The sequence below is a fragment of the Oncorhynchus mykiss genome, chromosome 9 (assembly GCF_057628025.1).
Source record: "Oncorhynchus mykiss isolate SJ-2025 chromosome 9, ASM5762802v1, whole genome shotgun sequence".
In the NCBI taxonomy this organism is placed as follows: Eukaryota; Metazoa; Chordata; class Actinopteri; order Salmoniformes; family Salmonidae; genus Oncorhynchus; species Oncorhynchus mykiss.
The window spans coordinates 19,113,296-19,328,256 of record NC_143030.1 but is presented as its reverse complement, the minus strand read 5'-3'; the positions used below and the strand labels follow the sequence as shown (position 1 = coordinate 19,328,256).

At 42.8% G+C, this 214,961-nt stretch overlaps 3 protein-coding genes across 3 annotated transcripts; all 3 read right to left on the bottom strand.

Annotated features, from left to right (window-relative positions):
* Positions 1 to 36,884: 36,884 nt before the first annotated feature.
* Positions 36,885 to 75,840, bottom strand: LOC149980810 (cytosolic phospholipase A2 gamma-like). Its single transcript, XM_090185685.1, has 13 exons — positions 75,772 to 75,840; positions 50,521 to 50,628; positions 50,093 to 50,235; positions 49,636 to 49,831; positions 49,068 to 49,173; positions 48,708 to 48,848; positions 48,528 to 48,605; positions 44,880 to 45,062; positions 44,630 to 44,797; positions 42,669 to 42,755; positions 40,988 to 41,139; positions 40,067 to 40,241; positions 36,885 to 37,455 (listed from the first exon to the last, which is right to left on the bottom strand). The coding sequence occupies exons 1-13, from the start codon at positions 75,838 to 75,840 to the stop codon at positions 37,271 to 37,273; spliced, it is 1,791 nt and encodes a 596-aa protein (XP_090041811.1). The 3' UTR covers positions 36,885 to 37,270.
* Positions 75,841 to 81,288: 5,448 nt separating this feature from the next.
* On the bottom strand, positions 81,289 to 132,861 carry LOC149980809 (cytosolic phospholipase A2 gamma-like). The gene is made up of 11 exons (XM_090185684.1): positions 132,793 to 132,861; positions 99,280 to 99,387; positions 98,830 to 98,955; positions 98,403 to 98,531; positions 97,836 to 97,941; positions 97,104 to 97,424; positions 93,672 to 93,854; positions 93,422 to 93,589; positions 85,059 to 85,213; positions 84,117 to 84,303; positions 81,289 to 81,853 (listed from the first exon to the last, which is right to left on the bottom strand). The coding sequence occupies exons 1-11, from the start codon at positions 132,859 to 132,861 to the stop codon at positions 81,669 to 81,671; spliced, it is 1,737 nt and encodes a 578-aa protein (XP_090041810.1). The 3' UTR covers positions 81,289 to 81,668.
* A 5,431-nt stretch (positions 132,862 to 138,292) lies between these two features.
* Positions 138,293 to 146,496, bottom strand: LOC110532939 (cytosolic phospholipase A2 gamma). The gene is made up of 7 exons (XM_090185683.1): positions 146,110 to 146,496; positions 145,860 to 146,027; positions 144,282 to 144,443; positions 144,025 to 144,108; positions 142,601 to 142,752; positions 141,020 to 141,194; positions 138,293 to 138,859 (listed from the first exon to the last, which is right to left on the bottom strand). Exons 1-7 carry the CDS (start codon positions 146,354 to 146,356, stop codon positions 138,675 to 138,677), a joined length of 1,173 nt encoding a protein of 390 aa, XP_090041809.1. The 5' UTR covers positions 146,357 to 146,496; the 3' UTR covers positions 138,293 to 138,674.
* Positions 146,497 to 214,961: the final 68,465 nt, after the last annotated feature.

The following is a 214,961-nucleotide window of genomic DNA, read 5'->3' as shown; positions in this document are numbered from 1 at the left end:
GAAAGTATATTATATTACTTAATTCTGGATGCATATTCATATATATGTATTACAGTACAGTTTGGTATGTTGCAGACAAATGTCATCGTTATATTGTGTTAACATCAACATAATGAAGTAAGTTTCCTTTAATTATGATTTAATTTGGTGAGTTTAGTATTGACAGCAACAGAAAGGGGTTGTGTTCAATGTATATTTGAGCGATATCAGCAATGCAGTAGCAAAGTATTTGACGAGAACCAAACATAATATTGTGTGGTTTATTTCAGACAAATGTCCTACTATATTGTGATGATGAGTTTCTTACCTCAGGAGTATCTGTTTGTTTCAACATTGTTCTCTCTGAGTCCACTAAAACAGATCCTTTGAACACAAACCAATCCCTTGGTTTTTCTGCATGTCATAGGGTCAGAAAACTCTCAATAAGATGTTATTTGGGTTAAAGAAATAGTATAATACTAATAACAGTACTGTGATAGTCAATTACTCTCTAAATGATCACATTTGGGTCTAAGGAGAAATAGGGCTCAGTTGAAACCCAACGATATTCTATAATAGTTTTTGTGTCCTAAACACATCTATCAATCTGACTGCAAAACTAGATGCCAAAGAATATACAGATTTAAATAAAGGTCACCTGCATCATTCTATTACACAACAATCAACAACATTTATTTATTCAGCACTTTTTACAAAGACAGATTGTCACAAAGGCCATTACAACATGAACAATGTAACATATCTCAACAATAAAATACACAAACGCTACATGCAGTGTTTAGACAGAGAAGTCTTACCAGAGATGTATAGTGTAGTTTAACAGACTAGTCCAGTCTTAATCTTCACCTCCAGTTGATCTCCACATTCTAGTCCCGTCCTCTGTCATCTTATATAGGCCCAGTTACACACACACACACACACACACACACACACGCACACACACACACACACTCGCACACACACACACACACACACACACACACACACACACACACACACACACACACACACACACACACCCTTAAGATTGACAGTTACATAGAATAATGCAGGAAACACTTAACATGCCCCTTTTCTATGGTAGTGAGTATTTCTTTGTTATCAAATCAAATTGTATTAGTCACATGTGCACAATACAACAGGCCTTACAGGGAAATGCTTACTTACAAGCCCCAAACCAACATGGCAGTTTAAAAAGAAATACAGTGCCTTGCGAAAGTATTCGGCCCCCTTGAACTTTGCGACCTTTTGCCACATTTCAGGCTTCAAACATAAAGATATAAAACTGTATTTTTTTGTGAAGAATCAACAACAAGTGGGACACAATCATGAAGTGGAACGACATTTATTGGATATTTCAAAATTTTTTAACAAATCAAAAACTGAAAATTTGGGCGTGCAAAATTATTCAGCCCCTTTACTTTCAGTGCAGCAAACTCTCTCCAGAAGTTCAGTGAGGATCTCTGAATGATCCAATGTTGACCTAAATGACTAATGATGATACATACAATCCACCTGTGTGTAATCAAGTCTCCGTATAAATGCACCTGCACTGTGATAGTCTCAGAGGTCCGTTAAAAGCGCAGAGAGCATCATGAAGAACAAGGAACACACCAGGCAGGTCCGAGATACTGTTGTGAAGATGTTTAAAGCCGGATTTGGATACAAAAAGATTTCCCAAGCTTTAAACATCCCAAGGAGCACTGTGCAAGCGATAATATTGAAATGGAAGGAGTATCAGACCACTGCAAATCTACTAAGACCTGGCCGTCCCTCTAAACTTTCAGCTCATACAAGGAGAAGACTGATCAGAGATGCAGCCAAGAGGCCTATGATCACTCTGGATGAACTGCAGAGATCTACAGCTGAGGTGGGAGACTCTGTCCATAGGACAACAATCAGTCGTATATTGCACAAATCTGGCCTTTAAGGAAGAGTGGCAAGAAGAAAGCCATTTCTTAAAGATATCCATAAAAAGTGTTGTTTAAAGTTTGCCACAAGCCACCTGGGAGACACACCAAACATGTGGAAGAAGGTGCTCTGGTCAGATGAAACCAAAATTGAACTTTTTGGCAACAATGCAAAACGTTATGTTTGGCGTAAAAGCAACACAGCTGAACACACCATCCCCACTGTCAAACATGGTGGTGGCAGCATCATGGTTTGGGCCTGCTTTTCTTCAGCAGGGACAGGGAAGATGGTTAAAATTGATGGGAAGATGGATGGAGCCAAATACAGGACCATTCTGGAAGAAAACCTGATGGAGTCTGCAAAAGACCTGAGACTGAGACGGAGATTTGTCTTCCAACAAGACAATGATCCAAAACATAAAGCAAAATCTACAATGGAATGGTTCAAAAATAAACATATCCAGGTGTTAGAATGGCCAAGTCAAAGTCCAGACCTGAATCCAATCGAGAATCTGTGGAAAGAACTGAAAACTGCTGTTCACAAATGCTCTCCATCCAACCTCACTGAGCTCGAGCTGTTTTGCAAGGAGGAATGGGAAAGAATTTCAGTCTCTCGATGTGCAAAACTGATAGAGACATACCCCAAGCGACTTACAGCTGTAATCGCAGCAAAAGGTGGCGCTACAAAGTATTAACTTAAGGGGGCTGAATAATTTTGCACGCCCAATTTTTCAGTTTTTGATTTGTTAAAAAAGTTTGAAATATCCAATAAATGTCGTTCCACTTCATGATTGTGTCCCACTTGTTGTTGATTCTTCACAAAAAAATACAGTTTTATATCTTTATGTTTGAAGCCTGAAATGTGGCAAAAGGTCGCAAAGTTCAAGGGGGCCGAATACTTTCGCAAGGCAATGTATATGGATAAGAATGAGAAATAACAGTAACAAGTCATTAAAGAGCAGCAGTAAAATAACAGAAGCAAGACTATATACAGTGGGGTACTGGTACAGAGTCAATGTGCGGGGGCACCGGTTTGTTGAGGTAGTATGTAGATGATAGATGATAAAAACAGAGAGTAGCAGCTGTGTAAATAAGGGGGGGGGGTGGCAATGCAAATAGTCTTGGTAGTCATTTGATGAGATGCTCAGGAGTCTTATGGCTTGGGGGTAGAAGCTGTTTAGAAGACTCTTGGACCTAGACTTGGTGTTCTGGTACCACTTGCCATGTGGGAGCAGAGAGAACAGTCTATGACTAGGGTGGCTGGAGTCTTTGACAATGTTTGGGGCCTTCCTCTGACACTGCCTGGTATAGAGGTCCTGGATGGCAGGAAGCTTGGCCCCAGTGATGTACTGGGCTGTACGCACTACCCTCTATAGCGCCTTGCGGTCGGAGGCCGGGGAGTTGCCATACCATGCAGTGATGGAACCAGTGATAGAACCATGCTCTCGGTCGTGAAGCTGTAGATCCTTTTGAGGATCTGAGAACTCATGCCAAATCTTTTCAGTCTCCTGAGGGGGAATAGGTTTTGTCGTGCCCTCTTCAGGACTGTCTTGGTGTGCTTTGACCATGTTAGTTTGTTGGTGATGTGGACACCAAGGAACTTGAAGCTCTCAACCTGCTCCACTGCAGCCCCGTCAATGAGAATGGGGGCGTGCTCAGTCCTCTTTTTCCTGTAGTCCACAATCATCTCCTTTGTCTTGATCACGTTGAGGGAGAGGTTATTGTCCTGGCACCACACAACCAGGTCTCTGACCTCCTCCCTATAGGCTGTCTCTTTGTTGTTGGTGATCAGGCCTACCACTGTTGTGTCATCCACAAACTTATCAATAGTGTTGGAGTTGTGCCTGGCAGTCATGAGTGAACAGGGAGTACAGGAGGGGATTGAGCACGCACCTCTGAGGGGCTCCTGTGTTGAGGATCAGCGTATCGGATGTATTGTTACCTGCCCTCACCACCTGGGAGCGGCCTGTCAAAAAGTACAGGATCCAGTTGCAGGTGTTTAGTCCCAGGGTCCTTTGCTTATTTATGATCTATGAGGGAACTATGTTGTTGAAAGCTGAGCTTTAGTCAATGAATAGCATACTCACATAGGTGTTCCTTTTGTCCAGGTAGGAAAGGGCAGTGTGGAGTGCAATAGAGATTGCATCATCTGTGGATCTGTTGGGGCGGTCTGTAAATTGGAGTGGGTCTAGGGTTTCTGAGATAATGGTGTTCATGTGAGCCATGACCAGCCTTTCAAAGCACTTCATGGTTTGTAGTCATTTAGGCAAGTTACCTTAGTGTTCTTAGGCACAGGGACTATGGTGGTCTGCTTAAAACATGTTGGTATTACAGACTCGGACAGGGAAAGGTTGAAAATGTAGCTTATCATCTGCTTCATCTGACCACTGTTTTATTGATCAAGTCACTGGTGCTTCCTGCTTTAATTTTTACTTGTAAGCAGGAATCAGGAGGATAGAATTATGGTCAGATTTGCCAAATGGAGGGTGTATTTGTCTCTGTGTGTGGAGTAAAGGTGGTCCAGAGTTTTTTTCCCCTCCGGTTGCACATTTAACATGCTGACAGAAATTTGGTCAAACGGATTTAAGTTTCCCTGCATTAAAGTCCCCGGTTACTAGGAGCGCCACCTCTGGGTGAGCGATTTATTGTTTCCTTATGGTGAACACAGCTCATTCAATACGGTCTTAGTGCCAACCTCAGTCTGTGATGGTATGTAGACAGCTACGAAAAATACAAATAAAAACTCTCTAGATAGACATTGTGGTCAACAGCTTGTCATGAGATACTCTACCTCAGGCGAGCAATAGCTCCAAAATTCCTTAGATATCCTGCACCAGCTGTTGTTTACAAAAAATACATAGTCCTATCCTAGTTCATAGTTCTATCCTGCCGGTACAGCGTATAACCAGCCAGCTGTATGTTGATAATGTTGTAATGTCATCATTCAGCCACGACTCCGTGAAGCATAAGATATTACAGTTTTGAATGTCCCGTTGGTAGTTTAATCTTCTGTGTAAGTCATCGATTTTATTTTCCAAAGATTACACGTTTGCTGGCAGAATGGAAGGAATTGTGTTTTTTGTCGATCACCTACGAATTCTCAGAAGGCAGCCCCTCCTCTGGCCCATTTTTCTCTGCCTTCTCTTCATGCAGATGGAGGGATCTGGACCTGTTCCCGGGAAAGCAGTATGTCATTCATGTTGGGCTAGTTGGAATCGTTAAAGGAAAAAAAGGATTCTGCCAGTCCGTGGTGAGTAATCGCAGTTCTGATGTCCAGAAGTTATTTACGGACAAAAGAGACGATAGCGGCAACATTATGTACAAAATAAGTTTAAAAATGTGTTACAAACAACGCAAAGAAACAAACAAAAAACCCAATTGTTTGGGAATACGTAAAACGTCAGCCTTCTTCTCAGACGCCATCTTATCAGTGACACTTCCTTGGGAAACTGGAGTGGTGCTATTTTTTAGGGCTTAGATGCTTCAACAGAAAAATACAAATATAAGGTATGAAAGCAAAGTATAACTCAAAAGTGATAGACATTTTTTGTATTCTCCAGTGAATGAAATGAACATCGTCTCAAGTGGTTTTCTTGTTTAGGCACCATCTTTTATTTTTTTAAACAGTTTATTGGTAGTCCTATAAGAATGTGAGTTAAAGGCACTAAACGTATCATGAACACATTAACTTCAGAAAGTATTCAGACCAGTTGACTTTTTCCATATATTGATACGTTATTAAAAAAGAAAATCCCCTCATCAATCAACACACAATAAACAAAATGACAAAGCAAAAAGCATTTTTTATAAATGTTTGCTAATTTATAAAAAATGTAAAACTGAAATATCACATTTACATAAGTATTCAGATCCTGTACTCAGTACTTTGTTGAAGGACCGTTGGCAGTGATTACAGCCCCGTATCTTCTTGGGTATGACGTTACAAGCTTGGCACACCTGTATTTGGGAAGGTTCTCCCATTCTTCTCTGAAGATCCTCTCAAGCTCTTTCGCTGCACAGCTTTTTTCAAGTCTCTCCAGAGAAGTTCAATCAGGTTTATGTCCAGCCTTTGGCTGGGCCGCTCATAGACTTGTCCCAAAGCCACTCCTGCGTTGTCTTGTCTGTGTGCTTAGGGTCGTTGTACGGTTGGAAGGAGAACCTTCACCCTGGTCTGAGGTCCTGAGAGCTCTGGAGCAGGTTTTCATCAAGGATCTCTCTGTACTTTTCTCTGTTCATCTTTGCCTCGATCCTGAGTATTCTCCCAGTCCCTGCTGCTGAAAAACATCCCACAGCATGATTCTTCCACCACCGTGCATCACCGTAGGGATGGTGCCAGGTTTCCTCCAGACGTGATGCTTGGCATTCAGGCCAACGACTTCAATCTTGGTTTCATCCAATCAAAGAATCTTGTTTCTCATGGTCCGAGAGTCTTTAGCTGACTTTTTGGCAAACTCTAAGCGGTTTGTCATGTGCCTTTTACTGAGGAGTGGCTTCCGTCTGACCACTCTACCATAAAGCCCTGATTGTCCTTCTGGAAGGTTCTCCCATCTCCACAGAGTAACTCTACCGCTCTGTCAGAGTGACCATCAGGTTCTTGGTCACCTCCCTGACCAAGGCCCTTCTCCCCCGATTGCTCAGTTTGGCCTGGCGGAAAGCTCTTGGAAGAGTCTTCTAAACGTCTTCCATTTAAGAATGATGGAGGCCACTGTGTTCTTGGGGACCTTCAATGCTGATTTGATTTGATTTGAGACGTTTTGGTGCCCTTCCCCCGATCTGTGTCTCAACACAATCCTGTTTCGGAGCTCTATGGACAATTCCTTCGACCTCATGGCTTTGTTTTTGCTCTGACATGCACTGTCAACTGTGGGACCTTATGTAGACAGGTTTGTGCCTTTCCAAATCATGTCCAATCAATTGAAATGACCACAGGTGGACTCCATCTCATGGATGATCAATGGAAACAGGATGCACCTGAGCTCAATTATTAGTCTCATAGCAAAGGGTCTGAATACTTATGTAAATATGGTATTTCTGTTATTTCTAAAAAACTGTTTTTGCTTTGTCATTATTGGGTATTGGGTGTAGATTGCTGAGGATTTGTATTTATTTAATACATTTTAAAATAAGGCTGTAACGTGACAAAATGTGGCAAAGGTCAAGGTGTCTGAATGTTTCTGAAGGCACTGTATCATCATGTATCAAGCTTGTGTGATTTTTGCGGTAAAATCCAGACTTTTATGGCCATTTGGGAATTAGTATTTAACTCGCTTTGTTTTTACGGACTCTTTTCATCAGTGTTGTTTTACTTAAGGTTGTTAATTAGGTTAATTGATTGAGGATTTTTAGCATCTAGTTAGCCTTTTACCTCATTGGGCTGAATCAGGGCCACACAGAGTGTTTCTTGGTAACTACTTTGAAACAAAAGTATACACCTCACGCACATGGTTGTGGGCTTTAAAAAAAAGAAGACACCTGAATCATGTCAGATATAGAGTTGAGATGTGTTCAATATTACGTTTGCATCCCAACACTACACTGTATACATCACAGAAGACTGAAATATAACATAACCATTTGAAATAGAAATACCAGATCTTCAACAGGTTTTTGGAGAAAAAAAAAAGCCCCCGTCCCCAGTGAAAGTTGCAGCCTTGACTCTGAATATTTCCACTAAACCGTCAATCCTTATTGCTTGGGCTTAGATAACATCACCTAGCTGTGTTTAGCCTATTCGATAAGGTTGATCTGCCTTTTTCAGGCCCCTTGAACTGATACAAGTAATGATCAACTGTTCTTGGGATACACTAATACTTAGTTGAATTTGTCTAAGGGCGGAGTGGGATTGTAGTTTCAACACTGAACAGAATTGCTTAAGACTAAAAGCTAAGGTTTTACACATTACATTTTGGAGTCGCCAACAGCCGACAGGAGACATTCTAAAACTGGGTAGTTCAGATCAATAAAATGACTTTCTAAAACTGTCAAAAACCCTTGCATCTTGTCTTGGCTGTTGTATCTGTACTTGGCTTGAAGGGACAAGCTTTTTTGGCTCCAGGTAAAACTTGTTTTCCTTTAAGTTTAGATATGAATACACATTAACAGACACATAACACCTCTAACTGTTGTATCTCTTCCTCCTCCCTCTTCCAGAGAACCCTTCTAACTTATCAGCACACACCTCTGTTTCATTTCTTCCTCCTCCCTCTTCCAGAGAACCCTTCTAACTTATCAGCACACACCTCTGTTTAATTTCTTCCTCCTCCCTCTTCCAGAGAACCCTTCTACCTTATCAGCACACACCTCTGTTTCATTTATTCCTCCTCCCTCTTGCAGAGAACTCTTCTAAAAGGCAAGGGGCATAACTAGTCAGTTGTACAACTGAATGCGTTCAACCAAAATGTGTCTTCTGCATTTAACCCAGACCCTCTGAATCAGAGTGGTGTGGGCTGCTACCTAAATCAATGTCCACAGTGCAGATGTTGTTGGGGGTTATCTGCCTTGCTCAACAGCAGAACAGCAGATTTTTCCACCTTGCCGGCACGGGGATTGAAACCAGCGACCTTTCGGTTACTGTCCCAACGCTCTACCTTATCGTCCCACAACATCTCTGTTGTATTTGCTCCTCCCTCCTTTATCCTCAGCTATCAACACTTTACTTCACCAGATGGTATCACCATGAAATAATATACTTTTTCTGTGTCACTACTTCAATGATGAAGAGAGAAAAGACGTGACTGAGAGGAATCGATTGTGTACTAGTGTGTCGTCCTGCCTTATCTTTTCGCCACACAACACAATGATGACTAGGGTAAAGGTGTTATTTTATGGTTAAGACCAGGGTTGGGGTAAATTCCATTTCAATTTAGGATATTTTTTCCAAATACTTTTTACGTAAAACGTCACATATAAGTAAGTCTAATGTATTATCAGTTATTATTATTTGTTCAAGTATCCAAGCAAATGATGAATCATCAGATGATCTGTTTAGATAAAGGTATGTATTTATGGAAGCAGAGAAATACACAGAGTAAGAAATACTTTCATAGTGCAACAGTCTATCATGGCTGACTAGACATTCTTTATCCCAACAACATTTAGGCCAAGTGATTAAAAACAACACTAGCTTTCAGTGCAGTAACCTACATACGAGCATGGCAGAGAAACAACAGACATTCAGTATTCAGTGAAAGGTGTTTGATCCGTACATTTCCATTCAGTAAAAGGTGGTTGAACCATACATTTCCATTCAGTAAAAGGTGGTTGAACCATACATTTCCATTCAGTGAAAGGTGTTTGAACCATACATTTCCATTCAGTAAAAGGTGGTTGAACCATACATTTCCATTCAGTGAGAGGTGTTTGAACCATAGATTTCCATTCAGAAAAAGGTGGTTGAACCATACATTACCATGCAGTAAAAGGTGTTTGAACCATAGATTTCCATTCAGTAAAAGGTGGTTGAACCATACATTTCCATTCAGTGAAAGGTGTTTGAACCATACATTTCCATTAAGTAAAATGTGTTTGTACCATACATTACCATGCAGTAAAAGGTGTTTGATCCATACATTTCCATTCAGTAAAAGGTGGTTGAACCATACATTTCCATTCAGTGAAAGGTGTTTGATCCATACATTTCCATTCAGTAAAAGTGTTTGATCCATACATTTCCATTCAGTAAAAGTGTTTGATCCATACATTTCCATTCAGTAAAAGTGTTTGATCCATACATTTCCATTCAGTAAAAGGTGGTTGAACCATACATTTCCATTCAGTGAAAGGTGTTTGATCCATACATTTCCATTCAGTAAAAGTGTTTGATCCATACATTTCCATTCAGTAAAAGTGTTTGATCCATACATTTCCATTCAGTAAAAGGTGTTTGTACCATGTCGTAGAATTACAACATTATGTTAATCACATTACTTTAATATTAGAATGTGTTCCTATATGAGTTTTTTCCAAATACTTTTTACGTAAAATGTCACATATAAGTAAGTCTAATGTATTATCAGTTATTATTATTTGCTCAAGTATCCAAGCAAATGATGAATCATCAGATGATCTGTTTAGATAAAGGTATGTATTTATGGAAGCAGAGAAATACACAGAGTAAGAAATACTTTCATAGTGCAACAGTCTATCATGGCTGACTAGACATTCTTTATCCCAACAACATTTAGGCCAAGTGATTAAAAACAACACTAGCTTTCAGTGCAGTAACCTACATACGAGCATGGCAGAGAAACAACAGACATTCAGTATTCAGTGAAAGGTGTTTGATCCGTACATTTCCATTCAGTAAAAGGTGGTTGAACCATACATTTCCATTCAGTAAAAGGTGGTTGAACCATACATTTCCATTCAGTGAAAGGTGTTTGATCCATACATTTCCATTCAGTAAAAGGTGGTTGAACCATACATTTCCATTCAGTGAGAGGTGTTTGAACCATAGATTTCCATTCAGTAAAAGGTGGTTGAACCATACATTACCATGCAGTAAAAGGTGTTTGAACCATAGATTTCCATTCAGTAAAAGGTGGTTGAACCATACATTTCCATTCAGTGAAAGGTGTTTGAACCATACATTTCCATTAAGTAAAAGGTGTTTGTACCATACATTACCATGCAGTAAAAGGTGTTTGATCCATACATTTCCATTCAGTAAAAGGTGGTTGAACCATACATTTCCATTCAGTGAAAGGTGTTTGATCCATACATTTCCATTCAGTAAAAGTGTTTGATCCATACATTTCCATTCAGTAAAAGTGTTTGATCCATACATTTCCATTCAGTAAAAGTGTTTGATCCATACATTTCCATTCAGTAAAAGGTGGTTGAACCATACATTTCCATTCAGTGAAAGGTGTTTGATCCATACATTTCCATTCAGTAAAAGTGTTTGATCCATACATTTCCATTCAGTAAAAGTGTTTGATCCATACATTTCCATTCAGTAAAAGGTGTTTGTACCATGTCGTAGAATTACAACATTATGTTAATCACATTACTTTAATATTAGAATGTGTTCCTATATGAGTTTTTTCCAAATACTTTTTACGTAAAACGTCACATATAAGTAAGTCTAATGTATTATCAGTTATTATTATTTGCTCAAGTATCCAAGCAAATGATGAATCATCAGATGATCTGTTTAGATAAAGGTATGTATTTATGGAAGCAGAGAAATACACAGAGTAAGAAATACTTTCATAGTGCAACAGTCTATCATGGCTGACTAGACATTCTTTATCCCAACAACATTTAGGGCAAGTGATTAAAAACAACACTAGCTTTCAGTGCAGTAACCTACATACGAGCATGGCAGAGAAACAACAGACATTCAGTATTCAGTGAAAGGTGTTTGATCCGTACATTTCCATTCAGTAAAAGGTGGTTGAACCATACATTTCCATTCAGTAAAAGGTGGTTGAACCATACATTTCCATTCAGTGAAAGGTGTTTGATCCATACATTTCCATTCAGTAAAAGGTGGTTGAACCATACATTTCCATTCAGTGAGAGGTGTTTGAACCATAGATTTCCATTCAGTAAAAGGTGGTTGAACCATACATTACCATGCAGTAAAAGGTGTTTGAACCATAGATTTCCATTCAGTAAAAGGTGGTTGAACCATACATTTCCATTCAGTGAAAGGTGTTTGAACCATACATTTCCATTAAGTAAAAGGTGTTTGTACCATACATTACCATGCAGTAAAAGGTGTTTGATCCATACATTTCCATTCAGTAAAAGGTGGTTGAACCATACATTTCCATTCAGTGAAAGGTGTTTGATCCATACATTTCCATTCAGTAAAAGTGTTTGATCCATACATTTCCATTCAGTAAAAGTGTTTGATCCATACATTTCCATTCAGTAAAAGTGTTTGATCCATACATTTCCATTCAGTAAAAGGTGGTTGAACCATACATTTCCATTCAGTGAAAGGTGTTTGATCCATACATTTCCATTCAGTAAAAGTGTTTGATCCATACATTTCCATTCAGTAAAAGTGTTTGATCCATACATTTCCATTCAGTAAAAGGTGTTTGTACCATGTCGTAGAATTACAACATTATGTTAATCACATTACTTTAATATTAGAATGTGTTCCTATATGAGTACTTTCACATATCTTGTTCTTCTGACAGTAGATTTACGATGGCTTGGTGATAACCTAAGGACTGCATTTGATTTTATGGGGTGGCAGGGTAGCCTAGTGGTTAGAGCATTGGACTAGTAACTGAAAGGTTGCGAGTTCGAATCCCCGAGCTCACAAGGTACATACAAATCTGTCGTTCTTAACCCACTGTTCCTAGACAGATTGAAAATAATTTGTTCTTAACTGACTTGCCTAGTCAAATAAAATAACAAAAAAATGAGAGCCTACATGCCTGCCTGTTGTTGCCAGGGAGAACAGATCTCCAGTTTATTTATCCCATATGGCAGATTAATCCTGGCCTCCATCATTCTGAGAGAAGGGCTTGTTGCATTAGTATTTCTGTATAAACCTATACATCTTGATGTCTCTTGCATAAGAGCACAATGTATCTTTGTATAATTTCTAATCAAATCAAATCAAATTGGTCACATACACATGGTTAGCAAATGTGAATGCGAGTGTAGCGAAATGCTTGTGCTTCTAGTTCCGACAGTTCCGCAATATCTAACATGTAATCTAACAATTCCCCAAAAACGACCTAATTCACACAAATCTTAGTAAAGAAATGGAATAAGAATATATAGATAGAAATATATGGATGACAGAGCGGCATAGGCAAGATACAATAGATGGTATAAAATACAGTATATACGTATGAGATGAGTAATTCAAGATATGTAAACATTATGTAAGTGACGAGAGATCCATTAATTAAAGTGGCCAATGATTTTAAGTCTGTATGTAGGCAACAGTGCTAGTGATGGCTAAACATACCAGATAGTAACAGGTGACTGAATCAACTGAACAAAGCACCATTATAGAGCTGTGATAACTAGAATACAGCCTGTCTGGAACCACAGATACTGTAGATGACACTGGCACAGGACTGACTGACTCTGTGTGTGTGTGTGTGTGTGTGTGTGTGTGTGTGTGTGTGTGTGTGTGTGTGTGTGTGTGTGTGTGTGTGTGTGTGTGTGTGTGTGTGTGTGTGTGTGTGTGTGTGTGTGTGTGTGTGTGTGTGTGTGTGTGTGTGTGTGTCCTGCTCCCATTTTGACCACACCGTTCTGGTTCCTCAATCAGTCATAACAATAGTAGTAACTCTCATCCCACTCAGTAATAATAATAGTAGTACCTCTGATCCCACTCAGTCATAATAATAGTAGTAACTCTGATCCCACTCAGTCATAATAATAGTAGTAACTCTGATCCCACTCAGTCATAATAATAGTAGTAACTCTGATCCCACTCAGCCATAATAATAGTAGTAACTCTGATCCCACTCAGTCATAATAATAGTAGTAACTCAGTCATAATAATAGTAGTAACTATTTATTTATTTATTTATTTATTTTACCTTTATTTAACCAGGTAGGCAAGTTGAGAACAAGTTCTCATTTACAATTGCGACCTGGCCAAGATAAAGCAAAGCAGTTCGACAGATACAACAACACAGAGTTACACATGGAGTAAAACAAACATACAGTCAATAATAAAGTATAAACAAGTCTATATACAATGTGAGCAAATGAGGTGAGAAGGGAGGTAAAGGCAAAAAAAGGCCTTGGTGGCAAGGTAAATACAATATAGCAAGTAAAACACTGGAATGGTAGTTTTGCAATGGAAGAATGTGCAAAGTAGAAATAAAAATAATGGGGTGCAAAGGAGCAAAATAAATAAATAAATTAAATACAGTTGGGAAAGAGGTAGTTGATAGGGCTAAATTATATGTGGGCTATGTACAGGTGCAGTAATCTGTGAGCTGCTCTGACAGTTGGTGCTTAAAGCTAGTGAGGGAGATAAGTGTTTCCAGTTTCAGAGATTTTTGTAGTTCGTTCCAGTCATTGGCAGCAGAGAACTGGAAAGAGAGGCGGCCAAAGAAAGAATTGGTTTTGGGGGTGACTAGAGAGATATACCTGCTGGAGCGTGTGCTACAGGTGGGAGATGCTATGGTGACCAGCGAGCTGAGATAAGGGGGGACTTTACCTAGCAGGGTCTTGTAGATGACATGGAGCCAGTGGGTTTGGCGACGAGTATGAAGCGAGGGCCAGCCAACGAGAGCGTACAGGTCGCAATGGTGGGTAGTGTATGGGGCTTTGGTGACAAAACGGATTGCACTGTGATAGACTGCATCCAGTTTGTTGAGTAGGGTATTGGAGGCTATTTTGTAAATTACATCGCCAAAGTCGAGGATTGGTAGGATGGTCAGTTTTACAAGGGTATGTTTGGCAGCATGAGTGAAGGATGCTTTGTTGCGAAATAGGAAGCTAATTCTAGATTTAACTTTGGATTGGAGATGTTTGATATGGGTCTGGAAGGAGAGTTTACAGTCTAACCAGACACCTAAGTATTTGTAGTTGTCCACGTATTCTAAGTCAGAGCCGTCCAGAGTAGTGATGTTGGACAGGCGGGTAGGTGCAGGTAGTGATCGGTTGAAGAGCATGCATTTAGTTTTACTTGTATTTAAGAGCAGTTGGAGGCCACGGAAGGAGAATTGTATGGCATTGAAGCTTGCCTGGAGGGTTGTTAACACAGTGTCCAAAGAAGGGCCGGAAGTATACAGAATGGTGTCGTCTGCGTAGAGGTGGATCAGAGACTCACCAGCAGCAAGAGCGACCTCATTGATGTATACAGAGAAGAGAGTCGGTCCAAGAATTGAACCCTGTGGCACCCCCATAGAGACTGCCAGAGGTCCGGACAACAGACCCTCAGATTTGACACACTGAACTCTATCAGAGAAGTAGTTGGTGAACCAGGCGAGGCAATCATTTGAGAAACCAAGGCTGTTGAGTCTGCCGATGAGGATGTGGTGATTGACAGAGTCGAAAGCCTTGGCCAGATCAATGAATACGGCTGCACAGTAATGTTTCTTATCGATGGCGGTTAAGATATCGTTTAGGACCTTGAGCGTGGCTGAGGTGCACCCATGACCAGCTCTGAAACCAGATTGCATAGCAGAGAAGGTATGGTGAGATTCAAAATGGTCGGTAATCTGTTTGTTGACTTGGCTTTCGAAGACCTTAGAAAGGCATGGTAGGATAGATATAGGTCTGTAGCAGTTTGGGTCAAGAGTGTCCCCCCCTTTGAAGAGGGGGATGACCGCAGCTGCTTTCCAATCTTTGGGAATCTCAGACGACACGAAAGAGAGGTTGAACAGGCTAGTAATAGGGGTGGCAACAATTTCGGCAGATAATTTTAGAAAGAAAGGGTCCAGATTGTCTAGCCCGGCTGATTTGTAGGGGTCCAGATTTTGCAGCTCTTTCAGAACATCAGCTGAATGGATTTGGGAGAAGGAGAAATGGGGAAGGCTTGGGCGAGTTGCTGTTGGGGGTGCAGTGCTGTTGACAGGGGTAGGAGTAGCCAGGTGGAAAGCATGGCCAGCAGTAGAAAAATGCTTATTGAAATTTTCAATTATGGTGGATTTATCAGTGGTGACAGTGTTTCCTATCTTCAGTGCAGTGGGCAGCTGGGAGGAGGTGTTCTTATTCTCCATGGACTTTACAGTGTCCCAGAACTTTTTTGAGTTAGTGTTGCAAGAAGCAAATTTCTGCTTGAAAAAGCTAGCCTTGGCTTTTCTAACTGCCTGTGTATAATGGTTTCTAGCTTCCCTGAACAGCTGCATATCACGGGGGCTGTTCGATGCTAATGCAGAACGCCATAAGACGTTTTTGTGTTGATTAAGGGCAGTCAGGTCTGGGGAGAACCAAGGGCTATATCTGTTCCTGGTTCTAAATTTCTTGAATGGGGCATGTTTATTTAAGATGGTTAGGAAGGCATTTAAAAAAAATATCCAGGCATCCTCTACTGACGGGATGAGGTCAATATCCTTCCAGGATACCCCGGCCAGGTCGATTAGAAAGGCCTGCTCGCTGAAGTGTTTCAGGGAGCGTTTTACAGTGATGAGAGGAGGTCGTTTGACCGCTGACCCATTACGGATGCAGGCAATGAGGCAGTGATCGCTGAGATCTTGGTTGAAGACAGCAGAGGTGTATTTAGAGGGGAAGTTGGTTAGGATGATATCTATGAGGGTGCCCGTGTTTAAGGCTTTGGGGAGGTACCTGGTAGGTTCATTGATAATTTGTGTGAGATTGAGGGCATCAAGTTTAGATTGTAGGATGGCTGGGGTGTTAAGCATGTTCCAGTTTAGGTCGCCTAGCAGCACGAGCTCTGAAGATAGATGGGGGGCAATCAGTTCACATATGGTGTCCAGAGCACAGCTGGGGGCAGAGGGTGGTCTATAGCAGGCGGCAACGGTGAGAGACTTGTTTTTAGAAAGGTGGATTTTTAAAAGTAGAAGTTCAAATTGTTTGGGTACAGACCTGGATAGTAGGACAGAACTCTGCAGGCTATCTTTGCAGTAAATTGCAACACCGCCCCCTTTGGCAGTTCTATCTTGTCTGAAAATGTTGTAGTTTGGAATTAAAATGTCTGAATTTTTGGTGGTCTTCCTAAGCCAGGATTCAGACACAGCTAGAACATCCGGGTTGGCAGAGTGTGCTAAAGCAGTGAATAGAACAAACTTAGGGAGGAGGCTTCTAATGTTAACATGCATGAAACCAAGGCTATTACGGTTACAGAAGTCGTCAAAAGAGAGCGCCTGGGGAATAGGAGTGGAGCTAGGCACTGCAGGGCCTGGATTCACCTCTACATCGCCAGAGGAACATAGGAGGAGTAGAATAAGGGTGCGACTAAAAGCAATAAGAATTGGTCGTCTAGAACGTCTGGAACAGAGAGTAAAAGGAGGTTTCTGGGGGCGATAAAATAGCATCAAGGTATAATGTACAGACAAAGGTAAGGTAGGATGTGAATACAGTGGAGGTAAACCTAGGTATTGAGTGATGAAGAGAGAGATATTGTCTCTAGAAACATAATTGAAACCAGGAGATGTCATTGCATGTGTGGGTGGTGGAACTAATAGGTTGGATAAGGTATAGTGAGCAGGACTAGAGGCTCTACAGTGAAATAAGCCAATAAACACTAACCAGAACAGCAATGGACAAGACATATTGACATTAAGGAGAGGCATGCTTAGTCGAGTGATCAAAAGGGTCCAGTGAGTGGAGAGGTTGGTTTAGGGTCACGGCGATTTAGACAGCTAGCCAAGCCAACCGGTAGCAAGCTAGCATAGGATGGAGTCTGTTGTTAGCCACCTCTTGCGTTCGGTCAGTAGATTAGTGGGGTTCCGTGTGGTAGAGGGGATTAATCCAAATCACACAACAACAAAAATAAGAACAATAGATATAGTTATAGAGGCCCGAGAAGAAAACATAATAATTCAAATAAATAAATTGTCCGATTGTCTATTCAGATAGCAGCCGGAAAGACAGCTAACGGTTAGCGGGCCGCAGATGGGCGTTCCGGTAACGTCGCGACAGAGGAGCCAGCCGGATCTCCTTCAGGTAGATAACGTCGGCAGTCCGGTTGTGAAGGCCCGGTGGGGCTCCGCGTAGGCAGTGAAACGGGTCCGGATAGGTGACTGCAGCCCAGGAGTGAATGATGGAACTCAGGCGTGATTGACGGAGCTGGCTAGCACCGGAACAATCGATGTTTGCTCCGGAATCGACGAAAGCCGACTGTCACACGGATAGCAGCTAGCTAGCTGTGAGATCCGGGTATGAATGTCCAGAGAGCAGTTGAAATCCAGGGACATGGAGAGAAAAATTGGTCCGGTATGTTCCGTTCCGAGCCGCGCTGCGCCGTACAAAACTGGCGATAGATTTTCGATAGATTTTCGAACTAAAGGACAGCCGATGACCACAAACCGTGGTTAGCTTCTGATTAGCTTCAGGGCTAGCTCCTGGCTAGCTTCTGGCTAGTTTCTGGCCAGCCTCCTGGAGTTTCTGGCTAGCTTCCTGAAGGATTGCAGATCTGAGGTAAATAATACTTTTTTATGAATATAAATTGGTGAGGCTGGTTGCAGGAGAGTGTTTAGAAGATGAGTTGATGGAAAATAAAAATAAAATGTATGTGAAAAAAGTTGTAAATATATATATATACAGGACACGACAAGACGAGGACAAAAGACGTCTGAACTGCTATGCGATCTTGGATGAGGGATGATGAGGGATGAACTCTGATCCCACTCAGTCATAATAATAGTAGTAACTGATCCCACTCAGTCATATTAATAGTAGTAACTCTGATCCCACTCAGTAATAATAATAGTAGTAACTCTGATTCCAATCAGTCATAATAATAGTAGTAACTCTGATCCCACTCAGTCATAATAATAGTAGTAACTCTGATCCCACTCAGTCATAATAATAGTAGTAACTCTGATCCCACTCAGTCATAATAATAGTAGTAACACTGATCTCACTCAGTCATAATAATAGTAGTAACTCTGATCCCACTCAGTCATAACAATAGTAGTAACTCAGTCATAATAATAGTAGTAACTCTGATCCCACTCAGTCATAATAATAGTAGTAACTCTGATCCCACTCAGTAATAATAATAGTAGTAACTCTGATCCCACTCAGTCATAATAATAGTAGTAACTCTGATCCCACTCAGTCATAATAATAGTAGTAACTCTGATCCCACTCAGTCATAATAATAGTAGTAACTCAGTCATAATAATAGTAGTAACTCTGATCCCACTCAGTAATAATAATAGTAGTAACTCTGATTCCACTCAGTCATAATAATAGTAGTAACTCTGATCCCACTCAGTCATAATAATAGTAGTAACTCTGATCCCACTCAGTCATAATAATAGTAGTAACTCTGATCCCACTCAGTCATAATAATAGTAGTAACACTGATCCCACTCAGTCATAATAATAGTAGTAACTCTGATCCCACTCAGTCATAATAATAGTAGTAACTCAGTCATAATAATAGTAGTAACTCTGATCCCACTCAGTCATAATAATAGTAGTAACTCTGATCCCACTCAGTAATAATAATAGTAGTAACTCTGATCCCACTCAGTCATAATAATAGTAGTAACTCTGATCCCACTCAGTCATAATAATAGTAGTAACTCTGATCCCACTCAGTCATAATAATAGTAGTAACTCTGATCCCACTCAGTCATAATAATAGTAGTAACACTGATCCCACTCAGTCATAATAATAGTAGTAACTCTGATCCCACTCAGTCATAATAATAGTAGTAACTCAGTCATAATAATAGTAGTAACTCTGATCCCACTCAGTCATAATAATAGTAGTACCTCTGATCCCACTCGGTCATAATAATAGTACTAACTCTGATCCCACTCAGTAATAATAATAGTAGTAACTCTGATCCCACTCAGTCATAATAATAGTAGTATCTCTGATCCCACTCAGTCATAATAATAGTAGTAACTCTGATCCCACTCAGTAATAATAATAGTAGTAACTCAGTCATAATAATAGTAGTAACTCTGATCCCACTCAGTCATAATAATAGTAGTAACACTTATCCCACTCAGTCATAATAATAGTAGTAACTCTGATCCCACTCAGTAATAATAATAGTAGTAACTCTGATCCCACTCAGTCATAACAAAAGTAGTAAGTCTGATCCCACTCAGTCATAATAATAGTAGTAACTCTGATCCCACTTTTTTTCTCAAAGCTGACGGGATGACACGTGTCCTACTAATATCATTACACTCGTAACAACTTAAGTACTACGAAACTTAAACCTCACAGCAAAGTAAAAAAAAATACATTTATTTTTTGGTTGACCAAATTCTGCATTCTCATTGACATCCACACAAAAACTAATCTTTTGATTTGATGAAACAGTGAAAAACGCCACCTGCTGGAGGGAGACAGATTTTCTGCAGTGTTGGGCCTCTCTCTTCCTCTTCTTCTCTGCTATGAACCAGAAACAAGGAGCCAGTGAGACGTCTCACTTCCTCTTCCATCTCTGATTTAACTCCAGGATTGTAACGTGAACGTGTTATGGTTCTGTGATCTATATATGGATCGCAGTGTAATTCAAAACCATCCTCGACCCCGCTATCAGGTCAGCTGTGGCTAAACTTTAAACCGATATAGTAGTTTAGAAACAAAACCAACGTGTGTGCAACTATGAGGGGTTGGCTTAGATTGTTGATAACATGTAAACTATGTTTATTGAAAACATAAATACATTTGCACAATCAGCACTTCTCTCAAATAAATTGTTACAGTTGTTGGTTAGCTAGCTAGCGAATTTGAGCCATATTGGTATAGCCACCGGTAGCTGTTTGGGTTTGGGGATACCGCTAATACAGGAGAAGTAAAGGCAAGGTGCACTATTTTGGTTGGGGAAAGAATAATTCCTGGGCTGTAGACGGTGGTACTGTAAAGGCCACCGCGTTCAATGAATTAGCAAGTCGGTAATGTCAGCGTTTCCTAGTTCCGGTTAGTATGTGAACATTTGAAGGAAGCATAAAGTAGCTGAAACCAGTCACTTACGATTCCCCACATGGCAGTTTCTTGTCATTGTTGGTAGCTAGCTATCTGGCCAAGCATCGGTATCGTGACGTTTTCAGCTAACCCATATATGGAGTGGCCAAGTGTGTGAACAATCATTTTAAAGGGTTCATGGTTATCCTTTGCTGTCCACAAGCATTGCTTCTCATAAAAATAAATAGGTCTAGATGTTATTTTATAAGAACCATAGATTTGTCCTCGTGTCCTATGAGAATAAAAAGCACTGGATTGTAATGACGGGCGTGAACCCTCAACCTTCTGGCCCGTAGCCCCGCGGAAATAGACTGTGCCACAAAGGCATGCTCAAGTGGAAGAGTCAATATCCTTACTTATACACCAGGCTCGCTACGGTATTGACTATGAGTAAGAATAGGATAAGATTCTGTAACAGTAGCTTAGTCACTGCAGCCTAAAGTAAATATAAATACATTAGCCAACTCCTTTCTATACAGAAATAAATACAATCCTAAAAAAACATCACCAGAGAGTAAGACTCAGACACAGTGTTACGGCTTCTAGGGATAGTGGGTGGAGGAGTCAGGCGCAGAGAGCAGGTTAGTTACGAACGTGGATCTTTATTCCAAAGACAGTGAAAAAATAGAGACCACAAAATAATCCAACACCATAAACAGAGAACAAGCCCGCACAATAGCCCGCGGGCCTAGTGCCCTTAAACAGCCTACAAACAAAACTAAACTCAAAACAGGTGTAACCAATTAGACCAAACTAACAGAAACAAAATAAAGGGAATCGATGGCAGCTAGTAGGCCGGCGATGACGACCGCCGAGTGCCCTGCCCGAACAGGAAGAGGCACCATCTTCGACGGGATTCGTGACACACAGAGGATCATTAGCTTCTTTTAAAGCTGTGGATTGTTTCAAATCACAAGCATGTAGGTCTATATGCTTATTTGGGAAGCCAGCAATTTGGGCGGAGCACTTGGCAATAAGCCCAGCTGATTACTGAGAAATGGCTGTCAGTGAAAAGAAATGCATCTTAAATACGTGTAAAGATAATGTTTTTTGAGTATTTTGAAATGTTGAGAGAAGAAGGGGAAGAAGAGAAGAAGGGGAGGGGTGTGTGGCAAAGATAGGCCATTGGCGGTCTCTCTCCAGAATGCACTCAGCTCTCTAGAATGCGCTGAGCTGTCTCCCGCTAATTCTTGTGCATTCATTGTTTTATTGTGATAATTGTTTAACTTTTGATAGTTTTTTTTTAATACATTTCCCATTGGAAATGTCCCCAGTAGTACATTTACATGTATAGAAGTAGACTGAACACGTATAGAAGTAGACTGAACACATATAGAAGTAGACTGAACACATAGAAGTAGGCTGAGCACGTATAGAAGTAGACTGAGCACGTATAGAAGTAGACTGAACATGTATAGAAGTAGACTGAGCACATATAGAAGTAGACTGAACACGTATAGAAGTAGACTGAACACATAGAAAGAAGTAGGCTGAGCACATATAGAAGTAGACTGAGCACGTATAGAAGTAGACTGAGCACGTATAGAAGTAGACTGAGCACCTATAGAAGTAGACTGAACATGTATAGAAGTAGACTGAGCACTTATAGAAGTAGGCTGAACACATATAGAAGTAGACTGAACACAAATAGAAGTAGACTGAACGCGTATAGAAGTAGACTGAGCACGTATAGAAGTAGGCTGAGCACGTATAGAAGTAGACTGAACACATATAGAAGTAGACTGAGCACGTATAGAAGTAGACTGAACACATATAGAAGTAGACTGAACACATATAGAAGTAGACTGAACACATATAGAAGTAGACTGAACACATATAGAAGTAGACTGAACATGTATAGAAGTAGACTGAACACATATAGAAGTAGGCTGAGCACATATAGAAGTAGACTGAACACGTATAGAAGTAGACTGAACACATATAGAAGTAGACTGAACACATATAGAAGTAGACTGAACACATATAGAAGTAGACTGAGCACGTATAGAAGTAGACTGAACACATATAGAAGTAAACTGAGCACATATAGAAGTAGACTGAACACATATAGAAGTAGACTGAACACATATAGAAGTAGACTGAACATGTATAGAAGTAGACTGAACACATATAGAAGTAGGCTGAGCACATATAGAAGTAGACTGAACACATATAGAAGTAGACTGAACACATATAGAAGTAGACTGAACATGTATAGAAGTAGACTGAGCACGTATAGAAGTAGACTGAACACGTATAGAAGTAGACTGAACACTTATAGAAGTAGACTGAACACATATAGAAGTAGACTGAACACATATAGAAGTAGACTGAGCATGTATTGAAGTAGGCTGAACACGTATAGAAGTAGGCTGAGCACGTATAGAAGTAGGCTGAGCACGTATAGGTGTAGGCTGAGCACGTATAGAAATTGCCTGAGCATGTATACAAGTAGACTGAACACATATAGAAGTAGGCTGAGCACGTATAGAAGTAGACTGAGCACGTATAGAAGTAGACTAAACATGTATAGAAGTAGACTGAACACGTATAGAAGTAGGCTGAGCACGTATACAAGTAGACTGAACACATATAGAAGTAGGCTGAGCACGTATACAAGTAGACTGAACACATATAGAAGTAGGCTGAGCACGTATAGAAGTAGGCTGAGCACGTATAGAAGTAGGCTGAGCACGTATAGAAGTAGACTGAGCACGTATAGAAGTAGACTGAACACGTATAGAAGTAGACTGAACACGTATAGATGTAGGCTGAACACATATAGAAGTAGACTGAACACATATAGAAGTAGACTGAGCATGTATTGAAGTAGGCTGAACACGTATAGAAGTAGGCTGAGCACGTATAGAAGTAGGCTGAGCACGTATAGGTGTAGGCTGAGCACGTATAGAAATTGCCTGAGCATGTATACAAGTAGACTGAACACATATAGAAGCAGGCTGAGCACGTATAGAAGTAGACTGAGCACGTATAGAAGTAGACTAAACATGTATAGAAGTAGACTGAACACGTATAGAAGTAGGCTGAGCACGTATACAAGTAGACTGAACACATATAGAAGTAGGCTGAGCACGTATAGAAGTAGACTGAGCACATATAGAAGTAGACTGAGCACGTATAGAAGTAGACTGAACACGTATAGAAGTAGACTGAACACGTATAGATGTAGGCTGAACACATATAGAAGTAGACTGAGCACATATAGAAGTAGACTGAGCACGTATAGAAGTAGACTGAACACGTATAGATGTAGGCTCAAATCAAATCAAATCAAATTTTATTTGTCACATACACATGGTTAGCAGATGTTAATGCGAGTGTAGCGAAATGCTTGTGCTTCTAGTTCCGACAATGCAGTAATAACAAGTAATCTAACTAACAATTCCAAAACTACTGTCTTGTACACAGTGTAAGGGGACAAAGAATATGTACATAAGGATATATGAATGAGTGATGGTACAGAGCAGCATAGGCAAGATACAGTAGATGGTATCAAGTACAGTATGTACAAATGAGATGAGTATGTAAACAAAGTGGCATAGTTTAAAGTGGCTAGTGATACATGTATTACATAAGGATACAGTCGATGATATAGAGTACAGTATATACGTATGCATATGAGATGAATAATGTAGGGTAAGTAACATTATATAAGGTAGCATTGTTTAAAGTGGCTAGTGATATATTTACATCATTTCCCATCAATTCCCATTATTAAAGTGGCTGGAGTTGAGTCAGTGTCAGTGTGTTGGCAGCAGCCACTCAGTGTTAGTGGTGGCTGTTTAACAGTCTGATGGCCTTGAGATAGAAGCTGTTTTTCAGTCTCTCGGTCCCAGCTTTGATGCACCTGTACTGACCTCGCCTTCTGGATGATAGCGGGGTGAACAGGCAGTGGCTCGGGTGGTTGATGTCCTTGATGATCTTTATGGCCTTCCTGTGACATCGGGTGGTGTAGGTGTCCTGGAGGGCAGGTAGTTTGCCCCCGGTGATGCGTTGTGCAGACCTCACTACCCTCTGGAGAGCCTTACGGTTGAGGGCGGTGCAGTTGCCATACCAGGCGGTGATACAGCCCGCCAGGATGCTCTCGATTGTGCATCTGTAGAAGTTTGTGAGTGCTTTTGGTGACAAGCCAAATTTCTTCAGCCTCCTGAGGTTGAAGAGGCGCTGCTGCGCCTTCTTCACGATGCTGTCTGTGTGAGTGGACCAATTCAGTTTGTCTGTGATGTGTATGCCGAGGAACTTAAAACTTGCTACCCTCTCCACTACTGTTCCATCGATGTGGATAGGGGGGTGTTCCCTCTGCTGTTTCCTGAAGTCCACAATCATCTCCTTAGTTTTGTTGACGTTGAGTGTGAGGTTATTTTCCTGACACCACACTCCGAGGGCCCTCACCTCCTCCCTGTAGGCCGTCTCGTCGTTGTTGGTAATCAAGCCTACCACTGTTGTGTCGTCCGCAAACTTGATGATTGAGTTGGAGGCGTGCGTGGCCACGCAGTCGTGGGTGAACAGGGAGTACAGGAGAGGGCTCAGAACGCACCCTTGTGGGGCCCCAGTGTTGAGGATCAGCGCGGAGGAGATGTTGTTGCCTACCTTCACCACCTGGGGGCGCCCCGTCAGGAAGTCCAGTACCCAGTTGCACAGGGCGGGGTCGAGACCCAGGGTCTCGAGCTTGATGACGAGCTTGGAGGGTACTATGGTGTTGAATGCCGAGCTGTAGTCGATGAACAGCATTCTCACATAGGTATTCCTCTTGTCCAGATGGGTTAGGGCAGTGTGCAGTGTGGTTGAGATTGCATCGTCTGTGGACCTATTTGGGCGGTAAGCAAATTGGAGTGGGTCTAGGGTGTCAGGTAGGGTGGAGGTGATATGGTCCTTGACTAGTCTCTCAAAGCACTTCATGATGACGGAAGTGAGTGCTACGGGGCGGTAGTCGTTTAGCTCAGTTACCTTAGCTTTCTTGGGAACAGGAACAATGGTGGCCCTCTTGAAGCATGTGGGAACAGCAGACTGGTATAGGGATTGATTGAATATGTCCGTAAACACACCGGCCAGCTGGTCTGCGCATGCTCTGAGGGCGCGGCTGGGGATGCCGTCTGGGCCTGCAGCCTTGCGAGGGTTAACACGTTTAAATGTCTTACTCACCTCGGCTGCAGTGAAGGAGAGACCGCATGTTTTCGTTGCAGGCCGTGTCAGTGGCACTGTATTGTCCTCAAAGCGGGCAAAAAAGTTATTTAGTCTGCCTGGGAGCAAGACATCCTGGTCCGTGACTGGGCTGGATTTCTTCCTGTAGTCCGTGATTGACTGTAAACCCTGCCACATGCCTCTTGTGTCTGAGCCGTTGAATTGAGATTCTACTTTGTCTCTGTACTGGCGCTTAGCTTGTTTGATAACCTTGCGGAGGGAATAGCTGCACTGTTTGTACTCGGTCATGTTACCAGACACCTTGCCCTGATTAAAAGCAGTGGTTCGCGCTTTCAGTTTCACACGAATGCTGCCATCAATCCACGGTTTCTGGTTAGGGAATGTTTTAATCGTTGCTATGGGAACGACATCTTCAACGCACGTTCTAATGAACTCGCACACCGAATCAGCGTATTCGTCAATGTTGTTATCTGACGCAATACGAAACATCTCCCAGTCTACGTGATGGAAGCAGTCTTGGAGTGTGGAGTCAGCTTGGTCGGACCAGCGTTGGACAGACCTCAGCGTGGGAGCCTCTTGTTTTAGTTTCTGTCTGTAGGCAGGGATCAACAAAATGGAGTCGTGGTCAGCTTTTCCGAAAGGGGGGCGGGGCAGGGCCTTATATGCGTCGCGGAAGTTAGAGTAACAATGATCCAAGGTCTTTCCACCCCTGATGGCGCAATCGATATGCTGAAAGAATGTAGGGAGTCTTGTTTTCAGATAAGCCTTGTTAAAATCCCCAGCTACAATGAATGCAGCCTCCGGATAAATCGTTTCCAGTTTGCAGAGAGTTAAATAAAGTTCGTTCAGAGCCATCGATGTGTCTGCTTGGGGGGGGATATATACGGCTGTGATTATAATCGAAGAGAATTCTCTTGGTAGATAATGCGGTCTACATTTGATTGTGAGGAATTCTAAATCAGGTGAACAGAAGGATTTGAGTTCCTGTATGTTTCTTTCATCACACCATGTCACGTTGGCCATGAGGCATACGCCCCCGCCCCTCTTCTTACCAGAAAGATGTTTGTTTCTGTCAGCGCGATGCATGGAGAAACCCGTTGGCTGCACCGCTTCGGATAGAGTCTCTCCAGTGAGCCATGTTTCAGTGAAGCAAAGGACGTTACAGTCTCTGATGTCCCTCTGGAATGCTACCCTTGCTCGGATTTCATCAACCTTGTTGTCAAGAGACTGGACATTGGCAAGAAGAATGCTAGGGAGTGGTGCACGGTGTGCCCGTCTCCGGAGTCTGACCAGAAGACCGCCTCATTTCCCTCTCTTTCGGGAGTCGTTTTTTTGGGTCGCTGCATGGAATCCACTCCGTTGTCCTGTTTGTAAGGCAGAACTCAGGATCCGCGTCGCGAAAAACATATTCTTGGTCGTACTGATGGTGAGTTGACGCTGATCTTATATTCAGTAGTTCTTCTCGACTGTATGTAATGAAACCTAAGATGACCTGGGGTACTAATGTAAGAAATAACACGTAAAAAAAACTGAGCACGTATAGAAGTAGACTGAGCACGTATAGAAGTAGACTGAGCACCTATAGAAGTAGACTGAGCACTTATAGAAGTAGGCTGAACACATATAGAAGTAGACTGAACACAAATAGAAGTAGACTGAACGCGTATAGAAGTAGACTGAGCACGTATAGAAGTAGGCTGAGCACGTATAGAAGTAGACTGAACACATATAGAAGTAGACTGAGCACGTATAGAGGTAGACTGAACACATATAGAAGTAGACTGAACACATATAGAAGTAGACTGAACACATATAGAAGTAGACTGAACACATATAGAAGTAGACTGAACATGTATAGAAGTAGACTGAACACATATAGAAGTAGACTGAACACATATAGAAGTAGACTGAGCATGTATTGAAGTAGGCTGAACACGTATAGAAGTAGGCTGAGCACGTATAGAAGTAGGCTGAGCACGTATAGGTGTAGGCTGAGCACGTATAGAAATTGCCTGAGCATGTATACAAGTAGACTGAACACATATAGAAGCAGGCTGAGCACGTATAGAAGTAGACTGAGCACGTATAGAAGTAGACTAAACATGTATAGAAGTAGACTGAACACGTATAGAAGTAGGCTGAGCACGTATACAAGTAGACTGAACACATATAGAAGTAGGCTGAGCACGTATAGAAGTAGGCTGAGCACGTATAGAAGTAGGCTGAGCACGTATAGAAGTAGACTGAGCACGTATAGAAGTAGACTGAACACGTATAGAAGTAGACTGAACACGTATAGATGTAGGCTGAACACATATAGAAGTAGACTGAGCACATATAGAAGTAGACTGAGCACGTATAGAAGTAGACTGAACACGTATAGATGTAGGCTCAAATCAAATCAAATCAAATGTTATTTGTCACATACACATGGTTAGCAGATGTTAATGCGAGTGTAGCGAAATGCTTGTGCTTCTAGTTCCGACAATGCAGTAATAACAAGTAATCTAACTAACAATTCCAAAACTACTGTCTTGTACACAGTGTAAGGGGACAAAGAATATGTACATAAGGATATATGAATGAGTGATGGTACAGAGCAGCATAGGCAAGATACAGTAGATGGTATCAAGTACAGTATGTACAAATGAGATGAGTATGTAAACAAAGTGGCATAGTTTAAAGTGGCTAGTGATACATGTATTACATAAGGATACAGTCGATGATATAGAGTACAGTATATACGTATGCATATGAGATGAATAATGTAGGGTAAGTAACATTATATAAGGTAGCATTGTTTAAAGTGGCTAGTGATATATTTACATCATTTCCCATCAATTCCCATTATTAAAGTGGCTGGAGTTGAGTCAGTGTCAGTGTGTTGGCAGCAGCCACTCAGTGTTAGTGGTGGCTGTTTAACAGTCTGATGGCCTTGAGATAGAAGCTGTTTTTCAGTCTCTCGGTCCCAGCTTTGATGCACCTGTACTGACCTCGCCTTCTGGATGATAGCGGGGTGAACAGGCAGTGGCTCGGGTGGTTGATGTCCTTGATGATCTTTATGGCCTTCCTGTGACATCGGGTGGTGTAGGTGTCCTGGAGGGCAGGTAGTTTGCCCCCGGTGATGCGTTGTGCAGACCTCACTACCCTCTGGAGAGCCTTACGGTTGAGGGCGGTGCAGTTGCCATACCAGGCGGTGATACAGCCCGCCAGGATGCTCTCGATTGTGCATCTGTAGAAGTTTGTGAGTGCTTTTGGTGACAAGCCAAATTTCTTCAGCCTCCTGAGGTTGAAGAGGCGCTGCTGCGCCTTCTTCACGATGCTGTCTGTGTGAGTGGACCAATTCAGTTTGTCTGTGATGTGTATGCCGAGGAACTTAAAACTTGCTACCCTCTCCACTACTGTTCCATCGATGTGGATAGGGGGGTGTTCCCTCTGCTGTTTCCTGAAGTCCACAATCATCTCCTTAGTTTTGTTGACGTTGAGTGTGAGGTTATTTTCCTGACACCACACTCCGAGGGCCCTCACCTCCTCCCTGTAGGCCGTCTCGTCGTTGTTGGTAATCAAGCCTACCACTGTTGTGTCGTCCGCAAACTTGATGATTGAGTTGTAGGCGTGCGTGGCCACGCAGTCGTGGGTGAACAGGGAGTACAGGAGAGGGCTCAGAACGCACCCTTGTGGGGCCCCAGTGTTGAGGATCAGCGCGGAGGAGATGTTGTTGCCTACCTTCACCACCTGGGGGCGCCCCGTCAGGAAGTCCAGTACCCAGTTGCACAGGGCGGGGTCGAGACCCAGGGTCTCGAGCTTGATGACGAGCTTGGAGGGTACTATGGTGTTGAATGCCGAGCTGTAGTCGATGAACAGCATTCTCACATAGGTATTCCTCTTGTCCAGATGGGTTAGGGCAGTGTGCAGTGTGGTTGAGATTGCATCGTCTGTGGACCTATTTGGGCGGTAAGCAAATTGGAGTGGGTCTAGGGTGTCAGGTAGGGTGGAGGTGATATGGTCCTTGACTAGTCTCTCAAAGCACTTCATGATGACGGAAGTGAGTGCTACGGGGCGGTAGTCGTTTAGCTCAGTTACCTTAGCTTTCTTGGGAACAGGAACAATGGAGGCCCTCTTGAAGCATGTGGGAACAGCAGACTGGTATAGGGATTGATTGAATATGTCCGTAAACACACCGGCCAGCTGGTCTGCGCATGCTCTGAGGGCGCGGCTGGGGATGCCGTCTGGGCCTGCAGCCTTGCGAGGGTTAACACGTTTAAATGTCTTACTCACCTCGGCTGCAGTGAAGGAGAGACCGCATGTTTTCGTTGCAGGCCGTGTCAGTGGCACTGTATTGTCCTCAAAGCGGGCAAAAAAGTTATTTAGTCTGCCTGGGAGCAAGACATCCTGGTCCGTGACTGGGCTGGATTTCTTCCTGTAGTCCGTGATTGACTGTAAACCCTGCCACATGCCTCTTGTGTCTGAGCCGTTGAATTGAGATTCTACTTTGTCTCTGTACTGGCGCTTAGCTTGTTTGATAGCCTTGCGGAGGGAATAGCTGCACTGTTTGTACTCGGTCATGTTACCAGACACCTTGCCCTGATTAAAAGCAGTGGTTCGCGCTTTCAGTTTCACACGAATGCTGCCATCAATCCACGGTTTCTGGTTAGGGAATGTTTTAATCGTTGCTATGGGAACGACATCTTCAACGCACGTTCTAATGAACTCGCACACCGAATCAGCGTATTCGTCAATGTTGTTATCTGACGCAATACGAAACATCTCCCAGTCTACGTGATGGAAGCAGTCTTGGAGTGTGGAGTCAGCTTGGTCGGACCAGCGTTGGACAGACCTCAGCGTGGGAGCCTCTTGTTTTAGTTTCTGTCTGTAGGCAGGGATCAACAAAATGGAGTCGTGGTCAGCTTTTCCGAAAGGGGGGCGGGGCAGGGCCTTATATGCGTCGCGGAAGTTAGAGTAACAATGATCCAAGGTCTTTCCACCCCTGGTTGCGCAATCGATATGCTGATAAAATTTAGGGAGTCTTGTTTTCAGATTAGCCTTGTTAAAATCCCCAGCTACAATGAATGCAGCCTCCGGATAAATTGTTTCCAGTTTGCAGAGAGTTAAATAAAGTTCGTTCAGAGCCATCGATGTGTCTGCTTGGGGGGGGATATATACGGCTGTGATTATAATCGAAGAGAATTCTCTTGGTAGATAATGCGGTCTACATTTGATTGTGAGGAATTCTAAATCAGGTGAACAGAAGGATTTGAGTTCCTGTATGTTTCTTTCATCACACCATGTCACGTTGGCCATGAGGCATACGCCCCCGCCCCTCTTCTTACCAGAAAGATGTTTGTTTCTGTCAGCGCGATGCATGGAGAAACCCGTTGGCTGCACCGCTTCGGATAGAGTCTCTCCAGTGAGCCATGTTTCAGTGAAGCAAAGGACGTTACAGTCTCTGATGTCCCTCTGGAATGCTACCCTTGCTCGGATTTCATCAACCTTGTTGTCAAGAGACTGGACATTGGCAAGAAGAATGCTAGGGAGTGGTGCACGGTGTGCCCGTCTCCGGAGTCTGACCAGAAGACCGCCTCGTTTCCCTCTCTTTCGGGAGTCGTTTTTTTGGGTCGCTGCATGGAATCCACTCCGTTGTCCTGTTTGTAAGGCAGAACACAGGATCCGCGTCGCGAAAAACATATTCTTGGTCGTACTGATGGTGAGTTGACGCTGATCTTATATTCAGTAGTTCTTCTCGACTGTATGTAATGAAACCTAAGATGACCTGGGGTACTAATGTAAGAAATAACACGTAAAAAAAACTGAGCACGTATAGAAGTAGACTGAGCATGTATAGAAGTAGACTGAACACGTATAGAAGTAGGCTGAACACATATAGAAGTAGACTGAGCACATATAGAAGTAGACTGAGCATGTATAGCATGTATAGAAGTAGACTGAACACATATAGAAGTAGACTGAACACATATAGAAGTAGACTGAGCACGTATAGAAGTAGACTGAGCACGTATAGAAGTAGACTGAGCACGTGTAGAAGTAGGCTGAACACATATAGAAGTAGGCTGAACACATATAGAAGTAGGCTGAACACATATAGAAGTAGGCTGAACACGTATAGAAGTAGACTGAACAGGTATAGAAGTAGACTGAGCACATATAGAAGTAGACTGAACACGTATAGAAGTAGACTGAACAGGTATAGAAGTAGACTGAGCACATATAGAAGTAGACTGAACACGTATAGAAGTAGGCTGAACACGTATAGAAGTAGACTGAGCACGTGTAGAAGAAGAGTTAGCACGTTTATAAGTAGACTAACTGGCCTGCTGCTTGCAAATGTAGGAAAGTGTCCATTTGGGGATGGATGTCTGATTTCTGATTGTCTTAATTCACCTCCACAAATCAGCTGAGCTTCTCAGTAATTGTTTTCTCACCTCACACAGTAAGTCAACTAAGTCCGTTTTTTTTATTCATTGTAAGTAATTATAGTTCCTCACAGTATTTGACAAATCTTTCCAATACTGCCCCTTGATAATTACCAGGCCAAAATATCATGCTCTGAGGATCCCATATATCCAGTGGACATTATGTGACAGTTTAGACTTTAGTCCGTCCCCTACCCCGACCCGGGCGCGAACCAGGGACGCTCTGCACACATCAACAGTCACCCTCGAAGCATCGTTACCCATCGGTCCACAAAAGCCGCTGCCCTTGCAGAGCAAGGGGAACCACTACTTCAAGGTCTCAGAGCGAGTGACGTCAACGATTGAAACGCTATTAGAGTGCACCACCGCTAACTAGCTAGCCATTTCACATCGGTTACAATTACATAAAACACCTGAACACATTTCCCTTTGCAAAATCAGCTGCCTCTGTCTCGAGCTCACTGGCACGGGAAACTCTGAGGCAAGTTCTGTACTGACAGCTTCAGGCTGGACCTTCATAAATGCAGTCATTCTGCCAGACCCAGTTGATTGAGTTGATAGTCTACACTGTTGCACTTCACTAGTGTTAGCTCAAGTCAAGACTGATAGAAATAGCTCAAGTCAAGACCGATAGAAAGAGCTCAAGTCAAGACAGATAGAAAGGGAGGCAGACAGGCAGAGCAGAGAGATGAATGTAATTGATAGAACCTGCATTTTCATCAGGATATTTTCTGTTTTATTTGTTGGTTTACTGCAGGCTATTTTTAATTAGTTGACAATTATAGGCCTTTTGCTACATTGGCCTTGGCTATCTCTTAGTTCCATGCCCTCATTTCTTTAGCTGTCAATGGCTCACAGTGAATCAACGTGTCCATATGGCAGAGGCTGGTGCTCTCCCATCAGTGGAGTTTTAACTCTAGGATTTGTATCATTTGAATTCTTAATTCTTTAATTATTAACCACGTGACAATCATTTTGAGAAACGAAAACGTTATTATTGTAATTAAACTGTTCCATGAAATTTCACTAATGAAAATAACTGTCAAACAGATTGGTAGAAATGGTAGGATAAATTGTAAGCTTCCCCAAACTTGAAACTCACGCGCTGCCTAGCAATAGACAGTTGTGAACAGAGTGCACATTTCTTTGTACTGCATAATTTCAACGGATATGTGTGTGAGAGAGAGATAACGAGGGGGGTGTTGTCACACTGATTGTGCCTATTAAAACTGAGCACATATGGACAGCTATGCGATCCATGGAGAAAAGCGTTCACCAAAATCCAGCACCAGTGTGTTTCCTGTTAGACTGGGGCTGGTGGGCTGGTGGAACTACACATATGTGTTTGACATGGAAAGGAGCAGGCCTGCGAGACGAAGGTGAAAGAATGCCACGTTCCCTATTTTATATAGTTCCCATTTCCTTTTCGACAAGTTTAGAATTGTAAACAAATTTTAAAAAGTGGAAAACTATTGCAAGCACCACTCCAGATCACATGATATCCACTGCAAAGGGGAGTGAAGAGAGGCGAGCGGGATAGAGAGGGAGAGAGAGAGACCCAACTTAACTCAAACTAAATTCTAAACAGCAAGAGCATGTCCGACTCCAAACCCCCACAACTGAATAGATAGGATCATGAGCAAAACATGTCAATGTATATCATTAATGCAACAGAAAATAGTTTATCATCGTTTTTTATTGTAACACAAATTATTTCAGATTTAACATCTGACCAGTAGGTGGTGCTGTTGGCCCTATGAGACTCCCAATCACTGCCGGTTGTGATACAGCCTGAATGCATAACAAAAATATGTAATGTACATACACATACGTCTGTCAAGTAAACCACAAACAGCTAATAAATATTCAACGTAGTAGACAACCAATTATAGTGACACATCGCACGCTCACAAATCCACACAAATCACTGTATTTGCTATAATCCTCTCCTGAATGTGATCCATGATGTCATCCCTACATTGCGCCACAGGGTGGCAGTATTGCTATGCGTAAAATCACTGCGCAACCAGTCAGTCATACAAACAGAGGTATTCAGAGGGGTGGGGGAAACACCATCCACAATGCAGGTCAGTGGGTAGGACAGGGTTTCCCAAAAGGACAGTGAGGAGATGCCCCATGTAGGATACATTTTTATGCCTCTGTCTGCAATCTGTTCATTTTCTTATGGACTACATTTGGCTAAACTGCATAGGCCTTTTGGAGCATGAAAAACAATGTTTTAATTCCCGTGAAACTAGGCCAAATCAATATCTCATCTAGCCGGTTTAAAGGGGCAATGTAAGTAACTGAAATGTTGCTGAATTTTCTATAATGGAGATTACTTTTATTGTAGTCCTCTACATATATTATTTATGGACAATCAGTCACCCCTGTAAAACCTACGGTCATGCAACATAATACAAAGACAAATGAAATTCAACAAGAACCAAAGCAATTCTTAGACCTGTTTAATTTATAGGAAATGCAACAATTTAGCATCACAACAAGCCCCCACACACAGGCTTATGAGGATTTATGAAGCAAATGATCTACCCAATAATTACAATATCAATAGAATTTAATACAAACATTCACAATCATAGAAACCTGAGTAGAGAGTGGGTCTTTACCTCTCCTGTAAAGTGAGAACCACACACCCCCACACTCTCTGTTGTAGGGTAGGTAGAGAAGTAACCTTTTGGGGCATGTAGAGACAGGAAAGAGTGAGAGCAGTGGGTGGGAGGTCTTAAAGCTGCTAATTGACTGTGTTTGTGTCTCCAGTTTCTCTATTGCCCAATGTCCCTGATTATCAACAATCCACATACAGGATAGATAATGTAAATAGAAGCTGTAGTAGGGGATGCCTGTTCTACTCATTGTAATTCTGTGAATAGAACACTGTAGTTGTCTCATTACAAATGTTGAGTTTAAGATCCATAGAGTGCAGTTGGGCTCTTTCACAGTTTCAGGTTTGATGTGTATAGCAATCAGGGTAATATGATGAGCAATCAGGGTAATCAGGGTAATATGATGAGCAATCAGGGTAATCAGGGTAATATGATGAGCAATCAGGGTAATCAGGGTAATATGATGAGCAATCAGGGTAATCAGGGTAATATGATATTGGTCTCTCGCTCGCACGCACACACTCACATACACACCCAGGCACATGAATGCACATGCACACATGCACACATACAGACATACATACACACTAGAATAATAATCCTCAAGGGCCCCAATCTTTTGATTTCTCTTTTTATCTTTAAGCCATTTAGACTATAATGGATGGAGGGCAACTCATCCCATCTCATTATATTGAGGAGTCTTTTCATTGTACTTCAATATCAAACACATTTCTAAATACACCCCACTGAATAGACTGCCTTATATGGTATTATTACAGTAATATGACCCTATACTTTCTGTATAATGTTCACAATAATTGAGCAATTATTGTCATTATCTTCTATTGAGAGGATGAGAGCACACATACTTCATTATGATCTGCTTTCCTGACAATTTATTGTACAATAATGACTGACCCTAGTGCCCTGTCTCTCCTCCAGGATATACCACTAACCACTGTGTCCCCTCTAGTGACTGACCCTAGTGCCCTGTCTCTCCTCCAGGATGTTCCACTAACCACCGTGTCCCCTCTAGTGACTGGCCCTAGTGCCCTGTCTCTCCTCCAGAGGGTTCCACTAACCACTGTGTCCCCTCTAGTGACTGGCCCTAGTGCCCTGTCTCTCCTCCAGGGGGTTCCACTAACCACTGTGTCCCCTCTAGTGACTGGCCCTAGTGCCCTGTCTCTCCTCCAGGGGGTTCCACTAACCACCGTGTCCCCTCTAGGGACTAACCCTAGTGCCCTGTCTCTCCTCCATGATATACCACTAACCACCATGTCCCCTCTAGTGACTGACCCTAGTGCCCTGTCTCTCCTCCAGGGGGTTCCACTAACCACCGTGTCCCCTCTAGTGGGGTATCAGCAGTAGTCGGTTTCCTGCAAAAACCAATTGGAGTCCCCAACCTAACGGACCCGTACAGCCAAACAGAAACGAGGGGAAGTGAGTGTGATCATTAGTACCTGCAGGAGGTCCGTAATGAGGTGTGTGTGTGTCCACAGTATGCTGCTGTACTGGTGGAGGAAATGAGACGTGAGATGCAGGCTATACTCCAATGTGCAGTGTATGTAGTAGGCCTATCCACCTATATGTAGCCCTACCAGTATAGGCCTATACATATGCAGGCCCATACACCTACATATAGGCCTATAGACCTACATGCATATTCACATTTAGTTATGCGTTCATAGTCTAAAAGGTCAACAAGTCATTAGTCTATCACCCTCAAACTCAACTCTGGACCTCGAAGCCAGTGCATTTGTTTTCATTGTTCACCTCTAATCAGGAACTGATTTAGACCTGGGACACCAGGTGGGTGCAATTAATTATCAGTTAGAACAGAAAACCAGCAGGGTCCGGACCTCGTAGGGTAAGAGTTGAAAACCCCTAGTCTGAGAACAAGAATAGTCTTTGTGTCCGAAGCATATAGACCTGGGCTCTCCGACTCTGTTCCTTAAGTGCTACCCTCCTGTAGGTTTTCACTCCAATCCCAGGAACAAGGTCTGGAGCAAAAACCTACAGGAGGGAGGCTCTCCAGGAACAGTATCAAAAGGATAAACAATTTCATATTCCTTATATTAAGCAACCCAGACGGCACCATTTTATTTTTCACAGATAGCCAGGGGCACACGCCAACACTCAGACATCAAACAATGGATGTGTTTAGTGAGTCCTAATCAAAAAGATGTCTCAAAAAGCTTAGTTAATTTTGTATATTATTTTTATTATTTTCACTGCATTAGGGATAACATACACAGACACTGCAACTTTCTCCAGTGTGTAGGTACAAATCCTTTTGATTCAAGACAGCATTTGTAGGGAACACAGGTGAGCAACCGATGCACAGCAGGTGCTTCTAATCAGTCTGCCAGATCAGAGGCAGTAGGGAGGAACAATAATGTCCTCTTGATAAGTGCATGAATTAGACTTTTTCTGTTCTGCTAAGCATTCAAAATGTAACAAGCCAATTTCGGCAGTCAGAGAAAATGTATGGAGTAAAAAGTATATTATCTTCTTTAGTAATGTTGTTAAGTAAAAGTTGTCAAGTATTAATAGTAAAGTACAGATACTTTCCACCACTGATAAAAACTATTGAGCCACTGACATGCGCTTCTTTCTGCGTTGGATGGCCATAATGATCTGTCCCAGGATCCTGTCTCTGTTGTTCCTCATGTTGGCCTGGGCCTTCTCCAGGAGGTGGTCGAGCTTAAGCGCACTGTAGGGCATTTGGAACGTTTGGTACATCTCCCTCTCCTTCTCAATCTCGTCCATGTCTAGGAAGAGAACAGAACAATGTACATGTCTTACATCAGCTGGCTTGTGCTCAGATGGGAGGGGTGGACATATTTGAGGTGTGTCTTTAAGAAAATGTTCAGCAATGTAATAAAGTCATGACCTTTCAAAAAAGTTATATTTTGTTAGCTACGCTATAAAAACCGAATAGCATATAATTATAGCACTATGTAACAGGTATGTCAGCTACCCACTGTAATGTTAGTTGGCTACTAATACATCAAACATCCAGTATATTTACTAACTGCCCAATGTTTATTGACTTGATTATTCACGTCATTCAAAAGCTTAGCTAAGTGGTATAGTTTTGCAGGTGTGTTCGTAAATTCACTCTGGCTATCTACTCCGATTTCTGAGCACTCTCATCTGACAATGCCGGAGCACAGAATAAATACATTTACAAACGCCCAACACCCATTGTATGTAGCCGGTGTCAGTAAACGTTGGCAAAGAAGCTTAATTAAAGTGTTCTGAGAGCGAAACGCTCTGAATTTACGAACGGACGAGCTGACAACTCCCTGACACTACCGATTGAATTTACAAACAAACCCAAAGTCTAGCTAGTAATTTGTTATGCTAACAAGCTAGCAAGCGGTTGCATAGCAACAGCATCAACTTCTGGTCGACATGCGAAGCGATAGTACACTCAACTGAAAGGATCCCGTTAGTTTTATACTGTAAACTAATAGTATATACACGTTAAGTATGTAGTATACAGTATGTTAGTATGGGTATTCGAACACAGCTTCTGTGTTTTTATACTTTTCAGGTCACTTCGTAAGTGGCTGAATCTCACCGGAAAAATCATCTGAGGGAGGGAAACAGCGCCCCTCTGTGTCAGTATGTGTAGCTCATGCATCTGATGCTGCCTGGACCCAAAGAGTATAACATGTTGCAGCAGTAGCATTTGATTGAGTGATGCCAGCAAGCATTTTGGACTTCCCTTTATCATTGTTTTAAATAATTATCCTATCAGCATTGAGCTGATCTCAACTGTGGGTTATCCTAGTGCAGCAAAACACACCCCAAGGGAGGCCAGTTTGGAATTACACCAATCAAATCCTTTCCTAAGCAAAACTTCATTTTCAGAAAAACTGCTTGTGTTGATGTCCTGCAGTAGCTTGCTTGCTAAATCGTCCCTTTCCTAAACCATGGATGGAGATGGGGTTTTGACTTAATTCTCTCTACAGGCCAAGGATTATGATGCCGATTCTGATGTCACCATAAATGAATATGTTGTGCCACTGGCTTGACATGATTGAGGTTCAATAGACTTGTTTCTGTGTTTACAAACATTCCCACACGAGGGCGAGGTGTGCAACCTGGTGTCAGAACAAGGGGGAGTTCTTATAGAACAACAGCAAGAAAAGCCTCTACATGTTGCTTATGAATGCATTTCACACTACTTTTGGATTATAATTGGATTTTAAAGTTTGTATGAATGTCCTGCTATTTCAATGATTGTTAGCATTCTAGATAACTGCTGTATCGAAAATAGTTATTTTTCAAAGATCACAACCAAATATAATCCTAGCGACTGTTCAAGCAAGAATCAAAACATCATTGTAAGCGTATGAGAACCTCAAAAAGTTGTTTTGTTTAGAAGTAATAAAAACAAATCTATGCTGTTTAATGGGTGAAGATGGCGATGGGCTACGCAATGCCGCCAAGAGTCACGCGCATCTGTAGGGTCTATATGTAGTCTAGTAGTCTCATGTCAACTAGCTAGCTAATTTAGCTGGGTCATGGTTGCCCATGCAAGGAAGTTAGGCAAGCAAGAATTTTAGCTCGGTAGCCTATGACAACAAAAACTAAAAGCCATAGACCGTTTTGTCTACATGAAAGAGAGGAGGATGGCATTGGTGTTCAACTAGTCTACATATAGGGTGAGTCAACATTTTCCATTTTACTTGTTCACACAGACACACACAGAAATTATTACCATGGACAGCCATGTGATATTTAGCAACATTGGACTAAATTGTTTTTGGTATCTTTAAGTTTGTTTAGATTTACCATTGTGTTTTGTGTGATCCCCAGGAAGAGTAGCTGTATCAAATGGTGTTCTGATTGTCACACCCTGACCATAGTTTGCTTTGTATGTTACTATGTTTTGTTTGGTCAGGGTGTGATCTGAGTGGGCATTCTATGTTGGATGTCTAGTTTGTCTGTTTCTGTGTTTGGCCTGATATGGTTCTCAATCAGAGGCAGGTGTTAGTCGTTGTCTCTGATTGGGAACCATATTTAGGTAGCCTGTTTTGTCATTGTGGGTCGTGGGTGATTGTCTGTGTTATGTTGCACATTAGCACATCGTTTATATAGCAGTCACGTTCTTCTTATCGTTTTTGTTTCTTATCGAAGTGTTCTTCATTAAATAAAGAAGAATGTGTTCTAACCACTCTGATCTTTGGTCCACTCCATAAGACGATCGTGACACTGATTAAAAAAAATACTAAATACTAATGCCATCAAAACGCAGATATACAGGAAAAAGACATGACACAGAGAAAAACTAAGTCAGAATAGGGCGTAGTCAGAGAGACAAGGATAATAGACAGAGAGACACTGACTACTATGATGACTACCACAGACCTTTGCAGTTCTGCAGGTTGAACAGGGGCATGTGCATGACGGTGGGCTCTTCAGGGTGTCGCCCCTCAAACACGTAGCAGTCCTGCAGATGGTCTTTCTCCTCCCTCACAATCTCCTTCACTGGGGGAAAGGGAAGCTTCAGCTCATCCGCGTACTGTTTGGCACTAAACACCGTCTGTCAGGAGCAGGACCAGTAGTATGGTTATGTCAATGTCCTTCTCCAAACCAGCCCTTATTCCCTAATTCCAAGGCACTACTTCCTTCTCACTAGGCCCTACTCCCTAGGCCAGGAGTGTCACTCAGTCCAGGGAGGGCCGAGTGGCTGCAGGTTTTTGGTTTTTCAATGAAGACCTAGACAACCAGGTGAGGGGACTTCCTTACTAATTAGTGACCATTCATCAATCTAGTACAAGGGTGGAGCGAAAACCCACAGACACTCCCTCCACGGAATGAGTTTGACACGTGCCCTAGTCACTACTCCCTAGAGAGTGAGCAAAAGAGAGAGAGAGTCACTACTACCTAGAGCACACGAGAGAGGGATGAGAGAGAGAGTCACTACTACCTAGAGAGCACACAAGAGAGGGAGAGAGAGAGAGGGTCACTACTACCTAGAGAGTGAGCGAAAGAGAGAGAGAGTCACTACTACCTAGAGAGCACACGAGAGAGGGATGAGAGAGAGAGTCACTACTACCTAGAGAGCACACAAGAGAGGGAGAGAGAGAGAGAGGGTCACTACTACCTAGAGAGCACACTAGAGGGGGGAGAGAGAGAGGGTCACTACTACCTAGAGAGCACACAAGAGAGAGAGAGTCACATCTACCTAAAGAGCACACTAGAGGGGGGAGAGAGAGAGGGTCACTACTACCTAGGCACTTCATATTCTTCTGAAAGGCTTGAATAGGAATAAATGTGTGTGTTTGCCTCAAATGGGTCTTCGCTAAAGTCCAAGGAGATGATGAGGTCGACCTTCCTCGAAGTGCGCAGGACGGGGGGGTAGGGAGAGTTGATCTTTAACGCAGCGTCTACCAGGTGAATCTTCTCTTTGGATGCCATGCTCTCCGGAACTCTAGTATCTGGGGAGATGGAGAGCGAAAGGAGGGGTAGAGAGTGAGGGGGCGTAGATCGAGACAGGGGGGTAGAGGTAAAGCGAGACAGGGGGGGTAGAGAGCGAGCGAGACAGGGGGGGTAGAGAGCGAGCGAGACAGGGGGGTAGAGGTAGAGCGAGACAGGGGGGTAGAGGTAGAGCGAGACAGGGGGGTAGAGGTAGAGCGAGACAGGGGGGTAGAGGTAGAGCGAGACAGGGGGGTAGAGGTAGAGCGAGACAGGGGGGTAGAGGTAGAGCGAGACAGGGTGGTAGAGGTAGAGCGAGACAGGGGGGTATAGAGAGAGAGCGAGACAGGGGGGGTAGAGAGAGAGCGAGACAGGGGGGTAGAGAGAGAGCGAGACAGGGGGGGTAGAGAGAGAGCGAGACAGGGGGGTAGAGAGCGAGCGAGACAGGGGGGTAGAGAGAGAGCGAGACAGGGGGGTAGAGAGAGAGCGAGACAGGGGGGTAGAGAGAGAGCGAGCGAGTGGGTAGAAAGAGAGCGAGCGAGTGGGTAGAGAGAGCGAGCGAGCGGGGGAAGGTAGAGAGCGCGAGCGAGCGGGGGAAGGTAGAGAGCGCGAGCGAGCGGGGGAAGGTAGAGAGGGCGAGCGAGCGGGGGAAGGTAGAGAGCGCGAGCGAGCGGGGGAAGGTAGAGGGCGAATGAGGGAGTGGAGGAAGGTAGAGAGCGAGCGGGAGAAGGTAGAGGGGGAGGGTAGAGAGAGAGCGAGTGGGGAGGGTAGAGAAAGAGAGCGAGCGGGGGGGTTTGAGGGAGCGGGGGAGGGTAGAGAAAGAGAGCGAGCGAGCAGGTGATAGAGAGAGCGAGCGGGGTGGTAGAGAGAGCGAGCGGAGGGGTAGAGAGCGGGGGAGGGGAGGGGGAGAGAGAGCAAGAGGGGGAGGGGGAGAGAGAGCAAGAGGGGGAGAGGGTAGAAAGAGCGAGCGGGAGAGGGTAGAAAGAGCGAGCGTGTGAGGGTAGAGAAAGAGAGCGAGCGAGCAGGTGATAGAGAGCGAGTGGATAGAGCGAGCGGGGGGATAGAAAGAGCGAGCGGGGGGATAGAGAGAGCGAGCGGGGGGATAGAGAGAGAGCGGGGGTATAGAGAGCGAGCGGGGGGATAGAGAGAGCGAGCGGGGGGATAGAGAGAGCGAGCGGGGGGATAGAGAGAGAGAGCGGGGGGATAGAAAGAGCGAGCGGGGGGATAGAGAGAGAGCGGGGGGATAGAGAGTGAGCGGGGGGATTGAAAGAGCGGGCGGGGGGATAGAGAGAGCGAGCGGGGGGATAGAGAGAGCGAGCGGGGGGATAGAGAGAGCGAGCGGGGGGATAGAAAGAGCGAGCGGGGGGATAGAGAGAGCGAGCGGGGGGATAGAAAGAGCGAGCGGGGGGATAGAGAGAGAGCGGGGGAGGGGTAGAAAGAGAGCACGAGAAGAGAGAACCAAGAAAGTTGACATTTTGGAGGGAAACATAAGATCCTGATGACTGATACTAGTTATGCTATCATGTTAGGAAGAGCTCTGATGTTATTGTACCTTTGATCTTGAAGAGGAAGTTGGATGTGGTTCCCCATGGTGCTTTCGGCGGAAGTAAAATGATCAGTATAATCCAAAAGATTAAATCTGGGGGAGACACCAATTTCAATTATTCTTAACTGGTAAAAAATCATCTCAGTTCTCCCTTTCTGGAGAGGACAAGAGAATAAACATTTCTCATGTCATTATGATGAGAGAGTTTGGGAACGTGACAGTACAACACGGTCTCATAGCAAAACGTGCATGCTGTAACGATAGTACAAGTTAGAGCTCAACTATGTAGTACAGTTAGCAGTATTAGGTGTTAATTGTGAGTGGTTAAGATAAGGGTTAGGTTAGGGTTAGGTTAAGCATTAACTTCGACAGGTTAGGTTTAGGCATTAAAAGTAAACTCTCCCTAAAAAACAACTTCTCATTTAGAAAACAGCGTGGCATTGATATGAGCCAGAAACATTTATTTGACTGTATTAAACAAAAACATAGTTTTGTACCTGAGAATGTCACTACGTAAATGAAGGTCGATTTATTTCAATCCTGCCCACAGCTGGCAGCAATCAAGTAATCATCAATTCGGAGTGCAGATGCAGTGACCAAATAGTAATGGCAGTGGTAAATGTGGTTTGATTTTGGATATTCCTATAGGGCTAGTTAGAGACCATCGGTCAATTACACAATGTACAATCTCCAAATTTCAATGACTTTAAAACCTCAAACCAACTATAAATTGTAGAAATTCAATTTAAACATATAAAGCATTTGTTGAGAACTGAAAGGTGTGTAATTGCGTCTTTTAAATTGATTGACTGTCCCTAAGTAGCCCCAGCTGTCCAAAGTCAAATCTATTTTGCCACGGTCACACACCACAATAATTGGAGAAGTAATTTAATAACTCTTCCCATCTGCGATCAGACACCCACATCAATTCACATCCCGAAACCAACTCACTTTTGAATCCAGTCGTGGCAACTAGCATCTCTTAATGAACCAACTCTAAAACTAGGCCAAATCAGGAAGTTCAGCCACCCTTTAACTTGGAGTGGTTAGGATTAGTGATGGGGAAACTAAGCTTCCTTAAGCATTGAGGCTTTCCAGCAAAATGTGTTGAGAATAGGTTTATTACTCTGAGCTTCCTTATCCATTCACAATGCACATTAGTGAACACATCTGCTGGTCAGCAAAAAATAGCAAGGTGTGATTATCAGAGGGGTTTTTCTCCACAGATTTTAGCAAAGCTCTGTGGCACAGCAGTAAATCATTGGCTTCAAATAGGTTCACTGTAATGGATGGAACGGATTGAGAAATCGTACCAAACACGTGTTTGATATGTGTTTGATATCGTTCATGATGCCATTCCCAAGCATTACAATAAGCAGTCCTCTGATTTCTCCCTCCACCAGCCTCCCCTATTGGAGCTGTACTAGATACAGATGTCCACTGTTTATAACTACCTAGTACCATATACCCTCTTACACTAAGACCATATTACCACATAACCATACTGCATTTTACATCCAGGTCCCCAAACCTTCTGTAAAAAACTCAGCTCCAAGGCATCAGGTCAGTGAACTAACATGGTCTTGAGTCATGAAGGCAAAGTCAGGTAATAGAAGTGGTACTGTGGAAGTTAGTGTTACCTGTGCAGATGTAGGGTCTAATGCCTCTAAGTATAAAAGTACTACATAGTGCTACCTACCTATAAAGGGTTCTTCAGTTGTTTCTGTGGGAGAACCCTTTGATAACCCGTTTGGGTTTCATGTGGAACCCTTTTTGGTTCCACGTAGAGCCTTTTCCAGAGAAGGTTATACATGGAACTTAATGGGGTTCAACAGTACATGAAACCCATAAAGGTTCTTCAAAGTGCTCTCCCACACGGACAGCAAAATAACCTTTTTATATCTCAGAGTGCAGGCTGTAGTTCAACGGGCTAACCTGGTGTTGGAGTAATATAATGCCTTTGTTACCGATGCAGTTGCAGCGCTGGTCCTTCCAGTCTTTTGCCCAGCTGTCTGAGGAGAGGATGAGCTCCAGACTGACTGTCTCTATGAACTTCTTTCTCTCCACCAGGCTGGTTCTCTTCCAACTCTCAGGGTCCATGTTCCACAGCATCTCACCCTTACTGCTCACAAGACCTAGAGTCATTATACACATTATCACTGGGGTCATGATTATGGTGTCTTTGTGCAATAGTGTGTGTATACGTGTGTGTCTCACCTTCCAGTAGTTGTCCCAGTGTGGTGATGACTTCCCTTGTCTTCAGTGGATCTGGGTCCTCAGCGTACTTGATCAGCTCAGACACACACCTCACCACTCGGGAGGACACACACTCACACACCTTTACCTTCCCGCTTCTCTCAACCATATTCATGTTCTCTTTCAACATCATGCTCTCGTGTCCTGCAGAACAGAACAGGTTGGTCACGTGTAGCAGAGGTGATTTGGAAACACAACCTCCTCTCATGATAAGTAGCCCTGGTAGAGACATGTAAAACTCACTATTCTATTCCAGCCATTACAATGAGCTTGACGTCCTACAGCTACTCCCACCAGCCTCCTCTGGTCCATTTATCTCCCCACACAGACAGTCCCCAACACAGTAAGCCGTTTTTTTAACCATCCGACTGCCTGTGTGTGGGGAGATAAATGGACCGGAGGAGGCTGGTGGGAGGAGCTATAACAGGACGGGCTCATTGTATTGGCTGGAATGGAGTAGGGGGAACGGAATCAAATGTATTGTCTACTACTGTCCTGTAGTTTATTGTCTAGTAGTGTCCTGTAGTTTATTGTCCAACATTGGCCTGTAGTGTATTGTCTACTATTGTCCAGTAGTTTAGTGTCTACTATTATCCTGTATTTTAATTGTCTAGTATTGTCCTGTAGTTTATTGTCCTGTAGTTTATTGTCTGGTATTGTCCTGTAGTTTGTCTACTATTGTCCTGTAGTTTATTGTCTAGTATTGTCCTGTAGTTTATTGTCTAGTATTGTCCTGTAGTTTATTGTCCACTATTGTCCAGTAGTTTGTCTACTATTGTCCTGTAGTTTATTGTCAAGTATTGTCCTGTAGTTTATTGTCTAGTATTGTCCTGTAGTTTATTGTCTAGTATTGTCCTCTAGTTTATTGTCTAGTATTGTCCTGTAGTTTATTGTCTAGTATTGTCCTGTAGTTTGTCTACTATTGTCCTGTAGTTTATTGTCTAGTATTGTCCTGTAGTTTGTCTACTATTGTCCTGTAGTTTATTGTCTAGTATTGTCCTGTAGTTTATTGTCTAGTATTGTCCTGCAGTTTATTGTCTACTATCGTTCTGTATTTTAATTGTCTCGCATTGTCCTGTAGTTTATTGTCTAGTATTGTCCTGTAGTTTGTCTACTATTGTCCTGTAGTTTATTGTCTAGTAATGTCCTGTAGTTTATTGTCTAGTATTGTCCTGTAGTTAATTGTATAGTATTGTCCTGTAGTTTGTCTACTATTGTCCTGTAGTTTATTGTCTAGTAATGTCCTGTAGTTTATTGTCTACTATTGTTCTGTATTTTAATTGTCTCGCATTGTCCTGTAGTTTATTGTCTAGTAATGTCCTGTAGTATGTCTACTATTGTCCTGTAGTTTATTGTCTAGTAATGTCCTGTAGTTTATTGTCTACTATTGTTCTGTATTTTAATTGTCTCGCATTGTCCTGTAGTTTATTGTCTACTATTGTCCTGTAGTATGTCTACTATTGTCCTGTAGTTTATTGTCTAGTAATGTCCTGTAGTTTATTGTCTAGTATTGTCCTGTAGTTAATTGTATAGTATTGTCCTGTAGTTTGTCTACTATTGTCCTGTAGTTTATTGTCTAGTATTGTCCTGCAGTTTATTGTCTACTATTGTTCTGTATTTTAATTGTCTCGCATTGTCCTGTAGTTTATTGTCTAGTATTGTCCGGTAGTTTGTCTACTATTGTCCTGTAGTTTATTGTCTAGTAATGTCCTGTAGTTTACTGTCTAGTATTGTCCTGTGGTTTATTGTCTAGTATTGTCCTGTAGTTTGTCTACTATTGTGCTGTAGTTTATTGTCTAGTAATGTCCTGTAGTTTACTGTCTAGTATTGTCCTGTAGTTTATTGTCTAGTATTGTCCTGTAGTTTGTCTACTATTGTCCTGTAGTTTGTCTACTATTGTTCTGTAGGTTACTGTCTAGTATTGTCCTGTAGTTTATTGTCTACTATTGTCCTGTAGTTTATTGTCTAGTAATTTCCTGTAGTTTACTGTCTAGTATTGTCCTGTAGTTTATTGTCTACTATTGTCCTGTAGTTTGTCTACTATTGTTCTGTAGGTTACTGTCTAGTATTGTCCTGTAGTTTATTGCCTACTATTGTCCTGTAGTTTATTGTCTAGTAATGTCCTGTAGTTTACTGTCTAGTATTGTCCTGTAGTTTATTGTCTAGTAATGTCCTGTAGTTTACTGTCTAGTATTGTCCTGTAGTTTATTGTCTAGTATTGTTTTGGAGTATTGTCTACTATTGTCCTGTAGTTTGTCTACTATTGTTCTGTAGGTTACTGTCTAGTATTGTCCTGTAGTTTATTGTCTAGTATTGTCCTGTAGTTTATTGTCTAGTATTGTCCTGTAGTTTACTGTCTAGTATTGTCCTGTAGTTTATTGTCTAGTATTGTCCTGTAGTTTATTGTCTACTAATGTCCTGTAGTTTATTGTCTACTATTGTCCTGTAGTTTATTGTCTAGTAATGTCCTGTAGTTTACTGTCTAGTATTGTCCTGTAGTTTATTGTCTAGTAATGTCCTGTAGTTTACTGTCTAGTATTGTCCTGTAGTTTATTGTCTAGTAATGTCCTGTAGTTTATTGTCTAGTAATGTCCTGTAGTTTACTGTCTAGTATTGTCCTGTAGTTTATTGTCTAGTAATGTCCTGTAGTTTACTGTCTAGTATTGTCCTGTAGTTTATTGTCTAGTAATGTCCTGTAGTTTACTGTCTAGTATTGTCCTGTAGTTTATTGTCTAGTAATGTCCTGTAGTTTATTGTCTAGTATTGTCCTGTAGTTTATTGTCTAGTATTGTCCTGTAGTTTATTGTCTAGTAATGTCCTGTAGTTTATTGTCTAGTATTGTCCTGTAGTTTATTGTCTAGTATTGTCCTGTAGTTTACTGTCTAGTATTTTCCTGTAGTTTACTGTCTAGTATTGTCCTGTAGTTTATTGTCTAGTAATGTCCTGTAGTTTATTGTCTAGTATTGTCCTGTAGTTTATTGTCTAGTAATGTCCTGTAGTTTATTGTCTAGTAATGTCCTGTAGTTTATTGTCTAGTAATGTCCTGTAGTTTATTGTCTAGTATTGTCCTGTAGTTTATTGTCTAGTATTGTCCTGTAGTTTATTGTCTAGTATTGTCCTGTAGTTTATTGTCTAGTATTGTCCTGTAGTTTATTGTCTAATATTGTCCTGTAGTTTACTGTCTAGTATTGTCCTGTAGTTTACTGTCTAGTATTGTCCTGTAGTTTATTGTCTAATATTGTTTTGGAGTATTGTTTACATTTTTTGTATTTATTTTTGATTGAAGGGGATTCTCTTCATTGTTGTTTCTTTGTGTTGTATTCTTTCTTATCGACTTATCTTTTTTATTTTGTCTCTCTATCGTTGTCTTTGATGGGTGTTTTATTATCTGGATGGGTAGGGTAAGGGGAGGGGTGAAAGACTACCTTAGAATTAGTTATTCTGATTTTAAGACATTTTTGTCACCTAAAGATATGGTAAAAATGAAAATATAAACATTATTTATCACAACTGAACTCAAAGGGAATGTTGTTTCAATGATCTGAAATACAACTTACAATTCTACACACTAGCCTTGCAGAGTAACTAGCGCGATGCACTGTGGCTTACCTTCAAATAAGCCCCAGATATTTTTTGCTACCTCAGCATTGTTCACCTGCCCTTCTGCGAAGGCACTCTCACAGATACCTGCCCAGCAACAACAAACAAACAACATTACATTGATGTGTGTGTGCACGTTTGCTTGTGCATGTGTGTGTGTGTACATGTGTGTGTCTTTGCGTTCCCCACCTTGCAGCAGAACCATGTCCATTTCCTTCCTCTTCTCTATCAGAGTCTTGCCTTTAAACCGGCTCCTGAGACAGGAAGTGGGGGCGAAAGCGCCCAATCCGGAGAAGCCGCTCTCGTGGGGGGTCATCTCAAACCACACCCCTACAGTTAAAACAGTGGGGGAGAATTGTCTGAAATGACACCCTATTCCCTATATAGTGCACTACTTCTAAACAGAGGCTGACTGGGACTCAGACTAATGCCTGGCTTGGTTTTGGGGTGTCAGAAAGTATCAGAATCAACCGGTAGGAACCTCTATGGGAATAAAGTTGATTTTAACTCAGAAGTTCTGAGTTTGCGTGAATGCTGCATAAGTGTCACCTTTAGTGTAATGCTGTCTGTAGCAGTCCAGTTCTATGGCGTTGTAGATGGGGTAGGGGTTGGTGCTGTCCCTGTGAGCATCTTCAGAGAGACGGCGAGTGTCCATCTGATACAAGAGAGAGAGAAAAAGGGGGAAGAGACAGGGATGTCACATTCGTCGAAAGGAGTGGACCAAGGCAGAGCGTGTGTATAGTTCCACATACTTTATTTCAAAGTGAAACTTAACAAAAACATCAAAGAATGAACAAACATCCAGTACAGAGCGCACTTTGGCACTAACTGAAAACATTATCCCACAACGCAGGTGGGAACAATGGACAACTTAAGTATGATCCCCAATTAGAGACAACGATAATCAGCTGCCTCTAACTGGGAACCACACACCTACACCAATATAGAAATAACAATACTAGAAAAAAAAAACCTGGTCACGCTCTGACCTTTCGCACCATAGAGGACCCTGAGTGCTCTCTATGGTCAGGGCGTGACAAGGGGAGAGATAATCAGCTCAACAGAGGCAGAGATAGAGAGACACACGCAAACACACACACATAAACCATACACTGACCTCCTTCATGAAAGTGGAGGCAGTGAAGGCTCCCAAAAAGTCAGTGAGGCTGAAGTCCTGGTCGCTGTCTTCCCGCATTATCAGCCAGTCCACAACCTTCTTCGAGTCCATCGTAGGACCCTTCATCTTCTTTATCACCTCAACACAACGATTATTCAGCGACCAATCTGGATCACTGTACAGGGATGACATGCTCCTGTGTGTGTGTGTGTGTGTGTGTGTGTGTGTGTGTGTGTGTGTGTGTGTGTGTGTGTGTGTGTGTGTGTGTGAGAGAGAGAGAAAGGGGTGGACGAGCGAGAGAGAGTTACCAGAGAGTTACCAGAACTTTACCACTTTACCAGAACTTTACCACTAAGAATAATAGTAAATAAGTGTGTGTGTGTGCATGTGTGTGCATGTGTGTGTGTGTGTGTGTGTGTGTGTGTGTGTGTGTGTGTGTGTGTGTGTGTGTGTGTACCAGGTGGTGCCTGACACCCCACACATGTAGAGGAGGCTGCCCAGCAGGTTGTCCTGTTCCAGCTGATGCAGAGATCCCAGCATGCCCACTGCTGCCCTCTCTCCTCCACCTGACCCCAGCAACGCTATGTTAGGAACATCCTCCTGAGAGATGGGGAGAGAGAGACAGAGAGAGACACAGGCGGAGAGACACAGTGAGAGAGAGAGAGACACAGAGACACAGAGAGAGAGACAGAGAGATCAAATCTAGAGAATTTCACATCAGTGTCCCATCATACATTATATAAGAGAGATGGGGGGGCTGGGCTAACAGGTAGCTGGAGACATGAGAGGGGGATCCCTATGTAGATGGATGTGGAGTGAGAGAGAGAATGAGAGCTTGCACGAGAGAGAGAATGATCAAAAGAAAGAGGAAATTAGAGTACCCACTAGTTCACAGTCGATACCCTGACCTTTCAGCCACTTCTTAATCAGAGTCTTCCTCTCCTTCACATACTTTATCTCTTCATCATTGATGGAGTGAGACAGACGCACAGTCTGACAGAATGAACGAAAGAGACAGAAAAATGTATGTGTACAGGATATTATTTCATAATGATATAGTTTGGTGAACTGAAGTGTTGATAGGTAAGAAAAAAATATTTTATTCAATGTCTTTAATTGAGCAACAACACTTCTAAAGTAACATGGCATTTCATAAAAAGTTATTGTAAGATAAATAAAACATAATTCTGACATATTATTCTCTCACTTAGTCAGGAAAGTATATTATATTACTTAATTCTAGATGCATATTCATATATATGTATACAGTACAGTTTGGTATGTTGCAGACAAATGTCATCGTTATATTGTGTTAACATCAACATAATGAAGTAAGTTTCCTTTCATTATGATTTAATTTGGTGAGTTTAGTATTGACAGCAACAGAAAAGGGTTGTGTATATTGTGTATATTTAAGAGATATCAGCAATGCAGTAGCATAGTATTTGACGAGAACCAAACATAATATTGTGTGGTTTATTTCAGACAAATGTCCTACTATATTGTGATGATGAGTTTCTTACCTCAGGAGTATCTGTTTGTTTCAACATTGTTCTCTCTGAGTCCACTAAAACAGATCCTTTAAACACAAACCAATCCCTTGGTTTTTCTGCATGTCATAGGGTCAGAAAACTCTCAATAAGATGTTATTTGGGTTAAAAAATATTATAATACTAATAACAGTACTGTGATAGTCAATTACTCTCTAAATGATCACATTTGGGTCTAAGGAGAAATAGGGCTCAGTTGAAACCCAACGATATTCTATAATAGTTTTTGTGTCCTAAACACATCTATCAATGTGACTGCAAAACTAGATGCCAAAGACTCTAGACTGATTTAAATAAAGGTCACCTGCATCATTCTATTACACAACAATCAACAACATTTATTTATTCAGCACTTTTTACAAAGACAGATTGTCACAAAGGCCATTACAACATGAACAATGTAATATATCTCAACAATAAAATACACAAACGCTACATGCAGTGTTTAGACAGAGAAGTCTTACCAGAGATGTATAGTGTAGTTTAACAGACTAGTCCAGTCTTAATCTTCACCTCCAGTTGATCTCCACATTCTAGTCCCGTCCTCTGTCATCTTATATAGGCCCAGTTACACACACACACACACACACACACGCACACACACACACACACACACACACACACACACACACACACACACACACACACACACACACACACACACACCCTTAAGATTGACAGTTACATAGAATAATGCAGGGAACACTTAACATGCCCCTTTTCTATGGTAGTGAGTATTTCTTTGTTATCAAATCAAATTGTATTAGTCACATGTGCACAATACAACAGGCCTTACAGGGAAATGCTTACTTACAAGCCCCAAACCAACATGGCAGTTTAAAAAGAAATATATGGATAAGATTAAGAAATAACAGTAACAAGTCATTAAAGAGCAGCAGTAAAATAACAAAAGCAAGACTATATACAGTGGGGTACCGGTACAGAGTCAATGTGCGGGGGCACCGGTTTGTTGAGGTAGTATGTAGATGATAGATGATAAAAACAGAGAGTAGCAGCTGTGTAAATAAGGGGGGGGGGTGGCAATGCAAATAGTCTTGGTAGCCATTTGATGAGATGTTCAGGAGTCTTATGGCTTGGGGGTAGAAGCTGTTTAGAAGACTCTTGGACCTAGACTTGGTGTTCTGGTACCACTTGCCATGCGGTAGCAGAGAGAACAGTCTATGACTAGGGTGGCTGGAGTCTTTGACAATGTTTAGGGCCTTCCTCTGACACTGCCTGGTATAGAGGTCCTGGATGGCTGGAAGCTTGGGCCCAGTGATGTACTGGGCTGTACGCACTACCCTCTATAGTGCCTTGCGGTTGGAGGCCGGGGAGTTGCCATACCATGCAGTGATGGAACCCGTCAGGATGCTCTCGATCGTGCAGCTGTAGATCCTTTTGAGGATCTGAGAACTCATGCCAAATCTTTTCAGTCTCCTGAGGGGGAATAGGTTTTGTCGTGCCCTCTTCATGACTGTCTTGGTGTGCTTTGACCATGTTAGTTTGTTGGTGATGTGGAAACCAAGGAACTTGAAGCTCTCAACCTGCTCCACTGCAGCCCCGTCGATGAGAATGGGGGCGTGCTCAGTCCTCTTTTTCTGTAGTCCACAATCATCTCCTTTGTCTTGATCACGTTGAGGGAGAGGTTATTGTCCTGGCACCTCACGGCCAGGTCTCTGACCTCCTCCCTATATGCTCCCTCTTTGTTGTTGGTGATCAGGCCTACCACTGTTGTGTCATACACAAACTTAACAATAGTGTTGGAGTTGTGCCTGGCAGTCATGAGTGAACAGGGAGTACAGGAGGGGATTGAGCACGCACCTCTGAGGGGCTCCTGTGTGGAGGATCAGCGTGGCGGATGTGTTGTTACCTGCCCTCACCACATGGGAGCGGCCTGTCAAAAAGTACAGGATCCAGTTGCAGGTGTTTAGTCCCAGGGTCCTTTGCTTATTTATGATCTATGAGGGAACTATGTTGTTGAAAGCTGAGCTTTAGTCAATGAATAGCATACTCACATAGGTGTTCCTTTTGTCCAGGTAGGAAAGGGCAGTGTGGAGTTCAATAGAGATTGCATCATCTGTGGATCTGTTGGGGCGGTCTGTAAATTGAAGTGGGTCTAGGGTTTCTGGGATAATGGTGTTGATGTGAGCCATGACCAGCCTTTCAAAGCACTTCATGGTTTGTAGTCATTTAGGCAAGTTACCTTAGTGTTATTGGGCACAGGGACTATGGTGGTCTGCTTTAAACATTTTGGAATTACAGACTCGGACAGGGAAAGGTTGAAAATGTAGCTTATCATCTGCTTCATCTGACCACTGTTTTATTGATCAAGTCACTGGTGCTTCCTGCTTTAATTTTTACTTGTAAGCAGGAATCAGGAGGATAGAATTATGGTCAGATTTGCCAAATGGAGGGTGTATTTGTCTCTGTGTGTGGAGTAAAGGTGGTCCAGAGTTTTTTTCCCCTCCGGTTGCACATTTAACATGCTGACAGAAATTTGGTCAAACGGATTTAAGTTTCCCTGCATTAAAGTCCCCGGTTACTAGGAGCGCCACCTCTGGGTGAGCGATTTATTGTTTCCTTATGGTGAACACAGCTCATTCAATACGGTCTTAGTGCCAGCCTCAGTCTGTGATGGTATGTAGACAGCTACGAAAAATACAAATAAAAACTCTCTAGATAGACATTGTGGTCAACAGCTTGTCATGAGATACTCTACCTCAGGCGAGCAATTGCTCCAAAATTCCTTAGATATCCTGCACCAGCTGTTGTTTACAAAAAATACATAGTCCTATCCTAGTTCATAGTTCTATCCTGCCGGTACAGCGTATAACCAGCCAGCTGTATGTTGATAATGTTGTAATGTCATCGTTCAGCCACGACTCCGTGAAGCATAAGATATTACAGTTTTGAATGTCCCGTTGGTAGTTTAATCTTCTGTGTAAGTCATCGATTTTATTTTCCAAAGATTACACGTTTGCTGGCAGAATGGAAGGAATTGTGTTTTTTGTCGATCACCTACGAATTCTCAGAAGGCAGCCCCTCCTCTGGCCCATTTTTCTCTGCCTTCTCTTCATGCAGATGGGGGGGGATCTGGACCTGTTCCCAGGAAAGCAGTATATCATTCATGTTGGGCTAGTTGGAATCGTTAAAGGAAAAAAAGGATTCTGCCAGTCCGTGGTGAGTAATCGCAGTTCTGATGTCCAGAAGTTATTTACGGACAAAAGAGATGATAGCGGCAACATTATGTAAAAAATAAGTTTAAAAATGTGTTACAAACAACGCAAAGAAACAAACAAAAAACCCAATTGTTTGGGAATACGTAAAACGTCAGCCTTCTTCTCAGACGCCATCTTATCAGTGACACTTCCTTGGGAAACTGGAGTGGTGCTATTTTTTAGGGCTTAGATGCTTCAACAGAAAAATACAAATATAAGGTATGAAAGCAAAGTATAACTCAAAAGTGATAGACATTTTTTGGATTCTCCAGTGAATGAAATGAACATCGTCTCAAGTGGTTTTCTTGTTTAGGCACCATCTTTTATTTTTTTAAACAGTTTATTGGTAGTCCTATAAGAATGTGAGTTAAAGGCACTAAACGTATCATGAACACATTAACTTCAGAAAGTATTCAGACCTAGTTGACTTTTTCCATATATTGATACGTTATTAAAAAAGAAAATCCCCTCATCAATCAACACACAATAAACAAAATGACAAAGCAAAAAGCATTTTTTATAAATGTTTGCTAATTTATAAAAAATGTAATACTGAAATATCACATTTACATAAGTATTCAGATCCTGTACTCAGTACTTTGTTGAAGGACCGTTGGCAGTGATTACAGCCCCGTATCTTCTTGGGTATGACGTTACAAGCTTGGCACACCTGTATTTGGGAAGGTTCTCCCATTCTTCTCTGAAGATCCTCTCAAGCTCTTTCGCTGCACAGCTTTTTTCAAGTCTCTCCAGAGAAGTTCAATCAGGTTTATGTCCAGCCTTTGGCTGGGCCGCTCATAGACTTGTCCCAAAGCCACTCCTGCGTTGTCTTGTCTGTGTGCTTAGGGTCGTTGTACGGTTGGAAGGAGAACCTTCACCCTGGTCTGAGGTCCTGAGAGCTCTGGAGCAGGTTTTCATCAAGGATCTCTCTGTACTTTTCTCTGTTCATCTTTGCCTCGATCCTGAGTGTTCTCCCAGTCCCTGCTGCTGAAAAACATCCCACAGCATGATTCTTCCACCACCGTGCATCACCGTAGGGATGGTGCCAGGTTTCCTCCAGACGTGATGCTTGGCATTCAGGCCAACGACTTCAATCTTGGTTTCATCCAATCAAAGAATCTTGTTTCTCATGGTCCGAGAGTCTTTAGCTGACTTTTTGGCAAACTCTAAGCGGTTTGTCATGTGCCTTTTACTGAGGAGTGGCTTCCGTCTGACCACTCTACCATAAAGCCCTGATTGTCCTTCTGGAAGGTTCTCCCATCTCCACAGAGTAACTCTACCGCTCTGTCAGAGTGACCATCAGGTTCTTGGTCACCTCCCTGACCAAGGCCCTTCTCCCCCGATTGCTCAGTTTGGCCTGGCGGTAAGCTCTTGGAAGAGTCTTCTAAACGTCTTCCATTTAAGAATGATGGAGGCCACTGTGTTCTTGGGGACCTTCAATGCTGATTTGATTTGATTTGAGACGTTTTGGTGCCCTTCCCCCGATCTGTGTCTCAACACAATCCTGTTTCGGAGCTCTATGGACAATTCCTTCGACCTCATGGCTTTGTTTTTGCTCTGACATGCACTGTCAACTGTGGGACCTTATGTAGACAGGTTTGTGCCTTTCCAAATCATGTCCAATCAATTGAAATGACCACAGGTGGACTCCATCTCATGGATGATCAATGGAAACAGGATGCACCTGAGCTCAATTATTAGTCTCATAGCAAAGGGTCTGAATACTTATGTAAATATGGTATTTCTGTTATTTCTAAAAAACTGTTTTTGCTTTGTCATTATTGGGTATTGGGTGTAGATTGCTGAGGATTTGTATTTATTTAATACATTTTAAAATAAGGCTGTAACGTGACAAAATGTGGCAAAGGTCAAGGTGTCTGAATGTTTCTGAAGGCACTGTATCATCATGTATCAAGCTTGTGTGATTTTTGCGGTAAAATCCAGACTTTTATGGCCATTTGGGAATTAGTATTTAACTCGCTTTGTTTTTACGGACTCTTTTCATCAGTGTTGTTTTACTTAAGGTTGTTAATTAGGTTAATTGATTGAGGATTTTTAGCATCTAGTTAGCCTTTTACCTCATTGGGCTGAATCAGGGCCACACAGAGTGTTTCTTGGTAACTACTTTGAAACAAAAGTATACACCTCACGCACATGGTTGTGGGCTTTAAAAAAAAGAAGACACCTGAATCATGTCAGATATAGAGTTGAGATGTGTTCAATATTACGTTTGCATCCCAACACTACACTGTATACATCACAGAAGACTGAAATATAACATAACCATTTGAAATAGAAATACCAGATCTTCAACAGGTTTTTGGAGAAAAAAAAAAGCCCCCGTCCCCAGTGAAAGTTGCAGCCTTGACTCTGAATATTTCCACTAAACCGTCAATCCTTATTGCTTGGGCTTAGATAACATCACCTAGCTGTGTTTAGCCTATTCGATAAGGTTGATCTGCCTTTTTCAGGCCCCTTGAACTGATACAAGTAATGATCAACTGTTCTTGGGATACACTAATACTTAGTTGAATTTGTCTAAGGGCGGAGTGGGATTGTAGTTTCAACACTGAACAGAATTGCTTAAGACTAAAAGCTAAGGTTTTACACATTACATTTTGGAGTCGCCAACAGCCGACAGGAGACATTCTAAAACTGGGTAGTTCAGATCAATAAAATGACTTTCTAAAACTGTCAAAAACCCTTGCATCTTGTCTTGGCTGTTGTATCTGTACTTGGCTTGAAGGGACAAGCTTTTTTGGCTCCAGGTAAAACTTGTTTTCCTTTAAGTTTAGATATGAATACACATTAACAGACACATAACACCTCTAACTGTTGTATCTCTTCCTCCTCCCTCTTCCAGAGAACCCTTCTACCTTATCAGCACACACCTCTGTTTCATTTCTTCCTCCTCCCTCTTCCAGAGAACCCTTCTACCTTATCAGCACACACCTCTGTTTAATTTCTTCCTCCTCCCTCTTCCAGAGAACCCTTCTACCTTATCAGCACACACCTCTGTTTAATTTCTTCCTCCTCCCTCTTCCAGAGAACCCTTCTACCTTATCAGCACACACCTCTGTTTAATTTCTTCCTCCTCCCTCTTCCAGAGAACCCTTCTACCTTATCAGCACACACCTCTGTTTAATTTCTTCCTCCTCCCTCTTCCAGAGAACCCTTCTACCTTATCAGCACACACCTCTGTTTCATTTCTTCCTCCTCCCTCTTGCAGAGAACTCTTCTAAAAGGCAAGGGGCATAACTAGTCAGTTGTACAACTGAATGCGTTCAACCAAAATGTGTCTTCTGCATTTAACCCAGACCCTCTGAATCAGAGTGGTGTGGGCTGCTACCTAAATCAATGTCCACAGTGCAGATGTTGTTGGGGGTTATCTGCCTTGCTCAACAGCAGAACAGCAGATTTTTCCACCTTGCCGGCACGGGGATTGAAACCAGCGACCTTTCGGTTACTGTCCCAACGCTCTACCTTATCGTCCCACAACATCTCTGTTGTATTTGCTCCTCCCTCCTTTATCCTCAGCTATCAACACTTTACTTCACCAGATGGTATCACCATGAAATAATATACTTTTTCTGTGTCACTACTTCAATGATGAAGAGAGAAAAGACGTGACTGAGAGGAATCGATTGTGTACTAGTGTGTCGTCCTGCCTTATCTTTTCGCCACACAACACAATGATGACTAGGGTAAAGGTGTTATTTTATGGTTAAGACCAGGGTTGGGGTAAATTCCATTTCAATTTAGGATATTTTTTCCAAATACTTTTTACGTAAAACGTCACATATAAGTAAGTCTAATGTATTATCAGTTATTATTATTTGCTCAAGTATCCAAGCAAATGATGAATCATCAGATGATCTGTTTAGATAAAGGTATGTATTTATGGAAGCAGAGAAATACACAGAGTAAGAAATACTTTCATAGTGCAACAGTCTATCATGGCTGACTAGACATTCTTTATCCCAACAACATTTAGGACAAGTGATTAAAAACAACACTAGCTTTCAGTGCAGTAACCTACATACGAGCATGGCAGAGAAACAACAGACATTCAGTATTCAGTGAAAGGTGTTTGATCCGTACATTTCCATTCAGTAAAAGGTGGTTGAACCATACATTTCCATTCAGTGAAAGGTGTTTGATCCGTACATTTCCATTCAGTAAAAGGTGGTTGAACCATACATTTCCATTCAGTAAAAGGTGGTTGAACCATACATTTCCATTCAGTGAAAGGTGTTTGATCCATACATTTCCATTCAGTAAAAGATGGTTGAACCATACATTTCCATTCAGTGAGAGGTGTTTGAACCATAGATTTCCATTCAGTAAAAGGTGGTTGAACCATACATTACCATGCAGTAAAAGGTGTTTGAACCATAGATTTCCATTCAGTAAAAGGTGGTTGAACCATACATTTCCATTCAGTGAAAGGTGTTTGAACCATACATTTCCATTAAGTAAAAGGTGTTTGTACCATACATTACCATGCAGTAAAAGGTGTTTGATCCATACATTTCCATTCAGTAAAAGGTGGTTGAACCATACATTTCCATTCAGTGAAAGGTGTTTGATCCATACATTTCCATTCAGTAAAAGTGTTTGATCCATACATTTCCATTCAGTAAAAGTGTTTGATCCATACATTTCCATTCAGTAAAAGTGTTTGATCCATACATTTCCATTCAGTAAAAGGTGGTTGAACCATACATTTCCATTCAGTGAAAGGTGTTTGATCCATACATTTCCATTCAGTAAAAGTGTTTGATCCATACATTTCCATTCAGTAAAAGTGTTTGATCCATACATTTCCATTCAGTAAAAGATGTTTGTACCATGTCGTAGAATTACAACATTATGTTAATCACATTACTTTAATATTAAAATGTGTTCCTATATGAGTACTTTCACATATCTTGTTCTTCTGACAGTAGATTTACGATGGCTTGGTGATAACCTAAGGACTGCATTTGATTTTATGGGGTGGCAGGGTAGCCTAGTGGTTAGAGCATTGGACTAGTAACTGAAAGGTTGCGAGTTCGAATCCCCGAGCTCACAAGGTACATACAAATCTGTCGTTCTTAACCCACTGTTCCTAGACAGATTGAAAATAATTTGTTCTTAACTGACTTGCCTAGTCAAATAAAATAACAAAAAAATGAGATGCCTGCCTGTTGTTGCCAGGGAGAACAGATCTCCAGATCTCCAGTTTATTTATCCCATATGGCAGATTAATCCTGGCCTCCATCATTCTGAGAGAAGGGCTTGTTGCATTAGTATTTCTGTATAAACCTATACATCTTGATGTCTCTTGCATAAGAGCACAATGTATCTTTGTATAATTTCTAATCAAATCAAATCAAATTGGTCACATACACATGGTTAGCAAATGTGAATGCGAGTGTAGCGAAATGCTTGTGCTTCTAGTTCCGACAGTTCCGCAATATCTAACATGTAATCTAACAATTCCCCAACAACTACCTAATTCACACAAATCTTAGTAAAGAAATGGAATAAGAATATATAGATAGAAATATATGGATGACAGAGCGGCATAGGCAAGATACAATAGATGGTATAAAATACAGTATATACGTATGAGATGAGTAATTCAAGATATGTAAACATTATGTAAGTGACGAGAGATCCATTAATTAAAGTGGCCAATGATTTTAAGTCTGTATGTAGGCAACAGTGCTAGTGATGGCTAAACATACCAGATAGTAACAGGTGACTGAATCAACTGAACAAAGCACCATTATAGAGCTGTGATAACTAGAATACAGCCTGTCTGGAACCACAGATACTGTAGATGACACTGGCACAGGACTGACTGACTCTGTGTGTGTGTGTGTGTGTGTGTGTGTGTGTGTGTGTGTGTGTGTGTGTGTGTGTGTGTGTGTGTGTGTGTGTGTGTGTGTGTGTGTGTGTGTGTGTGTGTGTGTGTGTGTGTGTGTGTGTGTGTGTGTGTGTGTCCTGCTCCCATTTTGACCACACCGTTCTGGTTCCTCAATCAGTCATAACAATAGTAGTAACTCTCATCCCACTCAGTAATAATAATAGTAGTACCTCTGATCCCACTCAGTCATAATAATAGTAGTAACTCTGATCCCACTCAGTCATAATAATAGTAGTAACTCTGATCCCACTCAGTCATAATAATAGTAGTAACTCTGATCCCACTCAGTCATAATAATAGTAGTAACTCTGATCCCACTCAGTCATAATAATAGTAGTAACTCAGTCATAATAATAGTAGTAACTCTGATCCCACTCAGTCATAATAATAGTAGTAACTCTGATCCCACTCAGTCATATTACTAGTAGTAACTCTGATCCCACTCAGTAATAATAATAGTAGTAACTCTGATTCCAATCAGTCATAATAATAGTAGTAACTCTGATCCCACTCAGTCATAATAATAGTAGTAACTCTGATCCCACTCAGTCATAATAATAGTAGTAACTCTGATCCCACTCAGTCATAATAATAGTAGTAACACTGATCTCACTCAGTCATAATAATAGTAGTAACTCTGATCCCACTCAGTCATAATAATAGTAGTAACTCAGTCATAATAATAGTAGTAACTCTGATCCCACTCAGTCATAATAATAGTAGTAACTCTGATCCCACTCAGTAATAATAATAGTAGTAACTCTGATCCCACTCAGTCATAATAATAGTAGTAACTCTGATCCCACTCAGTCATAATAATAGTAGTAACTCTGATCCCACTCAGTCATAATAATAGTAGTAACTCAGTCATAATAATAGTAGTAACTCTGATCCCACTCAGTAATAATAATAGTAGTAACTCTGATTCCACTCAGTCATAATAATAGTAGTAACTCTGATCCCACTCAGTCATAATAATAGTAGTAACTCTGATCCCACTCAGTCATAATAATAGTAGTAACTCTGATCCCACTCAGTCATAATAATAGTAGTAACACTGATCCCACTCAGTCATAATAATAGTAGTAACTCTGATCCCACTCAGTCATAATAATAGTAGTAACTCAGTCATAATAATAGTAGTAACTCTGATCCCACTCAGTCATAATAATAGTAGTAACTCTGATCCCACTCAGTAATAATAATAGTAGTAACTCTGATCCCACTCAGTCATAATAATAGTAGTAACTCTGATCCCACTCAGTCATAATAATAGTAGTAACTCTGATCCCACTCAGTCATAATAATAGTAGTAACTCTGATCCCACTCAGTCATAATAATAGTAGTAACACTGATCCCACTCAGTCATAATAATAGTAGTAACTCTGATCCCACTCAGTCATAATAATAGTAGTAACTCAGTCATAATAATAGTAGTAACTCTGATCCCACTCAGTCATAATAATAGTAGTACCTCTGATCCCACTCGGTCATAATAATAGTACTAACTCTGATCCCACTCAGTAATAATAATAGTAGTAACTCTGATCCCACTCAGTCATAATAATAGTAGTATCTCTGATCCCACTCAGTCATAATAATAGTAGTAACTCTGATCCCACTCAGTCATAATAATAGTAGTAACTCAGTCATAATAATAGTAGTAACTCTGATCCCACTCAGTCATAATAATAGTAGTAACACTGATCCCACTCAGTCATAATAATAGTAGTAACTCTGATCCCACTCAGTAATAATAATAGTAGTAACTCTGATCCCACTCAGTCATAACAAAAGTAGTAAGTCTGATCCCACTCAGTCATAATAATAGTAGTAACTCTGATCCCACTTTTTTTCTCAAAGCTGACGGGATGACACGTGTCCTACTAATATCATTACACTCGTAACAACTTAAGTACTACGAAACTTAAACCTCACAGCAAAGTAAAAAAAAATACATTTATTTTTTGGTTGACCAAATTCTGCATTCTCATTGACATCCACACAAAAACTAATCTTTTGATTTGATGAAACAGTGAAAAACGCCACCTGCTGGAGGGAGACAGATTTTCTGCAGTGTTGGGCCTCTCTCTTCCTCTTCTTCTCTGCTATGAACCAGAAACAAGGAGCCAGTGAGATGTCTCACTTCCTCTTCCATCTCTGATTTAACTCCAGGATTGTAACGTGAACGTGTTATGGTTCTGTGATCTATATATGGATCGCAGTGTAATTCAAAACCATCCTCGACCCCGCTATCAGGTCAGCTGTGGCTAAACTTTAAACCGATATAGTAGTTTAGAAACAAAACCAACGTGTGTGCAACTATGAGGGGTTGGCTTAGATTGTTGATAACATGTAAACTATGTTTATTGAAAACATAAATACATTTGCACAATCAGCACTTCTCTCAAATAAATTGTTACAGTTGTTGGTTAGCTAGCTAGCGAATTTGAGCCATATTGGTATAGCCATCGGTAGCTGTTTGGGTGTGGGGATACCGCTAATACAGGAGAAGTAAAGGCAAGGTGCACTATTTTGGTTGGGGAAAGAATAATTCCTGGGCTGTAGACGGTGGTACTGTAAAGGCCACCGCGTTCAATGAATTAGCAAGTCGGTAATGTCAGCGTTTCCTAGTTCCGGTTAGTATGTGAACATTTGAAGGAAGCATAAAGTAGCTGAAACCAGTCACTTACGATTCCCCACATGGCAGTTTCTTGTCATTGTTGGTAGCTAGCTATCTGGCCAAGCATCGGTATCGTGACGTTTTCAGCTAACCCATATATGGAGTGGCCAAGTGTGTGAACAATCATTTTAAAGGGTTCATGGTTATCCTTTGCTGTCCACAAGCATTGCTTCTCATAAAAATAAATAGGTCTAGATGTTATTTTATAAGAACCATAGATTTGTCCTCGTGTCCTATGAGAATAAAAAGCACTGGATTGTAATGACGGGCGTGAACCCTCAACCTTCTGGCCCGTAGCCCCGCGGAAATAGACTGTGCCACAAAGGCATGCTCAAGTGGAAGAGTCAATATCCTTACTTATACACCAGGCTCGCTACGGTATTGACTATGAGTAAGAATAGGATAAGATTCTGTAACAGTAGCTTAGTCACTGCAGCCTAAAGTAAATATAAATACATTAGCCAACTCCTTTCTATACAGAAATAAATACAATCATTAAAAAAAACATCACCAGAGAGTAAGACTCAGACACAGTGTTACGGCTTCTAGGGATAGTGGGTGGAGGAGTCAGGCGCAGAGAGCAGGTTAGTTACGAACGTGGATCTTTATTCCAAAGACAGTGAAAAAATAGAGACCACAAAATAATCCAACACCATAAACAGAGAACAAGCCCGCACAATAGCCCGCGGGCCTAGTGCCCTTAAACAGCCTACAAACAAAACTAAACTCAAAACAGGTGTAACCAATTAGACCAAACTAACAGAAACAAAATAAAGGGAATCGATGGCAGCTAGTAGGCCGGCGATGACGACCGCCGAGTGCCCTGCCCGAACAGGAAGAGGCACCATCTTCGACGGGATTCGTGACACACAGAGGATCATTAGCTTCTTTTAAAGCTGTGGATTGTTTCAAATCACAAGCATGTAGGTCTATATGCTTATTTGGGAAGCCAGCAATTTGGGCGGAGCACTTGGCAATAAGCCCAGCTGATTACTGAGAAATGGCTGTCAGTGAAAAGAAATGCATCTTAAATACGTGTAAAGATAATGTTTTTTGAGTATTTTGAAATGTTGAGAGAAGAAGGGGAAGAAGAGAAGAAGGGGAGGGGTGTGTGGCAAAGATAGGCCATTGGCGGTCTCTCTCCAGAATGCACTCAGCTCTCTAGAATGCGCTGAGCTGTCTCCCACTAATTCTTGTGCATTCATTGTTTTATTGTGATAATTGTTTAACTTTTGATAGTTTTTTTTTTAAATACATTTCCCATTGGAAATGTCCCCAGTAGTACATTTACATGTATAGAAGTAGACTGAACACGTATAGAAGTAGACTGAACACATATAGAAGTAGACTGAACACATAGAAGTAGGCTGAGCACGTATAGAAGTAGACTGAGCACGTATAGAAGTAGACTGAGCACCTATAGAAGTAGACTGAACATGTATAGAAGTAGACTGAGCACATATAGAAGTAGACTGAACACGTATAGAAGTAGACTGAACACATAGAAAGAAGTAGGCTGAGCACATATAGAAGTAGACTGAGCACGTATAGAAGTAGACTGAGCACGTATAGAAGTAGACTGAGCACCTATAGAAGTAGACTGAACATGTATAGAAGTAGACTGAGCACTTATAGAAGTAGGCTGAACACATATAGAAGTAGACTGAACACAAATAGAAGTAGACTGAACGCGTATAGAAGTAGACTGAGCACGTATAGAAGTAGGCTGAGCACGTATAGAAGTAGACTGAACACATATAGAAGTAGACTGAGCACGTATAGAAGTAGACTGAACACATATAGAAGTAGACTGAACACATATAGAAGTAGACTGAACACATATAGAAGTAGACTGAACACATATAGAAGTAGACTGAACATGTATAGAAGTAGACTGAACACATATAGAAGTAGGCTGAGCACATATAGAAGTAGACTGAACACGTATAGAAGTAGACTGAACACATATAGAAGTAGACTGAACACATATAGAAGTAGACTGAACACATATAGAAGTAGACTGAGCACGTATAGAAGTAGACTGAACACATATAGAAGTAAACTGAGCACATATAGAAGTAGACTGAACACATATAGAAGTAGACTGAACACATATAGAAGTAGACTGAACATGTATAGAAGTAGACTGAACACATATAGAAGTAGGCTGAGCACATATAGAAGTAGACTGAACACATATAGAAGTAGACTGAACACATATAGAAGTAGACTGAACATGTATAGAAGTAGACTGAGCACGTATAGAAGTAGACTGAACACGTATAGAAGTAGACTGAACACTTATAGAAGTAGACTGAACACATATAGAAGTAGACTGAACACATATAGAAGTAGACTGAGCATGTATTGAAGTAGGCTGAACACGTATAGAAGTAGGCTGAGCACGTATAGAAGTAGGCTGAGCACGTATAGGTGTAGGCTGAGCACGTATAGAAATTGCCTGAGCATGTATACAAGTAGACTGAACACATATAGAAGTAGGCTGAGCACGTATAGAAGTAGACTGAGCACGTATAGAAGTAGACTAAACATGTATAGAAGTAGACTGAACACGTATAGAAGTAGGCTGAGCACGTATACAAGTAGACTGAACACATATAGAAGTAGGCTGAGCACGTATAGAAGTAGGCTGAGCACGTATAGAAGTAGGCTGAGCACGTATAGAAGTAGACTGAGCACGTATAGAAGTAGACTGAACACGTATAGAAGTAGACTGAACACGTATAGATGTAGGCTGAACACATATAGAAGTAGACTGAGCACATATAGAAGTAGACTGAGCACGTATAGAAGTAGACTGAACACGTATAGATGTAGGCTCAAATCAAATCAAATTTTATTTGTCACATACACATGGTTAGCAGATGTTAATGCGAGTGTAGCGAAATGCTTGTGCTTCTAGTTCCGACAATGCAGTAATAACAAGTAATCTAACTAACAATTCCAAAACTACTGTCTTGTACACAGTGTAAGGGGACAAAGAATATGTACATAAGGATATATGAATGAGTGATGGTACAGAGCAGCATAGGCAAGATACAGTAGATGGTATCAAGTACAGTATGTACAAATGAGATGAGTATGTAAACAAAGTGGCATAGTTTAAAGTGGCTAGTGATACATGTATTACATAAGGATACAGTCGATGATATAGAGTACAGTATATACGTATGCATATGAGATGAATAATGTAGGGTAAGTAACATTATATAAGGTAGCATTGTTTAAAGTGGCTAGTGATATATTTACATCATTTCCCATCAATTCCCATTATTAAAGTGGCTGGAGTTGAGTCAGTGTCAGTGTGTTGGCAGCAGCCACTCAGTGTTAGTGGTGGCTGTTTAACAGTCTGATGGCCTTGAGATAGAAGCTGTTTTTCAGTCTCTCGGTCCCAGCTTTGATGCACCTGTACTGACCTCGCCTTCTGGATGATAGCGGGGTGAACAGGCAGTGGCTCGGGTGGTTGATGTCCTTGATGATCTTTATGGCCTTCCTGTGACATCGGGTGGTGTAGGTGTCCTGGAGGGCAGGTAGTTTGCCCCCGGTGATGCGTTGTGCAGACCTCACTACCCTCTGGAGAGCCTTACGGTTGAGGGCGGTGCAGTTGCCATACCAGGCGGTGATACAGCCCGCCAGGATGCTCTCGATTGTGCATCTGTAGAAGTATGTGTGTGCTTTTGGTGACAAGCCGAATTTCTTCAGCCTCCTGAGGTTGAAGAGGCGCTGCTGCGCCTTCTTCACGATGCTGTCTGTGTGAGTGGACCAATTCAGTTTGTCTGTGATGTGTATGCCGAGGAACTTAAAACTTGCTACCCTCTCCACTACTGTTCCATCGATGTGGATAGGGGGGTGTTCCCTCTGCTGTTTCCTGAAGTCCACAATCATCTCCTTAGTTTTGTTGACGTTGAGTGTGAGGTTATTTTCCTGACACCACACTCCGAGGGCCCTCACCTCCTCCCTGTAGGCCGTCTCGTCGTTGTTGGTAATCAAGCCTACCACTGTTGTGTCGTCCGCAAACTTGATGATTGAGTTGGAGGCGTGCGTGGCCACGCAGTCGTGGGTGAACAGGGAGTACAGGAGAGGGCTCAGAACGCACCCTTGTGGGGCCCCAGTGTTGAGGATCAGCGCGGAGGAGATGTTGTTGCCTACCTTCACCACCTGGGGGCGCCCCGTCAGGAAGTCCAGTACCCAGTTGCACAGGGCGGGGTCGAGACCCAGGGTCTCGAGCTTGATGACGAGCTTGGAGGGTACTATGGTGTTGAATGCCGAGCTGTAGTCGATGAACAGCATTCTCACATAGGTATTCCTCTTGTCCAGATGGGTTAGGGCAGTGTGCAGTGTGGTTGAGATTGCATCGTCTGTGGACCTATTTGGGCGGTAAGCAAATTGGAGTGGGTCTAGGGTGTCAGGTAGGGTGGAGGTGATATGGTCCTTGACTAGTCTCTCAAAGCACTTCATGATGACGGAAGTGAGTGCTACGGGGCGGTAGTCGTTTAGCTCAGTTACCTTAGCTTTCTTGGGAACAGGAACAATGGTGGCCCTCTTGAAGCATGTGGGAACAGCAGACTGGTATAGGGATTGATTGAATATGTCCGTAAACACACCGGCCAGCTGGTCTGCGCATGCTCTGAGGGCGCGGCTGGGGATGCCGTCTGGGCCTGCAGCCTTGCGAGGGTTAACACGTTTAAATGTCTTACTCACCTCGGCTGCAGTGAAGGAGAGACCGCATGTTTTCGTTGCAGGCCGTGTCAGTGGCACTGTATTGTCCTCAAAGCGGGCAAAAAAGTTATTTAGTCTGCCTGGGAGCAAGACATCCTGGTCCGTGACTGGGCTGGATTTCTTCCTGTAGTCCGTGATTGACTGTAAACCCTGCCACATGCCTCTTGTGTCTGAGCCGTTGAATTGAGATTCTACTTTGTCTCTGTACTGGCGCTTAGCTTGTTTGATAGCCTTGCGGAGGGAATAGCTGCACTGTTTGTACTCGGTCATGTTACCAGACACCTTGCCCTGATTAAAAGCAGTGGTTCGCGCTTTCAGTTTCACACGAATGCTGCCATCAATCCACGGTTTCTGGTTAGGGAATGTTTTAATCGTTGCTATGGGAACGACATCTTCAACGCACGTTCTAATGAACTCGCACACCGAATCAGCGTATTCGTCAATGTTGTTATCTGACGCAATACGAAACATCTCCCAGTCTACGTGATGGAAGCAGTCTTGGAGTGTGGAGTCAGCTTGGTCGGACCAGCGTTGGACAGACCTCAGCGTGGGAGCCTCTTGTTTTAGTTTCTGTCTGTAGGCAGGGATCAACAAAATGGAGTCGTGGTCAGCTTTTCCGAAAGGGGGGCGGGGCAGGGCCTTATATGCGTCGCGGAAGTTAGAGTAACAATGATCCAAGGTCTTTCCACCCCTGGTTGCGCAATCGATATGCTGATAAAATGTAGGGAGTCTTGTTTTCAGATTAGCCTTGTTAAAATCCCCAGCTACAATGAATGCAGCCTCCGGATAAATCGTTTCCAGTTTGCAGAGAGTTAAATAAAGTTCGTTCAGAGCCATCGATGTGTCTGCTTGGGGGGGGATATATACGGCTGTGATTATAATCAAAGAGAATTCTCTTGGTAGATAATGCGGTCTACATTTGATTGTGAGGAATTCTAAATCAGGTGAACAGAAGGATTTGAGTTCCTGTATGTTTCTTTCATCACACCATGTCACGTTGGCCATGAGGCATACGCCCCCGCCCCTCTTCTTACCAGAAAGATGTTTGTTTCTGTCAGCGCGATGCATGGAGAAACCCGTTGGCTGCACCGCTTCGGATAGAGTCTCTCCAGTGAGCCATGTTTCAGTGAAGCAAAGGACGTTACAGTCTCTGATGTCCCTCTGGAATGCTACCCTTGCTCGGATTTCATCAACCTTGTTGTCAAGAGACTGGACATTGGCAAGAAGAATGCTAGGGAGTGGTGCACGGTGTGCCCGTCTCCGGAGTCTGACCAGAAGACCGCCTCGTTTCCCTCTCTTTCGGGAGTCGTTTTTTTGGGTCGCTGCATGGAATCCACTCCGTTGTCCTGTTTGTAAGGCAGAACACAGGATCCGCGTCGCGAAAAACATATTCTTGGTCGTACTGATGGTGAGTTGACGCTGATCTTATATTCAGTAGTTCTTCTCGACTGTATGTAATGAAACCTAAGATGACCTGGGGTACTAATGTAAGAAATAACACGTAAAAAAAACTGAGCACGTATAGAAGTAGACTGAGCATGTATAGAAGTAGACTGAACACGTATAGAAGTAGGCTGAACACATATAGAAGTAGACTGAGCACATATAGAAGTAGACTGAGCATGTATAGAAGTAGACTGAGCACGTATAGAAGTAGACTGAACACATATAGAAGTAGACTGAACACATATAGAAGTAGACTGAACATGTATAGAAGTAGGCTGAACACATATAGAAGTAGACTGAACACAAATAGAAGTAGACTGAACGCGTATAGAAGTAGACTGAGCACGTATAGAAGTGGGCTGAGCACGTATAGAAGTAGACTGAACACATATAGAAGTAGACTGAGCACGTATAGGGGTAGACTGAACACATATAGAAGTAGACTGAACACATATAGAAGTAGACTGAGCACTTATAGAAGTAGGCTGAACACATATAGAAGTAGACTGAACACAAATAGAAGTAGACTGAACGCGTATAGAAGTAGACTGAGCACGTATAGAAGTAGGCTGAGCACGTATAGAAGTAGACTGAACACATATAGAAGTAGACTGAGCACGTATAGAGGTAGACTGAACACATATAGAAGTAGACTGAACACATATAGAAGTAGACTGAACACAAATAGAAGTAGACTGAACACATATAGAAGTAGACTGAACATGTATAGAAGTAGACTGAACACATATAGAAGTAGGCTGAGCACATATAGAAGTAGACTGAACACGTATAGAAGTAGACTGAACACATATAGAAGTAGACTGAACACGTATAGAAGTAGACTGAACACATATAGAAGTAGACTGAGCACGTATAGAAGTAGACTGAACACATATAGAAGTAGACTGAGCACATATAGAAGTAGACTGAACACATATAGAAGTAGACTGAACACATATAGAAGTAGACTGAACATGTATAGAAGTAGACTGAACACATATAGAAGTAGGCTGAGCACATATAGAAGTAGACTGAACACATATAGAAGTAGACTGAACACATATAGAAGTAGACTGAACATGTATAGAAGTAAACTGAGCACATATAGAAGTAGACTGAACACATATAGAAGTAGACTGAACACATATAGAAGTAGACTGAACATGTATAGAAGTAGACTGAACACATATAGAAGTAGGCTGAGCACATATAGAAGTAGACTGAACACGTATAGAAGTAGACTGAACACATATAGAAGTAGACTGAACACGTATAGAAGTAGACTGAACACATATAGAAGTAGACTGAACACATATAGAAGTAGACTGAACACATATAGAAGTAGACTGAACATGTATAGAAGTAGACTGAACACATATAGAAGTAGGCTGAGCACATATAGAAGTAGACTGAACACGTATAGAAGTAGACTGAACACATATAGAAGTAGACTGAACACGTATAGAAGTAGACTGAACACATATAGAAGTAAACTGAGCACATATAGAAGTAGACTGAACACATATAGAAGTAGACTGAACACATATAGAAGTAGACTGAACATGTATAGAAGTAGACTGAACACATATAGAAGTAGGCTGAGCACATATAGAAGTAGACTGAACACATATAGAAGTAGACTGAACACATATAGAAGTAGACTGAACATGTATAGAAGTAGACTGAGCACGTATAGAAGTAGACTGAACACGTATAGAAGTAGACTGAACACTTATAGAAGTAGACTGAACACATATAGAAGTAGACTGAACACATATAGAAGTAGACTGAGCATGTATTGAAGTAGGCTGAACACGTATAGAAGTAGGCTGAGCACGTATAGAAGTAGGCTGAGCACGTATAGGTGTAGGCTGAGCACGTATAGAAATTGCCTGAGCATGTATACAAGTAGACTGAACACATATAGAAGCAGGCTGAGCACGTATAGAAGTAGACTGAGCACGTATAGAAGTAGACTAAACATGTATAGAAGTAGACTGAACACGTATAGAAGTAGGCTGAGCACGTATACAAGTAGACTGAACACATATAGAAGTAGACTGAGCACGTATAGAAGTAGACTGAACACGTATAGATGTAGGCTCAAATCAAATCAAATCAAATTTTATTTGTCACATACACATGGTTAGCAGATGTTAATGTGAGTGTAGCGAAATGCTTGTGCTTCTAGTTCCGACAATGCAGTAATAACAAGTAATCTAACTAACAATTCCAAAACTACTGTCTTGTACACAGTGTAAGGGGACAAAGAATATGTACATAAGGATATATGAATGAGTGATGGTACAGAGCAGCATAGGCAAGATACAGTAGATGGTATCAAGTACAGTATGTACAAATGAGATGAGTATGTAAACAAAGTGGCATAGTTTAAAGTGGCTAGTGATACATGTATTACATAAGGATACAGTCGATGATATAGAGTACAGTATATACGTATGCATATGAGATGAATAATGTAGGGTAAGTAACATTATATAAGGTAGCATTGTTTAAAGTGGCTAGTGATATATTTACATCATTTCCCATCAATTCCCATTATTAAAGTGGCTGGAGTTGAGTCAGTGTCAGTGTGTTGGCAGCAGCCACTCAGTGTTAGTGGTGGCTGTTTAACAGTCTGATGGCCTTGAGATAGAAGCTGTTTTTCAGTCTCTCGGTCCCAGCTTTGATGCACCTGTACTGACCTCGCCTTCTGGATGATAGCGGGGTGAACAGGCAGTGGCTCGGGTGGTTGATGTCCTTGATGATCTTTATGGCCTTCCTGTGACATCGGGTGGTGTAGGTGTCCTGGAGGGCAGGTAGTTTGCCCCCGGTGATGCGTTGTGCAGACCTCACTACCCTCTGGAGAGCCTTACGGTTGAGGGCGGTGCAGTTGCCATACCAGGCGGTGATACAGCCCGCCAGGATGCTCTCGATTGTGCATCTGTAGAAGTTTGTGAGTGCTTTTGGTGACAAGCCGAATTTCTTCAGCCTCCTGAGGTTGAAGAGGCGCTGCTGCGCCTTCTTCACGATGCTGTCTGTGTGAGTGGACCAATTCAGTTTGTCTGTGATGTGTATGCCGAGGAACTTAAAACTTGCTACCCTCTCCACTACTGTTCCATCGATGTGGATAGGGGGGTGTTCCCTCTGCTGTTTCCTGAAGTCCACAATCATCTCCTTAGTTTTGTTGACGTTGAGTGTGAGGTTATTTTCCTGACACCACACTCCGAGGGCCCTCACCTCCTCCCTGTAGGCCGTCTCGTCGTTGTTGGTAATCAAGCCTACCACTGTTGTGTCGTCCGCAAACTTGATGATTGAGTTGGAGGCGTGCGTGGCCACGCAGTCGTGGGTGAACAGGGAGTACAGGAGAGGGCTCAGAACGCACCCTTGTGGGGCCCCAGTGTTGAGGATCAGCGCGGAGGAGATGTTGTTGCCTACCTTCACCACCTGGGGGCGCCCCGTCAGGAAGTCCAGTACCCAGTTGCACAGGGCGGGGTCGAGACCCAGGGTCTCGAGCTTGATGACGAGCTTGGAGGGTACTATGGTGTTGAATGCCGAGCTGTAGTCGATGAACAGCATTCTCACATAGGTATTCCTCTTGTCCAGATGGGTTAGGGCAGTGTGCAGTGTGGTTGAGATTGCATCGTCTGTGGACCTATTTGGGCGGTAAGCAAATTGGAGTGGGTCTAGGGTGTCAGGTAGGGTGGAGGTGATATGGTCCTTGACTAGTCTCTCAAAGCACTTCATGATGACGGAAGTGAGTGCTACGGGGCGGTAGTCGTTTAGCTCAGTTACCTTAGCTTTCTTGGGAACAGGAACAATGGTGGCCCTCTTGAAGCATGTGGGAACAGCAGACTGGTATAGGGATTGATTGAATATGTCCGTAAACACACCGGCCAGCTGGTCTGCGCATGCTCTGAGGGCGCGGCTGGGGATGCCGTCTGGGCCTGCAGCCTTGCGAGGGTTAACACGTTTAAATGTCTTACTCCCCTCGGCTGCAGTGAAGGAGAGACCGCATGTTTTCGTTGCAGGCCGTGTCAGTGGCACTGTATTGTCCTCAAAGCGGGCAAAAAAGTTATTTAGTCTGCCTGGGAGCAAGACATCCTGGTCCGTGACTGGGCTGGATTTCTTCCTGTAGTCCGTGATTGACTGTAAACCCTGCCACATGCCTCTTGTGTCTGAGCCGTTGAATTGAGATTCTACTTTGTCTCTGTACTGGCGCTTAGCTTGTTTGATAGCCTTGCGGAGGGAATAGCTGCACTGTTTGTACTCGGTCATGTTACCAGACACCTTGCCCTGATTAAAAGCAGTGGTTCGCGCTTTCAGTTTCACACGAATGCTGCCATCAATCCACGGTTTCTGGTTAGGGAATGTTTTAATCGTTGCTATGGGAACGACATCTTCAACGCACGTTCTAATGAACTCGCACACCGAATCAGCGTATTCGTCAATGTTGTTATCTGACGCAATACGAAACATCTCCCAGTCTACGTGATGGAAGCAGTCTTGGAGTGTGGAGTCAGCTTGGTCGGACCAGCGTTGGACAGACCTCAGCGTGGGAGCCTCTTGTTTTAGTTTCTGTCTGTAGGCAGGGATCAACAAAATGGAGTCGTGGTCAGCTTTTCCGAAAGGGGGGCGGGGCAGGGCCTTATATGCGTCGCGGAAGTTAGAGTAACAATGATCCAAGGTCTTTCCACCCCTGGTTGCGCAATCGATATGCTGATAAAATTTAGGGAGTCTTGTTTTCAGATTAGCCTTGTTAAAATCCCCAGCTACAATGAATGCAGCCTCCGGATAAATTGTTTCCAGTTTGCAGAGAGTTAAATAAAGTTCGTTCAGAGCCATCGATGTGTCTGCTTGGGGGGGGATATATACGGCTGTGATTATAATCGAAGAGAATTCTCTTGGTAGATAATGCGGTCTACATTTGATTGTGAGGAATTCTAAATCAGGTGAACAGAAGGATTTGAGTTCCTGTATGTTTCTTTCATCACACCATGTCACGTTGGCCATGAGGCATACGCCCCCGCCCCTCTTCTTACCAGAAAGATGTTTGTTTCTGTCAGCGCGATGCATGGAGAAACCCGTTGGCTGCACCGCTTCGGATAGAGTCTCTCCAGTGAGCCATGTTTCAGTGAAGCAAAGGACGTTACAGTCTCTGATGTCCCTCTGGAATGCTACCCTTGCTCGGATTTCATCAACCTTGTTGTCAAGAGACTGGACATTGGCAAGAAGAATGCTAGGGAGTGGTGCACGGTGTGCCCGTCTCCGGAGTCTGACCAGAAGACCGCCTCGTTTCCCTCTCTTTCGGGAGTCGTTTTTTTGGGTCGCTGCATGGAATCCACTCCGTTGTCCTGTTTGTAAGGCAGAACACAGGATCCGCGTCGCGAAAAACATATTCTTGGTCGTACTGATGGTGAGTTGACGCTGATCTTATATTCAGTAGTTCTTCTCGACTGTATGTAATGAAACCTAAGATGACCTGGGGTACTAATGTAAGAAATAACACGTAAAAAAAACTGAGCACGTATAGAAGTAGACTGAGCATGTATAGAAGTAGGCTGAACACATATAGAAGTAGACTGAGCACATATAGAAGTAGACTGAGCATGTATAGCATGTATAGAAGTAGACTGAACACATATAGAAGTAGACTGAACACATATAGAAGTAGACTGAGCACGTATAGAAGTAGACTGAGCACGTATAGAAGTAGACTGAGCACGTGTAGAAGTAGGCTGAACACATATAGAAGTAGGCTGAACACATATAGAAGTAGGCTGAACACATATAGAAGTAGGCTGAACACGTATAGAAGTAGACTGAACAGGTATAGAAGTAGACTGAGCACATATAGAAGTAGACTGAACACGTATAGAAGTAGACTGAACAGGTATAGAAGTAGACTCAGCACATATAGAAGTAGACTGAACACGTATAGAAGTAGGCTGAACACGTATAGAAGTAGACTGAGCACGTGTAGAAGAAGAGTTAGCACGTTTATAAGTAGACTAACTGGCCTGCTGCTTGCAAATGTAGGAAAGTGTCCATTTGGGGATGGATGTCTGATTTCTGATTGTCTTAATTCACCTCCACAAATCAGCTGAGCTTCTCAGTAATTGTTTTCTCACCTCACACAGTAAGTCAACTAAGTCCGTTTTTTTTATTCATTGTAAGTAATTATAGTTCCTCACAGTATTTGACAAATCTTTCCAACACTCCCCCTTGATAATTACCAGGCCAAAATATCATGCTCTGAGGATCCCATATATCCAGTGGACATTATGTGACAGTTTAGACTTTAGTCCGTCCCCTACCCCGACCCGGGCGCGAACCAGAGACGCTCTGCACACATCAACAGTCACCCTCGAAGCATCGTTACCCATCGGTCCACAAAAGCCGCTGCCCTTGCAGAGCAAGGGGAACCACTACTTCAAGGTCTCAGAGCGAGTGACGTCAACGATTGAAACGCTATTAGAGTGCACCACCGCTAACTAGCTAGCCATTTCACATCGGTTACAATTACATAAAACACCTGAACACATTTCCCTTTGCAAAATCAGCTGCCTCTGTCTCGAGCTCACTGGCACGGGAAACTCTGAGGCAAGTTCTGTACTGACAGCTTCAGGCTGGACCTTCATAAATGCAGTCATTCTGCCAGACCCAGTTGATTGAGTTGATAGTCTACACTGTTGCACTTCACTAGTGTTAGCTCAAGTCAAGACTGATAGAAATAGCTCAAGTCAAGACCGATAGAAAGAGCTCAAGTCAAGACTGATAGAAAGGGAGGCAGACAGGCAGAGCAGAGAGATGAATGTAATTGATAGAACCTGCATTTTCATCAGGATATTTTCTGTTTTATTTGTTGGTTTACTGCAGGCTATTTTTAATTAGTTGACAATTATAGGCCTTTTGCTACATTGGCCTTGGCTATCTCTTAGTTCCATGCCCTCATTTCTTTAGCTGTCAATGGCTCACAGTGAATCAACGTGTCCATATGGCAGAGGCTGGTGCTCTCCCATCAGTGGAGTTTTAACTCTAGGATTTGTATCATTTGAATTCTTAATTCTTTAATTATTAACCACTTGACAATCATTTTGAGAAACGAAAACGTTATTATTGAAATTAAACTGTTCCATGAAATTTCACTAATGAATATAACTGTCAAACAGATTGGTAGAAATGGTAGGATAAATTGTAAGCTTCCCCAAACTTGAAACTCATGCGCTGCCTAGGAATAGACAGTTGTGAACAGAGCTCACATTTCTTTGTACTGCATAATTACAATGGATATGTGTGTGAGAGAGAGATAGCAAGAGGGGTGTTGTCACTAAGATTGTGCCTATTAAAACTGAGCACAAATGGACATCTATGCAGTCCATCACAGAGAAACTCATTCACCTCAAATCAGCACCAGCATGTGGAAAGCACCACTCACTGTGTTGCCTGTTAGACTGGGGCTGCTGGGCTAGTGGGCCTACACATACATGTTTGACATGGAAAGGAGATGGCCTGCAAGATGAGGGTGAGAGAATGCTATGTTCCTTATTTTATATAGTTCACATTCCCTTTTCGACAAGTTTAGAATTGTAAACAACAACAACAAAAAATAGTGAATAACTATTGCGAGCACCGCTCCAGATCACTTGATATTCACTACAAGGGGGCGAGAAGAGAGGGGAGAAAGACAGAGAGGGAGAGAGAGACCCGACTTAACTCGAACTAAACTCTAAACAGCATGAGCATGTCCGACTCCAAACCCCCACAACTGAATAGATAGGATCATGAGCAAAACATGTCAATGTATATCAATAATGCAACAGAAAATAGTTTATCATCGTTTTTTATTGCAACACGAATTATTTCAGATTTACCATTTCACCTTCATCACCCGTACATCCCGCGGCTGTGTTGAATTATTCATATTTATTTTTTATTTAACTAGTCAAGTCAGTTAAGAACAAATTCTTATTGATGCCTACCCCGGCCAAACCCGGACAAAGCTGGGCCAAATGTGCGCCGCCCTATGGGACTCCCAATCACTTCCGGTTGTGATACAGCCTGAATGCATTACAAAAACATATAATGTACATATGTAACAGGGTTATATCGGTGATTCTCCTTGACACTTTATTGTTAAGCCAATGGGTTTTTTGGTTTTAGAATTCCAGCTAATACTAGCTAGCAACTTACTGTGTCTCGTGGGGGGGTTCGTATATTTTGTACACTGCGTCACGTGCAGAGTTGGATGGTGAGCTGGGCATTGCATGACGTGCAATTTTGTGCTCTTTCTATCAGAGTAAAGCTCCATGACTGGTGTTTGAATGTAAAATGAGGAGACAGAGGCATTGATGCGAGTAATCAGTCTTGTTCAGTACATGACAACACATCCCTAGAGGCGAATGCCACAGGCTGGCCCTCAACTATTTCAAACTCAAGGGTGTATTTCTGGCCACGTAAAACACACTCTGTCACAAACAGGCCTAAAGAGGTCATGAACTGGCCTGAATACAGTTTCAGCTTGGTGCTACTCTGTGTGAGTTTGTCTCTGGGCGCGAGCCTCCTTTTGTCTTTAAGGCTCATAACGTTGCATGTGGCCCCTGAATCTAGCTGGCATTGCTTTGGTTTATTATTAAGTAGCAGAGTGACAAACCACTTTTGTCCTTTTGCCCTCACTGCCCCTATGCGCTCGCTAGCATGTACATCCTCTGTGCTGCCGTTCCCTTCATCTGTGTTTGTTTCAATGGAGTGCACTTTACCCTCCTTTCTCTTGCTTGTCATGCAGACCCTTGCGAAGTGATTAGCTGTACCACATGATTTGCATATTTTTCCATAGGCTGGGCAGTGTTCTTTTCCTCGTCCATGAGAAATGCCACAATATCGGCATGTATTGGGGTTGTCTACTGCAGAGTTGGCTGTAGTATTAGCATTAGCTGTGGCAAAGGGGAATTTATTTACTGGCTGCCTGAATGTAGCATTTACATTGTCCGTATGTTGCCTTTCTAGCTCCATGGACCTCATCCGTATATCAGTAAGCTCTGTTGCACGGCATGTCTCCACTGCCAAGGCCAGCGTCAGGTCACGTTCTCTCAGCAAACGTCTGCGGGTGCCCTCATCAGTTATGCCAAGCACAATCATATCTCTGATCAGTTCATCTCTTAAAGCACCATAGTTACATGTAGCTGCCTTTTCCCTTAACCTAGTGACAAAGCTGTCAATGGACTCCCCGTCCTCCTGTTTGCAACGACCGAAAACATAACGCTCGTAGATGACGTTCTTTGCTGGCGTAAAGTAATGTTCAAGAGCATCAAGAATAGCTATAGCGTTACCAAATCAAATCAAATTTTATTTGTCACATACACATGGTTAGCAGATGTTAATGCGTGTGTAGCGAAATGCTTGTGCTTCTAGTTCCGACAATGCAGTAATAACCAACAGGTAATCTAACTAACAATTTCAAAACTACTGTCTTATACACAGTGTAAGGGGATAAAGAATATGTACATAAAGATATACAGTATGAATGAGTGATGGTACAGAGCAGCATAGGCAAGATACAGTAGATGGTATCGAGTACAGTATATACATATGAGATGAGTATGTAAACAAAGTGGCATAGTTAAAGTGGCTAGTGATACATGTATTACATAAGGATGCAGTAGATGATATAGAGTACAGTATATACGTATGCATATGAGATGAATAATGTAGGGTATGTAACATTATATTAGGTAGCATTGTTTAAAGTGGCTAGTGATAAATTTTACATCATTTCCCATCAATTCCCATTATTAAAGTGGCTGGAGTTGAGTCAGTGTCAGTGTGTTGGCAGCAGCCACTCAATGTTAGTGGTGGCTGTTTAACAGTCTGATGGCCTTGAGATAGAAGCTGTTTTTCAGTCTCTCGGTCCCAGCTTTGATGCACCTGTACTGACCTCGCCTTCTGGATGATAGCGGGGTGAACAGGCAGTGGCTCGGGTGGTTGTTGTCCTTGATGATCTTTATGGCCTTCCTGTAACATCGGGTGGTGTAGGTGTCCTGGAGGGCAGGTAGTTTGCCCCCGGTGATGCGTTGTGCAGACCTCACTACCCTCTGGAGAGCCTTACGGTTGTGGGAGGAGCAGTTGCCGTACCAGGCGGTGATGCAGCCCGCCAGGATGCTCTCGATTGTGCATCTGTAGAAGTTTGTGAGTGCTTTTGGTAACAAGCCGAATTTCTTCAGCCTCCTGAGGTTGAAGAGGCGCTGCTGCGCCTTCTTCACGATGCTGTCTGTGTGAGTGGACCAATTCAGTTTGTCTGTGATGTGAATGCCGAGGAACTTAAAACTTGCTACCCTCTCCACTACTGTTCCATCGATGTGGATAGGGGGGTGTTCCCTCTGCTGTTTCCTGAAGTCCATAATCATCTCCTTAGTTTTGTTGACGTTGAGTGTGAGGTTATTTTCCTGACACCACACTCCGAGGGCCCTCACCTCCTCCCTGTAGGCCGTCTCGTCGTTGTTGGTAATCAAGCCTACCACTGTTGTGTCGTCCGCAAACTTGATGATTGAGTTGGAGGCGTGCGTGGCCACGCAGTCGTGGGTGAACAGGGAGTACAGGAGAGGGCTCAGAACGCACTCTTGTGGGGCCCCAGTGTTGAGGATCAGCGGGGTGGAGATGTTGTTGCCTACCCTCACCACCTGGGGGCGGCCCGTCAGGAAGTCCAGTACCCAGTTGCACAGGGCGGGGTCGAGACCCAGGGTCTCGAGCTTGATGACGAGCTTGGAGGATGTTCCACTAACCACCGTGTCCCCTTTAGTGACTGACCCTAGTGCCCTGTCTCTCCTCCAGGATGTTCCACTAACCACCGTGTCCCCTCTAGTGTCTGACCCTAGTGCCCTGTCTCTCCTCCAGGGGGTTCCACTAACCACTGTGTCCCCTCTAGTGACTGACCCTAGTGCCCTGTCTCTCCTCCAGGATGTTCCACTAACCACCGTGTCCCCTCTAGTGACTGACCCTAGTGCCCTGTCTCTCCTCCAGGATGTTCCACTAACCACCGTGTCCCCTCTAGTGACTGACCCTAGTGCCCTGTCTCTCCTCCAGGATATACCACTAACCACTGTGTCCCCTCTATTGACTGACCCTAGTGCCCTGTCTCTCGTCCAGGATATACCACTAACCACTGTGTCCCCTCTAGTGACTGACCCTAGTGCCCTGTCTCTCCTCCAGGATGTACCACTAACCACCGTGTCCCCTCTAGTGGGGTAACAGCAGTAGTCGGTTTCCTGCAAAAACCAATTGGCGCCAACTACCTCACGGACCCATACAGCCAAATAGGAACGATGGGAAGTGAGTGTGATCATTAGTACCTGCAGGAGGTCCGTAATGAGGTCTGTGTCCACATTATGCTGCTGCACTGGTGGAGGAAATGAGACGTGAGATGCAGGCTATACTCCAATGTGCAGTGTGCAGTGTATGTAGTAGGCCTATCCACCTATATGTAGCCCTACCAGTATAGGCCTATACATATGCAGGCCCATACATATACATATAGGCCTATAGACCTACATGCATATTCACATGTAGTTATGCATACGTAGTCTAAAAGGTCAACAAGTCATTACTCTATCACCCTCAAACTCTACTCTGGACCTCGAAGCCAGTGTCACTGCTTTTGCTTTCGTTGTTCCCTCTAATCAGGAACTGATTGAGACCTGAGACACGAGGTGGGTGCAATTAATTGTCAGTTTGAAAAGAAAACCAGCAGGGTCCGGACCTCGTAGGGTAAGAGTTGAATACCCCTAGTCTATGAGAACAAGAATAGTCTATGTGCCCGAAGCATATAGACCAGGGCTCTCCGACTCTGTTCCTTAAGTGCTACCCTCCTGTAGGTTTTCACTCCAATCCCAGGAACAAGGTCTGGAGCAAAAACCTACAGGAGGGAGGCTCTCCAGGAACAGTATCAAAAGGAAGAGTATAAACAATGTCATATTCCTTATATTAAGCAACCCAGACGGCACCATTTTATTTTTCACAGATAGCCAGGGGCACACGCCAACACTCAGACATCAAACAATGGATGTGTTTAGTGAGTCCTAATCAAAAAGATGTCTCAAAAAGCTTAGTTAATTTTGTATATTATTTTTATTATTTTCACTGCATTAGGGATAACATACACAGACGCTGCAACTTTCTCCAGTGTGTAGGTACAAATCCTTTTGATTCAAGACAGTAGGGAACACAGGTGAGCAACCGATGCGCAGCAGGTGCTTCTAATCAGTCTGCCAGATCAGAGGCAGTAGGGAGGAACAAGAATGTCCTCTTGATAAGTGCATGAATTAGACTTTTTCTGTTCTGCTAAGCATTCAAAATGTAACAAGCCAATGTCGGCAGTCAGAGAAAATGTATGGAGTAAAAAGTATATTATTTTCTTTAGGAATGTCGTGAAGTAAAAGTTGTCAAGTATTAATAGTAAAGTACAGATACTTTCCACCACTGATAAAAACTATTGAGCCATTGACATGTGCTTCTTTCTGCGTTGGATGGCCATAATGATCTGTCCCAGGATCCTGTCTCTGTTGTTCCTCATGTTGTCCTGGGCCTTCTCCAGGAGGTCATCGATCTCCGACGCACTGTAGGGCATTTGGAACGTTTGGTACTTCTCCCTCTCCTTCTTAATCTCGTCCTCGTCTAGGAAGAGAACAGAACAATGTACATGTCTTACATCAGCTGGCTTGTGCTCAGATGGGAGGGGTGGACATATTTGAGGTGTGTCCTTAAGAAAATGTTCAGCAATGTAATAAAGTCATGACCTTTCAAATAAGTTACATTTTATTAGCTACGCTATAAAAACCGAATAGCATATAATTACAGCACTATGTAACAGGTATGTCAGCTACCCACTGTAATGTTAGTTGGCTACTAATACATCAAACATCCAGTATATTTACTAACTGCCCAATGTTTATTGACTTGATTATTCACGTCATTCAAAAGCTTAGCTAAGTGGTATAGTGTTGCAGGTGTGTTCGTAAATTTGCTCTGGCTATCTACTCCGATTTCTGAGCACTCTCATCTGACAATGCCGGAGCACAGAATAAATACATTTACAAACGCTCAACACCCATTGTATGTAGCCGGTGTCAGTAAACGTTGGCAAAGAAGCTTAATTAAAGTGTTCTGAGAGCGAAACGCTCTGAATTTACGAACGGACAAGCTGACAACTCCCTGACACTCCCGATTGAATTTACAAACAAACCCAAAGTCTAGCTAGTAATTTGTTATGCTAACAAGCTAGCAAACGGTTGCATAGCAACAGCATCAACTTCTGGTAGACATGCGAAGCGCTAGTATACTCAACTGAAAGGATCCCACTAGTTTTATTTAGCATACTGTAAACTAATAGTATATACACGTTAAGTATGTAGTATACAGTATGTTAGTATGTGTGTTCGAACACACCTTCTGTGTTTTTATACTTTTCAGGTCACTTCGTAAGTGGCTGAATCTCACCGGAAAAATCATCTGAGGGAGGGAAACAGCGCCCCTCTGTGTCAGTATGTGTAGCTCATGCATCTGATGCTGCCTGGACCCAAAGAGTATAACATGTTGCAGCAGTAGCGTTTGATTGAGTGATGCCAGCAAGCATTTTGGACTTCCTTTATCATTGTTTTAAATAATTAACCTATCAGCATTGAGCTGATCTCAACTGTGGGTTATCCTAGTGCAGGAAAACACACCCCAAGGGAGGCCCGTTTGGAATTACACCAATCAAATCCTTTCCTAAGCAAAACTTCATTTTCAGAAAAATGTCAGTTTCTGGTCTGCTTGTGTTGATGTCCTGCAGTAGCTTGCTTGCTAAATCGTCCCTTTCCTAAGCCATGGATGGAGATGGGGTTTTTACTTAATTCTCTCTACAGGCCAAGGATTATGATGCCGATTCTGATGTCACCATAAATGAATATGTTGTGCCACTGGCTTGACATGATTGAGGTTCAATAGACTTGTTTCTGTGTTTACAAACATTCCCACACGAGGGCGAGGTATGCAACCTGGTGTCAGAACAAGGGGGAGTTCTTATAGAACAACAGCAAGAAAAGCCTCTACATGTTGCTTATGAGTGCATTTCACACTACTTTTGGATTATAATTGGATTTTAAGGTTTGTATGAATGTCCTGCTATTTCAATGATCTTTAGCATTCTAGATAACTGCTGTATCGAAAATAGTTATGTTGCAAAGATCACAACCAAATATAATCCTAGCGACTGTTCAAGCAAGAATCAAAACATCATTGTAAGCGTATGAGAACCTCAAAAAGTTGTTTTGTTTAGAAGTAATAAAAACAAATCTATGCTGTTTAATGGGTGAAGATGGCGATGGGCTACGCACTGCCGCCAAGAGTCACGCGCATCTGTAGGGTCTATATGTAGTCTAGTAGTCTCATGTTAACTAGCTAGCTAATTTAGCTTGGTCATGGTTGCCCATGCAAGGAAGTTAGGCAAGCAAGAATTTTAGCTAGATAGCCTATGACAACAAAAACTAAAAGCCATAGACCGTTTTGTCTACATGAAAGAGACGAGGATGGCATTGGTGTTCAACTAGTCTACAAGTAGGGTGAGTCTTTTCCATTTTACTTGTTTACACATACACACACAGAAATTATTACCATGGACAGCCATGTGATATTTAGCAACATTGGACTAAATTGTTTTTGGTATCTTTAAGTTTGTTTAGATTTACCATTGTGTTTTGTGTGAACCCCAGGAAGAGTAGCTGTAGCAAATGTGGCTCCTGATAAACAATACTAATGCCATCATAAAACACAGACAGTTGGTGCAGATGTACAGGAAAAAGACATGACACAGAGAAAAACTAAGTCAGAATAGGGCGTAGTCAGAGAGACAAGGATAATAGACAGAGAGACACTGACTACTATGATGACTACCACACACCATGGCAGTTCCGCAGGTTGAACAGGGGCATGTGCATGACGGTGGGAGTGTTTTGCCCCTCAAAAACGTAGCAGTCCTGAGGATGGTCTTTCTCCTTCCTTATATCCTCATTCACTGGGGGAAAGGGAAGCTTCAGCTCATCCGCGTACTGTTTGGCACTAAACACCGTCTGTGAGGAGCAGGACCAGTAGTATGGTTATGTCAATGTCCTTCTCCATACTAGCCCTTATTCCCTAATTCCTAGGCACTACTTCCTTCTTACTAGGCCCTACTCCCTAGGCCAGGGGTGTCACTCAGTCCAGGGAGAGCCGGGTGGCTGCAGGTTTTTGGTTTTTCAATGAAGACCTAGACAACCAGGTGAGGGGACTTCCTTACTAATTAGTGACCATTCATCAATCTAGTACAAGGGTGGAGCGAAAACCCACAGACACTCCCTCCATGGAATGAGTTTGACACGTGCCCTAGTCACTACTCCCTAGAGAGTGAGCGAGAGAGAGCGAGAGGGTCACTACTACCTAGAGTGAGCAACAGAGGGGGGAGAGAGAGTCACTACTACCTAGAGAGCACACGAGAGGGAAGAGAGAGAGAGTCACTACTACCTAGAGAGCACACAAGAGAGGGAGAGAGAGAGAGAGTCACTACTACCTAGAGAGCACACAAGAGAGGGAGAGAGAGAGGGGGTCACTACTACCTAGAGAGCACACGAGAGGGATGAGAGAGAGAGTCACTACTACCTAGAGAGCACACAAGAGAGGGAAGAGAGAGAGAGAGAGAGAGAGGGTCACTACTACCTAGAGAGCACTCAAGAGAGGGATGAGAGAGAGACACTACTACCTAGAGAGCACACAAGAGAGGGAGAGAGAGAGAGGGGGTCACTACTACCTAGGCACTTCATATTTGTCTGAAAGGCTTGAATAGGAATAAATGTGTGTGCGTGTTTGCCTCAAATGGGTCTTCTTCGCTGAAGTCCAAGGAGATGATGAGGTCGACCTTCCTCGAAGTGCGCAGGACGGGGGGGTAGGGAGAGTTGTTCTTTACCCCAGCGTCTACCAGGTGAATCTTCTCATTGCGTTGCATGCTCTCCGGAACTCTAGTATCTGGGGAGATGGAGAGCGAAAGGAGGGGTAGAGAGTGAGGGGGCGTAGATCGAGACAGGGGGGTAGAGAGAGAGCAAGCGAGCGGGGGAAGGTAGAGAGAGAGCAAGCGAGCGTTGGAAGGTAGAGAGAGAACAAGCGAGCGGGGGAAGGTAGAGAGCGAGCAGGGTAAGGTAGAGAGCGAGCGGGGGAAGGTAGAGAGCGAGCGGGGGAAGGTAGAGAGCGAGCGGGGGAAGTTAGAGAGCGAGCGGGGGAAGGTAGAGAGCGAGCGGGGGAAGGTAGAGAGCGAGCGGGGGAAGGTAGAGAGCGAATGAGGGAGTGGGGGAAGGTAGAGAGAGAGCAAGCGAGCGGGGGAAGGTAGAGAGAGAGCAAGCGAGCGGGGGAAGGTAGAGAGCGAGCGGGGGAAGGTAGAGAGCGAATGAGGGAGTGGGGGAAGGTAGAGAGAGAGCAAGCGAGCGGGGGAAGGTAGAGAGAGAGCAAGCGAGCGGGGGAAGGTAGAGTGCGAGCAGGGGAAGGTAGAGAGCGAATGAGGGAGTGGGGGAAGGTAGAGAGAGAGCAAGCGAGCGGGGGAAGGTAGAGAGAGAGCAAGCGAGCGGGGGAAGGTAGAGAGCGAGCGGGGGAAGGTAGAGAGCGAATGAGGGAGTGGGGGAAGGTAGAGAGAGCAAGCGAGCGGGGGAAGGTAGAGAGAGAGCAAGCGAGCGGGGGAAGGTAGAGAGCGAGCGGGGGAAGGTAGAGAGCGAGCGGGGGAAGGTAGAGAGCGAGCGGGGGAAGGTAGAGAGCGAGTGGGGGAAGGTAGAGCGAGAGGGGGAGGGTACCGAGAGCAAGCGGGGGAGGGTAGAGAGAGCAAGCGGGGGAGGGTAGAGAGAGCGAGAGAGCGGGGGGGTAGAGAAAGAGAGCGAGCGGGGGGTTGAGGGAGCGGGGGAAGGTAGAGAAAGAGAGCGAGCGAGCAGGTGATAGAGAGCGAGTGGATAGAGAGCGAGCGGGGGGATAGAAAGAGCGAGCGGGGGGGTAGAAAGAGCGAGTGGGGGGATAGAGAGAGGGAACGGGGAGATAGAGAGAGCCAACGGGGAGATAGCGGGGGAGGGGTAGAAAGAGAGAACCAAGAAAGTTGACATTTGAGGGAAACATAAGATCCTGATGACTGATACTAGTTATGCTATCATGTTAGGAAGAGCTCTGATGTTACTGTACCTTTGATCTTGAAGAGGAAGTTGGATGTGGTTCCCCATTCCCGTTGTTCTTTCGGCAGAAGTAAAATGATCAGTATAATCCAAAAGATTAAATCTGGGGGAGACACACCAATTTAAATTATTCTTAACTGGTAAAAAATCATCTCAGTTCTCCCTTTCTGGAGAGGACAAGAGAATAAACATTTATCTCATGTCATTATGATGAGAGAGTTTGGGAACGTGACAGTACAACACCGTCTCATAGCAAAACGTGCATGCTGTAACGATAGTACAAGGCCAACATAACCTGTCCAAGTTACTGTAGCGTGGAATCTGCACGTTTTTACAAAGCATTACTAAAGGGTAAAAAAAAAAGTTAGAGCTCAACTATGTAGTACAGTTAGCAGTATTAGGTGTTAAGTGTGAGTGGTTAAGGTAAGGGTTAGGTTAGGGTTAGGTTAAGCATTAACTTCGACAGGTTAGGTTTAGGCATTAAAAGTAAACTCTCCCTAAAAAACAACTTCTCATTTAGAAAACAGCGTGGCATTGATATGAGCCAGAAACATTTATTTTACTGTATTAAACAAAAACATAGTTTTGTACCTGTCACTACGTAAATGAAGGTCGATTTATTTCAATCCTGCCCACAGCTGGCAGCAATCAAGTAATCATCAATTCGGAGTGCAGATGCAGTGACCAAATAGTAATGGCAGTGGTAAATGTGGTTTGATTTTGGATATTCCTATATGTCAGGTGCGTGAATGAGGACCCAAAAGCGAATTAACAAACAGAGTTTCTTTAATGATGAACACACGTGGGCTCAGATGGACAGGTAGATTCCGACAGGACAGGACAAGGTTGCAGCAAACACGATGATAGTCTGGTTCAGGCATGAGACACACAAACAAGAATCCGACAAAGACAGGAGCAGAAACAGAGAGAGATATAGGGACCTAATCAGAGGGAAAAAGGGAACAGGTGGGAAAAGGGGTGAATGAGGTAGTCAGAGAAGACAAGGAACAGCTGGGGGAAAGAGGGACAGAAACGGTAACCTAGTACGACCAGCAGAGGGAGACAGGGTGAAAGGAAAGGACAGAAAGACACAACATGACAATACGACAGTACCCCCCCACTCACCGAGCGCCTCCTGGCGCACTCGAGGAGGAAACCTGGCGGCAACGGAGGAAATCCTCGATCAGCGCACGGTCCAGCACGTCCCGAGAGGGAACCCAACTCCTCTCCTCAGGACCGTACCCCTCCCAATCTACGAGGTACTGGTGACCACGGCCCCGAGGACGCATGTCCAAAATCCTACGGACCCTGTAGATGGGTGCGCCCTCGACAAGGATGGGGGGGGGGGGGGAAGACGAGCGGGGGCGCGAAGAACGGGCTTGATACAGGAGACATGGAAGACCGGGTGGACGCGACGAAGGTATCGCGGAAGAAGAAGTCGAACTGCGACAGGATTAATGACCCGAGAAATACGGAACGGACCAATGAACCGCGGGGTCAACTTGCGAGAAGCCGTCTTAAGGGGAAGGTTCTGAGTGGAGAGCCAAACTCTCTGACCGCGACAATATCTAGGACTCTTAGTTCTACGCTTATTAGCAGCCCTCACAGTCTGCGTCCTATAACGGCAAAGTGCAGACCTGACCCTCTTCCAGGTGCGCTCGCAACGTTGGACAAAAGCCTGAGCGGAGGGGACGCTGGACTCGGCGAACTGAGATGAGAACAGCGGAGGCTGGTACCCGAGGCTACTCTGAAAAGGAGATAGCCCGGTCGCAGACGAAGGAAGCGAGTTGTGGGCGTATTCTGCCCAGGGGAGCTGTTCTGACCAAGACGCAGGGTTGCGAAAAAAAAGACTGCGTAAGATGCGACCAGTAGTCTGATTGGCCCGTTCTGCTTGACCGTTAGACTGGGGGTGAAAGCCGGAAGAGAGACTGACGGAAGCCCCAATCAAACGGCAAAACTCCCTCCAAAATTGAGACGTGAATTGCGGACCTCTGTCCGAAACGACGTCTGACGGAAGGCCATGAATTCTGAAAACATTCTCGATGATGATTTGTGCCGTCTCTTTAGCAGAAGGAAGCTTAGCAAGGGGAATGAAATGAGCCGCCTTAGAGAACCTATCGACAACCGTAAGAATAACAGTCTTCCCCGCTGACGAAGGCAGTCCGGTGACAAAATCTAAGGCGATGTGAGACCACGGTCGAGAGGGAATGGGAAGCGGCCTGAGACGGCCGGCAGGAGGGGAGTTACCGGACTTAGTCTGCGCGCAGACCGAACAAGCAGCCACGAAACGACGCGTGTCATGCTCCCGGGTGGGCCACCAAAAACGCTGGCGAATGGAAGCAAGCGTACCCCGAACGCCAGGGTGGCCGGCTAACTTGGCAGAGTGAGCCCACTGAAGAACGGCCAGACGAGTAGGAACGGGAACGAAAAGAAGGTTCCTAGGACAAGCGCGCGGCGACGGAGTGTGAGTGAGCGCTTGCTTTACCTGCCTCTCAATTCCCCAGACAGTCAACCCGACAACACGCCCCTCAGGGAGAATCCCCTCGGGGTCAGTGGAGGCTACTGAAGAACTGAAGAGACGAGATAAAGCATCAGGCTTGGTGTTCTTAGAGCCCGGACGATAAGAAATCACGAACTCGAAACGAGCGAAAAACAGCGCCCAACGCGCCTGACGCGCATTAAGTCGTTTGGCAGAACGGATGTACTCAAGGTTCCTATGGTCAGTCCAAACGACAAAAGGAACGGTCGCCCCCTCCAACCACTGTCGCCATTCGCCTAGGGCTAACCGGATGGCGAGCAGTTCGCGGTTTCCCACATCATAGTTACGTTCCGACGGCGACAGGCGATGAGAAAAATACGCGCATGGGTGGACCTTGTCGTCAGAGAGGGAGCGCTGAGAAAGAATGGCTCCCACGCCCACCTCTGACGCGTCAACCTCAACAACGAACTGTCTAGAGACGTCAGGTGTAACAAGGATAGGAGCGGATGTAAAACGATTCTTGAGGAGATCAAAAGCTCCCTGGGCGGAAACGGACCACTTAAAGCACGTCTTGACAGAAGTAAGGGCTGTGAGAGGAGCTGCCACCTGACCGAAATTACGGATGAAACGACGATAGAAGTTCGCGAAGCCGAGAAAGCGCTGCAGCTCGACGCGTGACTTAGGGGCGGGCCAATCAATGACAGCTTGGACCTTAGCGGGATCCATCTTAATGCCTTCAGCGGAAATAACAGAACCGAGAAATGTGACGGAGGAGGCATGAAAAGTGCACTTCTCAGCCTTCACAAAAAGACAATTCTCTAAAAGGCGCTGGAGGACACGTCGAACGTGCTGAACATGAATCTGGAGTGACGGTGAAAAAATCAGGATATCGTCAAGGTAAACGAAAACAAAGATGTTCAGCATGTCTCTCAGGACATCATTGACTAATGCCTGAAAGACAGCTGGAGCGTTAGCGAGGCCGAAAGGAAGAACCCGGTATTCAAAGTGCCCTAACGGAGTGTTAAACGCCGTCTTCCACTCGTCCCCCTCCCTGATGCGCACGAGATGGTAAGCGTTACGAAGGTCCAACTTAGTGAAAAACCTGGCTCCCTGCAGGATCTCGAAGGCTGAAGACATAAGAGGAAGCGGATAACGATTCTTCACTGTTATGTCATTCAGCCCTCGATAATCTATGCAGGGGCGCAGAGACCCGTCCTTCTTCTTGACAAAAAAAAACCCCGCTCCGGCGGGAGAGGAGGAGGGGACTATGGTACCGGCGTCAAGAGCTACAGACAAATAATCCTCGAGAGCCTTACGTTCGGGAGCCGACAGAGAGTATAGTCTACCCCGGGGGGGAGTGGTTCCCGGAAGGAGATCAATACTACAATCATACGACCGGTGTGGAGGAAGAGAGGTGGCCCTGGACCGACTGAACACCGTGCGCAGATCGTGATATTCCTCCGGCACCCCTGTCAAATCACCAGGCTCCTCCTGTGAAGAAGAGACAGAGGAAACAGGAGGGATAGCAGACATTAAACATTTCACATGACAAGAGACGTTCCAGGAGAGGATAGAATTACTAGACCAATTAATGGAAGGATTATGACAAACTAGCCAGGGATGGCCCAAAACAACAGGTGTAAAAGGTGAACGAAAAATTAAAAAAGAAATGGTTTCGCTATGATTACCAGAAACAGTGAGGGTTAAAGGTAGCGTCTCACGCTGAATCCTGGGGAGAGGACTACCATCCAGGGCGAACAAGGCCGTGGACTCCCTTAACTGTCTGAGAGGAATGTCATGTTCCCGAGCCCAGGTCTCGTCCATAAAACAGCCCTCCGCCCCAGAGTCTATTAAGGCACTGCAGGAAGCTGACGAACCGGTCCAGCGTAGATGGACCGACAAGGTAGTGCAGGATCTTGAAGGAGAGACAGGAGTAGTAGCGCTCACCAGTAGCCCTCCGCTTACTGATGAGCTCTGGCTTTTACTGGACATGAAGTGACAAAATGACCAGCAGAACCGCAATAGAGACAGAGGCGGTTGGTGATTCTCCGTTCCCTCTCCTTAGTCGAGATGCGGATACCTCCCAGCTGCATAGGCTCAGCTCCCGAGCCGGCAGAGGAAGATGGTAGTGATGCGGAGAGGGGGGCAACGGAGAACGCGAGCTCCTTTCCACGAGCTCGGTGACGAAGATCAACCCGTCGCTCAATGCGAATAGCGAGTTCAATCAAGGAATCCACGCTGGAAGGAACCTCCCGGGAGAGAATCTCATCCTTTACCTCTGCGCGGAGACCCTCCAGAAAACGAGCGAGCAAAGCCGGCTCGTTCCAGCCACTGGAGGCAGCAAGAGTGCGAAACTCAATAGAGTAGTCTGTTATGGATCGATTGCCTTGACATAGGGAAGACAGGGCCCTGGAAGCCTCCTCCCCAAAAACAGATCGATCAAAAACCCGTATCATCTCCTCCTTAAAGTCCTGATACTGGTTAGTACACTCAGCCCTTGCCTCCCAGATTGCCGTGCCCCACTCACGAGCCCGTCCAGTAAGGAGAGATATGACGTAGGCGACACGAGCAGTGCTCCTGGCGTAAGTGTTGGGCTGGAGAGAAAACACAATATCACACTGGGTGAGGAACGAGCGGCATTCAGTGGGCTCCCCAGAGTAACACGGCGGGTTATTGATTCTGGGCTCCGGAGATTCGAAAGCCCTGGAAGTGGCCGGTGGATCGAGGCGGAGATGGTGAACCTGTTCTGTGAGGTTGGAGACTTGGGTGGCCAGGGTCTCAACGGCATGTCGAGCAGCAGACAATTCCTGCTCGTGTCTGCCTAGCATCGCTCCCTGGATCTCGACGGCTGAGTGGAGAGGATCCGAAGTCGCTGGGTCCATTCTTGGTCGGATTCTTCTGTCAGGTGCGTGAATGAGGACCCAAAAGCGAATTAACAAACAGAGTTTCTTTAATGATGAACACACGTGGGCTCAGATGGACAGGTAGATTCCGACAGGACAGGACAAGGTTGCAGCAAACACGATGATAGTCTGGTTCAGGCATGAGACACACAAACAAGAATCCGACAAAGACAGGAGCAGAAACAGAGAGAGATATAGGGACCTAATCAGAGGGAAAAAGGGAACAGGTGGGAAAAGGGGTGAATGAGGTAGTCAGAGAAGACAAGGAACAGCTGGGGGAAAGAGGGACAGAAACGGTAACCTAGTACGACCAGCAGAGGGAGACAGGGTGAAAGGAAAGGACAGAAAGACACAACATGACAATACATGACATATAGGGCTAGTTAGAGACCATCGGTCAATTACACAATGTACAATCTCCAAATTTCAATGACTTTAAAACCTCAAACCAACTATAAATTGTAGAAATTCAATTTAAACACATAAAGCATTTGTTGAGAACTGAAAGGTGTGTAATTGCCTCTTTTAAATTGATTGACTGTCCCTAAGTAGCCCCAGCTGTCCAAAGTCAAATCTATTTTGCCACGGTCACACACCACAATAATTGGTGAAGTAATTTGGCTAACTCTTCCCACCTGCGATCAGACACCCACATCAATTCACACCCCGAAACCAACTCACTTTTGAATTCAGTCGTGGCAACTAGCATCTCTTAATGAACCAACTCTAAAACTAGGCCAAATCAGGAAGTTCAGCCACCCTTTAACTTGGAGTGGTTAGGATTAGTGATGGGGAAACTAAGCTTCCTTAAGCATTGAGGCTTTCCAGCCAAATGTGTCGAGAATAGGTTCATTACTCTGAGCTTCCTTATCCATTCACAATGCACATTAGTGAACACATCTGCTGGTCAGCAAAAAATAGCAAGGTGTGATTATCAGAGGGGTTTTTCTCCACAGATTTTAGCAAAGCTCTGTGGCACAGCAGTAAATCATTGGCTTCAAATAGGTTCACTGTAACGGATGGAACGGATTGAGAAATCGTACCAAACTCGTGTTTGATATGTGTTTGATACCGTTCATGATGCCATTCCCAAGCATTACAATAAGCAGTCCTCTGATTTCTCCCTCCACCAGCCTCCCCTATTGGAGCTGTACTAGATACAGATGTCCACTGTTTATAACTACCTAATGCCATATACTCTCTTACACTAAGACCATATTACCACATAACCATACTGCATTTTACATCCAGGTCCCCAAACCTTCTGTAAAAAACTCAGCTCCAAGGCATCAGGTCAGTGGTACTGTGGAAGTTAGTGTTGCCTGTGCAGATGTAGGGTCTAATGCCTCTAAGTATAAAAGTACTACATAGTGCTACCTACCTATAAAGGGTTCTTCAGTTGTCTCTGTGGGAGAACCCTTTGATAACCCGTTTGGGTTTCATGTGGAACCCTTTTTGGTTCCACGTAGAGCCTTTTCCAGATAAGGTTATACATGGAACTTAATAGGGTTCAACAGTACATGAAACCCATAAAGGTTCTTCAAAGTGCTCTCCCACACGGACAGCCAAATAACCTTTTTTTTCTCAGAGTGCAGGCTGTAGTTCAACAGGCTAACCTGGTGTTGGAGTAATATAATGCCTTTGTTACCGATGCAGTTGCAGCGCTGGTCCTCCCAGTCTTTTGCCCAGCTGTCTGAGGAGAGGATGAGCTCCAGACTGACTGTCTCTATGAACTTCTTTCTCTCCACCAGGCTGGTTCTCTTCCAACTCTCAGGGTCCATGTTCCACAGCATCTCACCCTTACTGCTCACATGACCTAGAGTCATTATACACATTATCACTGGGGTCATGATTATGGTGTCTTTGTGCAATAGTGTGTGTATACGTGTGTGTCTCACCTTCCAGTAGTTGTCCCAGTGTGGTGATGACTTCCCTTGTCTTCAGTGGATCTGGGTCCTCAGCGTACTTGATCAGCTCAGACACACACCTCACCACTCGGAAGGACACACACTCACACACCTTTACCTTCCCGCTTCTCTCAACCATATTCATGTTCTCTTTCAACATCATGCTCTCGTGTCCTGCAGAACAGAACAGGTTGGTCACGTGTAGCAGAGGTGATTTGGAAACACAACCTCCTCTCATGATAAGTAGCCCTGGTAGAGACATGTAAAACTCACGGCCTATTCTATTTCAGCCATTACAATGAGCTTGACGTCCTACAGCTACTCCCACCAGCCTCCTCTGGTCCATTTATCTCCCCACACAGACAGTCCCCAACACAGTAAGCCGTTTTTTTAACCATCCGACTGCCTGTGTGTGGGGAGATAAATGGACCGGAGGAGGCTGGTGGGAGGAGCTATAACAGGACGGGCTCATTGTATTGGCTGGAATGGAGTAGGGGGAACGGAATCAAATGTATTGTCTACTACTGTCCTGTAGTTTATTGTCTAGTAGTGTCCTGTAGTTTATTGTCCAACATTGGCCTGTAGTGTATTGTCTACTATTGTCCTGTAGTTTAGTGTCTACTATTATCCTGTATTTTAATTGTCTAGTATTGTCCTGTAGTTTATTGTCCTGTAGTTTATTGTCTGGTATTGTCCTGTAGTTTGTCTACTATTGTCCTGTAGTTTATTGTCTAGTATTGTCCTGTAGTTTATTGTCTAGTATTGTCCTGTAGTTTATTGTCTACTATTGTCCAGTAGTTTGTCTACTATTGTCCTGTAGTTTATTGTCAATTATTGTCCTGTAGTTTATTGTCTAGTATTGTCCTGTAGTTTATTGTCTAGTATTGTCCTCTAGTTTATTGTCTAGTATTGTCCTGTAGTTTATTGTCTAATATTGTCCTGTAGTTTGTCTACTATTGTCCTGTAGTTTATTGTCTAGTATTGTCCTGTAGTTTATTGTCTAGTATTGTCCTGTAGTTTATTGTCTAGTAATGTCCTGTAGTATGTCTACTATTGTCCTGTAGTTTATTGTCTAGTATTGTCCTGCAGTTTATTGTCTACTATTGTTCTGTATTTTAATTGTCTCGCATTGTCCTGTAGTTTATTGTCTAGTATTGTCCTGTAGTATGTCTACTATTGTCCTGTAGTTTATTGTCTAGTAATGTCCTGTAGTTTATTGTCTAGTATTGTCCTGTAGTTAATTGTATAGTATTGTCCTGTAGTTTGTCTACTATTGTCCTGTAGTTTATTGTCTAGTATTGTCCTGCAGTTTATTGTCTACTATTGTTCTGTATTTTAATTGTCTCGCATTGTCCTGTAGTTTATTGTCTAGTATTGTCCGGTAGTTTGTCTACTATTGTCCTGTAGTTTATTGTCTAGTAATGTCCTGTAGTTTACTGTCTAGTATTGTCCTGTGGTTTATTGTCTAGTATTGTCCTGTAGTTTGTCTACTATTGTCCTGTAGTTTATTGTCTAGTAATGTCCTGTAGTTTGTCTACTATTGTGCTGTAGTTTATTGTCTAGTAATGTCCTGTAGTTTACTGTCTAGTATTGTCCTGTAGTTTATTGTCTAGTATTGTCCTGTAGTTTGTCTACTATTGTCCTGTAGTTTGTCTACTATTGTTCTGTAGGTTACTGTCTAGTATTGTCCTGTAGTTTATTGTCTACTATTGTCCTGTAGTTTATTGTCTAGTAATGTCCTGTAGTTTACTGTCTAGTATTGTCCTGTAGTTTATTGTCTACTATTGTCCTGTAGTTTATTGTCTAGTAATGTCCTGTAGTTTACTGTCTAGTATTGTCCTGTAGTTTATTGTCTAGTATTGTTTTGGAGTATTGTCTACTATTGTCCTGTAGTTTGTCTACTATTGTCCTGTAGTTTGTCTAGTATTGTCCTGTAGTTTACTGTCTAGTATTATCCTGTAGTTTATTGTCTAGTATTGTCCTGTAGTTTATTGTCTACTAATGTCCTGTAGTTTATTGTCTACTATTGTCCTGTAGTTTATTGTCTAGTAATGTCCTGTAGTTTACTGTCTAGTATTGTCCTGTAGTTTATTGTCTAGTAATGTCCTGTAGTTTACTGTCTAGTATTGTCCTGTAGTTTATTGTCTAGTAATGTCCTGTAGTTTATTGTCTAGTAATGTCCTGTAGTTTACTGTCTAGTATTGTCCTGTAGTTTATTGTCTAGTAATGTCCTGTAGTTTACTGTCTAGTATTGTCCTGTAGTTTATTGTCTAGTAATGTCCTGTAGTTTATTGTCTAGTATTGTCCTGTAGTTTATTGTCTAGTAATGTCCTGTGGTTAATTGTCTAGTATTGTCCTGTAGTTTATTGTCTAGTATTGTCCTGTAGTTTATTGTCTAGTAATGTCCTGTAGTTTATTGTCTAGTATTGTCCTGTAGTTTATTGTCTAGTATTGTCCTGTAGTTTACTGTCTAGTATTGTCCTGTAGTTTACTGTCTAGTATTGTCCTGTAGTTTATTGTCTAGTAATGTCCTGTAGTTTATTGTCTAGTATTGTCCTGTAGTTTATTGTCTAGTAATGTCCTGTAGTTTATTGTCTGGTATTGTCCTGTAGTTTATTGTCTAGTAATGTCCTGTAGTTTATTGTCTAGTATTGTCCTGTAGTTTATTGTCTAGTATTGTCCTGTAGTTTATTGTCTAGTATTGTCCTGTAGTTTACTGTCTAGTATTGTCCTGTAGTTTACTGTCTAGTATTGTCCTGTAGTTTATTGTCTAGTAATGTCCTGTAGTTTATTGTCTAGTATTGTCCTGTAGTTTATTGTCTAGTAATGTCCTGTAGTTTATTGTCTGGTATTGTCCTGTAGTTTATTGTCTAGTAATGTCCTGTAGTTTATTGTCTAGTATTGTCCTGTAGTTTATTGTCTAGTATTGTCCTGTAGTTTATTGTCTAGTATTGTCCTGTAGTTTATTGTCTAGTATTGTCCTGTAGTTTACTGTCTAGTATTGTCCTGTAGTTTACTGTCTAGTATTGTCCTGTAGTTTATTGTCTAGTATTGTTTTGGAGTATTGTTTACATTTTTTGTATTTATTTTTTGATTGAAGGGGATTCTCTTCATTGTTGTTTCTTTGTGTTGTATTCTTTCTTATCGACTTATCTTTTTTATTTTGTCTCTCTATCGTTGTCTTTGATGGGTGTTTTATTATCTGGATGGGTGGGGTAAGGGGAGGGGTGAAAGACTACCTTAGTATTAGTTATTCTGATTTTAAGACATTTTTGTCACCTAAAGATATGGTAAAAATGAAAATATAAACATTATTTATCACAACTGAACTCAAAGGGAATGTTGTTTCAATGATCTGAAATACAACTTACAATTCTACACACTAGCCTTGCAGAGTAACTAGCGCGATGCACTGTGGCTTACCTTCAAATAAGCCCCAGATATTTTTTGCTACCTCAGCATTGTTCACCTGCCCTTCTGCGAAGGCACTCTCACAGATACCTGCCCAGCAACAACAAACAAACAACATTACATTGATGTGTGTGTGCACGTTTGCTTGTGCATGTGTGTGTGTGTACATGTGTGTGTCTTTGCGTTCCCCACCTTGCAGCAGAACCATGTCCATTTCCTTCCTCTTCTCTATCAGAGTCCCGCCTTTAAACCGGCTCCTGAGACAGGAAGTGGGGACGAAAGCGCCCAATCCGGAGAAGCCACTCTCGTGGGGGGTCATCTCAAACCACACCCCTACAGTTAAAACAGTGATGGAGAATTGTCTGAAATGACACCCTATTCCCTATATAGTGCACTACTTCTAAACAGAGGCTGACTGGGACTCAGACTAATGCCTGGCTTGGTTTTGGGGTGTCTACAGTAGAGTGTTTGTTCATGTTGTATTCATTGTTTGTATTGTTTTTATTGTTCTGGTTCTAAAACACTTTGAGACAATTGTCTTTGTAAAAAGTGCTATACAAATCCATTTCATTGATTGATACTGCATTCACAGTGCACTCAGAACTCATTATACAAAGATGACACCCAAGTTTTCCACTCTGAAAGTATCAGAATCAACCGGTAGGAACCTCTATGGGAATAAAGTTGATTTTAACTCAGAAGTTCTGAGTTTCTGAGTTTGCGTGAATGCTGCATAAGTGTCACCTTTAGTGCAATGCTGTCTGTAGCAGTCCAGTTCTATGGCGTTGTAGATGGGGTAGGGGTTGGTGCTGTCCCTGTGAGCATCTTCAGAGAGACGGCGAGTGTCCATCTGATACAAGAGAGAGAGAAAAAGGGGAAGAGACAGGGATGTCACATTCATCGAAAGGAGTGGACCAAGGCTCAGCGTGTGTATAGTTCCACATACTTTATTTCAAAGTGAAACTTAACAAAAACATCAAAGAATGAACAAACATCCAGTACAGAGCGCACTTTGGCACTAACTGAAAACAATATCCCACAACGCAGGTGGGAACAATGGACAACTTAAGTATGATCCCCAATTAGAGACCACGATAATCAGCTGCCTCTAACTGGGAACCACACACCTACACCAATATAGAAATAACAATACTAGAAAAAAAATACCTAGTCACGCTCTGACCTTTCGCACCATAGAGGACCCTGAGTGCTCTCTATGGTCAGGGCGTGACAAGGGGAGAGATAATCAGCTCAACAGAGGCAGAGATAGAGAGACACACGCAAACACACACACATAAACCATACACTGACCTCCTTCATGAAAGTGGTGGCAGTGAAGGCTCCCAAAAAGTCAGTGAGGCAGAAGTCCTGGTCGCTGTATTTCCGCATCATCAGCCAGGCCACAACCTTCTTCAAGTCCATCGTAGGACCCTTCATCTTCTTTATCACCTCAACACAACGATTATTCAGCGACCAATCTGGATCGCTGTACAGGGATGACATGCACCTGTGTGTGTGTGTGTGTGTGTGTGTGTGTGTGTATGTGTGTGTGTGTGAGAGAGAGAGAGAGAGAGAGAGAAAGGGGTGGAGAGAGAGATACCTAATTTGTTTCAGCACATTCAAAATGAACTTTCCCACTAAGAATAATAGTAAATAAGTGTGTGTGTGTGCATGTGTGTGTGTGTGTGTGTGTGTGTGTGTGTGTGTGTGTGTGTGTGTACCAGGTGGTGCCTGACACCCCACACATGTAGAGGAGGCTGCCCAGCAGCTTGTCCTGTTCCAGCTGATGCAGAGATCCCAGCATGCTCACTGCTGCCCTCTCTCCCCCACCTGACCCCAGGAACGCTATGTTAGGAACATCCTCCTGAGATATGGGGAGAGAGATGACAGAGATAGACACAGACAGAGAGAGACAGTAACAGAGAGAGAGAAAGACAGAGAGACAGAGAGAGAGAGACAGAGAGACAGAGAGATCAAATCTAGAGAATTTCACATTTGTGTCCCATCATACATTATATAAGAGAGAAGGGGGGGGGGCTGGGCTAACAGCTGGAGACATGAGGGGGGAGACATGAGCTGGAGACATGAGGGGGGGATCCCTATGTAGATGGATGTGGAGTGAGAGAGAGAATGAGAGCTTGCACGAGAGAGAGAATGATCAAAAGAAAGAGGAAATTAGAGTACCCACTAGTTCACAGTAGATATCCAGACTGTTCAGCCACTCCTTAATCAATGTCTTCCTCGCCGTCACGTATTTTATCTCTTCATCATTGATGGAGTCAGACAGACGCACAGTCTGACAGAATGAACGAAAGAGACAGAAAAATGTATGTGTACAGGGTATTATTTCATAATGATATAGTTTGGTGAACTGAAGTGTTGATAGGTAAGAAAAAAATATGTTATCCAATGTCTTTAATTGAGCCATAACACTTCTAAAGTAACATGGCATTTCATTAAAAGTTATTGTAAGATAAATAAAACATAATTCTGACATGTTATACTCTCACTTAGTCAGGAAAGTATATTATATTACTTAATTCTGGATGCATATTCATATATATGTATTACAGTACAGTTTGGTATGTTGCAGACAAATGTCATCGTTATATTGTGTTAACATCAACATAATGAAGTAAGTTTCCTTTAATTATGATTTAATTTGGTGAGTTTAGTATTGACAGCAACAGAAAGGGGTTGTGTTCAATGTATATTTGAGCGATATCAGCAATGCAGTAGCAAAGTATTTGACGAGAACCAAACATAATATTGTGTGGTTTATTTCAGACAAATGTCCTACTATATTGTGATGATGAGTTTCTTACCTCAGGAGTATCTGTTTGTTTCAACATTGTTCTCTCTGAGTCCACTAAAACAGATCCTTTGAACACAAACCAATCCCTTGGTTTTTCTGCATGTCATAGGGTCAGAAAACTCTCAATAAGATGTTATTTGGGTTAAAGAAATAGTATAATACTAATAACAGTACTGTGATAGTCAATTACTCTCTAAATGATCACATTTGGGTCTAAGGAGAAATAGGGCTCAGTTGAAACCCAACGATATTCTATAATAGTTTTTGTGTCCTAAACACATCTATCAATCTGACTGCAAAACTAGATGCCAAAGAATATACAGATTTAAATAAAGGTCACCTGCATCATTCTATTACACAACAATCAACAACATTTATTTATTCAGCACTTTTTACAAAGACAGATTGTCACAAAGGCCATTACAACATGAACAATGTAACATATCTCAACAATAAAATACACAAACGCTACATGCAGTGTTTAGACAGAGAAGTCTTACCAGAGATGTATAGTGTAGTTTAACAGACTAGTCCAGTCTTAATCTTCACCTCCAGTTGATCTCCACATTCTAGTCCCGTCCTCTGTCATCTTATATAGGCCCAGTTACACACACACACACACACACACACACACACACGCACACACACACACACACTCGCACACACACACACACACACACACACACACACACACACACACACACACACACACACACACACACCCTTAAGATTGACAGTTACATAGAATAATGCAGGAAACACTTAACATGCCCCTTTTCTATGGTAGTGAGTATTTCTTTGTTATCAAATCAAATTGTATTAGTCACATGTGCACAATACAACAGGCCTTACAGGGAAATGCTTACTTACAAGCCCCAAACCAACATGGCAGTTTAAAAAGAAATACAGTGCCTTGCGAAAGTATTCGGCCCCCTTGAACTTTGCGACCTTTTGCCACATTTCAGGCTTCAAACATAAAGATATAAAACTGTATTTTTTTGTGAAGAATCAACAACAAGTGGGACACAATCATGAAGTGGAACGACATTTATTGGATATTTCAAAAATTTTTAACAAATCAAAAACTGAAAATTTGGGCGTGCAAAATTATTCAGCCCCTTTACTTTCAGTGCAGCAAACTCTCTCCAGAAGTTCAGTGAGGATCTCTGAATGATCCAATGTTGACCTAAATGACTAATGATGATACATACAATCCACCTGTGTGTAATCAAGTCTCCGTATAAATGCACCTGCACTGTGATAGTCTCAGAGGTCCGTTAAAAGCGCAGAGAGCATCATGAAGAACAAGGAACACACCAGGCAGGTCCGAGATACTGTTGTGAAGATGTTTAAAGCCGGATTTGGATACAAAAAGATTTCCCAAGCTTTAAACATCCCAAGGAGCACTGTGCAAGCGATAATATTGAAATGGAAGGAGTATCAGACCACTGCAAATCTACTAAGACCTGGCCGTCCCTCTAAACTTTCAGCTCATACAAGGAGAAGACTGATCAGAGATGCAGCCAAGAGGCCTATGATCACTCTGGATGAACTGCAGAGATCTACAGCTGAGGTGGGAGACTCTGTCCATAGGACAACAATCAGTCGTATATTGCACAAATCTGGCCTTTAAGGAAGAGTGGCAAGAAGAAAGCCATTTCTTAAAGATATCCATAAAAAGTGTTGTTTAAAGTTTGCCACAAGCCACCTGGGAGACACACCAAACATGTGGAAGAAGGTGCTCTGGTCAGATGAAACCAAAATTGAACTTTTTGGCAACAATGCAAAACGTTATGTTTGGCGTAAAAGCAACACAGCTGAACACACCATCCCCACTGTCAAACATGGTGGTGGCAGCATCATGGTTTGGGCCTGCTTTTCTTCAGCAGGGACAGGGAAGATGGTTAAAATTGATGGGAAGATGGATGGAGCCAAATACAGGACCATTCTGGAAGAAAACCTGATGGAGTCTGCAAAAGACCTGAGACTGAGACGGAGATTTGTCTTCCAACAAGACAATGATCCAAAACATAAAGCAAAATCTACAATGGAATGGTTCAAAAATAAACATATCCAGGTGTTAGAATGGCCAAGTCAAAGTCCAGACCTGAATCCAATCGAGAATCTGTGGAAAGAACTGAAAACTGCTGTTCACAAATGCTCTCCATCCAACCTCACTGAGCTCGAGCTGTTTTGCAAGGAGGAATGGGAAAGAATTTCAGTCTCTCGATGTGCAAAACTGATAGAGACATACCCCAAGCGACTTACAGCTGTAATCGCAGCAAAAGGTGGCGCTACAAAGTATTAACTTAAGGGGGCTGAATAATTTTGCACGCCCAATTTTTCAGTTTTTGATTTGTTAAAAAAGTTTGAAATATCCAATAAATGTCGTTCCACTTCATGATTGTGTCCCACTTGTTGTTGATTCTTCACAAAAAAATACAGTTTTATATCTTTATGTTTGAAGCCTGAAATGTGGCAAAAGGTCGCAAAGTTCAAGGGGGCCGAATACTTTCGCAAGGCAATGTATATGGATAAGAATGAGAAATAACAGTAACAAGTCATTAAAGAGCAGCAGTAAAATAACAGAAGCAAGACTATATACAGTGGGGTACTGGTACAGAGTCAATGTGCGGGGGCACCGGTTTGTTGAGGTAGTATGTAGATGATAGATGATAAAAACAGAGAGTAGCAGCTGTGTAAATAAGGGGGGGGGGTGGCAATGCAAATAGTCTTGGTAGTCATTTGATGAGATGCTCAGGAGTCTTATGGCTTGGGGGTAGAAGCTGTTTAGAAGACTCTTGGACCTAGACTTGGTGTTCTGGTACCACTTGCCATGTGGTAGCAGAGAGAACAGTCTATGACTAGGGTGGCTGGAGTCTTTGACAATGTTTGGGGCCTTCCTCTGACACTGCCTGGTATAGAGGTCCTGGATGGCAGGAAGCTTGGCCCCAGTGATGTACTGGGCTGTACGCACTACCCTCTATAGCGCCTTGCGGTCGGAGGCCGGGGAGTTGCCATACCATGCAGTGATGGAACCAGTGATAGAACCATGCTCTCGGTCGTGAAGCTGTAGATCCTTTTGAGGATCTGAGAACTCATGCCAAATCTTTTCAGTCTCCTGAGGGGGAATAGGTTTTGTCGTGCCCTCTTCAGGACTGTCTTGGTGTGCTTTGACCATGTTAGTTTGTTGGTGATGTGGACACCAAGGAACTTGAAGCTCTCAACCTGCTCCACTGCAGCCCCGTCAATGAGAATGGGGGCGTGCTCAGTCCTCTTTTTCCTGTAGTCCACAATCATCTCCTTTGTCTTGATCACGTTGAGGGAGAGGTTATTGTCCTGGCACCACACAACCAGGTCTCTGACCTCCTCCCTATAGGCTGTCTCTTTGTTGTTGGTGATCAGGCCTACCACTGTTGTGTCATCCACAAACTTATCAATAGTGTTGGAGTTGTGCCTGGCAGTCATGAGTGAACAGGGAGTACAGGAGGGGATTGAGCACGCACCTCTGAGGGGCTCCTGTGTTGAGGATCAGCGTATCGGATGTATTGTTACCTGCCCTCACCACCTGGGAGCGGCCTGTCAAAAAGTACAGGATCCAGTTGCAGGTGTTTAGTCCCAGGGTCCTTTGCTTATTTATGATCTATGAGGGAACTATGTTGTTGAAAGCTGAGCTTTAGTCAATGAATAGCATACTCACATAGGTGTTCCTTTTGTCCAGGTAGGAAAGGGCAGTGTGGAGTGCAATAGAGATTGCATCATCTGTGGATCTGTTGGGGCGGTCTGTAAATTGGAGTGGGTCTAGGGTTTCTGAGATAATGGTGTTCATGTGAGCCATGACCAGCCTTTCAAAGCACTTCATGGTTTGTAGTCATTTAGGCAAGTTACCTTAGTGTTCTTAGGCACAGGGACTATGGTGGTCTGCTTAAAACATGTTGGTATTACAGACTCGGACAGGGAAAGGTTGAAAATGTAGCTTATCATCTGCTTCATCTGACCACTGTTTTATTGATCAAGTCACTGGTGCTTCCTGCTTTAATTTTTACTTGTAAGCAGGAATCAGGAGGATAGAATTATGGTCAGATTTGCCAAATGGAGGGTGTATTTGTCTCTGTGTGTGGAGTAAAGGTGGTCCAGAGTTTTTTTCCCCTCCGGTTGCACATTTAACATGCTGACAGAAATTTGGTCAAACGGATTTAAGTTTCCCTGCATTAAAGTCCCCGGTTACTAGGAGCGCCACCTCTGGGTGAGCGATTTATTGTTTCCTTATGGTGAACACAGCTCATTCAATACGGTCTTAGTGCCAACCTCAGTCTGTGATGGTATGTAGACAGCTACGAAAAATACAAATAAAAACTCTCTAGATAGACATTGTGGTCAACAGCTTGTCATGAGATACTCTACCTCAGGCGAGCAATAGCTCCAAAATTCCTTAGATATCCTGCACCAGCTGTTGTTTACAAAAAATACATAGTCCTATCCTAGTTCATAGTTCTATCCTGCCGGTACAGCGTATAACCAGCCAGCTGTATGTTGATAATGTTGTAATGTCATCATTCAGCCACGACTCCGTGAAGCATAAGATATTACAGTTTTGAATGTCCCGTTGGTAGTTTAATCTTCTGTGTAAGTCATCGATTTTATTTTCCAAAGATTACACGTTTGCTGGCAGAATGGAAGGAATTGTGTTTTTTGTCGATCACCTACGAATTCTCAGAAGGCAGCCCCTCCTCTGGCCCATTTTTCTCTGCCTTCTCTTCATGCAGATGGAGGGATCTGGACCTGTTCCCGGGAAAGCAGTATGTCATTCATGTTGGGCTAGTTGGAATCATTAAAGGAAAAAAAGGATTCTGCCAGTCCGTGGTGAGTAATCGCAGTTCTGATGTCCAGAAGTTATTTACGGACAAAAGAGACGATAGCGGCAACATTATGTACAAAATAAGTTTAAAAATGTGTTACAAACAACGCAAAGAAACAAACAAAAAACCCAATTGTTTGGGAATACGTAAAACGTCAGCCTTCTTCTCAGACGCCATCTTATCAGTGACACTTCCTTGGGAAACTGGAGTGGTGCTATTTTTTAGGGCTTAGATGCTTCAACAGAAAAATACAAATATAAGGTATGAAAGCAAAGTATAACTCAAAAGTGATAGACATTTTTTGGATTCTCCAGTGAATGAAATGAACATCGTCTCAAGTGGTTTTCTTGTTTAGGCACCATCTTTTATTTTTTTAAACAGTTTATTGGTAGTCCTATAAGAATGTGAGTTAAAGGCACTAAACGTATCATGAACACATTAACTTCAGAAAGTATTCAGACCAGTTGACTTTTTCCATATATTGATACGTTATTAAAAAAGAAAATCCCCTCATCAATCAACACACAATAAACAAAATGACAAAGCAAAAAGCATTTTTTATAAATGTTTGCTAATTTATAAAAAATGTAAAACTGAAATATCACATTTACATAAGTATTCAGATCCTGTACTCAGTACTTTGTTGAAGGACCGTTGGCAGTGATTACAGCCCCGTATCTTCTTGGGTATGACGTTACAAGCTTGGCACACCTGTATTTGGGAAGGTTCTCCCATTCTTCTCTGAAGATCCTCTCAAGCTCTTTCGCTGCACAGCTTTTTTCAAGTCTCTCCAGAGAAGTTCAATCAGGTTTATGTCCAGCCTTTGGCTGGGCCGCTCATAGACTTGTCCCAAAGCCACTCCTGCGTTGTCTTGTCTGTGTGCTTAGGGTCGTTGTACGGTTGGAAGGAGAACCTTCACCCTGGTCTGAGGTCCTGAGAGCTCTGGAGCAGGTTTTCATCAAGGATCTCTCTGTACTTTTCTCTGTTCATCTTTGCCTCGATCCTGAGTATTCTCCCAGTCCCTGCTGCTGAAAAACATCCCACAGCATGATTCTTCCACCACCGTGCATCACCGTAGGGATGGTGCCAGGTTTCCTCCAGACGTGATGCTTGGCATTCAGGCCAACGACTTCAATCTTGGTTTCATCCAATCAAAGAATCTTGTTTCTCATGGTCCGAGAGTCTTTAGCTGACTTTTTGGCAAACTCTAAGCGGTTTGTCATGTGCCTTTTACTGAGGAGTGGCTTCCGTCTGACCACTCTACCATAAAGCCCTGATTGTCCTTCTGGAAGGTTCTCCCATCTCCACAGAGTAACTCTACCGCTCTGTCAGAGTGACCATCAGGTTCTTGGTCACCTCCCTGACCAAGGCCCTTCTCCCCCGATTGCTCAGTTTGGCCTGGCGGAAAGCTCTTGGAAGAGTCTTCTAAACGTCTTCCATTTAAGAATGATGGAGGCCACTGTGTTCTTGGGGACCTTCAATGCTGATTTGATTTGATTTGAGACGTTTTGGTGCCCTTCCCCCGATCTGTGTCTCAATACAATCCTGTTTCGGAGCTCTATGGACAATTCCTTCGACCTCATGGCTTTGTTTTTGCTCTGACATGCACTGTCAACTGTGGGACCTTATGTAGACAGGTTTGTGCCTTTCCAAATCATGTCCAATCAATTGAAATGACCACAGGTGGACTCCATCTCATGGATGATCAATGGAAACAGGATGCACCTGAGCTCAATTATTAGTCTCATAGCAAAGGGTCTGAATACTTATGTAAATATGGTATTTCTGTTATTTCTAAAAAACTGTTTTTGCTTTGTCATTATTGGGTATTGGGTGTAGATTGCTGAGGATTTGTATTTATTTAATACATTTTAAAATAAGGCTGTAACGTGACAAAATGTGGCAAAGGTCAAGGTGTCTGAATGTTTCTGAAGGCACTGTATCATCATGTATCAAGCTTGTGTGATTTTTGCGGTAAAATCCAGACTTTTATGGCCATTTGGGAATTAGTATTTAACTCGCTTTGTTTTTACGGACTCTTTTCATCAGTGTTGTTTTACTTAAGGTTGTTAATTAGGTTAATTGATTGAGGATTTTTAGCATCTAGTTAGCCTTTTACCTCATTGGGCTGAATCAGGGCCACACAGAGTGTTTCTTGGTAACTACTTTGAAACAAAAGTATACACCTCACGCACATGGTTGTGGGCTTTAAAAAAAAGAAGACACCTGAATCATGTCAGATATAGAGTTGAGATGTGTTCAATATTACGTTTGCATCCCAACACTACACTGTATACATCACAGAAGACTGAAATATAACATAACCATTTGAAATAGAAATACCAGATCTTCAACAGGTTTTTGGAGAAAAAAAAAAGCCCCCGTCCCCAGTGAAAGTTGCAGCCTTGACTCTGAATATTTCCACTAAACCGTCAATCCTTATTGCTTGGGCTTAGATAACATCACCTAGCTGTGTTTAGCCTATTCGATAAGGTTGATCTGCCTTTTTCAGGCCCCTTGAACTGATACAAGTAATGATCAACTGTTCTTGGGATACACTAATACTTAGTTGAATTTGTCTAAGGGCGGAGTGGGATTGTAGTTTCAACACTGAACAGAATTGCTTAAGACTAAAAGCTAAGGTTTTACACATTACATTTTGGAGTCGCCAACAGCCGACAGGAGACATTCTAAAACTGGGTAGTTCAGATCAATAAAATGACTTTCTAAAACTGTCAAAAACCCTTGCATCTTGTCTTGGCTGTTGTATCTGTACTTGGCTTGAAGGGACAAGCTTTTTTGGCTCCAGGTAAAACTTGTTTTCCTTTAAGTTTAGATATGAATACACATTAACAGACACATAACACCTCTAACTGTTGTATCTCTTCCTCCTCCCTCTTCCAGAGAACCCTTCTAACTTATCAGCACACACCTCTGTTTCATTTCTTCCTCCTCCCTCTTCCAGAGAACCCTTCTAACTTATCAGCACACACCTCTGTTTAATTTCTTCCTCCTCCCTCTTCCAGAGAACCCTTCTACCTTATCAGCACACACCTCTGTTTCATTTATTCCTCCTCCCTCTTGCAGAGAACTCTTCTAAAAGGCAAGGGGCATAACTAGTCAGTTGTACAACTGAATGCGTTCAACCAAAATGTGTCTTCTGCATTTAACCCAGACCCTCTGAATCAGAGTGGTGTGGGCTGCTACCTAAATCAATGTCCACAGTGCAGATGTTGTTGGGGGTTATCTGCCTTGCTCAACAGCAGAACAGCAGATTTTTCCACCTTGCCGGCACGGGGATTGAAACCAGCGACCTTTCGGTTACTGTCCCAACGCTCTACCTTATCGTCCCACAACATCTCTGTTGTATTTGCTCCTCCCTCCTTTATCCTCAGCTATCAACACTTTACTTCACCAGATGGTATCACCATGAAATAATATACTTTTTCTGTGTCACTACTTCAATGATGAAGAGAGAAAAGACGTGACTGAGAGGAATCGATTGTGTACTAGTGTGTCGTCCTGCCTTATCTTTTCGCCACACAACACAATGATGACTAGGGTAAAGGTGTTATTTTATGGTTAAGACCAGGGTTGGGGTAAATTCCATTTCAATTTAGGATATTTTTTCCAAATACTTTTTACGTAAAACGTCACATATAAGTAAGTCTAATGTATTATCAGTTATTATTATTTGTTCAAGTATCCAAGCAAATGATGAATCATCAGATGATCTGTTTAGATAAAGGTATGTATTTATGGAAGCAGAGAAATACACAGAGTAAGAAATACTTTCATAGTGCAACAGTCTATCATGGCTGACTAGACATTCTTTATCCCAACAACATTTAGGCCAAGTGATTAAAAACAACACTAGCTTTCAGTGCAGTAACCTACATACGAGCATGGCAGAGAAACAACAGACATTCAGTATTCAGTGAAAGGTGTTTGATCCGTACATTTCCATTCAGTAAAAGGTGGTTGAACCATACATTTCCATTCAGTAAAAGGTGGTTGAACCATACATTTCCATTCAGTGAAAGGTGTTTGAACCATACATTTCCATTCAGTAAAAGGTGGTTGAACCATACATTTCCATTCAGTGAGAGGTGTTTGAACCATAGATTTCCATTCAGAAAAAGGTGGTTGAACCATACATTACCATGCAGTAAAAGGTGTTTGAACCATAGATTTCCATTCAGTAAAAGGTGGTTGAACCATACATTTCCATTCAGTGAAAGGTGTTTGAACCATACATTTCCATTAAGTAAAATGTGTTTGTACCATACATTACCATGCAGTAAAAGGTGTTTGATCCATACATTTCCATTCAATAAAAGGTGGTTGAACCATACATTTCCATTCAGTGAAAGGTGTTTGATCCATACATTTCCATTCAGTAAAAGTGTTTGATCCATACATTTCCATTCAGTAAAAGTGTTTGATCCATACATTTCCATTCAGTAAAAGGTGGTTGAACCATACATTTCCATTCAGTGAAAGGTGTTTGATCCATACATTTCCATTCAGTAAAAGTGTTTGATCCATACATTTCCATTCAGTAAAAGTGTTTGATCCATACATTTCCATTCAGTAAAAGGTGTTTGTACCATGTCGTAGAATTACAACATTATGTTAATCACATTACTTTAATATTAGAATGTGTTCCTATATGAGTTTTTTCCAAATACTTTTTACGTAAAACGTCACATATAAGTAAGTCTAATGTATTATCAGTTATTATTATTTGCTCAAGTATCCAAGCAAATGATGAATCATCAGATGATCTGTTTAGATAAAGGTATGTATTTATGGAAGCAGAGAAATACACAGAGTAAGAAATACTTTCATAGTGCAACAGTCTATCATGGCTGACTAGACATTCTTTATCCCAACAACATTTAGGCCAAGTGATTAAAAACAACACTAGCTTTCAGTGCAGTAACCTACATACGAGCATGGCAGAGAAACAACAGACATTCAGTATTCAGTGAAAGGTGTTTGATCCGTACATTTCCATTCAGTAAAAGGTGGTTGAACCATACATTTCCATTCAGTAAAAGGTGGTTGAACCATACATTTCCATTCAGTGAAAGGTGTTTGATCCATACATTTCCATTCAGTAAAAGGTGGTTGAACCATACATTTCCATTCAGTGAGAGGTGTTTGAACCATAGATTTCCATTCAGTAAAAGGTGGTTGAACCATACATTACCATGCAGTAAAAGGTGTTTGAACCATAGATTTCCATTCAGTAAAAGGTGGTTGAACCATACATTTCCATTCAGTGAAAGGTGTTTGAACCATACATTTCCATTAAGTAAAAGGTGTTTGTACCATACATTACCATGCAGTAAAAGGTGTTTGATCCATACATTTCCATTCAGTAAAAGGTGGTTGAACCATACATTTCCATTCAGTGAAAGGTGTTTGATCCATACATTTCCATTCAGTAAAAGTGTTTGATCCATACATTTCCATTCAGTAAAAGTGTTTGATCCATACATTTCCATTCAGTAAAAGTGTTTGATCCATACATTTCCATTCAGTAAAAGGTGGTTGAACCATACATTTCCATTCAGTGAAAGGTGTTTGATCCATACATTTCCATTCAGTAAAAGTGTTTGATCCATACATTTCCATTCAGTAAAAGTGTTTGATCCATACATTTCCATTCAGTAAAAGGTGTTTGTACCATGTCGTAGAATTACAACATTATGTTAATCACATTACTTTAATATTAGAATGTGTTCCTATATGAGTTTTTTCCAAATACTTTTTACGTAAAACGTCACATATAAGTAAGTCTAATGTATTATCAGTTATTATTATTTGCTCAAGTATCCAAGCAAATGATGAATCATCAGATGATCTGTTTAGATAAAGGTATGTATTTATGGAAGCAGAGAAATACACAGAGTAAGAAATACTTTCATAGTGCAACAGTCTATCATGGCTGACTAGACATTCTTTATCCCAACAACATTTAGGGCAAGTGATTAAAAACAACACTAGCTTTCAGTGCAGTAACCTACATACGAGCATGGCAGAGAAACAACAGACATTCAGTATTCAGTGAAAGGTGTTTGATCCGTACATTTCCATTCAGTAAAAGGTGGTTGAACCATACATTTCCATTCAGTAAAAGGTGGTTGAACCATACATTTCCATTCAGTGAAAGGTGTTTGATCCATACATTTCCATTCAGTAAAAGGTGGTTGAACCATACATTTCCATTCAGTGAGAGGTGTTTGAACCATAGATTTCCATTCAGTAAAAGGTGGTTGAACCATACATTACCATGCAGTAAAAGGTGTTTGAACCATAGATTTCCATTCAGTAAAAGGTGGTTGAACCATACATTTCCATTCAGTGAAAGGTGTTTGAACCATACATTTCCATTAAGTAAAAGGTGTTTGTACCATACATTACCATGCAGTAAAAGGTGTTTGATCCATACATTTCCATTCAGTAAAAGGTGGTTGAACCATACATTTCCATTCAGTGAAAGGTGTTTGATCCATACATTTCCATTCAGTAAAAGTGTTTGATCCATACATTTCCATTCAGTAAAAGTGTTTGATCCATACATTTCCATTCAGTAAAAGTGTTTGATCCATACATTTCCATTCAGTAAAAGGTGGTTGAACCATACATTTCCATTCAGTGAAAGGTGTTTGATCCATACATTTCCATTCAGTAAAAGTGTTTGATCCATACATTTCCATTCAGTAAAAGTGTTTGATCCATACATTTCCATTCAGTAAAAGGTGTTTGTACCATGTCGTAGAATTACAACATTATGTTAATCACATTACTTTAATATTAGAATGTGTTCCTATATGAGTACTTTCACATATCTTGTTCTTCTGACAGTAGATTTACGATGGCTTGGTGATAACCTAAGGACTGCATTTGATTTTATGGGGTGGCAGGGTAGCCTAGTGGTTAGAGCATTGGACTAGTAACTGAAAGGTTGCGAGTTCGAATCCCCGAGCTCACAAGGTACATACAAATCTGTCGTTCTTAACCCACTGTTCCTAGACAGATTGAAAATAATTTGTTCTTAACTGACTTGCCTAGTCAAATAAAATAACAAAAAAATGAGAGCCTACATGCCTGCCTGTTGTTGCCAGGGAGAACAGATCTCCAGTTTATTTATCCCATATGGCAGATTAATCCTGGCCTCCATCATTCTGAGAGAAGGGCTTGTTGCATTAGTATTTCTGTATAAACCTATACATCTTGATGTCTCTTGCATAAGAGCACAATGTATCTTTGTATAATTTCTAATCAAATCAAATCAAATTGGTCACATACACATGGTTAGCAAATGTGAATGCGAGTGTAGCGAAATGCTTGTGCTTCTAGTTCCGACAGTTCCGCAATATCTAACATGTAATCTAACAATTCCCCAAAAACTACCTAATTCACACAAATCTTAGTAAAGAAATGGAATAAGAATATATAGATATAAATATATGGATGACAGAGCGGCATAGGCAAGATACAATAGATGGTATAAAATACAGTATATACGTATGAGATGAGTAATTCAAGATATGTAAACATTATGTAAGTGACGAGAGATCCATTAATTAAAGTGGCCAATGATTTTAAGTCTGTATGTAGGCAACAGTGCTAGTGATGGCTAAACATACCAGATAGTAACAGGTGACTGAATCAACTGAACAAAGCACCATTATAGAGCTGTGATAACTAGAATACAGCCTGTCTGGAACCACAGATACTGTAGATGACACTGGCACAGGACTGACTGACTCTGTGTGTGTGTGTGTGTGTGTGTGTGTGTGTGTGTGTGTGTGTGTGTGTGTGTGTGTGTGTGTGTGTGTGTGTGTGTGTGTGTGTGTGTGTGTGTGTGTGTGTGTGTGTGTGTGTGTGTGTGTGTGTGTCCTGCTCCCATTTTGACCACACCGTTCTGGTTCCTCAATCAGTCATAACAATAGTAGTAACTCTCATCCCACTCAGTAATAATAATAGTAGTACCTCTGATCCCACTCAGTCATAATAATAGTAGTAACTCTGATCCCACTCAGTCATAATAATAGTAGTAACTCTGATCCCACTCAGTCATAATAATAGTAGTAACTCTGATCCCACTCAGCCATAATAATAGTAGTAACTCTGATCCCACTCAGTCATAATAATAGTAGTAACTCAGTCATAATAATAGTAGTAACTATTTATTTATTTATTTATTTATTTTACCTTTATTTAACCAGGTAGGCAAGTTGAGAACAAGTTCTCATTTACAATTGCGACCTGGCCAAGATAAAGCAAAGCAGTTCGACAGATACAACAACACAGAGTTACACATGGAGTAAAACAAACATACAGTCAATAATAAAGTATAAACAAGTCTATATACAATGTGAGCAAATGAGGTGAGAAGGGAGGTAAAGGCAAAAAAAGGCCTTGGTGGCAAGGTAAATACAATATAGCAAGTAAAACACTGGAATGGTAGTTTTGCAATGGAAGAATGTGCAAAGTAGAAATAAAAATAATGGGGTGCAAAGGAGCAAAATAAATAAATAAATTAAATACAGTTGGGAAAGAGGTAGTTGATAGGGCTAAATTATATGTGGGCTATGTACAGGTGCAGTAATCTGTGAGCTGTTCTGACAGTTGGTGCTTAAAGCTAGTGAGGGAGATAAGTGTTTCCAGTTTCAGAGATTTTTGTAGTTCGTTCCAGTCATTGGCAGCAGAGAACTGGAAAGAGAGGCGGCCAAAGAAAGAATTGGTTTTGGGGGTGACTAGAGAGATATACCTGCTGGAGCGTGTGCTACAGGTGGGAGATGCTATGGTGACCAGCGAGCTGAGATAAGGGGGGACTTTACCTAGCAGGGTCTTGTAGATGACATGGAGCCAGTGGGTTTGGCGACGAGTATGAAGCGAGGGCCAGCCAACGAGAGCGTACAGGTCGCAATGGTGGGTAGTGTATGGGGCTTTGGTGACAAAACGGATTGCACTGTGATAGACTGCATCCAGTTTGTTGAGTAGGGTATTGGAGGCTATTTTGTAAATTACATCGCCAAAGTCGAGGATTGGTAGGATGGTCAGTTTTACAAGGGTATGTTTGGCAGCATGAGTGAAGGATGCTTTGTTGCGAAATAGGAAGCCAATTCTAGATTTAACTTTGGATTGGAGATGTTTGATATGGGTCTGGAAGGAGAGTTTACAGTCTAACCAGACACCTAAGTATTTGTAGTTGTCCACGTATTCTAAGTCAGAGCCGTCCAGAGTAGTGATGTTGGACAGGCGGGTAGGTGCAGGTAGTGATCGGTTGAAGAGCATGCATTTAGTTTTACTTGTATTTAAGAGCAGTTGGAGGCCACGGAAGGAGAGTTGTATGGCATTGAAGCTTGCCTGGAGGGTTGTTAACACAGTGTCCAAAGAAGGGCCGGAAGTATACAGAATGGTGTCGTCTGCGTAGAGGTGGATCAGAGACTCACCAGCAGCAAGAGCGACCTCATTGATGTATACAGAGAAGAGAGTCGGTCCAAGAATTGAACCCTGTGGCACCCCCATAGAGACTGCCAGAGGTCCGGACAACAGACCCTCAGATTTGACACACTGAACTCTATCAGAGAAGTAGTTGGTGAACCAGGCGAGGCAATCATTTGAGAAACCAAGGCTGTTGAGTCTGCCGATGAGGATGTGGTGATTGACAGAGTCGAAAGCCTTGGCCAGATCAATGAATACGGCTGCACAGTAATGTTTCTTATCGATGGCGGTTAAGATATCGTTTAGGACCTTGAGCGTGGCTGAGGTGCACCCATGACCAGCTCTGAAACCAGATTGCATAGCAGAGAAGGTATGGTGAGATTCAAAATGGTCGGTAATCTGTTTGTTGACTTGGCTTTCGAAGACCTTAGAAAGGCATGGTAGGATAGATATAGGTCTGTAGCAGTTTGGGTCAAGAGTGTCCCCCCCTTTGAAGAGGGGGATGACCGCAGCTGCTTTCCAATCTTTGGGAATCTCAGACGACACGAAAGAGAGGTTGAACAGGCTAGTATAGGGGTGGCAACAATAGGGGTGGCAACAATTTCGGCAGATAATTTTAGAAAGAAAGGGTCCAGATTGTCTAGCCCGGCTGATTTGTAGGGGTCCAGATTTTGCAGCTCTTTCAGAACATCAGCTGAATGGATTTGGGAGAAGGAGAAATGGGGAAGGCTTGGGCGAGTTGCTGTTGGGGGTGCAGTGCTGTTGACAGGGGTAGGAGTAGCCAGGTGGAAAGCATGGCCAGCAGTAGAAAAATGCTTATTGAAATTTTCAATTATGGTGGATTTATCAGTGGTGACAGTGTTTCCTATCTTCAGTGCAGTGGGCAGCTGGGAGGAGGTGTTCTTATTCTCCATGGACTTTACAGTGTCCCAGAACTTTTTTGAGTTAGTGTTGCAAGAAGCAAATTTCTGCTTGAAAAAGCTAGCCTTGGCTTTTCTAACTGCCTGTGTATAATGGTTTCTAGCTTCCCTGAACAGCTGCATATCACGGGGGCTGTTCGATGCTAATGCAGAACGCCATAAGACGTTTTTGTGTTGATTAAGGGCAGTCAGGTCTGGGGAGAACCAAGGGCTATATCTGTTCCTGGTTCTAAATTTCTTGAATGGGGCATGTTTATTTAAGATGGTTAGGAAGGCATTTAAAAAAAATATCCAGGCATCCTCTACTGACGGGATGAGGTCAATATCCTTCCAGGATACCCCGGCCAGGTCGATTAGAAAGAACTGCTCGCTGAAGTGTTTCAGGGAGCGTTTTACAGTGATGAGAGGAGGTCGTTTGACCGCTGACCCATTACGGATGCAGGCAATGAGGCAGTGATCGCTGAGATCTTGGTTGAAGACAGCAGAGGTGTATTTAGAGGGGAAGTTGGTTAGGATGATATCTATGAGGGTGCCCGTGTTTAAGGCTTTGGGGAGGTACCTGGTAGGTTCATTGATAATTTGTGTGAGATTGAGGGCATCAAGTTTAGATTGTAGGATGGCTGGGGTGTTAAGCATGTTCCAGTTTAGGTCGCCTAGCAGCACGAGCTCTGAAGATAGATGGGGGGCAATCAGTTCACATATGGTGTCCAGAGCACAGCTGGGGGCAGAGGGTGGTCTATAGCAGGCGGCAACGGTGAGAGACTTGTTTTTAGAAAGGTGGATTTTTAAAAGTAGAAGTTCAAATTGTTTGGGTACAGACCTGGATAGTAGGACAGAACTCTGCAGGCTATCTTTGCAGTAAATTGCAACACCGCCCCCTTTGGCAGTTCTATCTTGTCTGAAAATGTTGTAGTTTGGAATTAAAATGTCTGAATTTTTGGTGGTCTTCCTAAGCCAGGATTCAGACACAGCTAGAACATCCGGGTTGGCAGAGTGTGCTAAAGCAGTGAATAGAACAAACTTAGGGAGGAGGCTTCTAATGTTAACATGCATGAAACCAAGGCTATTACGGTTACAGAAGTCGTCAAAAGAGAGCGCCTGGGGAATAGGAGTGGAGCTAGGCACTGCAGGGCCTGGATTCACCTCTACATCGCCAGAGGAACATAGGAGGAGTAGAATAAGGGTGCGACTAAAAGCAATAAGAATTGGTCGTCTAGAACGTCTGGAACAGAGAGTAAAAGGAGGTTTCTGGGGGCGATAAAATAGCATCAAGGTATAATGTACAGACAAAGGTAAGGTAGGATGTGAATACAGTGGAGGTAAACCTAGGTATTGAGTGATGAAGAGAGAGATATTGTCTCTAGAAACATCATTGAAACCAGGAGATGTCATTGCATGTGTGGGTGGTGGAACTAATAGGTTGGATAAGGTATAGTGAGCAGGACTAGAGGCTCTACAGTGAAATAAGCCAATAAACACTAACCAGAACAGCAATGGACAAGACATATTGACATTAAGGAGAGGCATGCTTAGTCGAGTGATCAAAAGGGTCCAGTGAGTGGAGAGGTTGGTTTAGGGTCACGGCGATTTAGACAGCTAGCCAAGCCAACCGGTAGCAAGCTAGCATAGGATGGAGTCTGTTGTTAGCCACCTCTTGCGTTCGGTCAGTAGATTAGTGGGGTTCCGTGTGGTAGAGGGGATTAATCCAAATCACACAACAACAAAAATAAGAACAATAGATATAGTTATAGAGGCCCGAGAAGAAAACATAATAATTCAAATAAATAAATTGTCCGATTGTCTATTCAGATAGCAGCCGGAAAGACAGCTAACGGTTAGCGGGCCGCAGATGGGCGTTCCGGTAACGTCGCGACAGAGGAGCCAGCCGGATCTCCTTCAGGTAGATAACGTCGGCAGTCCGGTTGTGAAGGCCCGGTGGGGCTCCGCGTAGGCAGTGAAACGGGTCCGGATAGGTGACTGCAGCCCAGGAGTGAATGATGGAACTCAGGCGTGATTGACGGAGCTGGCTAGCACCGGAACAATCGATGTTTGCTCCGGAATCGACGAAAGCCGACTGTCACACGGATAGCAGCTAGCTAGCTGTGAGATCCGGGTATGAATGTCCAGAGAGCAGTTGAAATCCAGGGACATGGAGAGAAAAATTGGTCCGGTATGTTCCGTTCCGAGCCGCGCTGCGCCGTACAAAACTGGCGATAGATTTTCGATAGATTTTCGAACTAAAGGACAGCCGATGACCACAAACCGTGGTTAGCTTCTGATTAGCTTCAGGGCTAGCTCCTGGCTAGCTTCTGGCTAGTTTCTGGCCAGCCTCCTGGAGTTTCTGGCTAGCTTCCTGAAGGATTGCAGATCTGAGGTAAATAATACTTTTTTATGAATATAAATTGGTGAGGCTGGTTGCAGGAGAGTGTTTAGAAGATGAGTTGATGGAAAATAAAAATAAAATGTATGTGAAAAAAGTTGTAAATATATATATATACAGGACACGACAAGACGAGGACAAAAGACGTCTGAACTGCTATGCGATCTTGGATGAGGGATGATGAGGGATGAACTCTGATCCCACTCAGTCATAATAATAGTAGTAACTCTGATCCCACTCAGTCATATTAATAGTAGTAACTCTGATCCCACTCAGTAATAATAATAGTAGTAACTCTGATTCCAATCAGTCATAATAATAGTAGTAACTCTGATCCCACTCAGTCATAATAATAGTAGTAACTCTGATCCCACTCAGTCATAATAATAGTAGTAACTCTGATCCCACTCAGTCATAATAATAGTAGTAACACTGATCTCACTCAGTCATAATAATAGTAGTAACTCTGATCCCACTCAGTCATAACAATAGTAGTAACTCAGTCATAATAATAGTAGTAACTCTGATCCCACTCAGTCATAATAATAGTAGTAACTCTGATCCCACTCAGTAATAATAATAGTAGTAACTCTGATCCCACTCAGTCATAATAATAGTAGTAACTCTGATCCCACTCAGTCATAATAATAGTAGTAACTCTGATCCCACTCAGTCATAATAATAGTAGTAACTCAGTCATAATAATAGTAGTAACTCTGATCCCACTCAGTAATAATAATAGTAGTAACTCTGATTCCACTCAGTCATAATAATAGTAGTAACTCTGATCCCACTCAGTCATAATAATAGTAGTAACACTGATCCCACTCAGTCATAATAATAGTAGTAACTCTGATCCCACTCAGTCATAATAATAGTAGTAACTCTGATCCCACTCAGTCATAATAATAGTAGTAACTCTGATCCCACTCAGTCATAATAATAGTAGTAACTCAGTCATAATAATAGTAGTAACTCTGATCCCACTCAGTCATAATAATAGTAGTAACTCTGATCCCACTCAGTAATAATAATAGTAGTAACTCTGATCCCACTCAGTCATAATAATAGTAGTAACTCTGATCCCACTCAGTCATAATAATAGTAGTAACTCTGATCCCACTCAGTCATAATAATAGTAGTAACTCTGATCCCACTCAGTCATAATAATAGTAGTAACACTGATCCCACTCAGTCATAATAATAGTAGTAACTCTGATCCCACTCAGTCATAATAATAGTAGTAACTCAGTCATAATAATAGTAGTAACTCTGATCCCACTCAGTCATAATAATAGTAGTACCTCTGATCCCACTCGGTCATAATAATAGTACTAACTCTGATCCCACTCAGTAATAATAATAGTAGTAACTCTGATCCCACTCAGTCATAATAATAGTAGTATCTCTGATCCCACTCAGTCATAATAATAGTAGTAACTCTGATCCCACTCAGTAATAATAATAGTAGTAACTCAGTCATAATAATAGTAGTAACTCTGATCCCACTCAGTCATAATAATAGTAGTAACACTTATCCCACTCAGTCATAATAATAGTAGTAACTCTGATCCCACTCAGTAATAATAATAGTAGTAACTCTGATCCCACTCAGTCATAACAAAAGTAGTAAGTCTGATCCCACTCAGTCATAATAATAGTAGTAACTCTGATCCCACTTTTTTTCTCAAAGCTGACGGGATGACACGTGTCCTACTAATATCATTACACTCGTAACAACTTAAGTACTACGAAACTTAAACCTCACAGCAAAGTAAAAAAAAATACATTTATTTTTTGGTTGACCAAATTCTGCATTCTCATTGACATCCACACAAAAACTAATCTTTTGATTTGATGAAACAGTGAAAAACGCCACCTGCTGGAGGGAGACAGATTTTCTGCAGTGTTGGGCCTCTCTCTTCCTCTTCTTCTCTGCTATGAACCAGAAACAAGGAGCCAGTGAGATGTCTCACTTCCTCTTCCATCTCTGATTTAACTCCAGGATTGTAACGTGAACGTGTTATGGTTCTGTGATCTATATATGGATCGCAGTGTAATTCAAAACCATCCTCGACCCCGCTATCAGGTCAGCTGTGGCTAAACTTTAAACCGATATAGTAGTTTAGAAACAAAACCAACGTGTGTGCAACTATGAGGGGTTGGCTTAGATTGTTGATAACATGTAAACTATGTTTATTGAAAACATAAATACATTTGCACAATCAGCACTTCTCTCAAATAAATTGTTACAGTTGTTGGTTAGCTAGCTAGCGAATTTGAGCCATATTGGTATAGCCACCGGTAGCTGTTTGGGTGTGGGGATACCGCTAATACAGGAGAAGTAAAGGCAAGGTGCACTATTTTGGTTGGGGAAAGAATAATTCCTGGGCTGTAGACGGTGGTACTGTAAAGGCCACCGCGTTCAATGAATTAGCAAGTCGGTAATGTCAGCGTTTCCTAGTTCCGGTTAGTATGTGAACATTTGAAGGAAGCATAAAGTAGCTGAAACCAGTCACTTACGATTCCCCACATGGCAGTTTCTTGTCATTGTTGGTAGCTAGCTATCTGGCCAAGCATCGGTATCGTGACGTTTTCAGCTAACCCATATATGGAGTGGCCAAGTGTGTGAACAATCATTTTAAAGGGTTCATGGTTATCCTTTGCTGTCCACAAGCATTGCTTCTCATAAAAATAAATAGGTCTAGATGTTATTTTATAAGAACCATAGATTTGTCCTCGTGTCCTATGAGAATAAAAAGCACTGGATTGTAATGACGGGCGTGAACCCTCAACCTTCTGGCCCGTAGCCCCGCGGAAATAGACTGTGCCACAAAGGCATGCTCAAGTGGAAGAGTCAATATCCTTACTTATACACCAGGCTCGCTACGGTATTGACTATGAGTAAGAATAGGATAAGATTCTGTAACAGTAGCTTAGTCACTGCAGCCTAAAGTAAATATAAATACATTAGCCAACTCCTTTCTATACAGAAATAAATACAATCATTAAAAAAAACATCACCAGAGAGTAAGACTCAGACACAGTGTTACGGCTTCTAGGGATAGTGGGTGGAGGAGTCAGGCGCAGAGAGCAGGTTAGTTACGAACGTGGATCTTTATTCCAAAGACAGTGAAAAAATAGAGACCACAAAATAATCCAACACCATAAACAGAGAACAAGCCCGCACAATAGCCCGCGGGCCTAGTGCCCTTAAACAGCCTACAAACAAAACTAAACTCAAAACAGGTGTAACCAATTAGACCAAACTAACAGAAACAAAATAAAGGGAATCGATGGCAGCTAGTAGGCCGGCGATGACGACCGCCGAGTGCCCTGCCCGAACAGGAAGAGGCACCATCTTCGACGGGATTCGTGACACACAGAGGATCATTAGCTTCTTTTAAAGCTGTGGATTGTTTCAAATCACAAGCATGTAGGTCTATATGCTTATTTGGGAAGCCAGCAATTTGGGCGGAGCACTTGGCAATAAGCCCAGCTGATTACTGAGAAATGGCTGTCAGTGAAAAGAAATGCATCTTAAATACGTGTAAAGATAATGTTTTTTGAGTATTTTGAAATGTTGAGAGAAGAAGGGGAAGAAGAGAAGAAGGGGAGGGGTGTGTGGCAAAGATAGGCCATTGGCGGTCTCTCTCCAGAATGCACTCAGCTCTCTAGAATGCGCTGAGCTGTCTCCCACTAATTCTTGTGCATTCATTGTTTTATTGTGATAATTGTTTAACTTTTGATAGTTTTTTTTAAAAATACATTTCCCATTGGAAATGTCCCCAGTAGTACATTTACATGTATAGAAGTAGACTGAACACGTATAGAAGTAGACTGAACACATATAGAAGTAGACTGAACACATAGAAGTAGGCTGAGCACGTATAGAAGTAGACTGAGCACGTATAGAAGTAGACTGAGCACCTATAGAAGTAGACTGAACATGTATAGAAGTAGACTGAGCACATATAGAAGTAGACTGAACACGTATAGAAGTAGACTGAACACATAGAAAGAAGTAGGCTGAGCACATATAGAAGTAGACTGAGCACGTATAGAAGTAGACTGAGCACGTATAGAAGTAGACTGAGCACCTATAGAAGTAGACTGAACATGTATAGAAGTAGACTGAGCACTTATAGAAGTAGGCTGAACACATATAGAAGTAGACTGAACACAAATAGAAGTAGACTGAACGCGTATAGAAGTAGACTGAGCACGTATAGAAGTAGGCTGAGCACGTATAGAAGTAGACTGAACACATATAGAAGTAGACTGAGCACGTATAGAAGTAGACTGAACACATATAGAAGTAGACTGAACACATATAGAAGTAGACTGAACACATATAGAAGTAGACTGAACACATATAGAAGTAGACTGAACATGTATAGAAGTAGACTGAACACATATAGAAGTAGGCTGAGCACATATAGAAGTAGACTGAACACGTATAGAAGTAGACTGAACACATATAGAAGTAGACTGAACACATATAGAAGTAGACTGAACACATATAGAAGTAGACTGAGCACGTATAGAAGTAGACTGAACACATATAGAAGTAAACTGAGCACATATAGAAGTAGACTGAACACATATAGAAGTAGACTGAACACATATAGAAGTAGACTGAACATGTATAGAAGTAGACTGAACACATATAGAAGTAGGCTGAGCACATATAGAAGTAGACTGAACACATATAGAAGTAGACTGAACACATATAGAAGTAGACTGAACATGTATAGAAGTAGACTGAGCACGTATAGAAGTAGACTGAACACGTATAGAAGTAGACTGAACACTTATAGAAGTAGACTGAACACATATAGAAGTAGACTGAACACATATAGAAGTAGACTGAGCATGTATTGAAGTAGGCTGAACACGTATAGAAGTAGGCTGAGCACGTATAGAAGTAGGCTGAGCACGTATAGGTGTAGGCTGAGCACGTATAGAAATTGCCTGAGCATGTATACAAGTAGACTGAACACATATAGAAGTAGGCTGAGCACGTATAGAAGTAGACTGAGCACGTATAGAAGTAGACTAAACATGTATAGAAGTAGACTGAACACGTATAGAAGTAGGCTGAGCACGTATACAAGTAGACTGAACACATATAGAAGTAGGCTGAGCACGTATAGAAGTAGGCTGAGCACGTATAGAAGTAGGCTGAGCACGTATAGAAGTAGACTGAGCACGTATAGAAGTAGACTGAACACGTATAGAAGTAGACTGAACACGTATAGATGTAGGCTGAACACATATAGAAGTAGACTGAGCACATATAGAAGTAGACTGAGCACGTATAGAAGTAGACTGAACACGTATAGATGTAGGCTCAAATCAAATCAAATTTTATTTGTCACATACACATGGTTAGCAGATGTTAATGCGAGTGTAGCGAAATGCTTGTGCTTCTAGTTCCGACAATGCAGTAATAACAAGTAATCTAACTAACAATTCCAAAACTACTGTCTTGTACACAGTGTAAGGGGACAAAGAATATGTACATAAGGATATATGAATGAGTGATGGTACAGAGCAGCATAGGCAAGATACAGTAGATGGTATCAAGTACAGTATGTACAAATGAGATGAGTATGTAAACAAAGTGGCATAGTTTAAAGTGGCTAGTGATACATGTATTACATAAGGATACAGTCGATGATATAGAGTACAGTATATACGTATGCATATGAGATGAATAATGTAGGGTAAGTAACATTATATAAGGTAGCATTGTTTAAAGTGGCTAGTGATATATTTACATCATTTCCCATCAATTCCCATTATTAAAGTGGCTGGAGTTGAGTCAGTGTCAGTGTGTTGGCAGCAGCCACTCAGTGTTAGTGGTGGCTGTTTAACAGTCTGATGGCCTTGAGATAGAAGCTGTTTTTCAGTCTCTCGGTCCCAGCTTTGATGCACCTGTACTGACCTCGCCTTCTGGATGATAGCGGGGTGAACAGGCAGTGGCTCGGGTGGTTGATGTCCTTGATGATCTTTATGGCCTTCCTGTGACATCGGGTGGTGTAGGTGTCCTGGAGGGCAGGTAGTTTGCCCCCGGTGATGCGTTGTGCAGACCTCACTACCCTCTGGAGAGCCTTACGGTTGAGGGCGGTGCAGTTGCCATACCAGGCGGTGATACAGCCCGCCAGGATGCTCTCGATTGTGCATCTGTAGAAGTATGTGTGTGCTTTTGGTGACAAGCCGAATTTCTTCAGCCTCCTGAGGTTGAAGAGGCGCTGCTGCGCCTTCTTCACGATGCTGTCTGTGTGAGTGGACCAATTCAGTTTGTCTGTGATGTGTATGCCGAGGAACTTAAAACTTGCTACCCTCTCCACTACTGTTCCATCGATGTGGATAGGGGGGTGTTCCCTCTGCTGTTTCCTGAAGTCCACAATCATCTCCTTAGTTTTGTTGACGTTGAGTGTGAGGTTATTTTCCTGACACCACACTCCGAGGGCCCTCACCTCCTCCCTGTAGGCCGTCTCGTCGTTGTTGGTAATCAAGCCTACCACTGTTGTGTCGTCCGCAAACTTGATGATTGAGTTGGAGGCGTGCGTGGCCACGCAGTCGTGGGTGAACAGGGAGTACAGGAGAGGGCTCAGAACGCACCCTTGTGGGGCCCCAGTGTTGAGGATCAGCGCGGAGGAGATGTTGTTGCCTACCTTCACCACCTGGGGGCGCCCCGTCAGGAAGTCCAGTACCCAGTTGCACAGGGCGGGGTCGAGACCCAGGGTCTCGAGCTTGATGACGAGCTTGGAGGGTACTATGGTGTTGAATGCCGAGCTGTAGTCGATGAACAGCATTCTCACATAGGTATTCCTCTTGTCCAGATGGGTTAGGGCAGTGTGCAGTGTGGTTGAGATTGCATCGTCTGTGGACCTATTTGGGCGGTAAGCAAATTGGAGTGGGTCTAGGGTGTCAGGTAGGGTGGAGGTGATATGGTCCTTGACTAGTCTCTCAAAGCACTTCATGATGACGGAAGTGAGTGCTACGGGGCGGTAGTCGTTTAGCTCAGTTACCTTAGCTTTCTTGGGAACAGGAACAATGGTGGCCCTCTTGAAGCATGTGGGAACAGCAGACTGGTATAGGGATTGATTGAATATGTCCGTAAACACACCGGCCAGCTGGTCTGCGCATGCTCTGAGGGCGCGGCTGGGGATGCCGTCTGGGCCTGCAGCCTTGCGAGGGTTAACACGTTTAAATGTCTTACTCACCTCGGCTGCAGTGAAGGAGAGACCGCATGTTTTCGTTGCAGGCCGTGTCAGTGGCACTGTATTGTCCTCAAAGCGGGCAAAAAAGTTATTTAGTCTGCCTGGGAGCAAGACATCCTGGTCCGTGACTGGGCTGGATTTCTTCCTGTAGTCCGTGATTGACTGTAAACCCTGCCACATGCCTCTTGTGTCTGAGCCGTTGAATTGAGATTCTACTTTGTCTCTGTACTGGCGCTTAGCTTGTTTGATAGCCTTGCGGAGGGAATAGCTGCACTGTTTGTACTCGGTCATGTTACCAGACACCTTGCCCTGATTAAAAGCAGTGGTTCGCGCTTTCAGTTTCACACGAATGCTGCCATCAATCCACGGTTTCTGGTTAGGGAATGTTTTAATCGTTGCTATGGGAACGACATCTTCAACGCACGTTCTAATGAACTCGCACACCGAATCAGCGTATTCGTCAATGTTGTTATCTGACGCAATACGAAACATCTCCCAGTCTACGTGATGGAAGCAGTCTTGGAGTGTGGAGTCAGCTTGGTCGGACCAGCGTTGGACAGACCTCAGCGTGGGAGCCTCTTGTTTTAGTTTCTGTCTGTAGGCAGGGATCAACAAAATGGAGTCGTGGTCAGCTTTTCCGAAAGGGGGGCGGGGCAGGGCCTTATATGCGTCGCGGAAGTTAGAGTAACAATGATCCAAGGTCTTTCCACCCCTGGTTGCGCAATCGATATGCTGATAAAATGTAGGGAGTCTTGTTTTCAGATTAGCCTTGTTAAAATCCCCAGCTACAATGAATGCAGCCTCCGGATAAATCGTTTCCAGTTTGCAGAGAGTTAAATAAAGTTCGTTCAGAGCCATCGATGTGTCTGCTTGGGGGGGGATATATACGGCTGTGATTATAATCAAAGATAATTCTCTTGGTAGATAATGCGGTCTACATTTGATTGTGAGGAATTCTAAATCAGGTGAACAGAAGGATTTGAGTTCCTGTATGTTTCTTTCATCACACCATGTCACGTTGGCCATGAGGCATACGCCCCCGCCCCTCTTCTTACCAGAAAGATGTTTGTTTCTGTCAGCGCGATGCATGGAGAAACCCGTTGGCTGCACCGCTTCGGATAGAGTCTCTCCAGTGAGCCATGTTTCAGTGAAGCAAAGGACGTTACAGTCTCTGATGTCCCTCTGGAATGCTACCCTTGCTCGGATTTCATCAACCTTGTTGTCAAGAGACTGGACATTGGCAAGAAGAATGCTAGGGAGTGGTGCACGGTGTGCCCGTCTCCGGAGTCTGACCAGAAGACCGCCTCGTTTCCCTCTCTTTCGGGAGTCGTTTTTTTGGGTCGCTGCATGGAATCCACTCCGTTGTCCTGTTTGTAAGGCAGAACACAGGATCCGCGTCGCGAAAAACATATTCTTGGTCGTACTGATGGTGAGTTGACGCTGATCTTATATTCAGTAGTTCTTCTCGACTGTATGTAATGAAACCTAAGATGACCTGGGGTACTAATGTAAGAAATAACACGTAAAAAAAACTGAGCACGTATAGAAGTAGACTGAGCATGTATAGAAGTAGACTGAACACGTATAGAAGTAGGCTGAACACATATAGAAGTAGACTGAGCACATATAGAAGTAGACTGAGCATGTATAGAAGTAGACTGAGCACGTATAGAAGTAGACTGAACACATATAGAAGTAGACTGAACACATATAGAAGTAGACTGAACATGTATAGAAGTAGGCTGAACACATATAGAAGTAGACTGAACACAAATAGAAGTAGACTGAACGCGTATAGAAGTAGACTGAGCACGTATAGAAGTGGGCTGAGCACGTATAGAAGTAGACTGAACACATATAGAAGTAGACTGAGCACGTATAGGGGTAGACTGAACACATATAGAAGTAGACTGAACACATATAGAAGTAGACTGAGCACTTATAGAAGTAGGCTGAACACATATAGAAGTAGACTGAACACAAATAGAAGTAGACTGAACGCGTATAGAAGTAGACTGAGCACGTATAGAAGTAGGCTGAGCACGTATAGAAGTAGACTGAACACATATAGAAGTAGACTGAGCACGTATAGAGGTAGACTGAACACATATAGAAGTAGACTGAACACATATAGAAGTAGACTGAACACAAATAGAAGTAGACTGAACACATATAGAAGTAGACTGAACATGTATAGAAGTAGACTGAACACATATAGAAGTAGGCTGAGCACATATAGAAGTAGACTGAACACGTATAGAAGTAGACTGAACACATATAGAAGTAGACTGAACACGTATAGAAGTAGACTGAACACATATAGAAGTAGACTGAGCACGTATAGAAGTAGACTGAACACATATAGAAGTAAACTGAGCACATATAGAAGTAGACTGAACACATATAGAAGTAGACTGAACACATATAGAAGTAGACTGAACATGTATAGAAGTAGACTGAACACATATAGAAGTAGGCTGAGCACATATAGAAGTAGACTGAACACATATAGAAGTAGACTGAACACATATAGAAGTAGACTGAACATGTATAGAAGTAAACTGAGCACATATAGAAGTAGACTGAACACATATAGAAGTAGACTGAACACATATAGAAGTAGACTGAACATGTATAGAAGTAGACTGAACACATATAGAAGTAGGCTGAGCACATATAGAAGTAGACTGAACACGTATAGAAGTAGACTGAACACATATAGAAGTAGACTGAACACGTATAGAAGTAGACTGAACACATATAGAAGTAGACTGAACACATATAGAAGTAGACTGAACACATATAGAAGTAGACTGAACATGTATAGAAGTAGACTGACCACATATAGAAGTAGGCTGAGCACATATAGAAGTAGACTGAACACGTATAGAAGTAGACTGAACACATATAGAAGTAGACTGAACACGTATAGAAGTAGACTGAACACATATAGAAGTAAACTGAGCACATATAGAAGTAGACTGAACACATATAGAAGTAGACTGAACACATATAGAAGTAGACTGAACATGTATAGAAGTAGACTGAACACATATAGAAGTAGGCTGAGCACATATAGAAGTAGACTGAACACATATAGAAGTAGACTGAACACATATAGAAGTAGACTGAACATGTATAGAAGTAGACTGAGCACGTATAGAAGTAGACTGAACACGTATAGAAGTAGACTGAACACTTATAGAAGTAGACTGAACACATATAGAAGTAGACTGAACACATATAGAAGTAGACTGAGCATGTATTGAAGTAGGCTGAACACGTATAGAAGTAGGCTGAGCACGTATAGAAGTAGGCTGAGCACGTATAGGTGTAGGCTGAGCACGTATAGAAATTGCCTGAGCATGTATACAAGTAGACTGAACACATATAGAAGCAGGCTGAGCACGTATAGAAGTAGACTGAGCACGTATAGAAGTAGACTAAACATGTATAGAAGTAGACTGAACACGTATAGAAGTAGGCTGAGCACGTATACAAGTAGACTGAACACATATAGAAGTAGACTGAGCACGTATAGAAGTAGACTGAACACGTATAGATGTAGGCTCAAATCAAATCAAATCAAATTTTATTTGTCACATACACATGGTTAGCAGATGTTAATGTGAGTGTAGCGAAATGCTTGTGCTTCTAGTTCCGACAATGCAGTAATAACAAGTAATCTAACTAACAATTCCAAAACTACTGTCTTGTACACAGTGTAAGGGGACAAAGAATATGTACATAAGGATATATGAATGAGTGATGGTACAGAGCAGCATAGGCAAGATACAGTAGATGGTATCAAGTACAGTATGTACAAATGAGATGAGTATGTAAACAAAGTGGCATAGTTTAAAGTGGCTAGTGATACATGTATTACATAAGGATACAGTCGATGATATAGAGTACAGTATATACGTATGCATATGAGATGAATAATGTAGGGTAAGTAACATTATATAAGGTAGCATTGTTTAAAGTGGCTAGTGATATATTTACATCATTTCCCATCAATTCCCATTATTAAAGTGGCTGGAGTTGAGTCAGTGTCAGTGTGTTGGCAGCAGCCACTCAGTGTTAGTGGTGGCTGTTTAACAGTCTGATGGCCTTGAGATAGAAGCTGTTTTTCAGTCTCTCGGTCCCAGCTTTGATGCACCTGTACTGACCTCGCCTTCTGGATGATAGCGGGGTGAACAGGCAGTGGCTCGGGTGGTTGATGTCCTTGATGATCTTTATGGCCTTCCTGTGACATCGGGTGGTGTAGGTGTCCTGGAGGGCAGGTAGTTTGCCCCCGGTGATGCGTTGTGCAGACCTCACTACCCTCTGGAGAGCCTTACGGTTGAGGGCGGTGCAGTTGCCATACCAGGCGGTGATACAGCCCGCCAGGATGCTCTCGATTGTGCATCTGTAGAAGTTTGTGAGTGCTTTTGGTGACAAGCCGAATTTCTTCAGCCTCCTGAGGTTGAAGAGGCGCTGCTGCGCCTTCTTCACGATGCTGTCTGTGTGAGTGGACCAATTCAGTTTGTCTGTGATGTGTATGCCGAGGAACTTAAAACTTGCTACCCTCTCCACTACTGTTCCATCGATGTGGATAGGGGGGTGTTCCCTCTGCTGTTTCCTGAAGTCCACAATCATCTCCTTAGTTTTGTTGACGTTGAGTGTGAGGTTATTTTCCTGACACCACACTCCGAGGGCCCTCACCTCCTCCCTGTAGGCCGTCTCGTCGTTGTTGGTAATCAAGCCTACCACTGTTGTGTCGTCCGCAAACTTGATGATTGAGTTGGAGGCGTGCGTGGCCACGCAGTCGTGGGTGAACAGGGAGTACAGGAGAGGGCTCAGAACGCACCCTTGTGGGGCCCCAGTGTTGAGGATCAGCGCGGAGGAGATGTTGTTGCCTACCTTCACCACCTGGGGGCGCCCCGTCAGGAAGTCCAGTACCCAGTTGCACAGGGCGGGGTCGAGACCCAGGGTCTCGAGCTTGATGACGAGCTTGGAGGGTACTATGGTGTTGAATGCCGAGCTGTAGTCGATGAACAGCATTCTCACATAGGTATTCCTCTTGTCCAGATGGGTTAGGGCAGTGTGCAGTGTGGTTGAGATTGCATCGTCTGTGGACCTATTTGGGCGGTAAGCAAATTGGAGTGGGTCTAGGGTGTCAGGTAGGGTGGAGGTGATATGGTCCTTGACTAGTCTCTCAAAGCACTTCATGATGACGGAAGTGAGTGCTACGGGGCGGTAGTCGTTTAGCTCAGTTACCTTAGCTTTCTTGGGAACAGGAACAATGGTGGCCCTCTTGAAGCATGTGGGAACAGCAGACTGGTATAGGGATTGATTGAATATGTCCGTAAACACACCGGCCAGCTGGTCTGCGCATGCTCTGAGGGCGCGGCTGGGGATGCCGTCTGGGCCTGCAGCCTTGCGAGGGTTAACACGTTTAAATGTCTTACTCACCTCGGCTGCAGTGAAGGAGAGACCGCATGTTTTCGTTGCAGGCCGTGTCAGTGGCACTGTATTGTCCTCAAAGCGGGCAAAAAAGTTATTTAGTCTGCCTGGGAGCAAGACATCCTGGTCCGTGACTGGGCTGGATTTCTTCCTGTAGTCCGTGATTGACTGTAAACCCTGCCACATGCCTCTTGTGTCTGAGCCGTTGAATTGAGATTCTACTTTGTCTCTGTACTGGCGCTTAGCTTGTTTGATAGCCTTGCGGAGGGAATAGCTGCACTGTTTGTACTCGGTCATGTTACCAGACACCTTGCCCTGATTAAAAGCAGTGGTTCGCGCTTTCAGTTTCACACGAATGCTGCCATCAATCCACGGTTTCTGGTTAGGGAATGTTTTAATCGTTGCTATGGGAACGACATCTTCAACGCACGTTCTAATGAACTCGCACACCGAATCAGCGTATTCGTCAATGTTGTTATCTGACGCAATACGAAACATCTCCCAGTCTACGTGATGGAAGCAGTCTTGGAGTGTGGAGTCAGCTTGGTCGGACCAGCGTTGGACAGACCTCAGCGTGGGAGCCTCTTGTTTTAGTTTCTGTCTGTAGGCAGGGATCAACAAAATGGAGTCGTGGTCAGCTTTTCCGAAAGGGGGGCGGGGCAGGGCCTTATATGCGTCGCGGAAGTTAGAGTAACAATGATCCAAGGTCTTTCCACCCCTGGTTGCGCAATCGATATGCTGATAAAATTTAGGGAGTCTTGTTTTCAGATTAGCCTTGTTAAAATCCCCAGCTACAATGAATGCAGCCTCCGGATAAATTGTTTCCAGTTTGCAGAGAGTTAAATAAAGTTCGTTCAGAGCCATCGATGTGTCTGCTTGGGGGGGGATATATACGGCTGTGATTATAATCGAAGAGAATTCTCTTGGTAGATAATGCGGTCTACATTTGATTGTGAGGAATTCTAAATCAGGTGAACAGAAGGATTTGAGTTCCTGTATGTTTCTTTCATCACACCATGTCACGTTGGCCATGAGGCATACGCCCCCGCCCCTCTTCTTACCAGAAAGATGTTTGTTTCTGTCAGCGCGATGCATGGAGAAACCCGTTGGCTGCACCGCTTCGGATAGAGTCTCTCCAGTGAGCCATGTTTCAGTGAAGCAAAGGACGTTACAGTCTCTGATGTCCCTCTGGAATGCTACCCTTGCTCGGATTTCATCAACCTTGTTGTCAAGAGACTGGACATTGGCAAGAAGAATGCTAGGGAGTGGTGCACGGTGTGCCCGTCTCCGGAGTCTGACCAGAAGACCGCCTCGTTTCCCTCTCTTTCGGGAGTCGTTTTTTTGGGTCGCTGCATGGAATCCACTCCGTTGTCCTGTTTGTAAGGCAGAACACAGGATCCGCGTCGCGAAAAACATATTCTTGGTCGTACTGATGGTGAGTTGACGCTGATCTTATATTCAGTAGTTCTTCTCGACTGTATGTAATGAAACCTAAGATGACCTGGGGTACTAATGTAAGAAATAACATGTAAAAAAAACTGAGCACGTATAGAAGTAGACTGAGCATGTATAGAAGTAGGCTGAACACATATAGAAGTAGACTGAGCACATATAGAAGTAGACTGAGCATGTATAGCATGTATAGAAGTAGACTGAACACATATAGAAGTAGACTGAACACATATAGAAGTAGACTGAGCACGTATAGAAGTAGACTGAGCACGTATAGAAGTAGACTGAGCACGTGTAGAAGTAGGCTGAACACATATAGAAGTAGGCTGAACACATATAGAAGTAGGCTGAACACGTATAGAAGTAGACTGAACAGGTATAGAAGTAGACTGAGCACATATAGAAGTAGACTGAACACGTATAGAAGTAGACTGAACAGGTATAGAAGTAGACTCAGCACATATAGAAGTAGACTGAACACGTATAGAAGTAGGCTGAACACGTATAGAAGTAGACTGAGCACGTGTAGAAGAAGAGTTAGCACGTTTATAAGTAGACTAACTGGCCTGCTGCTTGCAAATGTAGGAAAGTGTCCATTTGGGGATGGATGTCTGATTTCTGATTGTCTTAATTCACCTCCACAAATCAGCTGAGCTTCTCAGTAATTGTTTTCTCACCTCACACAGTAAGTCAACTAAGTCCGTTTTTTTTATTCATTGTAAGTAATTATAGTTCCTCACAGTATTTGACAAATCTTTCCAACACTCCCCCTTGATAATTACCAGGCCAAAATATCATGCTCTGAGGATCCCATATATCCAGTGGACATTATGTGACAGTTTAGACTTTAGTCCGTCCCCTACCCCGACCCGGGCGCGAACCAGAGACGCTCTGCACACATCAACAGTCACCCTCGAAGCATCGTTACCCATCGGTCCACAAAAGCCGCTGCCCTTGCAGAGCAAGGGGAACCACTACTTCAAGGTCTCAGAGCGAGTGACGTCAACGATTGAAACGCTATTAGAGTGCACCACCGCTAACTAGCTAGCCATTTCACATCGGTTACAATTACATAAAACACCTGAACACATTTCCCTTTGCAAAATCAGCTGCCTCTGTCTCGAGCTCACTGGCACGGGAAACTCTGAGGCAAGTTCTGTACTGACAGCTTCAGGCTGGACCTTCATAAATGCAGTCATTCTGCCAGACCCAGTTGATTGAGTTGATAGTCTACACTGTTGCACTTCACTAGTGTTAGCTCAAGTCAAGACTGATAGAAATAGCTCAAGTCAAGACCGATAGAAAGAGCTCAAGTCAAGACTGATAGAAAGGGAGGCAGACAGGCAGAGCAGAGAGATGAATGTAATTGATAGAACCTGCATTTTCATCAGGATATTTTCTGTTTTATTTGTTGGTTTACTGCAGGCTATTTTTAATTAGTTGACAATTATAGGCCTTTTGCTACATTGGCCTTGGCTATCTCTTAGTTCCATGCCCTCATTTCTTTAGCTGTCAATGGCTCACAGTGAATCAACGTGTCCATATGGCAGAGGCTGGTGCTCTCCCATCAGTAGAGTTTTAACTCTAGGATTTGTATCATTTGAATTCTTAATTCTTTAATTATTAACCACTTGACAATCATTTTGAGAAACGAAAACGTTATTATTGAAATTAAACTGTTCCATGAAATTTCACTAATGAATATAACTGTCAAACAGATTGGTAGAAATGGTAGGATAAATTGTAAGCTTCCCCAAACTTGAAACTCATGCGCTGCCTAGGAATAGACAGTTGTGAACAGAGCTCACATTTCTTTGTACTGCATAATTACAATGGATATGTGTGTGAGAGAGAGATAGCAAGAGGGGTGTTGTCACTAAGATTGTGCCTATTAAAACTGAGCACAAATGGACATCTATGCAGTCCATCACAGAGAAACTCATTCACCTCAAATCAGCACCAGCATGTGGAAAGCACCACTCACTGTGTTGCCTGTTAGACTGGGGCTGCTGGGCTAGTGGGCCTACACATACATGTTTGACATGGAAAGGAGATGGCCTGCAAGATGAGGGTGAGAGAATGCTATGTTCCTTATTTTATATAGTTCACATTCCCTTTTCGACAAGTTTAGAATTGTAAACAACAACAACAAAAAATAGTGAATAACTATTGCGAGCACCGCTCCAGATCACTTGATATTCACTACAAGGGGGCGAGAAGAGAGGGGAGAAAGACAGAGAGGGAGAGAGAGACCCGACTTAACTCGAACTAAACTCTAAACAGCATGAGCATGTCCGACTCCAAACCCCCACAACTGAATAGATAGGATCATGAGCAAAACATGTCAATGTATATCAATAATGCAACAGAAAATAGTTTTTCAAAGTTTTTTATTGCAACACAAATTATTTCAGATTTACCATTTCACCTTCATCACCCGTACATCCCGCGGCTGTGTTGAATTATTCGTATTTATTTTTTATTTAACTAGTCAAGTCAGTTAAGAACAAATTCTTATTGATGCCTACCCCGGCCAATCCCGGACAAAGCTGGGCCAAATGTGCGCCGCCCTATGGGACTCCCAATCACTTCCGGTTGTGATACAGCCTGAATGCATTACAAAAACATATAATGTACATATGTAACAGGGTTATATCGGTGATTCCCCTTGACACTTTATTGTTAAGCCAATGGGTTTTTTGGTTTTAGAATTCCAGCTAATACTAGCTAGCAACTTACTGTGTCTCGTGGGGGGGTTCGTATATTTTGTACACTGCGTCACGTGCAGAGTTGGATGGTGAGCTGGGCATTGCATGACGTGCAATTTTGTGCTCTTTCTATCAGAGTAAAGCTCCATGACTGGTGTTTGAATGTAAAATGAGGAGACAGAGGCATTGATGCGAGTAATCAGTCTTGTTCAGTACATGACAACACATCCCTAGAGGCGAATGCCACAGGCTGGCCCTCAACTATTTCAAACTCAAGGGTGTATTTCTGGCCACGTAAAACACACTCTGTCACAAACAGGCCTAAAGAGGTCATGAACTGGCCTGAATACAGTTTCAGCTTGGTGCTACTCTGTGTGAGTTTGTCTCTGGGCGCGAGCCTCCTTTTGTCTTTAAGGCTCATAACGTTGCATGTGGCCCCTGAATCTAGCTGGCATTGCTTTGGTTTATTATTAAGTAGCAGAGTGACAAACCACTTTTGTCCTTTTGCCCTCACTGCCCCTATGCGCTCGCTAGCATGTACATCCTCTGTGCTGCCGTTCCCTTCATCTGTGTTTGTTTCAATGGAGTGCACTTTACCCTCCTTTCTCTTGCTTTTCATGCAGACCCTTGCGAAGTGATTAGCTGTACCACAGGATTTGCACATTTTTCCATAGGCTGGGCAGTGTTCTTTTCCTCGTCCATGAGAAATGCCACAATATCGGCATGTATTGGGGTTGTCTACTGCAGAGTTGGCTGTAGTATTAGCATTAGCTGTGGCAAAGGGGAATTTCTTTACTGGCTGCCTGAATGTAGCATTTACATTGTCCGTATGTTGCCTTTCTAGCTCCATGGACCTCATCCGTATATCAGTAAGCTCTGTTGCACGGCATGTCTCCACTGCCAAGGCCAGCGTCAGGTCACGTTCTCTCAGCAAACGTCTGCGGGTGCCCTCATCAGTTATGCCAAGCACAATCGTATCTCTGATCAGTTCATCTCTTAAAGCACCATAGTTACATGTAGCTGCCTTTTCCCTTAACCTAGTGACAAAGCTGTCAATGGACTCCCCGTCCTCCTGTTTGCAACAACCGAAAACATAACGCTCGTAGATGACGTTCTTTGCTGGCGTAAAGTAATGTTCAAGAGCATCAAGAATAGCTATAGCGTTACCAAATCAAATCAAATTTTATTTGTCACATACACATGGTTAGCAGATGTTAATGCGTGTGTAGCGAAATGCTTGTGCTTCTAGTTCCGACAATGCAGTAATAACCAACAAGTAATCTAACTAACAATTTCAAAACTACTGTCTTATACACAGTGTAAGGGGATAAAGAATATGTACATAAAGATATACAGTATGAATGAGTGATGGTACAGAGCAGCATAGGCAAGATACAGTAGATGGTATCGAGTACAGTATATACATATGAGATGAGTATGTAAACAAAGTGGCATAGTTAAAGTGGCTAGTGATACATGTATTACATAAGGATGCAGTAGATGATATAGAGTACAGTATATACGTATGCATATGAGATGAATAATGTAGGGTATGTAACATTATATTAGGTAGCATTGTTTAAAGTGGCTAGTGATATATTTTACATCATTTCCCATCAATTCCCATTATTAAAGTGGCTGGAGTTGAGTCAGTGTCAGTGTGTTGGCAGCAGCCACTCAATGTTAGTGGTGGCTGTTTAACAGTCTGATGGCCTTGAGATAGAAGCTGTTTTTCAGTCTCTCGGTCCCAGCTTTGATGCACCTGTACTGACCTCGCCTTCTGGATGATAGCGGGGTGAACAGTGGCTCGGGTGGTTGTTGTCCTTGATGATCTTTATGGCCTTCCTGTAACATCGGGTGGTGTAGGTGTCCTGGAGGGCAGGTAGTTTGCCCCCGGTGATGCGTTGTGCAGACCTCACTACCCTCTGGAGAGCCTTACGGTTGTGGGAGGAGCAGTTGCCGTACCAGGCGGTGATGCAGCCCGCCAGGATGCTCTCGATTGTGCATCTGTAGAAGTTTGTGAGTGCTTTTGGTAACAAGCCGAATTTCTTCAGCCTCCTGAGGTTGAAGAGGCGCTGCTGCGCCTTCTTCACGATGCTGTCTGTGTGAGTGGACCAATTCAGTTTGTCTGTGATGTGAATGCCGAGGAACTTAAAACTTGCTACCCTCTCCACTACTGTTCCATCGATGTGGATAGGGGGGTGTTCCCTCTGCTGTTTCCTGAAGTCCATAATCATCTCCTTAGTTTTGTTGACGTTGAGTGTGAGGTTATTTTCCTGACACCACACTCCGGGGGCCCTCACCTCCTCCCTGTAGGCCGTCTCGTCGTTGTTGGTAATCAAGCCTACCACTGTTGTGTCGTCCGCAAACTTGATGATTGAGTTGGAGGCGTGCGTGGCCACGCAGTCGTGGGTGAACAGGGAGTACAGGAGAGGGCTCAGAACGCACTCTTGTGGGGCCCCAGTGTTGAGGATCAGCGGGGTGGAGATGTTGTTGCCTACCCTCACCACCTGGGGGCGGCCCGTCAGGAAGTCCAGTACCCAGTTGCACAGGGCGGGGTCGAGACCCAGGGTCTCGAGCTTGATGACGAGCTTGGAGGATGTTCCACTAACCACCGTGTCCCCTTTAGTGACTGACCCTAGTGCCCTGTCTCTCCTCCAGGATGTTCCACTAACCACCGTGTCCCCTCTAGTGTCTGACCCTAGTGCCCTGTCTCTCCTCCAGGATGTTCCACTAACCACCGTGTCCCCTCTAGTGACTGACCCTAGTGCCCTGTCTCTCCTCCAGGGGGTTCCACTAACCACTGTGTCCCCTCTAGTGACTGACCCTAGTGCCCTGTCTCTCCTCCAGGATATACCACTAACCACTGTGTCCCCTCTAGTGACTGACCCTAGTGCCCTGTCTCTCGTCCAGGATATACCACTAACCACTGTGTCCCCTCTAGTGACTGACCCTAGTGCCCTGTCTCTCCTCCAGGATGTACCACTAACCACCGTGTCCCCTCTAGTGGGGTAACAGCAGTAGTCGGTTTCCTGCAAAAACCAATTGGCGCCAACTACCTCACGGACCCATACAGCCAAATAGGAACGATGGGAAGTGAGTGTGATCATTAGTACCTGCAGGAGGTCCGTAATGAGGTCTGTGTCCACATTATGCTGCTGCACTGGTGGAGGAAATGAGACGTGAGATGCAGGCTATACCCCAATGTGCAGTGTGCAGTGTATGTAGTAGGCCTATCCACCTATATGTAGCCCTACCAGTATAGGCCTATACATATGCAGGCCCATAGATCTGCCTATAGACCTACATGCATATTCACATTTAGTTATGCGTTCATAGTCTAAAAGGTCAACAAGTCATTAGTCTATCACCCTCAAACTCAACTCTGGACCACAAAGCCAGTGCATTTGTTTTCATTCTTCACCTCTAATCAGGAACTGATTTAGACCTGGGACACCAGGTGGGTGCAATTAATTATCAGTTAGAACAGAAAACCAGCAGGGTCCGGACCTCGTAGGGTAAGAGTTGAAAACCCCTAGTCTATGAGAACAAGAATAGTCTTTGTGTCCGAAGCATATAGACCTGGGCTCTCCGACTCTGTTCCTTAAGTGCTACCCTCCTGTAGGTTTTCACTCCAATCCCAGGAACAAGGTCTGGAACAAAAACCTACAGGAGGGAGGCTCTCCAGGAACAGTATCAGAAGGAAAAGGATAAACAATGTCATATTCCTTATATTAAGCAACCCAGACGGCACCATTTTATTTTTCACAGATAGCCAGGGGCACACGCCAACACTCAGACATCAAACAATGGATGTGTTTCGTGAGTCCTAATCAAAAAGGGGACAATCACACTCTCTCAGAAGCAGACAAAGAGTCTGATGTGTCCGAACTCAAAAAGATGTCTCAAAAAGCTTAGTTAATTTTGTATATTATTTTTATTATTTTCACTGCATTAGGGATAACATACACAGACGCTGCAACTTTCTCCAGTGTGTAGGTACAAATCCTTTTGATTCAAGACAGCATTTGTAGGGAACACAGGTGAGCAACCGATGCGCAGCAGGTGCTTCTAATCAGTCTGCCAGATCAGAGGCAGTAGGGAGGAACAAGAATGTCCTCTTGATAAGTGCATGAATTAGACTTTTTCTGTTCTGCTTAGCATTCAAAATCTAACAAGCCAATGTCGGCAGTCAGAGAAAATGTATGGAATAAAAAGTATATTATTTTCTTTAGGAATGTCGTGAGGTAAAAGTTGTCAAGTATTAATAGTAAAGTACAGATACTTTCCACCACTGATAAAAACTATTGAGCCATTGACATGCGCTTCTTTCTGCGTTGGATGGCCATAATGATCTGTCCCAGGATCCTGTCTCTGTTGTTCCTCATGTTGTCCTGGGCCTTCTCCAGGAGGTGGTCGATCTCCGGCGCACCGTAGTGAAGCTGGAATGTTTTGTAACTCTCCCTCTCCTTCTTAAACCCTTTCTCGTCTAGGAAGAGAACAGAACAATGTACATGTCTTACATCAGCTGGCTTGTGCTCAGATGGGAGGGGTGGACATATTTGAGGTGTGTCTTTAAGAAAATGTTCAGCAATGTAATAAAGTCATGACCTTTCAAAAAAATTATATTTTGTTAGCTACGCTATAAAAACCGAATAGCATATAATTATAGCACTATGTAACAGGTATGTCAGCTACCCACTGTAATGTTAGTTGGCTACTAATACATCAAACATCCAGTATATTTACTAACTGCCCAATGTTTATTGACTTGATTATTCACGTCATTCAAAAGCTTATCTAAGTGGTATAGTGTTGCAGGTGTGTTCGTAAATTCGCTCTGGCTATCTACTCCGATTTCTGAGCAGTCATCTGACAATGCCAGAGCACAGAATCAATACATTTACAAACGCTCAACACCCATTGTATGTAGCCGGTGTCAGTAAACGTTGTCAAAGATGCTTAATTAAAGTGTTCTGAGAGGCAAACGCTCTGAATTTACGAACGGACGAGCTGACAACTCCCTGACACTCCAGATTGAATTTATGAACAAACCCAAAGTCTAGCTAGTAATTTGTTATGCTAACAAGCTAACAAGCGGTTGCATAGCAACAGCATCAACTTCTGGTAGACATGCGAAGCGCTAGTACACTCAACTGAAAGGATCCCGTTAGTTTTATTTAGCATACTGTAAACTAATAGTATATACACGTTAAGTATGTAGTATACAGTATGTTAGTATGGGTATTCGAACACAGCTTCTGTGTTTTTATACTTTTCAGGTCACTTTGTAAGTGGCTGAATCTCACCGGAAAAATAATCTGAGGGAGGGAAACAGCGCCCCTCTGTGTCAGTATGTGTAGCTCATGCATCTGATGCTGCCTGGACCCAAAGAGTATAACATGTTGCAGCAGTAGCGTTTGATTGAGTGATGCCAGCAAGCATTTTGGACTTCCCTTTATCATTGTTTTAAATAATTATCCTATCAGCATTGTTTTAAATAATTATCCTATCAGCATCGAGCTGATCTCAACTGTGGGTTATCCTAGTGCAGCAAAACTCACCCCAAGGGAGGCCAGTTTGGATTTACACTAATCAAATCCTTTCCTAAGCAAAACTTCATTTTCAGAAAAACTGCTTGTCACCATAAATTAATATGTTGTGCCACTGGCTTGACATGATTGAGGTTCAATAGACTTGTTTCTGTGTTTACAAACATTCCCACACGAGGGCGAGGAGTGCAACCTGGTGTCAGAACAAGGGGGAGTTCTTATAGAACGCCAGCAAGAAAAGCCTCTACATGTTGCTTATGAGTGCATTTCACACTACTTTTGGATTACAATTGGATTTTAAGGTTTGTATGAATGTCCTGCTATTTCAATGATCGTTAGCATTCTAGATAACTGCTGTATCGAAAATAGTTATGTTGCAAAGATCACAACCAAATATAATCCTAGCGACTGTTCAAGCAAGAATCAAAACATCATTGTAAGCATATGAGAACCTCAAAAAGTTGTTTTGTTTAGAAGTAATAAAAACAAATCTATGCTGTTTAATGGGTGAAGATGGCGATGGGCTACGCAATGCCGCCAAGAGTCACGCGCATCTGTAGGGTCTATATGTAGTCTAGTAGTCTCATGTCAACTAGCTAGCTAATTTAGCTGGGTCATGGTTGCCCATGCAAGGAAGTTAGGCAAGCAAGAATTTTAGCTAGATAGCCTATGACAACAAAAACTAAAAGCCATAGACCGTTTTGTCAACATGAAAGAGAGGAGGATGGCATTGGTGTTCAACTAGTCTACAAGTAGGGTGAGTCAACATTTTCCATTTTACTTGTTCACACAGACACACACAGAAATTATTACCATGGACAGCCACGTGATATTTAGCAACATTGGACTAAATTGTTTTTGGTATCTTTAAGTTTGTTTAGATTTACCATTGTGTTTTGTGTGAACCCCAGGAAGAGTAGCTGTAGCAAATGTGGCTCCTGATAAACAATACTAATGCCATCATAAAACACAGACAGTTGGTGCAGATATACAGGAAAAAGACATGACACAGAGAAAAACTAAGTCAGAAAAGGGTGTAGTCAGAGAGACAAGTATAACAGACAGAGACACTGACTACTATGATGACTACCACACACCATGGCAGTTCCGCAGGTTGAACAGGGGCATGTGCATGATGGTGGGCTCTTCAGGGCGTCGCCCCTCAAAAACGTAGCAGTCCTGGGGATGGTCTTTCTCCTCCCTCACACTCTCCTTCACTGGGGGAAAGGGAAGCTTCAGCTCATCCGCGTACTGTTTGGCACTAAACACCGTCTGTCAGGAGCAGGACCAGTAGTATGGTTATGTCAATGTCCTTCTCCAAACCAGCCCTTAGTCCCTAATTCCTAGGCACTACTTCCTTCTCACTAGGCCCTACTCCCTAGGCCAGGGGTGTCACTCAGTCCAGGGAGGGCTGAGTGGCTGCAGGTTTTTGGTTTTTCAATGAAGACCTAGACAACCAGGTGAGGGGACTTCCTTACTAATTAGTGACAATATAGTACAAGGGTGGAGTGAAAACCCACAGACACTCCCTCCGTGGAATGACTTTGACACGTGCCCTAGTCACTACTCCCTAGAGAGTGAGCAAGAGAGAGATAGGGTCACTACTACCTAGAGAGTGAGCAAGAGAGAGATAGGGTCACTACTACCTAGAGAGTGAGCAAGAGAGGGGAGTGAGAGAGGGTCACTACTACCTAGAGAGTGAGCAAGAGAGGGGAGAGAGAGAGGGTCACTACTACCTAGAGAGTGAGCAAGAGAGGGGAGAGAGAGAGGGTCACTACTAATTAGATAGTGAGCAAGAGAGGGGAGAGAGAGAGGGTCACTACTACCTAGAGAGTGAGCAAGAGAGGGGAGAGAGAGAGGGTCACTACTACCTAGAGAGTGAGCAAGAGAGGGGAGAGAGAGAGAGGGTCACTACTACCTAGAGAGTGAGCAAGAGAGGGGAGAGAGACAGGGTCACTACTACCTAGAGAGTGAGCAAGAGAGGGGAGAGAGAGAGGGTCACTGCTACCTAGAGAGTGAGCAAGAGAGGGGAGAGAGAGAGGGTCACTACTACCTAGAGAGTGAGCAAGAGAGGGGAGAGAGATAGGGTCACTACTACCTAGAGAGTGAGCAAGAGAGGGGAGAGAGAGAGGGTCACTACTACGTAGAGAGTGAGCAAGAGAGGGGGGAGAGAGAGGGTCACTACTACCTAGAGAGTGAGCAAGAGAGGGGAGAGAGAGATAGGGTCACTACTACCTAGAGAGAGAGCAAGAGAGGGGAGAGAGAGAGAGTCACTACTATCTAGAGAGTGAGCAAGAGAGGGGGGAGAGAGAGAGTCACTACTACCTAGAGAGTGAGCAAGAGAGGGGAGAGAGAGAGAGCAAGAGAGGGGAGAGAGAGAGAGAGTCACTACTACCTAGAGAGTGAGCAAGAGAGGGGAGAGAGAGAGGGTCACTACTACCTAGAGAGTGAGCAAGAGAGGGGAGAGAGAGATAGGGTCACTACTACCTAGAGAGTGTGTGTGAGAGAGAGAGAGAGAGGGTCACTACTACCTAGAGAGCACACAAGAGAGAGAGAGAGAGTCACATCTACCTAAAGAGCTCATTAGAGGGGAGAGAGAGAGGGTCACTACTACCTAGGCACTTCATATTCTTCTGAAAGGCTTGAATATGAATACATGTGTGCATGTGTGTGTTTGCCTCAAATGGGTCTTCGCTGAAGTCCAAGGAAATGATGAGGTCGACCTTCCTCGAAGTGCGCAGGACGGAAGGGTAGGGAGAGTTGATCTTTAACGCAGCGTCTACCAGGTGAATCTTCTCTTTGGATGCCATGCTCTCCGGAACTCTAGCAGCTGGGGAGATGGAGATGGAGAGGTAAATCGAAAGGATGGGTAGAGAGTGAGGGGGGCGTAGAGTGAGACAGGGGGGTAGAGAGCGAGCGAGCACTTAGATAGAGCGGGGGGGTAGAGCGGGGGAGGGAGGTTAGAGAGCGAGCGGGGGCGGGAGGGTAGAGAGCGAGCGGGGGAGGGAGTGTAGAGAGCGAGCGGGGGAGGGTAGAGAGAGCGAGCGAGGGAGGAGGGTAGAGAGGGAGTGCGGGGAGGGTAGAGAGGGAGAGCGGGGGAGGGAAGAGAGAACGAGCAGGCAGGGGAGGGTAGAGAGAACGAGCGAGCGGGGGAGGGTAGAGAGAACGAGCAGGCGGGGGAGGGTAGAGAGAACGAGCAGGCGGGGGAGGGTAGAGAGAACGAGCAGGCGGGGGAGGGTAGAGAGAACGAGCAGGCGGGGGAGGGTAGAGAGAATGAGCAGGCGGGGGGGTAGAGAGAATGAGCAGGCGGGGGAGGGTAGAGAGAATGAGCAGGCAGGGGAGGGTAGAGAGAATGAGCAGGCAGGGGAGGGTAGAGAGAATGAGCAGGCAGAGAAGGGTAGAGAGAATGAGCAGGCGGGGGAGGGTAGAGAGAATGAGCAGGCAGGGGAGGGTAGAGAGAATGAGCAGGCAGAGAAGGGTAGAGAGAATGAGCAGGCGGGGAGTGTAGAGAGAATGAGCAGGCGGGGGAGGGTAGAGAGAATGAGCAGGCAGGGGAGGGTAGAGAGAATGAGCAGGCAGGGGAGGGTAGAGAGAATGAGCAGGCAGAGAAGGGTAGAGAGAATGAGCAGGCGGGGGAGGGTAGAGAGAATGAGCAGGCAGAGAAGGGTAGAGAGAATGAGCAGGCGGGGAGGGTAGAGAGAATGAGCAGGCGGGGGATGGTAGAGAGAATGAGCAGGCAGGGGAGGGTAGAGAGAATGAGCAGGCGGGGGAGGGTAGAGAGAATGAGCAGGCGGGGGAGGGTAGAGAGAATGAGCAGGCGGGGGAGGGTAGAGAGAATGAGCAGGCGGGGGAGGGTAGAGAGAATGAGCAGGAGGGGGAGGGTAGAGAGAATGAGCAGACGGGGGAGGGTAGAGAGAACCAGCAGGCGGGGGAGGGTAGAGAAAGCGAGCAGGGGTAGAGAGAGAGAGAGTGAGCGAGCGGGGGATGAGAGAGTGCGAGAAGAGAGAACCAAGAAAGTTGCTATTTTGGAGGGAAACATAAGATCCTGATGACTTATACTAGTTATGCTATTATGTTAGGAAGAGGTCTGATGTTACTGTACCTTGGACCTTAAAGAGGAAGTTGGATGTGGTTCCCCATTCCCATGTTTGGACCAGAGGGGAAATGTTCTGTAGAATCCACCAGCCTGGAGGAGACACACACACCAATATCAAATTATTCATATCAACTGGTCAAAAATCATCTCAGTGATGGAGAGAGCATGTATTCTGTATCCTTCTTTTAAGGGAACACCCACACACACACACACAACTTCCATAGTAATCATACTGGACAGAAAGGTAATAAAAAAAACATTACCATCAAAGATCCAGGAGTTTGTTATTGACAAATTAACCGTCTGTCCCGTAGTCACCATATACTTTGATCCATCTGCAGAGGATAAAACAAGAAAGATGACCTCATGGTCTGGCATGTAACACACGGTTTGAAACAGCACGTGATAAAAATGAAGCTTCAGACGTCATTGATGTTATACTTTTGATAAAGTAATACACACATCGGCACACTGCTTCAAAGTTAGCTGCTTAGAGACTTCGACACATGCCTCAGAGCTCCAGTATCAAACCTAACATCACTAGTTAAGGTTAGGCATTAACTTTGAGTGGTTAGGATTAGGCGTTAACGTTGAGAGATTAGGATTAGGTATTAACTTGGAGTGGCTTGGATAAGGGTAAATTGAAGGTACTATCAAAAATGTGTATGAGCAACAAGAATTAGCAAACAAATACACTTAAAGGACTTTTGTCAAAATTGACTCGATGCTGATTTGAACTCCTGAATTTAAGGATTCAAGTCATACGCCCACTCACATACCTCAATCTACCCGGCAAGCCAATCTTCCATTTGTATCCCTCTGCCGGTTGTTATTGTCTGATACATGCGTGCACACACACTTAGCCAGTAACCACTACAGCAGGAACACGTATCCTATAAGTGACTGGGCGGCTGGACATTTTTTATTTAACGAGGCAAGTCAGTTAAGAACAAATTCTTATTTTCAATGACAGCCTAGGAACAGTAGGTTAACTGCCTGTTCAGGGGCAGATCAACAGATTTTTACTTTGTCAGCTCGGGTGTTTGAACCTGCAACATTCCAGTTACTAGTCCAATGCTCTAACCGCTAGCTACCCTGCCGCCCCATGACATGATGCTGAACCACAGGGGGCTGGTGGCGGGAGAAATTGGATCATGGGTTCACTGTAATGGATGGAACGGATTGAGAAATCGTACCAAACACGTGTTTGATATGTGTTTGATATCGTTCATGATGCCATTCCCAAGCATTACAATAAGCAGTCTTCTGATTTCTCCCTCCACCAGCCTCCTCTATAGGAGCTGTACTAGATACAGATGTCCACTGTTTATAACTACCTAGTACCATATACCCTCTTACACTAAGACCATATTACCACTAAACCATACTGCATTTTACATCCAGGTCCCCAAACCTTCTGTAAAAAACTCAGCTCCAAGGCATCAGCTCAGTGAACTAACATGGTCTTGAGTCATGAAACCAAAGTCAGGTAATAGAAATGGTACTGTGGAAGTTAGTGTTACCTGTGCAGATGTAGGGTCTAATGCCTCTAAGTATAAAAGTACTATATAGTGCTACCTACCTATAAAGGGTTCTTCAGTTGTCTCTGTGGGGGAACCCTTTGATAACCCGTTTGGGTTTCATGTGGAACCCTTTTTGGTTCCACGTAGAGCCTTTTCCAGAGAAGGTTATACATGGAATTTAATGGGGTTCGACAGTACATGGAACCCATAAAGGTTCTTCAAAGTGTTCTCCCAGTCAGCCAGACAGAAAAATATTTTTGGAACCGCTGTAGTTCAACGGGCTAACCTGGGGTTGGAGTAATATAATGCCTTTGTTACCGATGCAGTTGCAGCGCTGGTCCTTCCAGTCTTTTGCCCAGCTGTCTGAGGAGAGGATGAGCTCCAGACTGACTGTCTCTATGAACTTCTTTCTCTCCACCAGGCTGGTTCTCTTCCAGCTCTCAGGGTCCATGTTCCACAGCATCTCACCCTTACTGCTCACAAGACCTAGAGTCATTATACACATTATCACTGGGGTCATGATTATGGTGTCTTTGTGCACTAGTGAGTGTATAAGTTTGTGTCTTACCTTCCAGTAGTTGTCCCAGTGTGGTGATGACTTCCCTTGTCTTCAGTTGATCTGGGTCCTCAGCATACTTGATCAGCTCAGACACACACCTCACCACTCGGGAGGGCACACACTCACACACCTTTACCTTCCCGCTTCTCTCAACCATATTCATGTTCTCTTTCAACATCATGCTCTCGTGCCCTGCAGAACAGAACAGGTTGGTCACGTGTAGCAGAGGTGATTTGGAAACACAACCTCCTCTCATGATGAGGTAACCCTGTCTGAGACATGTAAATCTCAAGTGTCGTCCTTGGTTTTGAGGATGTCCTCTTGGCCTATTCCATTCCAGCCATTACAATGAGCCTGACCTCCTATAGCTCCTCCCGCCAGCGTCCTCTGGTCCATCTCCCATCACCGGCTAGAATGCGGTTTTACCCAATCAGCATTCAGGATTAGACCCACCCATTATAAAATGTCTACTATTGTCCTGTAGTTTGTTTACTATTGTCATGTCATTTGTCTATTATACAACGAGTGGGTCTAATCATGAATGCTGATTGGTTAAAACCACATTCCAGCCAGGGTCTATTCCACAAATTACCACCGGCTAAATCCGTGACATTAAAATGCCTATTTACTCTGTTCCTTCTGACTGCACATTCCACTGTCTCATCAGCCCAGCCAGACACTTTATAAACTTGATCTCCACTATAAAAGTTTAGTTTTCAACAGCAGAGATTTGTATAAACCTTGCTGTCTGTCTCTTTGACTTTTTCAACATTGTTTCAGACATTCAATCTCCAGCTGTCCCATAGTAATGAACGTGTTGGGTGTCGGGACGAGACAGACAGGCAGGTAGTGTTTCCCCGCCAGTCTAAATCATGAACCAGTACTATTTTCATTGATATATACATAGAAATGAATATTGAAAACAGGTCAAACGAAATGAAATGCAGCTAGTTTGCAGTCTTTCAAGCTTCAGTTTGAAGTGATGGTGTTAGCTGTGGGATGTGTCGTGGAAATTTCCTCTATTTACCAAATCATGGGAGCAAACCACACACACACAAGTCAGAGTTAGTTATCAAAGTCCATCTTTAATTATATCAGCTCTATCACAATCCGGTGACTCTCAGGTAACTCAGTGTCTCTCAATGAATTCTCTGAGAGCCCCTTCCACATTGCAATAGCCTTTTGACTTTCAACAGTTCAGCATCTCTAATGAAAAGTTGAGAGTCCCCACACAACGGCAAAATGGGATCCTTTATAGCAAAGATACACAGGATAAGACAGCATTGGCATAATTCATTGTTCAGCTTTGTCTCCTCTCTCAACCTCAGAACCATAAACCAATCCTCCATATCAACAGGCATATATCAAATTGTCATTTAGATACAACCAATTCTAAATACAACCAATCCTGGACAAGCTCACGCAGAGGGGAATGATTCCAGACACTGCCATCTCCGATGGGAAAACTAGGGAGTGAACTGGCACACACACAGTGGAGCAAAAGATATGTTTACACATGATGATACTTTGACCTCTCCCCTCTCTGCGGACCATGCAACTTAGTCTTGACATAGAACAGATAACTGCAACTTAACCACAGTATTATACAAAAATACCATTCTGATGAGAAGTAACTTACACACATTTGATGAATATAAAACATCTTACATATGTTACCAACAAATTCTGAATCTTCCACGACAGATGTATCCCAAAATAATTATCTTTGATTATAGTCACAGCCTTGGAGACTAAAGACATTTGGCTTGTCTCCTAAAATCCTCACAAACTTTTACAGATGCACAATCGAGAGCATTCTCGTATCACCGCCTAGTACACCGCCTAGTACAGCAACTGCACCGCCCTGAACCGCAAGGCTCTCCAGAGGGTAGTGAGGTCTGCACAACGCATCACCGGGGGCAAACTACCTGCCCTCCAGGACACCTACACCACCCGATGTCACAGGAAGGCCAAAAAGATCATCAAGGACAACAACCACCCGAGCCACTGCCTGTTCACCCCGCTATCATCCAGAAGGCGAGGTCAGTACAGGTGCATCAAAGCTGGGACCGAGAGACAACACATCTATCACTAACATAGAGGCTGCTGCCAACATACAGACTCAAATCACTGGCAACTTTAATAAATGGATCAATAGTCACTTTAAATAACGCCACTTTAATAATGTTTACATATCCTACATTACTCATCTCATATGTATATACTGTTCTATACCATCTACTGTATCTTGCCTCTGCCGCATGGTCATCGCTCATCCATATATTTATATGTACATATTCTTATTCCATCCCTTTACATTTGTGTGTATAAGGTAGTCGTTGTGATTTTGTTAGATTACTTGTTAGATAATACTGCACTGTCAGAACTAGAAGCACAAGCATTTCGCTACACTCGCATTAACATCTGCTAACCATGTGCATGTGACAAATAACATTTGATTTGATCCAAAAACATAGCTGTCACTAGAAAACAGCTTAAACAAATGCAAATGCAGCTACTTTTCTGTTACTTTTAGATTTGACTGTAAGTTCGCTGTAGTTGGCTAGCAAGGAAGAGATAAGATATTTCCCAGCCAGTATGGCAATGGAACATTTAGAACGAACGACTGGGTCGCATTCATAGATACAGGACAAAAAGACTGAACGACTGGGTCGCATTCATAGATACAGAACAAAAAGACTGAACGACTGGGTCGCATTCATAGATACAGAACAAAAAGACTGAACGACTGGGTCGCATTCATAGATAAAGAACAAAAAGACTGAACGACTGGGTCGCATTCATAGATACAGGACAAAAAAGACTGAACGACTGGGTCGCATTCATAGATACAGAACAAAAAGACTGAACGACTGGGTCGCATTCATAGATACAGAACAAAAAGACTGAACGACTGGGTCGCATTCATAGATACAGAACAAAAAGACTGAACGACTGGGTCGCATTCATAGATACAGAAGTAAAAGACTGAACGACTGGGTCGCATTCATAGATACAGAACAAAAAGACTGAACGACTGGGTCGCATTCATAGATACAGAAGTAAAAGACTGAACGACTGGGTCGCATTCATAGATACAGAAGTAAAATACTGAACGACTGGGTCGCATTCATAGATACAGAACAAAAAGACTGAACGACTGGGTCGCATTCATAGATAAAGAAGAAAAATACTGAACGACTGGGTTGCATTCATAGATACAGAAGTAAAAGACTGAACGACTGGGTCGCATTCATAGATACAGAACAAAAATACTGAACGACTGGGTCGCATTCATAGATACAGAACAAAAAGACTGAACGACTGGGTTGCATTCATAGATACAGAAGTAAAAGACTGAACGACTGGGTCGCATTCATAGATACAGAAGTAAAAGACTGAACGACTGGGTCGCATTCATAGATACAGAACAAAAAGACTGAACGACTGGGTCACATTCATAGATACAGAACAAAAAGACTGAACGACTGGGTCGCATTCATAGATACAGAAGACAAAGACTGAATGACTGGGTCGCATTCATAGATAAAGAAGACAAAGACTGAACGACTGGGTCGCATTCATAGATACAGAACAAAAAGACTGAACGACTGGGTCGCATTCATAGATAAAGAAGACAAAGACTGAACGACTGGGTCGCATTCATAGATACAGAACAAAAAGACTGAACGACTGGGTCACATTCATAGATACAGAACAAAAAGACTGAACGACTGGGTCGCATTCATAGATACAGAAGACAAAGACTGAACGACTGGGTCGCATTCATAGATACAGAACAAAAAGACTGAACGACTGGGTCGCATTCATAGATACAGAACAAAAAGACTGAACGACTGGGTCACATTCATAGATACAGAACAAAAATACTGAACGACTGGGTCGCATTCATAGATACAGAACAAAAAGACTGAACGACTGGGTCGCGTCTTTAGCAACTGAACCTATCGAATGAACGACCAACCTGCCACGCCCTGACCTTAGAGAACGTTTTATTCTCCAATGTGGTTAGGTCGGGGTGTGACTAGGGTGGGTACTCTAGTTTTTGTATTTCTATGTTGGCCTGGTATGGTTCCAAATCAGAGGCAGCTGTCTATTGTTGTCTCTGATTGGGGATCATTTTTAGGCAGCCGTTTCCCACTGGGTTTTTGTGGGATCTTGTTTTTGTGTAGAGCCTGTGAAAATTGCATTTAGTTCACTTCTGTTTGTTTTTGGTGAGTTTCATTTATTAAAACATGTGGAACTCTACGCACGCTGCGCCTTGGTCCATTTATTCCAATGACCGTGACACAACCGGCTTGGGTAGAAACCCTAGATATGTGTTGGGACTATATCTTCTGGAAGGATGAAATAGTATGAATAAATTCATCAAATTAAATGTTTTAATGAAAATATGTCAATCATTTTTTGAATATGTTGGTAACCAGTTGTGATAATGGCCTCGACTTTGTCTCCAGTCTAGCAACACCCAAAGACCGGCTTCTAGGTATTGTCGTGTAGTTTAATGTCTAGTATTGTCCTGTAGATTATTGTCTAGTATTGTCCTGTAGTTTATTGTCTAGTATTGTCCTGTAGTTTATTGTCTAGTATTGTCTTGTAGTTTATGGTCTAGTATTGTCCTGTAGATTATGGTCTAGTATTGTCCTGTAGTTTATTGTCTAGTATTGTCCTGTAGTTTATTGTCTGGAATTGTCCTGTAGGTTATTGTCTAGTACTGTCCTGTAGGTTATTGTCTAGTATTGTCTTGTAGGTTATGGTCTAGTATTGTCCTGTAGGTTATGGTCTAGTATTGTCCTGTAGTTTATTGTCTAGTATTGTCTTGTAGGTTATGGTCTAGTATTGTCCTGTAGTTTATTGTCTAGGATTGTCCTGTAGATTATGGTCTAGTATTGTCCTGTAGTTTATTGTCTAGTAGTGTCCTGTAGATTATGGTCTAGTATTGTCCTGTAGGTTATGGTCTAGTATTGTCCTGTAGTTTGTCTAGGATTGTCCTGTAGTTCATTGTTTAGTATTGTCCTGTAGTTTGTTGTCTAGTATTGTCCTGTAGATTATGGTCTAGTATTGTTCTGTAGATTATTGTCTAGTATTGTCCTGTAGTTTATTGTCTAGTATTGTCCTGTAGTTTATGGTCTATTATTGTCCTGTAGTTTATTGTCTATTATTGTCTTGTAGTTTATGGTTTAGTATTGTCCTGTAGATTATTGTCTAGTATTGTCCTGTAGTTTATTGTCTATTATTGTCTTGTAGTTTATGGTTTAGTATTGTCCTGTATATTATTGTCTAGTATTGTCCTGTAGTTTGTTGTCTACTATTGTCCTGTAGATTATGGTCTAGTATTGTTCTGTAGATTATGGTCTAGTATTGTCTTGTAGTTTTTTGTCTAGCTTTGTCCTGTAGTTTATGGTCTAGTATTGTCCTGTAGTTTATGGTCTAGTATTGTCCTGTATTTTATTGTCTAGTATTGTCTTGTAGTTTATGGTCTAGTATTGTCCTGTAGATTATTGTCTAGTATTGTCCTGTAGTTTATTGTCTAGTATTGTCCTGTAGATTATTGTCTAGTATTGTCCTGTAGTTTATGGTCTAGTAGTGTCCTGTAGTTTATGGTCTAGTATTGTCCTGTATTTTATTGTCTAGTATTGTCTTGTAGTTTATGGTCTAGTATTGTCCTGTAGATTATTGTCTAGTATTGTCCTGTAGTTTATTGTCTAGTATTGTCCTGTAGATTATTGTCTAGTATTGTCCTGTAGTTTATGGTCTAGTATTGTGCTTTTGTTTATTGTCTAGTATTCTCCAGTAGTTTATTGTCTAGTATTGTTCTCTAGTTTGTCAGGAAATGTCCTCTAGTTTATTGTCTAGTATTGTCCTGTAGTTTATTGTCTAGTATTGTGCTCTAGTTTGTCTAGTATTGTCCTGTAGTTTATGGTCTAGTATTGTCCTGTAGTTTATTGTCTAGTATTGTCTGGTATGTTATTGTCTAGTATTGTCATGTAGTTAATTGTCTAGTATTGTCATGTAGTTAATTGTCTAGTATTGTCATGTAGTTAATTGTGTAGTATTGTCATGTAGTTAATTGTTTAGTTTTGTCTGCTATGTTATTGTCTAGTATTGTCATGTAGTTAATTGTCTAGTATTGTCATGTAGTTAATTGTCTAGTATTGTCATGTGGTTAATTGTCTAGTATTGGCATGTAGTTAATTGTCTAGTATTGTCATGTGGTTAATTGTCTAGTATTTTCATGTAGTTAATTGTCTAGTATTGTCATGTAGTTAATTGACTAGTATTGTCATGTAGTTAATTGTCTAGTATTGTCATGTAGTTAATTGTCTAGTATTGGCATGTAGTTAATTGTCTAGTATTGTCATGTAGTTAATTGTCTAGTATTGTCATGTAGTTAATTGTCTAGTATTGTCATGTAGGTACTGTAATTGTCTAGTATTGTCATGTAGTTAATTGTCTAGTATTGTCATGTAGGTACTGTAATTGTCTAGTATTGTCATGTAGTTAATTGTCTAGTATTGTCATGCAGGTACTGTAATTGTCTAGTATTGTCATGTAGTTAATTGTCTAGTATTGTCATGTAGGTACTGTAATTGTCTAGTATTGTCATGTAGTTAATTGTCTAGTATTGTCATGCAGGTACTGTAATTGTCTAGTATTGTCATGTAGTTAATTGTCTAGTATTGTCCACTACTTTATTGTCTACTATTGTTTTGGAGTATTGTTTTATGTTTGTGCTTCTTTTTGATTGAAGGTGATTCTCTTCATTGTTGTTTCTTTGTGTTTCTGTACTGGGTCTGTTCCTGGGTTGTATTATACATACAGGCACTATGTTCATTTTTATTCTTTCTTCTTGACTAATCTTTTACATTTTCTCTCTAACATTGTCTGATGGAGGTTTTATCGTCTGGTTGGTTGGGAGTAAGGGGAGGGGTGAAAGACTACCGTATTGCAAGAAGTCTTACCTAATTAAAAACATTTAAGATATTTATCACAAATGAATGCAAAGGGAACATTGTTTCAGTGACCCCCCCCCCCCCCCCCCCCCCCCCCCAGTTGTGATAATGGCCTCGACTTTGTCTCCAGTCTAGCAACACCCAAAGACCGGCTTCTAGGTATTGTCGTGTAGTTTAATGTCTAGTATTGTCCTGTAGATTATTGTCTAGTATTGTCCTGTAGTTTATTGTCTAGTATTGTCCTGTAGTTTATTGTCTAGTATTGTCTTGTAGTTTATGGTCTAGTATTGTCCTGTAGATTATGGTCTAGTATTGTCCTGTAGTTTATTGTCTAGTATTGTCCTGTAGTTTATTGTCTGGAATTGTCCTGTAGGTTATTGTCTAGTACTGTCCTGTAGGTTATTGTCTAGTATTGTCTTGTAGGTTATGGTCTAGTATTGTCCTGTAGGTTATGGTCTAGTATTGTCCTGTAGTTTATTGTCTAGTATTGTCTTGTAGGTTATGGTCTAGTATTGTCCTGTAGTTTATTGTCTAGGATTGTCCTGTAGATTATGGTCTAGTATTGTCCTGTAGTTTATTGTCTAGTAGTGTCCTGTAGATTATGGTCTAGTATTGTCCTGTAGGTTATGGTCTAGTATTGTCCTGTAGTTTGTCTAGGATTGTCCTGTAGTTCATTGTTTAGTATTGTCCTGTAGTTTGTTGTCTAGTATTGTCCTGTAGATTATGGTCTAGTATTGTTCTGTAGATTATTGTCTAGTATTGTCCTGTAGTTGATTGTCTAGTATTGTCCTGTAGTTTATGGTCTATTATTGTCCTGTAGTTTATTGTCTATTATTGTCTTGTAGTTTATGGTTTAGTATTGTCCTGTAGATTATTGTCTAGTATTGTCCTGTAGTTTATTGTCTATTATTGTCTTGTAGTTTATGGTTTAGTATTGTCCTGTAGTTTATGGTCTATTATTGTCCTGTAGTTTATTGTCTATTATTGTCTTGTAGTTTATGGTTTAGTATTGTCCTGTAGATTATTGTCTAGTATTGTCCTGTAGTTTATTGTCTATTATTGTCTTGTAGTTTATGGTTTAGTATTGTCCTGTAGATTATTGTCTAGTATTGTCCTGTAGTTTATTGTCTAGTAGTGTCCTGTAGATTATGGTCTAGTATTGTCCTGTAGGTTATGGTCTAGTATTGTCCTGTAGTTTGTCTAGGATTGTCCTGTAGTTCATTGTTTAGTATTGTCCTGTAGTTTGTTGTCTAGTATTGTCCTGTAGATTATGGTCTAGTATTGTTCTGTAGATTATTGTCTAGTATTGTCCTGTAGTTGATTGTCTAGTATTGTCCTGTAGTTTATGGTCTATTATTGTCCTGTAGTTTATTGTCTATTATTGTCTTGTAGTTTATGGTTTAGTATTGTCCTGTAGATTATTGTCTAGTATTGTCCTGTAGTTTATTGTCTATTATTGTCTTGTAGTTTATGGTTTAGTATTGTCCTGTAGATTATTGTCTAGTATTGTCCTGTAGTTTGTTGTCTACTATTGTCCTGTAGATTATGGTCTAGTATTGTTCTGTAGATTATGGTCTAGTATTGTCTTGTAATTTTTTGTCTAGCTTTGTCCTGTAGTTTATGGTCTAGTATTGTCCTGTAGTTTATGGTCTAGTATTGTCCTGTATTTTATTGTCTAGTATTGTCTTGTAGTTTATGGTCTAGTATTGTCCTGTAGATTATTGTCTAGTATTGTCCTGTAGTTTATTGTCTAGTATTGTCCTGTAGATTATTGTCTAGTATTGTCCTGTAGTTTATGGTCTAGTATTGTTCTCTAGTTTGTCAGGAAATGTCCTCTAGTTTATTGTCTAGTATTGTCCTGTAGTTTATTGTCTAGTATTGTGCTCTAGTTTGTCTAGTATTGTCCTGTAGTTTATGGTCTAGTATTGTCCTGTAGTTTATTGTCTAGTATTGTCTGGTATGTTATTGTCTAGTATTGTCATGTAGTTAATTGTCTAGTATTGTCATGTAGTTAATTGTCTAGTATTGTCATGTAGTTAATTGTGTAGTATTGTCATGTAGTTAATTGTTTAGTTTTGTCTGCTATGTTATTGTCTAGTATTGTCATGTAGTTAATTGTCTAGTATTGTCATGTAGTTAATTGTCTAGTATTGTCATGTGGTTAATTGTCTAGTATTGGCATGTAGTTAATTGTCTAGTATTGTCATGTGGTTAATTGTCTAGTATTTTCATGTAGTTAATTGTCTAGTATTGTCATGTAGTTAATTGACTAGTATTGTCATGTAGTTAATTGTCTAGTATTGTCATGTAGTTAATTGTCTAGTATTGGCATGTAGTTAATTGTCTAGTATTGTCATGTAGTTAATTGTCTAGTATTGTCATGTAGTTAATTGTCTAGTATTGTCATGTAGGTACTGTAATTGTCTAGTATTGTCATGTAGTTAATTGTCTAGTATTGTCATGTAGGTACTGTAATTGTCTAGTATTGTCATGTAGTTAATTGTCTAGTATTGTCATGTAGTTAATTGTCTAGTATTGTCATGTAGGTACTGTAATTGTCTAGTATTGTCATGTAGTTAATTGTCTAGTATTGTCATGTAGTTAATTGTCTAGTATTGGCATGTAGTTAATTGTCTAGTATTGTCCTGTAGTTTATTGTCTGGAATTGTCCTGTAGGTTATTGTCTAGTACTGTCCTGTAGGTTATTGTCTAGTATTGTCTTGTAGGTTATGGTCTAGTATTGTCCTGTAGGTTATGGTCTAGTATTGTCCTGTAGTTTATTGTCTAGTATTGTCTTGTAGGTTATGGTCTAGTATTGTCCTGTAGTTTATTGTCTAGGATTGTCCTGTAGATTATGGTCTAGTATTGTCCTGTAGTTTATTGTCTAGTAGTGTCCTGTAGATTATGGTCTAGTATTGTCCTGTAGGTTATGGTCTAGTATTGTCCTGTAGTTTGTCTAGGATTGTCCTGTAGTTCATTGTTTAGTATTGTCCTGTAGTTTGTTGTCTAGTATTGTCCTGTAGATTATGGTCTAGTATTGTTCTGTAGATTATTGTCTAGTATTGTCCTGTAGTTTATTGTCTAGTATTGTCCTGTAGTTTATGGTCTATTATTGTCCTGTAGTTTATTGTCTATTATTGTCTTGTAGTTTATGGTTTAGTATTGTCCTGTAGATTATTGTCTAGTATTGTCCTGTAGTTTATTGTCTATTATTGTCTTGTAGTTTATGGTTTAGTATTGTCCTGTAGATTATTGTCTAGTATTGTCCTGTAGTTTATTGTCTAGTATTGTCTTGTAGTTTATGGTTTAGTATTGTCCTGTAGATTATTGTCTAGTATTGTCCTGTAGTTTATTGTCTATTATTGTCTTGTAGTTTATGGTTTAGTATTGTCCTGTAGATTATTGTCTAGTATTGTCCTGTAGTTTGTTGTCTACTATTGTCCTGTAGATTATGGTCTAGTATTGTTCTGTAGATTATGGTCTAGTATTGTCTTGTAGTTTTTTGTCTAGCTTTGTCCTGTAGATTATGGTCTAGTATTGTCCTGTAGTTTATGGTCTAGTATTGTCCTGTATTTTATTGTCTAGTATTGTCTTGTAGTTTATGGTCTAGTATTGTCCTGTAGATTATTGTCTAGTATTGTCCTGTAGTTTATTGTCTAGTATTGTCCTGTAGATTATTGTCTAGTATTGTCCTGTAGTTTATGGTCTAGTAGTGTCCTGTAGTTTATGGTCTAGTATTGTCCTGTAGATTATTGTCTAGTATTGTCCTGTAGTTTATGGTCTAGTATTGTCCTGTAGATTATGGTCTAGTATTGTCTTGTAGTTTATGGTCTAGTATTGTCCTGTAGATTATTGTCTAGTATTGTCCTGTAGTTTATGGTCTAGTATTGTGCTTTTGTTTATTGTCTAGTATTCTCCAGTAGTTTATTGTCTAGTATTGTTCTCTAGTTTGTCAGGAAATGTCCTCTAGTTTATTGTCTAGTATTGTCCTGTAGTTTATTGTCTAGTATTGTGCTCTAGTTTGTCTAGTATTGTCCTGTAGTTTATGGTCTAGTATTGTCCTGTAGTTTATTGTCTAGTATTGTCTGGTATGTTATTGTCTAGTATTGTCATGTAGTTAATTGTCTAGTATTGTCATGTAGTTAATTGTCTAGTATTGTCATGTAGTTAATTGTGTAGTATTGTCATGTAGTTAATTGTTTAGTTTTGTCTGCTATGTTATTGTCTAGTATTGTCATGTAGTTAATTGTCTAGTATTGTCATGTAGTTAATTGTCTAGTATTGTCATGTGGTTAATTGTCTAGTATTGGCATGTAGTTAATTGTCTAGTATTGTCATGTGGTTAATTGTCTAGTATTTTCATGTAGTTAATTGTCTAGTATTGTCATGTAGTTAATTGACTAGTATTGTCATGTAGTTAATTGTCTAGTATTGTCATGTAGTTAATTGTCTAGTATTGGCATGTAGTTAATTGTCTAGTATTGTCATGTAGTTAATTGTCTAGTATTGTCAAGTAGTTAATTGTCTAGTATTGTCATGTAGGTACTGTAATTGTCTAGTATTGTCATGTAGTTAATTGTCTAGTATTGTCATGTAGGTACTGTAATTGTCTAGTATTGTCATGTAGTTAATTGTCTAGTATTGTCATGTAGTTAATTGTCTAGTATTGTCATGTAGGTACTGTAATTGTCTAGTATTGTCATGTAGTTAATTGTCTAGTATTGTCATGTAGTTAATTGTCTAGTATTGGCATGTAGTTAATTGTCTAGTATTGTCATGTAGTTAATTGTCTAGTATTGTCATGTAGTTAATTGTCTAGTATTGTCATGTAGGTACTGTAATTGTCTAGTATTGTCATGTAGTTAATTGTCTAGTATTGTCATGTAGTTAATTGTCTAGTATTGTCATGTAGGTACTGTAATTGTCTAGTATTGTCATGTAGTTAATTGTCTAATATTGTCATGTAGTTAATTGTCTAGTATTGTCATGTAGTTAATTGTCTAGTATTGTCATGTAGTTAATTGTCTAGTATTGTCATGTAGGTACTGTAATTGTCTAGTATTGTCATGTAGTTAATTGTCTAGTATTGTCATGTAGTTAATTGTCTAGTATTGTCATGTAGTTAATTGTCTAGTATTGTCATGCAGGTACTGTAATTGTCTAGTATTGTCATGTAGTTAATTGTCTAGTATTGTCCACCACTTTATTGTCTACTATTGTTTTGGAGTATTGTTTTATGTTTGTGCTTCTTTTTGATTGAAGGTGATTCTCTTCATTGTTGTTTCTTTGTGTTTCTGTACTGGGTCTGTTCCTGGGTTGTATTATACATACAGGCACTATGTTCATTTTTATTCTTTCTTCTTGACTAATCTTTTACATTTTCTCTCTAACATTGTCTGATGGAGGTTTTATCGTCTGGTTGGTTGGGAGTAAGGGGAGGGGTGAAAGACTACCGTATTGCAAGAAGTCTTACCTAATTAAAAACATTTAAGATATTTATCACAAATGAATGCAAAGGGAACATTGTTTCAGTGACCCCCCCCCCCCCCCCCCCCCAAAATTACAATCTTACACACTAGCCTTGCAGGCTAACTAGCATGCTGCGTTGAAGCTTACCTCGCAGTAAGTCCCAGATCCATTGTAATACCTCCTTATTGTTCCTCTGCCCATCTGCAATGGCACTCCCACAGATACCTGCCCAGCAACAACAAACAAACAGCAATTCATCATCTATAAGAGTTTGGGAAAAAAAACTATGATATCAACACTGGGGACAAAGTTTTGTGTGTGTGTGTGTGTGTGTGTGTGTGTGTGTGTGTGTGTGTTTGTGTGTGTATGCGTGTGGGGGGGTATGTTTGCGTGCGTGTGTGGTTGTGTGCATGTGCTTCTGTGTGTATCTGTGCGTGCCCCACCTTGCAGCAGAACCATGTCCATTTCCTTCCTCTTCTCTCTCAGAGCTCCACCTTCAAACTGGCTCCCAAGACAGGAAGTGGAGACGAAAGCTCCCAATCCGGAGAAGCCACTCTCGTGGGGGGTCATCTCAAACCACACCCCTACAGACAACAGTGTGGAAAAATGATCTGAAATGACGCCCTATTCACAATATAGTGCACCACTTCTGAGCAGAGCCCAATTGGGACTCAGACTAATGCTTGGCTTGCTTTTTGGGCATCTACAGTAAAGTGTTTGTTCATATTGTATTAATTGTTTATATTATTTGTGTGGTTCTGGTCGTAAAACACTTTGAAACAATTGTCTTTGTAAAAAGCTCAATACAAATACATTTGATTGATTGATGCTGCGTTCACAGTGCACTCGGAGCTCTGAAACGTTCGACTTGGAACCTCGTTTTACAAAGATGATACCCAAGTATCAGAATCAAGCAACAGGAGCTTTACGCAAATAACATTAATTTTAACTCTGAAGTTTGAATGAACGTCTCATAACAGTCACCTTTAGTGCAGCCCAGTTTTTTGTGCTCCAGTTCTATGGCGCTGTAGATGGGGTAGGGGTTGGTGCTGTTCCTGTGAGCTTCTTCAGAGAGACAGCGAGTGTTCATCTGATACAGGTGACAGAGAACAAAATGGAAGAGATGGGGGGAAAGATGGGGGAGAGAAGGGTGGGGGAGTATTCAGCTCAATAGAGGGAGAGAAAGAGAGAAAGACAGATGGACACATACATAAACCATACACTGACGTCCACACACATTGGCTGGCAGACAGACAGACAGACAGACAGACAGACAGACACGGAAACACACACGCAACCATACACTGACCTCTTTCATGTAATAGGAGGCAGTGAAGGCGCCCCAGAAGTCAGTGAGGTTGAAGTCCTCCTGGTTTTGTCCTTTAGTCAATTTCAGCCACTCCACAATCTTGCTCAAGTCCACTGTAGGACCCTTCAGCTTCTTTATCACCTCATCACAACGCTTATTCAATGACCAATCTGGATCGCTGTAAAGGGATGACATGCACCTGTGTGTGTGTGTGTGTGTGTGTGTGTGTGTGTGTGTGTGTGTGTGTGTGTGTGTGTGTGTGTGTGTGTGTGTGTGTGTGTGTGTGTGTGTGTGTGTGTGTGTGTGTGTGTGTGTGTGTGTGTGTGTGTGTGTGTGTGTGTGTGTGTGTGCGTGCGTGCATGTGTGTGTCAGTAATTGGGTGAGTGATTTTGAGGGAGGGAGAGAGATAGAGACATTTTTTTTGTTTTAAGGTCTTCAAAATGAACTTTCCTGCTAAGAATAATAGTATATACGTGTGTGTGTGTGTGTGTGTGTGTGTGTGTGTGTGTGTGTGTGTGTGTGTGTGTGTGTGTGTGTGTGTGTACCAGGTGGTGCCTGACACCCCACACATGTAGAGGAGGCTGCCCAGCAGGTTGTCCTGTTCCAGCTGATGCAGAGATCCCAGCATGCCCACTGCTGCCCTCTCTCCTCCACCTGACCCCAGCAACGCTATGTTAGGAACATCCTCCTGAGAGATGGGGAGAGAGAGACAGAGAGAAACAGACAGAGACAGAGACAGACAGTGACAGAGAGAGATAGAGACAAAAAAAGAAAGATAGAATAAAAAAAAAGGGATCAAATCTACAGAATTTCTCATCAGTGTCCAATCATATTTTAAATAAGAAAGAAAGGGGGTTGGGCTAACAACAGGCAGCTGGAGACAAGGGAGTGGGGAGGGGGCTCCGTACCTAGTTGGCTGTGGAGAGAGGGAGGATTTAGAGAAAGAGCATGAGTACCAGAGATAGTGATCGATAGAGAAGACAGGACTACCCACCAGTTCACAGTCGATACCCTGACCTTTCAGCCACTTCTTAATCAGAGTCTTCCTCTCCTTCACATACTTTATCTCTTCATCATTGATGGAGTCAGACAGACGCACAGTCTGACAGAATGAATGAAAGAGACAGAAAAATGTATGTGTTCAGGATATTATTTCATAATGATCTAGTTTGGTGAACTGAAGTGTTGATAGGTAAGGAAAAATATTTTATTCAATGTCTTTAATTGAGCCATAACACTTCTAATGTTCATACCTTACATAACATGGCATTTCATAAAAAGCTATTTTAAGATAAATAAAACATAATTCTGACAGCTTATACTCTTTGTCAGGAAAGTATATATTTTTCCTTATTTCTGGATGCATATTCATAGCTATGTATTACAGTACAGTTTGGTATGTTACAGACAAATGTCATCCTTATATTGTGTAAACATCAACATAATGAAGTAAGTTTCCTTTCAATATGATTTAATTTGGTGAGCTTAGTATTGACAACAACAGAGAAGGGTTGTGTATATTGTGTATATTTAAGCGATATCAGCTATGCAGTAGCATAGTATTTGACGAGAACCAAACATAATATTGTGTGGTTTATTTCAGACAAATGTCCTACTATATTGTGATGATGAGTTTCTTACCTCAGGAGTATCTGTTTGTTTCAACATTGTTCTCTCTGAGTCCACTAAAACAGATCCTTTAAACACAAACCAATCCCTTGGTTTTTCTGCATGTCATAGGGTCAGAAAACTCTCAATAAGATGTTATTTGGGTTAAAAAATATTATAATACTAATAACAGTACTGTGATAGTAAATTACTCTCTAAATGATCACATTTGGGTCTAAGGAGAAATAGGGCTCATTTTTTGTGTCCTAAACACATCTATCAATGTGACTGCAAAACTAGATGCCAAAGACTGATTTAAATAAAGGTCACCTGCATCATTCTATTACACAACAATCAACAACATTTATTTATTCAGCACTTTTTACAAAGACAGATTGTCACAAAGGCCATTACAACATGAACAATGTAATATATCTCAACAATAAAATACACAAACGCTACATGCAGTGTTTAGACAGAGAAGTCTTACCAGAGATGTATAGTGTAGTTTAGCAGACTAGTCCAGTCTTAATCTTCACCTCCAGTTGATCTCCACATTCTAGTCCCGTCCTCTGTCATCTTATATAGGCCCAGTTACACACACACACACACACGCACGCACGCACACACACACACACACACACACACACACACACACACACACACACACACACACACACACACACACACACACACACACACACACACACACACACACACACACACACACACACACACACACACACACCCTTAAGATTGACAGTTACATAGAAAAATGCAGGGAACACTTAACATGCCCCTTTTCTGTGGTGGTGAGTATTTATTTGTTATCAAATCAAATTGTATTAGTCACATGTGCAGAATACAACAGGCCTTACAGGGAAATGCTTACTTACAAGCCCCAAACCAACATGGCAGTTTAAAAAGAAATATATGGATAAGATTAAGAAATAACAGTAACAAGTCATTAAAGAGCAGCAGTAAAATAACAAAAGCAAGACTATATACAGTGGGGTACCGGTACAGAGTCAATGTGCGGGGGCACCGGCTTGTTGAGGTAGTATGTAGATGATAGATGATAAAAACAGAGAGTAGCAGCTGTGTAAATAAGGGGGGGGGGGGGGGTGGCAATGCAAATAGTCTTGGTAGCCATTTGATGAGATGCTCAGGAGTCTAATGGCTTGGGGGTAGAAGCTGTTTAGAAGACTCTTGGACCTAGACTTGGTGTTCTGGTACCACTTGCCATGCGGTAGCAGAGAGAACAGTCTATGACTAGGGTGGCTGGAGTCTTTGACAATGTTTAGGGCCTTCCTCTGACACTGCCTGGTATAGAGGTCCTGGATGGCTGGAAGCTTGGCCCCAGTGATGTACTGGGCTGTACGCACTACCCTCTATAGTGCCTTGCGGTCGGAGGCCGGGGAGTTGCCATACCATGCAGTGATGGAACCAGTCAGGATGCTCTCGATTGTGCAGCTGTAGATCCTTTTGAGGATCTGAGAACTCGTGCCAAATCTTTTCAGTCTCCTGAGGGGGAATAGGTTTTGTTGTGCCCTCTTCATGACTGTCTTGGTGTGCTTTGACCATGTTAGTTTGTTGGTGATGTGGAAACCAAGGAACTTGAAGCTCTCAACCTGCTCCACTGCAGCCCCGTCGATGAGAATGGGGGCGTGCTCAGTCCTCTTTTTCTGTAGTCCACAATCATCTCCTTTGTCTTGATCACGTTGAGGGAGAGGTTATTGTCCTGGCACCTCACGGCCAGGTCTCTGACCTCCTCCCTATATGCTCTCTCTTCGTTGTTGGTGATCAGGCCTACCACTGTTGTGTCATCCACAAACTTAACAATAGTGTTGGAGTTGTGCCTGGCAGTCATGAGTGAACAGGGAGTACAGGAGGGGATTGAGCACGCACCTCTGAGGGGCTCCTGTGTGGAGGATCAGCGTGGCGGATGTGTTGTTACCTGCCCTCACCACATGGGAGCGGCCTGTCAAAAAGTACAGGATCCAGTTGCAGGTGTTTAGTCCCAGGGTCCTTTGCTTATTTATGATCTATGAGGGAACTATGTTGTTGAAAGCTGAGCTTTAGTCAATGAATAGCATACTCACATAGGTGTTCCTTTTGTCCAGGTAGGAAAGGGCAGTGTGGAGTTCAATAGAGATTGCATCATCTGTGGATCTGTTGGGGCGGTCTGTAAATTGAAGTGGGTCTAGGGTTTCTGGGATAATGGTGTTGATGTGAGCCATGACCAGCCTTTCAAAGCACTTCATGGTTTGTAGTCATTTAGGCAAGTTACCTTAGTGTTCTTGGGCACAGGGACTATGGTGGTCTGCTTTAAACATGTTGGTATTACAGACTCGGACAGGGAAAGGTTGAAAATGTCAGTGATGTCATGGTTGGGGCACGTACGGTCACTGTGGGGATGACGTCATCGATGCACTTATTGATGAAGCCAATGACTGATGTGGTTGGTGTACTTCTCAATGCCATCGGTTGTATCCCAGGACATATTCCAGTCTGTGCTAGCAAAATAGTACCGTAGCGTATCATCTGCTTCATCTGACCACTGTTTTGTTGATCAAGTTTTGTATTTGTACTTGTAAGCAGGAATCAGGAGGATAGAATTATGGTCAGATTTGCCAACTGGAGGGTGAGGGAGAGCATTGTATTTGTCTCTGTGTGTGGAGTAAAGGTGGTCCAGAGTTTTTTTCCCCTCCGGTTGCACATTTAACATGCTGACAGAAATTTGGTCAAACGGATGTAAGTTTCTCTGCATTAAAGTCCCCGGTTACTAGGAGCGCCACCTCTGGGTGAGCAATTTATTGTTTCCTTATGGTTAACACAGCTCATTCAATACGGTCTTAGTGCCAGCCTCAGTCTGTGATGGTATGTAGACAGCCGAGCAGTTGAAAATACAAATAAAAACTCTCTAGATAGACATTGTGGTCAACAGCTTGTCATGAGATACTCTACCTCATGTGAGCAATAGCTCCAAAATTCCTTAGATATCATGCACCAGCTGTTGTTTACAAAAATACATAGTCCGCCACCCCTTGTCTTACCAGACACCACTGTTCTATCCTGCCGGTACAGCGTATAACTAGCCAGCTGTATGTTGATAGTGTCGTCGTTCAGCCACGTCTCCATGAAGAATAAGATATTACAGTTTTGAATGTCCCGTTGGTAGTTTAATCTTCTGTGTAAGTCATCGATTTTATTTTCCAAAGATTGCATGTTTCCTGGCAGAATGGAAGGAATTATGTTTTTTTGTGGATCACCTACGAATTCTCAGAAGGCAGCCCACCCTCTGGCCCATTTTTCTCTGCCTTCTCTTCATGCAGATGGAGGGATCTGGACCTGTTCCCGGGAAAGCAGTATATCATTCATGTTGGGCTAGTTGGAATCGTTAAAGGAAAAAAAGGATTCTGCCAGTCCGTGGTGAGTAATCGCAGTTCTGATGTCCAGAAGTTATTTACGGACAAAAGAGACGATAGCGGCAACATTATGTACAAAATAAGTTTTGAAAAATGTGTTACAAACAACGCAAAGAAACAAACAAAAAAAACAATTGTTTGGGAATACGTAAAACGTCAGCCTTCTTCTCAGACGCCATCTTATCAGTGACACTTCCTTGGGAAACTGGAGTGGTGCTATTTTTTAGGGCTTAGATGCTTCAACAGAAAAATACAAATATAAGGTATGAAAGCAAAGTATAACTCAAAAGTGCTAGACATTTTTTGGATTCTCCAGTGAATGAAATGAACATCGTCTCAAGTGGTTTTCTTGTTTAGGCACCATCTTTTATTTTTTTAAACAGTTTATTGGTAGTCCTATAAGAATGTGAGTTAAAGGCACTAAACGTATCATGAACACATTAACTTCAGAAAGTATTCAGACCAGTTGACTTTTCCATATATTGATACGTTATTAAAAAAGAAAATCCCCTCATCAATCAACACACAATAAACAAAATGACAAAGCAAAAAGCATTTTTTATAAATGTTTGCTAATTTATAAAAAATGTAAAACTGAAATATCACATTTACATAAGTATTCAGATCCTGTACTCAGTACTTTGTTGAAGGACCGTTGGCAGTGATTACAGCCCCGTATCTTCTTGGGTATGACGTTACAAGCTTGGCACACCTGTATTTGGGAAGGTTCTCCCATTCTTCTCTGAAGATCCTCTCAAGCTCTTTCGCTGCACAGCTTTTTTCAAGTCTCTCCAGAGATGTTCAATCAGGTTTATGTCCGGCCTTTGGCTGGGCCGCTCATAGACTTGTCCCAAAGCCACTCCTGCGTTGTCTTGTCTGTGTGCTTAGGGTCGTTGTACGGTTGGAAGGAGAACCTTCACCCTGGTCTGAGGTCCTGAGAGCTCTGGAGCAGGTTTTCATCAAGGATCTCTCTGTACTTTTCTCTGTTCATCTTTGCCTCGATCCTGAGTATTCTCCCAGTCCCTGCTGCTGAAAAACATCCCACAGCATGATTCTTCCACCACCGTGCATCACCGTAGGGATGGTGCCAGGTTTCCTCCAGACGTGATGCTTGGCATTCAGGCCAACGACTTCAATCTTGGTTTCATCCAATCAAAGAATCTTGTTTCTCATGGTCCGAGAGTCTTTAGCTGACTTTTTGGCAAACTCTAAGCGGTTTGTCATGTGCCTTTTACTGAGGAGTGGCTTCCGTCTGACCACTCTACCATAAAGCCCTGATTGTCCTTCTGGAAGGTTCTCCCATCTCCACAGAGTAACTCTACCTCTCTGTCAGAGTGACCATCAGGTTCTTGGTCACCTCCCTGACCAAGGCCCTTCTCCCCCGATTGCTCAGTTTGGCCTGGCGGAAAGCTCTTGGAAGAGTCTTCTAAATGTCTTCCATTTAAGAATGATGGAGGCCACTGTGTTCTTGGGGACCTTCAATGCTGATTTGATTTGATTTGAGACGTTTTGGTGCCCTTCCCCCGATCTGTGTCTCAACACAATCCTGTCTCAGAGCTCTATGGACAATTCCTTCGACCTCATGGCTTTGTTTTTGCTCTGACATGCACGGTCAACTGTGGGATATTATATAGACAGGTTTGTGCCTTTCCAAATCATGTCCAATCAATTGAAATGACCACAGGTGGACTCCATCTCATGGATGAGCAATGGAAACAGGATGCACCTGAGCTCAATTATTAGTCTCATAGCAAAGGGTCTGAATACTTATGTAAATATGGTATTTCTGTTATTTCTAAAAAACTGTTTTTGCTTTGTCATTATTGGGTATTGGGTGTAGATTGCTGAGGATTTGTATTTATTTAATACATTTTAAAATAAGGCTGTAACGTGACAAAATGTGACAAAGGTCAAGGTGTCTGAATGTTTCTGAAGGCACTGTATCATCATGTATCAAGCTTGTGTGATTTTTGCGGTAAAATCCAGACTTTTATGGCCATTTGGGAATTACTATTTAACTCGCTTTGTTTTTACGGACTCTTTTCATCAGTGTTGTTTTACTTAAGGTCGTTAATTAGGTTAATTGATTGAGGATTTTTAGCATCTAGTTAGCCTTTTACCTCATTGGGCTGAATCAGGGCCACACAGAGTGTTTCTTGGTAACTACTTTGAAACAAAAGTATACACCTCACGCACATGGTTGTGGGCTTTAAAAAAAAGAAGACACCTGAATCATGTCAGATATAGAGTTGAGATGTGTTCAATATTACGTTTGCATCCCAACACTACACTGTATACATCACAGAAGACTGAAATATAACATAACCATTTGAAATAGAAATACCAGATCTTCAACAGGTTTTTGGAGAAAAAAAAAAGCCCCCGTCCCCAGTGAAAGTTGCAGCCTTGACTCTGAATATTTCCACTAAACCGTCAATCCTTATTGCTTGGGCTTAGATAACATCACCTAGCTGTGTTTAGCCTATTCGATAAGGTTGATCTGCCTTTTTCAGGCCCCTTGAACTGATACAAGTAATGATCAACTGTTCTTGGGATACACTAATACTTAGTTGAATTTGTCTAAGGGCGGAGTGGGATTGTAGTTTCAACACTGAACAGAATTGCTTAAGACTAAAAGCTAAGGTTTTACACATTACATTTTGGAGTCGCCAACAGCCGACAGGAGACATTCTAAAACTGGGTAGTTCAGATCAATAAAATGACTTTCTAAAACTGTCAAAAACCCTTGCATCTTGTCTTGGCTGTTGTATCTGTACTTGGCTTGAAGGGACAAGCTTTTTTGGCTCCAGGTAAAACTTGTTTTCCTTTAAGTTTAGATATGAATACACATTAACAGACACTCAACACCTCTAACTGTTGTATCTCCTCCTCCTCCTCTTCCTTCTCCCTTTTCCATAGAACCCTTCTAACTTATCAGCAGACACCTCTGTTTAATTTCTTCCTCCTCCCTCTTCCAGAGAACCCTTCTACCTTATCAGCACACACCTCTGTTTAATTTCTTCCTCCTCCCTCTTCCAGAGAACCCTTCTACCTTATCAGCACACACCTCTGTTTCATTTATTCCTCCTCCCTCTTCCAGAGAACTCTTCTAAAAGGCAAGGGGCATAACTAGTCAGTTGTACAACTGAATGCGTTCAACCAAAATGTGTCTTCTGCATTTAACCCAGACCCTCTGAATCAGAGTGGTGTGGGCTGCTACCTAAATCAATGTCCACAGTGCAGATGTTGTTGGGGGTTATCTGCCACGCTCAACAGCAGAACAGCAGATTTTTCCACCTTGCCGGCTCGGGGATTGAAACCAGCGACCTTTCGGTTACTGTCCCAACGCTCTACCTTATCGTCCCACAACATCTCTGTTGTATTTGCTCCTCCCTCCTTTATCCTCAGCTATCAACACTTTACTTCACCAGATGGTATCACCATGAAATAATATACTTTTTCTGTGTCACTACTTCAATGATGAAGAGAGAAAAGACGTGACTGAGAGGAATCGATTGTGTACTAGTGTGTCGTCCTGCCTTATCTTTTCGCCACACAACACAATGATGACTAGGGTAAAGGTGTTATTTTATGGTTAAGACCAGGGTTGGGGTAAATTCCATTTCAATTTAGGATATTTTTTCCAAATACTTTTTAAGTAAAACGTCACATATAAGTAAGTCTAATGTATTATCAGCTTTTATTATTTGCTCAAGTATCCAAGCAAATGATGAATCATCAGATGATCTGTTTAGATAAAGGTATGTATTTATGGAAGCAGAGAAATACACAGAGTAAGAAATACTTTCATAGTGCAACAGTCTATCATGGCTGACTAGACATTCTTTATCCCAACAACATTTAGGCCAAGTGATTAAAAACAACACTAGCTTTCAGTGCAGTAACCTACATACGAGCATGGCAGAGAAACAACAGACATTCAGTATTCAGTGAAAGGTGTTTGATCCGTACATTTCCATTCAGTAAAAGGTGGTTGAACCATACATTTCCATTCAGTGAAAGGTGTTTGATCCATACATTTCCATTCAGTAAAAGGTGGTTGAACCATACATTTCCATTCAGTGAGAGGTGTTTGAACCATAGATTTCCATTCAGTAAAAGGTGGTTGAACCATACATTTCCATTCAGTGAGAGGTGTTTGAACCATAGATTTCCATTCAGTAAAAGGTGGTTGAACCATACATTTCCATTCAGTAAAAGGTGTTTGAACCATACATTTCCATTCAGTAAAAGGTGTTTGAACCATACATTTCCATTTAGTAAAAGGTGTTTGAACCATACATTTCCATTAAGTAAAAGGTGTTTGTACCATACATTACCATGCAGTAAAAGGTGTTTGATCCATACATTTCCATTCAGTAAAAGTGTTTGATCCATACATTTCCATTCAGTAAAAGGTGGTTGAACCATACATTTCCATTCAGTGAAAGGTGTTTGATCCATACATTTCCATTCAGTAAAAGTGTTTGATCCATACATTTCCATTCAGTAAAAGTGTTTGATCCATACATTTCCATTCAGTAAAAGGTGTTTGTACCATGTCGTAGAATTACAACATTATGTTAATCACATTACTTTAATATTAGAATGTGTTCCTATATGAGTACTTTCACATATCTTGTTCTTCTGACAGTAGATTTATGATGGCTTGGTGATAACCTAAGGACTGCATTTGATTTTATGGGGTGGCAGGGTAGCCTAGTGGTTAGAGCATTGGACTAGTAACTGAAAGGTTGCGAGTTCGAATCCCCGAGCTCACAAGGTACATACAAATCTGTCGTTCTTAACCCACTGTTCCTAGACAGATTGAAAAGAATTTGTTCTTAACTGACTTGCCTAGTCAAATAAAATAACAAAAAAATGAGAGCCTACATGCCTGCCTGTTGTTGCCAGGGAGAACAGAGCTCCAGTTTATTTATCCCATATGGCAGATTAATCCTGGCCTCCATCATTCTGATGCATTAGTATTTCTGTATAAACCTATACATCTTGATGTCTGTTGCATAAGAGCACAATGTATCTTTGTATAATTTCTAATCAAATCAAATTGGTCACATACACATGGTTAGCAAATGTGAATGCGAGTGTAGCGAAATGCTTGTGCTTCTAGTTCCGACAGTTCAGCAATATCTAACATGTAATCTAACAATTCCCCAAAAACTACCTAATTCACACAAATCTTAGTAAAGAAATGGAATAAGAATATATAGATAGAAATATATGGATGAGCAATGACAGAGCGGCATAGGCAAGATACAATAGATGGTATAAAATACAGTATATACGTATGAGATGAGTAATTCAAGATATGTAAACATTATGTAAGTGACGAGAGATCCATTAATTAAAGTGGCCAATGATTTTAAGTCTGTATGTAGGCAACAGTGCTAGTGATGGCTAAACATACCAGATAGTAACAGGTGACTGAATCAACTGAACAAAGCACCATTATAGAGCTGTGATAACTAGAATACAGCCTGTCTGGAACCACAGATACTGTAGATGACACTGGCACAGGACTGACTGACTCTGTGTGTGTGTGTGTGTGTGTGTGTGTGTGTGTGTGTGTGTGTGTGTGTGTGTGTGTGTGTGTGTGTGTGTGTGTGTGTGTGTGTGTGTGTGTGTGTGTGTGTGTGTGTGTGTGTGTGTGTGTGTGTGTGTGTCCTGCTCCCATTTTGACCACACCGTTCTGGTTCCTCAATCAGTCATAACAATAGTAGTAACTCTCATCCCACTCAGTAATAATAATAGTAGTACCTCTGATCCCACTCAGTCATAATAATAGTAGTAACTCTGATCCCACTCAGTCATAATAATAGTAGTAACTCTGATCCCACTCAGTCATAATAATAGTAGTAACTCTGATCCCACTCAGTCATAATAATAGTAGTAACTCTGATCCCACTCAGTCATAATAATAGTAGTAACTCAGTCATAATGATAGTAGTAACTCTGATCCCACTCAGTCATAATAATAGTAGTAACTCTGATCCCACTCAGTCATATTAATAGTAGTAACTCTGATCCCACTCAGTAATAATAATAGTAGTAACTCTGATTCCACTCAGTCATAATAATAGTAGTAACTCTGATCCCACTCAGTCATAATAATAGTAGTAACTCTGATCCCACTCAGTCATAATAATAGTAGTAACTCTGATCCCACTCAGTCATAATAATAGTAGTAACTCTGATCCCACTCAGTCATAATAATAGTAGTAACACTGATCCCACTCAGTCATAATAATAGTAGTAACTCTGATCCCACTCAGTCATAATAATAGTAGTAACTCAGTCATAATAATAGTAGTAACTCTGATCCCACTCAGTCATAATAATAGTAGTAACTCTGATCCCACTCAGTAATAATAATAGTAGTAACTCTGATCCCACTCAGTCATAATAATAGTAGTAACTCTGATCCCACTCAGTCATAATAATAGTAGTAACTCTGATCCCACTCAGTCATAATAATAGTAGTAACTCTGATCCCACTCAGTCATAATAATAGTAGTAACACTGATCCCACTCAGTCATAACAATAGTAGTAACTCTGATCCCACTCAGTCATAATAATAGTAGTAACTCAGTCATAATAATAGTAGTAACTCTGATCCCACTCAGTCATAATAATAGTAGTACCTCTGATCCCACTCAGTCATAATAATAGTACTAACTCTGATCCCACTCAGTAATAATAATAGTAGTAACTCTGATCCCACTCAGTCATAATAATAGTAGTATCTCTGATCCCACTCAGTCATAATAATAGTAGTAACTCTGATCCCACTCAGTCATAATAATAGTAGTAACTCAGTCATAATAATAGTAGTAACTCTGATCCCACTCAGTCATAATAATAGTAGTAACACTGATCCCACTCAGTCATAATAATAGTAGTAACTCTGATCCCACTCAGTAATAATAATAGTAGTAACTCTGATCCCACTCAGTCATAACAAAAGTAGTAAGTCTGATCCCACTCAGTCATAATAATAGTAGTAACTCTGATCCCACTTTTTTTCTCAAAGCTGACGGGATGACACGTGTCCTACTAATATCATTACACTCGTAACAACTTAAGTACTACGAAACTTAAACCTCACAGCAAAGTAAAAAAAAATACATTTATTTTTTGGTTGACCAAATTCTGCATTCTCATTGACATCCACACAAAAACTAATCTTTTGATTTGATGAAACAGTGAAAAACGCCACCTGCTGGAGGGAGACAGATTTTCTGCAGTGTTGGGCCTCTCTCTTCCTCTTCTTCTCTGCTATGAACCAGAAACAAGGAGCCAGTGAGATGTCTCACTTCCTCTTCCATCTCTGATTTAACTCCAGGATTGTAACGTGAACGTGTTATGGTTCTGTGATCTATATATGGATCGCAGTGTAATTCAAAACCATCCTCGACCCCGCTATCAGGTCAGCTGTGGCTAAACTTTAAACCGATATAGTAGTTTAGAAACAAAACCAACGTGTGTGCAACTATGAGGGGTTGGCTTAGATTGTTGATAACATGTAAACTATGTTTATTGAAAACATAAATACATTTGCACAATCAGCACTTCTCTCAAATAAATTGTTACAGTTGTTGGTTAGCTAGCTAGCGAATTTGAGCCATATTGGTATAGCCACCGGTAGCTGTTTGGGTGTGGGGATACCGCTAATACTGTCAGGTGCGTGAATGAGGACCCAAAAGCGAATTAACAAAACAGAGCTTCTTTAATGACGAAACACACGTAGGCTCAGATGGACAGGCAGATTCCGACAGGACAGGACAAGGTTAGATGAACAGGCAGATTCCGACAGGACAGGACAAGGTTGCAGCAAACACGACGATAGTCTGGTTCAGGCATGAGTAACACAAACGAGAATCCGACAAAGACAGAAGCAGAAGTATTGAGACACCATCCCAACTGTAATTAACTTCTCCATGCTCAAAGGGATATTCAGTGTTTTTTTTTTTTTTTTTTTTTTTTTTTTTTTTTTTACCAGAGAGAGATATAGAGACCTAATCAGAGGGAAAAAGGGAACAGGTGGGAAAAGGGGTGAACGAGGTAGTTAGAGAAGACAAGGAACAGCTGGGGGAAAGAGGGGAAGAAAAGGTAACCTAATACGACCAGCAGAGGGAGACAGGGTGAAGAGAAAGAACAGGAACAGGACACAACATGACAATACATGACAGTACCCCCCCACTCACCGAGCGCCTCCTGGCGCACTCGAGGAGGAAACCTGGCGGCAACGGAGGAAATCATCGATCAGCGAACGGTCCAGCACGTCCCGAGAGGGAACCCAACTCCTCTCCTCAGGACCGTACCCCTCCCAATCCACTAGGTACTGGTGACCACGGCCGCGAGGACGCATGTCCAAAATCTTACGGACCCTGTAGATAGGTGCGCCCTCGACAAGGATGGGGGGGGGGGGGGAAGACGAGCGGGGGCGCGAAGGACGGGCTTAACACAGGAGACATGGAAGACCGGGTGGACGCGACGAAGATATCGCGGAAGAAGAAGTCGCACTGCGACAGGATTAATGATCTGAGAAATACGGAACGGACCAATGAACCGCGGGGTCAACTTGCGAGAAGCTGTCTTAAGGGGAAGGTTCTGAGTGGAGAGCCAAACTCTCTGACCGCGACAATATCTAGGACTCTTAGTTCTACGCTTATTAGCAGCTCTCACAGTCTGCGCCCTATAACGGCAAAGTGCAGACCTGACCCTCTTCCAGGTGCGCTCGCAACGTTGGACAAAAGCCTGAGCGGAGGGGACGCTGGACTCGGCGAACTGAGATGAGAACAGCGGAGGCTGGTACCCGAGGCTACTCTGAAAAGGAGATAGCCCGGTCGCAGACGAAGGAAGCGAGTTGTGGGCGTATTCTGCCCAGGGGAGCTGTTCTGACCAAGACGCAGGGTTGCGAAAAGAAAGACTGCGTAAGATGCGACCAATAGTCTGATTGGCCCGTTCTGCTTGACCGTTAGACTGGGGGTGAAAGCCGGAAGAGAGACTGACGGAAGCCCCAATCAAACGGCAAAACTCCCTCCAAAATTGAGACGTGAATTGCGGACCTCTGTCCGAAACGACGTCTGACGGAAGGCCATGAATTCTGAAAACATTCTCGATGATGATTTGTGCCGTCTCTTTAGCAGAAGGAAGCTTAGCAAGGGAAATAAAATGAGCCGCCTTAGAGAACCTATCGACAACCGTAAGAATAACAGTCTTCCCCGCTGACGAAGGCAGTCCGGTGACAAAATTTAAGGCGATGTGAGACCACGGTCGAGAGGGAATGGGAAGCGGCCTGAGACGGCCGGCAGGAGGGGAGTTACCGGACTTAGTCTGCGCGCAGACCGAACAAGCAGCCACGAAACGACGCGTGTCATGCTCCCGGGTGGGCCACCAAAAACGCTGGCGAATGGAAGCAAGCGTACCCCGAACGCCAGGGTGGCCGGCTAACTTGGCAGAGTGAGCCCACTGAAGAACGGCCAGACGAGTAGGAACGGGAACGAAAAGAAGGTTCCTAGGACAAGCGCGCGGCGACGGAGTGTGAGTGAGTGCTTGCTTTACCTGCCTCTCAATTCCCCAGACAGTCAACCCGACAACACGCCCCTCAGGGAGAATCCCCTCGGGGTCAGTGGAGGCTACTGAAGAACTGAAGAGACGAGATAAAGCATCAGGCTTGGTGTTCTTAGAGCCCGGACGATAAGAAATCACGAACTCGAAACGAGCGAAAAACAGCGCCCAGCGCGCCTGACGCGCATTAAGTCGTTTGGCAGAACGGATGTACTCAAGGTTCCTATGGTCAGTCCAAACGACAAAAGGAACGGTCGCCCCCTCCAACCACTGTCGCCATTCGCCTAGGGCTAAGCGGATGGCGAGCAGTTCGCGGTTTCCCACATCATAGTTACGTTCCGACGGCGACAGGCGATGAGAAAAATACGCGCAAGGGTGGACCTTGTCGTCAGAGAGGGAGCGCTGAGAAAGAATGGCTCCCACGCCCACCTCTGACGCGTCAACCTCGACAACGAACTGTCTAGAGACGTCAGGTGTAACAAGGATAGGTGCGGATGTAAAACGATTCTTGAGGAGATCAAAAGCTCCCTGGGCGGAAACGGACCACTTAAAGCACGTCTTGACAGAAGTAAGGGCTGTGAGAGGAGCTGCCACCTGACCGAAATTACGGATGAAACGACGATAGAAGTTTGCGAAGCCGAGAAAGCGCTGCAGCTCGACACGTGACTTAGGGACGGGCCAATCAATGACAGCTTGGACCTTAGCGGGATCCATCTTAATGCCTTCAGCGGAAATAACAGAACCGAGAAATGTGACGGAGGAGGCATGAAAAGTGCACTTCTCAGCCTTCACAAAAAGACAATTCTCTAAAAGGCGCTGGAGGACACGTCGAACGTGCTGAACATGAATCTGGAGTGACGGTGAAAAAATCAGGATATCGTCAAGGTAAACGAAAACAAAGATGTTCAGCATGTCTCTCAGGACATCATTGACTAATGCCTGAAAGACAGCTGGAGCGTTAGCGAGGCCGAAAGGAAGAACCCGGTATTCAAAGTGCCCTAACGGAGTGTTAAACGCCGTCTTCCACTCGTCCCCCTCCCTGATGCGCACGAGATGGTAAGCGTTACGAAGGTCCAACTTAGTGAAAAACCTGGCTCCCTGCAGGATCTCGAAGGCTGAAGACATAAGAGGAAGCGGATAACGATTCTTCACTGTTATGTCATTCAGCCCTCGATAATCTATGCAGGGGCGCAGGGACCCGTCCTTCTTCTTAAAAAAAAAAAAAAAAAAAAAAAAACCCCGCTCCGGCGGGAGAGGAGGAGGGGACTATGGTACCGGCGGCAAGAGCTACAGACAAATAATCTTCGAGAGCCTTACGTTCGGGAGCCGACAGAGAGTATAGTCTACCCCGGGGGGGAGTGGTTCCCGGAAGGAGATCAATACTACAATCATACGACCGGTGTGGAGGAAGAGAGGTGGCCCTGGACCGACTGAACACCGTGCGCAGATCGTGATATTCCTCCGGCACCCCTGTCAAATCACCAGGCTCCTCCTGTGAAGAAGAGACAGAGGAAACAGGAGGGACAGCAGACATTAAACATTTCACATGACAAGAGACGTTCCAGGAGACGATAGAATTACTAGACCAATTAATAGAAGGATTATGACAAACTAGCCAGGGATGGCCCAAAACAACAGGTGTAAAAGGTGAACGAAAAATTAAAAAAGAAATGGTTTCGCTATGATTACCAGAGACAGTGAGGGTTAAAGGTAGCGTCTCACGCTGAATCCTGGGGAGAGGACTACCATCCAAGGCGAACAAGGCCGTGGGCTCCCTTAACTGTCTGAGAGGAATGTCATGTTCCCGAGCCCAGGTCTCGTCCATGAAACAGCCCTCCGCCCCAGAGTCTATCAAGGCACTGCAGGAAGCTGACGAACCGGTCCAGCGTAGATGGACCGACAAGGTAGTGCAGGATCTTGAAGGAGAGACAGGAGTAGTAGCGCTCACCAGTAGCCCTCCGCTTACTGATGAGCTCTGGCTTTTACTGGACATGAAGTGACAAAATGACCAGCGGAACCGCAATAGAGACAGAGGCGGTTGGTGATTCTCCGTTCCCTCTCTTTAGTCGAGATGCGGATACCTCCCAGCTGCATAGGCTCAGCACCCGAGCCGGCAGAGGAAGATGGTAGTGATGCGGAGAGGGGGGCAACGGAGAACGCGAGCTCCTTTCCACGAGCTCGGTGACGAAGATCAACCCGTCGCTCAATGCGAATAGCGAGTTCAATCAAGGAATCCACGCTGGAAGGAACCTCCCGGGAGAGAATCTCATCCTTTACCTCTGCGCGGAGACCCTCCAGAAAACGAGCGAGCAAAGCCGGCTCGTTCCAGCCACTGGAGGCAGCAAGAGTGCGAAACTCAATAGAGTAGTCTGTTATGGATCGATTACCTTGACATAGGGAAGACAGGACCCTGGAAGCCTCCTCCCCAAAAACAGATCGATCAAAAACCCGTATCATCTCCTCCTTAAAGTCCTGATACTGGTTAGTACACTCAGCCCTTGCCTCCCAGATTGCCGTGCCCCACTCACGAGCCCGTCCAGTAAGGAGAGATATGACGTAGGCGATACGAGCAGTACTCCTGGAGTAAGTGTTGGGCTGGAGAGAAAACACAATATCACACTGGGTGAGGAACGAGCGGCATTCAGTGGGCTCCCCAGAGTAACACGGCGGGTTATTGATTCTGGGCTCCGGAGATTCGAAAGCCCTGGGAGTGGCCGGTGGATCGAGGCGGAGATGGTGAACCTGTTCTGTGAGGTTGGAGACTTGGGTGGCCAGGGTCTCAACGGCATGTCGAGCAGCAGACAATTCCTGCTCGTGTCTGCCTAGCATCGCTCCCTGGATCTCGACGGCTGAGTGGAGAGGATCCGAAGTCGCTGGGTCCATTCTTGGTCGGATTCTTCTGTCAGGTGCGTGAATGAGGACCCAAAAGCGAATTAACAAAACAGAGCTTCTTTAATGACGAAACACACGTAGGCTCAGATGGACAGGCAGATTCCGACAGGACAGGACAAGGTTAGATGAACAGGCAGATTCCGACAGGACAGGACAAGGTTGCAGCAAACACGACGATAGTCTGGTTCAGGCATGAGTAACACAAACGAGAATCCGACAAAGACAGAAGCAGAAACAGAGAGAGATATAGAGACCTAATCAGAGGGAAAAAGGGAACAGGTGGGAAAAGGGGTGAACGAGGTAGTTAGAGAAGACAAGGAACAGCTGGGGGAAAGAGGGGAAGAAAAGGTAACCTAATACGACCAGCAGAGGGAGACAGGGTGAAGAGAAAGAACAGGAACAGGACACAACATGACAATACATGACAAATACAGGAGAAGTAAAGGCAAGGTGCACTATTTTGGTTGGGGAAAGAATAATTCCTGGGCTGTAGACGGTGGTACTGTAAAGGCCACCGCGTTCAATTAATTAGCAAGTCGGTAATGTCAGCGTTTCCTAGTTCCGGTTAGTATGTGAACATTTGAAGGAGGCATAAAGTAGCTGAAACCAGTCACTTACGATTCCCCACATGGCAGTTTCTTGTCATTGTTGGTAGCTAGCTATCTGGCCAAGCATCGGTATCGTGACGTTTTCAGCTAACCCATATATGGAGTGGCCAAGTGTGTGAACAATCATTTTAAAAGGTTCATGGTTATCCTTTGCTGTCCACAAGCATTGCTTCTCATAAAAATAAATAGGTCTAGATGTTATTTTATAAGAACCATAGATTTGTCCTCGTGTCCTATCAGAATAAAAAGCACTGGATTGTAATGACGGGCGTGAACCCTCAACCTTCTGGCCCGTAGCCCCGCGGAAATAGACTGTGCCACAAAGGCATGCTCAAGTGGAAGAGTCAATATCCTTACTTATACACCAGGCTCGCTACGGTATTGACTATGAGTAAGAATAGGATAAGATTCTGTAACAGTAGCTTAGTCACTGCAGCCTAAAGTAAATATAAATACATTAGCCAACTCCTTTCTATACAGAAATAAATACAATCATTAAAAAAAACATCACCAGAGAGTAAGACTCAGACACAGTGTTACGGCTTCTAGGGATAGTGGGTGGAGGAGTCAGGCGCAGAGAGCAGGTTAGTTACGAACGTGGATCTTTATTCCAAAGACAGTGAAAAAATAGAGACCACAAAATAATCCAACACCATAAACAGAGAACAAGCCCGCACAATAGCCCGCGGGCCTAGTGCCCTTAAACAGCCTACAAACAAAACTAAACTCAAAACAGGTGTAACCAATTAGACCAAACTAACAGAAACAAAATAAAGGGAATCGATGGCAGCTAGTAGGCCGGCGATGACGACCGCCGAGTGCCCTGCCCGAACAGGAAGAGGCACCATCTTCGACGGGATTCGTGACACACAGAGGATCATTAGCTTCTTTTAAAGCTGTGGATTGTTCCAAATCACAAGCATGTAGGTCTATATGCCTAGCTGGGAAGCCCGCAATTTGGGCGGAGCACTTGGCAATAAGCCCAGCTGATTACTGAGAAATGGCTGTCAGTGAAAAGAAATGCATCTTAAATACGTGTAAAGATAATGTTTTTTGAGTATTTTGAAATGTTGAGAGAAGAAGGGGAAGAAGAGAAGAAGGGGAGGGGTGTCTGGCAAAGATAGGCCATTGGCGGTCTCTCTCCAGAATGCACTCAGCTCTCTAGAATGATGCGCTGAGCTGTCTCCCGCTAATTCTTGTGCATTCAATGTTTTATTGTGATAATTGTTTAACTTTTGATAGTTTTTTTTTATACATTTTCCGTTGGAAATGTCCCCAGTAGTACATTTACATGTATAGAAGTAGGCTGAACACGTATAGAAGTAGGCTGAGCACGTATAGAAGTAGACTGAGCACGTATAGAAGTAGGCTGAACACGTATAGAAGTAGGCTGAGCACGTATAGAAGTAGACTGAGCACGTATAGAAGTAGGCTGAACACGTATAGAAGTAGGCTGAACACATATAGAAGTACACTGAGCACATATAGAAGTAGACTGAACACATATAGAAGTAGACTGAACACATATAGAAGTAGACTGAACACATATAGAAGTAGACTGAACACATATAGAAGTAGACTGAACACATATAGAAGTAGACTGAACACGTATAGAAGTAGACTGAACACGTATAGAAGTAGACTGAGCACGTATAGAAGAAGAGTTAGCACGTTTATAAGTAGACTAACTGGCCTGCTGCTTGCAAATGTAGGAAACTGTCCATTTTGGGATGGATGTCTGATTTCTGATTGTCTTAATTCACCTCCACAAATCAGCTGAGCTTCTCAGTAATTGTTTTCTTCACCTCACACAGTAAGTCAACTAAGTCTGTTTTTTTATTCATTGTAATTAATTATAGTTCCTCACAGTATTTGACAAATCTTTCCAACACTCCCCCTAGATAATTACCAGGCCAAAATATCATGCTCTGAGGATCCCATATATCCAGTGGACATTATGTGACAGTTTAGACTTTAGTCCGTCCCCTACCCCGACCCGGGCGCGAACCAGGGACGCTCTGCACACATCAACAGTCACCCTCGAAGCATCGTTACCCATCGGTCCACAAAAGCCACTGCCCTTGCAGAGCAAGGGGAACCACTACTTCAAGGTCTCAGAGCGATTGACGTCACCGATTGAAACGCTATTAGAGTGCACCACCGCTAACTAGCTAGCCATTTCACATCGGTTACAATTACATAAAACACCTGAACACATTTCCCTTTGCAAAATCAGCTGTCTCTGTCTCAAGCTCACTGGCACGGGAAACTCTGAGGCAAGTTCTGTACTGACAGCTTCAGGCTGGACCTTCATAAATGCAGTCATTCTGCCAGACCCAGTTGATTGAGTTGATAGTCTACACTGTTGCACTTCACTAGTGTTAGCTCAAGTCAAGACAGATAGAAATAGCTCAAGTCAAGACTGATAGAAATAGCTCAAGTCAAGACTGATAGAAAGAGCTCAAGTCAAGACAGATAGCAATAGCTCAAGTCAAGACAGATAGAAAGAGCTCAAGTCAAGACAGATAGAAATAGCTCAAGTCAAGGCAGATAGAAATAACTCAAGTCAAGGCAGATAGAAATAGCTCAAGTCAAGGCAGATAGAAATAGCTCAAGTCAAGACTGATAGAAAGAGCTCAAGTCAAGACAGATAGCAATAGCTCAAGTCAAGACAGATAGAAAGAGCTCAAGTCAAGACAGATAGAAATAGCTCAAGTCAAGGCAGATAGAAATAGCTCAAGTCAAGACAGATAGAAATAGCTCAAGTCAAGACAGACAGAAAGAGCTCAAGTCAAGACAGGTAGAAAGGGAGGCAGACAGGTAGAGCAGAGAGATGAATGTGATTGATAGAACCTGCATTTTCATCAGGATATTTTCTGTTTTATTTGTTGGTTTACTGCAGGCTATTTTTAATTAGTTGACAATTATAGGCCTTTTGCTACATTGGCCTTGGCTATCTCTTAGTTCCATGCGCTCATTTCTTTAGCTTCCAATGGCTCACAGTGAATCAACGTGTCTATATGGCAGAGGCTGGTGCTCTCCCATCAGTGGAATTTTAACTCTAGGATTTGTATCATTTGAATTCTTAATTCTTTAATTATTAACCACGTGACAATCATTTTGAGAAACGAAAACGTTATTATTGAAATTAAACTGTTCCATGAAATTTCACTAATGAAAATAACTGTCAAACAGATTGGTAAAAATGGTAGGATAAATTGTAAGCTTCCCCAAACTTGAAACTCACGCGCTGCCTAGCAATAGACAGTTGTGAACAGAGTGCACATTTCTTTGTACTGCATAATTTCAACGGATATGTGTGTGAGAGAGAGATAACGAGGGGGGTGTTGTCACACTGATTGTGCCTATTAAAACTGAGCACATATGGACAGCTATGCAGTCCATCACAGAGAAAAGCATTCACCTAAATCCAGCACCAGTGGGTGGAAAGCACCACTCACTGTGTTGCCTGTTAGACTGGGGCTGTTGGGCTGGTGGAACTACACATATGTGTTTGACATGGAAAGGAGCAGGCCTGCGAGATGAAGGTGAAAGAATGCCATGTTCCCTATTTCATTTAGTTCCCATTTCCTTTTCGACAAGTTTAGAATTGTAAACAAATAAAAAAAGTGGAAAACTATTGCAAGCACCACTCCAGATCACAAGATATCCACTACAAAGGGGAGAGAAGAGAGGCGAGCGGGACAGAGAGGGAGATAGAGAGACCCAACTTAACTCAAACTAAATTCTAAACAGCAAGAGCATGTCCGACTCCAAACCCCCACAACTGAATAGATAGGATCATGAGCAAAACATGTCAATGTATATCATTAATGCAACAGAAAATAGTTTATCATCGTTTTTTATTGTAACACAAATTATTTCAGATTTAACATCTGACCAGTAGGTGGTGCTGTTGGCCCTATGAGACTCCCAATCACTGCCGGTTGTGATACAGCCTGAATGCATAACAAAAATATGTAATGTACATACACACACGTCTGTCAAGTAAACCACAAAAAGCTAATAAACATTCAACGTAGTAGACAACCAATTATAGTGACACATCGCACGCTCACAAATCCACACAAATCACTGTATTTGCTATAATCCTCTCCTGAATGCGATCCACGATGTCATCCCTACCTTGCGCCACAGGGTGGCAGTATTGCTATGCGTAAAATCACTGCGCCACCAGTCAGTCATACAAACAGAGGTATTCAGAGGGGTGGGGGAAACACCATCCACAATGCAGGTCAGTGGGTAGGACAGGGTTTCCCAAAAGGACAGTGAGGAGATGCCCCATGTAGGATACATTTTTATGCCTCTGTCTGCAATCTGTTCATTTTCTTATGGACTACATTTGGCTAAACTGCATAGGCCTTTTGGAGCATGAAAAACAATGTTTTAATTCCCGTGAAACTAGGCCAAATCAATATCTCATCTAGCCTGTTTAAAGGGGCAGTGCAAGTAACTGAAATGTTGCTGAATTTTCTATAATGAAGATTATTTTTATTGTAGTCCTCTACACATATTATTTATGGGCAATCAGTCACCCCTGTAAAACCTACGGTCATGCAACATAATACAAAGACAAATTAAATTCAACAAGAACCAAAGCAATTCTTAGACCTGTTTAATTTATAGGAAATGCAACAATTTAGCATCACAACAAGCCCCCACACACAGGCTTCTGAGGATTTATGGAGCAAATGATCTACCCAATAATTACAATATCAATAGAATTTAATCCAAACATGCACAATCATAGAAACCTGAGTAGAGAGTGGGTCTCTATCTCTCCTGTAAAGTGAGAACCACACACCCCCACACTCTCTGTTGTAGGGTCGGTAGAGAAGTAACCTTTTGGGGCATGTAGAGACAGGAAAGAGTGAGAGCAGTGGGTGGGAGATCTTAAAACTGCTAATTGACTGTGTTTGTGTCTCTAGAGTCTCTACAATCAAATGTTCCTTATTATCTACAGCCCACATTCAGGATAACAATAGATATAGAAGCTGTAGAAGGGGATGCCTGTTCTATTCATTCTGATTCTGTGAATAGAACACTGTAGTTGTCTCATTACACATGTTGAGTTTAAGATCCATAGAGTGCCGTTGGGCTCTTTCACAGTTTCATGTTTGATGTGTGTAGCAATCAGGGTAATATGATGAGCAATCAGGGTAATCAGGGTAATATGATATTGGTCTCTCGCTCGCACGCACGCACACACTCACATACACACCCAGGCACATGAATGCACATGCACACATGAATGCACACATACACACATACATACACACTAGAATAATAATCCTCAAGGGGCCCATTCTATTGATTTCTCTTTTTATCTTTAATCCATTTAGACTATAATGGATGGAAACCAGGGCAACTCATCCCATCTCATTATATTGAGGAGTCTTTTCATTGTACTTCAATATCAAACACATTTCTAAATACACCCCACTGAATAGACTGCCTTATATGGTATTATTACAGTATTATGACCCTATACTTTCTGTATAATGTTCACAGTAATTTAGCAATTTTATTCATTATCTTCAATTTCCATTGGGTGAGAGGATGAGAGCACACATACTTCATTATGATCTGCTTTCCTGACAATTTATTGTACAATAATGACTGACCCTAGTGCCCTGTCTCTCCTCCAGGGGGTTCCACTAACCACCGTGTCCCCTCTTGTGACTGACCCTAGTGCCCTGTCTCTCCTCCATGATATACCACTAACCACCGTGTCCCCTCTAGTGACTGACCCCAGTGCCCTGTCTCTCCTCCAGGGGGTTCCACTAACCACCGTGTCCCCTCTAGTGGGGTATCAGCAGTAGTCGGTTTCCTGCAAAAACCAATTGGAGTCCCCAACCTAACGGACCCGTACAGCCAAACAGAAACGAGGGGAAGTGAGTGTGATCATTAGTACCTGCAGGAGGTCCGTAATGAGGTGTGTGTGTCCACAGTATGCTGCTGCACTGGTCGAGGAAATGAGACGTGAGATGCAGGCTATACTCCAATGTGCAGTGTATGTAGTAGGCCTATCCACCTAAATGTAGCCCTACCAGTATAGGCCTATACATATGCATGCCCATACATATACATATAGGCCTATAGACCTACAGTGGGGAGAACAAGTATTTGATACACTGCCGATTTTGCAGTTTTTCCTACTTACAAAGCATGTAGAGGTCTGTAATTTTAATCATAGGTACACTTCAACACTTCAACTTCAACAAAATTCCAGGAAATCACATTGTATGATTTTTAAGTAATTAATTAGCATTTTATTGCATGACATAAGTATTTGATGACCTAGCAACCAGTAAGAATTCTGGCTCTCACAGACCTGTTAGTTTTTCTTTAAGAATCCCTCCTGTTCTCCACATTACCTGTATTAACTGCACCTGTTTGAACTCGTTACCTGTATAAAACACACCTGTCCACACACTCAATCAAACAGACTCCCAACCTCTTCACAATCGCCAAGACCAGAGATCTGTGTAAGGACATCAGAGATAAAATTGTAGACCTGCACAAGGCTGGGATTGGCTACAGGACAATAGGCAAGCAGCTTGGTGAGAACGCAACAACTGTTGGCACAATTATTAGAAAATGGAAGAAGTTCAAGATGACGGTCAATCACCTTTGGTCTGGGGCTCCATGCAAGATCTCACCTCGTGGGGCATCAATGATCATGAGGAAGGTGAGGGATCTGCCCAGAACTACACGGCAGGACCTGGTCAATGACCTGAAGAGAGCTGGGACCACAGGCTCAAAGAAAACCATTAGTAACACACTACGCCGTCATGGATGAATATCCTGCAGCGCACGCAAGGTCCCCCTGCTCAAGCCAGTGCATGTCCAGGCCAGTCTGAAGTTTGCCAATGACCATCTGGATGATCCAGAGGAGGAATGGGAGAAGGTCATGTGGTCTGATGAGATAAAAATAGAGATTTTTGGTCTAAACTCCACTCGCCGTATTTGGAGGAAGAAGAATGATGAGTACAACCCCAAGAACACCATCCCAACTGTGAAGCATGGAGGTGAAAACATCATTCTTTGGGGATGCTCTTCTGCAAAAGGGACAGGACGACTGCACCGTATTGAGGGGAGGATGGATGGGGCCATGTATCGTGAGATCTTGGCCAACAACCTCCTTCCCTCAGTAAGAGCATTGAAGATGGGTCGTGGCTGGGTCTTCCAGCATGACAACGACCCGAAACACACAGCCAGGGCAACTAAGGAGTGGCTCCGTAAGAAGCATCTCAAGGTCCTGGAGTGGCCTAGCCAGTCTCCAGACCTGAACCCAATAGAACATCTTTGGAGGGAGCTGAAAGTCCGTATTGCCCAGCGACAGCCCCGAAAACTGAAGGATCTGGAGAAGGTCTGTATGGAGGAGTGGGCCAAAATCTCTGCTGCAGTGTGTGCAAACCTGGTCAAGAACTACAGGAAATGTATGATCTCTGTAATTGCAAACAAAGATTTCTGTACCAAATATTATGTTCTGCTTTTCTGATGTATCAAATACTTATGTCATGCAATAAAATGGAAATTAATTACTTAAAAATGGGGGTTAGAGACAGGGGAGAGATAATCAGCTCAACATAGGCAGAGAAAGAGACATACAGGCAAACAGACAGGCAGACACACACACATAAACCATACACTGACCTCCTTCATGAAATAGGAGGCAGCGAATGAAATAAATAGAAGACTTGAGTACCTACTAGTTCACAGTAGATATCCAGACTGTTCAGCCACTCCTTAATCAAAGTCTTCCTCGCCGTCACGTATTTGATCTCTTCATCATTGATGGAGTCAGACAGACGCACAGTCTGACAGAATGAACGAAAGAGACAGAAAAATTTGTGTACAGGATATTATTTCATAATGATATAGTTTGGTGAACTGAAGTGTTGATAGGTAAAGTCTTGAAAAAACAAGGAAAAAAGTTTTTTTATTGAGCCATAACACTTCTAAAGTAACATGGCATTTCAATAAAAGTTATTTAAAGATAAATAACACATAATTCTGACAGCTAATTTTATTCCTTAATTCTGGATGCATATTCATAGCTATGTATTACAGTACAGTTTGGTATGTTACAGACAAATGTCATCGTTATATTGTGTTAACATCAACATAATGAAGTAAGTTTCCTTTCATTATGATTTAATTTGGTGAGTTTAGTATTGACAGCAACAGAAAGGGGTTGTGTTCAATGTATATTTGAACGATATCAGCAATGCAGTAGCAAAGTATTTGACGAGAACCAAACATTATATTGTGTGGTTTATTTCAGACAAATGTCCTACTATATTGTGATGATGAGTTTCTTACCTCAGGAGTATCTGTTTCTTTCAACATTGTTCTCTCTGAGTCCACTAAAACAGATCCTTTAAACACAAACCAATCCCTTGGTTTTTCTGCATGTCATAGGGTCAGAAAACTCTCAATAAGATGTTATTTTGAGTAAAAAAATAAAATAATAATAACAGTACTGTGGTTTTCCATTACTCTAAATTATCACATTTGGGGGCAAGAACATGTAGCTTATAGTACTCAGTTTATAATACTAAGACATTCTAATATATATGTTTTATATCCTAAACACGTCTATCAATGTGACTGCAAAACTAGAAGCCAAAGACTCTAGACGGATTTGAATAAATGTCACCTGTATCATTCTATTACACAACAATCACATTTATTTATGTAGCACTTTTTACAGTTTGTCACAAAGGGTTTTACAACATGAACAATATTATATATAAACAATAAAACACACAAAGTCTACATGCAGTGTTTAGACAGAGAAGTCTTACCAGAGATGTATAGTGTAGTTTAGCAGACTAGCCCAGTCTTAATCTTCACCTCCAGTTGATCTCCTCTTGATCTCCACACTCTTGTCCTGTCCTATGTCATCTTATATAGGCCCAGTTACACACACACACACACACACACACACACACACACACACACACACACACACACACACACACACACACACACAAATCAAATCAAATGTATTTATATAGCCCTTTGTACATCAGCTGATATCTCAAAGTGCTGTACAGAAACCCAGCCTAAAACCCCAAACAGCAAGCAATGCAGGTGTAGAAGCACGGTGGCTAAGAAAAACTCCCTAGAAAGGCCAAAACCTAGGAAGAAACTTAGAGAGGAACCAGGCTATGTGCCGGGTGGAGATTATAACAGAACATGGCCAAGATGTTCAAATGTTCATAACTGACCAGCATGGTCAAATAATAATAATCACAGGCAGAAACAGTTGAGACTGGAGCAGCAGCACGGCCAGGTGGACTGGGGACAGCAAGGAGTCATCATGTCAGGTAGTCCTGAGGCATGGTCCTAGGGCTCAGGTCCTCCGAGTGAGAGAAAGAGAGAATTAGAGAGAGCATACTTAAATTCACACAGAACACCGGATAGGACAGGAGAAGTACTCCAGATATAACAAGCTGACCCTAGCCCCCCGACACATAAACTACTGCAGCATAAATACTGGAGGCTGAGACAGGAGGGGTCAGGAGACACTGTGGCCCCATCCGATGACACACACCCTTAAGAGTGACCATTACGGAGAAAAATGCAGTTATCAAATCAAATTGTATTGGTCACATGTGCAGAATACAACAGGTGTAGACCTTACAGGGAAATGCTTACTTACAAGCCCCTAACCGACAATGCAGTTAGAATAGAATAAGAAATAACAGTAACAAGTAATTAAAGTGCAGCAGTAAAATAACAATAGCAAGACTATATACAGTGGGGTACCGGTACAGAGTCAATGTGCAGGGGCACCGGTTTGTTGAGGTTATATATATACGCAGGCCTCACCCTAATGTCAATATGCCTTGTCCATTGCTGTTTTGGTTAGTAATTATTGCCTTATTTCACTGTAGAGCCTCTAGCCCTGCTCAATACTCCTTAGTTAACCCTTTAGATCCACCTCCCACACATGCGGTGACCTCACCTGGTTTAAATGTTTCTAGAGACAATATCTCTCTCATCGTAACTCGATGCATTGGTTTACCTCTACTGTTTTTACATCCTACCATACCTTTGTCTGTACATTATACCTTGAATCTATTCTACCGTGACCCGAAACATTACTCCTTTTACTCTAGTGCTTTGAGCCGAACGCACTAGACAACCAGTTCTTATAGCCTTTAGCCATACACTTATCCTACTCCTCCTCTGTTCCTCTGGTGATGTATAAGGTAATCCATGCCCTGCAGTGCCTAGCCCCACTCCCATTCCCCAGGCACTCTCATTTGTTGACTTCTGTAACCGTAAAAGCCTTGGTTTCATGCATGTTAACTTTAGAAGCCTTCTCCCTAAGTTTGTTTTATTCACTGCCTCAGCACACTTTGCCAACCCGGATGTCTTAGCCGTGTCTGAATCCTGGCTTAGGAAGACCACCAAAACCCCTGAAATTTCCATCCCTAACTATAACATTTTCCGACAAGATAGAACTGCCAAAGGGGGCGGAGTTGCAATCTATTGCAGAGTTAGCCTGCCGAGTTCTGTCTTACTATCCAGGTCTGTACCCAAACAATTTGAGCTTCTATCTTTAAAAACTTTTCAGGGAAGTTTGGAATATACACAGGCAGTTAAGTAAGCAAAGGCTAGCTTTTTCAAACAGAAATTTGCATCCTGTAGCACAAACTCCAAAAATGTCTGGGACACTGTAAAGTCCAAGGAGAATAAGAGCACCTCCTCCCAGCTGGCCACTGCACTGAGGCTAGGAAACTCTGTCACCACCGATAAATCTGCGATAATTGAGAATTTCAATAAGCATTTTTCTGCGGCTGGCCATGCTTTCCACCTGGCTACTCCTACCCCGGTCCACAGCCCTGCACCCCCCACAGCAACTTGCCCAAGCCTCCCCAATTTCTCCTTCACCCAAATCCAGATAGCTGATGTTCTGAAAGAGCTGCAAAATCTGGACCCCTACAAATCAGCTGGGCTAGACAGTCTGGACACTCTCTTTCTAAAATTATCTGCCAAAATTGTTGCAACCCCTATTACTAGCCTGTTCAACCTCTCTTTCTTATCATCTGAGATCCCCAAAGACTGGAAAGCTTCCGTGGTCATCCCCCTCTTCAAAGGAGGAGACCCTCTAGACCCAAACTGCTACAGACCTATATCTATCCTACCCTGCCTTTCTAAGGTCTTCGAAAGCCAAGTTAACAAACAGATCACCGACCATTTCAAATCCCACCGTACCTTCTCCGCTGTGAGCTGGTCATGGGTGCACCTCAGCCACGCTCATGGTCCCAAAATATATCATAACCTCCATCGATACAAGACAATACTGTGCAGCTGTATTCATCGACCTGGCCAAGGTTCTCGACTCTGTCAATCACCACATTCTTATCGGCAGACTCAACAGCCTTGGTTTCTGAAATGACTGCCTCGCCTGGTTCACCAACTACTTCTCAGACAGAGTTCAGTGTGTGAAATTGGAGGGCCTGTTGTCCGGACCTCTGGCAGTCTCCATGGGGGTGCCACAGAGTTCAAAACTTGGGCTGACTCTTTTCTCTGTATACATCAATGATGTCGCTCTACGCAGATGACACCATTCTGTATACTTCTGTCCCTTCTTTGGACACTGTGTAAACTAACCTCCAGACGAGCTTCAATGCCATTACAACTCTCCTTCCGTGGCCTCCAACTGCTCTTAAAATGCAAGTAAAACTAAATGTATGCTCTTCAACCGATCGCTGCCCACACCTGCCCGTCCATCCAGCATCATTACTCTGGACGGTTATGACATAGAATATGTGCACAACTACAAATATCTCGGTGTCTGGTTAGACTGTAAACTCTTCTTCCAGACTCACATTAAGCATCTCCAATCCAAAATTAAATCTAGAATCAGCTTCCTATTTTGCAACAAAGCATCCTTCACTCATACTGCCAAACATACCCTCGTAAAACTGACTATCCTACCGATCCTTGACTTCGGCGATGTAATTTGCAAAATATTCTCCATCACTCTACTCAGCAAATTGGATGCAGTCTATCACAGTGCCATCCATTTTGTCACCAAAGCCCCATATACTACCCACCAATGCGACCAGTGGCCCTCGCTTCATATTCGTCGCCAAACCCACTGGCTCCAGGTCATCTATAAGTCTTTGCTAGGTAAAGCCCCGCCTTATCTCAGCTCACTGGTCACCATTGCAACACCCACCCGTAGCACGCACTCCAGCATGTATATTTCACTGGTCACCCCCAAAGCCAATTCCTCCTTCGGCCGCCTTTCCTTCCAGTTCTCTGCTGCCAATGACTGGAACGAACTGCAAAATCACTGAAGCTGGAAACTCATATCTCCCCCACTAGCTTTAAACATCAGCTGTCAGAGCAGCTCACAGATCACTGTGCCCGTACATAGCCCATCTGTAAATAGCCCATCCAACTACCTCATCATCATACTGTTATTTATTTTATTTATTTTGCTCCTTTGCACCCCAGTATCTCTACTTGCACACTCATCTTCTGCACATCTATCACTTCAGTGTTTAATTGCAATATTGTAATTATTTCGCCACTATGGACTTTTTATTGCCTTACCACTCTTATCCTACCTCATTTGCACACACTGTATATTGACTTTCTTTTCCAAAGTATTATTGACTGTATGTTTGTTTATTCCATGTGTAACTAACTCTGTGTTGATGTTTGTGTTGCACTGCTTTGTTTTATCTTGGCCAGGTCGCAGTTGTAAATGAGAACTTGTTCTCAACTAGCCTACCTGGTTATATAAAGGTAAAATAAAAAATAAATATGTAGGTAGAGTTATTAAAGTGACAATGAATCGATGATAACAACATAGAGTAGCAGCAGTGTGAAAGAGGAGGGGGGGGGGGCAATGCAAAGAGTCTTGGTAGCCATTTGATTAGATGTTAAGGAGTCTTATGGCTTGGGGGTAGAAGCTGTTTAGAAACCTTTTGGTCCTAGACTTGGCGCTCCGGTACCGCTTGCGTGCGGTAGCAGAGAGAACAGTCTATGACTACGGTGGCTTGAGTCTTTGACAATTTTTAGGGCCTTCCTCTGACACCGCCTGGTATAGAGGTCCTGGATCGCAGGAAGCTTGGTCCCAGTGATGTACTAGGCTGTTCGCACTACCCTCTGTAGTGCCTCGCGGTCAGAGTCTGAGTAGTTGCCATACCAGGCAGTGATGCAACCAGTCAGGATGTTCTCGATGGTGCATCTGTAGAACCTTTTGAGGATCTGAGGACTCATGCAAAATCTTTTCAGTTTCCAGAGGAAGAATAGGTTTTGTCGTGCCCTCTTCACGACTGTCTTGGTGTGCTTGCATCACATGGTACATCACTGGGACCAAGCTTCCTGCGATCCAGGACCTCTATACCAGGCGGTGTCAGAGGAAGGCCCTAAAAATTAGGGTAGCAGGGTAGCCTAGTGGTTAGAGTGTTGGACTAGTAACCGGAAGGTTGCAAGTTCAACCCCCCGAGCTGACAAGGTACAAATCTGTTGTTCTGCACCTGAACAGGCAATTAGCACAGGCTGGCATTGAAAATAATATTTTGTTCTTAACTGACTTGCCTAGTTAAATAAAGGTAAAAAAAAAAAAATGTGGACGCCAAGGAACTTGAAGCTCTCTCAACCTGCTCCACTACAGCCCCGTCGATGAGAATGGGGGCATACTCGGTCCTCTTTTTCCTGTCATCCACAATCATCTCCTTTGTCTTGATCACATTGAGGGAGAGATAATTGTCCTGGCACCACATGGCCAGGTCTCTGACCTCCTCCCTATAGGCTGTCTCGTCGTTGTTGGTGATCAGGCCTACCACTGTTGTGTAATAATAGTGTTGGAGTGGTACCTGGCCGTGCGGTCATGAGTGAACAGGGAGTACAGGAGGGTACTGAGCACTCACCCCTGAGGGGACCCTGTGTTGAGGATCAGCGTGGATGTGTTGTTAGCGTTGTCTTGTCTGTGTGCTTAGGGTCGTTGTACTGTTGGAAGGTGAACCTTCACCCCGGTCTGAGGTCCTGAGAGCTCTGGAGCAGGTTTTCATCAAGGATATCTCTGTACTTTGATTCTGCCACCACCATGCTTCATCGTAGGGATGGTGCCAGGTTTCCTCCAGACGTGATGCTTGGCATTCCGGCCAAAGAGTTTTTAGGTGACTTTTTGCCAACTCCAAGCGGGTTGTCATCTGCCTTTTACTGAGGAGTGGCTTCCGTCTGGCCACTCTACCATCAAGGCCTGATTGGTGGTGTGCTGCAGAGATGGTTGTCCTTCTGAAAGGTTCTCCCATCTCCAAAGAGTAACTCTAGAGCTCTGTCAGAGTGACCAATGGGTTCTTTGTCACCTCCCTCAACCAGGCCTTGCTCAGTTTGTGATTAAACCCATACTTTTATGGCTGTTTGTGAATTTCTATTAAACTTGTTTTTGTTTTTACAGACTCTTTTCATTTTCATTGTTTTACTTAAGTTCCTTAATTAGGTTAATTGATTGAGGATTTTTAGCATCTAGTTAGCCTTTTACTGCAGTGGGCTGAATCAGGGCCACACAGAGAGTTTCTTGGTAACTACTTTGAAACAAAAGTAAACACCTCACACACATGGTTATGGGCTTTTAAAAAAAGAAGACAGCTGTATCATGTCAGATATAGAGTGAAAATGTATTCAATTTTGAGTTTGCATCCCAATATTACACTGTATACATCACAGAAGACTGAAATATACAGTGCCTTGCGAAAGTATTCGGCCCCCTTGAACTTTGCGACCTTTTGCCACATTTCAGGCTTCAAACATAAAGATATAAAACTGTATTTTTTTGTGAAGAATCAACAACAAGTGGGACACAATCATGAAGTGGAACAACATTTATTGGATATTTCAAACTTTTTTAACAAATCAAAAACTGAAAAATTGGGCGTGCAAAATTATTCAGCCCCTTTACTTTCAGTGCAGCAAACTCTCTCCAGAAGTTCAGTGAGGATCTCTGAATGATCCAATGTTGACCTAAATGACTAATGATGATAAATACAATCCACCTGTGTGTAATCAAGTCTCCGTATAAATGCACCTGCACTGTGATAGTCTCAGAGGTCCGTTAAAAGCGCAGAGAGCATCATGAAGAACATGGAACACACCAGGCAGGTCCGAGATACTGTTGTGAAGAAGTTTAAAGCCGGATTTGGATACAAAAAGATTTCCCAAGCTTTAAACATCCCAAGGAGCACTGTGCAAGCGATAATATTGAAATGGAAGGAGTATCAGACCACTGCAAATCTACCAAGACCTGGCCGTCCCTCTAAACTTTCAGCTCATACAAGGAGAAGACTGATCAGAGATGCAGCCAAGAGGCCCATGATCACTCTGGATGAACTGCAGAGATCTACAGCTGAGGTGGGAGACTCTGTCCATAGGACAACAATCAGTCGTATATTGCACAAATCTGGCCTTTATGGAAGAGTGGCAAGAAGAAAGCCATTTCTTAAAGATATCCATAAAAAGTGTTGTTTAAAGTTTGCCAAAAGCCACCTGGGAGACACACCAAACATGTGGAAGAAGGTGCTCTGGTCAGATGAAACCAAAATTGAACTTTTTGGCAACAATGCAAAACGTTATGTTGGGCGTAAAAGCAACACAGCTGAACACACCATCCCCACTATCTAACATGGTGGTGGCAGCATCATGGTTTGGGCCTGCTTTTCTTCAGCAGGGACAGGGAAGATGGTTAAAATTGATGGGAAGATGGATGGAGCCAAATACAGGACCATTCTGGAAGAAATCCTGATGGAGTCTGCAAAAGACCTGAGACTGGGATGGAGATTTGTCTTCCAACAAGACAATGATCCAAAACATAAAGCAAAATCTACAATGGAATGGTTCAAAAATAAACATATCCAGGTGTTAGAATGGCCAAGTCAAAGTCCAGACCTGAATCCAATCGAGAATCTGTGGAAAGAACTGAAAACTGCTGTTCACAAATGCTCTCCATCCAACCTCACTGAGCTCGAGCTGTTTTGCAAGGAGGAATGGGAAAAAATGTCAGTCTCTCGATGTGCAAAACTGATAGAGACATACCCCAAGCGACTTACAGCTGTAATCGCAGCAAAAGGTGGCGCTACAAAGTATTAACTTAAGGGGGCTGAATAATTTTGCACGCCCAATTTTTCAGTTTTTGATTTGTTAAAAAAGTTTGAAATATCCAATAAATGTCGTTCCACTTCATGATTGTGTCCCACTTGTTGTTGATTCTTCACAAAAAAATACAGTTTTCTATCTTTATGTTTGAAGCCTGAAATGTGGCAAAAGGTCGCAAAGTTCAAGGGGGGCCGAATACTTTCGCAAGGCACTGTAACTAAACAGTTTGACATAGAAACACCAGATCTTCAACAGGTTTTTTGAAAGAATGTTTATTAATTATGAATTGATGAACAATATAATTTACATTCCACCTATGGGGGAATTTGGTCATTTTACCAAATGAAACTGTTTCTAAACTGAATAAAATCAGTGTTTCTGCAATAAAGTAACCTAGACCCAGCCTATTGTATTATTGCATTAGTAGGAGCGGGGAAAGGATTTAATCCGGGAGAGATTATCATTAAAATGTCTATGGTGGAAGCGCTGACCCGGACAGCAGGAAGCTTGTTAGGTTGAGATAGAGTGAGGCACCATACCTTGACTCTGAGCAGGGGCGCAACTTTGGTTTTAGAAGTGGGGGGGACATGAATATTATTATTATTATTTATTCTCTTATCCAGTCAGATAAACACTCCTAACAGCCTACCCGACCGATCAGAGGCGTCCGCATGGTCCTAAAGCACACCGCTGCCTCTTTTTATATCACATTCCAATGATTAAGCTGGGGGGGACAAAAATGCAATTTCAGAATGTGGTGGGGTACATGTCGCCCCCGTCCCCAGTGAACCTTGCGGCCTTGACTCTGAGGATTCCCACTAAACTGTCAGTCCTTATTGCTTGGGCTTAGATAACATCACCTAGCTGTGTTTAGCCTATTTGATAAGTTTGATCTGCCTTTTTCAGGCCCCCTTGAACTGATACAAGTAATGATCAACTGTTCTTGAGATACACTAATACTCAGTTGAATTAGTGTAAGGGGGGAGTGGGATTGTAGTTTCAACACTGAACAGAATTGCTTAAGACTAAAAGCTTCGGTTTTACACATTAAATCTTAGAGACGCCAACAGCCGGCAGGAGACGTTCTAAAACTGGGTAGTTCAGATAAGATAAAATACATTTTAAAACCGTCAAAAACCCTTGCATCTCGTCTTGGCTGTTGTATCTGTACTCGGCTTGAAGGGACAAGCTTTTTGGCTCCAGGTAAAACTTGTTTTCCTTTAAGTTTAGATATGAATACACATTAACAGACACACAACACCTCTAACTGTTGTATCTCCTCCTCCTCCTCCTCCTCCTCCTCCTCCTCCCTTTTCCAGAGAACCCTTCTACCTTATCAGCACACACCTCTGTTTAATTTCTTCCTCCCTCCTCCTCCTCCTCCTCTTCCTCCTCCTCCTCCTCCCTTTTACAGAGAACTCTTCTACCTTATCAGCACACACCTCTGTTTCATTTCTTCCTCCCTCCTCCTCTTCCTCCCTTTTACAGAGAACTATTCCACCTTATCAGTATATACCTCTGTTTCATTTCTTCCTCCTCCTCCTCTTCTTCTCCTTTCCAGAGAACCCTTCTACTTTATCAGCACATACCTCTGTTTCATTTCTTCCTCCTCCCTCTTCCAGAGAACTCTTCTAAAAGGCAAAGGGCATAACTAGTCAGTTGTACAACTGAATGCATTCAACCCGAAATGTGTCTTCTGCATTTAACCCACCCCTTTGAATCAGGGAGGTGCGGGGGACTGCCAAATTCAATGTCCTCGGTGCAGATATTGTTGGGGGTATCTGCCTTGCTCAATAGCAGAACGGCAGATTTTTCCACCTTGCCGGCTCGGGATTCGGTTATGGTTACTTACTGTTACAGGCCCAAATGTTTACCTTATCATCAGACACTTTCCCTGTTGTATTGCCTCCTCCCTCCCTTTTCCTTAGCTATAAACACTTTAGTTCATCAAATGTAATATTTATGAAATAATATACTGTACACTGTTTTTTTCTGTCTCTTTCTTCATTCTGTCAGACTGTTCGTCTGTCTCACTACTTCAATGATGAAGAGAGAAAATACGTGGCTTGGAAGACTGATTAAGTGGCTGAAAAATCGACTGTGAACTAGTGGGTCGTCCTGCCTTATCTTTTCACCACACAACACCACGATGACTAGGGTAAAGGTGTTATTTTATGGTTAAGACCAGGGTTGGGGTAAATTCCATTTCAATTTAGGATATTATTTCCAGTACTTTTTACATAAAACGTCACATGTAAGTCTAATGTATTATCAGTTGTTATTATATGTTCAAGTATCCAAGCAAATGATGAATCATCAGATGATCTGTTTAGATAAAGGTATGTATTTATGGAAGCAGAGAAATACACAAAGAGTAAGAAATACTTTCATAGTGCAACAGTCTATCATGGCTGACTAGACATTCTTTATCCCAACAACATTTAGGCCAAGTGATTAAAAACAACACTAGCTTTCAGTGCAGTAACCTACATACGAGCATGGCAGAGAAACAACAGACATTCATTATTCAGTGAGAGGTGTTTGAACCATACATTTCCATTCAGTAAAAGGTGTTTGAACCTTATATTTCCATTCAGTAAAAGGTGTTTGAACCTTATATTTCCATTCAGTAAAAGGTGTTTGAACCATACATTTCCATTCAGTAAAAGGTGTTTGAACCATACATTTCCATTCAGTAAAAGGTGTTTGAACCATACATTTCCATTTAGTAAAAGTGTTTGATCCATACATTTCCATTCAGTAAAAGGTGTTTGAACCATACATTTCCATTCAGTAAAAGGTGTTTGATCCATACATTTCCATTCAGTAAAAGGTGTTTGAACCATACATTTCCATTCAGTAAAAGGTGTTTGATCCATACATTTCCATTCAGTAAAAGGTGTTTGAACCATACATTTCCATTCAGTGAAAGGTGTTTTAAACCATACATTTAAATTCAGTGAAAGGTGTTTGAACCATACATTTAAATTCAGTGAGAGGTGTTTGAACCATACATTTAAATTCAGTGAGAGGTGTTTGAACCATACATTTAAATTCAGTGAGAGGTGTTTGAACCATACATTTAAATTCAGTGAGAGGTGTTTGAACCATACATTTAAATTCAGTGAGAGGTGTTTGAACCATACATTTAAATTCAGTGAGAGGTGTTTGAACCATACATTTCCATTCAGTGAAAGGTGTTTTAAACCATACATTTAAATTCAGTGAGAGGTGTTTGAACCATACATTTAAATTCAGTGAGAGTTGTTTGAACCATACATTTCCATTCAGTGAAAGGTGTTTTAAACCATACATTTAAATTCAGTGAGAGGTGTTTGAACCATACATTTAAATTCAGTGAGAGGTGTTTGAACCATACATTTCCATTGGGATAAGATCTGAATTGTGTGTGAGAGAGAGTGAGATTTTGAGAGCAAGGCTTGAGGTAGAATTTGACCTTAACACACATCCCTGTATCAACAATTAGTGACACATTCTTCCTACTCCCTGCCTTTAGCCACAGATCTTGGATCAGATTATCCTATCTACAATTCTACCCTTCACCATTAAAAAATGGCAAAGGGCAACCTCTACCTCCTCCTTCCCTCAGAGCCAGCGGCTTCCTCAGGTCAGGCCTCGTAGCATCTCAGAGTTGGAGCTGATCTAGGATCCTTTTTACCTTTTAGATCATAATTAATAAGAAGTCATGCTCAGGGGTGACCTGATCCTAGATCAGCACTTCTACTATTGAGTTGCTTTATGGATATGGGCCTGGGTCAGGCGGCTCCAGGGTCTCTCCAGCCTCCGAAGATCTTCTCCAGGTAGAAGCCTCTGGCCAGGGACAGGCGGTCCTGGTGCTTCCCAGACACCAGGACGGGAGGGAAGGAAGGCAGGAAGGAAGGAGATGGAAAGGATCTTTGGGATGTGTTGTATTCATGAATTTATTCATTCATGTTGTACACATGTACAGGGTATACATGTACATGGTACACATATACAGGGTGCACATCTACAGGGTACACATCTACAGGGTACACATCTACAGGGTACATATATACAGGGTATACATATACAGGGTACACGTACAGGGTACACATCTACATGGTACACATCTATAGGGTACACATCTACATGGTACACATATACATGGTACACATATCAGGGAACATACCTACAGGGTACACATAAACAGGGTACACATCTACAGGGTACACATACACAGGGTACACATACACAGGGAGCACATCTACAGGGTACACATATACAGGGAGCACATATACAGGGTGCACATACACAGGGTACACATATACAGGGTACACATATACAGGGTACACATATACAGGGTACACATACACAGGGTACACATACACAGGGTACACATACACAGGGTACACATATACCGGGAACACATATACAGGGTACACATCTACAGGGTGCACATACACAGTGTACACATATACAGGGTACACATACACAGGGTACACATATACAGGGAACACATCTACAGGGTACACATATACAGGAAACACATCTACAGGGTACACATCTACAGGGTACACATACACAGGGAACACATCTACAGGGTGCTCATCTACAGGGTACACATATACAGGGTACACGTATACAGCGTACACAGTGTGGAACAGGGACCCCCAGCCATGTATTTAAACTTTTTCAGAATTTGCATACCTGATTCAACTTGTCAACTAATCATAAATCCCCTGACTACTTAAATCAGGTGTGCTAGTTCAGGGCCACAACAACATTGTGAAATGTCTGAGAAGGCACATTTTGTTATTTAACGCAACAGTTTTTTGTGACCAAAAACTATTGGTAGAGTTGAAAATGCGTTGGAAACACATTGAAATTCAGATTGTTATTCGGTACATGAAAGACAGAAAAAAATGTTTTATGTGTCCTACGTCATCACTCAGTTTTGTTTATCCTCAACATGTCAGTTTGGTGGAAACACCAGCTGTGGGAAAATGCGCATATTTTGTTTATGCAGATTTTTAAATATTGGCAATTTGATGGAAACCTAGCTACTATTTAATATCAACTGTTAATCAATCAATCAATGTATGGTCAATGAATGATCCATCTAAACTGTCGATTGTCCAACTGAAGTCCCTGCCCACCTAACAGCGAGGCATTGCCACAGAGAGCGGGCATTGGCTTCGTAAGAAGCATTTCAAGGTCCTGGAGTGGCCTAGCCAGTCTCCAGATCTGCAAATTATGGTGGAAAATAAGTATTTGGTCACCAGCAAGATTTCTGGCTCTCACAGACCTGTAACTTCTTTAAGAGGCTCCTCTGTCCTCCACTCGTTACCTGTATTAATGGCACCTGTTTGAACTTGTTATCAGTATAAAAGACACCTGTCCACAACCTCAAACAGTCACACTCCAAACTCCACTATGGCCAAGACCAAAGAGCTGTCAAAGGACACCAGAAACAAAATTGTAGACCTGCACCAGGCTGGGAAGACTGAATCTGCAATAGGTAAGCAGCTTGGTTGGAAGAAATCAACTGTGGGGGCAATTATTAGGAAATGGAAGACATACAAGACCACTGATAATCTCCCTCGATCTGGGGCTCCACGCAAGATCTCACCCCGGGGGTTCAAAATGATCACAAGAGCGGTGAGAAAAAATCTCAGAACCACACAGGGGGACCTAGTGAATGACCTGCAGAGAGCTGGGACCAAAGTAACAAAGCCTACCATCAGCAAGGGCATTGAAGATGAAACGTGGCTGGGTCTTTCACCATGACAATGATCCCAAACACAAGCATTTCAAGGTCCTGGAGTGGCCCAGCCAGTCTCCAGATCTCAAACCCATAGAAAATCTTTGGAGGGAGTTGAAAGTCTGTGTTGCCCAGCAACAGCCCCAAAACATCACTGCTCTAGAGGAGATCTGCATGGAGGAATGGGCCAAAATACCAGCAACAGTGTGTGAAAACCTTGTGAAGACTTACAGAAAATGTTTGTCCTCTGTCATTGCCAACAAAGGGTATATAACAAAGTATTGAGATAAACTTTTGTTATTGACCAAATACTTATTTTCCACCATAATTTGCAAATAAATTCATAAAAAATCCTACAATGTGATTTTCTTGGGGTTTTTCCTCATTTTGCCTGTCATTGAAGTGTACCTATGATGAAAATTACAGGCCTCTCTCATCTTTTTAAGTGGGAGAACTTGCACAATTGGTGGCTGACTAAATACTTTTTTGCCCCACTGTACATATATAATACTGGATTAAATAATGATGTAGTAATAACTGCTTACTGTACCTCTCTCCACTGATCTCCACAGTGACCTGCTCAAAGGGTTCCAGGACTCTGCACACCTCCTCCACCACCTCCCATTCCTCTTGGGTCAGAGCATCAACATGTGCATTGACAATGGCCAGGGTAGAGATGATGGCATCCTTTGACTCAAGAAACCGCTTCAACATATAAAATGCTGAATTCCACCTTGTAGTGCAGTCTTGTTTAGGCCTCAGCTCAGGCATCCCCATCTGGCGTTGTGTAGACTTTAGTTATTCAGCACCTACTGTGCTCCTGTGGATGTATTCCACAGCTGCTTTCACTTAGTCCATAGTGGGCCTCATCACCTTCAGAGCATCTCTTACAATCAGGTTGATTGTGTTGGCAAGACATGGATGATGGGTCCATTTTAAAATGTTCATGGCTTTGATTATGTTAGCTGCATTGTCGCTAACACAACAGACCACTTTTCCATCTACTTGCCATTTTCTGGCCCCTCTCAACAGTTCCTCTGCCAAGTTCTCTGAGGTGTGTCTGTCGCTGAACTCAAAGTAGTCCAGAAGACAACTAGACATAAAAAATCTTCAATGAAGTGACATGTAACCGACATGTAAGAATTGGTTACCCTTGATGTCCAGCAGTCAGTGGTAAGGCAAACTGCAGTAGCTTCTTTCCCGCGCTGAAGCCTGTGTGCTCTCATACAGTTGTGGATTAAGTGATTTTGAAAGGGTTTTCCTGCTTGGAATTGTGTACATTGGATTTAGACTATTGCTATAATTTCTAAAACCTCTGTCCTCCATGATCGAAAATGGCTGGAAATCGGTGGCAATCATTTTAGCCAATGCAATATCAATTTGGCCTTGTTTTGCTACAGACATAGACTTTGGCATGAACTGGTCTATAGAAGACTGCGTTGCTGTGGGTCGCGGAGTAGGCATACTTGACTGAGTGGATACATCTCCACGTGTGGAGGTGCTGACTCCAGCATTATCACTAGCAGGCCCACTAGTTTCTCAAAGCTTCACTACAGCTAGCTTCACAGTTGGGTGAACAGTTCCCATATGCCGGTGTAGGTTGTGCGTAGAACCAGGTTTATATCAGATTTTGTTTTGGCAAATTCTACACTGTGCTCTAACATTGTCCACATTATTAAAATGCATCCAAATGCTACTGTGCTTCCGACTCATTTTCCAGCTGTTGTTTACACAGCTGTCCTTCCTCTCTCTGCTAAGTGTGTGACTGTGAGTGAGTTGGCTCGGCCCTCCCACACGCATCTCTGGTTCATTGGTTGACACTGCGTGTCTGATTGACAGGAACAACAGGTGAGGCTGTTAGTCTGAGCAGACGGTCAGAACGAATGTGTGTGCGCTTGAGCATTTAGGCCTATATTATTTTATTTATTTTTCGTTCTTTGAATTAGTTAATTCTATTCATTTAAATATTTTGATTATTCATATTTTTATTTTTGTATTTTTTTAATAAATAGATTTGGCTCTTCTGATATGCAAGCCGGCTCCCAACGTTCACCTACAAGAGCCGACTCATTTGCGAACGACCCATCACTAGTCGCAGTGGAATTCAAAACCATCCTCGACCTCGCAATCATGTCAGCCATGGCTAAACTTTAAACCGATATAGTTGTTTAGCAAAACCGATATAGTTGCATGAGGCAAAACAGACAGGGTTGGCTTAGATTGTTGATAATATGTAAACTATATTTTGTCTCCAATGTTTATTGAAAACATAAATACATTTGCACAATGAGCATTTGTCTCAAATACTGTGCATCTTAGTTGTTGGTTAGCCAGCTATACCAATATGGCTCAGATGCTTGTTGGGGTGGGGATGCTGCTAATACAGGTGTAGTAAAGGCACAGTGCACTACTTTTGGGTAAAGAAAAAAAAAATCTAGAATTTGTATTTTTTATTAATACTTTTTTTAAATTCTGATTTTTCAGATGCTGCACCTCTACTTCCCGCGGCTATGCATAGTAGCATTGATATGAAATCAGTCAAAACACCTCAAAACAAGACATGGTATCAAGAACAAGATAAATGCTAAATTCATGTGCTAGTCAAGTTCGACTTGCTGACTGGATGTAGTTCTACATGTGCCACGTTCAATGAATCAGCAAGTCAGAATGTCAGAGTTTCCTAGTTCCGACTAGTATGTGAACATTTGAACAAGGCAGAAACTAGCTGAAACGAGTCACTTACGATTCCCAATATGACAGTTTCTTGTCATTGTTGGTAGCTATCTGGCCAATCAGAATCTCAACATTTTGAAGAGAGTGCGCATCGGTATCGTGACGTTTTCAGCTAACCCATATATGAAGTGGCCAAGTGTGTGAACAATCATTTTAAAAGGTTCATGGTTATCCTTTGCTGTCCACAAGCATTGGTTCTCATAAAAATAAATAGCCTAGATGTTATTTTATGTGAACCATAGATTTGTCCTCGTGTCCTATGAGAATTAAAAGCACTGGGTTGTAATGACAGTCTTGAACCCTCAACCTTCTGGCCCGTAGCCCCGCGGAAATAGACTGTGCCACAAAGGCATGCTCAAGTAGAAGAGTCAATATCCTCACTTATAAACCAGGCTCGCTACGGTATTTGATATGAGTAAGCATAGGATAAGATTCTGTAACAGTGGCCTAGTCACTGCAGCCTAATGTAAATATAAATGCATTAGCCAACTCCTTTCTATACAGAAATAAATACAATCATTAAAAAAAACATCACCAGAGAGTAAGACTCAGACACAGAGGATCATTAGCTTCTTTTAAAGCTGTGGATTGTTTCAAATCACAAGCATGTTGTTCTACATGCCTAATAGGCTATTGATGCGCTGAGCTGTCTACCGCCAATTCTTGTGCATTCATTGTTTAATTGGGTTAATTGTTTGCCCTTAATTGTTTATTTTTATAAATTCCCCATTGCAAATGTCACCAGTAATACATTTACAATTAATCCCCATCATTTGGTTATATTAATTTATTTTAGGCCTACAGTCATTTACTGTTCTCATTCTAGGAGTGGAAACATTGCTTGCAGAGTTCACAACCTGCAACACTTGTGAGAAACAAGTTTTGTTTTATTTCATACAATCATTTACGAGTTTTGTCAATTTTTACATTGTATTTTGTTTGGAGCGATCCATGTGAGCAATGAGCATATGTCTGGTTGCTCTGTCCTCTTAATGTTGACGAAGCACAAACACGTACAGAAGTAGAATGAGCATGTATAGAAGTAGACTGAACACATATAGAAGTAGACTGAACACGTATAGAAGTAGACTGAACACATATAGAAGTAGACTGAACACGTATAGAAGTAGGCTGAACACATATAGAAGTAGACTGAACACGTATAGAAGTAGGCTGAACACATAGAAGTAGACTGAACACGTATAGAAGTAGACTGAACACATATAGAAGTAGACTGAACACGTATAGAAGTAGGCTGAACACATATAGAAGTAGACTGAACATGTATAGAAGTAGACTGAACACGTATAGAAGTAGGCTGAACACATATAGAAGTAGACTGAACATGTATAGAAGTAGACTGAGCATGTATAGAAGTAGACTGAACACGTATAGAAGTAGACTGAACACGTATAGAAGTAGACTGAACACATATAGAAGTAGACTGAACATGTATAGAAGTAGACTGAGCATGTATAGAAGTAGACTGAGCATGTATAGAAGTAGGCGGAGCATGTATAGAAGTAGACTGAGCATGAATAGAAGTAGACTGAGCACGTATAGAAGTAGGCGGAGCATGTATAGAAGTAGACTGAGCATGAATAGAAGTAGACTGAGCACGTATAGAAGTAGACTGAACACGTATAGAAGTAGACTGAGCATGTATAGAAGTAGACTGAACACGTGTATAAGTAGGCTGAACACATATAGAAGTAGACTGAACATGTATAGAAGTAGACTGAGCATGTATAGAAGTAGACTGAACACGTATAGAAGTAGACTGAACACGTATAGAAGTAGACTGAACACATATAGAAGTAGACTGAACACGTATAGAAGTAGGCTGAACACATATAGAAGTAGACTGAACACGTATAGAAGTAGGCTGAACGCATAGAAGTAGACTGAACACGTATAGAAGTAGACTGAGCATGTATAGAAGTAGACTGAACACGTATAGAAGTAGGCTGAACACATATAGAAGTAGACTGAACATGTATAGAAGTAGACTGAGCATGTATAGAAGTAGACTGAGCATGTATAGAAGTAGGCGGAGCATGTATAGAAGTAGACTGAGCATGAATAGAAGTAGACTGAGCATGTATAGAAGTAGGCGGAGCATGTATAGAAGTAGGCTGAGCACATATAGAAGTAGACTAACTGGCCTGCTGCGTGCAAATGTAGGAAAGTGCCCATTTGGGGATGGATGTCTGATTTCTGATTGTCTTAATTCACATCACAAATCAACTGAGCTTCTCAGTAAGTATTTTCTTCACCTCACACAGTAAGTCAACTACGTCAGTTTTTTAAATATATTGTAAGTGGTAATAGTTCCTCGCAGTATTTGACAAATCTTTCCAACACTCCCCCTTGATAATCACCAGACCAAAATGTCATGCTCTGATGATCCCATATACAGTATCCAGTGGAAATGTCATAAAACACCTGAACACATTTCCCTTTGCAAAATCAGCTGTCTCTGTCTCTAGCTCACTGGCAAGGAAACTCTGAGGGCCCTGAATAGGCTAGTTGATACAATATTGTACTTCACTAGTGTTAACTCAAGTCAAGACAGATATAAATAGCTCAAGTCAAGACTGATAGAAAGAGCTCAAGTCAAGACAGATAGAAAGAGCTCAAGTCAAGACAGATAGAAATAGCTCAAGTCAAGACAGATATAAATAGCTCAAGTCAAGACTGATAGAAAGAGCTCAAGTCAAGACAGACAGAAAGAGTTAAAGTCAGGACAGATAGAAATAGCTCAAGTCAAGACAGATATAAAGGGAGGCAGACAGGCAGAGTAGAGAGATTAATGCAGTCTACTATATGCATTTTCATCTGGATATTTTCTGTTTTAATTTGTTGGTTTACTGCAGGCTATTTTTACTTAGTAGACAATTTTAGGCCTATTGCTACATTGGCCTAGGCTATCTCTTAGTTCCATGCGCTCATTTCTTTAGCTGCCAACGGCTCAATGTCAATCAACGTGTCCATATGGCAGAGGCTGGTGCTCTCCCATCAGTGGAATTTTAACTCTAGGATTCGTATCATTTTATTTCCGATGTAATTATTAACCACTTGACAATGATTTTAGGAAACTAAAACGTTGTTATTGTAATTAAACTGTTTCACGAAAATTTGCAAATGAAAATAATAACTGGCAAAGAGATCGGTAGACATGGTAGGATAAATTGTAAGCTTCCCCAAACTTGAAACTCACGCACTGCCTAGGAGTACACAGATGTGAACAGAGCTCACATTTCTTTATACTGTGTAACTACAAAGGAGGTGTATGTGAGTGTAAGGATCTGGGTGTAGTTGGTGCAGAGGAGTCAGGCGCAGGACAGCAGAGATGAGTAACACAAGGAACTTTACTCAAAATGTCCAAATACATGAAGTAATACCGAGCCCACAAACATTGGACCGAACTTACAATAAAACAATCACGCACAAAAACCATGGGGAAAACAATGAACATGTAATTGGGGGATTTAAACCAGGTGTGTAAAACAAAGACAAAACAAATGGAAAATGAAAAGTGAATCGGCGATGGCTAGAAGGCCGATGACGTCGACCGCCAAACGCCACCTGAACAAAAAGAGGGACCGACTTCGGCAGAAGTCGTGACAGTGAGAGAGAGATAATGAGAGGGGTGTTGTCACTAAGATTGTGCCTATTAAAACTGAGCACAAATGGACATCTGTGCGGTTCATCGTTTAGAAAAGCATTTACCTCAAACCAGCACCAGCAGGTGGAAAGCACCACTCACTGTGTTGCTTTCTAGACTAGGGCTGCTGGGCTGCTGGGCTGCTGGGCCTACACATACCTGTTTGACATGGAAAGGAGCAGGCCTGCGAGAGGAAGACGAGAGAATGAAATCAAAGTACATTTTATTTGTCACATGCCCTTTAACCAACGATGCAGTTTTTAAAAAAATCCCTAAAAAAGTAAGAGATAAGGATAACAACAAATGTAAGAGCAGCAGTAAATAACAATAGTGGGGTTATATACAGCGGGTACTGGTACAGAGTCAATGTGTCAATGTGCGGGGGGCACCGGTGTCAAGGTAATTGAGGTAATTATGTACATGTAGGTATAGTTATTAAAGTGGCTATGCATAGATAATAACAGAGTGTAGCAGCAGCGTGGGGGGGATGCAAATAGTCTGGGTAGCCATTTGACTGGGCCGTACACACTACCCTCTGTAGTGCCTTGAGGTCGGAGGCCGAGCAGTTGCCATACCAGGCAGTGATGCAACCCGTCAGGGTGCTCTCGATAGTGCAGCTGTAAAACCTTTTGAAGATCTGAGGGCCCATGCCAAGTCTTTTCAGTCTCATGAGGGGGAATAGGTTCTGTCATGCCCTCTTCTCGACTGTCCTGGTGTGCTTGGCCCAATGTTAGTTAATTAGTGGTGTGGACGCCAAGGAACTTGAAGCTCTCAACCTGCTCCACTATAGCCCCCGTCGATGAGAATGGGGGCGTGCTCAGTCCTCCTTTTCCTGTGGTCCACAATCATCTCCTTTGTCTTGATCACGTTGAGGGAGAGGTTGTTGTCCTGGCACAACACGGTCAGGTCTCTGACCTCCTACCTATAGGCTGTCTGATCATTGTCGGTGATCAGGCCTACCACTGTTGTGTCAAACTTAATGATGGTGTTGGAGTCATGCCTGGCCGTGCAGTCATGAGTGAACAGGGAGTACCGAAGGGGGCTGAGCACGCACCCCTGATGGGCCCCCGTGTTGAGGATCAGCATGGTGGATGTGTTGTTACTTACCCTTACCACCTGGGGGCGGCCCGTCAGGAAGTCCAGGATGCAGTTGCAGAGGGAGGTGTTTAGTCCAAGGGTCCTTAGCTTAGTGATGAGCTTTGAGGGCACTATGGTGTTGAACGCTAAGCTGTAGTCAATGAATAGCATTCTCACATAGGTGTTCCTTTTGTCCAGGTGGGAAAGGGCAGTGTGAAGTGCAACAGAGATGGCATCATCTGTGGATCTGTTGGGGAGGAATGCAAATTGGAGTGGGTCTAGAGTTTCTGGGATAATGGTGTTGATGCGCTTCCCTTTATAGTATGATTCAATCTAAATCCTGAATTGACGCTTTGCCTGTTTGATGGTTCGTCGGAGGGCATAGCGGGATTTCTTATAATGTTCCAGCTCTACCCTTTAGCTCAGTGCGAATGTTGCCTGTAATCCATGGCTTCTGGTTGGGGTATGTACGTACAGTCACTGTGGGGACAACTTCCTCGATGCACAGTGACTGACTCCTAAATGCCATCGGAAGAATCCTGGAACATGTTCCAGTCTGTGCTAGTAAAACAGTCCTGTAGTTTAGCATCTGCTTTATCTGACCACTTTTTTATAGATCGAGTCACTGGTGCTTCCTGATTTCATTTTTGCTGTAAGAAGGAATCGGGAATCAGAATTGCCAAATGGAGGTTGACTGAGCGCTTAGCTGTTCAGAATGCCATGTTCCTTATTATTTGATATAGTTCTTATTCCCTTTTCGACAAGTTTAGAGTTTAGTAAACAAATAGGAAATAGTGTAAAACTATTGCGAGCACCACTCCAGATCACATGATATCCACTACAAGGGGCCGAGAAGAGAGGGGGGAGGTACAGAGAGGAAGAGCGAGAGGTCCATCATATACAGCAGAGCATGCCCAACTCCAAACCCCCACAACTCAGTAGATAAGAGCATATCATGAGCAAAACATGTATATATTTATATCAATAATGCAGCCAAAATTGTTTTTCATAGTTTTTTATTGCAACACAAATTCTTTCAGTTTCACCATCTCACCAACAGGGGGTGTTGGAGCACCTTGTAATGTAATATGTAATGTACATACGTCTATCAAGTAAACCACAAAAACAAATAGATGTACAACGTAGTAGACAACCAATCATTATAGTGACACATCGCACGCTCACAAATCCACACAAATCCCTGTATTTACTATAATCCTCTCCTGAATGCGATCCACGATGTCATCCTTACCTTGCGCCACAGGGTGGCAGTATTGCTATGCATAAAAACTGTTCAACCAACTCGTCTGTCAAACAAACAGGGGGATATTCAGAGGTGTGGGGGAAACACCATCTGCACTGCAAGTCAGTGGGTTAGGAAAGGGTTTCCCAAAAGGACATTTTGCTCGACATTTTCTTATGGGCTACATTTGGCTAAATTGTATAGGCCACAAATCTTTTAAGCTATGGAAAACGATGTTTTAATTCCCGTGAAACTAGGCCAAATCAATATCTCATCTAGCCTGTTTAAAGGGGCGATGCAAGTTGCTGTATTTTCAATAATGCAGATTATTTTACTGTAGTCCTCTGCATACTCCCCCCCCCCCACACACACACACACACACACACACACACACAGGCTTCTGAGGATTTATGGAGCAAATGATCTACCCAATAATTACAATATCAATAGAATTTAATCCAAACATTCACAATCATAGGAACCTGAGTAGAGAGTGGGTCTCTATCTCTCCTGTAAAGTGAGAACCCCCCCCCCCCCCCCCCCCCACACACACACACACACACACACTCTGTTGTAGGGTCGGTAGAGAAGTAACCTTTTGGGGCATGTAGAGACAGGAAAGAGTGAGAGCAGTGGGTGGGAGGTCTAAAAACTGCTAATTGACTGTGTTTGTGTCTCTCCAGTCTCTACGGCCCAATGTCCCTTATTATCTACAGCCCACATGCAGGATAACAATAGAAATAGAAGCTGTAGAAGGGGATGCCTGTTCTACTCATTCTGATTCTGTAAATAGAACACTGTAGTTGTCTCACTACGAACGTAGATTTTGAGATCCATAGAGTGCAGTTGGGCTCTACCACAGTGTCATGTTTGATGTGTGTTTCATACGTCTTTGCTGACATGTGCACTCAGGGTAATATGATATTGGTCACTCGCTCGCACGCAACCACACATACACACATACACACACACTAGAATAATAATCCTCAAGGGGCCCATTCTATTGATTTCTCTTTTTATCTTTAAGCCATTTAGACTATAATGGATGGAGGGCAACTCATCCCATCTCATTATATTGAGGAGTCTTTTCATTGTACTTCAATATCAAACACATTTCTAAATACACCCCACTGAATAGACTGCCTTATATGGTATACTTTCTGTATAATGTTCACAGTAATTTAGCAATTTTATTCATTATCTTCGATTTCCATTGGGTGAGAGGATGAGAGCACACATACTTCATTATGATCTGCCAATTTATTGTTCCATAATGCCTGACCCTAGTGCCCTGTCTCTCCTCCAGGGGTTCCACTAATCACCGTGTCCCCTCTAGTGACTGACCCTAGTGCCCTGTCTCTCCTCCAGGATGTACCACTAACCACTGTGTCCCCTCTAGTGACTGACCCTAGTGCCCTGTCTCTCCTCCAGGGGTTCCACTAATCACCGTGTCCCCTCTAGTGACTGACCCTAGTGCCCTGTCTCTCCTCCAGGGTGTACCACTAACCAAAGTGTCCCCTCTAGGGACTGACCCTAGTGCCCTGTCTCTCCTCCAGGGGGTTCCACTAACCACCGTGTCCCCTCTAGTGACTGACCCTAGTGCCCTGTCTCTCCTCCAGGGTGTACCACTAACCAAAGTGTCCCCTCTAGTGACTGACCCTAGTGCCCTGACTCTCCTCCAGGGGGTTCCACTAACCACCGTGTCCCCTCTAGTGACTGTCCCTAGTGCCCTGTCTCTCCTCCAGGATGTACCACTAACCACCGTGTCCCCTCTAGTGACTGACCCTAGTGCCCTGTCTCTCCTCCAGGGTGTACCACTAACCAAAGTGTCCCCTCTAGTGACTGACCCTAGTGCCCTGTCTCTCCTCCAGGGGGTTCCACTAATCACCGTGTCCCCTCTAGTGACTGACCCTAGTGCCCTGTCTCTCCTCCAGAGGGTTCCACTAACCACCGTGTCCCCTCTAGTGACTGACCCTAGTGCCCTGTCTCTCCTCCAGGGGGTTCCACTAACCACCGTGTCCCCTCTAGTGACTGACCCTAGTGCCCTGTCTCTCCTCCAGGGGGTTCCACTAATCACCGTGTCCCCTCTAGTGACTGACCCTAGTGCCCTGTCTCTCCTCCAGGGGGTTCCACTAATCACTGTGTCCCCTCTAGTGACTGACCCTAGTGCCCTGTCTCTCCTCCAGGGGGTTCCACTAACCACCGTGTCCCCTCTAGTGACTGACCCTAGTGCCCTGTCTCTCCTCCAGGGGGTTCCACTAACCACCGTGTCCCCTCTAGTGACTGACCCTAGTGCCCTGTCTCTCCTCCAGGGGGTTCCACTAATCACCGTGTCCCCTCTAGTGACTGACCCTAGTGCCCTGTCTCTCCTCCAGGGGGTTCCACTAATCACTGTGTCCCCTCTAGTGACTGACCCTAGTGCCCTGTCTCTCCTCCAGGGGGTTCCTCTAATTACCGTGTCCCCTCTAGTGACTGACCCTAGTGCCCTGTCTCTCCTCCAGGGTGTACCACTAACCAAAGTGTCCCCTCTAGTGACTGACCCTAGTGCCCTGTCTCTCCTCCAAGGTGTACCACTAACCACCGTGTCCCCTCTAGTGACTGACCCTAGTGCCCTGTCTCTCCTCCAGGATGTACCACTAACCACCGTGTCCCCTCTAGTGACTGACCCTAGTGCCCTGTCTCTCCTCCAGGGTGTTCCACTAACCACCGTGTCCCCTCTAGTGACTGACCCTAGTGCTCTGTCTCTCCTCCAGGGGGTTCCACTAATCACTGTGTCCCCTCTAGTGACTGACCCTAGTGCCCTGTCTCTCCTCCAGGGGGTTCCACTAATCAGCGTGTCCCCTCTAGTGACTGACCCTAGTGCCCTGTCTCTCCTCCAGGGGGTTCCACTAATCACTGTGTCCCCTCTAGTGACTGACCCTAGTGCTCTGTCTCTTCTCCAGGGGGTTCCACTAATCACCGTTTCCCCTCTAGTGACTGACCCTAGTGCCCTGTCTCTCCTCCAGCGGGTTCCACTAATCACCGTGTCCCCTCTAGTGACTGACCCTAGTGCCCTGTCTCTCCTCCAGGGTGTTCCACTAACCACCGTGTCCCCTCTAGTGACTGACCCTAGTGCCCTGTCTCTCCTCCAGGGGGTTCCACTAACCACTGTGTCCCCACTAGTGACTGACCCTAGTGCCCTGTCTCTCCTCCAGGGTGTACCACTAACCAAAGTGTCCCCTCTAGTGACTGACCCTAGTGCCCTGTCTCTCCTCCAGGGGGTTCCACTAACCACCGTGTCCCCTCTAGTGACTGACCCTAGTGCCCTGTCTCTCCTCCAGGGGGTTCCACTAATCACCGTGTCCCCTCTAGTGACTGACCCTAGTGCCCTGTCTCTCCTCCAGGGTGTTCCACTAACCACCGTGTCCCCTCTAGTGACTGACCCTAGTGCCCTGTCTCTCCTCCAGGATGTTCAACTAACCACCGTGTCCCCTCTAGTGTCTGACCCTAGTGCACTGTCTCTCCTCCAGGGGGTTCCACTAACCACCGTGTCCCCTCTAGTGACTGACCCTAGTGCCCTGTCTCTCCTCCAGGGTGTACCACTAACCAAAGTGTCCCCTCTAGGGACTGACCCTAGTGCCCTGTCTCTCCTCCAGGGGGTTCCACTAACCACCGTGTCCCCTCTAGTGACTGACCCTAGTGCCCTGTCTCTCCTCCAGGGTGTACCACTAACCAAAGTGTCCCCTCTAGTGACTGACCCTAGTGCCCTGTCTCTCCTCCAGGGGGTTCCACTAATCACTGTGTCCCCTCTAGTGACTGACCCTAGTGCCCTGTCTCTCCTCCAGGGGGTTCCACTAATCACCGTGTCCCCTCTAGTGACTGACCCTAGTGCCCTGTCTCTCCTCCAGGGTGTACCACTAACCAAAGTGTCCCCTCTAGTGACTGACCCTAGTGCCCTGTCTCTCCTCCAGGGGGTTCCACTAATCACCGTGTCCCCTCTAGTGACTGACCCTAGTGCCCTGTCTCTCCTCCAGGGTGTACCACTAACCAAAGTGTCCCCTCTAGTGACTGACCCTAGTGCCCTGTCTCTCCTCCAAGGTGTACCACTAACCACCGTGTCCCCTCTAGTGACTGACCCTAGTGCCCTGTCTCTCCTCCAGGATGTACCACTAACCACCGTGTCCCCTCTAGTGACTGACCCTAGTGCCCTGTCTCTCCTCCAAGGTGTACCACTAACCACCGTGTCCCCTCTAGTGACTGACCCTAGTGCCCTGTCTCTCCTCCAAGGTGTACCACTAACCACCGTGTCCCCTCTAGTGACTGACCCTAGTGCCCTGTCTCTCCTCCAAGGTGTACCACTAACCACTGTGTCCCCTCGGTCCGTAATGAGGTGTGTGTCCACAGTATGCTGCTGTACTGGTCGAGGAAATGAGACGTGAGATGCAGGCTATACTCCAATGTGCAGTGTATGTAGTAGGCCTATCCACCTAAATGTAGCCCTACCAGTATAGGCCTATACATATGCAGGCCCATAGATCTGCCTATAGACCTACATGCATATTCACATTTAGTTATGCATTCATAGTCTAAAAGGTCAACAAGTCATTAGTTTATGACCCTCAAACTCTACTCTGGACCTCGAAGCCAGTGTCACTGCGTTTTTTCATTGTTCCCTCTAATCAGGAACTGATTGAGACCTGAGACACCAGGTGGGTGCAATAAATTATCAGGTACAAAAGAAAACCAGCAGGGTCCGGACCTCGTAGGGTAAGAGTTGAATTCCCTTGGTTTATGAGAACAAGAATAGTCTATGTGTCCGAAGCATATAGACCAGGGCTGTCCGACCCTGTTCCTGAAGAGCTCCAAACCCAGTTGTAACTAAAATTATTCAGCTTATCAACTAGCTAATTAGAATCAGGTGTGCTACATTAGGGTCGGATCGAAAACCTACAGGAGGGTAGTTCTCCAGTAACTGGGTTGGAGTGAAAACTTACAGGACGGTAGCTCTCCAGGAACAGGGTTGGAGTGAATACCTACAGGGGGGTAGCTCTCCAGGAACGGGGTTGGAGTGAAAACCTACAGGACAGTAGCTCTCCAGGACCAGGGCTGGAGTGAAAACCTACAGGATGGTAGCTCTCCAGGAACAGGGTTGGAGAGCCCTGATATAGACAACAGAATCAATGACCTAGACATACTGTAGTAGCCAAATGATCTCCCATGCGTATTTGTTTGGATAAAGAACCGTGGCTCTCTACTGTGTGAGGTCAACACAATCACCGCCTGTCCATATCACACAAGCTGTCCCAAATGACACCATTTTCCCTATGTAGTAGCCTATCTCTATAGGGCTCTGGTCTAAAGTAGGCTAGTGCATTATGTAGGGCAAGGTTTCCCAAACTAGGTCCTGGGACCCTCCCCTGGGTACATGTTTAGTTTCTTGCCCTAGCACTACACAGCTGATTCAAATAATCACATTTAAATGATGACTTGGTTATTTACATTTTACATATACATTTTAGTCATTTAGCGGATGTTCTTTTCCAAAGCGACTTACAGTTAGTGCATTCATCTTAAGATAACTAGGTGGGACAACCACATATTACAGGCATAGAAAGTACATTTTTCCTCATTAATGTAGCTATCAGTAGATTCAGAGCAGAAGGGGAGTGGGTCAAGTGCAAATGCTGGTTAATTATTATTCGTTTTTTATAATGGGGGGGGGGGGGTCAAGGTGAGGAGCTGGATTATTTAAGATACTGTTTGAAGAGGTTGGGTTTCAGATGTTTTCGGAAGATGGGCAGGGACTCTGCTGTCATATCTTCTAGGGGGAAGCTGGTTCCACCATTAGGATGTTGACCCAGGACAGAGTTTGGGAAATCATGATGTAGGAAACGGGGTGCCATTTAGGAGGAAAGCACAGTCAGTTCTATTGTGAGACTGTCCTGTTGTCAAAATAAATAACATTTTAGGCTCAATAAATAAGTGAACAGCAGTCCTGAATAATACATGGAATATGTCACTATCTACAACAATGGTGTGACTTGAGTATTATGTTTCAGGCATAGTCACTGTAGAGTATGTGTGGATTAAAAGAACCAATAAACAAATTGATAAATGATGCAATGTGGAGCCTACTGCCTATTCTGATGTTGCAGTGGGGACTGAATGGCACAATGGGTACTGAATGGCACAACGTGTTGCCAAGGGCCAAATGTGGCCACAGCATGTTATAATGTGAACTATGTCGGTATGTGGTGTGAGATGGGTCTACAGTAAGAAGCGATTTATCACAGGGTGGCACTTAGGTCCAATGCTGAGCTCTGTTCCTCGATGTTCAGAGTCAGTTGTCTGGTTAGGCTATGTGGAGTGTCACTGAACCAGACAGGC

Coding starts and splice junctions, on each gene's coding strand:
- LOC149980809 (XM_090185684.1), bottom strand. CDS start 132,861: ATGACTGCATTTATGAAGGTCCAGCCTGAAGCTGTCAGTACAGAACTT. Junction 97,425..97,835: donor CAGACAGCATTGCACTAAAG/GTGACACTTATG, acceptor TTTTAACTGTAG/GGGTGTGGTTTGAGATGACC. Junction 85,214..93,421: donor CCAGCGCTGCAACTGCATCG/GTAACAAAGGCA, acceptor CCATCTCCCCAG/ATACTAGAGTTCCGGAGAGC.
- LOC149980810 (XM_090185685.1), bottom strand. CDS start 75,840: ATGACTGCATTTATGAAGGTCCAGCCTGAAGCTGTCAGTACAGAACTT. Junction 50,236..50,520: donor AGGGTATCGACTGTGAACTA/GTGGGTACTCTA, acceptor CCCATCTCTCAG/GAGGATGTTCCTAACATAGC. Junction 44,798..44,879: donor ACTGGGACAACTACTGGAAG/GTGAGACACACA, acceptor TAATGACTCTAG/GTCTTGTGAGCAGTAAGGGT.
- LOC110532939 (XM_090185683.1), bottom strand. CDS start 146,356: ATGAGAGGAGGTTGTGTTTCCAAATCACCTCTGCTACACGTGACCAAC. Junction 142,753..144,024: donor CTTCCTCTTTAAGGTCCAAG/GTACAGTAACAT, acceptor CCATCTCCCCAG/CTGCTAGAGTTCCGGAGAGC. Junction 138,860..141,019: donor CAACCTGCGGAACTGCCATG/GTGTGTGGTAGT, acceptor TTCTCTTCCTAG/ACGAGAAAGGGTTTAAGAAG.